At 39.2% G+C, this 288,358-nt stretch overlaps 3 protein-coding genes and 2 pseudogenes across 6 annotated transcripts; 3 read left to right on the forward strand and 2 right to left on the reverse strand.

Annotated features, from left to right (window-relative positions):
* Positions 1-16,749: 16,749 nt before the first annotated feature.
* LOC114907102 lies at positions 16,750-27,637 on the forward strand (annotated as a pseudogene).
* Positions 27,638-34,946: 7,309 nt separating this feature from the next.
* CAP2 (cyclase associated actin cytoskeleton regulatory protein 2) lies at positions 34,947-168,688 on the forward strand. 2 transcript variants are annotated; one of them, XM_029243966.1, is made up of 13 exons: positions 34,947-35,279; positions 62,670-62,791; positions 66,286-66,386; positions 88,425-88,502; positions 130,800-130,943; positions 131,277-131,362; positions 138,662-138,767; positions 157,445-157,625; positions 158,709-158,884; positions 159,869-159,992; positions 160,086-160,168; positions 164,730-164,870; positions 168,005-168,688. In XM_029243966.1, exons 2-13 carry the CDS (start codon positions 62,671-62,673, stop codon positions 168,113-168,115), a joined length of 1,452 nt encoding a protein of 483 aa, XP_029099799.1. In that variant the 5' UTR covers positions 34,947-35,279; position 62,670; the 3' UTR covers positions 168,116-168,688. The 2 variants fall into 2 exon arrangements, with proteins under 2 accessions (XP_029099799.1, XP_029099800.1); XM_029243967.1 differs by lacking the exon at positions 168,005-168,688 and having other exon boundaries at positions 35,168-35,279; positions 160,090-160,168; positions 164,730-164,868.
* A 19,400-nt stretch (positions 168,689-188,088) lies between these two features.
* On the reverse strand, positions 188,089-189,468 carry LOC114907103 (annotated as a pseudogene).
* An 8,035-nt stretch (positions 189,469-197,503) lies between these two features.
* FAM8A1 (family with sequence similarity 8 member A1) lies at positions 197,504-203,754 on the forward strand. The gene is made up of 5 exons (XM_029244392.1): positions 197,504-198,281; positions 199,367-199,487; positions 201,108-201,231; positions 201,740-201,879; positions 203,366-203,754. The coding sequence occupies exons 1-5, from the start codon at positions 197,555-197,557 to the stop codon at positions 203,508-203,510; spliced, it is 1,257 nt and encodes a 418-aa protein (XP_029100225.1). The 5' UTR covers positions 197,504-197,554; the 3' UTR covers positions 203,511-203,754.
* A 5,532-nt stretch (positions 203,755-209,286) lies between these two features.
* On the reverse strand, positions 209,287-285,131 carry NUP153 (nucleoporin 153). Of its 3 annotated transcripts, none has more exons than XM_029242449.1 (22): positions 284,563-285,131; positions 264,801-265,026; positions 255,167-255,415; positions 254,878-255,017; positions 254,668-254,796; positions 248,431-248,547; positions 248,299-248,343; positions 248,132-248,188; positions 245,514-245,660; positions 242,615-242,667; positions 242,223-242,349; positions 238,795-238,932; positions 238,062-238,160; positions 236,947-237,034; positions 225,472-225,597; positions 223,018-223,635; positions 220,020-220,214; positions 216,921-217,808; positions 214,645-215,001; positions 213,684-213,956; positions 210,770-210,938; positions 209,287-210,404 (listed from the first exon to the last, which is right to left on the reverse strand). In XM_029242449.1, the coding sequence occupies exons 1-22, from the start codon at positions 284,671-284,673 to the stop codon at positions 210,323-210,325; spliced, it is 4,434 nt and encodes a 1,477-aa protein (XP_029098282.1). In that variant the 5' UTR covers positions 284,674-285,131; the 3' UTR covers positions 209,287-210,322. The 3 variants fall into 3 exon arrangements, with proteins under 3 accessions (XP_029098282.1, XP_029098284.1, XP_029098283.1); XM_029242451.1 differs by having other exon boundaries at positions 284,767-285,130; XM_029242450.1 differs by lacking the exon at positions 284,563-285,131 and adding an exon at positions 281,701-283,777.
* Positions 285,132-288,358: the final 3,227 nt, after the last annotated feature.

Consider the following 288,358-nt stretch of genomic DNA (forward strand, 5'->3'; position numbering starts at 1 on the left):
GCAATTATTTTAACTTAATTAATTCAAAATATATAACATGTACCAAGTGCCAAGCTGTGTTCCAAGCACTTTACAAAAGTGAGCTCATTTACTCTCTAAAGTAATCCATTGAGGTAGGCACTGATACTATCATCCCTGTTTTACAGATGCGAAAACAGAATAGAGCAATGAAGTGACTTGCCCCGGGTCACACAGCTGTAAAAGCAGCCAGAGCTGGAATTCAAACCCAGGCTGCTCTGGCTAAGAATCCGTCTTAATCTTTGATAGGCTTTGATTCCTCTCCATTGCTGCAACACAATTGTCTATTCCTGAAGTAGATCGGTTGCTAGGCATAAGGAATGAAAGATGCTTTTAGTAGCCAGCATCAGCATGTGAAAAAAAAAAAAAATCTGAGAAGAGAAAAAATAGATGACAAAATACATCAAGAGTCACTTCCATTCCACTCTACCAGGCTTATTCCCACAATTTCTGCAAAGCATTTTGAAAGGCAGACAGACCAAACCCTCCCAAGTGATAAGTTCCCCTACAAGTATGAAGTCGTTTCAACTAGACATTGAAGAAGTGGAAGTGACAGTCCAAAGATCATTAGGTTGTTTTTTTTTTTTGAAGATGTTGGGGGTAGGAGTTTATTAATTGATTTATTTATTTTTGCTGTGTTGGGTCTTCGTTTCTATGTGAGGGCTTTCTCTAGTTGTGGCAAGCGGGGGCCAATCTTCATCGCGGTGCGCGGGCCTCTCACTACCGTGGCCTCTCTTGCTGCGGAGCACAGCCGCAGCACAGGCTCCAGACGCGCAGGCTCAGTAGTTGTGGCTCACGGGCCTAGTTGCTCTGCGGCATGTGGGATCCTCACAGACCAGGGCTCGAACCAGTGTCCCCTGCATTAGCAGGCAGATTCTCAACCACTGCGCCACCAGGAAAGCCCCAGATCATTAGGTTTTAAATCCTGTAGAAAAACAGTACAGACACTAACACAATCTTGCATAAACCTTCATTGGCGTGCACAATTTTAAGTTAAGGGCAAACAGTCTAATTTAGATTTTTTAAAAGAAGAATTTGTTTCAAGAAATCTTTTTTTAACTCAGAGCTACAATTATAGCTTCTCAGTCAGAAGAGAAGTAATATTGTTGTTCTGAAAAGCTCAAAAGCCAAAATGCACTCAATTCTTTTTCCCAGATGCAGTGCAATTGGTTCTCTGGTGCCAGTTTTGAAGTTTCTTAAAGATGACATTGCATGCTGCCAGTAGTAATACTATTTGAGTCATGATTATAAGTCTCGAGGGGAACCTTGTCAACGCTTTGGGTTTTAAACTTGACAAACTCCACCCTCCCATTCTCAAGAGGTCAATACAAAAAATAGCTGCCAGTTTCTTTCAGTGCAACAACGTTAATTAGTTCACTGCTCTCATTTTACTTCGGGTCTTTGGTACAGCTGAAGCTTTGCTGGTATATTAGTAACGACATAAACGTTTGCACATCTTTGAAAGTCTGAGAATGTGAATCACCTTGAGAGAAATAGGTTTGATCGGAACACAAGAGCTACATCTGAACAATTTCTTTGCTGTTGTTAATGGTGCTTGTAATGCAATTTGAACTTCAGAATGAAAAAATTACAGAGAATAAATGAAGAGAGGGAGTTCATGCAAAGTATATGCAACTCTTGGTAATCAAAAGAGAAGAATTCAGAAAATTAATGGCTCATCTGGGAGACGTGAATTAATTTGGTGTTCTGATAAAAGAAAAAAATATAACATTTTCCAAGATTTAGAAGAATTAACAAATAAATTTCCAGAAATACTGAAAATCTTTGCAATGCTTCTTGATATTTCCTTTGACAACCCCAGGGGCCAGACCCACCGAAGATTCAAAGTCCGCTGTCCCCCCAACTTCCAGCTCCCAGTTCTGATGTGCCCCCATATCTGGTATCTCCCATCTAGCGTGGTCTCCTTACAAAAGGGAACCGTGAATCCTCAATGGCCATTTTAATCTTCTGCTTCTGTTACCGACCCTCCTGAGTCAGTCCCCAACAAGGGTCCATCTGCCCCATGTCCTTGGAGCCAATAGAATGAGACCGAGTTTGGTTCAGAAGCAAAGGAAAGCTTTATTCTCTATCAAAAAACGCACACGTGCGCGCTCACGCTCTAGAGTGCATGAGCTCCTCACAGGCCGTGGGCGGGGCTGCTTTATAGGGATCTCGTCTGCCGGGAGAGGGGCAGAGTTCTCGCGGGGATGGGCGCAGCTGCGCGGCCCACGCTCCAGACCGCAGGGCGGGGTGCGGCGTCTGTGCGCACGGACCGCCGCTGCCATCTTGAATCAAGGCGTCGTGTTTACACACGGCCAGCTGAGCTGTGGAAAATACGGCCATTTCGCACTAGGAACTCTGCCGTGAAGTGACGTGTAAGGCCTCTGTGCGCAGCACCCTGTAAGTGAAACGACTAAGTACAAAGGAAAAGAGAAGGAAAGAAAAGGTTAGACTTTATTACCCAAATTCTGTTTTTATTTCCCAGGAATTGTTAATGGGCTTTGCTAATGACAATTCTGCAAGTAAAAGATGAATCTTCACCATCCAAAAAATAGATGTAAACCATTACTCTATGTATTTGGAATGAAATCAAACCGGAGAAGGCTATATCTACATCAGAAATACTAAGAACTTTAGGTAGCCATAGGAATAATTATGTTTAATTTCATATCATCTATGTAGGAAAAATTGTGAAAGCCTTTGAAGTGTACTGAAAGATTATTGGGGGTTTTCAGTGGAAAACTGTTCAGTTTAGAGCACACTCTTTTGGATTATCTGGTTCTATGGGGCTCATGTCCTTCATTGCCTTTGTGCTATTTTACAACTGTAATTTGTAGATCATGAATCCAATGCAAATATTTTGGGGCAGCAGTCCTGCAAATAAATTTTGGCTGGTGGAGAGACAATTGCTTTCTCTCCCTTACCCTGCAGACATAGCCAATTTTTGCCTCTATTTTCAGATGTATTTCATGATTTTCCTATGTCTCCACCTCTTAAATTCTCCTTGAAACCAGCTGTAACATCTTATTGGTTCCCTTATTAATTAATGAGTTAAATTATTTGGTATTTATTCATTTTAGATGTACTATATAAAAGTCATGATTTTCTCTTTTATGGAAATATTTTTAACGATTTAAAAAACTGCTATATATTCCAATTTAATTAACTTTTAAAATTAGTCAAGCCATCACTTCATTTTGCAAGAGAACCTCTAGGTTCCATTTCCGAAGAAGAGAATATGGAAATGTGGCTATTCCCCCCAGCTCTGCTTATCATCCTTATCTTACAAGTCAATTTTTTCCCATAATTTCATAAGATCTTTTGTTTCCCTTATAAATATTTCATTCATCAACTTCCTCCGGGCCTTAATATAGGAAAACTCATCAAAGAAGAGACATTATAGCTATTCTGTTAGTGGAATAGGTTTCTTTTTTTTTTTCTTTTTCCCTTTTCTTGTTTTTGGTACTTTTTAATACATACTTTTTATACCAGTGCTATCCTTCTTTTTCTCTTTATTTTACAATGTCTAAGCTGACTGAGCCAATGGAGTGCAACTAACTAATATTTATGTAGAAAGTATGTTTGTGACGGGACCCAAATTCAAGAAATGCCCCCAAGGAGGTCTTTAAGTTATATAGGTGTTGCATAATTTGTTCAGATTCTCCTAGTGCGTAAATTAATGCTGAGAGTATTGAATATTTAAGAAAAAATCTGTAGCTTCCAGGAAATCTTTTAATAAATGAGTATCACAATTCTTTCAGCAATAATTACTAAGGTCTTATATATTACGATAACCACACACACATATGCACTTATTCCCAAAGTACTGAAAAGGAAATATATATTTTTCATTGAACTTGATTTCAGTTTGAGACTTCCTTTAAAATTGCAATCAATATATCTTTGAAAAAAGTGGAAACTTTTCCTGCTCCTGTATCAGGAACAGACAAATGAGCAGTTTGTAGTGATAGAATTTTATTAACAACTTAAAACTGTTCTTATGGAATCTACAGCTAAAGGGCCATAGAAGGGAGAGACTCAAGGAGGACTAGGAAGGTTAGGTTAGTTAACCCTAATAGTGAACCACGGTGCTCCTAGCATCCACAGCAATTTCTGCAAGGGTCGAGAATCATGTTTATTTTTTCTTTAACTTACTCTTTCAAAAACATCCAGAAATAGGAACTGCTGTCAACTCGGATCCTTAGGCTCCCCAGGAATCAGGATTCATGGGAATAAATAGACCCAAGAATGCTACTTATGTTTATAGATAAAGCAATTTTGTTTTAGTTTCATATTTACTAACGCTATAAATGACATCGCTGCCTCTAATACTGTTTACTTAACAGCAAAGTGATGCTTTGCATAAAAAGTCCTCAGTTCTGCTGAGTCCCTTTCTGATCCTCCAAATAGTTCTGCTTCTCACCTGTAGGAAGTATAGAGTGGTATTTAAGAGTCAAGCCAGATCCCACCATTTACTTAGTCATTTATTTCAGTCCCTATTCTGGAAAATGACTAATAATCGTGTCTGTATTAGAGGGCTGCTTCAAGGATTAAGAAAATTGATGTGTGTAAAGCATGGTATCTGGGTTGCATTAGGCACTCAATAAACATTAGCAGTATAAAGGTCAAAGATTGACTCATAAACTGGTGTCGACAAAGGCGATAATCCAGGAACAATCCACTCCAATTAACAGGACTGCAGAAAGGAGCTCTCCGCTTTGAGATTTGGTGGGAGGTGGAAGACGGAGGGGGCAACCACCCCTGCACCCAGAGCACTTGTTAAAGGATCCTCTGAGGCAGTAGTTTTCAAAGTGGCTCACATATTTCTCTGATGGCTCTTCAATATCCTCCAGGTGGTCTGTGAACGTCCTCCTAGATTTAAACACAAGTGAGAAGACTTTAAGAGAGAACCTCACTGCTGTAAATAAATTCAGGTCTCTCAACCCAGGTAAATTGTGCTCAGAAAATGGAGGCAACCAGCAGATGTATTTGTTAAATAATTATCAGTTGTCCATAAAAAGTCTTGGAGCATGAAAGACATGTCAAAAGATTAGAGAAGGGGATATATTATCTTTGTATTTATAATGGGTGGATTCTGTGAATTATCAATTTATGCCTTTAGTAGAGATCCCAGAAAAAATTCTAGGGAATGTTATTAAATAGTTTTTAAGTACTTGGGAGTAAAGGAGAAAGGGCAAACATTTTAAAGATTGATGATATTTTAGGGAGGATAAGAAGATATAGAGCAGTTCTTATCAAACTTTAATGACCATGTGAATCACCTGGGAATCTTGCTGGCAAATTCTGATTGAGTGGTTGTAATTGGGCCTGAGAGTCTACATTTTCAAAAAATTAGTTAATTAATTTATTTTTGGCTGCATTGGGTCTTTGCTGCTGGGTGGGCAGTTTCTCTAGTTGTGGCAAGCGGGAGCTACTCTTTGTTGCTGTGTGCAGGCTTCTCATTGCAGTGGCTTCTCTTGTTGCGGAGCACAGGCTCTAGGCGCGCGGGCTTCAGTAGTTGTGGCACGCAGGCTCTAGAGTGAAGGCTCAGTAGTTGTGGTGCCCGGGCTTAGTTGCTCTGCGGCATGTGGGATCTTCCTGGACCAGGGCTTGAACCCGTGTCCCCTACATTGGCAGGCAGATTCTTAACCACTGCGTCACCAGGGAAGTCCCAAGAGTCTATATTTTTAGCAGGCTCCCAGAAGATGCCATTTCTACTTGTCATAGGACCACGCTTGGCATAGCTAGGCTGTGGAGTACTATCACATACTCCTGAAAGAAATATATATTGGAAAAAAATGTTTGTAGTATTCATTAGGATTTTTAAATAAAGACGCAGACGTAGAGAATGGACTTGAGGACATGGGGAGGGGGAAGGGTAAGCTGCGATGAAGTGAGATAGTGGCATGGACTTATATACACTACCAAATGTAAAATAGATAGCTAGTGGGAAGCAGCTGCATAGCACAGGGAGATCTGCTTGGTGCTTTGTGACCACCTAGAGGGGTGCAGTAGGGAGGGTGGAAGGGAGATGCAAGAGGGAAGGGTATGGGGATATATGTGTACATATAGCTGATTCACTTTGTTATACAGCAGAAACTAACACAACATTGTATTGGAGTATACTCCAATAAAGATGTTAAAAAAATGTGCATGCCTTTTAATACAGCAATTCCATTTCTGGGACTCTGTACTAATGAATTCTTTCTCATTTGTTTGAAGATAAAAGGATGTTCATAGCAGCGTTGTGTATAAAAGCAAAAACTTGGCAACAACCTAAAGGTCCAACAAAAGGAGAGTAGTAGAGTAAGTTGTGGTAAATTGAGGACTGTTTTGAAGCCATTAAAGAATGTGTACTGTCATGGAAGATCCTCAGTTTATTAAATGAGATAACATAGAGCACAATCCTATATATATTTTTAAGAAAGAAATATGTATATCAGTACATATACATGAAAATATATAACAAAGTATCTGAAAGGATCAATTTCATAGTGGTTTCCTCTGAGTAAAGGCATGGTACTAGAATAGGGGAGTGCAAAGGAAACTTTCAGTTTTCAGTCTTTTTCCTTCTATATTTTATACACTTTAATAAAGAGAATCATTTACAACCTGTGACTGTTTTTAACAGAAAAGCAAGAGGTGGCCCGTGGAAGTTGCCACAGGTTCATCGGGAATATGTTCATGAATGTTGTCTTGAAAGAAAGCTTCTGTTTTCCTCCACTGCTCCTACTCCCGCCTCTTACGTCAGATGTGTGGGTTTTCCACACCAAGAAAGTCAGGCATTAACTGCCTAGAGTTAGCACAGACCCCACGGGTTACAGGCTCAGCAAGACACTTTCCCCTACTTCAGATGCCAATTGCAAGTCCAGGCCTCCAGTACTTCTGATTTTAACTCAAGGGGCCCAAGACCCTCTCCTCAGGTTTGGTAATTTGCTAGAACAGCTCATAGAACTAAGGAAAGCAGTATACTTACTGTTACTGGTTTATTACAAAGGATACAACTCAGGAACAGGCAGATGAAAAGATGCATAGCGCGAGATATGGGGAAGGGGTGCAGAGATTCCATGATCACCCTGGGTGCACCACCCTCCCAGCACCTTGATGGATTCACCAACCCAGAAACTCTCTGAACCCCTTCAGTTAAGATCTTTTATGGAGGCTTTATTACGTAGGAATAATTGATTAAATCATTGGCCATTAACGATCAACTCTAGCCCCTCTCCTCTCCCTGGAGGTCAGAAATTGCCAGTCTAGTCACCTGGTTGGTTCCCCTGCAACCAGGCCCCATCCTCACAGGCTTGCTCAGGGCTTGTTATGAATAATAAGAGACACTTCCCTTTATTGCTTTGGAGCTGATTTCAGGAACTAGAGACAAACCCCAAATATTATAACAAAAGATACTCCTACTGCTCTGTTACTTAGGAAGTTATCAATACAAGAGTTTTAGGAGCTCTGTGCCAAGAACTGGGGACAAAGACCAAATATATCTTTTTTATTACATCACAATGTCCTCATCAATGAATTGGATCCAAGGACTACGAAGTAGATTTGTAATTGTTAGTGTCCTCATCAATGAATTGGATCCAAGGACTACAAAGTAGATTTGTAATTGTTAGAAACAACCAAATCCAGATCCCAGTCACCATCGAGAGAGGTCTCTTGTGGTGTGTTCTAGAACTCTCTGTCGGGTCCTATTTTAAAAATATACGTAGGGACTTCCCTGGTGGTCCAGTGGTTAAGACTTCACCTTCCAGTGCAGGGGGTTCGATCTCTGGTCGGGGAGATAAGATCCCACATGGCTCGCAGCCAAAATACAAAAACACAAAACAGAAGCAATATTGTAACAAATTCAATAAAGACTTAAAAAAAAACGGTCCACATCAAAAAAAAAATCTTAAAAAGTATATGTACCTATGACCTTCATAGGAAAAGGAAAAAGCACTTTATCAATTTTTCAAATGATGTGAGGCTAGAAAAATAGCTAATTCTTTTGGTGATAAAACCAGGAATTCAAAAATAACTCGACTATCTGGAAATGATCAAATCTAAGAAAATGAAATTGATTTGGGATAAACATAATGTCCTACCCTTAAATTTAAAAATCCAACAACACAAGTTAAAAATGGAGGAAACATGGTTTAATAAAATCTCATTTAAGAAGACAGGAATTTTGGCTGATTGACCCTCCAACTGATCTAAGAATATAATTTGTCTGCCACAGACATTTGATTACATAGTTGCAAGAAGGTTCCTCAAGATCCAAATTAGAATCAAAGGGGAACTTTCAACAAGATAAATCTCAGGTCAATATAAGGAAAATCTTTAGCCTGTCTAACAGTAAAATGGATTGTTTTGTGAGACTTGTATTCTCCATCCTTGGAGATGTTCCGGCAGAGACCAAGCTACCTCTTGCTCTAGATGAAGTAGAAAATCATCAGATAGACAACCTTTAAGACCGATTATAGAATTCTAAAAATGTATAATTTTATGACATGAATTAACAATCGACTTTTGATTTTTAATGTTTAAAAACAAGATGTGATATCATATCTTAAATATTTTTATTTATTTGATCAATTCTATCAAAAATGATAGTCTTATGATAGGCATAGTAAGTATAATTGGTGTTCCAAGGGTTTTCTGTCTCACTGAATATGGTGCACAATTCTTTACTAAGGGTACGTCCTTAAATTCTCAACCTGAAAGAGATGATGAACATCTAGTCTAGAACAATCTCATTGAAGATGAAATAGAATTGTGTGCCTGAAGCATATAGAATCCTTTGTGCTCAAATTCAGTCTCACCCCAGTGAGGGTGAGGGTGAGTAGAGCTCCTTTGCATTCCTTCACCCTCTCTCTTGGCTACAATCATGCAAGGGCACCTCGTGTCAAGGATGGCTGCTTACTATTTCAGATACTGGTAGTAGTGGTGCAGCAATTTACCCTACCATATTTATACACTCTGACAGTAGGTTTTGGTGATATTTAGGAAATAAAAGTCCTCACTCCTAGGCAATAATGTGAGCTTTCTGGCCAGAAGACTTCCATGTTTCCCTTACACAAAACTCCTGTGCCATGAATTTATTTTTTAACCATCCCCCCCAACCAAAAATTAAATTACCTCAGTATTTTCATGGCTTTATTTTTGTTGGCCATAAAATTGCTATTGGCTGCCTTGGTGTTTGTGTTGGCATCAGTGGGCATGCTGATGTCAAGTTAGGGAAGAAAATAAACCTTCAAAGGAAAAACCAAATCGACCCATTTTGGGGACTCATGTTGTATATGAGAGAAGAGGAATTTGTTTCTCTGTGTGTAATGTCATTCTAAAAATTGATGCAAGTGGGCAGAAGTATGCTCATAGTTGATTAACTGCTCTCCATGAAGACAAAAAAAACACTGATTTATATATAGCATTTGCCAATTTCTATGGTGTAAATACTCCCTTCATGGTTGATTTCAGTCTACCAAAATAGATCTCACTGAACTTGGGGTTGGGAAGAAATGGGCTAATAGGCTTTGAGTCAAGCAAGTCTCTTAAATTGAAAGTGGGGGGAAAAATTTAGTTGGATATTTGGAGTAAAAAAAAAAAATGCCTATAACATTTGACACCTATATTGACTCCTTCCTCATAAAAGGTTTTACAGAGGTATTTTAGGTTGGTTTAGGCCTGGCACATTAAAGCCGTATTTGTTTCTTTTTCCTGTCCTTTTCCAACTATTTTGATCAGCTGTTTAAATTTGCTTTCTTACTAAAAAGTATTTTAATAATGAGAACTGCAGCTATTCTAATATTTATCTTGAGGTCCTTCCCATCATTGTGAAGTTTAATCTGTATTTTCATATCAAAGAAGAAACTTTAATAACAATTAAAATTATGTGGTTATAAGAAGAAATATAATTATATATCTTTAGAGTGATTCATATACCAGGAATACCCATTCTTCCATAAAATATATACATAAGTAGTTTGATCTCATTCAGTATAATGAAATCTATTATTAAGGTTGATATTCTTTGTTGAAAAAGAAAAGGAGTGCCAGAAATTCTTGGCTGGATATCCTAATACCCATTCCCAATCCCTTTTCCTTGTCTTCCTGAAAACTAAATGAACTCTTACCCAGATATCCTTGTAGCTAAGCTAGCAAATTCCATGTTTAACAGGTCTGTCTAATAGGATGTAACTTGAAGCCTACTTAGAGCTTATGGGAAAAAAGGCATGGATACAACTTTCAGCATCCTCTTGCCTCCCACTCACTTCTTTCTGAGTTTAATATGAATTAAATGCCTCAATGGCAGGCTATATTATGAGGCAACTAGCATGAGGATGAAAGCTACCATCATAAGGATGGCAGATTGGCAACGGAAAGAGATTAGATGAATTCTCACAACATGGTCAAACCATTGACTAGACCTGGGGTATATACCTCTAGATGTCTTGTTATATGAGAAAACAGCCCTATCTTTTTATAGCTTCATTGAAGCATAATGTACATACCATAAAATTCACCTGCCATAAGTATACAATTCAATGAGTTTTAGTAAATTAGTGGAATTGTGTAACCGTAACAATCCATTTTCCGCCCAGGCTCACTTTCAGTCATTCCCCATTGGTCCTTGGCAAACACTGACCAGCTCTCTGACTATAAACTTACCTTTTCTAGACATTTCATATAAATAGGATCATGCAATATGTAGTCTTTTGCATCTGGCTTCTTGCATTTACGATAATGTTTGTGAAGTTTATCGATGCTTTAGCATGTACCAGTATTTTCTTCCTTTTAAATGCCAAATACTATTCAATTTGTATATCTGTCTGTTGATTGATACCTGGGTTGTTTTGAGTTTGGACACGTTACAAATAATGCTGGTAAGAAAATTTATGTATAAGTCTTTTTGTGGACCTGTGTTTTCATTTCTCTTGTCTAGATTCCTAGGAGTAAAATATGGGAGTCATATGGCAAGTTTGTTTATGACTAACTTTTAAAGAAATTGCCTAATTGTTTTCCAAAGTGGCTGTGCCATTTTACATTCCCACTGCCAGTATTTGAGCGTTCCAGGCTCTCTCTATCCTTGCCAGTACTTGATACTGTCTTTTTGATAAACATTCTTAGTAAGTATATAAGGTGGTATCTTATTGTGGCTTTAATTTTCATTCCTCTAATGACTAATGATGTTGAGCACTTTCTCATGTGCTTATTAGCCATTCATATGTCTTCTTTGGTAAAATGTCTATTCAGGTCTTTTGCCCATTTTTAATTGGGTTGTTTGTCTTCTCATTATACAATTGTAGGATCTCTTTGCAGATTCTAGGTACATGTCCTTTACCAGATATACGATTTACAGATATTTCTCTGGGTCTGTGGCTTATCTTCTCACTTTCTTAATCTTGTCTTTTGAAGAACAAGTTTTTAATTTTAATGAAGTCCAATTTATCAATTTTTTCTTTTATAGTTTGTGCTCTTAGTGTCATGTCTGACTTATTTTGTTTTAAATTATTATTTATTTTTTTATTGGTTGCGTTGGGTCTTCGTTGCTGCACGTGGGCTTTCTCTAGTTGCAGCGAGTGGGGGCCACTCTTCGTTGCGGTGTGCGGGCTTCTCATTGCGGTGGCTTCTCTTGTTGCCGAGCATGGGCTCTAGGTGCATGAGTTTCAGTAGTTGTGGCACACGGGCTCAGTAGTTGTGGCTTGCGGGCTCCAGAGCACATGCCCAGTAGTTGTGGCGCATGGGCTTAGTTGCTCCGCAGCATGTGGGATCTTCCCGGACCAGGGCTTGAACCCATGTCCCCTGCATTGGCAGGTGGATTCTTAACCACTGCGCTATCAGGGAAGCCCTGAATTCTTTGCTAACCCAGGGGCATGAAGATTTACTCTTAGCTGCTTTTATAGAGGTTTAACCTCTATAATTCCTAGTTTAAGTTTTTAAAAGTTTGACCTCAGTTCTTTTAGGACTCAGGTTCCTTTGGAGCTAATTTTTGAGTATAGTGTGAGGTAAGATTCTGTGTTGGTTAAATCACTTATTTACTCCATATATTTCTTTTTTGCATCTGGATATCCAATGGCCTCATCACTATTTGTTGGAAAGACAATCCTTTCTCTATTTAATTGTCTTGGCATGTTTGTTGAAAGTCAGTTTGCTACAAATGTAAGGATTTATGTCTGGACTCTCAATTCTATACCAGTGATCTGTAACAGGGGTGGCAAAATATGGTCTGTGGGCCAAATCCAGCTCACTACCTTTTTTCTGTTGTTAATAAGTTTTATTGAACACAGCCATTCCCACGTGTTTACATCTTGTTTGAGCTACTTTTTTACTATGATGGCAGAGTGCCGTCATTTGCAACAGAAACCAAAATGTCTCAAATATTTACTATATGGCACTTTATAAAGATTATTTGCTAACTCCTGATCTTTATGTTTATCCCTCTGTCAGTACGATATTCTTGATCACTGTAGCTTTATAATAAGTCTTGAAATCAGGTAGTGTGAGTCTTCCAACTTTGTTCTTCTTAATCAAAATTGTATTGCCTATACTAGGCACTTTGCATTTCCATATAAATTTTAGGATCAGCTCATCAGTTTCTGAAAAGTAGCATGCAAGATTTTGATAAGCGTTGTGTTGAATCTATAGATCAGTCTGGGGAGAACAACCATCTTGACAGTATTAAGTCTTCCAATCCATGAAGATGACATCTTTCCATTCATTAGATCTTTAATTTTTCTCAACAGTGCTTTTTACTTTTCAGTGTACAAGTGTTTGATTTCTTTTTGTTAAATGTATTTCTAAGTATTTTATTATTTGTGATGCTATTATAAATAAAACTTAATTTCATTTTCAGATTTTTAAATTGTCCCTATTGTTACAGTTGTATAGGTATACAATTGATTTTTGCATATTGATTTTGTATTCTGTGAACTAGCTAAAATAGTTTATTGATTCTCATATGTTTTATGGATTTTTTAAGGATTTTCTACATACAGACTCATGATATATGCAAATAAACAATTTTATTTCCTTCTTCCAAACCTGGACTGGATGCTTTTTTTTTTTTAAAAACTTGTTACACTGACTAGAACCTTCAATCTGATGTTGAATAAGCATGTTGAGTGTGGACATTGTGGCTTTTTTCCCTGATATTTGGGGGAAAGCTTTCAGTCTTTCACCATTAAGTAGTTATAGGTTTTTCATAGATATCCTTCATCAGGTTGTGGAAATTCCCTTCTATTCCTAGTTTAAGTTTTTAAAATCATAAATGGATGTTGAATTTTTTCATATGCTTTTTCTGAAACAATTGAGATAATCATGTGATTTTGGCTCCTTACTATTCTGCTAATACGGTAGTCTATATTAATTGATCTTCAGTTGTCAAACCAACATTGCATTCCTGGAACACACCACACTAGGAGGTGGTATATAAATTTTTATACATTCCTGAGTTAATTTTTCTAATATTTTATTAATGCTTTTTGCATGTATGTTTATGATATTGGCTAGTTTTCTTTTCTTGTGAGGTTTCTGTCTGTTTTGTTATCAGGGTAATACTGTCTCATAGAATGAGTTGAGAGGTGTTTCCTCCTCCTCTCTTTTCTAAAGGTTGGTGAAAAACTGGTATTATTTTTAAATACTTAAATTCATCAATGAAACCAACTAGACCTGAGCTTTCCTTTGTAAGATATTTCTAATTACCAATTCAGCTTCTCTTCTTGTTATAGGTATATTCAAATTTTCTATTTCTTCCTGAGTCTGTTTTCATAATTTGTATCTTTCTATGATATTTTTCCATTTCATCCAGGTTGTCTCATTTGTAGATCTAATATTGTTTATAATAGTCCTTATAATCCTTTAAACTTTGATAGGGTCAGTAGTGATATCCCCTCTTATGTTCCTGATTTTGGTAATTTGTGTCTTCTCTCTTATTTTCTTGGTAAGTCTATTTGTTTGTTAGTTTTATTGAACTTTTGGTTTAATCTATTTTCTTTATTTTTGGGGTTTTTTTTTCTATTTCTGTGATTTTCATTCTAATCTTTATTATTCCCTTCCTTTTGCTTGCTGTAGGTTTAGTTTTCTTTTTGTAGTTTCTTGCATTGGAAGTTTAGGTTATAGATTTGAGAAATTTCTTCTTTTCTGAAATTAACACTGCTGTAGATTTGATGGTGTTTTTTTAATGAATTCAATTTAAAATTACCAGACCAAGCATCACTTACATGCAAAACTTATACTGCAGTGAAGTTGTTTGATAACAACTAATGTTGTTTAAATTACAAGTAACGTCAAAATTTTTGTTGACCTCCTTCTGGCAAAAGTTAAAACAAGAAGGAGGATCCCACAAGCCAGTTTTCAGTGGATATATTTTCTGATCTTAAACTATAAGAGAAGAATCTAATAGAATTCTATAAATGCCTTCTAAGGGATGAATATATTCTATTAAAGTCATATGATTATAGTCTGATATCAATATTTGGTAGTACCTATCTGTTTAAAAGGACATTTTCAAAGATGAAATACAGAAAATCTCATTACAGGTCAGTATTAACAGATAAATATTTGCAATTGACTGTTATGATAGGAAACACTAAATTTAAACCTCAAACAAAATGACATCCCCCCAAAAGAAAATCCCCACATTCTTATTGGTAGACCGTATTACAAAAAAGTTCTCAATTATTGTAATTATATGTTGAATTTCATCAAAAAATGTTTGAATTTTTTTCTTGTTATATACATATGTACACAATATCTTTGATTTTGTCTCTTAGACTGCAATACTATTTGGTTCCTTACAAAAAGTTTTCCAAACCCAGCAAATTAACATCTGATATCTGCCTAGTAAATTAAAGATTTACCCTCTTTGGAAGAAGATAACATCCCCAGAGCCTCTAGAATTTTTCATACATAATATCTGGCATTCAAAAAAAAATTACTAGCCATTCCAAGCAATAGACATAAACAACTCAAAACTAGGAAAAAACGCAGATGGTAATAACAAAACTGGATGTGTTCCAGATACTGGAGTTACCAGGCAGGAATTTTATTCAGGCAAGAATATTTTTTTTTTTAAAAGGTGAAAAGATGGAGAATTTCACTAGGTCATTGTCATATATGAGAAAATATACCAAACATCACAAAATCCAGAAAAAAAGCATACTACTTTTATTAATTTGTGACACATCGCCATAGTGCTTTTTTCCCCAAACTTTTGGGGCTGCTTACTCTTTTATTGCCTCTTTGCATAATAACAAGTCACATTACTATTTTATATGGAGGCAATAGATATATTATTTAGTCATTCCTCTAACATGTTGATCATTTGCTGAATTAGTAACAATTTGGGGTGCTTTTTCCTCAGAAAGCACCAGACTTTGTCAGGGTAAACTATGTGAGATATACTAAAGCAATTCAATATATTGGAATACATAAAATTTGACATCTGACATAGACAGGGGTAGGTTTGTGTTCTCTAAGTGAGTACATTTTCGATAAATGTTATTTTACACCATTCTCATCAGAAAAACATGCATGGTACATTTATAATTATATACACTGTGTTATTGAGTATATTCATGACAGGAGAGAACATTAGTTTGGGTCAGATGTCAATGAGAATCACATCTTCCATTTATAATTTTACATGTTTGATGTTTGGAAGAATTTTCCACAGGCTATTTTCAACTCTCTACATTTCAAATTTTGTTTCTCTTCCACCATACATGTTCTTCCAGTGTTGTATGAACTAATTCATGTCCATGTAGTGATACAATCTCTGGTCCTGCACCTATGTATCATGAGGTGGGGAGATTCAGCACAGTGGAGAGTAGGGATATTCCTAGAATCTCTTCTTATATCAGAACAGTTACCAATAAATTGACTATACATGAAAGTGACTATAAACCACATAAATATGCCCTTCTAAGCCTAAATTAAATGTAGCTTTAACTCAGCTTCTCTTTGGCTAGATTCCAAAATTGGATGCAGTCAATTCTGTCACCACTCAAATGAGGGAAGATATAATGGAGGGAAAGTTGAGTGGAAAGAGACAATGGTCTTAACTTACTGCAGTTGAAAATATCTTATTTTTGCAACATTTACAACAATAAATTTGTAAATAAAAATAAATTTTTATTTACAGAAATAGATTTCTTTGTGAACACATTGCTGGGACCCCACCCAGGGCTTTGGAAGGGACCTAGGCAAATAGAGTGCTGTGAAGCTTAAGCTTCATTAGATAGAAGGATAAATGAGAAAAAATAATAGTTATTAGGCACTGGAGATTTGGGAACTGAGACAAATGGGGTGCAGGTATAAGAGAGAATATTTCCACTGTTTGCCTTTTTTATTATTTGGACATTTATATACCTATTAAAAATTAAAACGTTTTAATTGAGGGCAAATGTTATAAATTAAAAATGAATGGCAATGACATTGAGCACTGAATACTGCCAGAAGCCTAACTTTCTGATAAAAAAGGAAAAACATCAGGAGCTGACAATGATTATGAATATAACAGTCTATCCAAGAACTCTGAGGGCTGGCAATAAGCCCCAAACACTGAGCAAGTAGTGAGATAACCATTTCTCATCAACCCTCAGTCTCTCCCCTCTTCGAGGGCCTCGACAAATATTTTGCTGAGATGTAGCTAGGTATTGCATAATGTGATTTCATGGGTGCAAAAGCATGCTATTATAAATTCAGGAAGTGTAGAACTCTAAGGTTGCGCTATAGCCCAAGCCACGTATGTCGATTGGGCACTTGAAATGTGGCAACTACAAATTGAGGTATGCTATAGGTATAAAATACATACAGTATTTCAAAGATTTAGTACAAATAATCTCAACTTTTTAATAAAAAATTAATTTGAATATATGTTGAAATCATACTTAGAATATATTGGATTAAATAAATTATATTAAAACCAGTTTCGCCTTTTCTATCATTTAAAATGTGACTACTAGAAAAATTAAAATTACATTTGTGTTTCAACTTAAATTTCTATTGGATAGTGCTGCTCTAAAAGCACACTTTCCTTGCTCCTCCAGTTTGTAGGACTGCTGAGGATATAACTTGGCATACCTATGCCAGTTTTATCACTTTAAAAGAGAAAGTTAAATTTCAAAATATCAAGAGCTAAAAAACTCCCAGAATGAGAAAATGACATATCTATCATTACAATTGAATAGATCCATTGAAGTGTTATATAATCACATTGTTTCACAAGATTGAAATCATCTCAAGAATTTTCTTTAAAGTAATAAGTAGTTTCTCCAAATAGTTCATTCTAGTTTTTTAAATTACCAGTTCACTTTATGCCTCTCTAAAATATCTTAATTTCCATAAAATGAGAATGATGGACTTCCATAATCTTTAAAAATAATGTTATAAGGAAAAAGCTATAAACAAGAAAAAGACACATACAGAAGAAATCACTCAGAGTTCTTCAATAGTCAAAATTATTTATTAAGGTAAATATTGTACTGGCTCATCCTTCAGTATCAGCCAGTCTACAGATCAAAACTTATGTGGGATGGTTCAACATGTGAAAATCAATTGGTGTAATACAGCACATTAACTGAATGAAAGAAGAATTATATGATCATCTCAATTGATGCAGAAAAAGCATTTGAAAAAATTCACACTTTCATGATGAAAACACTCAACAAACTAGGAATAGAAGGAAACTACCTCAGCAACATAAAGACCATATATGAAAACTAACAGCCAACATCATAGTCAAGGATAAAAGACAAAGTGTTTCCTCTAAGCTCAGGAACAAGCAAGGATACCCACTTTTGCCACTTCGTTTCAACAAAGTACTGGAAGTTCTAGACAGAGCAATTAGGTAAGAAAAAGAAATAAAAGACATCCAAATTGAAAAGGAAGAAGTAAAATGATCTCTGTTCATAGATGACATGATCTCATATGTAGAAAACCCTAAAGATCACACACACACACGCACACAACTGTTAGAATTAGTAAATTCAGCAAAGTTGTAGGATACAAAATCAACACTCAGAAATCAGTTGCATTTCTATACACCAACAATGAACAATCTAGAAAGATAATTAAGAAAATAATTTCATTTGCTATAGCATCGATAATAATAAAATACTCAGTTATAAACTTAAGCAAGGAGGTGAAAGACTTGTACACTGAAAACTACAAAATATTGCTGAAAGAAATTAGAGATGACACCAATAAATAGTAAGACATCCCATGTTCATGAATTGGAAAAATTGAGATGTCAATACTACCTGAATCAATCTACAGATTCAATGTAATCCCTATCAAATTCCCAATGATTTCTTTTTCCAGGAATAGAAAAATTCATCCTAAACTTCATCTGGAATCTCAAGAGACCTAGAACAGTTAAAAAAAAAAAATCTTGAGAAACACAACGTTGGAAGTTTCACACTTCCTGATTTCAAAACTTACTACAGCAAAGATACAATAATTAAAACTGTGTGGTACTGGCATAAAGACAGGCATAGATACTAGTAGAATAGAGCTGAGAGCCCAGAAATAAACCCTCACACATATGGTCAAATGATTTTCAACAAGAGTACCAAGACCATTCAATGGGGAAAGGACAGTGTTTTTCAAAAATGGTGCTGGGAAACTGGATAGCCACATGAAAAAAAAATGCTGTTAAACTTTTGCATTACTCCATATACAAAGATTAACCCAAAGCTTGCTAATTCTAGAATATTTTCATCAACCCCCCAAAGAAACCCCATACCCATTAACAATCATTCCCCATTTTGCTCTCCCCCTGGCAACCACCAATCAACTTTCTGCCTCTGTGGATTCCTATTCTGGACATTTCATATAAGTGAAATTATACAATACCTGGGCTTTTGTGTCTGGCTTCTTTCACTTAGCATAATATTTTCAAGGTTCATCCACACTGTATTTTGTGTCAGGACTTCATCTCTGAGTAATATTATGTTGTATGGATATACCACATTTTGTTTATCCATTCATCCTTTGGTAGATATTTAGGCTGTTTCCACCTTCTGGATATTATGAATAATGTTGCCAAGAAAATTAGCAAACAAGTTTTTATGAAACTATATGTTTTCATTTCTCTAGGAGTGGAGTGTGTCTGTCTTTTTTATTTTAGCCATCCTTGTGAGTGTGAAGTGGTAATTTTTTGTGATTTAATTTGCATTTCCCTATACAGTAGTGTCACTGAACATCTTTTCATATACTTATTGGCCATTTGTATATCTTATTTAGAGAAATACCTACTCAATTTGGTTATTTTTATTTTGATTTGGGTTATGTGTCTTTTTATTGTTGAGTTGTCAGACTTATTTTTTTTATCGAAGTATAGTTGATTTACAATGTTGTGTTAATTTCTGCTGCACGGCAAAGTGATTCATTTATACATATATATACATTCTTTTAAATATTCTATTCCATTATGGTTTATTACAGGATATTGAATATAGTTCCCTGTGCTATACAGTAGGACTTGTTGTTTATCCATTCTATATATACCAGTTAGCATCTGCTAACTCCCAATCCCTCCCTCCCCCATCCCCCTCCCCCTCTGCAACCACATGTCTATTCTCTATGTTTGTGAGTCTGTTTCTGTTTTGTAGTCAGGTTCATTTGTGGCATATTTTAGATTCCATATGTAAGTGATATCATATGGTATTTGTCTTTCTCTTTGTGACTTCACTTAGTATGATAATTTCTAGGCCCATCCATGTTGCTGCAAATGGCATTATTTCACTCTTTTTTATGGCTGCGTAGTATTCCATTGTATATATGTACCACATCTTCTTTAACCATTCATCTGTCATTGGACATTTAGATTGTTTCCATGTCTTGGCTATTATGAATAGTGCTGCTATGAACATAGGGGTGCATGTATCTTTTTGAATTAGAGTTTTGTCTGAATATATGCCCAGGAGTGGGATTGCTGGATCATATGGCAACTCTATTTTTAGGTTTTTGAGGAAACTCCATACTGTTTTCTATGGTGGCTACACTAATTTACATTCCCACCAACAGTGTAGGTGGGCTCCTGTTTCTCCGCACCCTCTCCAGCATTTGTTATTTGTAGACTTCAGACGTCTTTATATATGTAGATGCTAGACCTTTATCAGATATATGAGTTGCAAATATATTCTATTCTCTGAGTTGTCTTTTCATTTCTCAGTAGCATTCTTTGAAGCACAAAACATTTGGATTTTGATGAAGTTTAATTTTTTGTTTTTTTGGTTGCTTGTGCTTTTGGTGTCATACCTAAGAAAACATTGCCTAATCTGAAGTCTTAAAGATTTATGCTTATGATTTATTCTAATAGTTTTATAGCTTTATATCTTATATTTAGGTTTTTGATCTATTTTGAGTTGATTCTTATATATTGTGTGAAGTGGAGGTCTAAATTCATTCTTTTGCATATGTTTATCCAGTTTCCTAGTAGTATCCAGTTTCAAGTTGGTTGAAAAGACCATTCTTTCTCTGTTGAATTGTGCTGTCACTCTTGTCACAAATCAATGAATCGTAAATGTAAAATTTTTGTGGACTTTCCATTCTATCATTGGTCTATATATCTAGCCTTATGCCAGTACCATATTATCTTTATTTCTGCCACTTTTTAGTAAGTATTGAAATCAAGAAGTGTGCAAACTCCAACTCTGTGGTTTGTAAGATTGTTTTAGGTATTATGAGTTGCAATTCCGTAAAGAATTTTAGTATCAGCTTTTCAATCTCTAAAAACTAGACAGTTGGGATTCTGATAGGGATTATGTTGAATCCATAGATTTAATTGGGGAAATTGCCATCTTAACAATATTTTTTTAATCCATGAATATGGAATATCTTTTCATTTACTTACTCTGTAATTTCTTTCAATAATGTTTTATAGTTTTCAGTATACAAATCTTATACTTCTTTTGCTAAATTTACTTCTAAACATTTTATTGTTTTTGATACTATTATAAATAGAATTGTTTCCTTAATTTCATTTCCAGATTTTCCATTGCTAGAAATAAAATAGATATTTTTGTATATTAATACTGTATCCTTCAACCTTGTTGAACTCGTTTATTAGCTCTAATCATTTATGTGTGTGTATTTCTTAGGATGTTTTATATACATAATCATGTCATCTTCAAATGGAGATAGTTTTACTACTTCCTTTTCAATCTAGGTTTTTAAAATTGCATTATTGCTCTGATTATAACCTTCATTATAATAATGTTGAACAGAAATAGTCAGAACAGACATCTTTGTCTCTTTCTGATCTTAGAGAGAAAGCTTTCAGTCTTTCCCCATTAAGTATAACATGAGCTGTGGTTTCTTGTAGATGCCCTTTATCAAGTTGAGGAAGTTCCCTTCTGTTCCTAGTTTGTTGTATGTTTTTATTATAAGGGGAGTTGGATTTAGTCTAATGCTTTTCCGGCATCTATGGAAAGGATCATGTGCTTTTTGTCCTTTGTTCTATTTATATGGTGTATTACATTGATTTTCTTATGTTGAACCAAGCTTGCATTCCTGGGATAAATCATCCAAGGTTATGTATGCTGTTAGATACAATTTACTATTTTTTTGTTGTTGTTGGGGATTTTTTAATCTATATTCACAAGGGATATTGGTCTGTAGATTTCTTGTTTGGGGGCTTTCTTTGTCTGCTGTTGGTATCAGGTTAATACTGACTTCATAGAATGAGCTGAGAAATATTCTCTCCCCACCCTATTTTCTAAAAGAGTTTGTGAAGAATTTGTGTTATTTGTATTTGTATTGATCTGTATTTAAACTATTTGATAAAATTAATCATTGAAACGACCAGAAATTAAACTTAATTTTCAGAGTTCTGAAATATTTTATTCTGAAAAATTTTCAAGTGTTCACATTGCTTTTATGGAGGAAAGGATTTTTTTTTTTTTTTTTTTTTTTTTGCAGTATGCGGACCTCTCACTGTTGTGGCCTCTCCCGTTTTGGAGCACAGGCTCCGGACGCGCAGGCTCAGCGGCCATGGTTCACGGGCCCAGCCGCTCCGTGGCATGTGGGATCTTCCCGGACCGGGGCCCGGACCCACGTCCCCTGCATCGTCAGGCGGACTCTCAACCACTGAGCCACCAGGGAAGCCCAGGAAAGGATTTTTGAAGGTCCTACTCTGCCATTGCCACTGGCATTCATTTCATTTTTTATTATGCTACAGAATCAGTTAACCAATGTCAAGTGTTTCAATTAGAAACCCACATTTCACATATTTAGTTCTAGATTTACTCCTCAAGTTCCTAAAATATCATCCAAACCTCCTCAGTACTAAGATGACAAATGTACATTCCCTAGACATGGAGGTTTTCTCAAATGGAAATTTCTTTCTAGATTAAATTTCTTGAACCTTAAAGTGTGATGACTCTTTGCTAAAGGTGTTACTTTTCATTTGAAAGCAAATTTTAAAAAACTTTTAAAACTATAAAACACTATAATATATGAGATGATATTAACATCATCACCACTTATGTGATAGTCATTTCACTGCATCCTAGTTATATTGCTTTTATTTTTTTAAGAAAAATAGAACTTCACATTGGAGCTGAATTTAACAATCTGTTTATCAATTTAGGGTCACCAATCAGTGATCCAATCCATGTTTATTGACAGTAAGATAAAGCTGAGATGGACATTAAAATTTAAATATTCCTGAGTGACAGCATCCATTCACTTGACATAGATACCTATCTTTCTGTTGACCTCAGCAGTCTGAGTTTTAGCCTTCATCTCTGTGGCTTCCATTGCTGCAAAGTCTTCTCCCTGAATAAGACACGTATGAGCCCAATCTCTGAAATTACTCACAGTGGGAAAGGCATAGCTGTTCTGGAAAGGAGTTCTGATTCTGAGCTAAGATATTGCCATGTTTAGCCTCTCAATTTACCATTCTATTTTTCTCTTTTCTGAGTTCTTTTTACCGACTGTCACCATTTTCTGACAATTCACTTTCCATGACTTTCTATAGGTTGAATTCTGCCTTCTGTTCATCTTACCTTTGACAGTGCATAATTAAAAGTGATCTATTAACAGATCACAGGACTTTTTTTTCACTCAGCCCTCATCCTTCTGAAATATTCTCTTGTGAAGCAGTGTGCTCTTTTATCCTTTATTGGGTTGGTTCAGTTGTAGGAATGCTTGTGTAATTTTCTCATTTTGAGAGTTGCTCTAACATACTGTGGACCACTTCTTTATCCCTTGAAATTCTTTCTTTGGTTCCTATAATGCTGCTCTTTCCTGGTTCTTTTTTGTTTAACTTCGTGTTTCCTTTTCCTCTTTGATCTTCCAAACTTGACCTTCCAAGCTTCCCCAAGGTTCAGTCCTCAGTTATTTACCTTTCCTCCCTTTATGCTTGAAGAGATCATTGATCCTGGAAACCCAGACTTCAGAGATCTTAAATAGTGTTATGTTAATTATCATTTCTTCAGCAATAGCTAAGGGACCTCTATTTCTGTTCCAGAACCCTCTCCTGAGCTCAGATACACACAAACTGCCTATTAGACCTTGGCTATGCTTCACTCACCACAAATTCAACAGGTCTGAAAGTCAGCTCATCACCTTAACCTCTCCTCCACTAATCCCACCTCACCCCAAAGAGTTCCCCTTTAACTTTTCTGTTTCTGTAAATGGTGTCACAATTTTCCCAATTCTTCAGATTTCAGAACTGGAAAAAAATTACGTGTTTTTTAATTTCTCTGGCCACTTGCCCTCTACACATAGTCATTTTAGTCATTTATTGATTTTTCTTTCAAAGTTTCTCTCCTTGTTCACATTTTTGGTGGATGATTGTTGGTAGCTATTAAAATTTTTGGTGTGCATATTCTTGGACTCAAGAATTATATTTAAAAGAATTCATTATACGGATTTACTTGAACAACTGGGAAAAGACACATACAGGTATGCTTATTTCAACATTGTTGAAATAGGAAAATTTGAAAACAAACTAAATGTCTACCACTTGATGACTGGTATTATATGTACCAATATGATAAGGTATCTATTCTCATACATGAAAAAGCAAGATTAAATTTATACTGTTATTACATTTTGTAAAACAATAAAAGGATGCACATACACACACCCATACTTGTATATGCATAAGCACTTTTTGTAACTTATTTTTCTCCATTTAAAAAATTAAAGTATAATTTACATACAGCAAAATTCACCCTTCTTAGTGTATAGTACTGAGTATTTTGACAAATGCATACAATTGTGTAGTCACCTGACAATCAAAATATAGAACAGTTTCTGTCACTCCAAAACTCCCCTGTGCCACTTTGTAAGTCCCACCCCAGCCCTCACCCTCAATCCCTGACTTCTATTGATGTGGTTTTTGTCCCATATAGTTTTCCCTTTACCAGAATGTCATATAAACGGAATTATATAGTATACAGTCTCTTGAACCGGACTTCTTTAAGCAAGCATAGCATGTTTAGATGTATCCCTCTTGTTAGGTGTATCAGTCGTTTTTTCCTTTTATTGCTCAGTAGTATTTCATTACATAGATAGACCACAGTTTGTTTATCCATTCTGCAGTTGAGGAACATTTGGGTTATTTCCACATTTTGGCAATTAATGAATAAAGCCAATATAAACATTCATACATAGGTGTTTGTGTAAACTTAAGTTTTTGTTTCACTTGGGTGAATCTCTAGGAGTAGGAATGATGGGTCATATTGTAAGTATATGTTTAACTGTATAAGAAGTCACGTTTCTTTCTAAATGCCTGTGCCATTTTGCTTTCCCATGACCAATATATGGGAGTTCTAGTTGCTCCACCTCCTTGCGGGGACTTGGTATTGTAAGTTTTTTCTTTTTATTATTTTAGCCCTTTAAATGAGAAGTGTTTCATTGTAGTTTTAGTTTACATTTTCTTAATGGCTGATATTGAAAACCTTTACCTGTGTTTATTTACATAGGCATTTTTGAGAAATACACACACACACACACGCACTCACACACTAAATCATGATTATATTCAGTGCCACAGTGGGAAGGATTTGTAGTAGCTGGAGGTGAGAAAAGACTTTTACGTTTTACACCCTACTCTTTATATACTAGTTAAATTTTGTCAAGAGCATGTTTATTTGAAATTTTTCTGAACAAGTTAATTTTTAAAAATTTCTCTTCTTTATATAAAACTATCTCTGTGTCTTATTAATCCATTAATGGGGCTTTACATGTAAAATATAAAGATATTTTTCTCCTATATCCTACTGGATGGCCAAATGCTGTACTGTCCAAAGCAGCAGCCACTAGCTCATGTGGCTATTGAGCCCTTTTAATGTGTCCAGTGAGGAGCTGAATTGTTCACTTTAATTAGTAAAAATTATAATAGCCACCTGTGTCTAGTGGATACCATATTAGACAGAACAACTCTAGAACGCTTGTTGCTAGAAATCTGTTTCATCTTCATTCTTTCCCTGTCTGATTGCTATTTTAGTTTTTCAGCCCTCACTGAAGGGTGACTGATAAAGATGATTCCTGGAAGTGGTAGTGGAGACTTCTGCTCTGGGAGATGAAGCGAGTGGGGAGGGGAAGGGGAGCACACCTGAACTTTTAAAATCACACTTAGATGAACACCTTCATCATCACAGAAAGTTCTTCTGGGCAGCACTGCTCTCTAGAGGGTTGCTGAAGTTGTTTGAACATGACAGGTTTGAACTAACGTGCAAAATGAAATTTGCTGTCTGCTTACTTCCAAAGCCAGGAACTGGAAGAGTTATTGAACTGTACTGGCTTCCTGTCTTAAAATACACAGAGCAAATGCTACAATGAATCAGCCATCCTCAGGCAGGCTCAAAACACAGCCTGGTCATCATTGCTCCAGATACCAGGGCAAGATGAGATCTGGGACCTTGGCACTGGGGCTGGATTTTATGTGGATAGTTGAAAAACTATCTACAGAATGTACTCTTACATAATGAATAAGCTTCCCTCACTGATAAATGCCAATTTTCCAGTGGACCATGGAAAATTGGCTATTTTTTGCTACTCAGTGGGAGGCTGTGGCGCTCTTACTTGTGCTTTAAAGAACCCTGGAAAATGCAAATCTATGTCAGCATTTGCTCCAATTTGCCACCAGCTCTCTGTCTTTGGGTGGGTGGGAGGGCAAAAATCTCTCAATGGATATTTGAAATCAGAGCAAAATAAATGAAAAGCTCATGACACTGGTGTTCTTAGTAAGTTTTTTTTTTTTTTTTTTTTTGTGGTACGCAGGCCTCTCACTGTTGTGGCCTCTCCCGTTGTGGAGCACAGGCTCTGGACGCGCAGGCTCAGCGGCCGTGGCTCACGGGCCCAGCCACTCTGCGGCATGTGGGATCTTCCCGGGCCAGGGCACGAACCCGTGTCCCCTGCATCGGCAGGCAGACTCTCAACCACTGCGCCACCAGGGAAGCCCTCTTAGTAAGTTTTATTCAGGTTCTGGTTAGACATGATCAAGGAGGTGTTGACTAAACATTTCAGCCGCACAGCTACTTCCTGACATCAGTTGTTTTTAGATTACAAGAGGGTTATGATTATAGTTACTTTTCTTTGCAATCTTTTTTAATGACCACATCAGACTTCAATAAGAATTCCCAAATACAGGAAAAATCAGACATTAGAATCTTTTCTGAGTTATAGTAGTTAGACTAAAGAAAAATACAGTTATTCGATTTTAAAATGAGTTTTCATGACACTAAAAGAGTTTGATCATGTAGTTGAAAATCTAAATACAAGAAAATACATAAAACAAGAAAAGTTCAAGTACATAGTAATGATTGTAGAAGGCTTATCAAATATGTTTGAATGGCACCACACAATTATTCAGACTTTTCTGTAGTTACTTTTTAAAAACTGTGAGCAGGTTGGTCTTATTTTACAGATCTCTTTGACGCTTTTTATGAGGTTGTAGTAAATCATTCGAGACTTGTCTGAAGATCAAGTTTTGTTGAATGAAGAATGAATTTTCATTGCTACATCTGTGAGAAGTAAGAAATTCATCACTTTTTTTTCTGAAGTTAACTTAGAGTTAAGCCCCGCATCTTCTCCTTCTTCCTCATCATGTCAGAAGCTGGAACTATAAACTATACTCCATCTGTGCTGTAGAATCCTCCCCCTTCCTGTCTATCACCCTCTCCCCACAGGTATTTGCAGAGGCTACATTGATTTTACTTCATCCACTATTATTTCATCACCACTGGGAGAAATTCACAAAATTATAGATACTTAGTCAAAAATGCAGAATTTCATCCATTAATGCTTTTATTATCCTTAAAAAATCGAAAATATAGCCCTTCTAGACTCTTTCCATTTAAATTCAGGACTACTTTCAGGAAGACCTGCCACATGGTCATGGGTGGTGGGCGTGGAGCTTTTTATCCCAGGCATTGTTTCCATGTCCCCAAGACACCCACAGCCCAGCCAGCCAACCCTGGCACCACGGGCTGGTCCTAGCTCTGGCTTTGTCCGTTCTCTCTGCCCTGTACAGAGCCCCATGCCTTTCCTGCTACCTCTTCTAGGCCTCCCTCCATCCTCCATGCATGCACTGCCAGATGGATCTACGAGCATCTTCGCCTTTCTCCTCTGTCACATACCTCCAGTGTCTCCAGCTTCCAACCCTATTGATTCTTGAAAAGTAGAAGCATGGACAAAGAGCCAGCACTGAGCAAGGCCGCAGCTCCTCAGTCAGAGCCTCCTCCCTTCCTCCCACCACTGGTCCACTATTCACTATTAACAGGTTCAGCAGGACCCAGAGAATTTCTAAAATGGCAGAAAGTGAGCAAAGTTATATTCTCTATATATCATATAAAACCTGGTGGCCAGTGGTCCATGTGAGATATTCAAAAGGCCAGTTATGCAAAAGCTAAAAGAATAATAACAACAAAAAGCTAAGTCTTTACTGTAGCTTCAGGGAGCACTGGTGGATGCAGGCAGAGGTACACCCCATGACCACCACCAGAAGCCCCGATGGTGTAAGCAAAAGTGTGCATGTTGACTGTCTTTCCTTAAATCAGGAGTTTCCCTCTGTGTGATCAAGTTCTTGTGTTGGCAGCTGAGAAAGCCACTGACAGCTGGGGAGTTATTTTCTCCTTTGGTCACAAGATGATGAAGATAATCTAGGGTGGGAAGTGTGGGGGAGAGAAGGAGGAGACAAATGCTGGCTCCTCTGACCAGAACTGGTAAGAAGGCTCACAGATCTTCCTTTCATGTAGATCAGACTCCTAAATAACTCCTGAGTCTACCCCTTACATTTGCTGAGAAGCAACCGGATCACATCAACAAAACTCTTGAGGTGTCATAAAGAAGGATCAAGGTTTTAAATCAGCCTCTTTTTCTTTTCTTTTCTTTTCTCTTTTTGGATCATTACAAAATACTTAATCTGGATTGTGTTGTTTCCAAAAAATGGAGGAATCCACAAAACTCAATAGAATACTATTTTCCAAGTGTGAGATCTAGCCGGGAAAATTATTTGAAGTTAATCCTTTCTGTTTTGTGATGACTCTTGACCTAAAACAGGCAGAAACTTGGATAACTAGAGTTGTCCATTGTAAAATGTTTTTAGATGCCCTGACTAGGAATATACCTGATTAGACGGAGTTATTTTTTCGGAATTTTCCACTTGCTGTCTTAGTGATTCCATGAAATTGCAGGTCAGCCCACTTTTTATTTCATATGTATTAAACATACTCTGTATTTAATACATGCTAAGTATATAATACATATGTACAACATTAAATTCATAATAGACCACTGATTGTTATATTTACTGTTTAAAATTATTTTGAACAATGAAAGTTTCTTCTAGACAATGCATATTTTCTAGGTTGTTCTCTAACTGAACGTTATGTGTCAAACATTCAGTTCAACCAATATCAGTTGAGAGCCTTCTGTGCGCCAGGTGTGTGGTGGATGGATATTGTGGCATTTCCATCACTTAAAAGAGTGTTGTTAATTCTGGGTAAGTTCTAGGTAGACTTCTCCACATCCTTCAGTCTTTCTTTCTTCCCCATCGTTAGCTGTTCCATCTTACAGCAATACTGTATAAGTATTACTTTTTGCTGTGATCAAATGAGAGAGGCAAGTGTGTTCCCCTTAATAAACATAATCTTAGTTTTTAAACTGAAATCTAATTCTCTATTTTAGCTATACATTTTGACTTCGCTTTTAACTTACAGCGACAAAGTATATCACATAGAAAACATGAAAAGAAATGAAAGAACATACAAATACTAGTGTGTCATGTTAGGATGAAATGATTATTTTTGTTCTATATTTTCATTACTTTTTGTTTGTTTATTTGTTTTGCCCGCACCACGTGGCTTGTGGGATCTTAGATCCCTGAGCAGGGATTAAGCCTGGGCTCACAGCAGTGAAAGCACCGAGTTTTAACCACTGGACCGCCAGGGAATTCCCTATTTTCATTAGTTTTAAGATACTCCATTCAAATGAAAGATAAATAAGTTTGCCTTATTACTAATAAACCCTTGTCTAACCATTGGTCTCAGGCAACTCACCTTCTCGAGCCTTCTTTACACTCAGAAGAATTAAATACCGTGTTGGCCCCTTTCTCTATACTCTTTCTGGATTCATATTGATACCACTAGTTCTCTTAAATTCTCTTGGATAATCTTTCTCCCTTAGACTGTCTCCAAACTTTGAATCTGGCGGTTATTAATTCTGTTTTTATTAATATGGCTGATTATTATAATTATTGGTTAATTTTAACTAATTATAATTAATCCTATTACTTCTCATATTAATTTTGTTTTCAAAGTCATCTTATTTCTTCCCAATAATTAGAATTTTAAAAATATATATTAAACACCATGGGCAATGGTTTTATTTTCTATACTATTTCAGACACACTTGTCTCTTTCTCTGAGCTCTGACTTTAAATCTGGATTTGTTTCAGTAAGCAAACCAATGGAAACTACTTACCATTGATTGCATGTCATGTTCTCCTTGGTTAGGGCCACTGTGTACAGCTGGGCAGGTGTCCCCGGCACAAGGGCACCTGGCCAACAGGTGAATGGAGGCTCTTTGTCAACATATGCCAAGAGGAAGAGACTATGGAAACTGATGAATTCATAAAAGTGCTAACAAAAGATCAAGATAAAAAAAATTAATTACATGGGACTGAGTGAACTGATGAGGATGATAATAATTTTTGTGACTTTCTGTTTGAATAAAAAAGAAAGACTATGGGCAGCACTTTCTTTAGCATTACATAATGACATAAAGTAAATTTGGACTGTGTATGGTCCTGCCTTGAGGCATTTAAATATAGACAGGGGAGACTTGGAAAACAGAAAACGGGGGAAAAAATTTAAGAGTAATTTCTTTATATTGATATTTTAATGAATAAACAGTAAATTTATTCAAATTCCAAGGGATTCAATGACAGAAGAGATGAATGTGGACTGGAGTATTTAGGTATAGCTCCAACAAATCAGTGGAATATAAAAAGAATCCTTAGGTTTAAGACCAGCAGTCTTATCTATTTCTAATGACATAAAATTTTCATGCAGGGACAGTCTTATCCACAAAGTGGATTATTAGAGACATGCCCGGTGGCCTGAGTGGTGTCCACTAGCCCTTGTCATCTTCTCAAATGCCTCTGAACCTTACCCCATCCCCCTCCTCGGTGCCTGGGATTAGTGAATTATTCCTTTGAGTTAAAGTATGACCATCACAAGATGCCCTTTAAAAAGAGAAGATATTCCCAAAAGATTGAACATACCAAACATGATCTGCCTGGATAATTCTGTTCAGCAAGGCTGTTCACACCTCTGTTCTGAAGAACCAAAGCCTCTGTTCACCTGAGCCTGAGATTCTGTCTTTGTGGAGGGACTTGGAAAGAAAAAGCAGGAAGGAACCAGTTCTCTGTTTTGCACTTCCATAAAATCATTGATATCTCGGTCAATATTTCGACATAGATGACTCCAAAAAGATAAGATAAAAGCTGTGGATCATCTCCTCAAATAAATGCACAAAACCTAAAACGTAACACACGATTCATGGAACTCACAGACTCCTGAAGCCTGTCTAGGGATCTCAGGTTAAGAATTCACTGAACAAATAAAAAGTGTCAATTTTAGTGTCTGCAGTGCTAGGGAACCTGGCATTGCTCACCTTTGCTTTCTTCCCTTTACAGTTCATCCACTCACCTTCCGTGCTCATCTTTCCCAACCCCCCACCCCCATTTGTGGGTGGACTGAATTATCAAAATAATGACTGAGAATCCTCACCTTGGGAAAAAGAGGGCTGTGTGCTGCTACCTCCAATTTGTTTCCATGTGCCAGAACTATGTAACCAAGAACAAAGTGTAGCCAAAGGAGGCTGGGCCCATGTGCGGTGGTGGAGGAGAAGTGGGCAATGGAGGTGGTGTTGCAAAGGTTATATGATGTGGCCAGCTCTGCCATACTTTGTAGCTGTCCCATCCAGTGAAAGCTCAGTATAATTCCTCCATATCAGGGACAATCAGACCACAAAGTGTAGCCATCAAAGAATCCTGTCTCTTATAGATGCTGGGTCAGGACATACGGAAGTAAATCAGATAGAAATCTTTACTAAGGACCTTCACATGACAAAAGTTTGGAATATTTTAAATTTGTTTTTAGAGTCTTTGACTTCTCGAGCACAAGCTTCCAGTGAAGAGGAAGAGGGTCAGGATGCAAGCGCTGAGCTACCCCGGTTCCCTCTTTAAGAAGAAAGAATATAAAGGCCTCATTCACGTGGTAAGTGCTCAGTAAGTTTTATCTATGATTATTATGCTCTGTTTGCTGAGAGTGTGGTATTCTCAGCACCCACAACGTGTGTATCAACTGCTGGTAAAATTACCATTGATAACTTCCCACTTGGGAATTATTGAAATGAAATGCCAGCTCTCATGGGACATTGGTAACGTGTTCTTCAAAACTTTAACTCCTGAGAAGGCATGTTTGTGGAGGCATGTCATCATTCTCCTTTCCTCCTCATTGGCTGGGAAAAGCTCCAAAAAATGGACACTGTGTTCATTGGCTGTTGCTGGTCTCTTACTGGAAAAGGTGAAAGGGGATTCAGGTAAAACAGCAAGGGGACTATAATCTGGTCTCACTATCTCAGCAGTCATGAGGGTAGAATAGGCTTCACAGAGACCTGGGGCCCTAGCATAACTTCATTTAGGGCACAACTGAGAATCCAGGGACCCATTCTCTCTCCTTGCACCTCTTTGAGAAGCATGAACACTGCTTAGGAAGAGGGTATATTTGGGTTCATTTGTTTCCATCCAATACATCCCTTTGGGGGAGAATTTTTCAGCAAGCCAGCTCAGAGATGGTTAGCCTCCTGCATGTCAGACTGCTCCACAGGTGCACTTGAACCTCAGGAGCAGATTCTGGGAGAGGATCATGGAAGTCTGGATCTCACTTGATTCTTGTAGAAGCTTTATAGACTGTGAATTTCAAGGTCCTGAGTCACCTACTCTGTGTTGAGATCCTAGCAAAGCCCCTTCATATAAAATTGTCAATTTAAAAGTTTTACACTATATAAAGAAAGGCAGAACAGCACAACCATTCCAAAGATGGCCCCCCCTCCCCCATGTGTCTACTGTGTTACCAGCTTTCTGGTACAGCCTGGCTGGTGGCAACTGAAATGTTATCCAGAGGGACAAAATCAATGGGGAGGAGGAGTCTCAGATGCAGTGTAGAGGACCAAGGTGGAATAAGATGAGAATACTCTTAGCTTTGGCAACGAAGGGGACATAGTTCAAATTAAGTGTAAGGAAAAGTTATAGAAGTTAACATGGCACCAGCCTCCTTGTACAGCAGATAATGAGATCATCTGTTAAGGAGAAAGGCAAGGGTTTGGGTGGGAATCTCAAGGTCTGAAAAGATTTAGAAGAGCCCAGCATCTGTCCTCTTCTTTCCAACTCCACCACCTTCAGAACTAATCCTGTAAAAGAAAAATGTATCAATAAATATGTACTCAATGACTTTTCTCTGTGTCAGCCTCCAGAAAATAGCCTTGAACCTTTAAACAGACATTATCTTTGCTTTCTTGGAACTTTCAGGTCTAGTTGGAAAATATGGACAATAAATGTGAGAGAGTTGTGAGAAAGAAGAGTTCACTGGCGGGAGTAGCCCCATTGGGCATCCGTCACATAGCAGACAGGTGCTGTGTGAGATGGAATTAGTTAAGGGAAGAATTCAGGCACCGGCTTAAGACTCAAGAGGCTTAAGACCCTCCAAACTAGTGAATTATTTCTTAGAGAATTTCCCTGTCTCCTATCTTTTTCCAATCCTAGACAACATCACCAAATTAACTGTTGTTATCATGATTCTGCTTCAAAACTGTCATAATCCCCCGGTGCCTGCCCCTTAGCGTTCAAACAACTTAGGCTAAGATTGAAGGCCTCCATCTGCTGGGACCTATCCTTTCCTCCCAGATCTGGGTCGCACAGCTCTCCATTCCAGCAAAGCTCACCCACTGTCCTTCATACATGTCCCATCCTTTATCACCTCTCCATCTTTATCCCTGCTGTCCTTTCATCTTGAGTGCCCTTCCCCCACTGCCCATTCTTATTGTCATTTCTGCTTGAAGACTCAACTCTTACTTCCACCAGGATGCATTCTCTGGTCCCCAGCACTAGAAGCAACCTGCCTCTTCTGCACATCCACAAACTTTGTTCATATTTCTCTTAGGACATGTTTTATATAGTCTTTCTTATACTGTAGTTATTTTTATACTCTCTTCATCATCTTACTATCTTATAAACCTAAGGGGAGGATTTGTGCCTCATTCACCTTTATACTCCATAATACTTTATACTCCAGTGCAAAATACACTTAAATGAAAGAAGTGCTCTATTAATGATTGCTGAAGTTAATGCTAGAGAAAAATAAGTCATGTTAGACTGGATGCTTGGAAGTTTCCTTTGAACCTGTAAAAATTGGTTCTTAAGGATATATTATTTTTGGCATCCCTGGAACATAAATGTATATATATAATTTCATTCATTCATTCTTCAGTATAAACGTATTAATTACCTACCAAATGCAAGGCATGTGCATGATAGGGACAGCACTGGCCCTGGATATTTGCAGTGTATGCATTCATTTAGCAATGTTATCAATGACATAAGCAATGTCATTTTGTTTCCCTTTTTTCCAGACAAAGGGGAGCAAAGAGGCACTCCTTATCACCACTGTTGGACAAGAGCAATGTGTGATAGGAAAAACCTTCATTTAAGTTGTGACCTGTGGTGTTAGAATAAGCCTTGTAATGCACAGAACCAAATTACGTGCAATTTAAACACTGACAGAGAATATTGGCTTTTTAGATAACTCATCCTAATGTTTGTTTGGAAATATTGCTTTAAGAAGTATGGATTACACCCACCCCTTCTCTCTTCTCTGTAATTATTTTCCTAGCATTCATTCAATGAAGAGCTTTAAGTCTACTTTTTCAGATGGAAATAAACTAATGAAAATTGAAAATCAATGTTTTCCTTCTAACAGTGTTAACAAAAAAGTAAAAATCTCCAATTTTGTAATTACAGTCAACTTATAAATAGGAATGGACACAAATACGCATAATAAAAATAATTGGTTTAGGGTACATTTATTTTTAAACAATCAGGCAATTTTTTAAAAAGATGTATGTAAAGTGCATTTTAAAATATATTTTTAAAATGTCGTTACAAAATATGAGTGCATCTCAGCTTGATGTCTAGCTAAAGCGTCGCTTGTCCACCTCCCTCTCCAGCCAGGACCTTTATCCCTATCCTGGGGTTGGGGAACACACAGGCCCGTCTCTTGCTTCTTAAGGACCCATCATTTCTCCGCACAAGTGTTTGAGGATCCAATCTGTGGCTCTTTCAGCCAGGAGCCTCCCGGATCTTTCCAGACTTCTTTGCAATGCCGCCTGATGCAGCGAATTCATTTCTTTCAGAGCCTGCCGCCCTCTGCCTTCCTCATCTCCCTCTCTTTTCTCCCACGGCCCATCTGCCCCTCCTTTCCTCCATTCCCCTCTCCTCTCCGCTCCCCTTTATTTCCACTCCCCACCCGCGGAGCTTGGCTCTCCTCCCTTCCTCCCTCTCCCTCTCTCTCCCCCTCGGCTTGCCTGTATTTGGAGCTCCCGGAAGCCGCCGGCCACTCTCCCCAGGAGCGGCGTGACTGACACCGACTCCTACTCAGCGGGGAGGAGGAGGGGAGGAGGGCAGGCGGGAGGAGGGCGCGAGGGGCCGAGCAACGGATCGGCATCGCCCAGGACCAGACCGCAGGACCCCCAAGCAGGTAATCCAGAGCAGCCGGGCCGGGAGGGGCTGGCGGGCAGGTGCGGGGGGCGCTCCGCGGCCGCGCTCGGAAGTTGCGCTCAATGGGTGGGGTGCAGAGGGGCCGGGGCGGGCGGCGCGCGAGGAATAAAGACCGGGCTGGTGCCTGAGGGGCCACGTTGCCGGGGACGCGGGCGAACGCGGGGCCGGGGTGCCGGGGACCCGGGCGCGGGCGTGCGGGCGCGTGCGGGCGCCCCATCTGGGTCAGCGCAGCGGCGCTCCCTGCCCCCGCCGCCTGCCCCGGCGCGCGCTGGCCTGACCGGAAGGCGGTGCGGGCGCGGAGCGGGCTTGGGGCTGGACGGATGGCCAAGGCCTTGCGGCCACGCTCCAGGCTGGTCTAACTTCGGGGCTTCTCGTCAGTTTGGCTCTGAGCCTCAGAGGGGTGCAGGGTCGTTGGGGGGAGGGCTGTCATTGGACTGAATTTGACCCTAGCCAGGAAGTGCTGGAAAGGAACGGACCTGGCTTCTCTGCAGAAACTGACTTGAGGCCATGAGTCACTTTAAAAAAATGCGAAGGCCACTGAGGCATTGAGGGACAGCTCCAAAGAGGTCACCTCACAGCTGGGTCTCTGTCTCCTTTGGGTAGAGGGTTGTTTGTGGAAGTAGCCTCGTTGTCATCACTTTGGGGACTAATAATCACATATGCAAACGGCCTTGCTTTCATTGCCATCAGAGTGGTATCCTGCAACACAGATAGGTTTGCAAGTTTCAGCGATATTTGAATTGGTGCGTTCTCTAAAATGAGTGAATATGGGTGACTACATTTAGTATATTGAACTAGGATTAGGTCCAAACGGCCAAAGCGGAGATGAACACAGCAAAAAAGATCAAGAAGCTTTGATTATATGGTCATGGGAACGCAGAAGTTACGGGACTTAAACCACCAAAGTTTACCAGAATTGTTTGCAGAGTACTATTTCTTTACTGCTTATATAAGACTTCTTTTTTATTTAAGGAACATAGCTTAGAATTCTTGGTAAAATTTCTAAGATCCCTTAATGTAAGATTCAACTGTGGAGTGATCTTTGGGGAAATTGTTCTTACAGTTACTAGAGTCTAATTAGACTGTAAGCCTCTTGAGGGCAAGCATGGGGTTTTGGATAGTTTTTTACTGCACCAAGAAGTATTTGACTCACAGCATGCAATGAGCAGGCAATAAAAGTTTGTTAAAATGATTAACCCAATAGTTTGAGTGTGGCTGGATCATGAGTTTTTGAAGGTACCACATTATTTTACAAGGAAAGACTACGATCCCCAAATGTAAAAATCCTTAATAAAATTAGAATCGAAGTACTGTATAAATATTTATTAAAGTTAAAGAGAAAAAATTGAGAAACCAGGAGGATGACTGTCAAGGTGGTCTTGGCTAGTAGGAAATAGGTTTTTTGCTACTCATTGTAAAAGTGAGAAGTAATTTAACTTGTTGATATAGTAAGGTTTGGCAAACTTTTTGAGTAAAAGGCTGGATAGTAAACTTGTAGGTTTTCTTGGCTATGTGGTCTCTTTAGTAACTTCTCGTCTGTGCTGTTGTAGCTTAAAAGCAGCCATAGACAATACTTAAAGGAATGGTGTGGCTGTATTTCACTTTATTCATGGACACTGAAATTTGAAGTTCGTATAATTTTCGCTAGTAATGAAGTAGTCTTCTTTTTTTTTCAGGCCTTAAAAAATGTAAAATTCATTTTTAGCTTGGGAGAGGAGGGGGAGACACAAAAACAGGAGGGGAGAGGGTGCAGGTTTGTCCTGTTGTTAGTAGTTTGCTACTCCCCCCTACCATGTGGTAGAGTTTAGAGAGGAACCTTTTGGGAGAATTAATGGGCCAGATTCTCCGGGTGCCTAAGTCATACCCAGGCATTAAGTTAATGCCTTCAAGAGTAGCATTAACTTATTTTGAGCATTACAGCATTTTGTTTTGTGTTAAATATTTCCTAACAGACATCTTTATGCATGAGGTTTGTTTTATTTATTTATTTATTAACATCTTTATTGGAGTATACTTGCTTTACAATGGTGTGTTAGTTTCTGCTTTATAACAAAGTGAATCAGTTATACATATACACATGTTCCCATTTCTCTTCCCTCCTGCATCTCCCTCCCTCCCACCCTCCCTATCCCACCCCTCTAGGCGGTCAGAAACCACCTAGCTGATCTCCCTGTGCTATGCGGTTGCTTCCTAGTAGCTATCCACTTTACGCTTGGTAGTGTATATATGTCCATGCCACTCTCTCACCTCGTCACAGCCTCCCCCTCCCCCTCCCCATATCCTCAAGTCCATGCTCTAGTAGGTCTGTGTCTTTATTCCCGTCTTACCCCTAGGTTCTTCATGACCTTTTTTTTTCTTAGATTCCATATATACGTGTTAGCGTATGATATTTGTTTTTCTCTTTCTGACTTACTTCACTCTGTATGACAGACTCTAGGTACATCCACCTCACTACAAATAACTCAATTTCATTTCTTTTTATGGCTGAGTAATAGTCCATTGTATATATGTGCCACATCTTCTTTATCCATTCATCTGTTGATGGACACTTAGGTTGCTTCCACGTCCTGGCTATTGTAAATAGAGCTGCAATGAACGTTTTGGTACATGACTCTTTTTGAATTATGGTTTTCTCAGGGTATGTGCCCAGTAGTGGGATTGCTGGGTTGTATGGTAGTTCTATTTGTAGATTTTTAAGGAACCTCCATACTGTTCTCCATAGTGGCTGTATCAATTTACACTCCCACCAACAGTGCAAGAGGGTTCCCTTTTCTCCACAACCTCTCCGACATTTATTGTTTCTAGATTTTTTGATGATGGCCATTCTGACCGGTGTGAGATGGTATCTCATTGTAGTTTTGATTTGCATTTCTCTAATGATTAATGATATTGAGCATTCTTTCATGTGTTTGTTGGCAATCTGTATATCTTCTTTGGAGAAATGTCTATTTAGGTCTTCTGCCCATTTTTGGATTGGGTTGTTTGTTTTTTGTTATTGAGCTGCATGAGCTGCTTGTAAATTTTGGAGATTAATCCTTTGTCAGTTGCTTCATTTGCAAATATTTTCTCCCATTCTGAGGGTTGTCTTTTGGTCTTGTTTATGATTTCCTTGGCTGTGCAAAAGCTTTTAAGTTTCATTAGGTCCCATTTGTTTATTTTTGTTTTTATTTCCATTTCTCTAGGAGGTGGGTCAGAAAGGATCTTGCTGTGATTTATGTTATAGAGTGTTCTGCCTGTGTTTTTCTCTAAAAGTTTGATAGTGTCTGGCCTTACATTTAGGCCTTTAATCCATTTTGAGTTTATTTTTGTGTATGGTGTTAGGGTGTGTTCTAATTTCATACTTTTACATGTAGCTGTCCAGTTTTCCCAGCACCACTTATTGAAGAGACTGTCTTTTCCCCACTGTATGTTTTTGCCTCCTTTGTCATAAATTAGGTGACCATAGGTGCGTGGGTTTATCTCTGGGTTTTCTATCCTGTTCCATTGATCTATATTTCTGTTTTTGTGCCAGTACCATATTGTCTTGATTACTGTAGCTTTGTAGTATAGTCTAAAGTCAGGGAGCCTGATTCCTCCAGCTCCATTTTTTGTTCTCAAGATTGCCTTGGCTATTCAGGGTCTTTTGTGTTTCCATACAAATTGTGAAATGTTTTGTTCTCGTTCTGTGAAAAATGCCAATGGTAGTTTGATAGGGATTGCATTGAATCTGTAGATTGCTTTGGGTAGTAGAGTCATTTTCACAACGTTGATTCTTCCAATCCAAGAACATGGTATATCTGTCCATCTATTTGTATCATCTTTAATTTCTTTCATCAGTGTCTCATAATTTTCTGCATACGGGTCTTTTGTCTCCTTAGGTAGGTTTATTCCTAAATAATTTATTCTTTTTGTTGCAATGGTAAATGGGAGTGTTTTCTTAATTTCACTTTCAGATTTTTCATCATTAGTGTATAAGAATGCCAGAGATTTCTGTGCATTAATTTTGTATCCTGCTACTTTACCAAATTCATTGATTAGCTCTAGTAGTTTTCTGGTAGCATCTTTAGGATTCTCTATGTATAGTATCATGTCATCTGCGAACAGTGACAGCTTTACTTCTTTTCCGATTTGGATTCCTTTTATTTCTTTTTCTTCTCTGATTGCGGTGGCTAGAACTTACAAAACTGTTGAATAAGAATGGTAAGAGTGGGCAACCTTGTCTTGTTCCTGATCTTAGTGGAAATGGTTTCAGTTTTTAACCATTGAGGACGATGTTGGCTTTGGGTTTGTCATATATGGCCTTTATTATGTTGAAGAAAGTTCCCTCTATGCCTACTTTCTGGAGGGTTTTTATCATAAATGGGTGTTGAATTTTGTCGAAAGCTTTCTTTGCATCTATTGAGATGATCATATGGTTTTTCTCCTTCAGTTTCTTAATATGGTATATTGTGTTGATTGATTTGCATATATTGAAGAATCTTTGCATTCCTGGGATAAACCCCACTTGATCATGGTGTATGATCCTTTTAATGTGCTGTTGGATTCTGTTTGCTAGTATTTTGTTGAGGATTTTTGCATCTATGTTCATCGGTGATATTGGCCTGTAGTTTTCTTTCTTTGTGACATCTTTGTCTGGTTTTGGTATCAGGGTGATGCTAACCTTGTAGAATGAGTTTGGGAGTGTTTCTCCCTCTGCTATATTTTGGAAGAGTTTGAGAAGGATAGGTGTTAGCTCGTCTCTAAATGTTTGATAGAATTCGCCTGTGAAGCCATCTGGTCCTGAGCTTTTGTTTGTTGGAAGATTTTTAATCACAGTTTCAATTTCAGTGCTTGTGATTGGTCTGCTCATATTTGCTATTTCTTCCTGGTTCAGTCTCGGCAGGTTGTGTATTTCTAAGAGTTTTTCCATTTCTTCCAGGTTGTCCATTTTATTGGCATAGAGTTGCTTGTAGTAATCTCTCATGATCTTTTGTATTTCTGCAGTGTCACTTGTTACTTCTCCTTTTTCATTTCTAATTCTATTGATTTGAGTCTTCTCCCTTTTTTTCTTGATGAGTCTGGCTAATGGTTTATCAATTTTGTTTGTCTTCTCAAAGAACCAGCTTTTAGTTTTATTGATTTTTGCTATCATTTCCTTCATTTCTTTTTCATTTATTTCTGATCTGATCTCTATGATTTCTTTCCTTCTGCTAACTTTGGGGTGTTTTTGTTCTTCCTTCTCTAATTGCTTTAGGTGCAAGGTTAGGTTGTTTATTTGAGATGTTTCCTGTTGCTTAAGGTAGGATTGTATTGCTGTAAACTTCCCTCTTAGAACTGCTTTTGCTGTATCCCATAGGTTTTGGGTCATCGTGTCTCCATTGTCATTTGTTTCTGGGTATTTTTTTATTTCCTCTTTGATTTCTTCAGTGATCACTTTGTTATTAAGTAGTGTATTGTGTAGCCTCCGTGTGTTTGTATTTTTTACAGATCTTTTCCTATAATTGATATCTAGTCTCATAGCATTGTGGTCGGAAAAGATACTTGATACGATTTCAATTTTGTTAAATTTACCAAGGCTAGATTTGTGACCCATGATATGATCTATCCTGGAGAATGTTCCGTGAGCACTTGAGAAAAATGTGTATTCTGTTGTTTTTGGATGGAATGTCCTATAAATATCAATTAAGTCCATCTTGTTTAATATATCATTTAAAGCTTATGTTTCCTTTTTTATTTTCATTTTGGATGATCTGTCCATCAGTGAAAGTGGGGTGTTAAAGTCCCCTACTATGATTGTGTTACTGTCGATTTCCCCTTTTATGGCTGTTAGTATTTGCCTTATGTATTGAGGTGCTCCTATGTTGGGTGCATAAATATTTACAATTGTTATATCTTCTTCTTGGATTGATCCCTTGATCATTATGTAGTGTCCTTCTTTTTCTCTTGTAATAGTCTTTATTTTAAAGTCTATTTTGTCTGATACGAGAATTGCTACTCCAGCTTTCTTCTGATTTCCATTTGCATGAAATTTCTTTTTCCTTCCCCTCACTTTCAGTCTGTATGTGTCCCTAGGTCTGAAGCGAGTGTCTTGTAGACAGCATATATATGGGTCTTGTTTTTGTATCCATTCAGCCAGTCTGTCTTTTGGTGGGAGCCTTTAATCTGTTTACATTTAAGGTAATTATATGTATGTTCCTATTCTCATTTTCTTAATTGTTCTGGTTTCATTATTGTAGGTCTTTTCCTTCTCTTGTGTTTCTTGCCTAGAGAAGTTCCTTTAGCATTTGTTGTAAAGCTGGTTTGGTGGTGCTGAACTCTCTCAGCTTTTGCTTGTCTGTAAAGGTTTTAATTTCTCCATCAAATCTGAATGAGATCCTTGCTGGGTAGAGTAATCTTGGTTGTAGGTTTTTCTTCTTCATCACTTTAAATATGTCCTGCCACTCCCTTCAGGCTTGCAGAATTTCTGCTGAAAGATCAGGTGTTAACCTTATGGGGATTCCTTTGTGTGTTATTTGTTGTTTTTCCCTTGCTGCTTTTAATATGTTTTCTTTGTATTTAATTTTTGATAGTTTGATTAATATGTGTCTTGGCGTGTTTCTCCTTGGATTTATCCTGTGTGGGACTCTCTGTGCTTCTTGGACTTGATCAATTATATTTCCTTTCCCATATTAGGGAAGTTTTCAACTATAATCTCTTCAAATGTTTTCTCAGTCCCTTTCTTTTTCTCTTCTTCTTCTGGGACCCCTATAATTTGAATGTTGGTGCATTTGATGTTGCCCCAGAGGTCTCTGAGAGTGTCCTCAGTTCTTTTCATTCTTTTTTCTTTATTCTGGTCTGCAGTAGTTATTTCCACTATTTTATCTTCCAGGTCACTTATCCGTTCTTCTGCCTCAGTTATTCTGCTATTGATCCCTTCTAGAGTATTTTTAATTTCATTTATTGTGTTGTTCATCGTTGCTTGTTTCCTCTTTAGTTCTTCTAGGTGCTTGTTAAATGTTTCTTGTGTTTTCTCTATTCTATTTCCAAGATTTTGGATCATCTTTACTATCATTATTCTGAATTCTTTTTCAGGTAGACTGCCTATTTCCTCTTCATTTGTTAGGTCTGGTGGGTTTTTGCCTTGCTTCTTCATCTGCTGTGTGTTTTTCTGACTTTTCATTTTGCTTATCTTACTGTGTTTGGGATCTCCTTTTCACAGGCTGCAGGTTCGTGGTTCCCGTTGATTTTGGTGTCTGTCCCCAGTGGCTAAGGTTGGTTCAGTGGGTTGTGTAGGTTTCCTGGTGGAGGGGACTAGTGCCTGTGTTCTGGTGGTGAGGCTGGTGGATCTTGTCTTTCTGGTGGGCAGGTCCACGTCTGGTGGTGTGTTTTGGGGTGTCTGTGGCCTTATTATGATTTTAGGCAGCCTCTCTGCTAATGGCGAGGTTGTGTTCCTGTCTTGCTAGTTGTTTGGCATAGGGTGTGCAGCACTGTAGCTTGCTGTCATTGAGTGAAGCTGGGTCTTGGTGTTGAGAGGGAGATCTCTGGGAGATTTTCACCGTTTGATATTATGTGGAGCTGGGAGGTCTCTTGTGGACCAGTGTCCTGAAGTTGGCTCTCCCACTTCAGTGGCACAGCCCTGACGCCTGGCTGGAGCGCCAAGAGTCTGTCCGACACACAGCTCAGATGTGTAGCACAGGGAACTCTACTCAGTACTCTGGAATGACCTACAAAGGAACAGGATAAGAATTCTCTTCAGAAACCCTGCTAGTGTTGGAGGGTCTCCTGCAGAGGTGGGGGGCGGCTGAGGCTCACCGTGAGGACAAGGACACTGGCAGCACGAGATTTTATTTTTAATTCATTAATTATGTAATATACATAAGAATAATTTGCTAAGTTTATGTAAGCTATAAACATTATATTCAATGACCACCTGTAACCCTGTCACAGCTTTAAAAACTAGGGCGTAAGAACTAGATAATTGTGAAAAGGTAACCCACAAAATGGGAGAAAATGTTTTAAAATCCTATATCTGGTAAGGAACTTGTATCCAAAATATATGAAGAGTTCTTACAACTCAACAATAAAAAGATAAATAACCCAATATAAAAATGGTCAAGATATCTGAATGGCTATTTCTCCCAAGAAGATATACAAATGGCCAATAAGCATATGAAAAGATGTTCAATATCATTATTCATTAGAGAAATGCAAATCAAAACTACAGTGAGATACCACTTCACACCCACTAGGATGGCTAGAATCAAAAAGTCAGTTAATAAGTGTTGGTGAGGATGTGAAGGAATTGGAACCCTTATACATTGCTGGTGGGAATATCATCTGGTGTAGCTTCTTTGGAAAACAATTTGGCAGTTCCTCAAAAGTTAAACAGAGTTACCATGTGATACAGCAGTTTCACTCTAAGTGTATACATCCAAGAGAAATGAAAGCATATGTCCATACAAAAACTATACACAGATGTTTATACTGACAACATTCATAACAACCAAAAGGTAGAAACAATCCAAATGTCCATCAACTGATGAATGGATAAATATAATATGGTATATCCATACAATGGGATATTATTTGGCCTTAAAAAGAATGAAATACTCATACATGCTGCAACAAGTATGTACCTTGAAAACATTATTCTGAGTAAAAGAAGTTAGTCACAAAAGACCACACACTGTATGATTTTCTGTTCATATGGAAATATTCAGACCAGGGCAATGAATAGAGACAGAAAGTAGATTAGTGGTTTCTTAGGGATGGGGGTTGATGTGAGGGGTGGGTGGTAATAGTTAAAGGGTATAGCGTTTCTTTTTGAGCTGACAAAATATACTAAAATTAACTGGTGATGGTTTTGAACATCATCATATTGTACACTTCAAATGGGTGAATTGTATCATATGTGAGTTGTATCTCAATAAAGCCATTAAAGAAAATAAACAGAAGGCTAGAAAAAAAGAACTAGATTGTTACCTATACTGTTGTATCTTTCTTTATGCCCTTCTCCTATGCCATTCCTTGTGCCCCTCCCAGCCCTGGATTTTGTGTTAACCATTACCCGATTTTATTGTAAAATAGTTTTATGACATATGTAAGTATTCCTACATAATTTTGTTTACCTTTGCTTGTTTTTTCGATTTATAAAAAGGGTATATATAGCCTCACTTTTACAAAACTCAAAATTAAGTTTTAAAGAATTATCCCTATTACTGTATGTAACTGTATATTATTTGTTGGCAAATATTCCACGGTTTATTTATCCATTCTCTTATTGTTGAGCATTAGGGTTGGTTCCCATGTTTTGCTGCTTTGGAGACTCTTTTTCCATGTGTCTTGACACATGTGCAAGTTCTTCTGTGTGAATGTGAATATGCCATGTATTTTAATGACCAAAAGCGAAGTTGATTCTCCTTCTGACTTATACATTAATGGTATATCCCCAGCTTATTCATTCCCCCCAAACCACCAAGTGATTAGAACTGATATCCTGACTTCTCATCCCATTTAAATTCTAGTTGTAATATCTATTTTCTCATGTCCTCAGAGGTGTGGAAAAATACTATTCTAAAATTTTACAACTGAATTTCACAGCAGCCTCACTTAACCCAGTCACTTACAGGCATCTTCATCCTCTTATGTCACCTGGATTTAGGATAGGACCGAGGACAACTTTATTAAATCCAAGGGATATTATTTTAAGCAAGGTACATAAGTGGTTACTAAATTTCACTAACATTTTTCTTTGTATGTATATAGTTCTGGGTGCTCTAGTGTTCCTTGTCTTTTTTTAAAAAAAAGATTTATTATTTTGTTTATTTTTGGCTGCTTTGGGTCTTAGTTGCGGGCACACGCGATCTTCACTGAGGCATGCAGGATCTTTCGTTGTAGCATGTGGGCTTTTCTCTAGTTGTGGCATGTGGGTTTTCTCTTCTCTAGTTGTGGCATGGGCTCCAGGGTGCCTGGGCTCTGTAGTTATGGTGCGTGGGTTCCAGAGCGTGTGGGCTCTGTAGTTTGCGGCACACGGGCTCTCTAGTTGAGGTGCACAAGCTCAGTCATTGTGGCACACAGGCTTAGTTGCCCGATGGCATGTGGGATCTTAGTTCCCTGACCAGGGATCAAACCCTCATCCCCTGCATTGTAAGGTGGATTCTTTACCACTGGACCACCAGGGAAGTCCCTGGTCTAGTGTTTCTAACATGATTTAGTTTGGTTATCCTGGTAAAAATAAGCCAATTGGAAATGCGGTGTTTTAGTCTTGGGCTCTTTCTAGGTCTGCCCTGATTCAGGCTATGAGCTTTTGCTGTTCATTCAGGAGATTTCTACTTGTACTTGGAAGGGGGCAAGCACCCTAAGGTCAGAACAGGCTGTTGTAAAAGAGTTCTAGAGTTTTTTTTTTTTTATTGTGGTAAAATATACATAACATAAAAAGTTACCACTTTAACATATACAATTAATTCAGTGGCATTAGGTACATTCACAAAGTTGTACAACCATCAGCACCATTCATCTCCAGAACTTCTTCATCATCCCAAACTGAAACTCTGTTCCCATTAACGATAACGCCCCACTCCCCTCTTCCTCCAGCCCCTGGCAACCTCCATTCTACTATCTGTCTTTATGAATTTGCCTATTCTAGGTGCCTCATATAAGTGAAATCATGCAGTATTTGTTCTTTTGCATGAGCTTTTATATCCAGGGAAATTCCATCTTGTTTTGTTTTTCTAAAGTATACCCTTTTCCCACTTATGGAAAACATTTTCTTTTACTGAGAAATTATGTAATAATTTATATTATTTCCCTTTCATTATACAGCCCTATATAGGAAAGGACATAGGAAGCTGTCTAAAACAAGAAGAAGAACTTTCAGTTATTACAGATGTGACCTTCATCTGCCCTGTCTACTTAATTAGACATCTAATAATCCTCGCTTCTTATTGACCACTTAGCCAAAAGGAGAAGGTGTAATAGTCCCCAATTTTTAAAATTTTGCACCTATGTGATGAATGGATGAATTAGGTAACCTTTGAGGTTCCTAATGGCTCCCAGCTTCCCAAAATTGAAAGGCCATTCTGCAATATAAAAGTCTAATCTAAAATAATTCTTGTTTTGTAAGAAGGGTATTAAAGAGCAGGAGAGTGGGAGACTGAAAACAGAAGTGTGGTGGTCTAAATGGTAGTGTTGAAGAGGAGGATGGTCCCGGAGGAGCTAGATGCTTCTACTCACCTCTGTCCAGGGGCAGAAAGCTCAGATATCTGACATAGTGAGTAGGTTGATGGAAGTGTCCATTTAATTAGTTGCTTGGCATTAGGTAGACTCAATGCAGAAGTCTTTCCCCTGGCATCATCTTCTAGCATGAGAGAAGCAGTGGCGCGAGAGATTTTCGGGGGTACAGTGCAGGTTCACAAATATTTAGGCAAAATTTTTAAAGTTTGAGTATTGATCCCCCCTCTGTTTTCGTTTCTTATTTGTTTCTTAGTACTCTCATGGTGCCCTCTGACTGTTCAGAATTCCCGCTGACAACCCTCTATTCCCTCTCCTTCCGCCCTGCTTCCAACGGCCTCTCTCTTCATTAGGACTCCTCCTTCTCAGTGTCTCTTATGAATGGAAGGTGGATGATTATCTAAATAAAGTTCTTCAGTAACCGAAACTTTAAAAAAGAAGTTTGTTAATGCAAATGAGTCTCTACGTATACAGAATTAGGGGTGAGGTTCATTTTTATGCTTCTTACTTTAGGCTGAGAGTCTTCAAACTGGGTGCATTTACTATATGCAAAGACTTCCCTAAGGTCCATGCACATGAGTGTTTGAAGAAAATAAATTTACAAATCTTCATCTTTCACAAGTGCTTTTTACCTAAGACTGATCTAGAGAGTGGGTTTGTAACGGAGATGCAGGTTCACTTTCACGCCTCCTTTTCTTTTACAGATCTTGTGTTTTCTAAATCTTTGTTAAAACAAAACAAAACAAACAAACAAAAATAACCAACTGAAAGTTCAATCTAATTAAATTGTAAACTGATGTTAAAGGATAAATTTTAAAAGACAATGAAATCATGATTCTCATACATATAAAAAAATTAACATTTAAAAAAAATCTTAAAAAATGAGAGAGCCAGAAAGGTCTTACAATCAGTTGAAAGGAGACCATTGATGGGAATGCTAAAATAAATGGGAATGCTAAAATAAATTTGCTTAATAGATGCAAACAAGCTTCCACCACAGTGGGAGAGAGAAGTCCAATGAAGTTCCACAGGATAAGTTTTATTTGCATGCCTATAGACAGTTATTACTTGCTTTACTATCAGTTTTCTATAAGTTAACTTTTTAAAAATTAATTAATTAATTAATTTTTGGCTGTGTCAGGTCTTAGTTGCAGCATGCAGGATCTTTCATTGTGGCATGCGGGCTTCTCTCTAGCTGTGGCACACGGGCTGCAGAGCACATGGGCTCTGTAGTTGTGGCACATGGGCTCACTAGTTGTGGCACGTGGGCTCAGTAGTTGCGGCACGCAGGCTTAGTTGCCCCCCGGCATATGGGATCTTAGTTCCCTCACCAGGGATCAAACCCACATCCCCTGCATTGGAAGGCAGATTCCCAACCACTGGACCACCAGGGAAGTCCCTACAAGTTAACTTTTATCTCTACAGAGATAAACAGCCTAGTCGTAGACAACAAATGGCTGAAATAACTCAGATGGATGCGTAGTTAGCATACTCACTAAATTTCAGTCTTCCCCAATTTTTTCTTACACTGGTGATTTAAATGATTTTGATATTTCATCACTATGTGATGTTTAGAATATAACTCAAGGAGTTCAAAAAATTGAATGATATTTCTATTACAAAATTTCATCCATTTGCATCTCAGTTCCAGCATTTACATTGATAAAAACAAAAATTGAGAATCGATGTTCAAGCTTGACTCATTCTGGCAATAAGTATACTCATCCACATATGCATGAGATAACTGAAAAATAAAAGAGCTCAAAAGAGAGAGGTTTCCAATTTAAAAAAAATGCTTTTTATCGACATTTACTAAATATTTGTCAACATTTGTAATATTTGTGTTTTGATAAGTTCATTCTAATAAGAGTTACAGTGGTAACAATTAGAAGAGCACTCTTTTTACCATTGAATTTAAATAAATAAATATATATATATATATGCTTTTGATGCAGAAAAGTATGATAGGGTAATGAATAAAAGACATTAAAGCATAAACTATATAAAACTAGGATAAACTCTTATAAGGCAAAAAGAATGGAAATGTAAATTAAAGGAGAAATATAATCATGCAAAAATTTTTGACTGTCAGAGAGCAGCCTGTTTATGTATTCTTTTAAAATGAATGATGATGAATTTCAATGGATGTATTTCAGCAAGTGATAAAATAGTTTTACTTTTACATGTCAACATTTACAGAGTACTGGAAATTACATTCTTCACAATAATAAACATTTTGGTGAAAGTTTTTACATGTCAACCTAAAAATGTGCAAGAGGGATTTACAGATTTCTTTTAGGTTATATACAAGTAAGAATTTGAAAATCCCTTTGAGGCTCATCCTGCCTCTATTTTCTGACCAAAAATAAGAGTCTGATGTGACAGACCATTTCTGCAAGTTTAGTATTGATAAATGAACCAATTCATTGATTGATACAGTGAATCCTTGTTCTACTAGATTTAGAGAAGACATCTAAGAACTAAAGTTCGGGGCTTCCCTAGTGCCGGAGTGGTTAAGAATCCGCCTGCCAATGCAGGGGACACCGGTTCAAGCCCTGGTCCAGGAAAATCCCACGTGCTGCGGACCAGCTAAGCCCGTGCACTACAACTACTGAGCCTATGCTCTAGAGCCTGTGAGCCACAACTACTGAGCCTGTGTGCCACAACTACTGAAGCCCATGCACCTAGAGCCCATACTCCACAGCAAGAAGTCACTGCGGTATGCCCACGCACTGCAAGGAAGAGTAGCCCCCGCTCGCCACAACTAGAGAAAGCCCGCGCGCAGCAACGAAGACCCAACGCAGCCAAAAATAAATTTATTTTTTAAAAAAAGAGAAAAGAACTAAAGTTCTTAATACTTGTGACAGCTCTCCAAAGAGAATGATAGCCCATCACATTTTATTTATTTCTTTTTAGGCAGTTATATCTTCACTCATCTTTCTTGTTCTTCCCTTGGAGGCAACTCACTGTAATACATTACGTGTTTATGTGTATAATAACCAGACAGATAGCACTCTTTGGGTCTGTAAATGTATAGTTTTCACCAAGTTTGGGAAGTTTTTGGCCATTTTTTCTTCGAGTACGTTTCCTACCTCAGTCTCTTTGTCCTCTCCGGGAATTCCAGTGACATTAATATTAAACCTTTTAATGTTGTCCCACAGGCTTTTTAGGCTCTGTTCACTTTTTCCTTCAACCCTTTTTCTCTCTGTTCTTTAGACTGGATAATATCTACGTCAACTTTATTGATATTTTCCTTTGTCATCTCTGTTCTGCTATTGAGCCCATCCCATGCATTTTTTACTGTTTATTGTATTTTTCAGTTCTAAAACGTTCACTTGTTTCTCTTTTATAGGTTCTGTGTCTCTGCTGAGAACTTCTGTCTTTCCATTCATTTCAAGAGTGGTTACCATTATTTCCTGGAGCGTAGTTAAAACAGCTCCTATAAATCTATCGGATAATTCCAACACCTGTGTCATCTTGGGGTTGGCATGTGTTAATTTTCTTTTCCTTTGAGGATTGATCACATTTCCCTGGTCTCTTGCATGTTAGATATTTTTTTTATTGAATTCTGGACATTTTGAGTATTATGCTGTGAGAATCAGGTCCTTTCGAAATGCGCAGTTTTTTGTTTTACCAGGCAGTCAACCCAGTTCTGTCTTGCATTCTGTGGGCAGTGGTTCCAACATCATTTCATTTTTCAAAGCCTTTGTTCTGCTGCCTTGGGTCCCATGGAAGCACTATTTAGGGGTTAGCATGGGACTTGAGCAGTGGGACTTGAGCAGAACTTACGTTGTAGTTCAGTTCTCAAAGCCTTTGAATCTGTCCCACGCATGCACAGCTCAGGGGCGAGACTGGGGTTTGCACTGGTTCATGCAGAGCATCAAGGGACCCCCTTCTTTAGCTCTCTCCTTTCTGGGATTCTTCCCACACTCTCCTGCCCCTGTGAGCCTTTTTTTCCTGGTCTTCTGGCCAGAAAGACTGGGTTTCTTTTGAGGTTTTAGCTGCTCACGCTGCTGCAGTATGGTTTCCCCAAGACAGGGGCCATTCTCAGAGCAAAGCACTGAGAGAAAAGTAAGAGGGAAAAATGACAGGGTTCTGCCTACACTCTTTGGATCACAAAGGTTCCTTTTCCCTGCTCCTCTGGCAATAAGACCAGGTTTTTCTTGGAGAAATTTTAGCTGTCTGTGCTGCTGCTTGCTCTTCTCCCATGCAGTTCTGTGACTGCAGCCACTCTTGGAAAAGAAAAATGGAAACAACAAAAACAAAAACAAGAAAACAAATAACCCAGACTTCCCTTCACATTCTTCCACTTATAGGGACCCCCTTTCTAAGTCTTCTGGCTGAGAAGAAGAGGGTTCTCGTGGAGTTTGTGGCTTGCACCCCCTGTGCAGTTCCAACCTCAAGTCAAATCTGAAGAGAAAAGAGGAGAAAGCCCAGGAATGCACTCCCAAATGGGTTCCTTTTTCAAGTTTTGATTGCCCTCCTCAATCCTCCTGCTGTTGTTCATTCTTCAGAGCCAGGAGTTTCTTCTTGCATTTTGAACACAGTTTAGAGATAGGTGGTAGTGAGCTTACTACTTCTGGACTGGCACTGGTAGCCCCTTCTCCTTCCTTATTCCCTTTCCCCTCTGTTTTCCCTGCACCCCACCATTCTTTCCTTTCTTCTTTGCCTTTTTTCTCTCTTTCCTCTTTACTTTGGGCTCCCAGGTCCAAAGAGCAAAAAGGAAGAACTTCGGGCTTCCCTGGTGGCGCAGTGGTTGAGAGTCCGCCTGCCGATGCAGGGGACATGGGTTTGTGCCCCTGTCCGGGAGGATCCCACATGCCACGGAGCGGCTGGGCCCGTGAGCCATGGCCGCTGAGCCTGTGCGTCCGGAGCCTGTGCTCCACAACGGGAGAGGCCACAACAGTGAGAGGCCCGCATACCACAAAAAAAAAAAAAAAAAAAAGAAGAACTTCTAGTCTTTTGGTGGTCCACAGGTCTAGTTGAAAACTCTGATTTTGTCACAAGTAATAAATCAAAGTCAAGTATGGAAGTAGACCCAGGAGGCGGGAGACACATGAAATAGCAAAAAAAAAAAAGTGTTGAAGGAGAGCTCTTGGGCCAAATTCATCACCTGGCTATTTGAAATCAAATGATCCCACTTGCATTTGTTGAAAATATCCAGGTATAAAATGGGCCCAGCACTTAAGAACTGATTCTCAGAGTTACTGGATCTGTTTTTCAGTTGTATGTAAATCCTACAGTGAATGCTAGAATTTTGAGTTTAGAACTAATTTCAGCAAAGCTAGTACCTTCATTATTCCAGAGAGACATGGCATTCTTAATGCAGAAATGCCAGTTTAATAAAGTAAAACATTTCTAGTCATGTTATGAGAAACAACTGACTATATGAAATGATATCCCCTTTTATGCTTTCAGTCAGTAGCGTTTCTGCAGTTTATTTGCTCTATGGCATGGTCTTAGAAGTATAATGTTTGAGATGTTACCATCATTGTGTTTGGGGGACAGGAGAGGTGGTAACACATGCAGTAACAGTTCACGGTTGAGCACTCACTGGGTACAGATCACAGTGATAAATACTGTAGAGCTTTCAGAGATAAATTATAAGAATGATACCTGGGCATCACTTTGTAATTCACAAAGTTCACTTTATCACCTCCTTTAATCTTCCCAAGCATCCTGAGGAAGGTGTTATTAGGTAGAGCTTCAGGTCCCTACTTGAAGCTGCCAGCTATCATCTCATATCACTGTCTGCATTTCAAACTCAGATGTCGAGAACTGAGCTCCCATCTTCATTAGCTGCCTTCACTCCCTGTCTCCATTTTTATTGGTACCACCCTATCCCGAAGCAAGACATCTAAGACATCCTACCTTCTCCCTTTCCCTCTCAACCTCATTTAATCCATTTAATCCTTTCTCAGATCTTGCCTAGTCTATACCTCAGATCTTCTTCAATCCACTGTCACGTTCACGGTGAATTCCCAAGTCTCTTCCCAGCTTTATCTACCACTCGTTCTAACTACTCATCAATCCCTTGTTCCTTGTGCTTTCTTAGGTAGCTCCTGGCACATAGTGAGTGCTCAATAAGTACTTTCTGGCTGTAATGCTTCCATATGGTTGCATATGCTGGGCGTGGGCTCAGGAATGCCTTCCTTACCTTTCTTCTGAACACCACCTCCTCATCCTTTGAGATTTCGTTTAGCCTCCCTACTTCCCAGGGCTCAGTGAGTACCCACCCTTCTCGACCCCCTGCACACATTCCCACGTGCACCTGTAACATTCCTGTGCAACTCTATTGTACTGTTTCCCAAAGCATGGGTCCTTGTACTCTGAAGTGTGCTGCTTAAAAATGGGTGTTCCTGAGAATACCCAGAACCACTGAATTAGTATTGCTGGGAGTGGAGCCCAGGAATCTGCATTTAGGGAGCTCCATTTCTCCCCAGTGATTCTGATGCACAGAAGAGAGAGGAGCAGTGAGAACTGTGCTCTATTCTGTCACCTATCTTGGTCACCTATCTTGGCCTCCCGGAACAACTGGTTCCGGGAGTGAGGGGTGCGGCCATTCAGAGCAACCTCTGGTTAAGTTTAATTACCACCTATGACTTTGTTGGGAGATAAGACTGGCAAAGTCCCTCAGACTTAACCGATTTTCAACCATATCTTTATAAAGAGGAACAGTACCTATTTTTGTTTGTTTTTCATAACTTATTAAGGTACAATTTTGCATACCATAAAATTTGCCCATTTTAAGTGCACAATTCAATAATTATTAGTACATAATGCAACTGCCACCACAATCCTATTTTAGATCATTTCCATCTCTTCAAATAGAAATTTTGTGCCTATTTGCTGTAACTCTCCATGCTTCTCCCCAGCCCTAGGCAACCACTAATCTACTTTCTGTCTCTATGCTTTTTCTAGATAGTCATATAAATGGAATCATAGAATACATGGTCTTCTGGTCTGGTTCTTTCACTTAGCATAGTGATCTTGAGGTTCGTCCATGTGGTAGCATGTGTCTGTGCTTCATTCCTTTTTATTGATGAATAATATTCCACTGTATGGATAGAGACCACATTTTGTTTATTCATTCATCAGTTGATGGACATTTGGGTTGTTTCCTGTGTGTGTGTGTGTGTGTGTGTGTGTGTGTGTGTGTGTGTGTGGCTATTGTGAATGATGCTGCCATGAACATTTGTGTACAAGTCTTTGTGTGTGTGGAAATATGCTTTTATTCCTATTGAGTAGGTAACTACAAGTGGAATGGCTGGACAGCATGGTAAATATGTGGTTAACTTTTTAAGAAACTTCCAGGCTTTTTCCACAGCAGTTGCACCATTTTACATTCCCACCAGCAATGTAGAAAGGTTACAGTTTCTTTACATCCTTACCAGCACTTGTTATCATCTGTATTTTTGGTTGCAGCCATTCTGGTGGGTATCTTCCCTTCACCTAGGGAATGTATAACCTGGTGGTTACAGATAGAACAGATAACCTAGTGGGCGTCTCATCGTGGTTTTGATTTGCATTTCCCTGATGACTTGATGTTGAGCATCTTTACGGGCAGTGTTGGCTATTTGCATATGTTCTTTGGAAAAATATCTATTCAAATATTTTACCCATTTTTAAATTGGAATACTTTTCTTCTTGTTGAGTTTTAAGTGTTCTTTACGTATTCTAGATACAAGGTGAGCAATACTTCTACTTTATGGAGGGACAAAAGGCCCATGGAAACCCTACTCAGGCTGTGGTAGCCTGGCCAGCAGGGACTCCATGGTTCTTCTTTTTCCAGTGCCAGGATGTGGCCCTTGAGGAACTCCTGGAAGCATCTCTTTGACCTCTGCCTCCTCCACAGCCTAAGCAAGAGCAAAAGGGCAGTGTGGGAGCACAGGAATAGAAAGAGTCCGTAATAGCATATAGGAGTGTAGAAAGGTGGTCGGAAGGGGGAAGGGATGGAGCTCCTTTTCAGTAAAGGGGTCTTACCTCACATTTAGCTAAGGGAGTTCCCACTTCATGATGGGAATGTGACAGGGGTCTGTCCGGGTCCCAGTCAGCATTCAGAGTCTATGATTTTATGTCTTTGTCCTTACCCAGCCTCACCACCCCAAGTCAGGGCACAGCACCAGCCTTCAAGATATACTTAGATGTTCCCTTGGTCTCAGATTCCACTGGACTCTCTTCTGCTGAAATAGCCCAGTCCGCTGTGTCCTGGTATCCTATAGCGCTGGCTGTCCCCAACAGCCAAACTGTCTGCTCCTCAAGGAAATCATAGTCCTTGAGAATAGAGTCTGTGTCTCATCCACTTGTGTAGCTCCAGCAACCAGCACAGAACATGGCTCAAAACATATTTGCATACAATTGTCTTAAGTCAGTGAATGAAGAAGAAGGAATGAGTTCATGTATTGGAAGTGAGAAAACTGATACTCAGGTTAAGTGATCTGCCCAGAGTCACACGGTTGTCACTTAAGGGATTGGGTCTCAAATTCAGATTCTCTGATGCCAAAAATGCTTTTTCCACCACATCAAGCTATGAGTCCCAGCCTCTTATCTTCAGAGATTCTAACTTAGAGGAGAAATATTTATACTACAAGACTGACCAGGGGTGGTTCTGAGGAGTGACGCCACCAGCATGGAGAGGGCAGATGGGATGAGGAGGTAATTTCTATATGTGGTTTGTTTATGTTACCCTTCTGTACTCTACTCTTGATTTGATGGACATGACAGGAAGTAAATACCTCAAGGGAGGTTATCTCTGATTTGTGAGACAAGGGATGACCTCTTGGAGGGTTGGGATTGGGAGAATGGGTGCAGCAGTGTCTAGAAGGGCCCTGGAAGAAGTGGAAATGGCAGAACTGTGGCAGAGAAGAGGGATTGGGGGCCTTCCATTTGGGAAGGGGTGAGTTGTCTCTGTGACGGGCTCTTAGGAACCTGGTGAGATGTAGAGCTGGGGTGAGGGCCTTTGAAAATCAAGATGAAGTTTGCTTTTTTCTCCGCAGTGGAACATAGAGGCTTTATAGGAATCAGTTGTCTAATCAGGATCTCATATATATTTTCTCCAGTTCTGTGAAAAATGGAAAGTGTTCTTTCACTTGTATAACTCTCTGCTCTCTCCTATCCTGATTACACTGTTTCAAAGCTCAGAGACTCTTGAAACTTCTTTGCAGTAAGAAGAAAATGGTGGCTTTTTTTGCTGTTGGTGAGAAGCGGGCACCAGAAATTCCTATAGGAAACTAAGGGAAAGATATGAAGGCGGGTACCTTGGCGATGTGAATGTGTCTCTTAGTGAAATAACTCCCTGGCTTGACTGAGCAGGACCTGCTTCCAGCCCTCTCCCACTACAGCTGGGCAGAATATGTATTTTAATCACTTTTGATTTTCTAGATTGTGAGCATTTGCTTAGCAGACAGTGAGGACTAACTTAATGAAGAAAACAGGCATATTCAATGAGCCAGTCAAGGAACGAATGAATAAATACCATGGCTTGTTTCTTCTGTACTGTATAATATTACCCTAATTAGTAATAGTGGCTCACAGGATCACTCCCCCCAGTGATTGGTAGTTTCCAGAGAAAAGAAAGAAGGTAATTCATATAGTCTCAATAAAGACAAATAACAAACTAGGAAAGTCTGGTATGATGATAGTTTAACAAATATTTATTTTGAATGTGGGTGGACTTATAGAGAAAGTCGTCCATTGTGATTATATTCTGCAGAGAGCTCACATATAAGCCAGCTGCCCCGCCTTACCATGAGACATTCTTCAATTTCCTGTCCTTCAGGTCTATTTTCTATGTAATCTTAGGCTTGTGAATTTTCGAATCGCTTGGATCTGGGTTTCCCTTACAGAACCAGGGGAGAAACTCACCACAATTATTTCTGCACCTTTGGCCTAGTGAGAACTTGAAACCAGCAACCTGGAAGACTTAGCTCTTTTATTAACCTGAAAATGTTACCAAAGGAGCATTTACTAGTTTTATGAATTTGCCATGGGAAATTTACAAAACTCTTTGGACAATGTGGAGTTTTTAAAATTTTAAAATCCTAAAGAAAAAGGAGCTATGGAAAGCCCAAATGTTCACATTAGGGGGAGCAAGGGTGCTCTTTCAAATCACAGGAGGAAGCCAGTGAGGGTTTCAGTGGGAAAAACTAATCTAGTATCTCGTTTTATTTTTTTTATTTTTAAATTTTTAAAAAAATTTATTTATTTGTTTTTATTTTTGGCTGTGTTGGGTCTTCGTTGCTGCGCACAGGCTTTCTCTAGTTGCAGTGAGCGGGGGCTACTCTTCGTTTGTGGTGCGTGGGCATCTCATTGTCCTGGCTTCTCTTGTTGCAGAGCACGGGCTGTAGAGCGCAGGCTCAGTAGTTGTGGCGCACGGGCTTAGTTGCTCCGCGGCATGTGGGATCTTCCTGGGCCAGGGCTTGAACCCGTGTCCCCTGCATTGGCAGGCGGATTCTTAACCACTGCGCCATCACGGAAGCCCTAGTATCTCCTTTTAAATGGAAATTTCTCCTACGAAAATCTGGCTTTCCGCCTGATCTAGGATTATGTCGGTGAGTGGGCAGGTGAGGGAAAGGCAGTGAGCGGTAGCCAATTAATTAGTCAATCAAAAAATATTTATAGAATTCTCCATGTGTGCAGCAGCATGCAGACTCAATGGGAGATACAAAGAAAGTAAGATACAGCCTCAGCCCATGAAAAGCTGGGACAGGTCTTCTTGGGAGGCAAGGTGTGCATGTGCTAGCAGAAAAGATGGCACAAGGCAGTATTTTAATTGGGCAGTCTGTCTTGTAGATACCAAGTGTGTAATACAAATAGGCTGTTATTCTGGACTTATCACCATTTACTCTGTGCCGTGGTGTGCCAACTGTTCAAAAGCAGCTATGAAAGCTGCTTTTATAACTGGTTGGACTGAGGAGTTAGGGCCTTAGCAGACCCCCTATCACTGAGCCTAAGATGGTTTGGTTGAGAAAGTATGAAGGATGAAGGAGTGTTTTTTTCCAAAAATGGCTCCACAGAGATTATGCTTGTGTCCTCCTCAGAGGACTATTTAAAAGCAAAAGAGTCATTATAAAAATGTTCAGGGGGGGAACTTTGTGACTACAAAATTACTAATTACCTAGCAAAATTTTTATTTTATAGTAACCATTACACACGGACTTGAGAAAACTCTTTTCGAAATGTTGGAGGAATAAGTACATGGAAGAGGAAAGTGAAATGTTGAAAAAAATAATAATAAGGGTGTACTGACCTGAAGTTTTCAGCTAGTCATTTCCATTGGCCAGATCTAGTTGATTGCTTAACATTTCAAATACACGAAAACTTGATGTAGTGGTGTGTAGACCTAACTATTCCCATAAGAGCAATGCAAGATGGGATATCTTCATGACAGTAGCTAACATGTTTGTCACTGACCACGTGCCAGATTTTTTATGTTTTTACATGCATATTTATAGCAATCCTATGTATAGGTAGTACAAAGCAAAACAAAATCAAGCTCTTTTCCCAAAGCCCCCCTAGCTAGTAATTCCAAAGCCAGGGCCTCTCTATACTACCCCAGTTAAATATAAGCAAAGCAATTGAGACCTTATAAAAAAGGTTTGAAAGTGTGGGGAACTCTCCCTTTCTGAAAACTGCTGTGAAAAAGGATAGAAATACTGTTTCTCTTCAGGCTTTAAGTGTAGTCATTGGACATTGGACATAAAATTGGACAACGTTAGGGACTAAAATATCTGTAATTTAACGATGGGTTTTATAAGATGACCAGTGAAGCAAAAAAAAAATTTTTTTAAAACAATGACAGCTGCCTTTTTTCTCAGGAAATTGTTTCTAGAACACCTTATTATTACAAGACAGTATATGAGAAAATACTGATTGGCAATATTCTTATTGAAGTGTATGAAGTTTTTGTAAATGTATGCAGTTGATGTGAGAGAAGTTTGAATTCTAAATATTTAGAATGCTAACTTCTTTATTTGAAAGAAACAAACTTGTTTTATAAACTCACCCACAGACAAACAATATGCAATTGCCCGTTCTCCAATCTTTTCTACACGCTTGAAAATCACTTATAAGAAAATATTTGATCAAAAACAAAACATATTACCATGAAAGTTCAGAACATTGGGGATAAAGAGAAGATCCCCAAAACTGGGGATAAAGAGAAGATCCTCCAGAGAGGAAAACACAGGTTACATCTAAAGGTTGAAGAATCAGAGTGGCTTTGAACTTCTCAACAGTTGCCTAGGAAGATAGAAGAAAATGGAGTGAAGCCTTTTAAATTCTGAGGAAAATATCCAGCCTAGAATTCTACACTCAGCCAAACCAGCAGTCAAAATATAGATATTTTCAGATTATACAAGGTCAGACTTGTATAATTTCATGTACCTTTTTTCAGAGGACAGTACTCTTCCGGTTAAAGTGCCCCAAGAAAGAGGATGATATAGAATCCAAGAAACAGGTGATCCCACACAGGAGGGAGGGCAGGTGGAGGCAGAGCCCAGGTGACAGGTGTGCAGCAGGCCTGCAGAGCAGTCTTGCAGTTGGAGTGATTCGCCAGGAGAGATGCCTCTGAGAAGAAAAAGCTAAGAGAATTCCAAATGTGTTTGGCCCTTTGGAAAGGAGACTTATAGAACTGGGGGAAGAACTTGGAGATGAGTAATTATTTAAGTACAAAGAAAACAGAAGCTGAACGACGCGGCTCTAGGAAAACAGGTTGTGCAAAACATGGAAGACAATCGTAGCACACCTCATGACTCAGCTGTGAATAATCGTAATTATGTTAACACTGATGATCGGTCACACAAAAATTGTGATATAACGCTATTGGGGGGGGGACAAGAGGAAATATGCATTAATGTGCTGGTGGCGATTGGGCAATAGAAAAGTATACCCTCATGTTTTTGGTGCGAACTCAGTGGATAATGCCTAAAACTGAAGAAAATAAACAAGACAGAGATAGAACCATGCTATTCAGAGATAAGGAGGTAACTACTAAAAGAAACAGCTGAAATAATTGAACATGGTTGACTCTCAAGACAAAGAATGAAAGGAGGCAGTCAGGGGACTGTTGTGTTTTTGTGATAAGCCTTGTAGAACTATTGACTGTAAATTCTTTGCATTGTTTGATTTAAAAAAAAAACTTAAAAAATGAAAGGGGGAAATTCAAATAAAAAAATGACAAGGATGAGTTACACTTCCTGTTAGAAAGAAACTCAAAATACTCAAAAATTAATACAAAACAAGGAATTAAGATTAATCTCAAGTATAATTTCCTAAAACATTAAAAAGAGAAAGTCATGAAATTCTACGTTCCTCTCCCTTTTTCTTTCCACCCATCCTCACACTCTGGTCAAATGTTTGTTTATTCTCGATTAGCTGTAGATTATAGGGGAACCTCAGCTTGGGGTTCCCTTCTACTTGAATAGGACGACGAGGAAATCTGGAGGCCAAGTTTGAGCTGCATCATCTAACCCAGTCTCTTGATTCTCTAGCTGTGTATCTGGCTTCTCTTTGCTTCTCCTCAGATTCTTAGAATTTCTTACATCCAGCCATCCTGCCATATCCCCCTCCTCTGTTGGCTTCCTGATCCAAGCTCATCTGTCTGTCCACCTGGCCCTGACTCATTCCTTAGCCTGACCTTGCTGCCTACATTTGCTTTGACTGCCCTATCCATTTCCTCAGCCTAATTCTTAATTCCTGGCTCCCACCTCCTCATCCAAACTTGGCTAAATCCACTTTGGAAAACCAAGGCGAATGGAACTGCCTGGGAAGAATTTGGAGAATCCACAGCTCTGTCCTTTCTTCATTCTTGAGAGCCTGGCTGGCAGCTGAGGGCACATGTGGGGGGAAGTGTGTGTGTGTGTGTGTGTGTGTGTGTGTGTGTATGTTGGGAGAAGAGGGCACAGCTGTCTTGGACTGTGTCATTTTCCCTGGGAATGCTAATGTGTATTTTTGATATCCTGGTATAGTCTTTCTTTTATTTGTTCTTCCGTGTCTCTTAGAAACTGTTCTAAAATTTAAAACCCAGAGGCATCTTTCCAACTTGCGTGAGCTGTATTTTGACCTCTTAAGAGGCTGTTGCCAGACTTTAGCTCCTGGTGATTTTACATGAAGTGACATCTGATTCGCTTTTAGACTGCATTCCACACCAATCTGCCCAGCCCTGCAGTTTATGGGCTCACTCCTGCTGTCTTTCAACATATGGAGCACTATTAGATAGTGTGAGTTTGAGTCTTGTCAGGGAGGCTGATTAAGCCACAGTCAGGGACAGCAGTCCTATGTGTGAAATGTACCAGGCCTTGCTGAACAGCTCTGGGAGTGGCTGGAGGTGGTTGGTGCTTCTCTGTTGGGGGACAGGGAGCTTGCTAACAAAGCAAACACATTTTTTTCTATCACGGGCTAGGTCTATGGTGGTAACATTTGGCACGTTGAGTAACAGGGAACATAGATAACTGTGAACAGATGGGCAACTATTAAAAGATTTGAGCGGCTTTTATCATTTCTCAATTGGCCTTCACTTACCTACAGGATACCCAGTTCCCTTGTAAGATTACGTAAAGAATTCAATTAAATTTCTTCTTCCTTTTTTTTTTTTTTTTCCAATTGCGATGGAAGCAAAAGCTCTGACGTTAAGAGGAAAAGAATAGATGAGAAACTTCTAATTTTGAATCCCCTTGGGATTAGCTGCTGATTTCAGCTGCCCAGAGAACACTGCCCCATATTTTGAAAGAATAGCTGCTGGCAGTTTCAGAGGAGATGACTTTCCAAAATAGACAGTGAACTCCCCCATCCGTATCTGGTGACCATCTGACATTTGGACACAGAAGTACAGAGCCATCCACATGTCTTGATATGTATAACCTTGCTTTTAAAAATGGCAATGGCAAGTCATTATTATGCTTAAGCTCAAAACTAGCGGAATACAAAATACAAAAGAGAAATGCATTACCTTGTTCCCAGCAGCAACAGAAAATATTTACACACCTTAGAGCAATAAAATTTCTCCATACTCTGGGGCAGTGTTGTCTCTGGTGCAGGAGCATGCGAGTCCTCTTTGGCTCAGAATGATACCAGGAAAGTTCATAAGAGTGAGAAGGACTCCGGACACTGATTAAGATGAGGCATGTTTCCCTCTCTGGAGCAGCAGCCTGATTTGGCCCAAACCAGTCATAGGTTGGTATGGTCAGAGTTATGGTACCTGTACACTGGATCTCATGAACCTGGCCAAATTCCATTGGGTTCCATTCATCAGAGGTGGCCTTAATAACATTACAGTCGAGGGCCAATAATTTTAAAGTACTTGTCCTCAAGCTACTCAGTGTAGCTATATATAATAAAATCTGTTTGAAAGCAGGAAGGATAGATACCCAGCCCCACTTCTATTCTCAGTCCCTTAGCTTCAAAACCCATTTATCCCAGCCAAGAGTGCTGGGTAAATGAAGATCCCTGTGTCCAAAAACAACCCCGCCTAAGACTAAATTTTTTCTAGAAAGATCTAGCAGCAAAGGGAAATAACCATTTTTATTATTTTAAATTAAAACTTCCACCGTTCAGAAGAATTGTAATTTAAAATAATTCATCAACAAAAATGCTGGAACAAATTATAATAAGTAGAAGACAGCTCTTGGAGGGGCTGGTCTCTGTTGCCTGCTAAATGATGCAGTTTGATAAACTCATACATCTGTGCTAGGCTCTTTGGTTTAAGGTAATTGAGTAAACAAGAATTATCAGTGGGTTTAGTGTCCCCTGGAGAATGATACTTTAACAGAAAGAATTATTGGAAATAGTTAAAATGTGCTGTCACCATTTAGCAGAAACGTTGGTAATATATGTTCAGAGGCTTTTAAGTAAATACTATGTATAAATTGTATCATAGAACAAAGAAGCATCCAAGGAGACACTTGATCATGGTGTAAAGAGAATGAATATTTGTGTATTGCAATATGAGGCTTGTAAACATCACTGAAGTGAATAGAAAATAAGCTCAATATAATTTGTTATTTTTTTTCTGCCCCAAGTTTTATGGGTTTTTGTTTTGCATTTCACCTATTTTCCTGACATGTAGAAGTGCTCTCTAGGTAATTAAAGCCGTAGCCATTCTGAATAATTTCTGTTTTCCTTCCTGCTGATGGTAAGTTTAATGGTGTCAGCTTGCTAATCCTTCCTGATGCTCACATGGCCTCCATTTGTGCCGGTGTTTTCCTAGGATGGCAGAGATGCAGGGTCTTATGGAAAGACTGGAGCAGGCCGTCGGTCGACTGGAGTCGCTGTCTGCAGGGTTACACCGGCCTCCTGGGGACTGTGGGGAAATTAACGGTGTCAGCGGAGGTAGGGCCACCAACTGTTGTCATTACTGATCTCTATGTGGGTCAATTAATTTTGTCCCCATCATATAGTTCTCATGAAATATTTCTGTCAACTTTAACTCCCCTACTCCTTCCTTTATATGTGACCGTGACATTAACCAGATGCAAGCGATCCCTGAAAAAGAGAAAGAGAAAAAGAAAAAAGTCTCAACCTACAAGCCACAAAAATTTCCTGTATCTGCGCATGTTAAGAGCATAATCCATGAGCCAAATGTCATTATTCTTTCGTTTTAATGTTTATGCTGCTCTTCCACACTCAGTGACTAAATATATTATCTAAGTAATTATCAAAAAGAAACTAATGTTCCTTATTAGAATGTAAATTGGAAGGAATTATCATTCTGCACATTTTAAAGAGAACAAGTCATTAAATTTAAGAACTGCAGTTTTAAAGGAAGAGAGTCTGATGTGAAGCCAAATATTACTTCGATGTAACATGACCACATCACATTGTTTTACTTTTGCCTATTCCTTACCAAACACGTTTTTTAAATTATATGCTAATACCACGATTTTTAAAAAAGATTTTAAAAATTATGTGATCAGACTTATAAAAAGTTAACTACTTCTTTAAAAAAAAATACCATGCACAGCCAGCTCTCTAAGTTATCTACAGTAATTTTTCCAACTTCTTCTTCTCTAAGGTTGCAGATTTAGCAAATAAAAATACAGGATATCCAGTTAAATTTGCATTTCAGATAAATTACACTCTTTTTTTTCTTTTTGATTAGAAGTGTGTTCCAAATACTGCGTGGGATATACTGCATGATACACACTTATTCGGAAATTTATTCACAATTTATTTGAAATTTAAATTTAACCGGGCGATCTGTATTTAATTTGTCAACTCTATTCTTGTCTCACACACATTTCCTCCTTATCTGACCCATTTTGAATTTTGTCAGGCTTTTGGGGCTTGAGAAAAGCCTTGGGGAAGAGGGGGCTTCAAAAAAAGCTTTCACCAGGCAAGAGCCACATTGGTGCTTCTAGAATTTCAGGCGTATTTGGAGCTGTGCCTTGTATTACGTGCCCTGGGACAAAAATTACTGTGTGAGCACAAATGCACAGGCTGGTTTTTTTTTTCTCCCCCCACTTTGAACATAATGCTTTGAATGAATTGAAAGGGGGTGTTGTTTAAAGGAAAGCTGCCAGGGGCCTGTAAATTTTTTCCGCATCAAATGAGACATATCTATGATTTCATTTTAAGCTTCTTTTTGTTAACTATGGAGTTGGTATATGAGATTCAGTAGACTTTATTTGTAAGAAAATATTTTCATGTTCTCTTTAGTAACTTTGTTTCCTTATGCCTTTGGCATCAGGTGATCAAAAGACATTTCTCTGAGATTGCTGCCCACAAATATAAAGCCTGTGAATACATAAAGTTAAAATCCAACTCCCAGGAGACTGTGTAGTGTTGCTGAGTAAAAGGAAAAAAAAAAAACTCCAATAATTTGAACCTCACTTACACAAAGAGGTAAAGACACTTTGTACTTTCTTCAAAAAAAAAAAAAAAAGAAAAGAAAATTAATAAGCTAAGCAAAATTGGAAGGCATATAATTAAATTAGTTAAGTATTTAAACATATATTTTCTAATATAACAAATAATTTCAAACCAGTTATTAAAGTAAGTTATCTTAAAACAGCTTAGCCAGCAATTTATTATCCTATTGATAATATGAAATGAAGAAGGATAATTAGTAAAATGTCTGAATGGTATTCATCCTAAAACCTTTTACTTATCCTAAACAACATCACTTCCGTTTCTTCTTAATTAGTCAGTTTTGGTGATTTCCTAAATTCTATTTTTAACAAATCCTTAAGGACAACCTCTCACCTTAAATGTAAACATCACCATTACAATGATGTTGTAACTAAAGTTAATTTTTTTTTAATTTAAAAAGAAACTTTTAGAAGGAACCCAATCCATTACAAATCCATAGTATGCACAGATCAAAGAACTGCCTTATGAGACTGTTGTTATGATGTGTTTTATAATGTGTTTTTCCCCCACCCTGACAACCAGGTGAGTTTGACTCAACAGTTGAAGAAATATTTTCATGCCTGCCAGTTGACAAGCACTATGACAGGTGCAGGGGAATCTATGATGAATTATACAGAGTCCTAATCCTCCAGAATCTTTGGTCTCAATTCATTACTATTCAGGGCCTCAAATGCTTTGACTAAGAGTTGCCCAAAGGATGCAGGCTGGGGAGGAAGACAAGTCATTAAAGGCTGCCCGGAGGAGGTGTGAGTAGAGCTGAGTGATGAAAGGCAACTGATATTCCCTTTTATCATTGTCCATTCTGCTATGTAGAGGCCTCCATCACATTTGAAGAGCTTTCTCCCACTTTAAACACCCAGCAGAGACCTCTCAGACCTCTCCCATGGCAACAAGCAGGTTTATCTGTTTCCAAATGGATTCATAAGGAATCTTTGGGTTTACACCCCTTTTATGTTATAGGAGTTGGTACATACAGCATTTTGAACTTTAGGATAAGTCAGCTTCAATATCCTGCTTAGAAGTTAGACCGTAGGTGCAGAGAACTGTAAACAACTGTTTCTATCACTCTTTTGGCCTGTGGATATGGGCAAGTGGGAACCAGGGAAGAAGAAGGAAGCTTTATCCTATGCATTTATGAGCATGGATATTCCTGTCCAGTATAAGAAAGGGACTCCTAAGTTTGGGTTTGGATTTTAATAGCCTGTACTGCTGAATTTCTCAATATTATCTTTCTCAGTATTAGGGATATGCAATCAGGGACTTAGACAAAAAATTTTTTTGTTAATTAAAAAGCAGGGAAAGAAATGCAGAGCACACCAGGTTGGGCCATTGTCAATGCAGCTTTTATAGTAATTTGGCAGATCAACATTCACTATGGATTAGCTCACCAGGCATTTTTGTGCCCACCTTTGCTGTCTGTCCCTCCCCTTGGGAAGTGAAGAAGGAGCAAAATGTGTGAAATCAGCTTACTTGCCCAGACTTCATCATTACCTTTTAATTGTCCTGAATAATCTTGGTAACTATTTGCAAGGTGATTATAGCACCTGCACAGGTCGGTATAGAAGAACGTACACTGGCTTTGGATTCATAAGGCGTGTTCAGTTTTTGGATCTGCCGCTTGTTTGGTATAGAGCTTTTAACAAGTCGTGTTCTGTTTGCATCTTCATTTCCTCATCAGTCAAAGTGTGACAGTGCTACTTACCTCATAGGTTTGGGGGAGAATCAAATGAAATTACGTAGGTGAAAGTGCTTACTCTGAAGGATGAAAAATAGGAAAACACTGTTTTCTTGAGCCATTGAGAAGTGTTTAATAAGTACATATTGGGTGAATGAATGACTTAGTGAATAGGAAGAGAATGATATGAATGACATTAAACTTCCATACTACTTATGGCAAAGCAGTACCAGCTTTTCACTAAACTACCGGGGAATAACAGAATGTTCTTCTTCCAAAGGTGTGGCACCCTCGGTGGAGGCCTTTGATAAGCTGATGAACAGCATGGTGGCTGAGTTTTTAAAGAAGAGTAGGATCCTGGCTGGTGACGTTGAGACTCATGTGAGTACTTTCCTCCCCCATTGTCTGTGGAAAAGATGACTGCTATTAAAATTTTTTTTAAATAATGATCATAACAAGGGTTGGTGAGGGAATGGAGAGATTGGGACCCTTGTGCACTGCTGGTGGGAATGTAAAAGGTGCAGCCAGCGTGGAAAAGAATATGGCGATTCTATAAAAAATTAAACATGGACCTATCATATGGTCCATCAAGTTTACTTCTGGATATATACCCAAAAGAATTGAAAGCAAGATCTCGAAGAGATATTTGTATACCCATGTTCATAGTAGCATTATTCACAATAGCTGAAAGGTGGAAGCCACCCAAGTTTCTGTTGACAGATGAATGGGTCAACAAAATGTGGTTTGTACATACAAAGGAATATTATTCAGCCATAAAAAAGGAAATTCTGACACATAGGAAAACATGGATGAACCTTGAGGACATTGTGCTAAGTAAATTAAGCCAGTCACAAAAAGATGCTGTATGATCTCATTTATCTGAGGCATCAAGAGCAGTCAAACTCATAGAAACAGAAAGTAGAAGGGTGCTTGCCAGGGCCTAGGGAGAGGGAGAAAAATGGGAACTTGTTTAACAGGTATAGAGTTTTAGTTTTTCGATGCAAACTAAACTCCAGAAAGAATTCTGGGGATCTGATGCACAGCAATGTGAATATACCTGACACCACTGAACTGTACACTTAAAAACGGTTAATATGGTACATTTTATGTTGTGTGTATTTTACCACAATTTTTTTAAAAAGTGCAGCCTGAGGAAAAACAAAGTCATAGAATTCGATAATCTCTGGATTGGTAGAGACTTTTAATGATATCTAGGCCAGCCTCCCAGTTTTAGACACCTTTTATGCATTTAAAAATGTTTAGCATCCTCCCTGAGGCTAGTTGTTATTTGCATGCATTTTATGAAAATCTAAAGTAAAAGCCAAACCAATTAAAAACCTAAAAGAGATTTATGACCAGGTTTTTCTTATTTATTTACCTTTGTTTCTTGCAAAGGATTGAATTCCACATCCATCTGCTTGTAGATTTCTCAGCAATGAGAGAGTCCCAGCAAAATCATTTTCAGTATAGACTCACGGAAAATCTGATTCTTGAATAAAGTTGTGGTTTGTGGTTAAAAACAAACAAACAAACAACAACAAAAACTTATAAAGGGATTCTCCTTCCCCAATTAGACTTTATATGCAACACTCAACACCAGTCTTCCAGGGGATCTGGTGACTCAGGTTATACCATTGGTTCCAGATTTGTAATTAAATAGGTGCTTATCTCATCACATTTGCAATGTGTTTGTTCACCACATCTAAGAAAAATGAAGATTCTTCTCATGGCCTCCATTTGTATTAAACATACCTGCTGAAATACTCATTGGCAAAAGAGAGGAAGCGCTGATATACAGGAGTTCTAGAAAAGTCTGTGTAGTAAGACACATTCACTTCTAATGTATCACAGAGCTCTAGAATTGCTCTGGTCTATTCCTGAGCTTGATGTTTTTGTTTACAGAAACCTGGTCTGTCGTCGTAAGGTAGTGGCTGAGCTTCTTATACTGAGTCATGATAGTACCTGCAAGCTAACATATAAAATGGAGTATTACCCCCAGTACACTAAATGAGATTCTTGAATGATTAAAGAACAGTTTACTCTCTTGAACACTATTACAATAATTATTATATCACTATTATAACCATTAATATTGTCATTACGCTTCTGAGGTACACAGTACATTATAATTCTTATTAGTAATAGCTCACAAAATTCTATAATTTTTTTTACTGGGGAATAATGAAGCCTGTAAATATGTATATTTAACTTTGCATTTAAAAAATTGTAGGGTTTGCATACTAAGTAAGTCTCTTTAAGTTACATAGTAAACGGTTCCTTTAAATTCCTTTTAGAACAAAGTGAGTTATAAATAAAGTGTAGCTTGATTTATATTAAGTTTTTTCTTCTCTCCACTCATTAGCCTGAGAACAGTATGACTCAAAGGAAGGAATATTCTCAATAATGAATATGTAATGCTCAAAGAAATTTATGTTTTTCACTAATTAGTTTTTTAAAAAGGAAGGAAGGAAGGTGGGGAAAGAAAGAAGGGAAGGAAGGAAAGAAAGAGAAGAGAAAGAGAGAAAAACACTTGTCATCCAAAAATGTAGACTCTGGTTCTATAACACAAAGAAAAGTACAGGCAGCTATCATCCATCTGCCCATTACTTTAATACATTAAACAAGTAGTTTATTTTTTCTCTCTTATAGAACCATGTGTCACTGACATTAAGCTTGCAGCTGCTGCCTCTCACATAAGCCAGAAGTGAGGGTTGAACTTTGTTCCAAGAACACACCTGTTGCCTAGGGAAAAAAACCCCACATACCTGATTGTACAGTATGGAAATTTGAGAATGACACAAATGTGCATCATGTTAAATCCTGTCCCTCTGCTTAAAAGCTATTTCACAGATACTAATAATGAATAAGGGCAGCCGAACTATGATTTAACGTCTGTCTTGATGTGTTGGCTGCTGGTTGGGCTTAATTTACTGAACACTCAATAGTCTATTGACAGAACAGACCACAAAAAAGGGGAACTAATAGCTACAATTAGGAAGCTCTGCTGAACCGAAGAACATAACAGGTTTAGAAAAGATTAGATCTTGTAAAGCCTTCTCGTATGCAACATAAACCGAAGGGCTTATTTAAATTACCCTCCAACCCAGGAACACTGACGCAGCTTGCGCCCTTTTTAAGAAATAATAAACAATGCATACTTTTATAATAGATGTTTAGGGTAAATATAGTCCTCAATGTCAAAGGAAAGGATCCCCTAGAAACTGGGCCTACAGAATTCTAAGCCCTTGGTCAGCCATCATTTACCCTTAAATGGATGACTGTGTTTTTTTTGTTTTTTTTTTACAAAGCTGTCCTGTTGCTATTCGTGGTATATGGAACTAATCTTGGGTCTATTTCTAAATGATTTGACAATCGTGAAACAACTGCAAATCATATAGCTCTTCCTAACTCAAGCCCTTTTTGGAGATTTATAGAATTTACATTTTAATGTTTGTAAATGTCTGGAACATTTATTTCTTATCATGATTAAAATTGATAAAAAAGAAATATTCTTTTATTAATCAATAAAAATGAGAGAAACACATTTTTAACAAAAGGGCAATAAAATTCAACGAAAAAGTATAACACGCTACACATGGTAGGGTTAAATCGCACCGCACAATATTATGTCCTTGAGTTCCTGGACTTTATAAAGGATGAACCTATTTAGACAATTATTATAGCTGTACTTTTGATGGGTCGTGATTACTCTTCTAGATGTTCCTAGGATTTGTTATATACTTAAATCATCTACAAAATATCTTGTTCATTTTATGCCACGCTGGTTGGGTGACATGTCCAAAGGGTGGGAAAGTAAGAATGATCTCTTCTTGTTTGTATTTGGATTTTAGAGCTGGCTCTTACTTTTTATAGAATGACCTTAAACTAGTCCCTTACCCTTCTCAGTAATGAGACTGGACGACATCATTTCCAAGGGCTCTCAGAGCCCCTTTGAGTGACTCACCCGTTGTCTCATGTAAAAAGCATGAGGGAGTTACTCAGTTGCCAGATGAAGAGCTTGAGATAGAACAGCATCATCACCATTAAAAAAAAAAAATCCTGAGCCATGCCAGGGAAGGTACCTCAATCATCTGAACTTGCAAGACAAGCCGAAGGAAACATGTCAGAAAAAGGATACACAGAACACTAAGGACAACATATCATCCTGCTTTATGATGATATAGAAAAAAATCAGACTCCTTCGTTTAAAAAGACCTTGCGGCCTCCATGAGTCTGTCCTTCTTGGTCTTACAGGTTGTCACTTCTTCCTTTACGTGGACCTATCTCTAGAATAAATAATGAAAAAATGTCTACATATTTATTTTACTATTTGTATCCATATTCTTCCTTGATTTTAGAAAACTTTTGTGGGTAATTTGTACTCACTTAAAAAATGACCATTTGCATTTTTGGTGCTTTATAATCTGGGTCTATATAGAAACCCTCCTGTCCCCACCAAAAAAACAAAAAAATGATCAGAAGCACAAGTTTGGAGTTGACTCAGTGAAACAGCCCATTCCGTACAGATCCTCCTCACTGTCCTGCTTGCCTTTGGCCAAGTTGGTCCTCCCATTAACGAGTTTCTTGCTAATAGCTTTAATCTGAACATTTATTTTTATTATAATTAGACATGAATACTTTGGCAATCTCAAGTCCAAAGGATCTGTACATCTTTCACATTCTCCAAATGGCAGAGACAAAAAAAAATGACTTGTACAAAGAATTCTGCATCTAGATTTCATGAAACAGGCTTTATATCAGGGATCTTGCATCTTACAGTCTTGGCCAGTTATGTTAGTCAGGATTATTAGAGAAGGAAATACCTTATAAATCATCCATTCCAATATACATCCTCATTTTTTTCTTTTTTTAAAATTTATTATTATTTTTGGCTGCATTGGGTCTTCGTTCCTGCGTGCGGGCTTTCTCTAGTTGTGGCGAGCAGGGGCTACTCTTCGTTGCGGTGCACGGGCTTCTCATTGCGGTGGCTTCTCTGGTTGCGGAGCACGGGCTCTAGGCACACGGGCTCAGTAGCACTTGGGCTTAGTTGCTCCGCAGCATGTGGGATCTTCCTGGACCAGCGCTCGAACCCGTGTCCCTTGCGTTGACAGGCAGATTCTTAACCACTGCTCCACCAGGGAAGCCCCTCTTTTTCTTTCTTTGTCGTTCTGCCGTCCTTACTCTCTCCCTCCCTCCCTCTCATCCTCCTTCCTTCCTTCCCTACCTTCTTTTCTTCGTTTCTCTCTTTTTTTTTTTTTTTTTTTTTGTGGTACGCAGGCCTCTCGCTGCTGTGGCCTCTCCCATTGCGGAGCACAGGCTCCGGACGCGCAGGCTCAGCGGCCATGGCTCACGGGCCCAGCCGCTCCGCGGCACGTGGGATCTTCCTGGACCAGGGCACGAACCCGCATCCCCTGCATCGGCAGGCGGACTCTCAACCACTGCGCCACCAGGGAAGCCCCGTTTCTCTTTTTCTCTTTCTTTCTTCTTTTTCTCTTTCTTTCTTCAGAGAAGGAAACTACAACTTAGCGAGGTAGGAGATGTAGATGATGTGTCGAATGCAGCACCATGACCCTATGGCAGAGCCAGAAATCTGGTCTCCAAAGTCTCCATCCATGGTTTGGGAGATGCCAGGCTTAAACCCCCTGGGCTGCTATCTTCCACTGCCTTTGTAGGCACCTGGATCGCTAGTGAGAAGCAATAGCACTTATCTGCCACCTCTTCCTGCCCTCTGCACTCTACAGCTATTACAGTTTGCCCTACCGAATTTCCACAATATATGGAAAGGTCATGACGAAGGTGGGCTCAGGCACAACGGGTGAGGAGAGGGTGGAACATCAGTGTGACTCATGTCTTTCATGTGTCTCCTCAGAGTAGCACTGAGTGAGGTGACAGGGAGAACAGTGACCTCCAGGATGGATGAACTGTGTCCCTTGTGGGTCTTCGCTTCTCCCCCATCACACTAGCCTTGTCTCAGCCTGGTCATCACTCACTCTGCTGTTGACACCAAATTTGCAGAATTCAGAAAGGTCACAGATAGATCCAGCTCTGTTATTATTTCTTCCCAAGAAGGCGGGGAATTTTTATTCTCAGCATTGAACACACATTTTGCTATCCTACATATGCGTTGACTCACAGCCTATTCCTATTAAGTCACCAGCCTTAGTCGGACATCCCTGTGACTGCTTTTTAACTCAAGGATGTTTGCGTTTAGAACATCTGATCCCTGTCTCTTTCCTTGAAAATTCTAGTTTCATAGCACATTCAGAGCCGTGGAGAGGCTCTAAATAAGGAACTGGACTTGGAATCTAAGCATCTCTTGAAGGGCCACAGGCATCACTAACCTCCAGGATCTCCCTGTTTACTCCACCAGAAATAAAATACGTTACCAGAGTATTTTGCTGAAACAATGAACTAGGTTCCATGAATCTCTCAGGTTAAGATGAGATCTGTGCTTTTCTTTTTGCTTCTTAAAGGAAACCTTCTAAGAAAGCCTGTGGAATGCCTGTCCTGATTATCCTCTTCTGTTCTGTGTTCACTGGCATTAGCGAAACTTCAGAAGAGCCAAAATATACAGGGATGTGTTCTGAGCGTGCTCAGGCTGCTGTGGTTGGGGGTGAGCTATGTCACCCACCAGCTGGGCCCTCTGGGCCTGCACCTGGGGATAGGTGATTGGGTCTCACGAGAATGGTGTTGCTCTACGTAAAAGCATAGCAAGAATCTGCAACTTAGTCTGTGTCAGGACTTCCTGAGGGTGACCAGCAACTGTCCTCCAAACATTTTTCCCCTCAGTAATACCCTTTCAGAAGATTGTTTCCCACATCAGAATTTAATCATGTTACCTAGTACTGCAAAATAGAGGCCCCTTTCCTTTTTTTTTGCCTTTTCCTTTTTTTTCCCCCTGTATTTCCTTCTTTCTAAAACTATGCCAATAATGGGAACATTTGCTGTTGTTTTCTTTCTAGACTTCAGGATAGTTGAATTGTTTGCCTGGAGGCTGCTTCAGCATCTAAAAATTAATACTTTGTCTAAAAGTAATGACCTGATTTCATTTAGATTATCTTGTTATTTCTATTCAAGCAACCGTCCCCACAGAACACACCACACGCACAGACATGCCCACACACACATGTATATCCACTGTTCACCTAAGAATTCGTTATAATTCTGTATTAACTACACATAAGAAATAACAGTCTTGGTCAAATATATGGGTGTTCTGACCCAAGAGTCACTGTAACTGCAGGATATGTGTTTTCAGATTTCTTAGTGTGCATGAGGCAAGTACAAAACATGCTTTTTTACCATTAGTATGTTTTTCCCTTTCCAGTTGTATTTAGATTATGGTTTAACATGGTAAGTTTTAAAATATAACAGTTTATACATTCTATAGCTCATTACCAGCCAATTCTTTTTAATATATCAAGTATAAGATGTTTTGGTGATGTAAAAAAAACAAACAGGGTATTCAGTGAATTAATAATTTATCACTTATATGTGTTTGCAATAGAAATCCTTTCCCTTTCAGAAAACGCTTTGCAAAATAAATATTTTAAATGGCAAGGTACTGGGAATGCTGATAGTTGACTTGCAATTGCTTTGATTAAACAGCTTAATATACAGAATAGGTGGTCTGATTTATCCCTTTGGGCCCACCTGTTGAGTGTTGGGATCTATTTCAAGGTTCCAGAAATATGCTGTTTTCCTCTTGCCCTCTCAGTGTCTAGCATAGTAGGTGGTTAATAAATTTTTGCTAAATGAATGATTGAAAATGAATCAAATCCTTAACAAATTATTGAATCAATGAATAGATGAATGTACTGTGGCTGGCAATTTGGATCAAGCAATATCCCAGATGAGGAGTTAAAAGAAAATCAAGGCCAGGTTTTATGTCCTGAATTAGCAAGTGAAATATTGGAGAAACATAGATTCTATAGATTTTTGTTTATTGTGTGTGCACACGCACGCACACACACACACACACACACGTCCTGGTTTTGTCGTAGCCCTGACAATGTATGTAGTACCCCCCTCATTCCCTTTATTCTCATTCCTCTTTTATAGTTGAGGAAAGTGAGCCATTGAAAGCCTAGAGCTCTAAGGCACCTTAAGAAAGCTAGATGAGAATTCATAAGTAATAGGAAAATCCATCAGTATAGTGACTTGTAGCCCAATAGAAATCTCATGAGTGCTATGTGTGACAGGATATTTTTGTGAACCTTACTGTAAGTATTTTAAACTGAAGGTCAGATTTAGAAAAGAAATAGGATTTTGTTTGGTTTTTCTGTTTGCATTGGGTTTGGGCATGTTGCTTTCCCCTTCAATCATTAACATTAAAATGATAGCCATCAGGCAAGAAATAACTTTGGAGTCTAAAAAGAAAATTGAATTTTTGTCCAGGACTTCTTGGCATATTTCCAATAACCAGCTCTCCCTGGTTTCAAGAGTCTTTAGTTTTATTTATATAATTTTAAATATCTGGGTGAAAAGTGAAAAATTCAGTAGATTGTCTCAATATGTCCAGTTCAGACAGTCCCAAATTTTAAATGGGGACTCCCACCCCAAAGTTCATCTGCAAGTTAGTTCTTAGAAACTTGGAAGACACTTGCCCACAGACTTAATGTAAGGGATGGGTGGTTCGTTTTCTATGCAGAGATGCAGAAGAGTATTACTCCGTGTGTAGCACACAGACCACCACCATCTGCAAATTCTGCTAATGGTCTGCTATGAGATGAGTACAAAAATTGTGAGTAAGACGTTGAACACTTCTATAACAATCCAATAGAGTAATTTTAAGGCTGCTAAGTCTGGTAGTTTAAAAGACTTGGACTTATGCTTTGTGTGTCTGGTTTTTATTCATTTTTCTAGTAAGGCTCTTTTATTTATTTTACAAAACTATCACTCCGTGACAGATGAGAAATTAAAAAGAAAATCTTCACCGAAGGTTTTTGGAGTAGCACTAGGTAATGCAAAATGTTAGGAAAAACTCTTCCCCTATGCTTTTAGTTAAATGAAGCAGGAAAACAATCACATTAAATGAAAAGCAGTCGTTTGTTATGAATGCTGATACCTAGGCGAGTGTGAATTTAATTAGAGAAGGACTTAGAACTAGATAGGGATTTCTATGCAGGTGACACGTACTTTCAGCTGATGTTGGGCCTGGTTCCTTCTTCCTTTCTCTGCCAAGCACAGAATTTTTCTTTTTCTTTATATGAGTGTATAATTACTCTCCTTTGATTATAAGAATAACTTTGGAATTGACAAATGGGACCCAAAAAAGGCAGGAAAAGAGATTTTCTAAGGATAGTGGAGCAGGAATTGAAAGGAAGGTGTAAAGAGGTGATATATACACTTAAGAAAGATTTGCCTTGTTGAAAATAAAGTCTGGAAGGATACTTCTTGAATTTTTAGGGGGTAAACTTACCAAAAGCTTTTACTTCCTAACATCCATGTCTTTTGAACTTTTTATAACAAGCATGTATAAACTGTTTTCATCAGAAGAAGGGGAAAGGAATATTTGGTATTTTAAGAAAAAAACCTTGGAATCGAGGTATTGCCTGGAAGGGATTTCACTGAGCAGCAAAAGACAAGTGAGAAAATGTGGGCACCAAATGGTGTTAATCCCACACAGCTTGGCTGCAGGGTGACCTCGTGGTCAGGAGTCCAAGATGCCTGGGAATCCATAGGGATTCTGGGAACCAGCGTTCAGCAAGGACTTTCCTAGGTTGAGTGTTCATAGTGAGATCTTAGTGTAGATGGACTGATGTCGGGTCTATATGGTTGACAAATGAACAAAATCTGATTTGTAGCTAAATTTTATAGTCACTAGAGATGACTTCATTTCCCTGCCTTATTTAAGTTTTCTATGTTAGTGACAGAGGCAATTGTAAAGAAGGGGAAAGAGAACTAGCATTTATTGAGGACCTGGTATGTTAGGCACTTCGTGTAGCTGCCAGCAGACATTGCTTTACTTGATCACTAGGAGAACCTGTTAAGGTATGTAAATTCGAGACAAAGAAGCCCAGTCTCAGTAAGGTTGGGTAACTTGCTTATAGCCATGCATTTAGCAATGAGCAGCATTGGATTCTGTCTAAGGCCTATCTGAAGATTTAAGCTCACAGTTTCTCTGCTCTACCACACTGCTTTCCAATAATTTCAGTCATTCATTATATAGCGGTAGTTACTGAGCTTCTGGTGTAATAAAGGCCCTTCTACATCTGCACCCAGTGGCCTAGTCTTCAAGAGCCTATTACCTACTTGGAGACCCAAGGCATATACATAGGCATGAAAGTTAAATAAGAGTATGGCTTAAATAATACAGAATGAAAGGACAATGCTTAGCATTACAGTGCATTCTAGAATAAGGAGTACTTGTTGCCTCTAATTTTTCTGATTCATTAGAGCAGCCAAGTATCCTTTACTTGTATAGACCCAAAATTCATCAACCGTGAAGCAGTTCTGGCTTCCTGAGTCAAAAGATTTAGTTTAAACATGTTGATAAAATGCTTTAGATTCCTTAAATGTTAGAAAAGCAAGTTAGAGAATTCAAAGAAGGGCCAATCTGCCAAGTGTTTTGTAGCTACACAGTGACTGAATTTGAAGATGAAGTTTATTTCAGAGAATAGTTTTGTTCAGATTACAAACTTGTAACAATATTCTACCTGTAAGAAAAGCAAACAGATTTAAATATACAATAGTGTTTTCTTTTTTTTTTTTCCTAGTCCGATGCCTTAAGAAATACTCACTGTTTTATTTATTTATTTGGCCGCATCGGGTCTTCGTTGTGGCATGCGGGCTTCTCTCTAATTATGGCATGTGGGTTTTCTCTCTCTAGGTGTGGCGTGTGGGCTGTGTAGTTTGCGGCACACAGCCTCTCTAGTTGAGGCACCCAGGCTCAGTAGTTGTGGTACGCGGGCTTAGTTGCCCTGCAGCATGTGGGATCTTAGTTCCCCGACCAGGGATCGAACCTGCATCCCCTGCATTGGAAGGGGGATTCTTCAGCACTGGACCACCAGGGAAGTCCCAAGAAATACTCACTGGTTTTAATTATTTCAAATATTTCATTTTTTAAAATATAAATTACAATCAATTATTTAGAAAAGTTCTGTGTTGGGTTTTTTAAATTACACTGATTGGTTTTATATTATAGATTTTGACAACTTTCTACACATTCTATTTTTGTGGCCTGCTTGTTTAACTTAGACCCTGTGCTCTGGGGCTCTTTCCATGTCAGTAAGTTGAGGTCTATACTATCACTTTTTAGTGACTACATAGTATTTCATTGTATGGTTACACTATAATTGATGTAAACAATCAAAATTGTATGTAGGGGAAATAATACGTACAAGAATGCAGAGCCCAAACGTGGGTGAGATGAGTGAGGTCCTAGGGCGTGACTCTGAGAGGGCGCACACCTGGGCTCCCCACCAGCCTCACCTGGTCCTTTCCCTGCAAGGATGGTCATCTAGTGGTATTTATAATCATTTAAAAAATTAGTGATGTTTGACTTATTTTCAGTTTTTCCCCTATTAGAAGTGAAATTACAGTGCATGTCCTTGTACAAATGCTATTTTATAATTGTACAATTATTTCTCAAGGAAAATTCCAAGCATTGGAAGTGATAGGTCAATGGTAAATGCTCCCTAATATTTATCGTCCCCCCTGCCCTTCCTCCCCACCACACACATTGTACTGATTCATACCCTCAGTGTCTAAAAGTACTTTAGGCTGTTTGGTGATAATTACAAACTAGGAAAATAAGAATTTTAGGGACACAATGCATGATTTGAATGCACATTATTATTCATGGAATCAATTTTTTCAAAATACTTTGCCCTCCATTGCACAAACAAGAAGATAAAAAACAAAGCTATATGTCCTCCTATAAAACATTCTTTTTGCAAAAGAAGACCATTTATCAGTTCTACCTTTTATCTATTTGACATGCCAGGAAAATTGTTTAAATTGCTTCTTTGGGGCTGGATGTGACATGTTCTGGATGGGGTTGGTTGGGTGTTAACTTTAATGGTAACTGATAATGCAGCTGAGCTGTATAATAGACAGTCTCAGGCATGGATATAGAAAGGACACATTGGAGCTGTTCCTTAGTGTCAGAACTGTGCACCGTGGCTGATGCAAATACTTATGTGAGCTGGAGGTTGTCAAGGCAACAGTTCTATTAATGAAGAATGAACCTCTTTTATTATCAGTGCCTGGATGATTATTTTTTTTTTAATAAAATGTGCCTAGTAGTCTCACATTGACATTTTCAATCTACCTACTCATCTTTCCTTTCTAGGCTGCAAAACTATTTAGCTCTATTCAGTAAGCATGCATCTTTTCTCTGCCAATGAAAGTGGAATCACTGAAAAAAAAAATAGTCAACTGTAAGGGCAGTAAAAATACTAATTTATAACAATTACCTAATATAAAATTATTGCCCTTTTGATATGTGCTTTGGCTAAGGCAGAGCCTGAAATTGACAGGGACTTGGTTGGTATGTGAGCAGGCCAGAGTCTTTAAATTCACATGTCTTTATGATTTAATGGAGTACTGCCAGCATATTTATAAGTGAGTGGAGTGTGGCATGACTGCTTCCTTCTCCTGGTCAGACTGTAAATTTAGACTCCATTTTATTGTGTGCACACTGGATACTTTAAAAAAAAAAAAAAAAGCTGTGGTTGAATTGTAGGCTTTAGGGAACGCTGTTGTCTTGAAGAGCCAGAGAGACATGTTAAGAGGAACGATGGTTAGAAATGTCTGGGTACCGAGCATTGTGCTTCCTGGGTTCTAGAGAGAAGGAAATCGTTTCTTTAAAAAAAAAAAAAAAACTTTTCCTTTTTTTATGAGACTACTTCTTGTGTTTTGTCAAACTAGCTAAATGGGAAAACTTACCTTTTCGATCATGGTTATCAGCAGTCCATTCCTTTCAAAATCAGATGTTTGTTGTCTGTTCCACACAACTGGTACCTTGTTGCTTGTTATAGTCACTAGTCGTTCTCTGGGTTCATGACTTGTTTCCCCTGATTTATACCTCGTAGCACCTAGCAACATAGTAGGTACTCAGAAATTACTTTCTGTTTATGAAATTAAATAATTCTTCTATTGTATTCAGTCATATCTTTTAAATAATTTTTTTCTTATAATAAAATTTAAATGTTTGATGTAGAAATTTTGACAAATAAATGTATGAAGAAGAAAATAGAAACCACTCATAATCCCACTACTCAGAGTTAACCACCATTGATATCATGGCATATTTATTTCTTCAGGACATTGTTCAAAGTCCTGTTTCCTCCTTGATAAGATAGAATCAACACTGATCTGTGCAGGTCATATGTATAAGGACAAGTGACACATGCCAAGAAGGGTACAGGTAGTCCAGGGGAGATATTAAGATGCAAATTGAAATTAAGGGGACAGTTGTAGTCCAAGCAAAACTTGGCCCTTTTCCAGTGTCACTGTGGCAATTTCAGGGTCAACAACAAGTAGCAGTCAATCTGATTTCTCATTTCTTAACTTCTATCTTTAGACTACATTACTGACAAAACAGATTTTGCCCTCAGAACAAGTTTTAGCACAAGCAGATATACAGTTTTCTTTGTTGATGGTAATCCTGGCTTGCTTCTTTGTGCCTTTTCCTATTGGCACATAGGGAAGAGAGAGCCGTTTCCCAAACTTATGCAAAATAGGCAAAAGTCCATGAGAACTAGAGATGTCATAGTGAAGAGACATTGTGTACTTGTATGTTTTATTCTTGGCAGTGATGGGCCAGTTTGGGTGTTGCTTTAGTCCCCTTACAAGCATCTCCAGATAAATATGATAAAAATAACAATAGTAAGAAAAGAGAATAAAGTCTCATGCACTGAGGATAAAAGCACCTTTAGAGAACTTTGCTATTTTTTTTTTTTTTTTTTTTGCGGTACACGGGCCTCTCACTGTTGTGGCCTCTCCCATTGCGGAGCACAGGCTCCGGACGCGCAGGCTCAGTGGCCATGGCTCACGGGCCCAGCCGCTCCGTGGCATGTGGGATCTTCCCGGACCGGGGCACGAACCCGCGTTGCCTGCATCGGCAGGCAGACTCTCAACCACTGCGCCACCAGGGAAGCCCTGGACAGTGTTTTTTATCGCTAGCATTTCTCTGGTACTTTCTTAGAATTTGTATCTCTCTGCTTATATTGCTCATCTGTTCATGCATGCTTTTTTTACTGTATAGCTGATTCACTTTGTTATAAAGCAGAAACTAACAAACCATTTTAAAGCAATTATACTCCAATGAAGATGTTAAAAATAAAAATAAATAAAATTACACTGGCCAAAATGAAAACAACAACAACAACAACACTGTAACAGAAATGAAGAATGGCTTTGATAGGCTTATTAGTAGACTGTACACAGCTGAGGAAAGAACCTCTGAATTAGAGGATATATTAATAGGATCTTCATAAACCAAAAAACAAAGACTGGGGAAGAAAACAGAACAGAATATCAAAGGACTGTGGGACAACTACAAAAGATGTAACATCTCTATAATGGGAATACTAGAGGAAAAGAAAGAGAGAGAGGAACAGAAGATATTGAAACAATAATAACTGAGAATTTTCCCCAAATTACTGTCAGACACCAAACCACAGATCCAGGAAGCTTAGAGAACACCAAGCAGCATAAATGCCAAAAAAACTACACCTCAGCATATCACTTTCAAATTACAGGAAATCACATTTTTCTCAAGCTCACATGCAACATTCACCAAGATAAATCACATTCTGTGATAAAACACACCTTAACAAATTTAAAAGAATAGAAATCATATAATATCTGCCCTCAGACCACAGTGGAATAAACTGAAAATCAGTAACAGAAAGGTAACTGGAAAATCCCCAGATATGTGGAAATTAAGCAACACACTTCTAAAGGACTCATAGGTCAAAGAAGAAATTTTAAAAATATTTTGAACTCAGGTATTAATTAGACTTATTGTGGTTATCATTTCACACTATATACAAATATTGAATTATTATGTCATACATCTGAAACTAATACAGTGTTACATGTCAATTATACCTCAATTAAAAAATATATTTTGAACTAAATAAAAGGGAAAATTTAGGGGATGCAGTGAAAGTGGTGTTAAAAGGGAAATTTGTAGTATTGAATGAATATATTAGAAACAAAGATCTAAAATCAATAATCTAAGTTCTCACCTTAGGAAACTAGAAAAAGAAGAAAAGAAGAAGAATTAGAGCAAAAATCAATGAAGTTGAAAACAGGAAATCAGTAGAGAAAAATCAACAAAATCAAAAGCTTGTTCTTTGAAAAGATCAATAAAATTGATAAGCCTCTAGCCAGGCTAATAACAAAAAAAAGATAGAGGCGACATCACTACAGATACCGTGGAAACTAAAAGGTTAATAAAAGAATACTATGAACAATTCTATGCCCACAAATTTGATAAGCTAGATGAAATAAACTGATTCCTTGAAAGGTGAATCTGCCAAAACTCACACAAGAAGAAACAAACAACCTGAATAGGCCTGTATCTATTTTAAAAATTAGATTAATAATGAATAACCTTCAAAAATAGAAAACACCAGGCCCAGATTTGTTCACTGGTGACTTTTATCAAACATTTAGGGAAGAAATTATACCAATTCTCTATAATCTCTTTCAGAGGATAGAAGCAGAGGGAATACTTTCTAAGTCATTCTGTGAGGCTAGCATTACCCTAATACCAAAATAAAACAAAGACATAAGAAAACTGCGGACCTGGGACTTCCCTGATGGCGCAGTGGTTAAGAATCTGCCTGCCAATACAGGGGACACAGGTTCGAGCCCTGGTCCGGTAAGATGCCATATGCTGGGGAGCAACTAAGCTTGTGTGCCACAACTACTGAACCTGCACTCTAGAGCCCACGAGCCATGACTACTGAGCCTGCGTGCCACAACTACTGAAGCCCTCATGCCTAAAGCCCACGCTCTGCAACAAGAGAAGCCCGTGCACCGCAATGAAGAGTAGCCCCCATTTGCCACAACTAGAGAAAGCCCGCATGCAGCAATGAGGACCAAATGCAGCCAAAAATAAATAAAATAAATACATTAAAAAGAAAAACTACAGACCTATATCTCTCATGAACATAGATGCAAAAATCTTCAACAAAGTATTAGTTAATTAAATCCAAAAAAGTATAAAAAGAATTATACACCATGATCAAATTGGGTTTATCCCAGGTATGCAAGATTAGTTCAATATTCAAAAATCAATTAATGTAATCTATCACATCAGCAGGCTAAAAAAGAACAATCATGTGATCGCGTCAATAGATGCAGAAAAAGTATTTGACAAAATCCAACACCCAGGGGCTTCCCTGGTGGCGCAGTGGTTGAGAATCTGCCTGCCGGTGCAGGGCACACGGGTTCGAGACCTGGTCCGGGAAGATCCCACATGCCATGGAGCAGCTAGGCCCGTGCGCAGTGGCTGCTGAGCCTGCACTCTGGAGCCCGTGAGCCACAACTGCTGAAGCCCGCATGCCCTGGAGCCCGAGCTCCACAGCGGGAGGGGCCACCGCAGTGAGAGGCCCGCGCACCGCGGCGAGGAGTGGCCCCCGCTCGCAGCAAGTAGAGGAAGCCCGTGCGCAGCAACGAGGACCCAACACAGCCAATAAATAAATAAATAAATAATAAAGTACATGAAAAAAAGTATAACTTAAAAAAAAAAAATCCAACACCCATTCATGATAAAAACTCAGTAAACTAGGACTAGAGAGGAACTTTCTCAACTTATAAAGACTATCTGCAAGAAATCGACAGCTAATATCATACTTAATGGTGAGAAACTTGAAGCTTTCCCACTAAGATCAGGTACAAGGCGAGGATGTCCCCTCTCACCAATCCTAGAAATCTCTGCTAATGCACTTAGGCAAGAAAAGGAATTAAAATGCACACAGATAGGGAAGGAAGATATAAAACTGTCTTTTATCACAGATGACATGATCTTTGTCTATGTAGAAAATTCAAAAGAATTGAGAAGAAACTCCTGGAACTAATTAAGTGATTATAGCAAGCAGCATTTGTTAGATAATTCGTTAGAAATGTAAATACTTGGGCCCACCCAAACCTGCCGAATTTGAAACCCTGGGGCTGAGACATGACAATCTGTTTTAACAAACCCTCCAGGTGACTATAATGAAAACTCAAGGTTGAGAATTGCTGGTTTAAGTCTTCTTCATGGCCCTTTATATGTCAACACAGATGACTTCATAATCCAACTTTGTAGGGTCAGTGCTTATGTTTATGTCTACAAAATTAAGCATCTTCAATCTTGTTTTAAGCAAAATCGTGAAGTAGGTGAAACTTGTCTTTGGCATCCTATCACCTCTTTTTCTTAGCGCATTTTCCTGTCTTGCTTTCATCTATCAGGTCCCCTTTTACCTCTTCATTGGCTGAAACTCAAGGGACTTCTCCTTTAGGGTAGATTAGAGGGCCCTAAGGAATAAGATCTAAAAATAAAATATCTCTAATTGTAAAATGTGGGACATTGGCAGACTCACTGGGGGGGAATGTGAAGATGGCATTGACAGTGACCTTCCCAGGGCCCAAAAATTGCACCTGATGAGCAGATGCCCATTCCCCTGACCTTCAGTCAGAGGAAGAGGATCCCCTTCCCTTGGCTGTCTGGCTGTCAGGAAGAGGGCTGATGCAGTTTCAGAAGATCTGGAACTGCCTTCAGCACAGGCACCCTGGCTGGATGCTTCTTGCATTTCCTCTAAGTATTACCTGTACCCTTTCTCCCAGTTGCACCTGTTCATTTTGTCATCCACATGGTACTTTGTGGCCTGTAGCCTCCCAATGAAACAATGGAAAGCTTTGATGAATATTCAGAGATCAATTGAGCTTCCCCAGTGAGTCAGCTCTCTCCCAAGGGGATTAGATGGAAGTAAGTCATATTAACTGGTGTCTGCTTGTCCCGAGGCTTGCTGTAAACTGATTACTGAAATTCATTCTCCTGCTGTCTAGGACCACAGAACAAGATGCTCCACCAACCTACCTATCTAAGAACCCCAGTTGCCTAAGTGATAATTGCTAGAGTTCAAACAAAATGCACAGCCTTGCCTCTTACCCGAACTGTCCCTTTCCTCTCTGCACACACGTGCTCACAAGCAGATAGATGTGCATGTATACACACAAAGGTCACTGAGGCTCTCTGAGCCTGGCACATGTGTGATAAACTCAGCAAAAACCCTCAATTATTTGTTGTTACTGAAAATCCCTACGTTTGGCTTTTTCTTTCACAATGTTTTGAACTGCCTGAGTGAGCCAAATTCTCTCTTTCAAGTTATCAGAACTCAGCAGGTTCAGTGAAATTGCTCCTAAATAGGATGCTGTCTGGTTGAGGGGACTCATGGAACTTTCCAGAAGTAAGAAGCAGGTAGGTCAGAGTATTTCAAAGGTGGAATGAAAATCCTTTGAAACGTGGACTGATGAAGTTAAAAATGAATGTGGTTTAGAGTCTGCTTATCGTGCCCAGAGTTCCAGGGAGCTGAAAGAGGTGCATAGCTGAATCCTCAGAAAGATTTGTCTATATAAGCAAAGCAGTAGGGAGAGTTGAAGCAGATAGCTAGATATTCAACCACTCTGTGCTCCAACCTCCACCCCTGTTGTTGAGTGAAAGGCCATGTGGGGGAAGAGACTAATTAATGAAATTGGCCATCTTGGCTAATCAGACCCGTTGGAAGATTGTTCTGTTAGCAACAGGCTAAGTGTTGTTTCTAGGGAAAGTAAAAAAGGCCAATGATAGTGTTCATCTTGGGATAACTACAAAATTATTGTTAATGCCACCTCTGAGCTGCAGTTTTAACTGTAGAAGTCAGGCAATCCCAAATTTCCACACCAACTATAATTCAGCTGACTCCACAAGGTTTGTTGTAGATGAGGACCATACTTCTATATTATCGTTGTTGGGAGAAGTGCAGTTCTTTTATTTACATCCAAGCAGTGGAGAGTTTTATTTCATAATCTTCTTTTGGAAATGTGGTCATTAGAGACTGACAAAAGTCCTTCTGATCCACTGAAAATATACATTTTGATGTATGGATAAACATTCATGTAGCTCAGAGCTTCACATTCATAAGGTCATTGTAGCCTCCAGGACAGTAAAATGTGAAAATCCACTATCTCCCTAAGGAATATTCAGAATTTGAGATTTTGAGCAATATAATCCCAGCAATCAGGCTACCAGGACAAAGAGGAGATGGTGTACTCCAAAATGGAAAATATACCCTCACTTAAATATTCATAAGACTTAATCTGTTATGTTGATGGTGATGAATTTGTGATTTTAAATGTAAATGATCTAGAAACCTTGGTTTGCTTTCAAGCATTTTCTTGTCAGTAGGAAAAAAAACGCTTGGATGAAAAATAATGAGAAAAGTTGAGCACTCCCTTTCCCTGTCCCCTGTTCCATCAGGCCTTAGAAGATTAGGTAGAAGACTCTTGTTTGAAATGGAAAATAAACCAATCTCTCATATGGTAGCAAAAGACTCAAGGAATCACCCACATGGTGGCTAGAAATAGTGTGTCAGAGAGGAACAGAGCATGCAAAGGAAAGACATGGGCTTGCCCTCAAAGAAAATAGAACAATGAACAGAAACAGATTCTTCACTATGGCTTAATCTTTTTAGACTCTTAGACTAATAAGTAACTTAAAATTTAATAAGAGTATAAACATATTTTTTAAATAGCATAAGGTGATAGAACAATAAGAATGAAAGGGAAATTGAAGTCTAACAAATAAAAACCAAAAACAACATTAATACAGAAATGAAATATAAATTAGAAATGTTCATGTATATGAGACCCTACTGAAAATCTGTTTACCAACAATAGAGAAAACTGTTGATATAATCACAGTAAATACAGATGACAGACAAGGAAATTAAAGGCAGAGAGAGGGAGAGAGAATCTAAATGATATGAAAACATTCAAAATTATACAATATGAGGATACTAATTGGAGTCCCTGAGTAGAGAATCTAACAAATGGAACAAAAGATATTTTGAAAGATATAGTAATATAAGAAAATTTCCCATAAATGAAGAAAGGACCAAGTCTATTCCAAGAAATATAACACAGAATGCTCAAAATGCAAACATAACTTAGTAAAGCCGTTAAAATCCAAGGATAAAGAAATAATTCTTCAGGTGTCAAAATAGAAAAGTCAGTTTCCCACAAGGGAGAAACAAAACCAAGGTGGCTTAGATTTCTGCGTTGCCACATTCACTGCTATGCTGTCTGTACATGGTAAGAGAGAGAGACCCAGGGATGTTATATCGAGCCAAGATGTTGTTAAAATATATCGATGACAGGGAGACATGCTTGAGACTGAAGAACTTAAGCAACTTTGAGACCTTTTTGAAGAACATACCTTGATAATGGGAGTCCAACCAGTTAAAAAAATCAAAATAACTCAGAAATGGAGGAGTCATGGTAAGACAACTGGTGAGAACCCCTAGGTAGGTTTAAATGTAGAACTAATTCTCAATAGCTATGGGAATTAATGTTACAGTAAAAATAATAACTAAAAAATATGAAAAATGGGGACCAGAGATAGAAGTGGGGAAGTCCCTATGTTCTCATCTTTCCCAATAAGGAGTCAATCAGTATTGTCTAAAATTATATCAAATTTTTCTAAATACCAGTGCCTAGATCTCACTCCAAGAGGTTCTGGTCTAATTGGTCTGAGGAGTGGTCTTGGCCTTAAGAGGTTTATGGATTCCACAGGTGATTCTAACGTGCAGCCAGGGACTTCCCTGGCTGTCCAATGGCTAAGACTCCACAGTTCCATCAGTATTGTCTAAAATTATATCATGTATTAGTTTAAAGTATAAACACATAATTATTCCAATTTCTTAATATTTTATATTTTTTTACCTTAGAATCATCATTTAGGACATAATCATTATTACAGTGCAGAAACTTTTATTTGAAGCTTATCAATTCTTTCTTTCATTTTTAGTATTCAATTATAATTAAAATTTATACTTTTTATTTTAAAAAATGGCACCTAGGGTGTGGTCCCATTTTACCAAAGTCTCTCTGCATATAGATCTTAAATGGTGGCTGCCATGATGTTCATCTCACATTAATAATGATTATTTCTAGGTTGTGAGGCATTTTTTAAAAACTTTAATCTTTGTACCTTATGGCCCTAAAAAATTATTCTAAATCATTATGCTTTGTCTTATGAGAACAACTGTGTGAATTTTCCTAAAAACTAGAAAAAAATGCCAAAAATGACTGATTGTGTGATATGAATATTTGGAATTATTTTCTTCTTGGTACTCTTCTGTAACTTTTTAAATTTAAAAAATTAAAGAGTTAGTTAAGCATGGGTAGAAGGTAAAGATAAGAGAATATGGTACCATGTGTTTAAAGACATTCCCATCTGCTCAAGGCCTTTCTGGGGTGGGGTTGAGTCCAGGTAGCACTGAAATCTCCTTCAGACCAGTCTTAATGAACAGTGGTAGAAATCACTAGCTCTCGGTGAGCATATTTTTTTTTCCTTCTTATTAAAATTTTGTATTTTTAAAATTTTTATTGGAGTATATTTGATTTACAGTGTTGTGTTAGTTTCAGGTGTACAGCAAAGTGAATCAGTTATACATATATCCTTGGTGAGCATATCTTTATGGGGATGGCTTAAGGGACAATTTTCTTTCCATTAGAAGGTATGGAACAGATTGGGGCATGAAAGAGGACAGGAGAGACACCCTTTGGAAAACAATTGCACTTTGGGGCTCAAACTTTTTTTTAACAGCTTTGTTGAGATATAATTCACATATCATAACATTCACTCTTTTAAAGTATATGATTCAGAGATCTTTAGTATATTCACCAAGTTGTGAAACCATCACCGCTGTCTAATTCCGGAACATTTTCATCACCCCCAAAAGAAGCTCCATACTCATTAGCAGTCACTGCCCATTCCTTCCTCCCACCAGCCCCTGGCAGTCACTAATCTACTTTCTGTCTCTGTAGATTGGCTTATTCTGGACATTTCATGTAAACAGAATCATACAAATGTGGTCCTTTGTGACTGGCTCCATTCACTCAGCATAATGTTTTTAAAGTTCCCCATGTTGTAGCATGGATCAGCAATTCATTTGTTTTGAACGCAGAATAATATTCCATTGTCTGACTATACCACATTTTGTTTATCCATTCATCAGTTGATGGACATTCTGGTTCTTTCTACTTCCTGGCTATTATGAATAATGCTGCTATGAGCACTTATTTACACGTTTTTTTGTGGACATGTGTTTTCATTTTTCTTGGGTATATACCTAGAGATGGAACTGCTGGATCATGTGGTAATGCTCCATTTAGGAGCTCAAACAATTAAACTTTCCTATTCCTTTTTGTTCCCAGGCAGAAATGGTGCATAGTGCTTTCCAGGCCCAGCGAGCTTTCCTTCTGATGGCCTCTCAGTACCAACAACCCCAAGAGGTAAGAGTGTATCCTGAGGGCCAGGGCTGCCTAGGGAATGGGCAGTGTAAGATAGAAAACAGGGAAGCAACAGAGCCAGTTACTGTGAGAGACATCCCGAAAATGAGATGTATAGCACTGCAAGTTCTGTCCCTAATCCAGATCATAGTATGAAACATTTCTTCTGTCTTTATAATCTTACTATGGCCAAACTCATACTGCAACAATCAACATCACCAGTTTAAAAGGTCAATTTATTTATGTCATCTGTATCCTATTCTTTTTACTAGTCTCACAACCATTTTATAATCAAGGAAGTATTTGCTGCTAATTTTTAGTTCATACTTTGTGCTGCTTTGTTTTCAAAAACTGTTCACATCTGTCCTCACCTGTAAATTCTATGTATGAATTTGATTAGTTCCTATTTAACAAATAGCATTGTTAGGCTCAGTGTGTAATGAATGAAATTATTCATTAAAAAGTAGATCTACTACCAGCATACCTTGTTGAATAAGAAAAAATAAGAATTGTTGTTTTGACTAAATATTCTGCATCTGAAGTTTGGTAACAGCCATATAAATATAAAAGATAATTGAAATATAACACAATAGTTTAAATTTAATAGCTCACTTTAAATTCTAAAACAAACACCTAAAGTTGAAAAAGTTGGGCTGAGAATCCTAGGAAGCTAGGATTTGACTTTCAGAGGGTGAAACTCGGCTTCATAAAGAACCAAGACCTGGGACCTTACCCTCCCTGGAGCAGTAGGTCCCAGGCCCTCCTGTGCAATGCAACCACCTGGAAAAGTTTTTCTAAATACCAGTGCCCTAGATCTCGCTCCAAGAGGTTCTGGTTTAATTGGTCTGAGGAGTGGTCTTGGCCTTAAGAGGTTTATGGATTCCACAGGTGATTCTAACGTGCAGCCAGGGACTTCCCTGGCGGTCCAATGGCTAAGACTCCACATTTCCATTGCAGGGGGCGTGGGTTCCATCCCTGGTTAGGGAACTAAGATCCCACATGCCGTGCAGTGCAGCCGAAAAAACCCAAAAACCAGATAACTTGCAGCCAGAGCTGCCAACCCCCACCCTGATGGATGTATCATGTCCCTCGTGGGAAATGAGGACTTAGCACACAGTCCAGGCAGGCAGCTCTGCAGGGATGGAGATATTCTGTGTTCCATCGGGGATGCAGTCTCCTCCTTGGCTTTCTCAATCCCTGACTTTTTTCTCTTTGCAAAAGAGAACAGTGAAACTAGGAAATCACAGTGTGATAGAGCCTTAGCCTACCCTTTCTGTGATTGAAGTGAGAGGAGAGGTGGCTTCATTGCATCATTGAGTCTCAGATGGAGGAAAGAACCATTACTTTCCTGGCCAGTGCTCCACTCAATCCCTTTTCTAAGCGCAGAACAAGAGGCCTCTCCATTGGCCGTGCACATAAAAGTCACTCATTAAATACTGGATGATAAAGTGAGTGACTGAACAAGTGAATGAATATACTGGGACTGTGGCATCCCCAAATAAGCCATAGTCAGGGATAATGTGTGACTTCACGTGGCTATGCAGATTCTTGGGTGTGATATCTGGAGTTGCCACTTCTTACTCTACCGCATTCTTGATGAAAGGGAGAGGAATGGATGTTTCAGGAGACTCGTATCCAGGAAAGGCATTCGTTGGAAATGTTCCCTATAGCACTTATCGCAGTACTCCAAGAGTAATAAGCCCCAGAAGATCAGTAGGCAAAATAGAAGGCAATTTTTTGATGCCCACCTCCCTTTCTGTGCCCTCCCTCTTAACCCAGAGCACTGTCCTAGTTGCTTCCACTCAATAGAAAAGCAGTCCACCAGGCCTAGACATTCCCAGTGTGCATTCTAGAAGATACATCATAAAGATTGTCATAAAACAGATTGTATCTTCTCATAGGAACAATGTTATAATTGTCCATGCCTTCCTCTCTTCTTTCAGGAGAATACTAACTCCTGTAATTTTAACTCTCATTGATATATGATAGTGGTCCCCAAACTTTAGCGTGTATGAGAATCGCCTGCAGGGTTGTTAAGACACAGATTGCTGGGCCCCACTTACAGAGCCTCTGATTCAGTAGGTCCTGGTTGAGGCCCAAGAATCTACATTTCTGAAAAGTTCCCATGTGGTGGTGATGCTCCTAGGCCAGGGACTGCACCCTGTGTAGTGTGTGGATGGCTCTCAAAGTTAGCCTCTAGCTGCCTCTAGATGACTACTTCTTAAACTCTGATCTTCATCTGAATCACCTGGAGATCTTGTTAAAGTGCAGCGTCTGGGTCAGTACATCTAGGATGGGGCCCAAGAGTCTACAGTTTTAACAAGCTCTGGGTGATGCTAATGCTACTGGTCTGTTGCTACATTTTGAGCAGCGAGACAGGCGTCCCCACCTGAAATCCCCACCAGCACAAAATCCCTTCATAGTCAAATAGCAAACTCATGTTCTTTTCTCCTAGCATGTCTATATCAAAGCAGGCTGTGTTACGCTACGTTAACAAACATTTCCAAAATTTTAGTGACTTATAAGAGCAGAGGTTTATCTCTTGCTCACCCTACATTCCTATGTATGTATGAAAGTAAGGTGACTTACTTTCTAGAGGATGTTATTAAACAATTACTCATGCAATTATTTACTTAGAGTTATAATAGGGCTCTGAGAGAAAATGGTAGAAAATGAATCTTTAAAAGGAATATCAGGCATTGGGAAGGGAAGATATTTTAGGGTAAGAGGACTTCCCAAGGGGTACCTCCCATCATGCTAATGAAGGTGACCACTTATGCTGCGGAAGCATAAGGCAAGGCCAAACCAACATTAGTCACCTGTGGTCTGAGGGTTGTGTGTGTTAAATGCCCAGACTGGGGCTGAGCACCTGGCCAGCTGGAAGCTAGCAACCTCCTAGAACATCTTTGAATCCACAGTGATGCAAGCATGCAATTAATCAGTCAACAAATACTTATCAAGTGCTTATTATGGGCCAGGCCCCCTAGGAGATGGGGCAGGGCTTGGGAAAACACATAGAGAGTATTAGATGGGAAGAGACCTTAGAAGGCATCTCTTACAGCAATCTCAATTTAAAGATGAATCAGAAGAGGTTCAGAGAGAGGGTAACTGGTTTGCTCACTAGTCCCAAAGCTGGTGAATTGCCCCCCAGAACTCTCAGCCAGCATGCTTCACCACTACACAGCCGTCTCCAGCGCTTTTCACTGTTGCTTTAAGCCAGAGTGTCAGCCTTCAAAGAGATTAAATTTTGTAGAGGGTCACCATCAAAATGTAAAAGTATTTTATATTTACCAATTATAAGCAAACAGCCAATCAAGCAAGGTAAACCATTAGTACTACCGAAATTCGGGGAAGTAGGGATCTTGCAGACAAGGATGATCAGGAAAGGCATCATGGAGGAGATAAAATGACAGTCCGAGAGCAGTAATGCAAGTGCTTCTGATGTAATTACACTAATATTAATAAAGTGGTGAATTTACTTAGCACAGACTCAAAAAAATATTTTCCTGGATTAAATATGTTTGGGAAAATCCCATATTCTGTTCACTGAAGAAGCATGTAAAATATTATTATTTAAACCTACATTTTCCCAGACTTATTTGACCATGGAGGCTTTTTGTAGAGGGACATCTGTTCATGTCCTGTGGAAGGCTGGTGTACATTTCTTTTAAGTTGTTCTAAATGCTTGATGGTCATTGCTTTTGGTAGATTCTAACTATTAGCAGGGATTCTAAGACCAACTCCAAGAGTCCCACGGCCTAACGTACACACATGCCCAGTATAATCCTCTCCCCTTGAGTGTAGGAATGAGCTGTGAATTTATGGGATATCGATCCTTTGATTAGGTTTATGATCAGGGTGATGGGATAGTCACTCCAGTGATTATGTAAGGTCACATAAGACTGTCATTGTGGCTGTAGAGAGATTCTCCTGCTGGCCTTGAACACATGAGCTACCACGTTGTAAGAGGGCAGCCTCTAGGAGCTGAGAGGGACCCTCTGCTGACAGCCAGCAGTAAAACAGAGACTTCAGTCCCACAAGTGTAAGAAATCAAATTCTGCCAATGACTGTGTGCACTTTGAAGGGGACCCAAAGCTCCAGATACAAATGTAGCCTTGCCGACACCTTGATCTCAGCCCTGTGAGACCCTGAGCGGAGAATATAGCTTCACCTTTCCCAGAAGCTGTGAGATGGTAAATGTATATTGTTTTAAGCCGCTAAGTTTGTGGTAATTCATTATGCACAAATAGAAAACTCATCCAGATTGCCTTGATTCCCTCCTCCTTGCCAGACTCTAAAACAGTTAATTGGTTTTTAAAATAGGGCCGTGAGCCACAGATCAAAATGTGAAGCCACCCTACCGTTTGCTTCTTCCTCCCTGTCCCCCACCCCCATTCCTCCACCTTCACTCCTCCATTTATCCTGGAAGAAGATAAGAGATTTGCCTACAGCCCTGGTTGACAATGATGACAATCCAATTTCAAATTTCCTTTCTCATTTTGGACTAAGAAACACGTTTCTTATATTCTCTATTATGAAGGGTTTCAAATTTTTCAACCTTGACCTGTAGGAAAAAATGTATTTTATTTCATCACCCAGTTTCTCAAAATAACAGTTATCCTTATCATGTTCATTATGATGTATTTCATCTAGTCCATTCTATTGCTCTGTTCTTTTCTTCTTTTTTTAAAGACAGTTCATAACCCACTGAATTGATTTCATGATGTACTAATGGGTCATCACATCTTGCACTTTGAAAGCACCCCTCTCATATCACAGACATATTACAACGCTCATGATATAGATCAACTTATAAAACATGTGCAGAACATGCTTTTCTTCTCTCCCCTTGTTGTAATTTATAAAAATGATCTTTGGGCAAAAGATTGTTCTAGTCCTTACATTATCTTTGTTAAGAATTTTAGTGACAATTTAAAAATCCTATTTGTGTGCAGAATTTTTCAAGGGACCCGGGCACACTCAACTCTTCATTTACTTTTATACCAGTTGGATCTAGGGAAAATAGGATATTTCTAATTCACAAGCATGAAAAGTGAAGTTCAGTGACACATTACTGACCTGGCCATGGGATCTAGACCTGGGCCCATTACTTTACTCACCATCCAAAGTTCTTTTCACACTACACATAAAAAGAACTGCACTGCACAGTCATTTATAGGAGTTACATGGCCAAATAAAACTGTAGAAAGTGTTTAGTTAACTGGGAGAGGGGAAATGATTTCTCTTGGCATTGAGACATCTCATATCACCAGGGAGAGATCTGAAAGATAATCTTTAATCATCTCTACCATGAGTGGCCCCCAAATTTTAGCCTGAACTGAAAATGTAACTTCTACTGGACCAGTGCTTCTGAAGCCCTGGATGGGCATCACCCCCCAGGAAGGCTATCGCCAGGGGTTTGGGGAGGTCTTCCACCTGGACCCCACCACCTCTAGCCCTGGTTAATTTTGGACAGGTAGGAAGCACCGGTGTGGTGGAGAACCACATCTGTTGTGCCGTAAGTCAGAAGGCATTACCTTCCTTCCTACGCACACTTTCCATATTTTCTCCAACATGCCTTACGCTGCTAAGACCAGACAATGAAATTGTGTGTGTGTATGTGTGTTTGCATGGAATTAATGTGTACCGGTTTCTGACTAAAGGGAAGTTTAGTTTCCAACTAAAGGGAAGATAATTTATGGTCATTGACTGGTCTGTGGATTTTATTCTATTAAAAAAACTGGAAGTCTGAGTTTTTTATTCCTCCAGAAGTGAGAGAAAGAGTTTCTACTACCCCTCCCTCTCCTTTTCTGTCTTTATTTGGGCTTGCATTTTAAAAGGAAATAGTGCCTTCCTGTGCGTGGAGCAAGAATCTAAAACATTTTTTGTCCTTTCATTGTCTAAACAGTCTGAGAAATTAGAAGGGAAAGGAAGATGAGAGACTCCTTCTGTCCATTCCTCCATCTAGTGATATGCGTGCCCCAACACGGTGCTCTGTTCAGAGCACTCAGTAAGGATTTTCTAAGGCATGGGGCAGTCATCCAATATGTTGATAATTTATTGATCCTAAACTAAGCAAGAAAGCCTAGTAAAAAGAAAAAAAAGAAAGAAAGCCTAGTAGCGTTAACCTTAGGACTTGAGCTAATTACGTCGGTACACTGGTAGATCCAGATTACTCATGGGTTTATGCCCATATGTTTGAGATTTTCATAAAACGTATTAATTTGTGGGGGTGGTTAAGAGGAGAGACTCTGGACTTGGGCCTACGTGGATCTGAGTCCCAGATCTTCTGCTCATTAGCTCTGCTAATCCAAATGCAAGAAAAACAAATTCATTGGTGTCTCCTACATTTGAGAATCTTTTCTCTTTTTCCAGGTGACTACTGACAAACTAATCTGGTAAAGTCCACAAGACATTCCCACTGAGTCACTCTAACCTAACCAACTTGTCAAGTTACTCACTTAGGAGAAGGCAGTTGAACTCTCTTTGCCCATGTTTCCTTATTTTCTCCCTTCCTTCCTTCTTTCCTTCCTTCCTTCAGCATGCAGGATCTTAGTTCCCCAACCAGGGGTTGAACCCATGCCCCCTGCAGTGGAAGCACAGAGCCTTAACCACTGGACTGCCAGGGAAGTCCCTCCTTATTTTTAAATAGGGTGAATAGTTCCTATCTCACAGAGTTATTGTGAGGATTGAATGAGAAAAAGCATGCAAGGGTCAGGTGACTGAGTAGGAGAATTCAGTATTAGGGCAGTCCAACTGCTTTAGGAAAAAGTCCCTAATTCTCAATGACTGAACATTGTAGACATTTTTTTTCTCGCTCACCTAAGGTCTTCTCTGGTGTTTTTGGTTGACAGTTTTCCATATGGTCATTCAGGGAACCAGGCTTCCTCTGTCTTTCAGCCCCTACCTGGCTCTAAGTCCTCAGCCATTGAATTGGGAAAGAGAACACAGAATCATTCCTGGGAAGGTTTTATGGGTCAGACCTGGAAGTGGCATGTGTCACCTCTACTTTCATTCAGTCTCTTGGACATTCCTAGCTGCAAGGGAGGTGGCAAATTTAATCAATCTGTATGCTGGGAAGGAGGAATTCACAGATTTGTTGAGCATGTCACCAATCTGCCAGAGTGGGTAACTTGGCTTGACTAAAATGAAGTCTTTCTCAGTGGAAATACCTTTCTAAACACTCAAGTGGGTTTTCCAGGCTAATCCCCAAGTTCCCATCCAGAGAAAGACAAGAAAACTTTCAAATCTAGCTGTTGAATTTATTTTTATTGTTTTTGGGTATATATAGAGAGATAGAGATGCATGTATATAGATATCTCAGAGTTTCCTTTAATTAGAATGAGTTCATCCTTTTTTGCCTCTGTAATGTTTTACCATAAGGTGTAAATTATTGTCCCATATTTTAAAATGCCAAGCAAAGTAGTCATGTGACTTTGATCTCAGAGCATGCCTTGGGTAAATTAGGTTGTGCTAGTGGCAGGTCTGGAAATTGTAAAGGAATAGCAAACGAATGAACAAAGCCAAACTCCTAAGTGTTCCTTAAGTCCGTGCCCAGAAAATGTCACAGTGTAGCTCAGTCAGGATTGCTGAATCTTCTTGAAAGATTTGGCCATGATTAGTGCTGCCAAGTTCTCTTGTTAGGGGACATATGACAGGTAACATAATGCAATAAAATAACTCTGGCCCTAATGTAAAATGAAACACCTACTTTAAAAGATTGCCTTAAAGCTTTTTGTCGGGCTTCCCTGGTGGCGCAGTGGTTGGGAGTCTGCCTGCCGATGAAGGGGACACGGGTTCGTGCCCCAGTCCGGGAAGATCCCACATGCCGCGGAGCAGCTAGGCCTGTGAGCCATGGCCGCTGAGCCTGCGCGTCTGGAGCCTGTGTTCCGCAACGGGAGAGGCCACAACAGTGAGAGGCCCGTGTACTGCAAAAAAAAAAAAAGCTTTTTGTCTTCATACAAAGCTATCAAGAAAATATTCTGTTGAGTAACTGCTATTAATTATATGTGCTGAGCGAGTATTTTTAAATATGTAATTTTACATTTATCTGGAAAACAGGAAAATAAAACTGCAAGAAAAATTAACAGGTTTTCATCTTTTGTGTCATGCTCAGTTATGTTTTCATTTAACAGTGGTATTTCCCAGTGGACAGAATTTCAAAAAGGAGTAGCACTTTAGAATCTAACCAGTGACTCACTTTATGGCCTTTTCCAAATTAACTCTATATTTTCACTTCATAAATATGTATAAGTTTTGACTCATTAATATTGCTCAATGGGTGGTTCTCTTCATTACCAACCCAAAAGCACTCAAAGGCAATATACGCTTTAAATTTCTAGAGAAGAGATAGGCTTAAACCCAACTGAAACATCTGCTCAAATACAATCTATGAAGAGCAGGTAAAAACTGGTTACATATAGATACCTACACGATTGAATTTTTTGTAACCAGCAGCTTCCTGAGTAGCATTTCATGTTACAGTTGGAGAAGTGAAGCAAAAAGAAGCCTTTGCTTTTCATATGAGCCTTTCCAGGGCCAGAACATTACCTTGGTAATTACATGCTGGCTCCTTGTGAAGGCTGGTATAGATGCTGGTTGATGAAGAATAAAGCACGGGGGAAGGAAGGAGAGGAAGAGGTTTGTGTGATATCATCAGGGTCTGCTTGAGTTGACAGCCTGAAGCTACCCAGTCAGGGCTGAATCCCAACAGGAAAGCTAATCATTAGTTTATCAGAATGCAGAGAGGAGGATAATCAGAAAAGAGGGTAATTCTGTCATTCTTCTGCCAGACTGTTTGCTTTAGCAACATAAAGCTGTGAATGAGCTCGTGAGCTGTGACCATGGGTTAGTAGCTTTATAGGTATTTAGAAACCCAGGACTGTGGAGGCAGAAGGGATTTGCTAAGACCCTGTCCTGTTGGACATCACTCATGGTGACTTTTTTTTTTTAATCTGATAAGGCACATTAGCTCATTTCTCTTTGTGTAAGACATGAATTAGATAATGAATGGCTTCCCAAAGGAAGCGAGGTGGTTATCACACACAGGGGATTTGGGGGATTATCTAAGGGGGTAAAGGTTAATAAAGAAGGATAATATCCTTTGTTTTATCAACTATTTCATACTAAGTTTGTTACAATTCCAGACTGCCTTGATGGCAAATTCTACATAAAGGTTAGAACTACGTATATGTCTAGGGAATTTTTCGTACTCCATTTAGTCAAGTGTTGGGATCACTTTGTATTTTTAATAAAATGATTTTCAACTATTTCTCATTCTCCACTGTGAAGCTTCATATTTGCTTGCTAGACACTATAAATCTGATATTTCAAAATTGGTAGGGTTACATGTTTTTCTCTTGCGGCCTGATTCAAAAATTAATTTTAAAAGTGGTCATTGACGTCGTTCAACAAATCTTTTTAAAAGCCATACATATTTTGGCCTTTGGATTTGGTACTTGTTCATCATTTCAGTAGCCTTAATGTGAGTCCTCTTTGCAAGACATAGCTTCTATCATCTGTACAAAGCTGTATATGCGAAAATAGCAAACAGGGAGAAGGTAATTCCAGCTGACATTCCAGTCTGGATCCGCTGTCATAAATTACTTAGCAGAGGGCATGGTCCGTTACTTTTTATGGTCATGTTCTATATTTGTATGTGCTGTGGGTCGGATCACATGACAAAAGCATCATTTGATATTAGTGTTTATGTGCACCAACTAGTGAGGACTGGATTTAAGCTTCACTGTGCAGCACTTTTAATTTGTATACTTAGCTCTTAATTGAAAATGCAGACACTCCCCTAAGTACTAAAACTACAAATAATCCAGAATAAATTTTACATAATTGTTTTTAGGAGAAGACAAACTACTGCATATCCTAACTAATTGAAATGCACTATGCCTTCCAGAGATTTTAAAACGTAAATTTTGAACATGAACAAGTCAACATCGCCAGAATAATAAAGACCCATACTCACCACTTTACATCATCCAGCCCCTCCCCTAAGCGGAACAAGAGAGTGTCTTACTGCTGATGGCAATTTCTTTTAATGAAGATACATTTCCCAAACTAATTGAGAAAAGAAAACACATATGTGCCTTTTCCCCCCTCTGCCTTCCACATTGCTTTTCCCACTGCAGCTGAAAATTTAGGTTTCTAGCAGCAAACACCTAGAGAATGGATGATTACTTCTTTTCATAAACTAAACAGGAAAAAAGAATGTCAGGTTTTGGTGGACTAACTGCTGTGAGCATTAGTGTTTCTATTTCTGGAGTCGCTTATTAGATAAATTTCCCTGTTAAGTAGTGACTTCAGATCTTTGTTAAACCCTGTTCACCTTACATACTCCAGCCTTCTTTGATTTCCTCAACTCTATTAATTTATTTCTGGGGGCTTTTTTTTTTTTAACCAAACATTTATTGGATCCCTCCTATATAGCAGTCACAGCATTTGGCATTTCTACATCTATCATTACCTCATTTGTATGAGAACATACTTTGGAAAAATAGGGTCTGGGTGATGTTATTTGTCATGATTCATACATTCCTGCACTTATCTTCGTTATTACTGCCCTCAGGCTACCACCACGACCACCATTCGAACTTTCCCACCCACTCTCCTCTCTTAAGGAACATATTCAGTATGCCTTCTGACAGTCTCTTTATATCTTTGAACGTCCTCAGCACCTTTATGGTAGTTTCTGTCAAAACAAAAGTAACTTGTTTATTTTAGAAACATTCCACTGTTATTTTTGTGCATGTTTTCCATCCCCTCAACAAGATTCTAAGAGCTTCAAGGAGCTTTATAGTTGATGTGTCTTTGCTTTTCATTGTGGTCTTAACTATATTTTATTTGATATCAAGTTTGATAAAAAGACAAGCTCTGGCTCCTGACACTTGTGGTTGGTTTGAGGGATAAAAGCTGGGTTAATAGATTCCAGTGGCACAGGAAGGGAACAGAGGAACAGAGTGAAATGACATTTTTATTTAGTGATACTGTTATCTTTTACCAAAAAAAAAAAAAAAGGAACTTGATATTTGGAGGTATGTTTGATACAGATTGAGACATCAATTGAGGTTATAACTGCTAAAATGTAAGTCACGGATCAGTCACATAGAATTAGCCTTGAAAATGTATTCCTTACAGGGGAATTTGGGAAAGGGAAGGTTAGAGGAAGAACAAGTGGTGTGGGTTAGTAAGGCATTTCATTTCAAGGATGCCGTTTCTCTTATGCACACTTTCATAAAACGAGTGCCTCTGAGGCTACCACAGAATGTTTCATTTTTGAATGTGTGGAGCGAATGACAAGAAATGATCACAGCCAGATTTGGGTGATAGATGTAGCTCAGGCATTCAATGATGTTAGAATATAGGTTCTGGGAAGAGTGTGCTGACTAAATTCACATGGGCTGTGGAGATCCAGCTGGCCTGATATTTAAATGCTGTTGAAAATATGTTCCAATTAGATGGTTTCTTCCCTATATGGAGTTTTCATGTAAATTGTGAAGAATGGTACTTTCTTGAGGTGGTGAAATTGTGGTGAGTGTCCACCATCAGCCCTCTGAAGCTGGTAATTTCACAGTTAGAACCACAGCGACTGCGGTGCAGAACTTCAGGATTTCTTCTGCCTTCGTCCACTTGGGTTCTCTATATAGGAGAATGGGCAGCACATCACCCAAATCAGATTTCAGTGATTCAAGCAACAGGAGTACCATCATTTTCTTTGGCTGGATATCCTGTGGTTGAATGTGTTCAGGATTCCTCCTGGAAAGTCATAAATTGGATTCTGTTTTCCCACAGGAATAGGGATATAATTTGAAACTTCATGTTTTACCAACCCGACAGCAAATGAAGCACAGACAGAGCAAACTACACATCATAAAAACCAAGATACAGCTAAAACATTATAATTATTTAAAACGGGGAAATGTGGCTCCATGTCCTGTAAAGTGGTTATAAATGTGCTGTTCACTTTAATTATGAGTCCCCAATGAATTTAACTGCATATGCCACACATAAAAAAGCTATATTATAACTTACCGATCTGAAACTGATGATGGCTGTAGTGAATATTCATCAGTAGTAATTTTACTTGACTTTTTTAGAATTTGAAGGATCTTTTTGTAGAGATGTACTGGATGATCCATTATCTTTGAAATATGTTTTGTGGGAAAATGAGAACACTTGCCTCTTTTCCTCTTTTGACAGGATTTCTCTGGTCTAGACAGAGACATTCAGAATCATTCTGTAATTCTCTAATACTGTACCTGAGATTGAATCATCCGTTTCAAAAATAGCAACCAAAGGATCACAGCATTCAGAGATCTTATCAAGGAGTGTGTTTGGGATGGGACTTTTTCTTCTGATCGTCCCAGTCAACTTTTCTTTGTTGTTATTTGAAGGTATATTTGGTACGGATTGAGGTATCCCTCTTTGCTGAGTCAGAGAAGAGCAATGGGACGAAGGAGGGCAAAGAAGGATAATCATACCCCCCCTTTTTTTTTTTTTTGCGGTACGCGGGCCTCTCACTGTTGTGGCCTCTCCCGCTGCGGAGCACAGGCTCTGGACGCGCAGGCTCAGCGGCCATGGCTCACGGGCCCAGCCGCTCCGCGGCATGTGGGATCTTCCCGGACCGGGGCACGAACCCGTGTCCCCTCCATCGGCAGGCGGACTCTCAACCACTGCGCCACCAGGGAAGCCCCATATCCCCTTTTTTATCAGTTAGAAGGGAGGGAGGAGGTTTTAAGCCAGGCATGTGGCCGTGCACCTGGGAGCTTTCTAGCTCATGGCCTCTCTAAACCACTCTGCTCTTGTTTTCTTCTTCGAGTCTTTGTCCATCATTTGTAGCCCCCAAGGCCCGGAAAGTGTTAGAAAGTAGGTGTTAATTAGTAAGAAGGCAGCAATAAAGGAGTGAAGCTGTGAAATACAGGGCTGCCCGTGCTGTTACAACACGTCATCAAACCACTTTCATTTCCTTTGACTTGTTATTAATATCTTTATTTCGAGTCAGGTTACCCTAAACTTCGTTGTTTTCCCTGGATCGATTGACTCCTTAAGCTCTTCGGTTGTCCCTGGCACTGCATTAATTTGCTTATTGACTTAGGTTGTGAGTAATCCCTTCAATTACTGCCAGTCAGTACCAGGGAGGGATTAATATAATAGAATGTGATTATTCAGTACTTCTGAGCGATGAACACCCAGCCTTGTGTCCAGTGCCCATTGTAGGTGCTCAATAAGAGATGGAGTGAATTAACCATCTAAAACCGACAGAACCCCAGACATTCAGGATGGTTAAGCCCTTCTCCCCAGATCACTTATTAAATGAATATCTGGGAACCTTCTCTTACCTTTGTGTTTGTGGAAACAGACAGTACGTGGAAAGTCAAGCCCAATCACTTTTTACAGTGAGAGAATCTCAGGGAGTCTGGAAGAGCAGAGTCTTCTCTCCGTACTTATGGGATAAATGTTCTCGCAGAAAGGAGATTCATACTCAACAAGACCATAGGAAGACCTTAGCATAACTATCTCCTGGCCTATGGGTTGGTTATAAAAACATATATTATTATTCCCACATAGATAAGGAATAAAGCACAGAAAGATTACTCATTTGGTATCCCTCAATAAGAGCAAAAGAGATTGAAAGCCAAGGTTTTCCAATCTGATTATGAATATATCACCTCAATCTCTCTTTCATTTGGCTTTTTGGTTCCTTTTTATTTTCTTAAAATGCTAATTAAATTGTGTTATTCCTACCTGAACATCAAGATAACTGGCTTATAAGATCTCCCAATTTGTGGGTGTCACCACAGATTTCACCACTGAGCTTTTTATTGCTCTGAAGTGTTTTGAGCAGTTTTAATCTTGTTTGGTTTTTCTGTGTGGGACACTTACTTTACTAATGATGGGTCTTCAAGATGGATTTAGGTCATTTAAAAAGAGTACTTTTGCTGAAATTTCTATGACCTGCTCATTTTCTTGAGTCTTCAAACAGGATGAACATTGTTCCATTTTGTCCCTGGTCTTTGTTTTGTTTTGTTTTTTAAAAAATGAGTTTAAGAAATTCTAAAGGAAATAACGTAAGGAACATTATGCTCGAATGACTTATTATTTCACACCCTCCTCAGTTCTATGTCAAAGTATTTTTTCTGTTTTTCACATAGAACATAATTATTCACATTTTTTCATATCAACAAAATCCATATATTTGTAATTTTAATAGACATACTGTATTCCATAATTATGTATGACATGATTTGATTGGGCATTCATCTATTTTTGAGTTACTTTTAGTTAATCATAAATTCTTATGATCCATATCTTAATTTTTTATTCTATTCTCCAAAAAATTTTAACCTGTACATGTAAAACGTTATTTGTCTTAATAGAGCAGAATAAGTAGAGAGTTGCATCAAACAATAATCAGTCTTTATAAAGAACAAACCACCTCCAATGTCCTCTGCTAAGCTTAGGGAGAAATCCTGAAGAGCTGGGGTGGAAGAATAGTTTCAAGAGGTGAAATTCTAAAAGAAATTTAAGGTACAGGGGTTGGGCCATGGCTTGCCTCTTTTATTGATACTATTTATAAGAAAAAAAGTTTATACCTGTATGATATTGCTTAAATGGAATTCAGTTAATACTGTTTTTCTAATATTTGTGAATATTGTATTATATGTGTATGTTTATTAAATGTGACTGTCTCCCTTATGTGATAGATTTTGGTGCAAGACCTGTTTTTATTGAAAAGAAAATATTTTCAACTCTGCCATTTAGGTTGTCTCATATACCTGTTAGTTTCTCCTTAACTACTGCAATTTCCATTTTTGTCTCTATTCTTTGTTCAGCTTTATTTCTGTGCTTTGCTCAGGCATGTCTTGAACAGTGTTTGTTATGCAATTACTAGTTTTATTTCTTCTTGCAATTTCCTCACTTTTCTCATGTGTATTTTTTTATGTTGCTTGGGACATAAACAGTTACTATTTTAGATAGAGTGTGTCTATTGCAATCCAATAGTGATCCCTCACTGCATTTTATTCAGGATCCTTTTTTTAATCTGATAGCATTATAAGTATCCTTGTTTGTTTGACCTCCTTCTGATTTCTTTGGAAACTTATCTAATCAATCATTCCCTTCTTTCTCTCCCTACTGACTCCTTCTGCTTAATCTGCAAACCAAATCAAGTTTCTCTCTCCTTTAAAAACACAAACAAGCAAGAATGGCTTCCTTGACCACCTACACCATCTCTTTCTTCCCCTTTACTGCCATACATCTTAAGAAGACTCTGTCCTCTCTCTCTGTCACTTCCCTGTCACTGTTCAGTCTCCTGTCATCTGTCTTCGCTCCTTATCATTTTACCAGAAAAGACTTTCCCATTGCCATGGTATCTTCCTAATTGACCTCATTCCATTCAGCCTCCTTGAAGAGTTTTTATCAATGACAGTCACTCTCCTCAAAGTTTTTCCTTCCCTTGGGAATGAACTTTATTCTTTCTAAGTTCTCTGTTTCATTTAATTTCTTTCTCTGACTTGTCTTCTTTCCTCTACAGTTTAAATGTATATTTTCCTTCAAGATTTCACTCTTTATCAGCCGAAGAGGACTTTCTCAAACATAGTCTCTCCCTGGTCAATTTCATCAATGTCCATGGTGGTATCAGTCACCCCTATGCTAATGGTGCCAACTGTCCATCTCCAGACTCCAGGCCTTACTCCTTAGCCCTGGGTCTGGATTAACCCTTAGTGAGCCTCAAATGGACTTTATTTGGAGACACACAGACACTTCATCCAAACTCTGTTCTCCTTCCTGGTTCTTTCTCTCAATTGTTGGAACCCCAAACCACCCCGTCACCTGAGCTAGAAACTCTTAAGTCCTTCTGACTTCTCCTTGTCCTTCACCCCTCATGTCTAACCAATCTCTGAGTCCTGACAGCACCCTGACCACGAGAATCTATGGGATCTAAAACCTTTGCTTCATTCCCAGGGCCCTAATGCAGAAAAAAGGAAAGGGTGAGAGAGAAGAAAGGAAGAAGGAAGGAAGGAAGGAAAAAAGAAAGAAAGAAGAGGGAAGGAAGGAGGAGAGGAGAATGAAGGAAGGGATAAAAGAAGGTGGGAAAAAGAAGGAAGGAGAGAGACAGAAGAGAAGAGAGAAAGAAAGGGAGAAGATAGACAAAGATCACCTGCTTTTTAAATTTTTTAAGTAAAGGTATTACAAGCATGCTTTTTTAAAAAAACTGAAATAAAGAAAAGACATAAGAAGAAGAAAAAATCCCACCACTCACTGAAAAACACTGTAGGTTTAGCTTCTTACAACTGGTCTCTCTGCCTCAAAGCTCTCTCTCCTCCGATCTGTTCCCCATTCCCTCATCATAGGTACTGTTACAAAGCAAAGTGAACGAACAGAAAGCAAAATTAATCTGGAATCCTGCCATTGTTTCCCATGGCCTGTGCAATCAATTCTATAGACTCCATAGGATGACATTCAAGGCCCTTTGCAATGTATTGTTTCTGCATCTGAATCCTCTCCCCAGAACTCCTCCCTGACAACAAATCCAGTATCCCCATCACGCTGGAGGACCAAAGTTCTGGGAACATGTATGCTTTCATGCCTATGCATGAGCAAAAGAATGATGGGCCTGAAATGTCCATCCTTCTCTTCCTACTCCATACTTTTGTCATTCTAATAGATATATTCCATAATTTGATTAGCTATGCTTGGAGACACCAAGAGCTGCTTTCTTCAAGAGCTCAAGGTCTAATGAGGGCCAAAGATAAATCTAAATGGGGTACACTGTAATAAATGCTGAGCTGATGGGGGCTCCGAGGTAGCAGTCATGAACACTGCCTGCAGGTTGGGGAAGTTGGAGACAGAGTCACAGAGAAGGGACCCCTTGAACCAAGTCTTGCAAGATAAGTAGGATTCAAGTATGTGAAATTTCATCTAACAAATGGAAAAGCCCAGGTATCTCTGCTGTTGTATGTAAGTGGGTTAAATCTTGGACAGTTCTCTCCTATCCTATCTATCAAAATGATGTGGTGCTAAATTTATTTTTTTTAAACAACAGATTATTGAATTTTATTTTTTAATTCAGCCAATTACTTTTTTGTTTTAATAATCAAGTTTAGGCTGTATACACTTACTCTTTGATTCGTTATTTGTCCTTAAGCCCAAGTAAACTTATCTTTAGTGTAGTCATTTACTGATTTCTCTTTTCATTTCTGTGTTTTCTGTGGTGGATTTTACACTCTTTATTTCTTTTCGAACTAGGCCAAAAGATAACCTTAAGTGTCCTCTTTCTTAACATTTTAACATTAATGTATTTTAGAAAAAAATTTAGTTGCTTCTATTTATTTCTATTATTAACTAAATAAACTTCGATTCCCTTTCAGGAAACAAAAGCAGTCTTGTGTTTCCCTTCTATTCATTTTGTGTAGTTATTATCTGAGATCCTTTTGAGGTTCTGTTAATACCCAATAGCTATAAGAATTTATTTGCTAATTTACCGTTTTCATTATTAATGAAAGGATTATTAATTAATCCTTGCTTAATATTCTAATTCATTTGTTTCTCAAAGAGGTCTTTAAGTCTCCTACAGTGACATAACGGGTGTGAGATTTTGTGACCCACTGTTTGTATTTTTAATTGGCCAGTTATTTTAAGTCCTCTAAGCCTTTTTTTAATTTTTTAAAATAAATTTATAGATTTATTTTGGTTTTTTTGGCTGCATTGGGTCTTTGGTGCTGTGCACGGCCTTTCTCTAGCTGCGGTGAGCAGGGACTACTCTTCGTGGTGGTGCGTGGGCTTCTCATTGCGGTGGCTTCTCTTGCTGCGGAGAACAGGCTCTAGATTCATGGGCTTCGGTAGTTGAGACGCGGGCTCGGTAGTTGTGGCTCGCGGGCTCTAGAGTGCAGGCTCAGTAGTTGTGGGACATGGGCTTAGTTGCTCCACCACATGTGGGATCTTCCCGGACCAGGGCTCGAACCCATGTCCCCTGCATTGGCACGCAGATTCTTAACCACTGCGCCACCAGGGAAGTTCCAAGTCCTCTAAGTCTTAGTACATTCTCCTCTGCCTTCAAAGAGTAAGGTGACCCTGGTCAAGTACTTTCTTTTGGCTTTGTCATAGTTTCTCCACCCATCCCACTTCTCCTCCAAAGTCTGAGGAGGGAAATCTAATTGCATTATTATCCTTACATCATTAAATTCCAACTTCCCTTATTTGTGATAGCTTTAAATCTTTGCCTTTGTCTTTTTTTTTAAGTGGTAGAAAAGAATGTGAAGGGAAATTCAGACATGGGAAATCATCCACCACTGAGTAGATTTATCTGGGTTCTCATGATGTCTGTGCCAAAGTTCTGTTTCCATTCAGTAAATTTTCTGCTATCTCTGTTCCTAACTTTGTGCTCATCACAATCCTTTCCTGACTCCATTGGATTCCTACTCTTCAAAGCCCGAGATTCTTTATCCTATTTCCTAGGTGTATTTGTTTGCTAGGGCTGCCGTAACAAAATACCATGGACTGAGTGACTTAAATAACAGAAATTTATTGCCTCACAGTCTTAAAGCCTAGGATTCCAAAATTGAAGTGTTGGCAGGTCCATGCTCCTTCTGAAGTCTCCATGGAAGGATCTTTTCCAGGCCTCTCTCCTAGCTTCTGGTGATTTGCTCGCAATCTCCTGTACCCTTGTCGACACATCACCCTGACTGCTGTCTTCGTGTTCACACGGCATTCTTCTGGTGTGTGTGTCTCTGAGTCCAAATTTCCCCTTTTCATAAGGACACCAGTCATAATGGATTAGGGACCCACCCTACTCCAGTATGACCTCATCTTACCTAATGACATCTATAACACCTCTCTTTCCATATAAGGTTACATTCTGAGGTGCTTGGTCTTAGGACTTTCAACATACGGATTTGGGGGAGACATAATTCAGTGGTTAATACTAGGTGTGTCAAGTACTCTTCCAATATTATTATCTGTGTAATGCAGCCATAATTTGGGCCAGTTGTTTGAGCATATCATGGTAACACTAACCATCTGTGCTTCACCAAGTCTCCTCTTTGTGTTTTTATTCCTTTATAATATTTGCAAGTTGTGCTCAGCTTCATATCACTCCATATTCCTCTGTAGCCATAACTATTTCTTCTGTCTCTCTTTGGAAGCTGTTGTTATTAGCTCATTCAGATGTGTTTGGGTGGATAGTCCGAGGTTCACATGGCTTTGCTCATTCCCTTTTAAGTTGCAAAACTGTTACATAGGACTCATGCTGTTAACTGGGGATTTTATTTGTTTGACTTATTTATTGTTTATGGAGTTTATCATATGTGTTTGTTGTATCTCGTTGTTTCTCTTTTTCAGGTCATTTTATTGGCAAGGGGGTTACCATCCCCCAAATTCCTTCTCAGGAGTCCAAGGTATATAACATACAGCTCTTTTCTTTAATTCTTTCTTTCCCTCCATTATTTCTTTTCTAATTCTTATAGACAGTTCTGTGAGAATCTTTGTGACTTCCTAAGATATCATGTGCACACATGTCAGTGTGAAGGACATTGTTGGTGTGCAGGTGGCCACACTCCCAAGGAGACATAATCAGCGGTTGACTAGCCCTACAGGGTGCTGAGAGGGTAAGGTGCTGACAAAGGATCCAGTTTGACTGGGATTCATTATTACAATGGGATGGAGATGGGCTTAGGCACATGTGCCAGAGAACCAAATACTAGCCCATAAAGGGAAGGGGTGAAAGGATGGAAATTCAAACCTGCATGGAGCCCTAGGACCCCTCAAAATAGCATTCTCACATGTCCAGCTCCCACCACTGGACCACAGAGCCCGCAGGAAGGCTGGCCTTAAAGGCAGTTTAGAGATCTTTCCCTGGTATTGCCAGCAGTGTCATTTCCACATCAAGAACCACCAGCCCGGGCTTCCCTGGTGGCGCAGTGGTTGAGAGTCCGCCTGCCGATGCAGGGGACACGGGTTCGTGCCCTGGTCCGGGAGGATCCCTCATGCTGGGCCCGTGAGCCATGGCCGCTGAGCCTGTGTGTCCGGAGCTTGTGCTCCGCAACGGGAGAGGCCACAACAGTGAGAGGCCCACATACCGCAAAAAAAATAAAAGAACCACCAGCCCCTTGTTCAGTGATGAGAAAAGTAGACCATCCTCATAAACTAGGTACAAGAGGACCCTGAAAAAAAAAACAGAGGAGCGTGCCCTAGAAAATAGCCCTATAGGTTGTCTGTTGTGTCTCTCCTATATATCTTCTGGACACATGCAGGTCACTTCTATTTGGAGTTATTGTAAGTCCAATGGGAAGAGGGGTCCCAGCAAGCGTGGTGGGAAAAACGAATCCATTCCCATGCCTGTGTCCTTGGGAGTGTGTCATCTGCTAGTCTGAGATGAGAACCATTTTTGCAGACCAAAATCGAAGATGATTGATTCCATTCGTTTTCTTTCCAGAACTCTTCCCTGACAGTGAGGATGTTTATGGGTAGGGAAAGGTAGAAAAGAATCATTTCTATACCACTTTCATGAGTCTGCTTCTGTGTATTCAATACTTAGGTGCTCCTCCCCTCAGGCAAGCCCTTGGAATGAGCTCCCCTGTCGTGAATTGTTGGAACCCACAGCCTGGCTCAAATGACCAAGGGATGCCTCTTTGTCAGACACACGCTGTGCATCTGGCGGCATCGCCGGGGTAACCTGATAGGGCTCACAATTTTAATTTTAACCAAAAATACATCTGCCGGGTTCATTTCAGCTGACAGGATAAATATCATATTTCTTTACCAGTTTGTAAACACCTTGCTTTTCATCTCAATCTAACATGTTTCCCTGGTGTTTTACAGATAGAAAAATCAAATTGGAGCCATATGGGACTGAGCATGTGTGTTGTGTTTGTCAAGTGTGGGGGTAACTTTATATGGAACTGGGTCCCGTGCAAGCAACACATATGCACCTGACCAGGAGGTGTGGGTGTGGCGGCACCATAGAATTGTCTAGAATAAGAAAACCCCATAGGAAGTATGGTTTTGAGACCACTCAGCGGCTGCCTGTGGACAGCTGGAGTTGTCCCTGTTACAGATGAAGGATGGAGTGTGTCATTTTCTTGGGATCCACATCCCGTTGCTTCTCTTGACCCAAACTATTCTTAACCAAAGGTGGTTTTCTTTCACTGCCTTTGAAAAATCATTCTTTATGATTTTCTACTGTGAAGATTATTCTGAATGAATCCAAAAGGCAAGGCACAAATGCTGGTTCCAGTTTCTCTACTCACAATAATAGTGCCAATAGAGAAGGGACAGTACTTGTTTTGTGAAGTTGGGGGAGTTCAATGGAGAAATCATTTGAGATAAGTAGACTGGCCTATAGAAATAATTAAATAGATTTCCCAGTTCTGGGTTTTCCCCCCAATCCTAATTTAAATGGCACAAGTACTGATGACATTTTGTGTGAATATCTATGAGGGACCTTTTAATTTAAGGATCTCAGAATTCTTTGATCACCTATTAATTTTCACAATGTCACGCTAGAGTGCATGGGTAATAATGTTATACTCCATCTACAGATGGAGAGATCAAAGCTCGCAGATGTTCAATTACAGAACTTGCCAGAGACCTGCAGTGATCAGCTAGGCTCTTTCCAGCCCAGAGCACAAGCCTCTGGTTCCCAGTGCCACCCAGCTTTCCCCAGCCAGACTCAGTAACCAATGATACTCTGACCCAACAGAGCAAGTGTGCAGGTTCTAAGAATCAGGTCTAGGGCTAGCCCTGGGATACCATGGGAATGCTGGGTTTGGACCTCACCCTCTCAGCACCCTTTTCCTGCAGGGCAAGCTCCTACCTCCCATCCACTCCTCCTTCTTTCTTGTTCAGGGGGCCTTATTGCTCTTGCTTGACTTCCACTGACTCTGGAAGAGGGTCAAATGATAACTAAAGGGGTTGTTAACTATTAATAAGGTCACAGTTTTCCAAAAAGTATATGCATTTTGAAAGGAAAATCTGAACAGCAGCCAGGTCTTCCCAGCCTTACCACGTTTTCCCTGTTTCAAATGCTGTTCGAAGCCGCCTTGAAACTACACTTCCATGCAGGCTCTGCGAGGCCTCCACATAGTGCAGGGGCTTCTGAGGATGAGGAGGGAGGACGTGCATGTTCCCACCATCCACAGAGCCAGCATGCTGTGAAAGCTTGAAAACCTGAACATCCCTTATATCCGGCAGACTCCTATGTTTGTGGCCAAATATGTTCTAAGAACCAATATAACAGAAAAATCCTACAAAATGATGGGAAGTAAAACTCCAGGAATTTGTGAGTATTGATAATTTAAAATTTTCAAGAGAATAATACCGAGATACACAACTTATAATATTTAAGCATGCCCAGGGTATCATAAAAAGACTATAGGATTGCTTCTTATAAAAGAGGCCCAAATACCATCACATGGGGTCATTATAGCCTAGGGATTTGAAAACACTTGCTCTTACTGACTGTGACCATAGCCCAAAGGCCAGCTGAGGTCACTCTTCCCCTGAAGGTTCAGGTAAGATGTGTGTGAATTCTCATTCTGCGTCCTGTGGAAATAAATCCCGGGACACCTGGAAGTCCTTGTGTGGCGTGTTCTCGTGGTCGCCTCTGGTTTCCAGGATGAGCTTCTGTGGATGGCATGGCCATCTCTGTTCTGCTTGTGGAATCCTGTGGTTTTCCTGGACTTCATTAGCAGAAGGCAGTTGCCATTTTAAATAGCATCCTCCAAACAAGGAGCCTTGGAATCATCCTCCGTGTGTCCCTCTGCCAGCACTTTTCATACTCCCCTCCTTCATCAGCTCAGCACTTGGTTGATGAGTGCCTACTGAGTGTCAGGTGCTTGAGATACAGCAGAGAAGAAACAGGTCCGTGCTTGTCCTACGTTCCTTTAGATCCGTCCCCATCTCCCGGTAGCCCTTGCCACTGCCCGCCTCAGCCCCTCGTCAAACCCTGTCAATGCCCCCTACCTAACTGGCCTTACTGCCTCTGCTTGGTGCTTCCCTCTGCACCTCACTCTGACTCTCTCCTCCCTCCCAGACTAGTTAGTCTTACCTTCTCTGCTTACAGTCCTGCCAGGGCGCTTTACTGAAATCCACATTCCTCAGCATTGCAGGTGGGGCCCCAAGAGCCCTTTCCTGTCTGTCTTGACAGCCTCACCGCCCAGAACACCAGCACAGGATTTGTATTCCACGGCATCCAAGAAAATTTGTTCTTTTCTGCACACCCTGACTTTTTTATGCCTCTGTGCTTTTTGGGGGAGGGGAGATACTTTTGTCTACGGTTCTGTCAGCCTGGAATGCCCCTTCCCCTCACAATTCTTCTCATCCTTAAAGATGAGCAAACATGGCCCCCCTGGATTGTCCCACCTGATGCCCAGCCCCCTCAGACCAGCCCCTCCCCCAACCCTCCCGAGACTCGGTCGCACAGCACCCCCGGCCACTAACCATGTGTTCACATGCCTGTCTCCTACATCTTGAGCAGCACAGTGCCAGGAATGTAGTCACTGTGAGAAGTAATAGTGATTGTTCAGTGAATTCTACACCCTGTTATTTAAAAAAATTCAGGTTACAAGCCAACATTAATTCCAGAGAGAAACTATTAAGCCCGCCTAAACCTCAGTTTCCTCTGCTGAACAATGGAGACAGTAATACTTCATTTCAAAGTCATTGCAAGAATTAGCATCCATCGTGGTAGAAACCGTCATATCAGTCACATCGTGGCATCTCACTGAAGAGTGATTTGTGTGAGTCACTCAAGTGTGCACTTTGAGTTACCACAGTTGACCTCACATTATACCCTCCAGAAGTGTAGGGAGGAAGGGGGTCAGTGAATGCGGAGCACCTGTTGCTTGACACCTGTGAGGTGGATACTATTCAGTCGGTTAATAAGGGGCAGAATCAAGACTAGAACCCAGGAATGACCCTGTGCCCAGGTGTGCTGTGCTACCTCTTATGCCAGAGGGTGTGCCCCCGCCATGAAGACATTCTGTTACTAGAGGGTGACACGTCTTTTGCTTGTGGCCCACTCGTACAAACATAGAGAAAGCCTAGAAACTGATATTAATTCCAGAATTTATGAAACTGATGGCCACTATGACCCACAGGAGAAACTGCCTTTAAACAAATCAGCAACACAATATCTACTATTCAGTACCGGTGCCATCCGGCAACAGTGTGAAAGTTCTCGGCGTCCAGCATGGTGTCCACACCTCAGGTGATGCGGGTGTGCCTGACGTTGATTTGGGGCAGCCTCTCCCAAGGACTGTCCCTCGGTGCCCCAGAGATTGTCAGAGCTCCCCCTCTGTGCTCCAGCTAATCTAGTATATACCAGGAGCATGTGGGTAAATGGCCTGGGATTCTCAAGAAGAGGAGACCTAAGTTTCCACTGTAGGCTCGCACTTTTGACTGTGTATCATGGGCACTCTGCTCTCAGTTCTTTTATCCATTATGATGTTAAAGCAGTAATTCCATTTTGTTGGCTATCAACGGCATATCGTTTCTTCAGTATCTGTGGTCAGTAAAATGTTCAAATAATTATGAAAATAATAGAAGCTCCCATTTCTAGGCTTCTGTTGTGTCAGATGTTACGCACATGTGATCTTATTTGGCCATCATCATAACCTCACAGATGAGTATTACTCCTTTTTTCTCCAACCCTCTCCAGTCCCCAACAAGGGTCCTCCTGCCTGGTGTCACTCACACCAATAGAATGAGACCGAGTGTGGTTCACAAGCAAAGGAAAGCTTTACTCCTGGATCAAAGAGTGGAGAGGTGCGCACACGTGTTAGGGTTCTCGGCGGGAAGGGGACAGAGATCGCCCTGCTCGTGGCTCTAGATCCCAATGCAGACGCAACATCTCAGCTCGCGGCCCCGAGATGAGGTGTCCGCACAACCGTCTCGCACCAAGAACTCGGGTCTGCACACAGCACCCTGTGAGCAAGTGAAGCTAGACTAAGCACAAAGGGAAAAAAAGGTTAGACTTTATTTTATTACCCAGATTCTATTTTTATTACCCGGGAATTATTAATGGGTTTTGCCGGTGACACTTTCATAGGCATCCTCTCTGGGGCTCAGAGAGGGGCGTTAGCCCCAACTCACATGAAAGATGTGGTTTAAACCCAGGTGTGTTCTACTCCAAAGTTAATTATGCCTGTTTTTTCATTATGCCTAAGAATATCAGCTTTGAGAGCCAAACATACCCAGGTGGAAATCCCAGTTCTGGCCAGATGATCTTAATCAAGTCACTAAGTATTTTTTGACGTTGTTCCTTCATTCATAAAACAGGAATAATGATGCCAATCTTTCCAAGGTTTTGTGATGTTTAAATAACATATAGACTACAAAGTACAGTGTCTGATATATAGTAGCCAATCGGTAATTCATTTCCTCCCTCCCCTTGAAACTGAGTCTCAGATGATACTCACCCCAAAGGGCTCGTGCAGACTTTTGTGGGGTTCCTAACATGGCCTGCTGATGAGGACCAAATCCCATTGGCTTAACTCCAGCCTGTCTCTATGTTTCCTCTGGGAAGAACGTTCAGTGTACCAGGAGGAAGGAAAGAGTTTGGCCTTTTGGCCTCTCCTTTGCGGAATTATATTTTGTACTTTGCAACGCTAACGTGTGATGCTTCAAAGGTACAGCTTAGATATTCAGAGAAATCTTCTAAAACCAACTATGGAAAATGTTCGTATATTTTATCTCTCTGAAACTTACCAACTTCTCTTAAGACGTTGGCCAATGTATTCATATTTTAATTTTTTGTTTTGGGGTCACCATAAAAAAACAAGGAACTGGTGATATTTCATAAAGTAACTCTATGGGCTGGATAACAGAAGGACCCAGAGCTGACAAAAGTTGCCTAAAATAAAAAACTAAATTGGTAAGACATCATGGTGATCAAATGGGGACTTGAAACTGCAGCTGGTGGCTTTTATTCTGTAATTCTAATCAGCAGCAAGCGTATTTTCCTCTATCATGTGCCAAGGTCAAGAGTGTCTGGAATTGAAAGTGAACTATATGTAGCCTGTGAGTGGCTGAATTCAGGTGAGACAGCTGGGGGGAAAAGCAGCTTTTATCCCCTTCTAGTTCCTGTTTTGCCCTCATGGATGCTCCGTATTCCACTCTGATCAGCTGCTAGCATGTGACAGACGGGCTAGATCAAACAGAATGAACCAAATGATCCGTCAAATACTGCAGCCAGCCAAAAATTCTATTTCAGCCTTTTTACATTAATTAAAAACTCCACAGCACCCCGATCCCTTTTTCCTGTTCTGCTCCTTTTTTCGTAGTATGATGTATTTATTATGTGTATTGTTTGCTCTCTGTTCCCTGCTTGTAAACCCTACAGGAGAGGTCTTTCTTTTCTCACTGATATGTTCCATATACCTAGGATTATACCTGGCATATAATAGGTGCTCAATAAACATTTTAACAGATTATAGGAACAAAAAAAAAGCATGATGAGGTTGGGGTGAGTGGACACCAAGCCAAAAAAAAAAAAGTTTATGAAGGAAAACAAGAGGAGGATGTAAAAGAAAATGTCTCATAATTTTGTTCACTTATGAATAAAAAAATACACATCAAAACAGGATAAAATATTGCCATCTTAGGTAGATAAGTTTATTTCTGCTACCCAGATCACAGATCACATCTGATTTCTCAGAAGGTTCATTTTTATTTATCACTTAAACATTAATTTGTTTATTCATTCACTCACCTGTTACGTGACAAGCATTGTATTTGGCATCAAAATGCAAGCTAGGTCACCAACATACAGTCATATAACATGATTGGGTCTACCCCAAATCAACTGTCTTAAACAGTGTGTCTCCATCCATTACCTCAGGTAGTTAAAATATGGTACAAATAAAGCCAGGTCCACAGATTTGATATCTCCACGGGCCAGCTAGTTTCAGGATAGAATGAGCAATCAGCCTGGCAAATTAACAAAAATAATTTTACCGCCAACCACAGAATAAACTCATAATCCATGCTAGCTGTCTTCACAAATGGTTGCTGCTTGCCAGAGTAGATGACTCAGCACACGCCATCACCAGGAGAGAAACAGCACAGAGCTCACTCCTTGCTGACTGGGGGCCAAAAGCACCATCCTCATATGTGAGAAACAGCACATTTATCCATTGTGTTGCACTGAATTGAGAATGTGAGAAGATGCTCCCAAGCAAAGGCAAACTGTCGAGTGGAAACCAGAAAAAGACTCAGCTGGGGGGAAAAAGTTAAGGACATCAACAGCCACATTGCAGGTAATATAGTAGTGAATTGTGGCCCCTGGGAAAGGCTGGTTAAGGATAGATTAAACAGTGTGTCTGAATCTGAGCTCCTAGCCTTCTTGCTAAATCCTGTTCCTTCTGCAGTGTCTCCTTCTCAAGTGATGGCAACTCCATCCTTCTATTCTCTCAGGTCAAAAACCAAAGAGTCATTCTGGACTCTTCCTTTGCTCGGTAGCCCACCTCCAGTCCATAATCTACTTCTCACAATCTCCACTGCAGTCACTCTGGTCGCAGCTACCTTCATCTCTCATCCAAATTATTGCAAAGCCTCAAATATGATCTCCCTGCTTCCACATTACCCCTTGCCCCCCTGACAATCTAGTCTCAATACTACAGCCAGAGTGATTCTCATAAAAGAAAATCACACCATGTCATTCTTCAGCTCAAACCCCTCTGGTGATTTCCATTTCATTCAGGACAGAAGCCAGAGTCCTCTCAACAGCCTCATGATCTGTGCCCCTGCTCCCTGCTGCTTCCTCTCCCACCTCATACCCCACCACTTTCCCCCTCACTCATCCAGCTCCACTGGTCTGCTTGCCAGTCCTTGAACACAGGAGACACATTCCAGCCTTAGGAACTTTGCAACAGTTGTTTCCTCTTGCAGTGGTTGTATCTGCCTCCCCCAGATATCCACGTGGCTAATGCCTCCTCCAACTATTTCTTCAAATATCACCTCAATGAGACTGACTCTGGCCCTATTTTATTTTATTTTTTTTAAAACATCTTTATTGGAGTATAATTACTTTACAATGGTGTGTCAGTTTCTGCTGTATAACAAAGTGAATCAGCTATACATATACATATATCCCCATATCCCTTCCTTCTTGCGTCTCCCTCCCACCCTCCATATCCCACCCCCCCATCCCACCCCTCTAGGTGGTCACAAAGCACCAAGCAAATCTCCCTGTGCTATGTGGCTGCTTCCCACTAGCTATCTGTTTTACATTTGGTAGTGTATATATGTCCATGCCACTCTCTCACTTCGTCCCAGCTCACCCTTCCACCTCCCTGTGTCCTCAAGTCCATTCTCTACGTCTGCGTCTTTATCCCTGTCCTGCCCCTAGGTTCTTCAGAACCTTTTTTTTTTTTTTTTTAGATTCCATGTATATGTGTTAGCATATCATATTTGTTTTTTTCTTTCTGACTTACTTCACTCTGTATGACAGACTCTGGGTCCATCCACCTCACTACAAATAACTCAATTTCGTTTCTTTTTATGGCTGAGTAATATTCCACTGTATATATGTGCCACACCTTCTTTATGCATTCATCTTTCGATGGACACTTAGGTTGCTTCCACGTCCTGGCTATTGTAAATAGAGCTGCAATTAGCATTGTTAATTATGGTTTTCTCAAGGTATATGCCCACTGGTGGGATTGCTGGATTGTATGGTAGTTCTATTTGTAGTTTTTTAAGGAACCTCCATACTGTTCTCCATAGTGGCTGTATCAATTTACATTCCCACCGACAGTGCAAGAGGGTTCCCTTTTCTCCACACCCTCTCCAGCATTTATTGTTTCTAGATTTTTTGATGATGGCCATTCTGACTGGTGTGAGATGATATCTCATTGTGGTTTTGATTTGCATTTCTCTAATGATTAGTGATGTTGAGCATCCTTTCATGTGTTTGTTGGCAACCTGTATATCTTCTTTGGAGAAATGTCTGTTTAGGTTTTCTGCCCATTTTTGGATTGGGTTGTTTGTTTTTTTGATATTGAGCTGCATGAGCTGCTTGTAAATTTTGGAGATTAATCCTTTGTCAGTTGCTTCATTTGCAAATATTTTCTCCCATTCTGAGGGTTGTCTTTTCATCTTGTTTATGTTTTCCTTTGCTGTGCAAAAACTTTTAAGTTTCATTAGGTCCCATTTGTTTATTTTTGTTTTTATTTCCATTTCTCTAGGAGGTGGGTCAAAAAGGATCTTGCTGTGATTTATGTCATAGAGTACTCTGCCTATGTTTTCCTCTAAGAGTTTTATAGTGTCTGGTCTGGCCCTATTTTAAATTGAAACTCATCCCCCACATATATTTCTGATTCCCTTCACTTGACTTTATTTTTTTTTTCCCTTATGGCTTTTAACAACTAACATACCATTTAATTTAGTTATTCATTATGTTTACTGTCTATCTCCTCCTGTGATCATTCATCTTATATGTCAACTTGCCCGGGCCATGGGATGCCCAGATATTTGGTCAAACATTATTCTGGGTGTTTCTGTGAGCATGTTTTTGGATGAGATTAACATTTAAATCAGTAGACTGGATAAAGCACCCTCATGTGTGTGGGCCCCATCCGATGGGTTGAAGGCCTGAATAGAACAAAAAAGCTGACCCTCCCCTGAGTAAGGGAGAATTCCTCCTGCCTGACTGCCTTCAAACTGGGACATCAGCTTTTTCCTGCCTTTGGACTCAAACTGAACATCAGTTTTCTGGGTCTCAAGCCTGCTGGCTTTCAGGTGGGAAAACTTAAACTATCAGGTTTCCCGGGTCTCCAGCTTGCTGCCTCAGTCTGCAAATCTTGGGGACTTGTCAGCCCCCATAATCACATGAGCCAATTCCTTATAAAACTATATGTAGTCACATCCTGTTGGTGCTGTTTCTATGGAAAACCCTGACTAATACACTCCCCACCCTACTTGGACAAAAGAGGGTGGGGACCTAGGAGTCATTATGTTGTTTACTGCTGTGAATTGCCTGTATTGTTTACTGCTCTACTCCACCTCTTTTGACCAGCCGTGGCGCATAGATGGCACTCAGTATATATTTGTTGAATAAATGAAGAAACAAGTGGACCAACAGGTAGCAATCTTTAGATATATCTTTAGAGATATGGTGACACAGTCATCTCCATTTTATTACATGGTCAAGAGCTATAGGCTTTATATCTAATAACTGAGCCAAAGATCAAAGAACGGTCTTCCTGCACGTGCCTCATAGAAAGGAATTCTGGATGTACGTCACGTTTTTTGCTAGCTTCACACATGCTGTTAGCCATGCTTTCCCTTTGGGGTCAATGTGGAAAACCAAGCACAGCAACCTACTGGCACTGATCAGACTTTGAGTGCATGTGATCTATGGTATAAGGGAGCCTTACATCGGGAAAAGCTGTGGGACGCTTCTGGACTTGGAAGCAGTCAGAAATCCCTCTTGGGTAGTAAAGAAGCATCCCATGGCCATGGGGCAGCACAAAGAGAAAAGATAGCTCAAGACTTGAAGACTAAAGGCAAATAAATGTCATTAGCCATCAGTTTGCTCTGCAGAAGGAATACTGTGATTGAGTGGCATTGTTTCTAAATGGTCTGCCTTTCCAAACACAAGGTTAGATGTGTGCAAGGAGAAAGAGAAAACAGAGAAGATAAGGACAAAGGAGATTCTACCTGCCAGTGGTGATTAGCAGTGCGGGCAGGGCTGGCCAAAAAAAGACTGACTGTGAGACACCAACAGAAGATAAAACCTCAGTGCAGAGGGGGAGGGTTGTGCCAGCCATCCTCTCAGAGATGATTATAGCTCCTGAAAACAGCCGCTCCGCGCGCGCGCGCGTGCGTGCGTGCGTGTGTGTGTGTTGGAAATGAGAGAGAAGAGAGTTCTTTGCCTCCATTGAATGCCCTTGAAAGTGTTTCCATGGTAATGAGCAAGGATAACTGGAGAGGAAGAGGAAAAATGAACACACGGTAAGCAGCCCGGCAGACCCCTGTGACTCCCTGAAGCCACTTCACAGGCTTCTGCTGGCAACCTTTCCCAGAGTCTGTTCCACAGAAAACCAGTGGGGGGGCGGGAGGGAGGTGTGAATCAAAGGTTCTGTGGGCAAAAAAACTTGAGAGACATCAGGGTAAACAAGATAGATGGACTTCGGTAGTAACTCCTTTCGTATTCTGAGGTGGATCATGACTTGCCAGAAGGGAGATGCCATATGCAGAATTCCTTCAAACTCCATGGATCAGGAAGACGGTTTGTGTTGAGCTGTTCACCGAACCAGGGCCGGGGCTCTGTTGGATGCACTGTGGGAAGCACCGCTCTTGAGAACAGCGAACGGTAGAATCTGAAAAAGGTTGTGGTAACCTTAAAAGAGAAAGCTCATTTCTTATTAAGGACGATTGGAACTCTGTATCAGTAGCTTGGTACAATAATGGCAAATCCACCCCGTGGGATGTCTTAAGACTTACAGAGCAGTTGTTGACATTTTTTGCACCTTCTGAGGTTGAACTGGAAACTGTAGGATTACGTCATCTCAGCAATATTCTGCATAAATGAATCCCGAAGAGAAGATCTGGCCATCCCTCTACCATGGGCCACATATCTAGGGGAAAGACAGTGACCCAGAAAATGCAGTTGACTGCACAGGGATCCTTCAAGTGCTGACTTTGGTAGTTTAAACTGAGATTTATCGTTACAAAGTGGACAGAACCGGGGAAAACCAATCAACATGGTGAATGGCATACAGTTAATACTCAGACGTTGGTAGACAAAAATTTATAGCACTTCGGGGAGGGGGAGAGATAAATTAGGAGTTTGGGATTAACAGACATAAACTACTATATATAAACTAGGTAAACAACAAGTTCTTGCTCTATAGCACAGGGAACTATATTCAATATCTTGTAATAACATAATGGACAAGAATATGAAAAATAATATATGTATAATGAATCACTGCTGTACACCAGGAACCAACACAACATTGTAAATCAACTGTACTTCAATTTTTAAAAACTTACAGCAGTTCAGATTTTTTTTCTATCTCAGAGAACTAATTTCTGATCACAGTATATTGTTTTAGATTTTATAAAGCTGGTAAATTTGAATGGTTTTGGCAACTCTCTCCAACTTTAGAAATTGTTAGTGAAGTCCCTGTGCGTTTAAGTAAAGCACAGTGAGATCTGCTGTTCAGCTTTAATGTTCAGAATCCCATAAAGTAAAATTGTGGGTGATTATAAAATTTATCACTGTCAGAAGCCAGATAGTACCTACCCAGAGAGAGGGAAAGTTGATGTCTTTTCAGCTGGGTCCATAAAATAAGTTGAAACAATGACAAAGTACAAGATGAGATTCTTCTCAACCATCCAGTCTATTCTCTTATGCTTACTGTGGGTAACCAGGTTAAGTTTTTGATTTTCAACTTAATTTTCCCTTCTGGTTTCTCTCTGCCATGATTTCGTATGTCTTTATTTGTCATTGCCCATTATTGACCCACTGCTTCCTTCCCGGATCTCAAATAATGTAGCTAATGCCAAGTCCCTGCCATGAACCCAGCATTTTCTAGGAACCCATTTTGTCAAGTCCAGTCATACAAGAGAGAGACACTAGAGCTTTGTATGTGTCCCACGTACAGTCGTTAGCCAACACATGAATGAATGAAAAAGATGTATTTTCTCTGATTGGACTATTATCTTCCTGTACTATCAATGAAATTCTCTTCCTAACAGAACAACTATAATGAAAACTGTAACTCTCATTCTGAGGAGCAGTTAATGTTAAGTTTGTTCGTTTCTATCGTCTTCTGACCCCTGTTGTTGCAGTAAGATTCAGGAGATGAGATATTGTAAGGATACAAACTATTTGGGTTACTGTGTATACATTTAGATAGCCATTGAACTTGACTTTTTATATCACATACCTACCATTCTGAGACAAGTCAACCATTGAGAGCTTAGAGAAAATCGTGGCCCACGTATCACATCAGCAGAACTGTGTTCTTGTTCTGATGAATAAATTGTAGGTTTTAGAGCGAGGGCTTCCCCAGATACTGCGCACAAAAACTAAAAATGATGACAGGTGGGGCTCACACTTGTGAACAGTGGCAAAGACTAAAAACAGGAAGTGGGAACTGACAAAGAAGTGTCCATTGTTCATTGGGTCAATGGCCCCAAAATCCTAAATAAGGCTTTGCATGATTCTGAGAGGTTTAAATATATTGATAAGCAACAGTGTAAATTGTTACCTGAATAGTTTTTTAAAAAATGACTTTGGAGAAGGCTGTTTAGCCTGTGGTTTGCTGAATCCTTTGGCAGAAAAGACTACACTAAAAATGCCCAATTTGCAACTGTTCTACCTTTATGAGAAAAATACAACAATTTGACATCAAGCTTCAGTGCTACCCCTGAGGTTCTATCTGAATAGTTCTGTGTCCCAGGCTCCAGACCTCTGCATTTCCAGCTGTTTTTTTTTGGCAAATGTCAGTAAAGGGATATCATAGGAATGATCCTGGGCCCCAATGCAATATTAAATTATGTTTCACGTATATGGGTGCTTGTCATTACTTTGTATGCTTTTCTGTTATGTCTGAAATAGTTTATTTTTCAAATATTATTACTGGGAAAAAATGTGCTGACGAGTATAATGGTTGTTGATAGATTTGTATTAAAAATTTAAGTAGGAGTTTATGCATGTTGGAAGCTTCTCTCATAAGTATCAGGACAATGCAGTTCATTCTGGAAAGCAGTTCATTCCTTTTACTCTTTAAGAATGATTTTTTTTTAAGATTTATTTATTTTTGGATGCATTAGGTCTTCGTTGCTGAGTGTGGGCTTTCTCTAGCTGTGGTGAGTGGGGGCTACTCTTCGTTGCTGTGCGCGGGCTTCTCATTGCGGTGGCTTCTCTCGTTGGGGAGCACAGGCTCTAGGCGTGCGGGCTTCAGTAGTTGTGGCTCGCGGGCTCTAGAGCGCAGTCTCAGTAGTTGTGGCTCACGGGTTTAGTTGCTCCACAGCATGTGGGATCCTCCCAGACCAGGGATCGAATCCATGTCCCCTGCATTGGCAGGCGGATTCTTAACCACTGCACCACCAGGGAAGTCCCAAGAATGATTTTTTTAAATTGAAGTTTAGTTGATTTACGTTATATTATTTTCAGTGTACAATATAGTGATTAGATATTTTTATAGATTATATTACATTTAAAGTTATTATAAAATACTGGCTATATTCCCTGCACTGTACATTACATGCTTGTATCTTATTTATTTTATACCTAATAGTTTCTACCTCTTAATTCCCTTCCCCATCTTGCTCCTCCTCCCTTTCTCCCCTCTGGTAACCTGTTTCTGTTTTGTTATATTCATTCATTTAAAAAATTTTTAGATTCCATATGTAAGTGAAAACATATAGTATTTGTATTTCTTTGTCTGAATTATTTCTTTAAGCATAATACCCTCCAGGTCCATCCATGTTGTTGCAAATGGCAGAATTTAATTCTTTAAGAATGATTTTTAAGGAATGAAAGCAAAAAAAGCCTTTGGGATTCTTGAGTGTATTTTTGTTTGTTTGTTTGGCCGCACCGTGCCGCATGCGGGATCTTAGTTCACTGACCAAGGATCGAACCCGTGACCCCTGCATTGGAAGTGTGGGGTCTTAACCACTTGGCTGCCCGGGAAGCCCCTTGAGTGTACTTTTAAGAGAGTTTAACAATCATAAAATAAGACATATATGTGGAATGTAAAGCCTTAAGAGCATATAAAAATATTTTCTGAGGGATTTGTCATAATGCAATACAATGGCAGCTACCATAGCATCACGTACGTTCATGGATCTCAGTTTTATTTATTTAGATTGATTTCTGTGACAGTTTTGCAAATCTTTTAAATTTTCAAGTTGTCTTAAATGTACAAATGTTTCTGAAAGTATTATCGTGAGGATATTCTGAAACCTCCAGAATGTTTCTGGACAGTGGAAAATTTTTATATTAGAGGAATAATGAAGGGAAATTAGTCTAGAGAAATATCTACAATTGCACCAAAGCAAGTTAATGCAAATTAGCATTTCTGATTAAAAAAAGTTTGCTTTTGCCTTAAAATGATGAAAACAATTGCTTCATTTATTAGAATGTGCCCAAATGATATATTTTTAGATGCAAACACTGTTCCTGATTTGGATAACCTTTGCCTGAAAAAAATGTTAACTATTCTTCTTCAGCTGAATAATTTATTCTGATAATTTCTGAACATGTTTTCCTGAAGCTACTTCCCTAATGCTGAGAAAGAGTCTTAATATTATTTGATATCTATAAATTTAATAGCACCTATATGAAATTTTTTCTACCATTGAAGGTACAAAACTGGTTAGTATGTTTTAAAACTTTTCCCTTCATTACAAAAGAAATGCATATACATATTAGAAAATTTTAAATATATGGATAAGGCAATACAATTAAACAAAAACTTTGATGAGTATCTTTCCATATGTTTTCTGTGCTATATACATGTCATATGCACTCACATGGAATCAACTGGTAAAACTTTATACAAAAACAACTAAGCCAAAGTAATAGTCATTGATATTTGCTAGTATGGTTGGCTAAGATGTACTGCTTGATATAAGCTTTCTTAGAATTTTTTAATGAAGGTGGGAGTCAAATATTAAAAAGTCCAATTTTTACTTTAATGCTATTAAGTTTTCCTGAGTTGTAACAGTAATGTCTTTGTAGTATTTGTATTTAAAACATCCTTTCTAAAAATGATAGAGTTTCAGAGAACTTGCCAATATACTGATGGGTTTTTATTTGTTTTTGTGCTTGCTTGTTTTAACTGAACTGCTTAAATTCAGCTCTTACGATTATTCCTTATGGTCTTAACAGCCATTATTTTTAAAGTTATTAGTTTTGACGATATCTCTGATAATTACATCTACAAGAAAAAAAATCACCATTTAGCAGTGTTTTTCTCTGTGTGGTGGAATTAAGGACGTTTATTGTTTACTTATGTTTTTCCATCTTTATTTTCCAATGTTTCACAAAGAGCATGTAATCAGAAAAAGAAATTATTTTAAAAGAAATAATAGCAGATTGATCCATTTTCTACCTGATGTAGAAACTACACAAGAACCATGGATTCCAGAAATAACAAGCTTATTTCAGTTTACTCAATGACACATCTTTGAGGTCAAACTCCCAGAATTCGTTCCATCCCCTTACAAAAAAGCATGAGTGGGAATTTGGTTTTCCTTTTTGGGTAAAGTTTCTACAGAGCTTGCTGATAAACTGAGATGAAGCTGATAATGGGTCTCAACTCTTCAACTTTAAAGCAGAAACTAGGGTCATAAAGACATGGAGTCCTGAAATACTCTCCAAAGTACAGTCCCATTAAGCTAAGATAGTGCTTGGAAACACTCGCTGAAACTTGCAATTTGCACATGCATCTTCTCCAGTTTGGCCATTTTGACCTTCTGTTAAAGCCACAGAAACCTGGGGAAGGGCAAGGGAGATTTTTCAGCTAACCTTCACATGAGTCTTAAAAAATGATTTTCTTTCAGGGAAAAGTCTCTCGGAATAAAAGAAACCTTAGTGATAAGTTAAAAAAAAAAAAATCTGGGTGAGACCTATGTTAAATTGGCCGATTTAAAGTCATTCCAAAGCACACTAGCTTTTAGCTGTGTCTGAAAAGCTACCACCAATGCACACCATTGAAAAAAACCCAGGATGCCTCTGAAATTTATCTCCCATCAGTGGAAAGCCCTTTTGTAGCGTTAATTGACATCAGTGCAATTCAACCTGTATTTATTGAGTATGCTTAATACATGCTTAATACTTAAACAAGTGGAAGTTCCTCTAACAGACCCCCACCGCCCCGCAATTCACTTTTCCTCTGATATCCCATACAGTCAGCCTTGATGGAAATCACACCATAACTCGAATGTTCTCTGTGGGGTTTTTTTGTTTTTTGTTTTTGCGGTACGCGGGCCTCTCACTGTTGTGGCCTCTCCCGTTGCGGAGCACAGGCTCCGGACGCGCAGGCTCAGCGGCCATGGCTCACGGGCCCAGCCGCTCCTTGGCATGTGGGATCTTCCCGGACCGGGGCACGAACCCGTGTCCCCTGCATCGGCAGGCGGACTCTCAACCACTGCGCCACCAGGGAAGCCCTCTCTCTGTGTTTTTGATTGCAGCTGTGAAAGTTCAGGATGAGCTGGAGAATGTAAGCCTCCTTTAAAGTACACGAGAAATCTGTTGGCACAGAATAAAGCTGTACTGCTTATTAGGGTTGTGCACATAGCCGTTGTACTTAGTCCTCTCAGCATTACTTTTTTTTTTTTTTAATGAGGACAATTCTTCACGCAATTGCCAAATTAAGGCAGAAGGAAACTTTCTCAATCTTTTTGGTGCTTTCATCAGATAACCAATATAAAATATCTTCCAGAATACTCTGTCTCCTCAGACTTCAGAGTTTGTTCTTGTGAAGTTAGAGATAAACAAAGATGGCCTTAATAAATCTATCTAACATTGTAAATATACAGTTTCTGGTTCTTTTTCCCCTTGGGGCAGTAGGCCAGATATCACTAACAATTCAGATATTCTGGCCTTTCTCAAAAATGTCATTACATCAAGAATATCATGGCTTAAAAAGAAATGAAATTGAGTTATTTGTAGTGAGGTGGAGGGACCTAGAGTCTCTCATACAGAATGAAAGAGAAAAACAAATACCATATGCTAACCATGTATATGAAATCTAAAAAAAAAAATGGTTCTGATGAACCTAGGGGCAGGACAGGAATAAAGACGCAGATGTAGAGAATGGACTTGAGGACATGGAGAGGGGGGAAGGGGAAGCTGGGACAAAGTGAGAGAGTAGCATGGACATATATACACTACCAAATGTAAAATAGATAGCTAGTAGCATAGCACAGGGAGATCAGCTCGGTGCTTTGTGACCACCTAGAGGGGTGGGATAGGGAGGGTGGGAGGGAGGCGCAAGACGGAGGGGATATGAGGATATATGTATACCTATAGCTGACTCACTTTGTTATACAGCAGAAACTGACACAACATTGTAAAGCAATTATACTCCAATAAAGATGTAAAAAAAAGAAAAGAATATCATGGCTGAGCAAATCACTGGAGAAAATTAGGATGCTTTTTACTAGTGTTGCCATAATTAATACTCAGCTGCCTTCTGGGAAAACCTATATAACGCACCTTTGATTGGGTGTTGAATTTGGACTAAAAAGAATCTCTTGAAGAGGGAAGTGTTTCCCTTCTAAAGAGTGAAATTGCAGGGAGGGCATTTAAACCTGACTTTAGCAGTCATTCACCAAGAAAATGGAAGAGCTGTGTTTGGGGCAGGGACTGTTTAGAGGGGTTTTGTTTCTTTGTTGAGAGTTTGGGGGTGTTTGTTTGCTTTTCCTGTACTGTCATTACACCCTCATATTAGTTTGCCAATGTTGCCAGAACAAAGTACCACGGACTGGGTGGCTTAAACAACAGAAATGTGTATTCTCACAGTTCTGGAGATTGGCAGTCCGAGATCAAGGTGTCAGTAGGGTTGGTTGCTTCTGAAGCCTCTCTCCTTGGCTTGCAGACGGCTGTCTTCACCCTGTGTCCTCGCGTGGTCTTCCCTTGTGGGTGTGTGCATCCTCATCTCATAAATAAGAACGCCTGTCATATTGGTTTAGGGTCCACCCTCATGACGTCATTTTAACTGAAGCACCTCTTTAAAGACCCTGCCTCCAGATACACTCACATTCTGAGGTCCTGGGGGTTAGGGCTTCAATATTTGAATTTGGGAAGGACACATTCAGCCCATAACAACCCTGATTCAGGGTCTTCCTGTCACACCTATGAGACCTTTCCTTTGTAATGGCCAGAAGGGAAAGTGAGAAGGTGGAAAGGTATTCATGAATTTTCCACAAGACCTGGCTAGCTTCTGCAGCAACCTTTTTTTGTTTTTCACCTCCTTCAGTATGGAAGAATTTTAAAAGTCCACTAACTTTGTAGACATTATGCTAAGTGAAGTAAGTCAGAGAAAGACAAATACTGTATGATCTCACTTATATGTGGAATCTAGACAAACAAACAAAACCCCACCAAACTCAGAAAAAGAGAGATTTGTGGTTACCAGAACTGGGGGCTGGGGGGAAGGGGGAGTCAGAGGAAGCTGGTCATAAGGTATAAACTTTCAGTTACAGATAAGTACTAGGGATGTACTGTACAGCGTAACGACTATAGCTAACACTGCTATATGATATGTAGGAAGGTTGTTAAAAGAGTAGATCCCAAGAGTTCTCATCACAGGGGGAAACTCTTTTTCCTTTTCTTTTTATTGTATCTATCAGATGATGGATATTAATTAACTAAACCTATTGTAGTAATCATTTCACAGTATATGTAAATCAAACCATCATGCTGGTTTGATTTGCATATATTTACACCTTAAACTTATACAGTGATGTATGTCAATTATTTCTCAATAAAACAGGAAAAAAAAAGTCCACTGAGAACTTTAAGAATGCTTTGCTTTCTTTCCCTGTATTTCTTTTTGTTTCTCCCAAACAAAAACATGCCTCTCCAGCTGCAGATCTCAGTTAGGAAATGTTTTTCCTGACTTTGCATGTCAGTGATAGGAAAGAGCTGGTCAGTGAATCTTGTCAATCAGAGATTTTTAAACTGGCAGATGTCTTTGGGGTCTCCTGCTATTTGTCGAGCACTCACAATGTACCTGCCTCCTTACCAAGCACAGACATGTTCTCTCATTTACTCCTTCTAACAGCCATGTGAAGTGAGTGCCATTATCAACAGTATTTTGAAGATGTGATCACGGAATCATAGACAAGTTTGGCCACTTGTTTAAAGTTCTAGAGCTTAGTACACTGACTTGCAAGGACTTCAACCCAAGCAGTCTCATCCAAACCTGAGCCTTTACTCTCCCTTGCTGGGGAACTAAGATCCCACGTGCGGCACGGTGTGGCCAAAAAAAAAAAACACCCAACCTTATACATGACATGCCCTCTGATATTTTCTATTCTATTTCAGTTACTTTTTTAAAATACTGAATGTGACCCACTTAGCTGAGTCTGTCAAAAACCTGAACTAGATGACCTAATTTAGACTCCCGTAACCCTAAAATCCTGTTAGCCTACGTGGATGTTTATTTGGAGCCTCTCTTATCTTAAATACACAGACTGTTTGTTTGAGGCAAATGAATATTACGTATTACAGAGAACATCTTTTTTACCCCCAGTCTGAGCTAACTGAATAATAGTAATAATAATAATCACTTCCGTTTATTGTGTCCATCCCATGTGCCAGAGGTTTAAGACGTCACCTCTCCTGTAGCCTATAAGCTGTAAGTATTACTATCTCTGATTTACAGATGAGGAGACCAAGGCTTTGGTTAAGTAGTTTGCTCAAGGCCTCATAAAGTGTCAGAGCAAAGATTTGAACCAAGGTCATTATAATTCCAAAGCCTTTATACATTTCTTTTAGGGGAGGGCATATACAGGGTCAAGAAGGAGAAGTGAGGGCTGGAAGCTACTGCAGCTGAGCATTATTTCTTCCCTAATGGTTTGCTGTCCCTGGCACAAACAACTGTCCTAAAGGATGTTAAACTAGCATTGTAGCAATGATTAAAATCTGCACCTGGGAGCTTTTCCAATTCCCCCCGAAACCCAGGCCACCCCCAGACCAGTTAAATCAGAGTCTCTGGGGGCGGGGCCCAGGCCTGGTTTGTGTTTTTTTGTTTTTAATTTATTTATTGCTGCGTTGGGTCTTCGTTGCTGCACACGCGCTTTCTTTAATTGCGTCGAACGAGGGCTACTCTTTGTTGCGGTTTGTGGGCCTCTCATTGCGGTGGCTTCTCTTGTTGCAGAGCATGGGCTCTAGGCACGCGGGCTTCAGTAGCTGTGGCACACAGGCTTAGCTGCTCTGCGGCATGTGGGATCTTCCCAGACCAGGGCTCGAGCCCATGTCCCCTGCATTAGCAGGCAGATTCTTAACCACTGTGCCAACAGGGAAGCCCCCAAGGCCTGTTTTTGAAAGCTTCCAGGTGATTTCAATGTGTAGCCCAAGTTGAGAACCTTGAAGTTCAGTTAAGAACCTCTGAAGTCTTGGTTAAAGAAATTAAGGAGCTTTAAGGGGCTTTTCTATTTTAAAAGACTGTAAAATACTGCCAAAACCTCTTCAACTGCTTTTACAAAGCTGAAGTACAAACTGTTGCTATTTCTTTGGAGGAAAAAAAAATCAGATAACTGTATCTGCTCTTCCAAACCAAAGAAAGTCAAGAATGCTATGGGGAGATGCTACAAGCACCAATCGCTGTGATACTTCATAACTCAGCTCACATAATTTTAGAAGTGTTTTTATGTGACTAGAAAAGTCAGTTGTTGAATCAATTAATCAGAAGTGAGAGGGGTGGGACTTCCCTGGTAGCAGTGGTTAAGAATCTGCCTGCCAACGCAGGGGACTTGGGTTCAAGCCCTGGTCTGGGAAGATCTCACATGCCGCGGAGCAACTAAGACCATGCGCCAGAACTACTGAGCCCATGTGCCACAGCTGCTGAAGCCCATACACCTAGAGCCCATGCTCTGCAACAAGAAAAGCCACCACAATGAGAAGCCCATGCACCGCAACAAAGAGTAGCCCCCGCTCACCGCAACTAGAGAAAGCCCGCGCACAGCAACTAAGGCCCAACGCAGCCAAAAATAAATAAATAAATAAATAAAAATTTAAAAAATAAAAAAAGAGGGGTGAGTAGCCATCAGCCAAGTTGTCTGAGGATGATGCTGAAAACCAAACCAGACTAAGGTGACTATAAATATTATAAGCTGTTACATTTTCTTGCAGAGAGCCTCAGTGAAAGATTTCCACTTTATGGATTAGTAACTAAGGTAAAAACCAAGGACCCTTCCTCACATCATTTTCCCACAGGAATAGGAAGATATCCTTTTACTAACTTCTACCTATCCCGATTTTAGACATGTGTTATTCTAGGCTGTGATCTGTGCATTCCATTAGAAAATATAACTTGATCTACACTCAGTTTCACTGTGTTCCATGCAGCGGTCTCCAAAACAGGGACTGTATCATACTGCTGCATTTTTTCCATGTCTCAGGAGACAGCATTAATAATGTAAGAAATCGCAATCTTCATACTTCAGAAAATGAAAATACAGTATGACCATAAGAAAAAAGTCTGCTGGATTCTGAAAGCCCGACAAATGACAGGTGCTGAGTAGTCCTGCTTAGGCCAGCGTGGGTGGAGGTGCTGTGCCTCCACTCTGTCCTCAGTAACAGTGCTCAATGTTTGCTTCCAGAACGATGTGGCTGCACTTCTGAAACCAATATCGGAAAAGATTCAGGAGATCCAAACTTTCAGAGAGAGAAACCGGGGGAGTAAAATGTTTAATCATCTCTCGGCCGTCAGCGAAAGCATCCCTGCCCTTGGGTGGATAGCTGTGGTGAGTCTGGCTGGAATGTTGCCCCTGCACCTCGTCAGGTTTGTGGAGTGTTTGGGAGAACTCATGGCTGCCTTCAGGCTTCTCCATCCTCCGCCTGTTACATGAAAGGAAGATTCCCTTCAGGCTGAATACATCAGCTCTTTCTTACCCTTTTGAAGTTCAGGGCTTTGTGTTCTGAGATGTGGAAAGTGCTTCACTGATTTTACAGAGCAAGATTTGCCTCCAACTTTGAAGTCAACATCTGCATTGCTTCTCTTCTTCTTTAAGGCATTTTCTTTCTTATCCTGTTATTTTTTTTCTTTCTATGCTTTGGTGATGGTCCTGTTCTCTCAGTCCCCCAAACCCGGTCCTTATGTCAAGGAGATGAATGATGCTGCCACCTTTTACACTAACAGGGTCTTAAAGGACTACAAACACAGGTACGTACCTTCTTTTACAGATTTTCAATTGATTGATTGATAGACATTTGTCCCCAAGCTTAATGTAGTTCATTACTGATTCCTTTCAAAGTCTAGTTTACTACAAACATTAAGGAAAAATCCCATCTTTGCAGATAAAGCAAAGTGGAAAGTGAAATCAATGATCCAGATAATATGTGTGTTTTAGAAAGTCTGCCTCAGTTCTCTGGTAGTGAATAAACTCTCCCCACGTGAATGCATGTCACTCTGTTATGTATCCCCACAATAATGAGAGAGATCTGTGATGGTTTGTGATGGACCAGCCCTAAATGGACAAACCTTTTACATTGATCAAAATAGAATGGTGAGAGTTCCCTGGTGGCACAGTGGTTAGGAGTCCACCTGCCAGTACAGGGGACATGGGTTCGATCCCTGGTCTGGGAAGATCCCACATGCCACAGATCAACTAAGCCCAAACATCACAACTACTGAAGCCCGCGTGTCCTAGAGCCCGTGCTCTGCAACAAGAGAAGCCACTGTAATGAGAAGCCCATGCACAGCAAAGAAGAGTAGCCCCTGCTCTCTGCAACTAGAGAAAGCCCACGTGCAGCAACGAAGACCCAACGCAGCCAAAAATAAATAAAATTTAAAAAAAATAGAATTGGTGGGTGAGGAGAGAAAATAAACGGGCTTAGGAAATGAAGTATAAATGAGGAACAGAGATGAGACAACAAACCAGGCCAATGAGAAGGAAGCCAGAGATTGCGTTAAGGTGAAATACAGTTGGGTTGACAAGAGAGACGTCTGTAAGAACAGCCGCCATTCAAAGTGCTGTTGAAAGTACAGATGAGACTGAACCAACAGGTTTTGCCTGGAGAGCCAGCTTAAAAGGACATTGCATTCTCCAGCACAAATAATAGATCCTAGAGAGCCGCAAACTGGGGCTAGAATTGGAAATGGGACTAAATGGGGAGAGGCCAGAGCTGAATAGACAGGAAGATATCTCTGAACAGCTGAAGGGGTGTCATGAAATCCCTCACCTCTGATGATGTCATGGCCTGCCTTGTCAACAGCTGGCAAGATGTGATGTGGCTGATGCGTCATCATGCAGGAAAGGAATGAAGTGAAAATAAGAGCAACAAAGTTCCACCCCCTGGGCACTGAGCTCAGAGTGAATCCCCCTCTGAGCCCGTAGGTGACGGCAGTAGAAATGATCATCAGTCAGCAAATGCAGGGGTTCCTGCATTTCACTCACAGACCCATACTGTCCAGATGAAAGGAAACTTGAGGACCTGAATAGTCTGGATAATTGCTTCAATTCACTTCTTTCTATTACTAACATAGATCTAAAAATATGAGCCAGAAGAACAGGTTTTAAGTAGGAAAAGAAGAAAACAACATTATAAGACAAATTTTGTATGGAATATAGAAAAATTGCACAGAATGTGTAAATAAATACTTCCTGTAGTCCCAGGTCATTGACCAATGTTACATATTCAAAACTTGTATAACTGTTTCTTTTATAGGTTATTTTTGGTTTTAATAAACATTGAGTAGATACAGAAGAATATTTATAAATATATGTAAGATATAAAAATTACAATACAAAAAATACCCATACATCCACCAATCATTTTAAGAAATATGTACCAATACTTTCTTTTTTTTACTAGAAAATAACAGTCAACTCTCAGCAATCCCACTCCTAGGTGTATTTCCAAAAGAAATGAAAACATGTCCACACAAATGCTTGTACATGAATGTTCATAGCAGCATTATTTATAGTAACCAAAATGTGCTACTGCTGAATAGACAAATGAAGTGTATATCCATACAATGGTATATTATTCAGCCATTTAAAAAAATGAAATATACAAGTAGCAGTATGGATGAGCCTTGAAAACATTATGCGGAGTGAAAGAAGTCAGACACAAAAAAACACATATTGTATGATTCCATTTATATGAAATTCCAGAATAGGCAAATCCACAGAGGCAGAAAGTAGGTTAGCAGTTGTCTAGGGCTGGGGAAGTTGGGTGGAAATGTGGAGTAACTGCTAATGGGTGTAGGATTTCTTTTGGGGGTGATGAAAATGTTCTAAAACCACTGTGTTAATGACTGCACAATTTGAACTAAACTATTGAATTGTACACCTTAAATGGATGAATTGCCTGGGATGTGAATTATATCCCAATAGAGCAATTATACTAAACAAAATAAGACAAAATCCAGCCGCAGTGTTCCCTTCCCCTCATAGAGTTTAGTCATTCTATGTTAGCAAAACAGGTCTTAGAGCTTTTAGGAAGCGCAGCTCTCGAGACAGACTTCCGCCCACCTCTTTTCCTCCTGAGGTCTCTCCCACCCTAAGGAAACTTTGGTTAAATTACTGATATTCAGTAACAGACTCCCTGCACCCAGAGAACTGTGTTTGAGGCAATTGTGCCCAATGATATAACTCCAAATGTTGCCCTTTGTGTTGGAGACTATAGAACTGTGCAGTATGAATGAGAAGAGGCAAAATGGGCATAGAGGGAACCTACCTCAACATAATAAAGGCCATATATGACAAACCCACAGCAAACATCATACTCAATGGTGAAAAACTGAAAGCATTTCCACTAAGATCAGGAACAAAACAAGGATATCCACTCTCACCACTATTATTCAACATAGTTTTGGAAGTCTTAGCCATGGCAGTCAGGGAAAAAAAAGAAAAGGAATACAAATTGGAAAAGAAGAAGTAAAACTGTCACTGTTTGCAGATGACATGATACTATACATAGAGAACCCTAAAGATGCCACCAGAAAACTACTAGGACTAATCAATGAATTTGGTAAGGTTGCAGGATACAGAATTAATGCACAGAAATCTCTGGCATTCCTATACACTAACAACAAAAAATCAGGAAGAGAAATTAAGGAAACAATCCCATTTGCCATCACAACAAAAAGAATAAAATACCTAGGAATAAACCTACCTAAGGAGGCGAAAGACTTGTACTCAGAAAACTATAAAACACTGATGAAAGAAATCAAAGATGACATAAACAGATGGAGAAATATACCATGTTCTTGGATTGGAAGAATCAATATTGTGAAAATGACTATACTACCCAAAGCAATCTAAAGACTCAGTGCAATCCCTATCAAACTACCAATGGCATTCTTCACAGAATTAGAACAAAAAATTTTACAATTTGTATGGAAACACAAAAGACCCCAAATAGCCAAAGCAATCTTGAAAAAGAAAAATGGCGCTGGAGGAATCAGGCTCCCTGACTTCAAATTATACTGCAAAGCTACAGTAATCAAGACAGTATGGTACTGGCACAAAAACAGAAATGTAGATCAATGGTACAGGATAGAAAGCCCAGAGATAAACCCACACACCTATGGTCACCTAATTTATGACAAAGGAGGCAAAAACATACAGTGGGGAAAAGACAGTCTCTTCAATAAGTGGTGCTGGGAAAACTGAACAGCTACGTGTAAAAGAATGAAATTAGAACACTCCCTAACACCATACACAAAAATAAACTCCAAATGGATTAAAGACCTAAATGTAAGACCAGACACTATAAAACTCTTAGGAGAAAACATAGGAAAAACACTCTTTGACATAAACCACAGCAAGGTCTTTTTTGACCCACCTCCTAGAGTAATGAAAATAAAAATAAACAAATGGGACCTAGTGAAACTTAAAAGCTTTTGCACAGCAAAGGAAACCATAAACAAGACAAATAGACAACCCTCAGAATGGGAGAAAATATTTGCAAATGAAACAACAGACAAAGGATTAATCTCCAAAATATACAACCAGCTCATGGAGCTCAATGTCAAAAAAAACAAACAATTCAATTTAAAAATGGGCAGAACACCTAAATAGACATTTCACCAAAGAAGACATACAGATGGCCAAGAGGCACATGAAAAGATGCTCAACATCGCTAATTATTAGAGAAATTCAAATCAAACCTACAATGAGGTATCACTTCACACCAGTCAGAATGGCCATTATCAAAAAATCTAGAAGGAATAAATGCTAGAAAGGGTGTGGTGAAAGGAGAACCCTCCTGTACTGTTGGTGGGAATGTAAATTGATACAACCACTATGGAGAACAGTATAGAGGTTCCTTAAGAAACTAAAACTAGAACTACCATATGACCCAGCAATCCCACTACTGGGCATATACCCTGAGAAAACCGTAATTCAAAAAGAGACATGTACAACAGTGTTCATTGCAGCACTATTTACAATAGCCAGGACATGGAACCAACCTAAATGTCCATGGACAGATGCGTGGTTAAAGAAGATGTGGCACATATATACAATGGAATATTACTCAGCCATAAAAAGAAATGAAATGGAGTTATTTGTAGTGAGATGGATGGACCCAGAGTCTGTCATACAGAGTGAAGTAAGTCAGAAAGAGAAAAACAAAACACTGTATGCTGGCATGTATATGTGGAATCAAAAAAAATAAAAGATAAAAAATGGTACTGATGAACCTAGTGGCAGGGCAGGAATAAAAACATAGTCATAGAGAATGGACTTGAGGACACAGTGGGGGAGGGGGAAGCTGGGGCGAAGTGAGAGTAGCATGGACATATATACACTACCAAATGTAAAATAGTTAGCTAGGGGGAAGCAGAAGCATAGCACAGGGAGATCAGCTCGGTGCTTTGCCATGACCTAGAGAGTTGGGTTAGGGAGGGTGGGAGGGAGACGCAAGAGGGAGGGGATATGGGGATATATGTATGCACATGGCTGATTCACTTTGTTGTACAACAGAAACTAACACAGAATTGTGAAGCAATTATACTCCAATAAAGATCTATTTAAAAATTAAAAAAAGAAAAATGAAATGCAAGACAATCTGCTCTGCTCACATAAAAATAGCAGTTAAGGAAAGAACAAGCTTAAGTTGCAAAAATATGTCAGCATGAACAGCCCATGACGACTTCGTCATCATAAAAGACCTCTTTACCTAGTCTTTTCTCGGAATATACCGAGGTGCCTATTAAGACACCTAAGTCTCTGCCGTTTTGCGTATCACCCTTGGAGGCCATTTTTGTTTTTATCTCAGTTCATCAGCTCCTGTTGTCCTCCCAGTCCCTACTTGAGTGTATCTTGGGCCCATGGGTGTGAGTGATTCTCCCCAGGTGGTAGTATAGCCAAGAGGGTTAGGGGTTCCCCTTTTTTGTACATATACAAAGAGAGTATAGTATTTGCTCCTCAATGTCGGCTATTAAGTAGAAAATGTACTTTTGACAGCATCAAGGACAGTTCACTTAAACTTAATGGACCACCTGAAGAGTGTGTAATATGCTGGGGAAATGCAGCCACGGGTGTGGATTTATTCACCTCACTTGCACAAGTAGCCAGACCAGTCCCAAGTCAGCGGTGAGCTTCCAGGATCGATAACCCAAAGCAAGCCCAATACTCCACAACCAGTCACTCAACACCCATTTATGGGTGCACCCAAGCCGGCTGTGTCTTCCTTCTGTGTGAGCTCAGTGAGGGCTGTGGGGTGTTGCAGACTCATTGATGAGGCATTGCCAGTGAGGCAGTCGCATTGCTGCCTACCTGACAGACAGGGCCGTGGGTGGAGGAGGTGAAAGGCAGGCTTCCTTGTGGTTTACACAGAAGGGCTGTGGCCAGCGGACTCTGCATCTGTGCAACCTTTTCGACTGGCTTGGCTGGTTGCTTGGCTCTTTTTCAATAAACGAATAGAGCAGGTTAATTATTTTGACTTTCTAGAGGTCAGACCTCTCTGAGTCATAATCATTAAGAGTCACACATCCTTCCCATAGCTTCTTACAGGGGAAGTGGAACTGAGGCTGGGTTTGCGGCTGTGGAGGTATAGTTGAGTCCTTCTCAATTTGTTGTCTCTTAGAAACTGACTTCAGGTTAAAAGGCACCATATTGTTATGCCTTATTACAAGTTTTGCTAGAACTTTCTTCAAGTTAAAATCATACTGTAATAGTTAAAAGAAAGATGAATTTGCCTATGCAGGTTTGGACTTTATCCTTTGTTAAACTTTTTAATAGAAGTGTACTGAACGTGCAGCCTGCTTTTTCTAGAATGCCTACAGATGTGTGTTGTATGTACATACACCTGTACATATGCACATGTGTGTATTAAATGACCATATATATAAATATATGGGTTTGGGTTTTGATTGTAAAAGTGAGAAAGTGACAATGAAATATGTCATAGATTTGATCATTATAGTCAGTAAATCTAAAGATGTAGAACAAAATCACACTCATGTTTTTCCTCTTTGAGGGGCAGATAATTACGACTTCAGTTCCCCATTTCCCTTTTCTTAAATGGCATGACTTAATACAATGGGATTCTAAACATGCTCGTGGTACTCAGAGCTTTTCAAGGAAAACAAAATATGTCCAGAGACAAGTCATTACTGACAAGAGCTTGAATAATAGAGATTTCCTTCCGTGATTGTCTTCAGATTAATGGCCCAGGTTTGTGATTAAATTTTTGTTAACTGAGATTTCATCATTTTCTCATTTACCACTACTTTATTCAAAGTAGGAAAAAATGTGTGAGTGGAAATAATCCAAAGGAAATGCAACTATTTTTGCCTACCTATAAATTTAATATTTCTAACAGTTCTCCCAATCCTGTATATTAATCCAGCTTTAAAAGTTGGATTAACATTTTACCACTTCTTGGTTCAGTAAAATTGGAATAAAAATACCAGTCATGCCCTGCCTCACTTGCATTTGTCATTATGAGTATCAAATTGAAGTAATTTAAGTGACTGTCCCTTTAGAAGTATTGAGTGTTACCCATTTGTAGGAAGTCATTTTTCTTACTATAGCAACTTTGCATATCAGCCCAGAATTCTCCAATTTGGTTATACTTTCAACCGAATAATTCCACAAATTATTAGAAAACAAACCAAAGGACGTTTTTTCTTTTCTGTACCATTCTCCTGCCTGAAAGTGCATTGTTTTTCATTTTGCATCAGAAGCAGTACGGAGAGAAATGGTCTCCCCTCCATGTTCATCTCCCCGTGAGAGATGACACGAGGATGAACTGACTAAGTTTGGTGGATGCTCTCTCCGTGGGCCTCTCCACTCCGCACTGGAGCTCAGGTCACTCAGCTCCTCTCAGGGGAGACCAGGACCACCATCCTTTCAAGGTTCTTTTCAGAATCAGTCCACACTGACTGGTCTAGAAAGACAGTTGTTCCAGGGTCATCTGGAGCCTTAGTTACTGGATTGCCATGTGCTCCCCAATGTCTTTAAATAGATCCTAAATCCACTCTCTTCCACTCTCTTTTATGACAAAGTGATTTACGCCATGTGGATTGGGTAAAGTCGTATTTGAACATATGGAGTGAGCTTCAAGCATACATCAAGGAACACCACACTGCAGGCCTTACTTGGAGCAAAACAGTAAGTACCCAGCCCTCTTCCACCTGAGTAACAAAAGGTCATAAAACTATTCATTCTTGGTAGCCTGGCAATTTTAGAATTTACCTCAAGGAAAGCATAAGATAAAATATACATGCAGAGCTGCTTATGAAAATGCCATTGTCATAGGAAAGTCTGGAAACTACCTATATGACACAGAAAAAGAAAATGGTTGAGTTGTCAGAAGAACCCAGTGAAATACTCTGGGGTCATTACGATACCACATATGGTGGTTACATGGGAAATGATTTACCAGTCAATGTTAAGTGATAAAGTAGAATGCAAAAGTTATGAGCACTAAGACGGCATATGTATTAAGAAACTGTGTGAGTAAAATCGAAGGAAACAAGAAGATTTGAAAACAGTTATAATTTTAAGAAGATAGAATTATGAATAGAATGTTTTTTAAATGTTTTAAATTTCCCTTTTGGCATTTTAAAATTTACTAAGTAATATGTTTCAATACTTCGGTAATCCTAGTGCTTTGAATGGTATCCTAGTCCTAGGATAAAATCCCAGCTGTGTCTGTTCCGACTTGAATTCCCACATGAGATTCTAATCTGACTTTTGCCTTCCTCTTCACCTTGTCTCTCCTGTCTTCCCCGTCTCACTGGCCCAGCACTACCAAACTACTTGTGGAATTCTGAACACATGCAGTGCTTAGAATGAACCAAATCAAAATGTCATTGTTTCAAAATTTGCAAGTCTCATGTTGTTTAACCTTTATTGTGATGTCCTGAACATATATCATGCTGTATGACCTGAGTTCCCTGGGGAACCCTCTTCCCCAAGACTCAGTTTCAACATCATCTCTTTAAGAAACTTCCATTGAGTGCAGTTCCCTGATGGTCCACTGGTTAGGACTTGGTGCTTTCACTGCCGTGGGCTTGGGTTCAATCCCCGGTCAGGGAACTAAGATCCTGCAAGCTACACAGCTTGGCCCCCCCAAAAAAAAGAAACTTCCATTGATCTCCCTTGGTGCCCCATCTGGTTTGATGGCTCTCCTCTATGCCTCCTTCATATCTTCAGTATACCTCAGTCATATCCCTTTACATATAGAATTGTAATTTTTTGTGTGTTTATGGAGCTCTCCCACTGGATTGGAAACTCATCTCTGTCTCCAGCCCCTCGCATAGTGCCTGGCATGGAGTAAGTACTCAGCAAATAGTTTGAACTAAATCGTGAATTAGGGTACTCTTAGGATCGTCCCTGCTCCTTAAAATCTCTGCACTTGCTATAAAAAGGCTTCCTGTGGAAACTTCAGTCCATTAGAAATGAATGTTACCTTTCAGTTGTCACAGTGGATGGTCTAACCAGAGTAAATGTTGAGAAGATGAAGTGGCATATTTGTGAACTCAGTTTAAAGGTAGAACCCTCACTCTCCCCACAGTCATAACCAGCAGCTAACCTTCACGCAGAACGTTGCTTTCAGTAGCATGGGCTTTATACCAAGGCAGAGTTTGTGGTTTTTCAAAGCAGTATAGGACTTCTACACTTGTTCCCCAACACTTGTGGTACAAATGTTAACACTGACCACTAAAGACTGATGCTTCTTTTTATTTTCTACTTTGCCTGTTTTCTCCATAAGAAATGCAAGATACAGTAAGTTGATTATTTTTCTTCTGCCCACAACATTATGATTCTGTAAAGAGAGTTCATAAACATTTGAAGGGTTTTAATATGGAAGGGTATGTGTGGAGGTAGGTGGGTCTTTGTGTAGACTAATTGGAATTATTTTTCATACATTTCAAATGAGATGCTGTTTTGTTATAGATCAATTTGTCATAAAGGGGAATTGTCACATGTTTGCCATGGAGATAGGACATCATGACAAAACAGAAAACTAAACATCAAGAGTCCTTGGATGTCTTATTATTTCATGATAGATAAATGGAAAAGGAATGAGAATCCATTTGTGGAAAATAATCATGTCAACAGACATTGGCCTATTAAGTCTCCAATAGTGCCCATGGAAAATGAATAGAAAATTACTTTTTAAATGGTTTGAATACCTTTAATGCTGTGTACAAAGCTGAGTAATTATGTTTTGAATATAAAAAAGAAGGATCGATTATCACAGATAAATAAATGTAGTTGTTTTCCTTTGTTCTAGAGTGAACACCTATCTTTTCATCATGTTCGTTAGAAATATATGCTTTGTAACAATGAGTTTGAAACTTTTAAAGGCAACCCATAGTAAGAAATATATTTTACACACACACACACACACACACACACACCCTTCTCACAATACTAAAACAAGTTTCACAAAACAGTACTTTCTTCCACCACGTGGAATGCATTCAGATATTTTCTTTTGTGTTTTACTTCATTTTTAAATAAAATCCTGGCTGAGACCCACTAAATTGATTCCGTGATGCACTAATGGGTCACATCCCACATTTTGAAAAACATGTTGTAAAACATAAATGTTATATAAATATAAATATTTATTTATTTATATAAAATATAATCCTTACAGCATACATTAGGAGGTATGGATTGCCATGATAATAATGACAGCTATTATTTATTGAGCACATGTTATGATGTGGGCAAATTCTATTTAAAATGGTAATCATTATAAAGCAGAGCATCTACTTCACTTCTTTCATGGAAAAGTAGTATGATAAAGTTTTGGCCAGATATTAAAAGTGAGGAATGATTATGTAAGAAAATGTTGGTTCAGTGATAACATCATATATACAAAATCTTTTGACAAACTTTAAGATATATGCATAGAAATATATTTCCTAATATTTTTATCTTCTTCTTCTAAAGTTTGGGGTTAAGAAAAACTATTACAAAGTATATTATAAAAATTATAGTTTTTCATTTTAAATCTAAATTAGTAAAAACTATATGAAAGATTCCAAAACATAATCCCTAGAATGAATCAAACTGATTTCTTCTCATTTACTATGGCCTGTTGACATACCAGCAAAATAACTCATAAACAATTACAGCCAGTATCACAGTGTTATTGCAAAGAAGAGGGAAAAGGCTATTAGAATTATCTGATCAAATAGCTTTTGGGAGGAAAAAATAAATAAAAATCATTTCATTTATTTGCCCACTTATCACAAGTCTGCAAAAAGTATGCAGAAGGGTGGGGTGTTGGCACTCGTTGCCACTACAGTACTCAGAAGTTTTAAGAAATGCATTCCATCTCAATGGACAAAGTCAAGAAGCTTATGGCGACTCAACAGCTCAAGTATTTTGAGTAACCATTGTTTTCTTCTATTTTCAAATTGGATTTTGAGATTTGAGCTCTATGGGGTGTTAGTGACCAACAGCATGCTGCTCTAGACTGAGTTTCCAAGCTTGCATTGCTCTGAGAAATGCTCTTTCCCTTGAGTTAACAGTTGGAACTGAACTTGCTGTTCCCACCTCCTAGCCTTTGTGTTCAGACTGCAGCTGTGCCAGGCAACTGTTGTGCCCTTCAGTTGTTCCACAAAATGTAAATCTTTGAGGCCAGCAATTTTTCAGGACAGTGATTGGAGAGAGGGTCCATGTGTGTGCACAAGTGTGCTCGTGTCGGGGTGGGTGCCTTTTGGGGGAGGAAGCAGCTGTGGAGTAATCTATCTGGAATTTCTTGTTACATTTACTGTGGTAAATGGAATCTTCTCATTCGGTCACCTTTTTTTCACATGACCATGGACTGGAAAGACTCTGTACCAGAAATGACTTGCAGTTTTCAGTTAGTTTAATTATTGGGAACCCTTTTCCATATTAATTTACAGTTTCCTCAGCCCTGGGTTTCAAATGCACTTTGTTGAATAAATTGATCTCTTGGCAGGAACCCAATAGAGACACTATTATTTATCATCCCTTGCAGTTGGTCAGATTTGTAATATTCGTTGGCAGTTCCTGCAAATCAGATAACTTAAGCTGAAAGACAGAGGCCTGATCTTTACGCTTATAATGACCGCAATAACTGACTCTTTTTATGAATTGTCCAGATCAGCATTCCAACTTTTATTCTGTTCTCTGTAGATCTGGCCAGGAAAAGGTCATGAAGATAGTTCTATGAATAGGATACAGTGTGGTTGTTTTCTTAACTTTCTGGTGTGAAATTCGTTGACATATTTTTGTCCTTTTATGTGTCTTTCCAAATTAGTTTTGAGAATAGCCAGGGTATAATTATTTGTAGAATAGAATAAAACTACACATAGATGGACGTGTATAAAGTCTTATGTTGTAGTGATGTAATTCTTTCTACTGATAATGTGGATTTTTTAAATCTGTACACCAGTTGTCATCCATCCTAACCTCCCCTGAACCTCCAGTAAATGAAATCACTGGGAGTGGTCACAATTATAGACAAGGCGGGGTTTGATTTTTCTCAAAGCAGGACACTCTATGATCACTCCTTTTCCCCCAGGTAGATATTTCTTTTCAGCCTTTTTTTTCAATGTAAAGGCCAAATGTCCATTAACAAAGCAAAAGTTTAACAGTTTGCTGGTGATCAAATTAAAACACAGCCAGAGGGCACCCTGACTCATAAATAATGTAGACTCTGTAGCACATGATTAAATATGTATGTCTCGTAAGTTTTCAAGTCTTCTGGCCTCTCTGGTTTCCTCTTGATTTTTACAAGCAAAAACTGTCCTCAATCTTTTATATCAAAGTTTTCATTTAGAACTTGTACCAAACCTGTGCCTTAGGTTTATTAATCAAGGTGAAACCTCAGCCGGTGTGTTGTTTGTCTAGACCACTAGCTTACTGAATACCTCTATAGGTCTACGGAGAGTGGGTCTCTCCAGTCTACCTGACCATATCAGTGGTCAGTCTAGTCATCACTCCTGGGTTTTTAGCCCCCTTTGGGGGCTTTGGATAGTTCCTTTCGTTCTCCTCTGGAAGAGATCCAGACTGCTCAGAGGGAGTTAGGGGTGTCGTTGACTAACAGAGGAGCTCTAAACACACAGATAATGAAGTTAGGTTGGAAACAGCTCTGAGTTCAGCCTGAAAGAGACTACAGAAATTAAACAAACTTAAACGTTGCTTAGGCGCCCACCTTCTGTGCACCAGCTTCTCAGCAAGGTGCTGAGAATACAGAGATGGGTACGTGACATAGTAGACACAGTTCCTGTCCACAGAAACTTACATTCTAGCCGAAGAACATAAAAACGATACAACGTGATAGAATAGGGTGAATAGCATGCTAGAGGTAAGCAGAAGCACGATGCTTACGTAGACCAGGAAGACGTGGAAGGAATACCCAATCCCGTAGTACAGTGTGGTTCTTGGGCCAGCAGCATTCTGGAGACTTGTTAGAAATGCAGAATCTCAAACATCACCCCAGACCTCCTGAATCAGAACCTGCACTTTAACAAGATTTCCCCAGGTGATTTATATGCATATTAAAATTTGAAAAGCACTACTCTAGTATAGTCATGCTGGACCAAAGGAGTCCAATTTGTGGGAGACTCAAGGAAGACCATTAGTTTTTACTCATTCATTTGTTTAGTAATTCATTTACTTAATAACCATTTATTGGATACCCACCTTGTACAAAGCACACACCAGACATTGTATTAATGCTACAGTTTCTGCCATCGAGCATCAGGTTTTAATTACAATGCAAAAAAATAAATAACAATACAAGGCCATGTTGGAAAATAAACCTTGCTAATTAGACTTCTGGGTGGGCAGGAAGGGCAACAAAGGGCTACATTTGGTATGAGTCTTGTTTTGTTTTGTTATGGTTTTTGGTTTTGTTTTGTTTTTATTGAAGTGTGGTCGATTTATAATATTATATTAGTTTCAGGTGTACTGATTTGGGTCTTGAAGGACAGTAGGAGTTCCCTAGGCAGACAGTAAAGGAAAGGGCAGTTCTTAGCAGAGAATTCAGACAGTTGGGCACAAAGGACATGAACTAAGTACTTTGACAGAAAAGCTGTTAGTTTTGCAGAGCTGAACATGGCAAGAGATGAGGCCAGAAAGGCAAATTGGGGCCATATGGTGGAATCCTTACGTGTTATCCTAAGAAGATGGGTCCATATGTGGTGTGCAGGGTTTTTTCCTTCCCCACAGCCTTTTTTTTTAATTGAAATAAAGTTGATGTACAATATTATGGTAGTTTCAGGTGTATTACATAGTGATTTGACCTTTGCATACATTAGGAAATGTTCACCACAATAAGTCTAGTAACTATCATTTCCTAAAGTTATTACAATATTATTAACCATATTCCTTGTGCTGCATATTACATCCCTGTGGCTTATTTATTTTATAACTGTAAGTTTGTACCTCTTAACCCTCTTCACTTATTTTGCCTACCACTATCCCCCTCCCCTCTGGCAACTACCCGTTTTTTTCTCTGTATCTATAAGTCTGTTTCATTTTGTTTTGTATGATTGTTTGGTTGGTTTTTTAGATTTCACATATAAGTGAGATCATATGGTATTTTTCTTACTCTAACTTACTTCGCTTAGCATAATACCCTCTAGATCCATCCATGTTGTCACAAATGGCAAGATTTCATTTTTTAAATATTTATTTATTTATTATTTATTTTGGCTGTGCCGGGTCTTACTTGTGGCATACATGTGGGATCTAGTTCCCTGACCAGGGATTGAACCTGGGCCCCTGCCTTGGGAGTGTGGAGTCTTACCCACTGGGCCACCAGGGAAGTCCCAAGATTTCATTTTTTATGGCTGAGTAATATTCCATTGTATATACTTGATATCTTCTTCTTACCACATCTTCTTTACCCATTCACCTGTTGATGGACACTTAGGTTGCTTCCATATCTTGGCTATTGTAAATAATGGTGCATTGAACATAGGGGTACACCATAGGTTTTTAAGCAGAAAGTTACTCACTGTAAATAATGATCTAGTAATTGTTCAGGATAAATGGAAAAGGGGAGAGACTAGAGGCCCTAATACATGTTAGGAGACTTTAGTGGATGCCAAGGATGGCATAATGAGTATGTGACCTTGAGTGTAACAAAGGCAATGGAATGCAAGAGATGAAATGGACACTGAGTTGGAGGACAAAAAGAGAGAGAAATCAAATCTAAACTCAAAGTTTCCAATCTGGAAGTCTGGGAGAATAATAGTAACATCAATAAAAATAGGGATATCGACAGGAGGAGCTGGTAGAGAAGCAAGAAAGTATTCACCTGAGGGCTTCCCTGGTGGCGCACTGGTTGAGAGTCTGCCTACCAATGCAGGGGACACGGGTTCGTGCCCCGGTCCGGGAAGATCCCACATGCCATGGAGTGGCTGGGCTCGTGAGCCATGGCCGCTGAGCCTGCGCATCCGAGCCTGTGCTCCGCAATGGGAAAGGCCACAACAGTAAGAGGCCCACACACCGGAAAAAAAAAAAAAAAAGTATTCATTTGTGTTCAAATTGTACTTTTAGAAAGTAAAAAAGTTCAAAAAACAAAGAAACAAGTTCAAAAAACAAAGAAACAAAGTTCGAAGTTACAAAGTCCGAAGTTCTTCAAAAAATATATATATATATTCACCTGAGTTTTCACCATGTTGCATGTGAGGCACAGGTGAGATGTCCATCTAGATGGGGAGGTGGAGCAGGCAGGTGAAATGCAGGTCTGAAGTTCACTGAAGGGGGAAACCTAGAGATGATAGTTAAACAGAAGAGAAGATAGAAAAAGAGAATATGATGAAGGATAAAACCTGGGGGGACACTGTTACTTAAGAATGGAATAAATCGGGCTTCCCTGGTGGCGCAGTGGCTGAGAGTCCGCCTGCCGATGCAGGGGACACGGGTTCGTGCCCCGGTCTGGGAAGATCCCACATGCCGCAGAGTGGCTGGGCCTGTGAGCCATGGCCGCTGAGCCTGCGCGTCCGGAGCCTGAGCTCTGCAACAGGAGAGGCCACAGCAGTGAGAGGCCCGCGTACCGCAAAAAAAAAAAAAAAAAAGAATGGAATAAATCAATCAAAGAGACAAAGACAAGAAAGAGGAGGAGAACTAAGAGCTGAGGGTCACAAAGCTCTAAGAACAATGGGTTGGCTGATCAACTGTGACAGTCTGGGGAGGGTAAGGTTAGAAAAAGGCTGCCAGCATCTATCTTATTATTGACTTTTAGAATGCAATTTCTGAAGGGCTGGAGGTAGATGCAGTTTTACAGAATCGTGGTGCAAAAAGATTTTGTGTAATGATCTCTTCATTACTTATGGACCAGGTGTCTGACTTGATGGATTATTGCTTATAGCTTCAATTTCTGCCTTTTGAAGTCTGGGGATTATTTGTGGGTTTTATTTTTACCTTTGCTATATCTTCAGTAGAGTAAGTGTAGGTCAGTTTCATACACAGTAGTTTAGAGTTAGCTGTACTATGAAGCTGTAAGCAAGCTTTTTATATTTAGCACTATTTTTATTATCTCATAAATACCTTTGAGTTTTATTGCTAGTTGATAACAATACATAGATGTTTTTAGAGTATTTATTCTCTCCGTAAATCACACAGTAGTGGCTTTTAAAACTGCCTAATTTAATGATGAAGGTTATTTTATTTACTAGGACTTTTTTATAACCAAGAACTCAAACTCTCTAAACCTGGGGGCCAGCAAGTTAATAAATGTTCCTAATTTATTTAAGCCATCACCCTGGGAGTATTTTAATTAAGGTGTGTTCATTTAGAATTCTTTAAGGCATAGTGTTGAAGGCAGTGGTGTAATTGGGGGTGTCCTGTTGACTACTGTCTCCTCCAACCCCTCTTAGGAAAGTCAGGAGGCTGTGGTTTAAAGGTGCAGGCAGAGGTACTCCCCAGAGCAGAGCTGGGGGCGCCTGGATAGGAGGAGACTTTGAACTCGGTGGTCAGTCCCAGCCCAGAGCGAGCCACAATGCCCCACCGCCACCCCTCCACCCCTAGTTTTCATTCATCCCTGAGGTGCCATGCCTCTGGGTCCAACCTCTTAACTCCCTGGGGAATGCCTCAAAGCCTCCACTGCCTGCGGCTGGGCCTCCCGGTAACTGCCGCCAGGGCTGTGTGGCTTTATCCGCCTCCCTGTCCCTCCCCACCTCCAGTGAGCAGGGCGATGGCAATTGAAATTTGGGGCCCATCCTTTTTAGGATACTAAGTGATAGCAAGTCTTCCCTCCTCACAAGTGAATTTTATCTTTTCAAATGGCCAAAAGCCATTGAGACCCTCTTTGGAGGAGGATTAATTCAAGTAATAACTCTTTTCAGTCAGAAAGAGCAGAATACAAAGGCATGAGTGATTACTTGGTATGTGTGTTTTTGTAAACAGGTCTGAAGGCAGTCCTAAAAGAAAGTTTGGAATACTGGTAGTTTTTTATTAAACAAGTGTGTCGCATCAGAAGCTAATGCTTTGAAAGACAGTACTTATGTGGATCTGTAAGTTCTTGTGTGATTGCTACCAATTCAGTTGCATTTATTTGTTGTAATGACAATGTTCATGTACCCTCCTCCTGGAATCCCCTTCCTCTTGCTTCCCTGTGTCAAATCTGACTCATCCATCCTTCAAGGTCTATTTCGAATGGTCTTGTCTCCCAGAAGCCTCTCTGACCACCCTTGCTTATTACCATGCCCTTCCAAGCTGGAAGTTATCCTTTTCCTCCACAGAACCTCTGTAGTACTTCTTAAAACCTGTACTTCTTTTATGATGCTTAGCACTTTCTACCTTATAAAGCAGTTACTTATTCATTTTGGTAAATATTTATGAAGCACCTACCACGTTTCAGGCACTAGGTGCATTACTGGTGACATTAAGATGAATAATGGGTGGCTCTTCAGAGCTCGGGCTCAAGACATGACCAAACCCAAATTCACAGACAAATAATTACGATATAATGTGAAGTATCATAATAAGGGTGTTCCTAATGAGCCCTTGCAATAGAGAAACAGAAAATTTCCTCTTAGGAGAGTTCCAGAAAACCTACAAAAAGAAGAGAACTTTGAGTGGAGCCTTGAAGGGTATGTAAGAGTTTTCCAGATAGTAAATTGGGGAAGAGCCTTCCAAACAAAGGCACAACCTGAGCAGAAACATGAAGGCTAAGAGCCAGTTGCCTGCTGTCAGGGAGAATGGAAGTGTCTTTTCTCTCCTCTGAGGCTGTGAGCTCATTGAAAGCAGGGTTCTTTCTCATTCTGCATGGGATCTGCAGCAGTGACTGGTACAGGGCCTTAAATACAGACAATGTCCAAACACTTTTGCTAAATTGAACACAGTAATTGGTAATTGCATTTCTTCACAGTGAAATTTCCAGAGGCTTATTCCACTAACTACAAATTGTGTTCATTGTTTAAGAGCCACGTAAATACTGTTCCTTTATTTCTTATATCAAATGATGGTAATGGAAATGTACAATGCATTTTCTTATAGGCAACGGCAATGCCTTCCCTGCACTTGTCCCTTGCCGTCTGCATGCCCCTAATTCCCAGTTGGTATAAACTCAGGAAATACAAGCTAATATTAGATTAAGTAAAAAGGTTTTCTTAAGAAGGGATGGAGGGAAGGTGCAGATTGTCTTCTAAAGGTAAAAGAAACCCTTCATAGAATATAACATAGAGCTAAGTCCAGATTTATTGGTCCAGGTTGCACCCTTGATAGAAGCTGAGCTAATCACAGACACTTTCCCAGACCTTTCCTGCAAAATTTGGAACTGAAATTGAGGCAAAAGTTACTTTGTCTTTAGTGCACCTCAGCTATAAACCTCAGGAGATGCTGATGCTTCTATTTTTTTATTTTTTCCTAAGTAAATAATGTAAATAATACAGAGCCAAACGTAAATCATCTTTACAACAGCTCTCACTTTGCCTCACTCCCCACCGCTGCCGTTTACCAAGGATGGATAATTTAAGAAATACAGTTATTTCTCTATGATCCTAAAATCCAGAAGCAAAACAGAAACTTTAATTCAATGATTGTTCAGATCTAGGCTTTTCTGGCCGAATGAAGTCAGAGTCCAGATAATTCAAGCCACACATCACTCTTGGTCTTACAACTGTTGGCTATCTATAGTTTGTCTCTTTGTTGGGTATATTCTGCTATCTTTAACTCTGGAAATTTTTCCCATGGAAAATTTAATTTTATCTTTCCTTTTTTTATGAGAAATTATATTTTCAAGCTGCCAATGCTGGCAGACAAGAAGAAAAAACAATCTGGGAATCCTAGATTTGGTCCACGGAGCAGTAGCAAAAAATAGGCCAAACCAATCATTAAAGCTACTTATGAAGACAATTTATGCAAAATAGCAAAATAGCTCAAGGGTCACTTGAGCAAATTAGGTTGTGTTCAACATATTCTCTGGAATCTGCTCTGAGGACTTGGTCTGCTTTTATCAAACATCTCTGCTTTGGGCATGTACAACAGGAATCACCACCTGTGGTTTTTGAAGGGCCACATCCAGATCTATAAATTAGGAAACAGTTAGCATAAAAACACTAAGTTACTGGTTTCCACAAACCGATATAGACTGTGTAAGGTATTCTCAGGCTGTTTTCCAATTTAAAGTTGTTTTTCCTTCTCTGAAGAGACTTTGTTTCTTGTTCTTTTTTCATCTACCGCCATATTTCACATCTCTCCAGATTATCAAAGGAATAACATACAGAGACCCCAGGAGGGTGGGGAGAATGGGGATGAGGAAACCATCAGAAGTTATTGGCGAAACCATGAGATTTGGGTTTTTCATTACCTTTCCTGTTGTACCTCTATCTTGGGCTAAGGGAGTTTGGTGTCTTGCCTCTGAAGAAAAGTGATCAAAATGGGCCTTACATTTCCTTCTTAATTGTGGGACCATCTTTTTATTTTGACAGTATATAAGTACCCTTGGTATTTTTATGGAAACTTGAAATTCGAGTAGTATTCTGTTACCATAGATGAAATAGGAAATATTCCCTAAATTGACTTTTTAAAAATTGTTAATAAACATATGCTTAAAATATTATATAGCTCTTCATTGTAATATTTTTTAACAATTCTGTTTTCTTGGAAAGGCCCCCAGAAACTTTGCTTTCATTGGCAGAAGTCTAAAAATTATAGGTAGTGATAGAAATAAGAGAACAGAGATTAAAGTCACAAATTCACTTTGGTTTATACTCGTGTATAAAGGATGATTGTTTATGTGCAATCTTTTTTCTTGAAAATGGTTGTCTGCCAATAAAAGTGTGGTATAAATATGCATGTGAAATTTGGACATACTTATAGAAATTGACAAATTTGGAAATGTATCAATCTCGCCAAGTTCTTGATCTAAGTACACCTTTCAGAAAATAGAAACTAGTTTTGATGGCTAAAATATAAACAAACCCTAAACCATGAATTTGTGAAGTATTTTTACTGCTATGAAAACTAGTTTATGTATATAGAAAGTTAGTCTTTAGTTCTGAAACTGTAGTTCTTTTAATCCCTCCCTCCTTTTGTGGTATGTGAGAGGTTTATCATTATCCTGTTTATATGCCATGTTACATTAAGATCATTTCAGATTCTTCATCTTTGGAAAAACTAATAAACAGCATTGGCAAAAGGCTCAGTTGTAAAACACTGTGAAGTCCTATAGTTTTAGCAGGTTAAAGTAATAAGTCCAAGTGTATTTGTGACTGAAATGGCTTTGTGATTTTTAAACGCTTTATTTGTTTGTTTGTTTATTTATTTATTTATCTTCGGCTGCGTTGGGTCTTTTTTGCTGCACGTAGGCTTTCCGTAGTTGTGGCAAGCAGAGACTACTCTTCGTTGCGGTGCAGTGGCTTCTCTTGTTGCGGAGCATGGACTCTAGGCGTGTGGGCTTCAGTAGTTGTGGCACGCAGGCTCAGTAGTTGTGGTTCACGGGCTCTAGAGCGCAGGCTCAGTTGTTGCGGTGCACGGGCTTAGTTGCTCCGCGGCATGTGGGATCTTCCTTGACCAGGGATCAAACCCGTGTCCCCTGCATTGGCAGGCAGATTCTTAACCACTGTTCCACCAGGGAAGTCCCTGAACGCTTTTAAAGTGTATAATTGGGCACATGTAATGTACCTGGAAAGCATTAAGTGTAAGCCAGGCGATTAATGGACCAGGCTGTCTCTGAGATGGACAGCAAAAGAGAGAACCTGACCGAGAAACTGAAGACAGCCATCTGTGTGTGTGCGTGAAGGGGAATTGAGGTGGTGGCCATAAGGAAAGGATGGGGGGTGGGCAGGAAACCCATAAACAGTGCCACTGCATGTCAGCTGTTTCATTTTGTAGCTTTATCTGTGATCTCCACAAATACTTACAAAGATGGTGGCTCAAAATATTACTATCACTAAGCTAGTTTTATATAAGAAACATCATAACAAAAGCTCTGCTGTGAGGGACAGAATCCGTCTGTTCCAAGATACTGTCACAGGGGTGATTTTGATTTTCTTGGTCTCTGCCTTTTAAGAAATTGGGAAAAACACACACCAAGATGTAGGTTGCCAGGCCTGCTCTTAAAGTTGGAGATTAATATTACGTGTATATACATTTCTCCCTCAGTCTCTCCTTATAAGACCTGTGTCCTCTACAGAGCATTCGATGGTGTGGCCCCGGGCTAAGTCGTTCTCTGGCTCCCCTGACCCCACTGTCCTGAGGAGAGCTGGCCACACCCTCCTTTGTGCTCCCAGTGTTCCTGTTCACGTGACACACGACACATATCAAACTGAATCTGCAGCTACTATTTTGTGTACTCGACACTCCCACTAGATTATGAGTTTCTTAACAAACAAGACATATGCCTACTTCTTCATCATATACCCAGTTCCTTGCAAGGTAGCTCTAGGCAAATGTGGAATGGACAAACGAGCCTACTTATTCTAATTGACTTTCAATCTATTAAAGAGGTTCTATTTAGGCCAAACATCTGCTACCCCTATTGCTGAATTTGAAAAATCTTAGACTTTAAAAAGTGAAAGTTGAAAATTCCCCAAAAATGTAACGCTTAAACAGAAAATCTTAGATGGAAAACTTTTCTTTGTAGCTGATTTTTTTTTTTTTTGCCTAAAGAGCTGTGTTTCACTTTTTTGCTTAATTTTATCACAAAGACATAAAACCTCCATCTAAAAGTAGTCTGTTAGTCTTATTTTCAACAGACCCAACAAAATGGAGAATTGGAGTCCCTTTTGCAGATTATTTAGATCCAAAGCTAGATTGTAGCTGAATTAACTGGATAACTAAGACAGTGGTATGGGCTGTGGGAGATAGAAGTGGTTGTTAATTACATGTGTCAAAACAATGTGGAGATTTCATTTAAGAACTAGAAATAGTTTCCCTTTCAGAATAAAACCTAACTTCCAAAGTAATAAAATGATAGGTAATTATTTCAAGTGACATTTAATGGAAAAAATTCTGATGCACATTAACACATAAATATATTCCATGTAATACAATTATAGAATTTTATATATATAGTATATATAACCAAAACATTACGAGCTTTCCACATGCCACATACAATGGTTTCATTATTTCATAATTATAGTTCATATATTTAAAGGCAGAGGAAGCGGCTGTTCCCAGGACAGTTGAAATTAATTTAGAGAAAGGGATTTGCAGACGTTTTAAAAAGTCTTTGTGCCGCCTCTACCCCGACTCCAAAAAAAAAAGTAAATAATCAAACATCTGCTCTCAAAATTAATCTTAATAGAGCTTTCAGAAGCAGCATTGTTAGGTTTTGTGCTGTGTTCTTACAACATAAGTGAACGCTTGTACCCTAAATGCGGCCACTTAAAATCATAAATGGCTTTTTTTTTTTTTAAGTTGGAAACCATTGTTACAATGGCTTTAATAAAATGTGTTTTTCAGTTGTTTCCAGTTTGGGGTCTAAGATACTTCAGCCTCATTTCGTCAGGATCAGGTAGCATCTTTAAAAAGCAGCTGTGTGGGGGTCGCTGCTCCTTCACTCAGGTTAAGCCTTTCCCCCTTCGACTTCCTTCATTTCGGCCCTCACCTCACCTTTACTTTCCAGTCTGTGTGACCTTGTGCAAGTCACAGGATATCATAATTCTGTAGGTCCTGAGTTTCTAGAAGTGTAATTCTACACTGTAGAAGTAAAATTGTTAGGGTAAAACACACCATAGAAGATTGTTTTATTAAGGGTTTTTTTTAGAAGGACCGGAAATACTCAGATAATTTGCAAGGGAATGGCATCTTTTATTAAATGTCTTTTATTCTGTATGTGTAAATCTGACCCCATAGCCTCTATTCCAGGAAATGAATGCAGTCTGCAACCTAATTAAAGGTTATCCCCTGTGAGTCTCCCAGGACCCTCTCAGGTTCCTGGTGCAGGCTCAGAGACGGAGCTGCCCACTGGAAGTTTCCGTCTGTATCCCTGCACGGCCTTGACTCACAGTGTGAGCTGGGCCAGATCTGCCCCCCTGCCAGTGCTCCTTTCCCCTCTTAGCTAGTCTTCCCACAGGGCCCATATCCCATTGAGAACAAGAAGCAGCAGATCCCTCAACAGGCAACCGAGGTTGTAGGCTTGATCTGACCCACTACTTCTCATTCAGTCTAGACAACCTGGTGCATTACCTCTGCCATGAGATTTTATCTTAGATCACACCCAGAGGAAATGCCCTTAAATCTCCAGTCCCCGGGCGGGGGGGGCAGGTCCCCATCCCAGAACAACTTGGACACTAGGCAGGAAACTGAGATTTGGGTGCAAGTACCCCATTACTGGCACCCGTGGGTACTCAGGAAAAGTGAATAAGGCAAGAGTCCAGTTGCTAGAACGCAGGCACAGAGTCAGTACAAACTAGTGTCCAGGGTGACTTGATGCTGAGATGCCAGTGTCAGTACTCAAGACATATCCCCATGGGATCAAGCCTGGCTCCAGAGTTGGCCATAGGAGCCCAGTCAGCTGCTAAGGCATTAGAGGGAGGGAGCAAGGAGTAGTGGAGATAAAAATTAAATTATTACACCGCCTCCCAACACCTCACGTATATTTAAGACAGAGGCCCAAGAGCAACATGACATATGTGTAGGGTCGCCCACACCTCTGGTTAATTTGACTAGTGGCTTTTTTTTTTTTTACGTCTGAATACAGCATAAAGGATTTCCCTGAAGAAGACTTTAGAATCAAGCAGGTACGTGCTTGAATTATGTCCCTGCCATTTACTGGCCATTTAATATCGGGTCATACTTTCTGACTTCCTGCTTTATTTTCTGTGAGAGGGGGATTTCAGTCCTAGTAATGTGGTTGTGATGACTAAGATGAATCTCAGCACAAAGCATGCCGTGGTTGTTCCCAAACTTGTGCACACATTGGAGTCACCTATAGGGAGCTTCAGAAAATGCCCATGTGCTGCCTCCCCAGAATGTTCCTGCCACGTGGCCTAGGCTTGGCAACTTCTAACAGATCCCCAGATGATTCTGATGTTCAGACAACTTTGGGAACCCCTTGGCATAGAGCCTGTCCTACACTGAGCATTAAATATGTGTTAGATGAGTGGAAACAACCAGAGCCTGGCATGGAAAAGCTTTTCCAGAATTCCTGGCTCCCTTCCTTTCCCTGCCCGTCTCCCCTGTTTCACCGGGGTGCGTGAAGACAGCGTCTGGCTGTGATTCCAATCAGTGCGGCTGCTGCTCATGCCAGGCACGTGAGAACGCAGAAAGCCCTGGTCCCACCTGCCTGCAGGAGGAGAAGAGGAGGCGAAGATAAGTTCATCACGAGGGGCAGCCCATGAGCACCTGGTAAGGGACTCTCTGAGTTTGCTCTCGAGGACACTTGTACGATAAATCCCCTGGGCACTGCTTGTCAAGTCACCCTGGAAACTGGAGCCCAGGTGTGTGTTCTCACTGGGGCCGATGCAGGAATGAGCCAACGCACAACGGATAAGCCAGTGGCAGAGTTTCAGCTGGTCCTGAGTTCTCCTCTTTTTTTTTGGCTTTTAGAGTCAACACTTGTTGCAGTAAAATCCTTTGTTAGGTGTTCCTGGGTCAGCCATCTGAATGTATCAGAGTTCCAAGAAGCTGAATATGTGGCTTATTGGTTTCAGTGTCCTTTAATGGCCCTTGGAGAGAGCCATGAAAGGAATGAATGATGAGAGCTAGGGAACCATCTAAGTCATTCTAAGATTTAGAAGCCGGTGTTGTCTCCCCTTTCCACAAAACAGGAGAACTTTAAAGCTGCAGTGTTTCACATGTGGGAGAGGAGCCTGGCCCTTCGCTGACTATTTGAGTTATTATGTGCTTGTGAGTAAAAGTAGTATGTCGTGGCTCTGAGTGTCTGGAACTGGAATATTTTTTGATGTGCAAAGCTTATATTTTACACTTTATGATTCAGAGCAAATGTTCAAATTTCACCCCAGTAACATAATAGGAAATATTTAAAATGCTAAAAAAAAAAAAATTGGTCAGTCTCAAGAACTGTGCAGTCATTTTCTACTTGACCCAAGAATCCTGATGGAGTCAGGCTGTTTTTCCTTATAAACAAAAAAAAATATCACAAATTATCATTTCAGGAGATGAGACCTCCAGCCTACTCAGTTTTTAAGATGTGCATTCTCAGTAAGAGAAGAACCTTTTATTTTCAGGATAATTATACACTAAATAGGGATTGTATAAGTACTTTGAAAATAGTGTGGATTTTTTATTTTCAGCGGAAAACTACCACAGATTAAAACTTCCTGATATTGACACTTTGTAATACTGTGTTGTTTACGAAAATAAGGATCTGCTGTCTTTGTTAATATTTAGCACTTATGTGATGTTTTACATATCGTATTTCGTACTGAAAACATATAAGCTTCAGGCACATTTTCATCACTCTCAATTTTTATACTTTCCGTTTTTTTACTTGAATTAACTTCTCATTCTTTGTCATAGTCATACAGTTCTACTTCAGGGTTTAAAAGTAAAATGGTACATAACACAAGGTTATTGTATACGTGTGCTTCTATCTTACTAGTTTTAAGCTCTGTGACAGCTTCGTCTGTGGGGTCCTCTCAAAACATTGAAACAAATCCCTCTATTGTCTATCACCTTTTACTGACATTTGAATTTGTTAGAACTTCATATTGAAAACAAAGATTGCACTTCACATAGCAGAGAAGAGAATAAGCATAGGTCTTTCTCAGGCAAAATACAATTTTCTCTGGTTTACTAACAGTCAGCATTAGATGAACCAAACCATCAGAAGCATCCTGGACCCTGATCACCTTCATGTTTGACAGGCATCCAGGTCACATGTGGTCCTCACTTGGGGTTCGGTTTGAGGCATGCATACTTGAAAAATGAGTTGCAGAGAAAGAGTTTCAGTATCTCTTTCTTTAGCTGCTCATAAAGCTAACCACTGAATATTTTTCCTCTCTCTCTCTCTCATTGGTGGTTGTAATTCCCAGTGTCCCCAAAAGAATCCTCTTACTAGTTGGACCACTTTTTTCTTATGATTATCAATTGGCCAAAGCCCAGTTTCATTCATATCCTGAGCTTTGGACATGAGCCTGTGAATATGGCTTTGTTTGCCTCTGAGTTGGCAGTGTGAATCTGGCACGTGCAGTTTCTACTGACAGGGCTATACAGCTACATGATGCTCCGTGTTCCCAAGGCAAACCCCCACTTGGTCCCAGGTCTTCCCAAACAGACCCATGGTGCACAGGTATACCCCTGGGTGCCCTTTGTGAATCTCGAACCCCACTCCCTCATTGACAACAGGTTCTAAGTGATGTTGGCAGAATCCCAGCTCTCAGCAAGGATATCATCTCAATAGAGTGCTTTCCGTCTTCTCTCTCCCACAGGGTCCAGTAGCATCAACTGCATCAGCGTTGTCTGTCCTCTCTGTTGGGCCTGGCCTTCCTCCACCTCCACCTCCTCCAGGGCCACCTCCACCCTTTGATAGTGAGGGCAGAAGAGAGGAGTCCTCTCCTTCACGCTCAGCTTTATTTGCACAACTTAACCAAGGGGAAGCAATTACAAAAGGTGAGAAAACCAGACCTTGAGGCTGTCTCCCTCTGGCTTCAGGCACACAGATTCCTCAGAGCCCACGGTGATGGATACATCATTCCATCCCAGTCCCTACTACATGGAGAGCCGTGTGTTCTTCATCTCAAGGTAGATGGGCTCAGTGGGCTGTTGGGTGGATCAGAAAGAAGAACTCAGAGATTCTAGGTTCTAAATGGACCACTGCACTGTATCACCACTTCAGCCTTTGATGTTTCAGCACCAGCTACAATCAAGGCATCAAGATCAAGTGAAATAAAAATGACAAATAATAGAACCTCTGTCCTCAGAGGTGTATGGGCTTGTCAAAGAATTATATCATTGAACTACCTTTGTGAATGGTTAATATTTTTAATCATATACTTAATAAATTCATGTTGCCAAAAACCTTATGCAGATGTATTTTTGCTTTGCATGGGTAATAGGAATTATGGTATAAGTGTTCTTGTGTGCTGTGCTGGGAGCTAAGAACCAAAACTATTTCTGTGGCTGCAACTGGCTGCATTGTCCCCTCATCCGCAAAGGAAGGGAATGGACTCATAACCCTTAAGTCGATTCCGTACTCTGACCTATGCTTACTGAAATGCCCTAACTTTTTAGACTGTATCTAGGAAATGATTTAGCTATGACAGAAGTAAATCATGGAATCCTTTCTGGCGAGGGGGTTTGCATTTTGCATAATTTTTATCTATTAGCTTATCTCCTTCAAGAAGAGGTTCCTCAAGGGGAATTTCCTGACAGTCCAGTGGTTAGGACTCCAGGCTTCCACTGCAGGGGGCAATGGTTCAATCCCTGGTCAGGGAACTAAAGTCCTGCAGCCCATGTGGTAGAGCCAAAAAAAAAAAAAAAAAAGAAGTTCCTCAAATTAAAAAATACTTACAGGGCTTCTATTAGCTCTAAACTTAACATAGGTCTCAGCCTTTGCATACTGACCTTGAGAAAACACTCAACTGTTATGAAAATAGCATTACCTGTGCTGTTTACATCATGTTGATACAAGAAGTTAGGGACATTTCCCTTTGCATAAAATGTAGGAAATGTGTCTATGTGTTACCTTCCCAGGGCTCCGGCATGTTACAGATGACCAGAAGACATACAAGAATCCCAGCCTCCGGGCTCACGGAGGACAAACTCCGTCTCCTACCAAAAGCCACACTCCAGGCCCCAAGTGTCCCCAGTCTCATCCTCCTAAGAAACATGCTCCTGTGTTAGAGTTGGAAGGGAAGAAATGGAGAGTGGTGAGTGAAGCCCTTTAACTTTATTTCTGACATACTCTGATGAAAGAAACAATGGCTAAACTGTTTGCCAGGGTCTTAAGGATTTCCCATTTTTTCTTCAACTTTTTAAAAATTATTTTTAAAATTGTGGTACAGTACACATAACACAAAATTTACCATCTTAACATTTAAGTGCACAGTTCAGTGGCATTAAGTACATTCAGACTGTCGTGCACCCATCCCCACCATCCATCCACAGAACTCTTTCCATCTGGTAAAACTGAAACTGCACCGCTTAAACAATAATTCCCCATTCCCCCTCACGTCACCACCTGGCAACCACCTTTCTACTTTCTGTCTCTATGAATTTGAATCCTCTTTCTGGAAACTTTTAATCTGTGCCCCATTCTGGTCTACTGTAGGATGTTTCATCCTATTCCACTGGCCGAGGTGCTGATATAACCTACTACGTCACCCACCACTTTCACAGTTGTCTGAGCAGGACAAAGACACCTTGAATGTGGATGGAAGCTGGTGCCCCCTGCCAGTTCAGGGGCCTTCCCTAAAGATGGAGGAACAAAGTCCCCAGAAAGGCTGTCATGGTCCGAAAGTACACTGGGACTTAGACCACTGTTGTGACCTTTGCTAGTTTATTTGTCCAGCTCCTACTTGCAGATAGTACTGCAGCATCAAGTCCAGACTCAGCGGCCAGACTCAACCCAAAGCCCTCACGTCCCTGCTGCAGCCCCCGCCCACTAGCCAGCGTGCCTGATGCCTGACGTTTCACAACTTGACACCGACCCCCCTTCCAAGCAGCCGTTCCTCTCATTCCCAACATTACAGTGACAAAGTCAGACCTGCGGTTTGGTCTGTTAAGAAATTGGTTCCTAAAGGAAGAACATATTGAGAAGCTGTAACTGGTGAATGCTCCACAGTAATTTCAGCATGCGGTGGACTTAATTTATGCATCCTTATATTTAATATTTGCATATGTTTTAATTTTAGGAATACCAAGAGGACAGGAATGACCTTGTGATTTCAGAGACTGAACTGAGACAGGTGGCTTACATTTTCAAATGCAGCAAGTCTACTCTACAGATAAAAGGGAAAATAAATTCCATTACAATTGGTAGGGCAGAATTATGGGTCTGTACCTGCTATGATAAGCTGCTTTGTATAAATATGCTGAATGAATTTAGTAGATTGTTTTTTTTTTCCCTAGACAGCTGTAAGAAGTTTGGCCTTGTGTTTGACAATGTGGTGGGCATTGTGGAAGTGATCAACTCCAAGGACATTCAGATGCAGGTAACTGACCCTTTCAGCCATTCCTGGCCCCCACTACCTGTGGCTTTGCCTAGATGTCCCCTCTGCTTACAAGGGGCCCTCCATGTCCACCTGTAAAACTCTTATTCTCTTTCCCTCTAGACACAGGTCTGTCTTGGCACCTCCTCTCTGAAGCCCTCTCTTACTTTTTGGACAGTGTTAATTCCCCCTTTTCAACCTCTTATAACACATCCTATCTTGCACAGCAATTACTAGTTTACCATTTCTATTTCAAGAACAGCCAATTAATCTTTACAGCTCCAGAAATTTGCACAGTACCTGAACATAGTAGGTGTCCAATAAATGTTTGATGAATGGGTGATTGGAATAAATCAACTAATGAGTGAACCGAAATATTAAGAGGTTCTCCTAGCATAATAGTACCATGCGGAAGAGAATTTATTTCCCTCAGGAAAAATTGGTTCTGGGTAAAGTTTTTCTGAAGAGTCAATGAGATTATCAGAAAAACAACTTGGAAAGCAGGATTGCAATTGAATCTGCAAAACAGAAGAAAATCTGCACTGTTTTAGCAATATTTATTTAGCCAAATGGGATTTTATAATATGCCAAAAGCTAAATGACTTCTTACTTTGGCCACAGCTATAACTACTATCTTTGATTACACTGTTTTCGTATTGTTAATCACCCCTTATTATCTGATGTTTCCTGATAATGTTTTTTAAAATTGGCTGCTAGTTTTATAGATTGTTCTCTTTGGTTTTACTAGGCTTTTCACCACTGCCCCTTTTAACTAGCGTAGTACATTCAATAGTTGGCACATACATGGAGATGTATTTTAGGACCCTCCATGTGGGAAAAAAATATCTAATCTCTACCTCATACCATATTTAAAAGTAAAGTCCTAATTATAAAAAGAAATACTTTTAAACTTTGAGAATAAAATACAAAAGAAAATCAGTAGAAAAGCAATTAGGGTCAAAAAGCACAAACTATAAAGAAAAGGACAGGTGCTAACCACGTTAAAATTTATGTGTTCAACAGAAGACATCACATACAAAGCTGAAAGATGGGGCATGGATTGAAGAAAGATACTTGCAATGCAGATAATCAAAAAGGATTTATAACCAGAATTTATAAAGAACTTAACACAGGGCTTCCCTGGTGGCGCAGTGGTTGAGAGTCCGCCTGCCAATGCAGGGGACACGGGTTGTGCCCCGGTCCGGGAGGATCCCACATGCCGCAGAGCGGCTGGGCCCGTGAGCCATGGCCACTGAGCCTGTGCGTCCGGAGCCTGTGCTCCGCAACGGGAGAGGCCACAACAGTGAGAGGCCCGCGTACCGCAAAAAAAAAAAAAAAAAAAAAAGAACTTAACACAAATCAAGAGGAAGACTAACAACTCAGTAGAAAAATGGGCAAAGAATATCAGGGCAATTCAGAGAAGAAAAAGTGAAGTATTTGATAAATATATGAACATATGCACAACCTGCCTAATAGAAGAAGAAATGCAGATTAATTAGCTATATCTTCTTACACTCAACAGTTTTGAATTCAGGCTGTCCTTACTTTGCAAGGGGCATGTTAGCTGAAACGCATGCGTATCCGAACTGTGCAACTTGAGGACTGCCTGTATGTTAAAAAGTCTCATGGTACAAGCGTTGTCATGAGAACCCTGATACATCAGTGTTGGGAGAGTAAACTGTTACACTCACTGTGCAGAGCAAATTGGCACCATCTAATAAAGTCAAAGGCAGTCATAGCCTGTAACCAAGCAATTTCACTCTTAGGTGTGTGCACTAAAGAAGGTCTAGTACAAATGTTGATGAGACATGGATAAATGTTTATTGCAGTATTATCCATAATGGCAATAAAAACAAAAACAATTTAAATGTCCACCAGCTGGTAAATGAATAAATAAATCCACCTAATAGAATACTGTACAGTGGTTAAATAAATGAATGAACTACACTTACATGTATAAAAATAGGAAAATCTCAGAAGCAGCCTTGAGTGACAAAGGCAGATTATAGAACAATAGGCACTGTATAATGTGTCCCTTTATATAAAGATCAAAAACATGCAAAACAATACGCACATTTTAAATATACTCATGAGGGCTCAAGTTCACCTTATGCAAGAGACAAACCTGCTGTGAATTGTAAATACAAAATTCAGAAGAGTAGTTCCATCTGTGGAGGGAAGGAAGGAGGACAGTGAGATGGGGGATGGTAGAGAGGGGGCTTCAACTATATTGTAAGATGATAGTCCTAAAAAAGAGGCAAATGAGCCAAAATGTTAAACTCTGATAAAGCTGTTTAACAGGCATATATATATTTACATTGTTGTTATATTATTCTTTGTATGCTTCTGTGTTTGAAATATACATTTTTAAGGCTATGGGCCTTAAAGCAATCTGGAAGGATAAATCATGGTTATCTGTCCAAGAGGGATAGAAACTTGGCAGCGTGGTTCAGAAACAAGGGAGAGACATTTTACTGAACACTTCAACCTTCTGGATGTTCAAACCAAGCGATTGTCATTACCTATTTAAAACACTTAATAAACTATTTTAAAAGGGCCTGGACACAATAAAGACAGAACACAGATTAGTGCAGGCTGCCTGGGGATGAGGACGGAGATTGGCTGTAAATGGGCATGAGGGGTATTTGGGGGATGATGGAACTATTCTAAAACTGAATTGAAGTGATGGTTGCACAAATTCACTAAATATCATTAAATTGTACACTTAAGGGAGGTGAATTTTATGTTTTCACATTTTACTTCAATAATGCTGTTAAAAAGATTGAAAGGAGGAAAAGCGCACAGAGGAAAGTCCATATGATTTAGTTCAGTAATTCTGTTTTTTTGCAGACTATCCTAGAAAAATAGTACAAATTATGGGAGAGAGGAGACTAAGATATTATGTGGAAATTTTTTTAAACGTATAGAGAAATAAATTTAAGAAAAACAGAGAATACAGGTACATGTATTAAATGCTAGAGCATTGGCCTGGGCAAGGTCACATATCACCTGTCACTCAACAGAGGAGCTACTTTTTAGTCCGGTTCTCCTGATAAGAAACAATCTCTGTTCTCAAAATGTTTACAGAGTACCAGGGAAAAAAGGCATGTACTGTATATAATTTACTCTAAGGAAATATTGACTAAAAATGATGTGGAAATGACAATTCTTACCCCCTCAGGGCTATTTAAAAAGTCTACTGCTTTTCAGATTTTCAGATACATAGATATTTTAGCATTTTATGTGCTAAATGTGCTATCCTCATGTGACCCCATTCTGTCTCATAAATGAATCTCCTAAGACACACTGACAATTTACTTCTTTCCCTTTGCTTGCCTGGTATTCGTACAGTTCTGGTCGCTATGGAAATGCTCTTCATCATTATAAAATAAACCTAGAAATTGCCAAAACGTTACTGCTGACACATTCTTGATATATACATATAGATATTATTTTATTTTATTTATGGCAAACCCCTGTGCTTACCTGACCTTAAACTACCTCTGCCTTTTTTTTTTTTTTTCTTTTGGCACTGGGTCTCAATTCCAACTTGGTGTCCAGTTTCTGTGGGGAGAGGAGAAAACAGAGAAGTGTAGTGACCTGGCTAGATTCCCCTAAGGAATTCTTTACATCACCTTCACCATCACAGTAGTTGCTCCTTTAATTTGCAACCCAGCCTTTTCTTCAGGGTGAAAGAGGAGATGTTGTTATCGCTTCAATTACCATTACGAGAAGGAAAATTATGTAGTTGTAATATGGTCGTTGGGGGAATAGTCTGTGCCTGTAGAGATTTTGGGGGCGGGAATATCTGAAAACTGACTGTTAAAAAAGAAATTTAAAACTGATCATAATGTTTATAGCACTTGATATTTGTAACAATACAAAGAACCACCTCCTCTTGTGTATGGTACTATTTACCTATACAGTGAGTAGCCTGAACCAAGTCTCCAGTTTTGGCTCCTGAAATGAATACATTTCAGAATACCTAGACACTCATTATCTCATTTAAGCTTCACATTCAGCCAATGAGATTTTTATCTAGCAAAGGACTTATGTGAAAAGAATTGTAGTGTTTCTTATTTATTCTTATTTAGATTCAGGAAAAATCTTCTCAATTACAGAATAATTTATTTACTCTTAAATGACAGTATTAGTGCGTGTTTTAATCCAAGTTTCCTAGAGATTCGTCAAAACTAAAATTTTAAGCACATGAAAGCAAATGCATCTTGTTTCTTTTATCATGAAATCAAATATATGTTTCAAATCCACTAACGGGGTTGTGAAACTTTTTCTGAACATTTAGCTGCTGTTTTCCAATTAGTCCCTTTATTTTGTGTCAGGAAAGAGACCCTGAGGTTTGAGAATCCCCTTGTGTGGTCCTTTCATTCTGTCCTCAAATGACACGTACTAATTCACCCTGGAGACTTGGTCATTCAGCCAGCCTCTCCAGCCCTAACCCAGCCATTCCTAATGCTTGGCTAGGCCTGTGGACTGTACTTATTTGGGGACATTGGAATTTCTGTTTATTTGCTTTGGCCCTAGATTTTTTTCCCTTCTATTTCAGGTGATGGGGAAAGTGCCAACAATTTCCATTAATAAGACAGAAGGCTGCCACATATACCTCAGTGAAGATGCGTTAGACTGTGAGATTGTGAGTGCCAAGTCATCTGAGATGAATATACTTATCCCTCGGGACGGTGATTATGTAAGTACCTTTGAAAAGACTGTGAAGAATTTTTCATTATTAACATTCTTAGAGACTGATTAATCACCTCCCAACCTGTGACCTTCCTTTAGAGAATAATTCACAGGCAGGAGAGGAATTCAGAGAGTGGCTTTTCACCTATCTGCTCCCCTGTTAGTTTCTTGACTATGCCCGGTCCTGGATCTGTGATTCTCAAAGCATTTTCCTAATAACTACCTTAATGGGATAGCTCTTATCAAATAGTACACCAGGCATCTGAGTTCATATTACTTAGGACTAAATATTTTCCTTTGCTATGGTGGAGGCAAACAGAAAAGAGGGAGAAGTGCTTTGGGGGAAAAAAAGGAGGGAAAGGAGGTAATAATAAGTGGACCTATTTGTATAGGTATTCTCACGTCAGTGGTTCTCAAACCCAGCATAAGAATCAGCTGGGAAGCTTGATGAAAACACCAGCTCCCAAACTTCACACCCAGAGGTTAGATTCAGGAGGCTTGGAGGGGGCCCAGGAATCTGTAGTTTTAATATACCCAGGTGATTCTGATATTATCAGTCCATCCAGTGACCCTTCTAAGAAACGGTAGCCTAAGCCACCATGTATTTTCTTTGTCTCCTCTCCCCAGCAAAGCAGTTTCTAAAAGAAGCAAGCAGATATTCTCACACATTGAAAAGGAAGTATAAATAAATACATTTTCTGCACCATGCAGTGTGATGGACTTGCTGGTTGTTGCCATTTGAAAGCAAGTTATTACTTCCTATTAGTTGTTGCTTTTTTTTTTTTTTTGATGTGGACCCTTTTTAAGGTCTTTATTGAATTTGTTACAATAGTGCTTCTGTTTTACCTTCTGAATTTTTGGCCAAGAGGCATGTGGGATCTTAGCTCCCCAACCAGGAATCAAACCCACGCCCCCTGCATTGGAAGGCGAAGTCTTAACGCCTAGACCTCCAGGGAAGTCCCTAGTTATTGCTTCCTGAAAGTGGAGAAGTAAATCCAGAGATCATTCCCTCTGGTTCTAACTGTGCAAGGAAGCAGTGAACTGGGAAGGATGGGAGAAAACGTAACTTAGGCACACCTTTGAAAGAGGACCACCCCATTAGCCTATGGGTCAATCACCAGCCGTCTACACTGCAGTCAGCACTCAGGTTAATCTCCTTAGGCAGACAACTGGATTGCTGCCATGTTCTCCTTTCCCCACCTGCCAGTGAGCACTACCCAGGCACACACCACATATTTCAGTTCAGAATTCATTGTTTAAGTCTAAAGAACAAAACTCCACAAGCATTGGGCCATGCTTCACTAGGTATCTGGACAGCCTAACCCTGAGCTAGAGAAGTATCTCCTCTTGGGCTCTCCACCTAAAAAAAAAATACTGAAGAGCTAAAGCCAATACAGAACAGCTTCAGAAGAGGAAAGCTAAAAATTAGGATGATTCCTGGCCTTTGCAGCTGTTTAAGCAGAAGGCTCAGCTTCATGGAAACTGGCTGGAACTGCTAAGAAAAGCAATGGGGGTTTGGACGAGCACTGCAGACTAAACTAGAATCCCTGGATGTGGTATCCAGACATCTGTATTGGTTAAAACTTCCCGGGTGATTCCAGTGTGGAGCCAAGATTGGGATCCACTGACCTAAAGGATGAGTATAGCTCAGAACCTGAGCTTTTATGCTGAAAACGTAGTCTCCCCTCTATAGGTGAATTATCTTGTGTCTTCAGCCCATGGCCCACTTCACGCATTTTCCAGCTGGGGGTAGTAGGGAGCAATACAGAGGTCCTGCCACAGGCATTGTAATCTCGAAGTAGATGGTGGGGATGATTCATTTGAAGGGAATCAGTCTCCCAGAGAAGGTCTGTCATCACATTACTATCATGTCACTCCCAAGAAAGACTGGGAACAGCTGTAGTGCAGTTACCATCAAAGAGGTGCCTCCACTCTGGAGCATTCTCCACCTGGCTTGGTACACCAAGCCTGGTTTATTCATCAAGAAGAGCCCCAGAAAGGATGTTAGCCACACACACACACACACACACGCGCGCGCGTGCGCACACACACACACACACACACACACACACACACACTAGGTGTCTCAGACTGTGGCTTCTTTGCTTTCTCTTAAGACTATCGCAGATTTCACTCAAGGAGAATTCACCACTCATGATAGAAAGGGCCTTCCCTTTAAAGTAGTTAAATAAATAGCTTCTTCCGAAAGAAACAGCTGGACCCAACATCTAGGAAGATACGTGTTAGTGTGTGTATTCCAGTAGATGTGAAACATCACATCTCACCGACAGATGAGCACAGGCACCAGCTTATCACACTGCGGTACAGGAAGTCCAGGGATGTCACAAAGCCAGGGCTCAGGGGACCGCTCCTCAGCTTCCTTTCCTGCCCTCTCCTGCAATGACTGGGGAATCACTCTCCAGGAAAAGGAGACAGCCCAAACTAATTTTATTTTGACTCTTCTGCATTTTTCTTTGTGTTTGTGTGTGTGTGTGTGTGTGTGTAGGGGTGTGTGTGGAAGGGGGGCATGTATTCCCCAATGGGAAGAGTAGGAAAGCAGGATGAAGGGTAACAAGTTTATATATAACTTGCAGCACATTTTCATATTTCATCAGAGGGTAGACATAACGCCGCGATAAAGCCCTTATTCAGGCTGGGGGCCAGCAGCCTTGGCATCCCCTTGGAACTTGTGGGAAATGGAGATTGTCATCCTCTTTCCCAGATCTACTGAATCAGACAGAGTCTGCCTTTCAGCATGATCCCCAGTGCGTGTTTGAGTCTGGTGCAGGGTCAAGGGTAAAAAGTCTCAGGTTTGAACTTTGGCTGCTCAGAGGCTTGACCTCTCAGGTCTCTGTTTCCTGTAGATGGCATCTCAATAATATCTAGCTCTTAAAGTTCTTGCAGAGATTAACTGAGTTCACGTATATCTGGTGCTCAGCAGAATGCCTGGTTCTTAGTAAGTGCTAGCATCAATGAGGATGCTGGCAGGCAGTCACAGAGCTGACACGTGACCATGCATCGCTCCCTGATGCAGGTTTGGGTTCCATAAAATGTCTTTGTCCATCATGTGACACTAATCAGCCTTCCATCTGTTTGCAAAGCCTTGGTTTAAATAACTTTGTTCTTCTGGCCTTTTTCCAGAGAGAATTTCCCGTTCCTGAACAGTTCAAGACAGCATGGGATGGATCCAAGTTGGTCACTGAACCTGCAGAAATTATGGTTTCTGAGAGACCACCGAACCCCCTGACCTGAATCCCCCCCATCAAAAAAACAAAAACAAATAAAAGCAGCATTAAAGACCTAGGAGTTGCAGTAGCACCTACTGCTTTAGCTTTGGCCTCCAACAATTCTGTGCTATAGAAACAGCATAATTTCTGGCACGCCTTCGTGGGCATTTTGGAATATTTAACGTTTCTTCATGATTTGCCTTTGTGTGTGATTTGAGTTCCACATGATGACTTGTGAGCGTTATACATTTAAAGGAAAAAAAAGAGAACTCTGTTCCCCTCATATCATTATCACAGTAGTTAAGAGGTAAAAATATTGCATGACTCACTTATGTTTAATTGCTAGTTGAAAAATAAAACCTTTGAGAATCTAAGATGTACATTTTTATCTTTTAGACAATTTCCATATATTTGGTAGTAGTATGCTCTAAAAAATGTACGATTTTTGTTTTCTTCTTTTTACCACCTTTATCAGCATGAATACACTGTCAGCCTGAATACATATTTCAACCCATGTTTTTAAAAAAACATAAGTTCCGTACTAAGAACCACATCCAGTTTCTTGGTCCTTGAAAAGACCTTTATTCTTTGCAGTTACCAAAAACCAAAAGTAAACTCTAATGATTTATCTTAAATACTTTTCTGCCATGTCACTTGGAAAACTTACTTTTCTGAGTTTTTTTTTTTTTTTTTTTTTTTGCGGTACGCGGGCCTCGCACTGTTGTGGCCTCTCCCGTTGCAGAGCACAGGCTCCGGACACGCAGGCTCAGCGGCCATGGCTCACGGGCCCAGCGGCTCCGCAGCATGTGGGATCTTCCCAGACCGGGGCACGAACCCGTGCATCATCAGGCGGACTCTCAACCACTGCGCCACTAGGGAAGCCCTACTTTTCTGAGATTTTTATGCCAAAAGATTGATAGGAAAAAGCAGGGTGTTTTTTGCTCTATAATACCTCACAGTGTTGCTCTAGGAACAAGCTCAGTTGTTATTTTCCAATTTTGAACCTGTGAAATATCAGATGCCTTGTAAGTGATGTCTTTAGTGTTTTATTATAGACTTTCTTCTTTTCCACTTGCCAGACTTGCTAGCCAGTCTCAAAAATGAAAATGAAAAAGCCATAGTTATATTACAACTTCTAAAACCTAAGGGATTGTTTGTTGGCTTGGCTTGCTGCTCCTGTTTTGCAGTGTTGATAGTACATGCTTTTTCAACGCGAGAGTAACTCTGATATTCCTTTCTGTCTTGTTAGTACATAGTGCTGGAAACCTGCAACTTCTTGGATTACATGTAATGAATTTTAGTATAATGCTTGCAGACCCAATACAAGCATATATATCGTGCCTAGTATAGCCTTTGGAATACATCATTTCCATTTTTTAAATATCTTCTATAACCGTATAGTATTCAAATTACTAATGCTTGTGTACCACAGTTTTGCTAGAAAAGTTTTTGTCCGTATGAAGAATGTTGTGGCTTTAGTAAATACCTTTTTTTCAGCTGTAAACTTATTCTGAAATAAAGTAAAATTCTAATTGTTTAAATACTGTGATGAATTCAGGGTGTTAAAATATTTTCCTCTTTGATTTGCTCCTTGCTCGTATGTCAGCTTTAGAAAATGCAGCTGAGCTTTTCTAGTTGAATTAGAGAATTTACCCAGCATGCCATCAGTTTCCCTGAAGAATAGCTTCTTCTAGATAAATATCAGATAAAGCCATTTTCAGTTGGAAGAACTGTCAGAAAAGTCTAGAATCCAGTTTTTTTAAATATTGCATTAGTTTAGTTTGAGGTGTACAGCATAGTGATTCAGTTATATTTTTTGCAGATTGTATTCCATTATAGGTTATTACAAGATATTGAATATAATTCCCTGTGCTATGCAACAAATCCTTGTTGCTTATCTGTTTTATGTGTAGTAGTTTGTATCTGTTAATCCCATACTTCTAATTTATCACTCCCCTGCACTCTCGCCTTTGGTAACCATAAATTTTCTATGTCTGTGAATCTGTTTGTGGTTTGCATGTATCACTAGATTCATTTGTATTATTTTTTATTTTAAGTTTTATTCATTTTTATTATTTGTATACATATAAGTGATGTATAGTATTTGTCTTTCTCTGACTTATTTCACTAAGCATAATATTCTGTAGGTCTATCCATGTTGCTGCAAATGGCAATATTGCATTTCTTTATGGCTGAGTAATGTTCCATTGTATATATATACCACATCTTCTTAAGCCAGTCATCTATTGATGGGCACTTGGTTTGCTTCCATGTCTTGGCTATTGTAAATAGTGCTGCTATGAACATTGGGGTGCATGTATCTTTACAAATTAGAGTTTTTGTTTTTTCCGGTTATATACTCAGGAGTGGGATTGCTGGGTCATATGATAGTTCTATTTTTAGTTTTGTAAGGAACCTCCATACTGTTCTTCATAGTGGCTGCATCAATTTACATTCCCACCGACAGTGTAGGAGGATTCCCTTTTCTCCACACCCTCTCCAGCATTTAATGTTTGTAGACTTTTTGATGATAGCCATTCTGACTGGTGTGAGGTGATACCACATTGTGGTTTTGATTTGCATTTCTCTAATAGAAATGTTGAGCGTTTTTTCACATCTCTGTTGGCCATATGTATGTCTTCTTTGGAGAAATGTCTATTTAGGTCTTCTGCCCATTTTTGGATTGGGTTGTTTGGGGTTTTTTTGATATTGAGTTGTATGAGCTGTTTGTATATTTTGGATATTAACTCCTTGTAGTTTGCATCATTTGCAAATATTTTCTCCCATTCCATAGGTCTTTTTGTTTGTTGACGGTTTCTTTGCTGTGCAAAAGCTTTTAAGTTTGATTAGGTTCCACATGTTTATTTTTGCTTTTATTTCTTTTGCCTTGGGAGATTGATCTAAGAAAATATTGTTACAATTTATGTCAAAGAATGTTTTCTTCTAGGAGTTTAATGGTGTCATGTCTTATATTTAGGTCTTTAAACCATTTTGAGTTTATTTTTGTGTATGGTGTGCGGGAATGTTCTAATTTTATTGATTTACATGTAGCTGTCCAGCTTTCCCAACACCACTTGTTGTAGAGACTGTCTTTTTTCCATTGTATATTCTTGTCTCCTTTGTCATAGATTAATTGACGGTAGGTGTATGGGTTTTTATTTCTGGGCTCTCTATTCTGTCCCATTGATCTATATGTCTGTTTTTATGCCAATACCATGCTGTTTTTTCATAAGATAAATTTATTTTTTTGACCAAAGTGCAATGATTTTTAAATCTTCTTAGACAGCTATGAAAAAAAGTATTCAAGAAAATAAAATACAAATGGAAAATTTAACCATTAGATTTCTTCTACCATGCTGTTTTTATTACTGTAGCTTTGTAGTATAATCTGAAGTCTGGAAGATACCTCCAGCTCTGTTCTTTTTTCCTGGGATTGCTTTGGCAATTCTGGGTCTTTGAGGCTTCCATATAAATTTTAAGATTATTTGTTCTAGTTTTGTGAAAAATGTTGTGGGTATTTTGATAGGGATTGCACTAAATCTGTAGATTGCTTTGCATAGTATTGTCATTTTAACAATATTCTTTTAATCCAAAAACACAAATTATCTTTCCATTTCTTTGAATCTTCTTCAGTTTCTTTTGTCAGTGTTTTATAGTTTTCAGCATATAGGTCTTTCACCTCCTTGGTTAAGTTTATTCCTAGGTACTTTTTTTTAACATGATTTTAAACAGGATTTTTTTTTTACCTTCTCTTTCTGATATTTCATTATTAGTGTAAAGAAATGCAACAGATTTCTTATTAATCTTCTATACTACTACTTTGCTGAATTCACTTATTAGTTCTAGTAGTTTTTTTGTGGAGGCTTTAGGGTTCTCTACATAGAATATCATGTCATCTGCAAACAGTGACAGTTAGAATCCAGTTTTATAATTCAAGGCCTCTTCACTGAGAGAATCCCCTTCACTGATCTTTGTTAATGTAAACATCCCAGAAAATAAATGTAGTTTATAAATGTAATAGAGTATTATATATACTATATAATTAAATATATAATATAAATAACTTTTAGAATAAATTTATAAATTTCTGGAGGAAAACAATTTAAGTGGCAAGAAAAGACTATTTTAAAAAACTGCTATATACCTATTACATAGTAATAATTTTATAATGAGAAATAAGTTCACTCAAAATTCTTGGAATCTCTCAACCAGCTTTGGACTTGGCATCAGCCTTTCAAAATACTTCATTGAAGATATTGAAAATCTGCATTTGAGGTTCACAGAATTATTTTACCGGCCTTGATGCCTTAAATCACCTACTGGCTTTTTGAGTAGGTTGGATTTATTGAAAAAGAAAAAGAGAAAAACAAAAACAAAACCCTTGGCAATGTATAGGAAAACAATTACCAAAGACAACACTGCATTTCCAATATGTTTTTTTCTTGTACTGTGTTGAATTCCAGTGTTACCAATGCTATGACCTAATAAATATTGTCAAAGGAGTAAGAAATCCATACTTTGCAGAATTGCATGTTGTACACATTCACAAAAAGTCAAAACAAAAATATGTCAGAAAAATTAAATGCCAAGGGTCTCCTATCTCTCTTTGTAATAATACAAAGTATCATTTTATATGATCAAAATGATGAAATAATCCAAAAGAGTCCTCACTGCCTTGAAAATATTTTCCTTGATAATACTGTCTCCATTAGCTAATCTATTACTGATAGACTTGCTTTCACAGCAAGATGTCTTGAAGTGAGTAGTCAGTACTAACCACTTCTCCTTATCTATGAAAATTATTTCTAGAACTGGTAGGAAATACACTTAGTTTTTTTTACTCTTTCATTCATTGAAAATATCTACCTCAACTTCCTAGAATCTAGACGTGTTTATCAAGGGAATCCCCTCGTTTTAAAGATAAACTGAGGTCCAGTGACATTAACTTGTGTAAAGACAAGCAGCCAGTTAGAGATAGAGCAAGGAGTGGAGTGCGTGAGCATGCACACACACACACACACACCTTTTTATCACTCTTGTAATGCGGCTTCTAGTCTCACCAAGTTTCAGAAACTCTCAAAGGTCATTAAATCCAGTGGCTTTATCTCATTCCTCATCCATTGAGATTCTTGATGCTTCTTGTTTCTCATTAAACTTCCTTAGATTTTGTGATACACAATAGACTTCTGACTCTTGTCTCTTCTACCTTCCCCCCTGCCTCAAGTGCTCGTTCCTCTCCCTTAACTTCATCTATCACCTCTATGTAGATGACTCTCCAACTCAAATCCATCTCCCAAGAATCTTTTTTTTTTTTTAAATTTTGGGCTGCATTGGGTCTTTGTTGCTGCACACGGGCTTTCTCTAGTTTCGGTGAGCAGGGTCTACTCTTTGTTGCAGCGGCTTCTTTTCTTGCGGAGCATGGGCTGTAGGTGTGCGGGCTTCAGTAGTTGTGGCACGCGGCTCAGTAGTTGTGGTGCATGGGCTTAGTCGCTCCGCGGCATGTGAAATCTTTCGGGACCAGGGCTCAAACCTGTGTCCCCTGCATTGGCAGGTGGATTCTTAACCACTGCGCCACCAGGGAAGTCCCTTCCCAGATTCTTAACTCCAAGTGTCCACAGAGTATTTCAGCCTGCCTGTCCCAACTTCATTCAACATGGCTAAAATTAACGCACATTGCCCACACATACCATATTTTCCTCATCCGCATTTCTAGTGTCAGTCGTAGCCTCCTCATACCTTTCATCATAGATGTAAAATCAGCTCTTTCCTGTGATAGGAAACAGTGAAATAGAACCAGGATCTGGAGGGATCCATGGTTCAGTCTTGAACATGTTTAGCTCAGAGCATCTTTGTGACACTTAATTGGAAATGGAGAATAGGTGGTTGGATATGGGTCTGGAGTCTTTTCATTATGTCTGATACCAAATCCTTAAGAATCATTTCAAAAGTATAATATTTTTTTAAATGACTTTCATTAAACATGTTCATTTCGAAAGAATTATTTTAAACCATTGGCACTTTCTGCACCACTTGAGATACAGATATAATTTTGAAGACTTTAATTGCCTCAGCTGAGAAAAGCTGATTTTATAGTCTTTCACAGATATCTTTTGCAAGTTTAACCGTTTTAATGTTTCTGTGTATGATGAAGCTTATATCTGTGCTACAAGCGAAACCAACTCAGATTAGCCCTTGATAATTCATCCATATTTCTCCAAATGTTTTTTGTTCCTGTACTGTCTAGTAATGTGGCAAAGAATATGTAACTAATGAAGGATAATGTTTGCCTGTTGGTAGAGAATTTTTTTCAGGTTTCTCTCCAATACAAGGTACTTATATTTAAAGATAATTCTTGCTTAAAACTACAAATTTGAATATTTGAGTTCTAAGTCAACTTTTATTTTAATATCTTGCTTTTTAGGATCATCATAGTTAAAAAATGATACTTCATGCTGAAATGAAGATCCAGATGAAAGAAATACATCACTGACCACACTTACTAAACCATGATACTAATTATTAAATTTCATTCACCGATATCACAAGGGTTTTTTCATTAAAATTCAATTAGTAATTTTCCATGGTGTCAGTAATTCATCTTAGAAACTAATCAGAAGGTACACGTTTAAAAATTTTTTGTTATTTTTAATAATAACTCTATGGCCTCATTTCAACTCATAAGCCAAGAAACTTATAGTAGGAAGCCTTCCCATGAACATAACAGTTCTGTAGATTTGTTTGGTAAGATGAGATCTGTTCGGGAAGACTGTACTTTCCTGCTCATGGTCCCTATAGGGCATAATCATGCCCACATAAAATGAATGGTACACATTCCTAGCAGGGATGAGCTAATGACACATGTTCCCCAGCAGCCTTCCCTGCGTGCCGCTGATACTATGACACCCCGTGCTTCAGGTATTCATCTTCAGCTTAAAAGCTATAGAGAAAATATCAGAGTTAGGCAGATGCAGACAGTTAGTTCCAGGGGGGAGCAATTGCCTTCTGCAATCAAACATGATAAAATCTTTGATCCTTTATGGATATTTAAAGACATCATCCTGTAGCATTACTAAAAGATGTATAGAGGTCCAGAGAAATATTGTACAAGAACCATGTATCGTATGTGTCTTCAGGAAAATGATATAAGTTTATGGCAATAGGATATTTAAAGGAGTTGTAAGTTGTATATATTCTCCATATCCTGGGATAGAGAAAAATTGGATTAAAAAAACCAGGAGTTTCCTCCACCATTGTGAATCTCACTTCTTTACCTCTGACTGTAATGGCAAATCAAAACAGATTTTTATATTTATCTAACTAACTTAGGCAAAAAGAAATTAATTGTATATGCCTATTGAAAAAGAAATAGTATTTGAAAACCTAAGGTATCCAAATTACCCGTCCAAATTACCTGATTAAGTGGTCAATATTTTACTATATGCTCATTCACAGGTCATGTGTAATTGTCTGAATAAAAAGAATATTTTAATATAAGCCCATTCAGTGGATGTGGAATTCAGGGAGTGATGTCCCATCATTAACAACTAAAACCTGGTTCTCTAGAGAGTTATCAAAATGTTCTCTCCTTTGTTAGCATCTAAAATAATTCCACCAACAATATCGTCTACATTCTGCAGGCTGTTTCTACCAACTGGCTAGACAACTATTTTCTCAAATTAAATTAATTCCATACTCTTTAGTTTACAGAAATAAGTCTCTCTTCCTCTACCAGACAGACATATTTCCAATAGAATTTATCTTCAGGGGAAAAAAGCTCACACTTCATTAACTCTTCAAAAAAGTAAAATAAGGCTTGCATTAATCAGAAAGAACTTTGGCGGGGAATCAGAAGACATGGTTTTCATTCTGGATCGGCCACAAACCAGAGATGTGCCCATTTGACAAATGCCTGTGACACCTTTAAAGACATGTAATTCTTTTAAAATGAGATCAGTGTGTTAAAATGTTTTTCAAATATACAACAAAACTGCCTGTGGCAGAGTCACTAGTTGACCACCAAGATCTATTCTTCTTTCCTTACTAGGCTGCATTTCCCAGTCTCCACTGCAGTCTGTTGGCCATGTGACTGGATGCTCCTTGAGGGAATGTAAGTATTAAGTAATGTAAATCCCACTTCAGGACTTAGTCTTTTAAGAGAGCATATTTTCTCATGTTCCCTTTCCCTTCCACCAGCCAGATCCTGGATGTGGCAACCAGCCTCAATCATGCAGATGACAATATGCTCTTGTTATGCAAGAATAATAAGTTAGAAGGAGCCCGGGTCCCTGAGTTACAATATGGAAGACAGCCACTCACTGACCTGACCTGCTTTAGGTAGTTACATGGGAAATAAAATTACCTTGTGATTAAACTGTTACATATTTGGATTTAGTTATCAGAGAAGGCTAGTCTACCAAAACTAATATGCTATCCAGAAACCCCTGATTTACTGATTCAGTCATTAGAAATACCTCTAAAGAGTTTGAAAGATGTGCAGAGTACATTAAAATGAGCACGTATCAGAAAAACAGATTGTAAGAAAATTTTTATTAAAGTGTATGTAATTAAAAGAACTATATTTGTATATAAAGATGTAAATATATATTTGATGAGAGACAGTTTAGTATAGTTTAGTGGTTGAGAGCTTGGATCCTAGTTTTATCACTTACTGGCTGTATGATTTGGGAGGAAAAAAATCACTTCTTTACACTTTGGTTTGTTCATCTTTAACATAGCTATAATAATAATAGTACTTAGCTGTTGGGTTGTTTTAGGGAGTAAATAAATATACTCATAGCACACAGTACAGGTCATAGAAGCTTTAGTTACTATTATTATCATCATCATTATAACATAGAGAAAAATATAGAAAGATACACACTAAAATGGCAACAAAGGCTATATTCAGAGTATGGGGTTGGAGGAAAGAATCTTTCCACTTTTGATTCTTCTTATTGTTTGAATTTGTCAGAGTAAACATGAGCATTTGGTTATTAAATTTCTCATAATTCTTAGTGATTACTAAACATTCAATAATTTAAAAAATATATTCAAAAGAAGAGAATTACCTTTTCTTCAGTTTATTTTATCTGATTCAGATTATAGGTTTTCGTTTCAAAAGAGTATACATGAAGAAAATGTTTTATAATCAACTTGAAAAACATAGTCTGAATGGCAAAATCAAATGATATTTTTAAATGTTTATTTTACAGAAAGAGTGGTAAAATCTAACAGCACAAGTGTTTAGAACCTAGTGATTTCAATTCAGCAAGTTAAACATTTTTTAAGTACTTCTATGTAATTGGTACTAAGAATACAAGGGGCAAGAGTCATGGTCCCTGCTTTGAGCAAAATTATAGTTTGAAGAATTCTTTAAAGAAACTTACGTTTTATTTTCAATTTCTTAAAAATTATTTTAAAGATAAATGCATACTTTCTAAAACACTAGAAAAGAGAAAACACAAAAAATAATTATATAGGGAGCCAATAAATGCCACCTCAGAGCAGCAAAAAATAATAATAATAATTATATACAAAGTGCAGAAAATAAAAGGACGAATGAAATAGTAAAAATAGAGCAAGAGAAAAAATAGACCAAAGATAGTATAAAAATAGGTATAAATGTGACAAATTATATCATGAGAATAGAAAAACTTGATTCAACAGTTATATACACTGTTTTTAAAAGCCAGATCTGAAACAAAGCATCTCAAAATATTACAGCTAAAAGGATGGGCAAAGGGATATTAAATAAATGCAAACAACAAGAAAGCAGGAGTCACAATACTAGTAATATATATAATACAATAAAATTCAAAGTAAATATATTAAACAGAACAATAAAGTTTATTTTATAATGAAGGGTGTAATTCACACTGAAAATATAACTCTCAGAAAAACTCTTTCTGTGTATGTGTTAGTTTTTATTGCTGCATAACACATTACTACAAACTTAATGGCCATTACTATCTCTAGTTTATGCAGCCTGAAGTCTGAGCATGATGTATTTGAGTGCTCTGGTCAGGGTCTCACAGACCGAAATCAAATCAAGATGCCAGTCAGTCTGTGTTCTCATCTAGTGTTCAATCTAAGGCTTGCGGTCCTCTTCCAAGCTCATTCAGGTTATTAGTAGAATTTAATTCCTTGAGGTTGTAAGACTGAGGTTCTCTTACTGGATATTGTCTTCTTTAGTTAATTTTGGCAATCTATCTTTTCTAGGAAATAACCCGTTTCTTCTGGGTTTTCAAATTTGTTGGAATGAAATTGAACATCGTATTCTGTTTATTTTTTAATTGTTTCAGTATTATAAATTATATGTTCTTTCTCATTCTTAATGTCCTACAGCTATAATTTCTTCTTTTTTCTTAATTAACATTGCCAGAATTTTATGTATTGTTTTTTCTTCAAAGAACTAGTTATTGGATTTGTTGACAAGTTATACTATCATTCTACTTTCTGATCTTTTAATTTTTGATGACTAGCTCATTTCTTTTTATTGTTTTACTCTTATAAATAATCCTACAGAAAATATGCTTGACTTGCATCTTTTTACCCTAGTGCTCTTATGTCTATAAGGTAGATTCCTAAAAGGGGGATTAAAGAGTCAGAAGTCTGATATTTTTTAATGTTGATGGATGCTGCCAAATTGTCCTTTTAAAAAGTTGTGCAGACTTACATTTCCACAAACTGTGAGTGAACCTGTTTCTCCATACCTCATCAACACTGGGTACCATCAGTAATGTTTCCAGTCCAATAGGCAAAAACATGATACGGCCTATCAATGCACGGAACTGATGGGGTGGGAGTGGGGCAAGCTAGTGTATAAAAAGCAGGTACGTTATCATGGTTAGCTAGTGAGAATAAACTGAGCCAGGGTATTAAATTTAGAAAAGAGTATACAGGTCAACAAAACACTATGATAAGAGAAAATGGAGAAGAAACCAGCAGAATTGTGGAATTTTTCATTCTTTTGACCGCAAGAGTGAGGGGGGCCAAGAACAGAGTGGGCACTGGATGGAGCTGATTTGAAGTTTCAGTTAATGTCCTACATGTTACAACTCCAGACTGGCCTGGCAGGGGACCCCGCTTTATCATAATGATAAGAAAAAATCATGTAAATAAAGTAAATAATAATGGGGTCTTGGAGGGAGCTCAGGAAGAAGCGTGGTAGGATGTGCCAAGGTCAAGGAGGAAGTTCCAAGGGGAGAATCTGAGTTAGGAAGATGAGGACTAAATTGACCTGCGTGCTCAAAAGGTTCCGTGGCTTTTCCCCCTGGATTGGTTGCTTCCGGTGTTGTTAAATAAAGGAGAAGCCGACAGAGGCAAATCAATTCTTTTCACGTTCATCATGATGTACCGACACTCGATAGCTTAAAATATTTGTTCTTTGTCTTTCTTAACAGTTTTCCATTGTTGCCTGGACCAAAGCCAAACTCAGGCTCCTTCCTTGACCTTTATGCAAATCCTAACACTTTCCAACATCTCACCAGGGCTCTCTCTTTCTGGCCTCTTTCCTCCCTTATGTCATAGTCATTTTCTTCATACACCCTGCTTATTTTCAGCTTTTTATCTCATGCTATACATACCTAAAATGCTTTCACCTTACCCCAAATGCTCATATTTCACCAGTAAAGTCTAATCCTAACCTAAAATAGTCTTTCCTTTTACTGGAATTTCCTGGGCTCTATGTGTATATGTAACTCAAAGCTAGTCAACATACATAACGTGAAGCTAGTCAACAGTCCTTGGTTTCTGTTAGGATAAAATGGAGAAGACTGGATGGATGACTTTTAAGATTCTCAGATTCTGAAGGCGGGTTTGGGGAGTGCCGTGGTTCTTAGCTTTGGAAATTCCTCCACCTACTGGTTGTCTGAAGTCAGTTTACACTGAGATTGATGTTGCTTTATGAGTCCGCCCATTTTCAAGAATAGCATGTGCCTCTAGTGAATGCTGACACATTTGTAAATCACTTTGAATTCCTAAAATAAAAAAGTCTGTTTTGAAGAAAATGTATTCTTATAATATACAATATTTTTAAACCTGATAAATTTCTTAATGCTCTTTGACAACCACTGGCGGGCAGAAAAACATAGAGCAACTCACTCCAAGTTTGGCTAGAGTCGGAAAAGATGCCTTATTTTATGTGTATTTCTAAAAGTTAGAAATCAAATTATCTTAAAATTTAATCTTTTATTTGGTGCATTGGACTTCTTTTCAGATGAAACCTATGGCAGTGGTTATACTTTTTTTTTTTCAAATTGTTTTCTATCAATGTATCAGATCAGACAAACCTTTATTCTAAAGTACACTTTAAAAAGCAATTTGCCATCAGGTGTGGGTTTGTCAATATTACTAATAAGAACAGTTGAAATATGTTGATAAGTTAAATATCACTAAAAATTAGAGAAATCAACACTAAAACCACAGATTCATAGCTGCCTGATTTTTAGGAACTCTCTTTTCAGTTATCTTAGCAAAACGCAGCTTCAAACATGGCTTAAAATTATTAGCTATTTCCCTAACACCTTCTCTTCCAAAATAAACTCCCAGAAGTTTAGTATACAATTACTATGTCTACTTCCTCACCTTCCATTCCCTCTTCAATCAACCTTTCACCCTTCACCTCAAGAAACTACTCAGGTAAAGCCATCAGTGACCTCTTAATGGCTGAATCCAATTAAGGTTCTTTAGTTAGAAGGATCATAAACCAGCACTTGCTAACTTCCACGTCAGAGGAACTTACTGGAAGGATATCACAGTCTCTGAAATTAAAGAAAAATGTGTAGATAGCAAGAGCTAATCAACCATCTTATCAAGGATCTCTCCTGGATCACTTGGTTCAAGTTTCCAAGTCCCAGGTCAGCATGTCCAATTAGATGAGCTTAGGTCACACACCAATCCCATGGCTTAGAATGACAGAGCAGAATGCCCTGAAAGTTCTACCACAGCTGCACATGTTAAGAGAAGGTTATTCAGTAAGAGGAAATTGGGGTGCTCTTATCAAAAGAGGGAAAATGAGGTAGGATGGTCAAAAAAGAAAAATGCCCACCACAGTTTTCACCCTCCTTAATTTATTTATGGTTTTGACACCAGGTAGTGTCCTTTTTTATGGAAAATCTTTCCTGGCACTCAATCCTAGTTTCCTTTCCACCTCACTAGCTATTCTTGTCAGTCTTTTTGTCGTCTTCTTCAATATTTCCCTGGTATTTGTCCTTGGTTTTCTTTTCATTTCATAAAGTTTTCCATCTAGTCGTCACTCCAAGGACCACCTGTAAATGGTTATGACTCTTCTATCTGTATCTTTACAGACACAATATATTCAACAGCCATACCCCTTGGCTATCTCACAGGCACCTTACTGCTCCTCCCTTCTGCCATCTTGCACTTCCTTCTGCCATCTCTCATTTCCATGAAGGGCATCACAGCGCATTCACTCAGGCATCCAAGTCAGAAACTATGTGATGCTTCTCTCTCTATCTCCCCAGATCCATTCAGTCACCAAATTTAGCAAATTGGGCTTTCTTAATTTCACTCCAATGCCCCCCTTCCTTTACAGCCCCATCACTAGTGACTTGGTTCAAGGTTCTCTTCATCTTATCTAGACTATGGCCTCCCAACTGGAGTCCCAGTCTCCAATTTGGCACCCCTCCACCCCATCTTCCACACGACTACCAGAGAGAGATTTATAAAAGACAAATATGACCAGGTTTATCTCCCTGATTAAAAGTCTTCAACAGCTCACACAGAACCAAGATGGCGGAGTAGAAGGACATGCTCTCACTCCCTCTTGTGAGAATGCCAGAGTCACGGCTAGCTGCTGGACAATCATCGACAGGAGAACACTGGAGCTCACCAGAAAGGGTACCCCACATCCAAAGACAAAGGAGAAGCCACAATGAGACGGTAGGAGGGGTGCAATCACAGTAAAATCAAATCCTATAACCAATGGATAAAGAAGTTGTGGTACATATATACAATGGAGTATTACTCAGCCATAAAAAGGAACGAAATTGGGTCATTTGTTGAGACGTGGATGGATCTAGAGACTGTCATACAGAGTGAAGTAAGTCAGAAAGAGGAAAACAAATATCGTATATTAATGCATGTATGTGGAACCTAGAAAAATGATACAGATGAACCAATTTGCAGGGCAGAAGTTGAGACACAGATGTAGAGAACAAACGTATGGACATCAAGGGGGGGAAGACGTGGTGGGGTGGGGATGGTGGTGTGATGAATTGGGCGATTGGGATTGACTTGTATACACTGATGTGTATAAAATTGATGACTAATAAGAACCTACTGTATAAAAAAGTAAATAAAATAAAATAAAATTTTTTTACAAAAGGATAATAAGGGAATATTATGAAAAGTAAAGCATTAGGCTAATAAATTCCACAACTTAGAAAAAAATGGACAAATTCCTTGAAAAACACAACTTACCAAAACTAATAAAATGAATTAGAAAACTTGAATATCTACTAAAGATATTAATTCATTATCAAAAACCTTCCCCAAAGACAACTCCAAGCCCAGATCATTTTGCTGATGAATTCTATCAAATACTCCGCAAAATTCTATCAGACACAATACCAAAGAAGATAAAGGAATAGCTAACAAGCCCACAAAAATATGTGTGATATAATTAGCCTTCAGGGAAATGCAGATCAAAATCCTATGAAGTGATATTACTTCATACACATTGGAATGGTTAAATGTAAAAAGGCATTGTGACATCAAATGCTGGCAAGTATCTGGAGCCACCAGAACTCTCATACATTGCTTGTGCACTACGACCCCTTTGGAAAACTTTCTGGCACTTTCTTACAAAGTTAAAAATTAACCTATTCTATGACCCATAAATTCCACTTCTGGGTATTTGCCCAAGATAAATGAAAACATATGATCATGAAAATACTTGCACAAGAATGTCTACAGGAGCTTTCCAGACACACAGGCTCAGCGGCCATGGCTCACGGGCCCAGCCGCTCCGCGGCATGTGGGATTTTCCCGGACCGGGGCACGAACCCGTGTCCCCTGCATCGGCAGGCGGACTCTCAACCACTGCGCCACCAGGGAAGCCCTACAGTAGCTTTTTAAAAATTGGGTACAAACTTTCAGTTATAAGATAAATACATTCTGAGGATCTAGTGTGCAGCATGGTAACTATAGTTAATGATATGGAATTGTACACTTGGAATTTGCTGAGAGTAGACTGTATGTGTTCTCAGCGCACACACGAAAAAGAGTTAACTATGTGAGCTGATGGCTGCTAACTGACTTGAATTTGGTAATCATTTCACAATGCATATGTACCTCAAAGCATCAAGTTATACACTTTAAGTATAAAAATTTTATTTGTCAATTACTCCTCCATAAAGGTGAAAAAAATAAATAAAAACTAATAGTTCCAAATTGGAAACAAATGAATGTCCTTCAACAAGAAATTAGAAAAAATACAGTTTATTTGTACATTGGAATGGTGCTTAGCAACAGAAAGGGAACAAATTACTAATAAATCACAACACTGATGAATCTCACAGACATCATTTTGATGGAAGAAAACAAGATACAAAATGTTATTCCATTTGCGTGAAGTTCAAGAACAAGCAGAAGTAAACCTATGTTGATTTGCCTCTCTGGGCATGGAGGATTGACTGAGAAGGGGCATGAGCTACAGTTTGCTGGAAAACTGGCTCTCGGGGGCAGGGGGGCATGGGGCAATCTCTGGTTTGTAGTATTTGCTGATTTCCCATCATGGCCCTCTTTAAGATAACAACAGGATATGGGGATGAGATGTCTGGAATTGCCTGTGTGGGAGCTATCTCCTGCACACCACTGGACCCAGGAGACTTTTCTGGGTTGAAATGCTTTGTACTTTGACTGGGGTGGTAGTTACTTTGGTGTACACAGTTGCCCAAACTCACTGCACTGTATAATAAAGATCTGTATATTTCACTGTAAAAAAAAAAAAAAAAAAAGTCTTCAACAGCTTCTGTTGTCTACAGGATAAAGTCCAAACTCCCTCCTAAGGGATTAAAAGCCCTTCATAATCCAGCCCGTCCCTACTTTTCCAGATTTACCTTTACTCCAGACCATAGTATCAGCTTAGCTCTCTGCACGATTTTAGCCTTGTTCCTCCCTCTCCCTGGAGTAACCTTCCCTACTATGTCCTTACAATAAATAACTGTATGACTCAACTCAGCTCAAAATCACCTCCTATATAAAGCCCTCTGGATCCACGCTTCTTGCAGGTAGAACAGACAGTTGTGCAAGACTAGAGTTCTAGAGATTTGCTGTACAACATCGGGCTTATAGTTCACAATATCGTATCGTACACTTACGATGTTCAGAGGGTAGATCTCACGTTAAGTGTTCTTAACACACGCACACGCACACGCACACACAGAAGCTGTCACTACACAACCAAACACTAGCTGTTCTCCTCTCCCTCTGCTCCCAAACCTCAGATGTCAGAGTAAGAAGGGTTAGGTAAAGATATAAAGCCTATTTTCTGCGATCTTGTTACATATTAACTAAAAATATCAAATGTGTTTAAAGTAAAATTTTCTAGTTTGGGTCTGAAATTCAAAATATTTGATAACAATTACAGAAGAAGAAATAAAATGGCCCCCTTGATACTTTATGTGTATAGCTCTGTGCTGCCTTCTAATGCAGTTATATTGTTGAGGTTCCACATGTGTGATCTGTACAGAGACCTGCTCACCTTGGATGGGGATTCATCTTTTCCAGCATGGATCACCTCGGGAAGAGGATTTGCTGGACTCGGGTAAGGTATCAAAGACTCTGTCTTTCTCTTGACTGATTATCTGGTTTTAGAGGCAGATATAACATTTCCTATAACTGTGTAGGAAATGAATTGGAGCAGGTCAAGACTAGACAGCCCTGGAGGCCGGGAGGCCATTGTAGGCAGTGTTGTAGCGTCTGCACTAAAATTGATGATGGGAATTCCCTGGTGGTCCAGTGGTTAGGACTCGGCGCTTTCACTGCCTGGGCCAGGTTCGATCCCTGGTGGGGGAACTAAGACCCCACCACACTCTATGAGGCTCGGCCAAAAAAATAAAATTGATGATAACCTGCTGTAGAGTAATACAGAGATGAATTCATTGGAGAATTTCAAAATAAATGTTTTTTGATTAAGTGATAAAGTCCCACAGTTCAAGCACTCTCTCACCCTTTTGCTTATAACCTAGTTTCCATCCCCCTCAGTAGATAACCATATTATTTCCTATTTGTCCTTCCAGAGGTTTTGTCAACATACATAAAGTCATTGCATTATATAGATAGATAGATAATTTTGTTCCTTTCTTATTTTACACAAATGACAGCACACCACACATTCTATTTTGCACCTTGTTTTTGCAACTTAATCTGGAGATATGGGTATAATTTATCTGGGGGACATCAGTGCATGAAGAGTTTCCTCATTTTTATTATAGCTACATAGCATTGTATAGAATAGCTGCAGCACTGTAGATTTTACCAGTCCCCATTGATGGACATTTAGTTTCCAATCAATAATGCTACAACCTTGTATATGTCATTTTGTCTGCAGGCAGATAACTGTAGGGCACATTGCTATAAGTGAAAACCCTGAGTTAGAGGGTATATGCATTTCTAATTATGACCAATATTGTTAAATTGTCCTATATCGAGATTTTACCAATTCACACCGCCAACAAACTTCAGTGTGCAACTGGAGGTCTTATTAAAACACAGCTTGGTGGGGCCCGGGCCCAGAGTCTCTGATTCAGAAGGTCTGACATGGGACCCAAGAATTTGCATTTCTAACAAGTTCCCAGGTGGTGTGGCTATTGTTTGCTGGTCCAGGAACCAGACTTTGAAAACCACTGTAACAAAATGACTGGGCTGCCACTGCACCATGGAACTATCCTCTCAAAGTCAGCAATGTCTTCGTCAATGTCGTGGTCTTTTCTCCATCTTCCTTTTCCTCGACTTTTCTGCTATATTTTAAACGTTCTCCTTTTTTTGAATCTTCTCTTCCTATTTGACTCTGTTAATGTTCTTTCCTGCTGCTGTTGTCTTGTTTTCAGTGACTTCCCTGCCACTTAACTGGTCCTGGCTCCATGTATCGACCCACAACTTTTCACCCCTAGAAAGCTCACTCCTTCTCAAGACTAGGAACACAGAGAGAAAGTAAAGGTTGAAGCAATCTTTTGATCCTAACAGGAGCGCTTGCGTTGCTGAGAGAATCCAGATCCTGATGACATTACTTGAATCCTCTCTATTTAGCCATACCTGAAGCCAGCCCCTCCCTTCACTTTTTCTTTCTTCCCCATCAGAGTAATAGATATACATAGTTTAAAAAAATCAAACTGTAGACGAAAACTGGAAATACTCTGCCCCACCTTTCCCCACTGCAGACCCCATTCTGCTCCCTGGAAGCAGGCTTGTTTCTGTGGAGAGAGTTCACTGCGTAACCCTTGCAGGTGTATTAACAGCACAGACATTATTTTCTTGCAAATGGCAGTGATTTTTTGTCTGTTTGTTTTGTTTGTTTTTCCTTTTTGGCCGCACTGCGTGGCATGCAGAACTTCCCCAACCAGGGATCGAACCCCAGCCCCCGTGGAGTCTTAACCACTGGACCACAAGGGAAGTCCGATAGCGTTTTTGGTTTTGCTTTTACAAAATCAAGATATTAAAATAACTTTCTTACAGGTTTATGTGTCTTGGAGAAGGGGGGCCTTCATTTAGTTTCCACGAAGGTGACCCTATGTACCTTCCATTCTTTTGGCTATTTCATCTGACGTTTGCTTCTGTATTTAAAAAATTTTTTTGCAGTATAGTTGATTTGCAGTGTTGTGTTAATTACTACTGTACAGCAAAGTGATTCAGTTGTACATACATATACATTCCTTTTTTTATATTCTTTTCCATTATGGTTTATCGTAGGATATTGAATATAGTTCTCTGTGCTATACAGTTGGACCTTGTCATTTATCCATTCTACATATAAAAGCTTACATCTCACCCCAACCTCCCACTCCATCCCTCCTCCAATCCCCTCCCACTTGGCAACCACCAGTCTGTTCTCTATGTCCATGATTCTGTTTTGTAGACAGGTTCATTTGTGGCATATTTTAGATTCCACTTATAAGTGATAACATATGGTATTTGTCCTCTTTCTGACTTACTTCATTTAGTATGATAATCTCTAGGTCCAACCATGTTGCTGCAAATGGCATTATTTTGTTCTTTTTTATGGCTGAGTAATATTCCATTGTATATATACACCACATCTTCTTTATCCATTCATCTGTTGATGGGCATTAAGGTTGTTTCCATGTCTTAGCTATTGTGAGTAGTGTTGCCATGAACATAAGGGTGCATGTATCTTTTTGAATTATAGTTTTGTCTGGGTATATGCCCAGGAGTGGGATTGCTGGATCATATGGTAATTCTATTTTTAGTTTTCTGAGGAACCTCCATACTGTTTTCCATAGTGGCTGTACCAACTTACATTCCCATCAACAATGTAGGAGGGTCCCCTTTTCTACACCCTCTACAGCATTTGTTATTTATAGATTTTTAATGATGGCCATTCTGATTGGTGTGATGTGGTACCTCATTGCTTCCGTATTTCTAAAGAATATGTTTACTTTGATTTTTTTTCTTTGATTTTTTTATATATCAGTTTTAGATGTCAACTATTGACTTGTATTAATAAGGAGATCAGCATTTAGCCGACTTATCTCTTCCCCCACTTCCTCTATTCTCTTCCTCTGTTCTCTCATAGTAAATACATCACAAATTTTGGTTAAAATAATAGTATTGATATTATTATGACTCTGTAAATATTATTCAATGATAAGCCAAGTAGTAATTATGATTAATGTTTCCTTTCCTGGGCCTTTTTTTTTTTTTTTTTGCTATTCTGTTATTTAACTGTTTATTTTCCATCACCCTTATTTCCATTTTCTATTTAAGAAATAGTCTTAAGCTGGTCTGTAGAACAGCTTAAGACCCCTCAGTGGTTGCTCCTTCCCATTCAGTGGTCTGAGTGGTGGGAGCCGCAGACCAGTCTTTGGTGGCCAGCTGAGCGCTCCAGTCCTCAGCAGGAAACTGCTGGACAGACTCGGGGGCACCTGTGCTCCTTCAGACCAGTCTGTGACCTCAGGTTGAGTAGCAGTCAACTCAGAATCTGGAGCGGTCCATTCCCCCTGAAATTCTCCCTGGGTCCCGGCCTTTTCAGCAGCAGCCTCCTCTTCCTTTTCACTCTCCTCAGGATCTCTGTAGAAGTAATGATCAGGCCTGACTTCCCAGGGGTGGTCACAGGAGATGGTGCCGTACGTGTGCAGAACTTCTTGAAGCAGCATCCACTACATCAGACCGGCTGAGTGAGTTCTCCCGCTGGTGCGCGGTGCGGCCGTGTCCACACAGCACAGAGGAGTGTCTGTTATACAGAGCCGTGGTAGGCAGGTTAACATAAGACGCCTCTGTGAGAGGCTGGTGGTCAACCCTGGGATCAGTAACCACTAGAAGTCAGAAAGCCACTCGCATCTGGCCAGTGAAGGTCCCAGGAGTGAAGCAGCCAGGAAGAGGAGTGGCTCCAGTGGCAGCAGCAAACTTCAGCACAGCTCACTGGCCGCTACTCCTGGAGTATTTCACGTGACACTGACATCAGCCAGGTTTTCAATGGCAACAACAGCAAAAGCTGCCAGGAGAAGCTTCTCCCAGGTTCTCTTCAGATTTATGACGTAGATGTGAAACCATAGGTAATCATGAGTTAAATACATTTCATCTGCCTTCACTAATCAAGGTTATTTTAATTGCATGTCCTCCAAGCAGCAGGTAGCCTAACTTGGGACTTGTAGTCAGCTGTGTCTAGTTCCATCTGAGCTGATTAAACTTGGTTAGGACCACCCACCCTCCAACAGGGCATGCACGAGTGCCCCCTCGGTGACCTTTGACATCAGAGGGCTGAAGACTCCACCCTCAGATTGTGCTGAGTGCCTCCTCATTGGAACGTGGGGAGGCCTGTAGCTTATTACGCCTGCGCAGAACGACGATTACCGCACCTTTTTCTAATCACCTTTCCCCACTCTCCCCACGCCTCAGACCGCCCTGCTCCCCTTCAGGGAGGCGGTTTTGAGATTTGTCCGCCCATATCCTCGTATCCTCACTTGGTTGCCCTGTGAAGAAACCCTCTCTTGGCTGCAAACTGCAGTGTCTCAGCGTTTCGGCTTGCTGCACATCTCGCAAAATGAACCCGATTCGGTAACAGATGCTGTATTCCATTCGGAAGTCAAGGTTGATGCCACCAAGGTAGGTTCCTGCTGCAAGGAATTTGAGGACACCCTCCTCCTTCATTTTCAGGCTATTGGGGGCTCTGGACATTGTGATAGTTTCCTTTTGAGTTAAGATGGGAACTCAGAACAATGCCATATGGACCCCTTTTAGGGTAACACAGAAAGGCTTGCTTTTCCCGGTATTAATGATTGCCTTTCTTTTAAAAATTTGTTTGGTTTTCTGTATACCTATCCAACTATTTTTTTAATTGTCAAATACTCATCAGTATTATTCTCTGCAATTCATATTTATAGATTTCACTTTTGTTTGGGGGACTAATAGGTTTGTTTGGGGTGACTTCTTTCTACACTTATTTTTATATACTAATAGGTTTCAGGTGAGAGTGATAAGCTGGTAAACCAAACTTTTTGCTCTTGGCCTCCAAATGGCAACATATAGAAGGCTTTCTCTGGGACCATTCAGTTTCTCGAAAGAATAATACTCCAATATCTAGTTTAGGAGGCATGGCTTTGGCTGATGGAATTTCAAAAAGAGGAATGGGAAGAAAGTGGGGGATAAGGAGTCACTATTCAGCATACAGATTTTTACTCATCAGCTTCCTGTAGGCACTTTCCACTTCCCAAAGTACCTTATACCTTCAGGTTCTGAGCCTCTCCTCAAATCAATGACCTACTGTCTTGCAAAACTGCAGCCACCTTGTCAGTTTATAACTATTCCTTTGTTTCACTTCAGTGGGTGTTTTGGAAAGAAAATGAGTGAATGTGGTCAATTCACTATGCTTTTCCAGACTCTCTTTCTCAAATTCATTTAACTCAGGAATTATATTCTTTCAGGATCTAATTTACTCAAAGTCATTTCTTTTTGCATCTCATTCCTTGCTTTTGAGTTCCATTTCCTTTTTAGCCTTTTGAGGAACTCTTTTTAGCCTTTTGAGGAACCTCCATACTGTTTTCCATAGTGGCTGCACCCATTTACATTCCCACCAACAGTATAGGAGGGTTTCCTTTTCCCTGCACCCTGTCCAGAATTTCATATATGTAGACTTTTTAATAATGGCCATTCTGACCCTGTGAGATGGTACCTCCTTGTAGTTTTGATTTGCATTTCTCTAATAATTAGTGACGTTAAGCATCTTTTCATGTGCCTGTTGGCCATCTGTATGTCTTCTTTGGGAAAATGTCTATTTAGGTTTTCTGCCCATTTTTTGATTGGGTTGTTTGTTTTTTGATAGTGAGTCATATGAGCGCTTTTAATATTTTGGAAATTAAGCCCTTGTCAGTCGCATCATTTGCAAATATTTTCTCCCAGCCTGTAGGTTGTCTTTTTATTTAATTTATGGTTTCCTTTGCTGTGCAAAAGCTTGTAAGTTTGATTAGGTCCCATTTTTAAAATTTTGTTTCTATTTCTATTGCCTTGGGAGACTGACCTAAGAAAATATTGGTACGATCTATGTCAGAGAATGTTTTGCCTATGTTCTCTTCTAGGAGTTTTATGGTGTCGTGTCTTATATTTAAGTCTTTAAGCCATTTAGAGTTTATTTTTGTGTATGGTGGGAGGAGGGTGTGTTCTAATGTCATTGATTTACATATGGCTGTCCAACTTTTCCAACACCACTTGCTGAAGAGACTATCTCTTCTCCTTTGTGTATTCTTGCCTCCTTTGTCAAAGTAATTGACTATATGTGTGTGTGTGTGTTTGTTTTTGGGCTCTCTATTCTGTTCCATTTATCCATGTATCTGTTTTTGTACAAATACCATGCTGTTTTGGTTACTGTTAGCTTTGTAATATTGTCTAAAGTCTGGGAGGGTTATGCCTCCTGCTTTTTTCTTTTTCCTCAGGATTGCTTTGGCGAATCTGGGTCTTTTATGGTTCCATATAAGTTTTAGGATTATTATTTTTTTAATTTATTTATTTTTTTGTGATACTCGGGCCTCTCACTGTTGTGGCCTCTCCCATTGCGGAGCACAGGCTCCGGACGTGCAGGCTCAGTGGCCATGGCTCATGGGCCTAGCCACTCCGCGGCATGTGGGATCTTCCCAGACCGGGACACGAACCCGTGTCCCCTGCATCAGCAGGCGGACTCTCAACCACTGTGCCACCAGGGAAGCCCAGGATTATTTTTTCTAGATCTGTGAAAAATGTCATGGGTAATTTGGTAAGAATCACACTAAATCTGTAGATTGCTTTGGGTAGTATGGCCATTTCAACAATATTAATTCTTCCAATATAAGAGCATAGGATATCTTTCCATTTCTTTGAGTCATCTTCAATTTCCTTTATTAATATTTTATAGTTCTCAGCATAATATAAGTCTTTCACCTCCTTGGTCAGGTTTACTCCTAAGTATTTTATTTTTTGACGCGATTTTAAAAGGGATTGGTTTTTTACATTCCCTTTCTGATATTTCATTGTTAATGTAAAGAACTGCAACTGATTTCTATATGTTAACCTTGTATCCTCCTACCTTGATGAATTCGTTTATCAGTTCTAGTAGTGTCTGTGTGGCGTCTTAAGGTTTTCTATATATCGTATCCTGTCATCTGCATATAATGACAAATTTACCTCTTCCCTTCCAATGTGGATGCCTTTTATTTCTTTTCCTGATTGCTGTGGCTAGGACTTCCAATACTATGTTGAATAGAAGTGGTGAGAGTGGGCATCCTTGTCTTGTTACAGATTTTAGTGTCCTGAAAATATCAATTAGTCTAACTGTTCTAATGTATCGTTTAGGATAATTTGATGTCTTTTAAGTCTCCTTTAATCTATTGGTTCTCTCCCTTCTTTTTCTTACAATTTATCTGTTGAACTCAGCTGTCTGATTGCAGGGTTCCCCACAGTCTGGATTTTGCAGATTGCACACTCATGGTGTTTTCAATGTGTCTTTGTCCTCTATTTCCTGTAAATTGGCAGTTGATCAGATTCAACTTGATCAGATTCAGGTTTAATCCCTCTGGTAAGACTACATTATTATTATGAATTTATGTATTTAAACTTATTTAATGGGTTTCAGTCCATTCTAATTATTACCCTTATTGAAACTCAAATTGTCCCATCTTTGGCCAATGGGGAGCCTCTTCAAGTTGGCTCCTGGGTCCTTTGGACATGACCCTAGAAGTCTTTAATAGTTCCTCTGCTCTTCAGTATGTCAAGATATTTTATGCTCATTCTATACATTTCCTACCCCAGATCAAGAATCACCCATTTCTCCAAGTAGCCTTTGTTTCTTTAAGTGGGACTTGGTATTTCAAAACCACACTCCAGATGATAAGAATGAGCACTGCTACTGAAAAGATGCAGGAAACTAGATAGATGGTTCATACTAATGGTAATTACTCATTTTACCCCATATTAAACATACATTCTCAAAATACTAATATTGCCACCATCAATATACTGAAAAGTTAAATTTTTGTCGATGCTCCTCCCAAACTCCTTTCCAGTTTTACAGTAATTTTGTACCAATATTTCAGAATACAAATCCATCTCAGATTATACTTTTTGTGGCTCTCAGCTCCAAATCTTTGTTTGCTGTGCAATAATGGAGCTGAACTCTATAAATACTTCTCCCATATCAGCTGGTTTAATGTTAGGCTTTGTTAGCAGAAGGTACTGTTGCAAGGAGGGGGCGGGGCCGGAGTAGGGGCGGGGACGCACTGGAGGAGGAAGAGGCTTCTCTTTCTGATTCTCCTGTACTTTATCTCCCTGGGCTCCTGCAGAGTGCGTGGTTCCTTTCAGCAGCGCCCAGTAGCCAACAACAAGCGGCAGCTTCCCAGGGCAGCTTCCCCCAGTACACCGTTTTTAGATGGCTTCATGAAGTGGTGTGCTGCTGGTATAGCACCTTCCTGTACGTGGCTTCTCTGGGCACTCTGCGGTGAATTCTGATAAAGTCACCTTGCTATGGCTAGTTCTCCAAGAACTCCAGAGAGGATTTCTAACGGGGCGCACTGAGGCCACAGCAGGGAGCCACAGTCATGCCCTCTCCAACAAGGAGGTGGATGGGGCATGGGGGCAAGGGTGCTTCTTGGCCATTCTATTTCAGTTCAGGAGTGGTGGCTGTTCCCTGTATCTACTGTTCCTATATGGTAAGAATTCTCTTTGCCTTTTGCTAGTCAGCCTCCCTTTATTCCAATTCCATTAATATTCATAGTAAATGTCCTCTGTTCAAATTATTGTGTAGTTTCTTTCTCTTGACCCTGACTGAAACAAAGCCTCATTTAGTCTTAGTTCTACAAGTAATATTGAAAGTTTCACTAACTGTCTTTCTGTCACTGTCAGTAATTTTGTTGCCAAGCTTCACCCCTCAGGAAGCACTCAAGTAACAGTCTGAGCCCTTTCATTTTGATAACCAATAGGCTTTTATACTTTTTTTTTTTTTTTGGTGGTACGCGGGCCTCTCACTGCTGTGGCCTCTCCCGTTGCGGAGCACAGGCTCCGGACGCGCAGGCTCAGCGGCCATGGCTCACGGGCCCAGCCGCTCCGCGGCATGTGGGATCTTCCCGGACCGGGGCACGAACCCGTGTCCCCTGCATCGGCAGGCAGACTCTCAACCCCTGCGTCACCAGGGAAGCCCCAAGGCTTTTATACTTTCAAGTCAGTTTTGATGGATACAGGGTACTTGGTTCTCATTTTCTTTCTTTGAATATTTTAAATGTTTCACCATTTTCTCCTCACATAAAGTGTTAATGTTGAAGTCTTGTGGTAATCCAATTTTCTCTCATAAATTTTTTTTGGCCTAAATGACCATTTTTCAAAACGTAAAGTCTAGTAATTTTACTGACTAGAATACATCTTGTTCACGCTCAGTGCTTTCAGGGGCACACAGTATACTCTTTCAGTGTGAGGTTTCGAATATATATGTAAATGTATATATGAATATATATGTGAATATATATAAATAGAATATATGTATTTTACTTCAGGAAAAGTTCTCTTGAATTATGCGTTGTATTCTGTTAGCTAGCTTTGGTTTTCTTTATCAAGAACTCTTAATCCGTACACTGGATCTTCTTTACCTATCTTCAATATTTATCTTTTCTCTAAAATCATTTCTGTTTCTATATTTATTTAAAATCTCATTTTCAAATTCTAGTTCTCTTGGGCACCATCTGTATTTACTCCTGTGTTCCTTCTAGCTCAGTATTTTCCGAAACCACTTTTTCTCTTACTTCTAATTCTTTCCCAAGTTGTTACTTTATTTCTGAGGTATTTTTAATTCTGATTTTTTTTTTTTTTTTTTGCCGCATCATGCGGGACCTTAGTTCCCTGACCAGGGATGGAACCCGTGCACCCTGCATTGGGAGCATGGAGTCTTAACCACTGGACCACCAGGGAAGTCCCTATTCTGATTTTTCTTTCATGTCTTATATAATTTTCTTAATATCTTCACAGTTTTTATCTGATTTTTTTCGGCATTAACACTATGCAATTTTGCATTTGTGGTTTGATCCCACACTTGTATTTTGGGGTTTGTGGAGTTATCTGTTACCTAGTTTAGTTGTAAATGTTGCCTCATGCATTTTTGGTTTCACTATACAGTCTGTTTTGATGTGGTGATTCATGGAGATTCAAGATTCACGTACTGCCCTCTTTCCAGAGTCCATTTATATTTTTGACTCATGAATACTTCCCTTTTTATATCCCTGAGACTTCAGTCCTTGGCTGAGTTTGATGGGAAAGGACTAGGGTTGATCAGGGTGTTGTTTGGATTAGCAGTGGTGCATTACATCACATCCTCATTCTTGAGTGATGATTTACTACGTTGTCCAGGTTATTTTTATATATATATATATACATATATATATATACTCTGTACTATATATGTTCCACTATCTTTGGCATATTTTTACTTTTGACAATATGGCTTCCAGTCTAAATGTCATTTCTTTCTAGTCAGGTTACGTTTTAACTGCTGCTAGTTAAGATCATTATTTTTCTCTTTGCTTATATTCATCATATATGTGTTATATGTATATGTTATTTTCCTAAGACTTGATGTGCTTCTTCAATGTAAAGAGTCATCTTCCTTCAATTCTAGAAAATTATTGGCCATTATTTCTTTTTCTCTCTTTTGGAATGTCTATTAGATGTACTGTTGAACCTTCTTATATTATGTAGAACCTCTGAATTTGTTGATTACAAAAGGCAATAATTTTATTTTTGCTTAAGCCAGTTAGAATTAGGTTTATCACTGAAACAGAAACACTCTTTACTTTCTCAAAAGCGAAGTCAAAGAAAAACAGGTGATTCCTGAAGCTGTTATGATTATCTGTAACTAGATATCCTTGAAACCTAAACTACTCCTGAACTTTCTATGCAAGTCAATAAATTCATTTACTTTTTCTCTCTTAAATCAGTTACAATTGGATTTCTGATAACTGCAGCAAAGAATACTGATAAATATAAATGTCTGCTATGTGAGTGGCACTATGCCAGGTGCTACCTAATCAGTGGTATGCAAAACAAAGACCAGTGTCTCCAATAACCACAATATTTACACTCATTCCATGCCGTCTTCATTTATTTGTTCCTGCTTCTCCTTCCTCCCCTACCCAAACTTGGAATGCATGTTTAAGTGTTACAACTTTTTCACAGTTGATTTTTTTTTTTTTAATTTTTGGGTGTGTTGGGTCTTCGTTGCTGCGTGTAGGCTTTCTCTAGTTGCGGTGAGCAGGGGCTACTCTTCATTGCGGTGCGTGGGCTTCTCATTGCGGCGGCTTCTCTTGTTGTGGAGCATGGCCTTTAGAAGTGCCGGGTTCAGTAATTGCAGTGCGTGGGCTCAGTAGTTGCGGCTCGTGGGCTTCATTGCTCCACGTCATAATGGGATCTTCCCGGACCAGGGATCCAACCCATGTCCCCTGCATTGACAGGCAAATTCTTAACTGCTGCACCACCAGGGAAGTCCCGGAGTTGATTTTTAAAATCACATCTGTAAGGGCAACCTTTCTAGCAATAGGCCACCATTATCTTTCCCTTATTTTGGACTCATATTATATTGGTATTGTCTTAAATAGGTCTTCGAGTGTTTCATGAAAGTCTTTCCCTTTAACCAAATCATTAGCTCCTTCAGGGCAAAAGTTAAGCCTTTTACTTTCATCTCCCAGAGCAAAGTCAAGAGTGATTATGGGAATCATTGTTAACAAGTATAACCCACGATACCTGGCCCCTGTAGATCTCCTGTATGGGACTGGGGATACAAAGATATATTCCTATCACTTAACCAACTTAAGGACATAGGAAGGTGTATTAAACTATACATATGTAAGGTGCCATATATAATTCAGAGGAAGGGGAAATCGTGCCTGGGCTTCTGTACTCAGAGGAGGCTCCAAAGCCCTGGGATATGAACGGGGCCTTGCCTTAACAGAAAATAAAAGGCAGGCACCAAAGGTTGAGATAACGGGTCTGAGGAAAGGCACAATTTTGCTGAAGTAGGCTTGTGTCTGCAGCAGTGGAGAGTAAGATATTATGGACACAGGTCAGCTCCAGGATAAGGAAAGAGTCTAGCTCTTAAATCAACATAACTCCTCTTTTCTCTTACAATCAAGATCTCTGCCGCTGAGCCATACTATCTTGATAGATCCCAGTATGGTTTGGTTATTAATTTCTTATCCTCTAAGGGGACATGCCTCATATCACCTTGAGTACAGATGGGCGAGGACCAGTTAACTGGAATGAACGCAGGCGGAAACAAGTAACAAGCCCTGTGCCTAGAGACCAAAACTGTCGCGGTCCCAAACAGAAAAGGCGGCGCCGAGCCCTGGGACCTCTCTCTGAAATCTTCTTCTTCCATCAGCTCTTTCTCCTGGAGCAGCCTGAGTCCACATCCCGTGAGATTATCTGGAGAAGCCTCGGGCCTCCAACTTCATTAAAACCACAAGAGGTGTGTGTCTGGGGGACGGGTGGTAGTCTGGGCCCCTCAAGCGATAAGCCCACGCCCAGCCGAAGAGGAGTCCTCCTGCCTCCCAAGGCTCTGAGCACCAAGGCCCACTCTCACGCCCCGCCTCCTGGCTCCGCCCCGCGCCGGCGACGCCGACGAGGGGGTGGGTTTCCGCTTCCGGTGGCGAATTGTTGACGCCTGCGGCTGCGGCGGTGGCTAGCGGGCGGTTGGGGAGGGGCCAGTGGGGGAGTGAGACGGCGCAGTGACAGGACCGCTGAGCGTGCTGCTGAGGCGACGATGGCGGAGGGGCCGGAGAAAGCCCGAGGCCGCCCTCCCGGGCAGGACGACGGCGGAGGGGACCACGAGCCCGTTCCTTCACGAAGAGGCCTTCCCGCCGCCGCCCCACGGCCCCGGGACGGGCCGCAGGCCGAACCCCAGGCTCCGGGCCGGCCCCCAGCCCCGGGCCTCGGTCCCCCCGCGGCCGCCACCGAGGAGTCGGAGCCGCCGCGCGAGCCCGAGAATGGCAGGGAGGCGGGCTCCGGCTCTGGCTCCGGCCCCGGCTCTGGCACGCAGGCACCGGCAGGCTGCGAGGCGCCCGAGGCGGCGGCGCCGCGGGAGAAGCCGGCGCGGCTGAGCGCCCGAGAGTACTCCCGGCAGGTGCACGAGTGGCTGTGGCAGTCCTACTGCGGCTACCTCACCTGGCACAGCGGCCTGGCCGCCTTCCCCGCCTACTGCAGCCCCCAGCCGCCCGCGCCCAGCTACCTCGCGGGCGCCGGCGCCGCCGCTGCCCCGGCCTCCGGGCCGCCGCCCCTGCAGCTGGGCTATTACAACCCCTTCTACTTCCTGAGCGCCGCGGCCGCCGGGCCCGAGCCGCCGGCCTCCGCCGGCCTCCCCGCCTCGGCTCCGGTCGCCGGCCCGGGAGCCCGCGCGCCTCACGTGCAGCCGCCGGCCCGGGCAGCCCCCGCGACGAGGGTAGGACCCGCCGCTGCCTCGCGAGCCCCGAGCGAGACCGGGCGGCAGGCAGGTGAGAGGCTCTTCGGGGAGCGACCTGGGGGCGGGGCCGGCGGGCCCCTCTCCGCTGTCACCGCCGCCGCGCTCGCCGCGGCTTCTGCGCGTCTGTCAGCTCGCAGGGTGTACAGCGCGGCCCTGCGCGCGCCTCCCCTTAGACCTAGCGCTCCGAATCGGTTCCCTGGCCCCCCGGTCTGGTGGTTTCCACGTGCAAAGAAGTCTTTGCTCCTCAAAGCGTCCTCTTAGCCTTCGTCTCCACGGTGTGGAGTGAGATCCGAAGCTTAATTCTCTCTCAGACGGCAAACCCGGCTTGGGGGTAGGGGAAGTTTTGACTGATGATGCTGGAAAGCATCCAGACATGGATGTGTTAACTATAGTATCTACAGTTAATATGATAACTGTTTTATGAATTAGGGACAGTGGAACTGACGGATATTAAAGGAGATTTTCAGGAATGCAAATGGAATTATGAACCTTTGGGCCTTGGCTTCATCTTGTGTGTTGTCTGTTTACTTCTGTATGGGAATTAGAATATTCTGAGTCACTTACACTTTTTAGTGTATTATTTAGACTTTTTGTTTACTTTATCCAGCCACAGATAATATGGGACAAGACCTAGTTGCCTGAATTTGATTCAAAATTTAGGATGGCAGCTTGATAATCCCTGGATTTGTTACATAGAAAGACAAACTAAATAAGGGGTAAGATGAGGGGCTCAGGGATTTACTTCGTACCGTCTACACTTGATATTTTGCTTAAAAAGTTTAATTTTGTGTCATAGGCTTGTAATCACCTGGAGTCTCCTCATTTGAATCCCTAGTGAAATGTATTGAGTACTTGAAATAAATGTATCTGTGAAATCATTTCTAAACATTAAGGGGGTGAAAACAAGCTTTAAACTGCTCAGTAAATAGTGAAGTAGCGTTGCTGTTTTAATAACATGCCCTATTGAAGTCAATACCAATAATTGTTGCAGTTATAAAATTTTTTTTATCAGCAAGTTGTACCCTGACTTTACATTCATTACCTAGCTTGGGTTCCAAGGCCTATGTGTAACGATTAGTTTTCCTAACTTTTTTTTTTTTTTTTTTTAATTTACAGGTAGAGAGTATGTTATTCCATCCTTGGCCCACAGATTCATGGCAGAGATGGTGGATTTCTTTATTCTCTTCTTTATAAAAGCAACCATTGTCTTAAGCATTATGCACCTCAGTGGAATAAAGTAAGTTAAGGCCATTTGCAGAAGGGTTTTAATGTCCACTGTCTAGAGATCTTGCTTTAATTTTTTTTTCATGCCTGCAAGTGACTTTATGGATAATCTGTGTGCCAGTGTCAGTGATTTCTTTATAGGAGCTTTGTTGGATTTGCTTTCTTGTTGATTTTTAAAAATAACTACAAAAGAGAGAAAAATACTTAATTCTGCAAGATGTGGGGAATTTCACCTATCAAAGTAGGTGAAAGGAACCTCCAATCCTGGTTTGATTTTATTCACTATTTTCTTAGGCCAGTTGCAAATTTTTCTCTTACAGTCATTTTCAGAGTGGAGTATCTAAACACAAAGGCATAAAGAGGTTTTGGTAGATGAACTATTAATAATCAGCTAGATGGCATTTCCAAATGGGGTTGCGTATACTGTCAGGCAAGTTCCAAGTGAACTGCAAAGTGAGCTATTTATTTGCATAATCTTCCTTTCAGATTAACAATCATAATAGCGGTTATCACTTGCTGAGCACTTCCCATGGGCTAGCCTTTGTATGGATTCTTAACCTTGCCACCACTGTAGAGTAGAGGTTAATATCTCCATTTTATAGAGATTGAAATTTGGGCTTACAAAAAGTTAAGCCCAGAATTTACAAAGGAAGTAAGCAACAGTCAAGTTCAGACCCTGGTAATTAAATTTCAGGGCCCCTGCCAGGAGCCTGAATGTTACTATGATTCTTCCCTGTCTCTCCCTCCCTTATGCCCTAAACATCCAATCAAGTACCAACTAACTCTGTTCAGTCTCTTGAATAACCTTCAACCCATACCATTTCCTTTTCACTGTCAGAATTTCATTTTTCATCATTGCTTCTCCCTAGTCCAGTCACTGCCATCACTTGCTTGGATTATAACACAAGTCTTCTAACTGGTATCTCAGATTACTGTCTCCTGTTTTATCTCAATTCAGTCTCTGATAGAAAACCAAAGAGATCATAAATTGATTCTGCCACTCTCCTGCCTTAAAATCCTTCAGTAGTTTCTCATTGCCATCAGGGTAAGTCTTATTAATGTCCTCATATATTTTAACAAATACCCTTATTTCTTAATCACTCACCTGTCACAGTTATTTGAGCCACACTGAACTGCCTACAGCTTCCATCATACTCTTGCTTAAAGGCTTTCTCTCTTGTTAGTCCCTCTCTCTGAAATTTCTCCCTTCTTAGTCTGGCCAACTTCTCTTCATCCTTCAGATCTCACCTTAAATGTCATTTTTGGGAAGGCTCCACTAAGTTAAGTGTGCCTGGTACGTGTCTCCAAGTACCCAATGGTTCTCTATTATAGCCCTTTTCCCACCTCATTATTAGTTATTCTGCTTTACCTGCTGGGTTAGCAACTCTGTGAAAGCAGAGACCATGTCGAATTCACTTGCCATTTTATCCCCGGGGCTAGTACAGCGCCTGCTCAGGGTAGTGCTGCTTATTTGTTGAATAAACTAATGAATGTTTTGTGAAGCTCTACAGTTTGAAACCTAAAGATTAGTTTATAATTTCAATTAAAGTTTTTGATTTACACTAATGAAAAAGAAATCAATGCAACTGCTCTGGTAACTAATTCTTTGTAACCGAAAACTATTTTTTTGTAGGGATATCTCTAAGTTTGCTATGCATTATATAATAGAAGAAATAGATGAAGACACATCAATGGAAGACTTGCAGAAAATGATGGTTGTGGCGCTTATATACAGATTATTAGTTTGTTTCTATGAGGTAAGCTGCTGAGTTCAGCAAATATTAATATTTAACAATCTAATTTTAGATTATCAGCCCAAGACAAAAAAGTAGTGATTTTTATTTTTAATCATGTATTTATCAAATGTCTTTATTTTTTTCTAAATTTCCTTTAACATAATACTTTACAAGTTAAAACTTTCAGAATGGAGACATTTTTCATTTGTAATACATTTCTTTGTAATACATTTCAGTCTTGTCCAAAAATATATTGTAAGTTGGTTGTGGAACTTGAAATGCATCTTTCCATAGAAGCAACTTGCTAAAAAATATAATGGGTCATAGAGAAATATTACAGTAGATATCTTGTGGTATTGAAGATGTTAGAGACCTGCAGAAATGCATTAAAAGGTTAACCCTTAAGTATTCTATGAAATTTTTCCAACGTGAAAAATTTAAAACATGAATCATACGGCAGGAAAATTTACCTTTAAAATTGGTATAGTTGAGCCAGTAAATTATTATAAAATTATCCTTCTTTCCTTAGATAATTTGCATTTGGGGAGCAGGTGGAGCCACCCCAGGGAAGTTCCTGCTAGGGCTTCGAGTTGTGACATGCGATACGTCGGTGCTTATTGCGCCAAGTCGGGTTTTAGTGATTCCTTCCTCAAATGTTAGCATCACCACGTAAGTTCTTTTTTTTAGCTTAATGTATTATGTACTTATGAATTGTATTGATTACTGTACTTAAAAATTATTTTCACAAGTTATACCATTTGATAAAAGTATTTTTAGGATGTTGGTTCTTCATGGCATATAATAGGCTTACATGTATTAAGTTTAAAACAAAGTTTGAATGTTTTCAATGATTATAGACTTCTCTTCAGTATGTATCTTCAAAGGTAAGCATTTTATGAACTGTAGGTCACAATAATGAGGAGGATTTGGGCGTGGCTACTCTCTCTATCAGTGCTCCAGGCCTAGCTTTATTATTCTCTAGATCTGTGGATATTGGAGTTTAGTTACTGCTGTGCCTTGAAGCTTCCATTTGGTAATACCTGTCATTATCCCATCTTGAATAGGCAATAAGAATTTTGACAGCTATACATGCGTGCATCCTGCTCCTAAGTGATAGAGCTTGTAATACTTCCAGTACTCATGGCTAGCTGTTGGCATCTGGCTCTGGGGGAAGGTACAGATAGTGATAATGGAAGTTGTGGAGGTGAGTAGGTGGTAATCAGTTGAGCAAAACAGGATACTGGCTGGAATTGCTGCCAGAATGATTCAGAGTTGGGTTGTTTAAACAAGAGACTCTAGAAAAAGCCTTGAATTTGCTCACATCTTCAAAATTTCCTTACATTTTTGTGATTCTCATAATCCTGGCTATTACTTTTAATGAGTCAATAATGGCTAATATTTATTGAGCACCTCATAAACCAGGCACTGTTTTAAAAACATTGCATATGTATTAACTAATTTAAGTTAGGTACTATAACCCTCTTATTACAGATGTGTAACACAACTAGTAGTTGGTAGAAAATGAATCTGAAACCAAGCAGTCTGGATTCAGAGCCCACATTCAGCTGCTGTGTTATCCTATAACCGTTCAGTGCACCGAAAGGCAGAAATCTAATGTTAGTAGGACAATTCTCCATTCTGAGCTACTGTTGAAAGCTTTCCTTAATCACAGAAGCCCATAGAGAAAGATCTGATAAACAAATACAGTAATTTGAAATGCTGGTGCTCTTCACAGAAGGTAGAAAATGGGACTGCGTAAGTGTACTCAGTTTAGAAGATGGTGAAAACACACTAAAAGTATAGAGGTACTGAGTGACTAGAGAAAGGGTAGTAAAAGGGAATAGTTATTCTAGTCTTCTGTCAAAATATACTGTAAACTTTTAGTTCACATTCTAAGACATATTATTGCTTTTCATGTGTAAGTTCTAAAGTCGAACTAACTTTTTTTATGTTACAAAGTCTTTAGAACTAGTCCTGGTGGTTTGATCATACTTTGCTGCTTGAAAGTAATTCAGTTATCAAAGGTTAAAACTCTGTTAATTATACTCTGAATATGTTTTAAATACATCTTGAACTTGACAGAATACTATTAATCTATATGTAGTTGGTATATGACTTATCTGTTTTTTGGGTTTTTTTTGCTTTAATTTTTTAGGTCCACTATACGAGCTTTGATCAAGAATTTTTCTATTGCTTCTTTTTTCCCTGCTTTCATCACGCTGCTGTTTTTTCAGCATAATCGAACAGCCTATGACATTGTAGCAGGAACCATTGTGGTAAAAAGAAATGGGGTCAGATGATGCCCCAAAAAGCCCTGAATTCCATACTCTCTGGAATAATGACAAGACTAAACTATATATCAAGGCCATCAGTATCCCTGGGTTACATTAACTGATGATTTAGAAATTAAAGCAGTCGCTCCAGTGTGATGCAGGTGACTATGCTGAAAGTACTGATTTTACTTGAATGTCAAAGAAAGAACTTCTCCAGAAGAAAAACCTCTTAAGTTCAAGTGTTAAAATTTTTAGATTGAACTGAAGGCAAGTAGTGTCATAATCAACAACGGACAGTATATACTTAAGATCTAAGGTATTAGAACTTGCTGAAAGCATTTTCAGCTTTGAAATCTCCAAATGAAACTTTAAAAGCTTATTTTGGTTTATCCCAAAATGATGGAAAGTGTCCAGTTGTGTTTTGTGAACACACTCATCTTTTAGTTAACACTTCTTAAGGAAACTTTTGTCTTTGCTTTTTGCGGGGAGGGAGTGGGGACACACATTTGATAAGCCACTTAGCGCCCATCCCAGGAGCTGGTGAGTTAGCTGCAAGAGAGAGGGGAAAGTGAGGCCGGCCTAGCAGTCCCCTGACTTGAAATTTTAAAATCTGTACTGCAGTTTACTGCAGGAATGATGTAACTTTATAACTATTCTTAATGCCTAAACATGTATTTGGGGGCAGATTTTGCATGATGATGAAAAAGTATTAAGTCATATTGCTATCTTATCCTTGATTTTTTTTTGTTTTTTTAAAGAAAAAGGTAAGTTAGTGATTGCTTTTAATGGGGTTGGGGGGAGGGGTAAGTTTTCACTGTAAATTTAAATTGAAACTCATGTGCAAGTGTTTTCAGTGCCCTAAATCAAACCATAAATATGTGGGGAAAAGCAGTCCTATCAAACTGTTGCATATTTACTGTAAAACAATATTCCCAGTATGTGCGCAGCATGAAGAAAGTATTAGTGCTTTTTCAGTGTTCTGAATATAACTTCTCTTTATATACAGGATATCCACATACGAGTTTCCTTTTATTATATTGTTCAAGGAATTAAATAATCTTAGCATTTCATGATTAAATACTAGTAGCCTGTGAAATACTTACCAATTTTCCCGTTAGGGACTGTTCTCTGTAACAAGGAAGAGTAGCATTTCCAGATGTTATTCCAAGTTCTTTGGTTCTGTGGGCCAACAGCTCATTTGGGGCCTGCCAGGGATGATGTTTTTGAGGGAAATGTTAAGTAACACTTTGTGTACTGCCATTTTAATTTATTCTTCGATTGCATAGTTGTAGAGTTTTAAGTGTGTGTATGTGCTTTTTGTTAGATGGCCCAGTTAGCTGTGCTGAGGTATATCTGAACTAAAAGTTTTGTTTCTTAGGCATTTTCTGCATCTCTGTTGTTTTCCCCCAAAACACTAAACTGTGTTGAACAGTTCATACATAACTAGGGTGCTTACAGGATCAGTCTAGGCTTTATTTTGGTCTTAACAGCAAATACATTTGCTATTACTATATCAGTTTTTAAAGTGGGCTTTTTTTGGACATTTAAAACGTGAATATTTTCAATTTGTTTATAGAAACCTTAACAGTGTCCTTAATGCCTTTTCTTATTGTAAAATTTCATAAACCATGAACCATGGTTTTCATAAACAATGTTTTTCAAAATAACTTTATAGTAAATCCATCACAGAAAGCCTATTAGTTAAATGTGTCAAAATACTAAACAGCTCATTCATTCACCTGTTTCTGGGAAGAGAAAGTGTTATGGTCCTTCACAGTAAACAAACCCAAACCATCCACTGACTTCTTAAATTAGAGGAGAAATTATTAGGAAATGTTACATAAACTTACCGATTAGTACTGTATACATTAGCATCAGAGTATACACCCCCTTTGCCCCTGACTGGGAACTGGAGTTGAAACGTACCCTTCCGACATGTAGCTCTGGAATACACCTTTAATGTATAATTTCCTCGATGGTTCACCACTTAGGCTATTTTTATACAGTAAAACAAAAGGAAATATGTAGTCCAGTTTGTTTTATACTTTAATATCTATGTAGATGCATTTCTCAGGATTCAAGTTACACTATGTAGCCCTATCAAGTAAAAAGTGTTACTTTGTCTGCCTTTACAACAAAATCCAAGTCTGTTTAAGAATTCAGCACTTAGGGAGATTTTTGATTCCCAAGTTGGGGGGAAAAAATGACAAAATGGGGAAGAAGGGGGAGCCACATGTTTTTCTCTTGGGGCTGGGGCCTCCCTCTTTTCAGTATACTTTATTATATTTCATTTACAGAAATGCTGAATTTTCTGTGTCAAGACAGAATTCTCATACTGAAGCTCTACAGCCTAAAAAGGCAAAAAGAAAGTTGTCTTCATAGTATTAATGTTATTCATCACTTTTACAAGATAATAAGGGAACAAAAATTAGGAGTTGTTATGCTGAGAATACTATTTCAGTGAACATACCGTATATAAAACCACAGGTCCTGCGGTTAATTTAGGCATCTAGAAACTCTACCTGTTATGAAATGTGCAGCCTGAGTGGCTCCTGCACCTTGAGAAAAGTCTGACATACTAAATGCACGCTGGGCTGAGCTAGGTGAGGGAGCAGCGGCAAGCAAGCTGTGCTTTTAGGGAGTCTGGCTAGAGAGAAAGCACCTGTGTGGTACTCATGTGGCACTGCTTCAGAAGTTACTTCTTTCTCCCTAAACAGTCACCTAGTTTCTCCCAAATATTTAGGATTGAGAAAACATTATATTTGAGGGCTTTGTCTAAATTTATAAAAGTCTTTAATGTTTCAAATGACGGTAAAAATTGTTCTAACTAAAAGAAGGATTTTTTTTCCCTTAAGTGACTTGTTTGGGCGTTTCACTTAGGCATAAATACTTCCAGCAAAAGGAAGACAGGAGTTGAAAATTAAACTACTTGGGAATAAAGGGCTTTTTGATGGGAATGTATTAACTTTTTTTATTCTACACTTACCCCTGTGAAAACAGGCTGTTGTTCCTTTTAAAGAATATTCCTAAATAATAGCAGTATTCCTAAAATCTGGCAAATACTTCAGTTACTTGCCATTTCCCACCCTCCAGCCCATACCAAAGGCCAAAATCTTTGCAATACGTGCTTGCCTGGGTAAAGTTCCTCATCTCAAGCTGTGTGCGTATTTCTTTGCAGTTCATTATAGTATGGCTTGATCCACAAACAGTATCTGATGGCCTGCCTATAAATGAAAATTCAACATTCTGTTTTTAATAATTTGCCACCAATTTGTATTCTTTGTCTCAATAAATACCTGGTCACCAATGCTTTTGTGTTTTGCCTGTTTCTTTGAGGTTTGCTCCAGAATCTCTTGCTTCCAAATACAGCTGCTCTAGCATTCTCTGCCTTCAGGAGATGAATGCTTTCAGAAATAGAGGTCTATCAAAAAACAAAATCATCCACTTTGAGATATATTCTTTTAGCAAGTCACTCAGAAGTTAGCTGTAGATGACTAAGCTTTTAATGTTAAACTAATCCTGTCCGTTCCTTACCGCAGTAAGTAAGTAACCATTCCAACCACAGTGCAAGATACTAAGGACCCACATTACAAATGAGAGGAACCAGCAGGCAGGGTCTCGTAGCTAGTAGAAGACTGAGCTGGGCAATTTAATCCTAGTCTGGTCTTGAAAGCGTTCCCTATTCAGACCTTTGCAAACAAAACTAGGACAGGACACACAACAGGTTCCTCGAGAAACACAAAGATAATAAAGGATAAACTTAAATGTAGTTAAACTGTGGCGTGGTCTGAATCCTGTAGACAATGTGCTGTCAGGACCTCAGCCATGAACTACTACACATTCTGGAAACCACAGTGGATGTCTGAGGTAAGCTTATAAAAATTGCCCCGTATTACAAGGAAATGAAAGCTCTGACGTGGTACATATAGCTGGTGTGTGTAGGTAGACCCAACACACCCATTTTTATCAATTTTACTGTACCAAATTCGCCAGTTTCCAAACAGGCCCAGCACATGACATATGTTTTCTTTAATTGTATCACTATCAGTAAGTTTTTCCCCAGGCTAAACCAGGAAGTTTATGGCCTGGTTACAAATTCCTAAAATTAGTCCAACACTTATTTCAAGTAATAAAATCCTAATTCCGTGAATAATTCCAAGAGAAATTTGTAACAAATAGCTAAAGACTTATTTCAGTTGTCTGAATTGTACTTAGTGCCCCAAACTGTAAATTACTAAAAAACCAACCTACCACTTGAGAGTGGCATGCCTGGACCTCATGCATCAGAAGTCTTCCAGGTGCCCATGTAATGACTTGGGGCCCTACCTGGACCCAGTGATGCATCAGTCTCTGGTGAGCAGGTCCCAGGATATACATTTGGCCCACCTCACCAAGCATGTTGATGTACATTCAGTGAGAACAACGGACCCTCTTGTAAATCAAATTATATAAACATACCTGATGATTCCATCTTTCTGCATATGCCTTTCTTACCTTCAGAGATTATTTTCAGTTAAAAACAATTCCTCATTGATCCAGCACGAGAAGTGGGCTTTTATTGTTTTCTTTCCATAACGTTTCCCCTTCTTCCACAAACAGCGCTTGACTTTCATTTGTGTATGGAGCATGGAACCCAAGGCTGCTATTACAGCCACAGGGGTGGGTCTACAGCCTGTACCAGTCCGACGAAGAGATACCTCTGCTGGGCTTAAGCAGGGACTGATTTGAGGCTGGAGCTGCTACCACGAATGTTTTCTACAGCTGCCGTGTGCGGGCTCAGAGTTAAAGCAGTGGACATGAAAAGACAAGTCCTACCTAAGTCCCAAATACTCTAGCCCTAGAGATCTCAGTTCTGGGGGCCAGACTTCATTCATAAAATAAGCCACCCTAAGTTTGGTTTTCAGTTACTTGCTTTTAAAAAAAAATTACTAAATAAAATGAAATATTTCCAGCACATTTTTAATGAAAAATCTTTCCCAGAATAGAAAGTCTAATATTCCCATCCATATCGACCTAAAGAATGGCTAAGAGTGAACGAACATGCAGGTTAGTTAGGCATTAACTTCTCAGCATCAACACCCCACAGGTTTCCAGTTTACTTCTTTCAGCATTCACCATCATCTGCCCCCAGAAGAGGTTCATGTCACACGTACATTATTTAATAAGGTGAGAATTATAAATACAAAATTCCTACTCCGAAACCAGCATTTGATGATGGCCTAAGACATTTTCAGTAAGAGAAGCCATGTCACTGGAAACACAGAAAAGCTCTTAAACATTTTAAAGTACTGAATTTAACCACAAGTTCGGCAAAGTAAAAGTCGCCACAGAATAATCATATGTACAGATTGAAGAATACAATTATCAAACGCTGTCCCAAGAGCACTTTTATGGACCATAGGAAAGAAATCTAGTTTAAAAAAATCGATAAAATAATCCAAAAGAAATTCCACAAAATGACCACTGAAGTTTTTGTGGGCTATTCTGGGCATGCATCTCCAAGAACTCTATCAATAAAACACTGTCTAGCCACCTATCAAGGAAGATACAAACAAATGGCTGCGTGTGTTTATTTTCAACTTTTAAAAAGGTATCAATTTATATGCAAAGTAGGTGCGATTCCTAGCACCAGACATAAAGCAGGGTTATCTTCAGACACTTCCCCTTCAGTTAGGAGTTGTCCAAATCACTTCAATGTATTCTTCAGAATTTTTCTTCTAACTGACCATTGTTAACCTTCATAAAAAGGTTCCCTTCCACTAACACTCATACCTTCACTAGGATTTAACACTAGAACAAAACGTATTTCATAACTTTTTATTGATGGCATTTATCCCATGGTTTAACATGTTAATTATACTGTAATAAACATGGCTTTAATATTAAACTTTTCCTTATTATCCAAAGTCACCACAGTCCATTTCAGTAAATATAAAAATATATGCTTAATACTTTGTACAATACTGGTTTTTGGTCCAAACAAAAACTGGATCAGAAAAGCCAATAAACTCACTTTAAGAATCCCCAATTTTTTTTTTTTTTAAAGATTTCCAAATGGATTTAGGCAACTTTGAATAATGGGATTTACATAATAAAATCTGAGACAAGACTAAACAACAAAAAAAACTTTCTAACACAAAATTAAAATTTCAAGTTCACAGATTTATGTTATGCCAAAAAAGTACAGAAACAAAATTGTATTTACACAAGTTTCATAATAAAATAATGAAAAAGGCAAGACAGGTGATAGTCAGAAGAGTGCCAATATAGAAATAGCATATAATTATTAAATGGAGAACGAACTAGATCTAACAACTCCTTAGCATGGAGCATTCTTTAATCAGGCTTCCTCTATCAGAAAACTTTAGTGCACAATACACCCAACTCACTCACTTCACACATACACCAGCACAAACTCAGCATAGAAATCATTCATTTCAACATCCTCTAATCTATACAGAATTCCTCAGATATAATTACAATTTCAATGCGTTCCATAAAACGCATATCAACGCACATGGTGGTGCAGAAAAAGAGGTTGTATACAAAGCCATTCTCTTGAGCGGGCTTGATTCCTGGGTTCAGCCAGCCTATGCCAAACCAGTGAATAATTTGCTGGATCATAAAACATTTTTGCTGAAGAATAAGTCACCAGTCTAGCTATTATTTTTTTAAAAGGGGGTGGGAGAGGTGAGGTTGGGGCTTCTGTAAAGAAAAAAGGAGGAAAATTCCAAAATTAAAGATCTGACCTCAGATAACCCAGCACGTAGTACAATCCAGAATCTGAAAGTAGGGCACCAGCTGTTGTTAAAACAGTGTGTATAACACCATCAAGATCTTTATTTCCTGCGTCTAACAGCAGTCTTTATCTTGCGACCAGAAACTGCAGTTCCAGGAGAGAATGAGTTTTTCCCATTTGACCTGTGAAAAACAAAAACTCTGTAATGTGACATGATGCTCAGATGAAAGTTCACAATCATAACACTAAATGTGACTGGTGATGGGGTGGGGGACACTACTTTCTGCTACACCTCATACCCTCAAGAGAGAGACACGCACGCACACACACACACACACACACACACACACACACACTCCCTCTCTCTCTCTCTCCCCCTCCTGCTAGTTTTCTTAGGCCATGATCCTCCAAAATTGTAATATGGTAAACTGATGGAGAACATAGATTTTACCTCAACCAGACTGCACCTTGGTGATTCTATACACGTACACACAAACACACACCCTCACTATGTTAAATTCTCCATTTCAACAAAAAGCTCTCTTACCCCACAGAAAACGCCGCTGGAGACTGGCTAAACTGAAAGCCCCCCGAGCCAGAGGGCTGGGCTGCGGCTGCAGGTGTGCTGGCATTTGCGCCGAACGTGAACACTCCTGATGGATTATTGTTTGTGAAGTTGAAATTTGTAGCGCTGCTGCCAAACTGGAAAACAGAACCTGCAATAGATGAAGCAGAAAAACTTTATTAAGGTAAAAATGATGGTTCTTCTAGTAATGACTCTGACCTTTACATACAAAAACCTGTAAAGGGTTAAAGCTCTTATGGTCACTTAAAGAAAATTAAGTATTTTCTCCACTCACACAATATATACCTGACACCCTCAAACAAGTGACCTAGCTCACCCATGACCAAGGAAAAAAGGGCAAAGTGGACTTTTCGCTAAGACCGTGGAATCAACAAACATACTTACCTCTATCTTCTTCAAAATTACGTTAACATAACAGTAAAGGGAATTTTACAATAAATGGAGAGAGGAGACAACACAACAAAATTTTGAAGCTGGAAGGCTAACTGGAGCCAAGTACTAAACTAGCAGCAAGGGAAAGCACAGAAGTCTTTCCATTTACACTAAACATACCCAAAAGGTTTAGGTTCCAGGTACTTCCGGAAGTGAGAATGAAGGTGTGACTGAAAAAAACCCCAGCAGAATGGTAGAGTATCTGTTTAAGAAGCAGACACCTAGATCAATCCCTCCCCAGCACCAAACAGGATAATAAATCTCCTCTACCCAGCAGAAGAATAGAACTTTAGTCTCTGGAGAGGCCTCTGGACCAGGGGACATCACACATAAAGGCAAAGATACCATATTGAAAACAGAAGCATTCAGAATAGGTTGACACAATGAATACTGAGAGCGGCAGCCTTCTGCCCTGACTCAGCTCCCATACCACTGGCAATCAGGAGTATATATACCCTTCAGGAAGGAGACCGGAAGAATCTTCTCTGGGAAATCTGGCAGTCTGAAAGGAAAGACCTAAAGATATTGTACTAGCATCCAGTTCTTCCCAAGAGGACAAGCCAGTTATTAGATAAACCTACAATGATATTCAAGATCTGTAAGCCCTAACCACATACAATGAATTATTGAGTGGTATTTAGGTGTCCTGCACTCATAAAGTTATAAGTAGAATGGAAGAAAATATTCACAAACCATATATCTGATAAAGGGCTGATATCCAAAATACATACGAACTCCTACAACTCAAGAGCAAACCTCCCCCCCACCAACAAACAAAAACCAAAACCAAACCAAAAAACCCCTCAAATAACCCAATTAAAAAACGGGCAAAGAACCTGAATAGACATTTCTCCGGAGACAACACACGGGTAAATATAAAAAGATGCTCAACCTCACTAACCATCGGGGGGGAATGCAAATCAAAACCACTAGGAGATATCAGCTCACACCTCTTAGAATGGCTATTATCAAAAAGATAAGAAATAACAAGTGTTGGCAAGGACGTGGAGAAAAGGGAGCCCTTGTGAACTGTGGGTAGAAATGTAAACCGCTGCAGCCACTATGGAAAACAGTATGGAAGTTCCTCAAAAAGTTAAAGACAGAACCACCAAATGATCCAGCAATCCCATTCTAGGTATTTACCCAAAAGACTTGAAACTAGGCTCTCAAAAAGATAGCTGGACTCTCATTCACTGCAGCATTATTCACAATGACCAAGATGTAGAAACAACCTAAATATCCATAGACAGATACAGAGATAAAGGAAATAACATATATACATAAAATGGAATGTTAATCTTGCAATATGGGAAAACATGCATGCATCTGGAGGACATAAGTGAAATAAGCCAATCACAGAAGAACAAGTACTACATGACTTCACTTCTATGAGGTATCTAAAATAACCAAATTCACAGAAGCTAAAAGAATGGTGGCTGCAGAGGAGGGCTTGGGAGTGGGAAGAAATGAGGAGCTGCTATTCAAAAGGTATAGTGTCAGTCATGCAAGACGCGTACATCCTAGAACTCTGCTGCACAATACTGAGCCGAGTTAACGACACTGCACTGCGCACTTACTTTGCTGAAAGAGTAGACAGAGCTCACGTTAAACACGCTTACTACAATTAAAACAAACCCCAGACACTGCAAGTGGAGAGGCAAGAAGCACCAAACACGTGAGGAAAGTATTTCATAAGAAACACTGAGACCAAAACAATAATAAAGAAAAGCAATTTGGAGAAAACTGACTAAGCAAACGCTTTAAGAAGGGGGAAAAAAACCTCTGCATCATTAATATCTTCAAGAGATCAATAGAAAACGCTTCTAAAACAAAAGCAGAAGGATATAAAAAGGAGACATCCACAGAACAAAGAGGACCACTCGGAAGTTAAAAAGTAATACAAGTAGAAGTAAAATCTCAACAGGTGTGTTTAAAAGTAAATTGAGGGGGACTTCCCTGGTGGTGCAATGGTTAAGAATCCGCCTGCCAATGCAGGGGACACGGGTTCGAGCCCTGGTCCGGGAAGATTCCACATGCCGCGGAGCAGCTAAGCCCGTGCGTCACAACTACTGAAGCCCACGTGCTCTAGGGTCCACGTCCCGCAACTACTGAAGCCCACGCACCTAGAGCCCGTGCTCCGCAACAGAAGAGGCCACCACAATGAGAAGCCCACGCACCACAACGAACAGTGGCCCTTGCTCACCGCAACTAGAGAAAGCCCGCGCACAGCAATGAAAACCCAATGCAGCCAAAAAGAAGTGCTTAACTGTGTGAAAGTTGGGAATGCTGTTTATAGGTAATACACATCTCTGTTCTGCCAAGTACAAGAGACAAAAAAAAAAAAAAAAGACATGCATGGTTTCAAAGTTCAAAGAAAAACACTGTATTTAAGACATACAGAACCCAAATGCGGAAACAAAGGACATGACTACTACATACTTACTGGAATTAGGAGCTGTTCCTGAGCCAAATGCAGACTGACTAGGCTGCTGTCCAAACACAGGAGGCTGGCTGCTGCTCGACACTGTCCCAAAAGTAGGTGCCGCAGGCTGAGAGCCAGCAGAAAATAATGCTGCTGAAGATGACAGAGACCCAAAGCCTGGGGGGTTAGGCTGGCTGGCACCTTGGCTTTGTCCAAATGCTGGGGTCTGGTTAGCACCGAACGCTGGACTGGCAGATGGTGCTGAAGGTCCAGTGCCGAATACAAAGGAGGATCCTAGAGGCCCACAGAAATACTGAAATTACCATGATGGTTAAAATGAGATAAGCCTCAAGAAATCGCTATAAACTGAAAAGCACATTTCAAGCTTCTTTCCAGACTCTTACCTTGCTGAACAGATCTTATCAAGACAAGTTTTGAATACTGATTAAGAATACAATTCTCTCTACCATTATTTAGTAAAACCATGTAAAATCCAAATAAACAAAAACTTCATTAACAAGATTCCTACCTTAACAGCCCAAAATTTTTAGGTCTTTAAAGAGATAAATCTAAGAAGACAACTGATCTGCCATCAGAAGTGTGACACACTGCAGAAATCAGCTAATGTTGTGACTATGTATCTGTTGCATAATGAGGACTAATGTCTATTAAAATAACCTTCAGTGTCTGGCTATTTACAAATTAACATTGCAAAGAAAAACAAAACAAAACCCCCCAAAAAGACGAGAAACACTTGAAAAAACTAAAGATTATACTCCTAATGAGATTAGAAATATTGCTTCCAAGAGTTACTTAAACTATACACAAAATGCACATCATTCCACAGAGTGAATAACTACAACACCCCGGGTAGAGATGACCTAAAAGCGGCCACGCTCTTTTGTGGTATTATTTGCTAAGAGTTCATCTGCTTACAATGAAAGCCATTCAAACTAACATGTCTCTTCTTTTTTAAAAGTACCTGCAGAGCTCGATGTGGTGGGAGCTCCAAAGCTGAAACCAGAGGCGGCAGTATCACTGCTGCTGGCACCCGGACCAAAGACAAATGGGGCGACAGCTGTGCCCGCGCTCGACGTGGTTGCTGGTTTGCTCTCTCGAGAAAATAGCAAAGACTGAGATGTACTGGATTCGGCAGAGTTCCCAAAGGCAGAGCTGCTCACAGGACTGTTGGCCTGTCCAAACACAAAGGCAGCTGCAGGCGCACTGGAGGATGAGGTGGAACTACCAAATATGCCACCGCCAGCTGAAGTGGCTGGTGTACCTGAATTAGAGGAACTGTTGTTCAAGAAACTGAAAACTGGCTTTGCTGTACCTTGATCTATAAGACAGAAATTAAGAAATAAACAAAAACTTTTAAAAACAAGTAATACCGGAAAGCATTTTTTCCTAGCCTAAAATCTAATACGAGTCCATTAGAAAACAGAATCATTAAGTTTTCAATATAGATTCATTCATCAAATGGACATCTGCTATGTTAAATTCTGATATAGTCAAATATATCCATCTTTTCTTTTAGGGCTTATGAATTTTGTCTAACATAGCAAAACCTTTGGCATTCAGATTAATAAAAAGAAAAAATATTCCTTAAATCCAAATCTAACTGGATACTTTGGATAACAAATTCAGACAATAGGAGATAGCTACGCTTTTATAAATTTGATTTCGCAATTTATGTTAGCAGGATTGTAACTTGGCCAATTTATCTGAACAATGGCCAATTTTCTCTGCCACCTTTATTGACTGGTGTACCCTTTTGCTCACTAATTTGTAACTCCACCTTTTACCACGTATTAAACTTCTAAACCTCTACAGTTACTGTTACTATTTTAAATATTGTAACTTTGTAGTATTGTTTGATATTAGTAGGGCAAACCTACCTGACCGTATGTGTACCCTTCTCCCCAAAATTTCTTATATTTTCCCTTCCACGTGAATTTTAGAATTATTTTAGCTTGTCAAGCTCCACAAAAATTCCTCTAAGAACTGAAATTATATTGGGAGTGAGGTGGAGAGTAAAGGATATTCTCACTCAGGAACAAGTATAAAACACGCCTTTTATGTTCTCTTAATTCTTTAGCATGTTGCAGGTTCTGCTGATATTATAAAATACAAATTGGAAATGTTAGTAAATACAAATGGGAAATGCTGTCCAACTATTTATTCTTGATTTGGAGAAAAGAGAATGATTTTTTATATGGTGACCCTGAATCCAGCTACCTTCAGTAGAAGACTTTTTTTTTTAAACTTGTTCCAATAACATCTCAGTTCCAACACTATTTACTAGACAGGGCTGGTCACATTGTGGTATGGGCACTGGTATAACTTACAGAAAATGGAACATGTTAGCTCACTTTCAGGTGGTTTAATAGGACGTTAAAAATGTCTATTTCAATGGAAACAGTATAGCGATACCAGGATTAAATTCGATTACACCCTATCTCATTTTTATTCCTTTCTAAATAATAATGTATAATTTAGTTTTTGTTTCCTTTGAAGGGTGTGTTAAAATTTAAGTAGAATTTTATAGACAAAAACTGCTCACACCTATGTGTGGAATTCCATACTTTTTTTTTCAGGTTAATTTTTCATTTTCTTGTGTTTCTAATTTATTATTCAAAAGTGTTCACGTTCTTTTGCATTGTGTTCTGGGAAATTCCAGTTCACTAATCCAATTATCAGCTGTTTTGCCCCGCCCCCTGCTCCTCAGTCCACACAATGATTTTATTTCACAAACCATGTTTCTTTAACTTTTAAAAATACTATTTCATTTTTTTCTTCCAGATCTTAGTTTTCATAATCACCTCTATTTCTCAGGGATTTATCATATTTGTTGTCTATGTTCCTTAAATGCCAGATGAAGACTGGTTATCTCTATTTGTAAATGAAGGCCTGTACATTAGTTAAAAAATATTTCATGAGCTTAAGAAAAAATGCTTATTTTCCTGAACAGTATATGTCAATTCTGATTATAAAAGCCCAAACAGAAGAGAGTAAGTCACGGACAAATGTGCAAATACTGTGGGCTTTCCATTAGAGCTGTGTTTCTCAAAATTAGATATGCAGATAACTTCATGAGAATCACGGGGGGGATTCTGAAGGAGCTGAATCCTTGGCTGCTTCCCAGAGAGTTCTATTACTGGTACTCTCTCAACTATTTCCAGTATAAACCATTCCTTGACTTACTACCTTTGTTGACACCTTGTAAAAAAAAAAACAACAACAACGTTTAATACCTACCAGCTGTAGTACTGGTTTGAGCTCCAAAAGCAAAAGTGGCCTTCGTTGGCTGTTCAGATTCCTTCTCAGATGGCTTTGCCATACTGAAACTAAAGGTCGAAGACTTGGAAGAACCCTCGTCTTTGGTTTGCTCTGAGTTCCCAAAGGAAAACACTGGTGGACACTTTGGCTCTTCACTGTCAGCTTTTTTCCCAAACACTAGAGATGTAGACGTGACAGGCTCTTGCTGTTTCTCTTCTGTCCTTCCCAAAACAAACAACGAGGCAGATGGCAGGGGGGCAGGGTCCACGCTGCCAAAAGTGAACCCTCCTTTGGAGGCAGGGGTTTCTTCTTTTTTTGCTTCTGGCGTCTGACATGTGAAAGGAGCCCCTGGGACACCCTTGGTGTCCACGGTTCCAAAGCTGAAGCTGCTCCTGCTCTCAGAGGTCACTGTGGTGTCAGTAGCAGCAGGGGGAGGGCTAATGACACGGGAACCAAAGCCAAAGCCTGCCGACGAAGATTTCGGCGGTTCTTCTTTCTTTTCTTGCTGCCCAAGACTAGACACCCCAAACTGAAATGGAGCTAAAGAAGGCGGATTGCTTAAACCAGAAGCAAGTCCAAACTTAAAATTATTATCATTTTTACTATCTTTTTTAACTTCTTCAGGTTTAGAATCAGATGAAACTCCAAATTTTAAATCTCCTATTGGTTTAGAAAATTTAAAGCCTTCACTCAAAGGGGTTACAGACCCAGAATCTAATGACACACCTATTTTGAAACCTCCTTGATCTCCAAATTTAAAATTTCCAGTGTTTGTTAAAGTCTGAGAAGGCCCAGAAGAGGATGATGGGATACCAAATTTGAAGGATGAGGCTGCTGGGTTCGAAGATGAGGAAGATGGGCTGAAGCCTTCAAAAATATAAGAAACACCAAAAAGACAATGAATTAATACTACTCTCTCAAACGGAATGTCAACCTTGAAAAGTAAAGGGACATGGGACAACTCTGAAAAGGCCTACTTTGAAGAGTATTAGTTTAACAATGGCAGTAAACATGAACCAAGTTGCCCATATTCAGCATCTCGATACTCATAACTACACTGATGTGCCACATTTCATCTATCAGACTGACAGACATCAAACAAGTTTGATAACACAGTGCTGGTGATGAGACTAGGAGTAACAGACACTCCAGACATGGCAGGTGGATGTGTAAATCAGCACAAAATTTGTGGAGGGCAACTTGCCAATATTTACCCCAAATTACAGACACATGTACCCTTTGACCCAGCAAGTCTACAGCTGAGTCTTTATTTGAATGATAAACTCAAAGATATGCAGAATGCCATATGCAATCCAGGCAGCTGTAAATGAAGAACAAAGTCCAAGCTAATCTGTGGTAATATCAAGGGTGCAAAAAGGCGGTGTGGTATACAACCTTTTCTAACAAGGTAGAGAGAAGTAAGAATAGAGAGAAAAGAAGTATATTTGCTTGTGATGTGCATAAAGAAACACTGAAAGAGTTACAAGAACCTAACCACAGATAGCTATTACCATTGGTGGAGCAGGAAGGATGGAAAATGAGCCAATAGGGACAAGAGAGAGACTTTTCACTGGGAATCCTGTCATAATTTGCTTTTTAAATCCTGTGAGCACATGTGTTATTTACTTAAGAATTAAGATTTTTAGCACCAAAGAACTAGAATTATATGAGTGGAAGCAATATTTTTTTTTTTTTGCGGTACGCAGGCCTCTCACTGTTGTGGCCTCTCCCGTTGCGGAGCACAGGCTCCGGACTCACAGGCTCAGCGGCCACAGCCCACGGGCCCAGCCGCTCCACGGCATGCGGGATCTTCCCGGACAGGGGCACGAACCCGTGTCCCCTGCATCGGCAGGTGGACTCTCAACCACTGCGCCACCAGGGAAGCCCTGGAAGCAATATTTTAAAAAATAAAAATACTATACTGACAAGAACAAAGTCTTGGTTTCAGAATTCTTCTCTGTAGTGGAATAAACTAGAAATGAAGCACTTGAATGACTGGCTCAACACAAAAATCATTAAACGGTGCCAAGGTATTCATCCATTACTCTGTTTACCCACATGTAAATAAAGACAAGTGGCAGCCAAGGGCTTGTAAAAATCGCTTGTCTTCAGATTTCCCCCTTTAATGATTACCCACCCCACTTTCTTTCCATAAGAAACTTATTTGAAAAATTATATTAGAATCTCAAAAGCAGGTCTCCCCTGGTGGCGCAGTGGTTAAGAATCCACCTGCCAGTGAAGGGGACATGGGTTTGATACCTGGTCTGGGAAGATCCCACGTGCCGAGGAGCCACTAAGCCCAAGCACCACACAACTACTGAGCCTGTGCTCTAGAGCCCGCGTGCTGCAACTACTGAGCCCACGAGCCACAACTATTGAAGCCCGCGCGCCTAGAGCCCGTGCTCCACAACGAGAGAAGCCACCGCAGTGAGAAGCCCGCGCACCACAACGAAGAGTAGCCCCCGCTCGCCGCAACTAGAGAAAGCCCACGTGCAGCAACAAAGACCCAACGCACCCAAAAAAAAAATCTCAAAAGCAAATGGCTATCCACACGGTCTCTGAAATACCTTAAGTGATATTAGACAGAAAGCTAAAAATAAAGGTGCCAAAGACAATAACTAGTTATCACCCCTGACTCAAAGGATCTCAAAGGCACTTCTGCCTCAAAAGAAAGGTTTAAAGGTATGGTGATTACTGTACTACAGGTGGGGAAAACGGGCAAGGGACCATAAGGTGGCAGCCACATAAGGAGCTTTAGTGATCTCCTAAAACCCAAATGCAGTGTTTTTCAAAGCAGTTGTATCCCCTTAGCCATGTTAATTAATTCAGTGGGCTGCAACCAGCATTTTCCTTCTCAAATGAAAACAAATAAAATAGAAAATGTACTTATCTTCACTGCAGACTAGCAAACAATTCAACTGCATAGTAATTCAGAGACAGATATGAGCTAAAAGTGCAGGACAACAGCTCATTTTACATGAATTTTCAACAGAGAATGAATAGTTTTAAAACAAAAGCTGTTTGTAAATATTTCACTTTAAAGTGGTAATCTAAGCAGGCACTTTGCCAACACCTTACCTGTAAACTCAGACTTTGTGCCCGGCTTTGCACTCTCGCATGCTACGCATTTGTTAGAATCTGCTTTATTCTCCACTAGGCACACTTCACAGTCCCAGCTTCCCTCAGGTTTCTTGAACTTGTCCAATCCTAGGCAGCCTCCAGACAACAGAGAGACAGAGACAGTGCTGCTACTTGAAGCAGGTACTGAACTTCCTAAAAAATAATGGGGAAATACAGGAAAATTCGGATTTACATTATGTCAAGATCTCAATGACACCACTAAGTCTAAATGTACAGTTTTTAATGTGTTTCCTATTAAGAGAAAATGCCAGAAATCTAAACATCACATTGTTAAAAACAGTACAGACATCTCAGATTTCTTTTAATCTTACAGAAGATCAACTCACACTCACCTTGCTCAGTGATGAGCCCCCTTTTAATCCCCAGTTTGAACAGCCATGGTTTTTAAGAACCATGCTCACAAATCAAAGCCTAAAAGCCTGAATTTTCCTTAATAATCTGTCCAATTTTGTTACACATCACAGATTATAAAACATACATTCTCAATTGTAGGCAACAGCCTGACTCATAAAACACACAGCCCAGGCAATATTCATTTCAAGATTTCAAAGCACAGATCTCTGGCTTTGAAACGACTATTTTTGCACAGAAGTGCTCTTTTATCCACTTCACAATTCAACTCAACACTACCTACTATGTTCATGGCATTTCTGTTATAAGGTAGCCATTTAATAGACATTTATCAAGCACCATAACGTGCTCAGGTTCTGGGGATATCGAGATGAATAAAATGTTGCTTAACTTCTAAAGGTGTTTCTGGTCTAAAAGGGGGGAAAGCAAAACGAACATAAATGCATAGCAGCACCATCACTAAGACGGAGAGTGACAAATGATCTAGACAAGAGTACAGAGAAGAAATTACTATGGGATAGGAGAAGGATTCACAGGGGTGGTATTTACATTTTTAAGCAGAACTAGCAATTTTGTGGGCAGATGCGGCGGCACAGGAAGGATGGCTCAGCAAGGCACAGCTGCATGAAGAAATACAGTGTTGAGAGTGGAGCCATTCATTCTGGTAACCCCACTTCTCTAAATGTCCTCTAGCTGTTGTCACTTTTCCCAGTTACCTGATCTGTGTTTTACTGGTATGTTCTCTTCCATCTTGCCAATAAAATTGTGCCATCTTTGGTCCACTGCCCTTCTCATGAGCTCTCATCTACTCTGACGATTTTAACCACCAACAAAATCTTTCCCATCCATACCTGAGACCCACACTTCTGGCTTTCATCCCTGTGGTATCTCTTTGTTGGTAGTTCCACTATCCACCTGGCTACCTTGGCTAGATGACAACTCTTCCCTTATACATCTCTCCAATCTATTTCATTCTCTTTCTCTGACCCTTCTACTGCTCTTCTGGTTCAAGCCCCCTCATCTCTTGCTTAATAGCCTTGTTATTGAGACCTCTGGTTTTGTTCCCTTGAAATCCATCCTCCTAAAAAGCAACTAGTACCACGTGGTTTTTGTTTTTCCTCTCTGGTTATTCATTTAAAAGATTAACTGCTCCAAAGTTCTATTCTTGCTACTCTCTTAAGTTGGCAGAGTTCAGTTTTAGGCTGTCTTCTCTATTTGCTCTGCTCACTCACCTTACATCACCTCTACTCCCATGACTTACTTGAAAACTATGGGCTAATGACTCCCAAATCTCCATCTCCAGTCCAGAGGGTCCATTGTCAGTATATCCAAAGGCCTCACACATATCTGTCAACTTCAGCAGCTTGAAATCAACATATCTTCAACCGTACATTATTCTATACCCCATTTGCTTTTATTAGTACATATCACTACTATCTCTACCTATATTATTGATCAACTTCCTAACCTGCCCTCTGGTTTCCAAATTTTGCTGCCTTCAAATCTATCCTCCAAAAAGCCACCAGGTGATTTATCAAAAATATGTTTGACCCATCAACTCAGAATAAATTTTGGTTTCCTACACGTATCAAGAGCTTTCTTTCTTTTTTTTGTTAAGGGGAAGAGGAAGAATGCCAGATGGAAAGAGAAAAATATTTCGGAAAAAAGATTCTGAAATCTTATTCTTGTAGAGATGTCTAGCAGGAATCAGAAATATGTCTCACCCCTGGTGTTAAGAGAGGGATGTGGGCTATTAACTCAAGAGCTTTCCATTGCAGACATAAAATCACACATCCATGATAATGCAATAAAAATAGGAAGTATGATTCCCAGGATACTCATAACATGTTTTATTTAGTATCCATGTTACCATATATCTGTACCAAATAATTATATAATAGCATTACAAACACAGCAGAGTCAAATGAATTAATTCCAAATGAATTAAAGATCAATGTAAATCTTCAGTAACTCTTTCAAAATTGAACAGAAACAGGAAAAACTCAACTCTAACTTCATTTTTCTGGTTACCTAATAGAACTTTTCATTAATGATTCACTAATTTATGATCATTGCAGTATCTCTGGCAGATAGCGCATACAGGTACAGGTATCACCATTAACATTCAGCCACAGCCTTCTCATAATGCAATGAAACCAGCTGTGTAAATGACCACTAGCCATCCTCACTTCTACTTAGAGGAAAAGAGACAAAGGAATATTTTATTCTGTGTAAAGGTTTGAGAAAGATCGCCCCATTCTAAGACCTTTGCATCTGTATTAGCCAACTTTGAAAATGATCATGAAGAGCAAGAAGCTTCTGATAAAATTACATACAAAAAAAGAGGTCAAAGCAAATGCTGGACTGATTTTAACACACAGCCTCTCCTAAGAGAACATGCAGTTTCAGTCCCAAGCAAGTCATTTTAATTTCAAGACAGTTCAGAAAAATTAAGACATATGAGGAAATGCTCATCTTGAAACATCTAAAATATTGAGGCTATTCTTAGCTGTTTTACAGAGAATAAATTAAAATGTTCTAGTAAAGAAACAAACAAAATTATTCCAAACAGCCATAAACGTACCTGGTTTCTGAGACATACAGGACACACATTTATTGTCTTCTGCATTATTAGAAACACAGCACACTGGACACTCCCAAGATCCCACGGGCCTTTTGAATTTATCTGTAAATCCTAAGGCACCAGTGGTCTCAGTGCAGCTGGAGGAGGAAGCAGCCACAGTAACAGCGCTTTCTGAAGCCACTGGCAACGTAAGGACTCGCTTAACACCAGTTCCCGGTTTCGGTGTTTCACAAGCTACACATTTTATCGCTTCAGGTTTATTTTGCACTAAACAGGTATCGCAATCCCAAGTTCCTACTGCTGGTTTAAATTTGTCTCCAAAGCCTGTCTCTGGTGCAGAAACAGTTGGTTTGCCACTTTTACTTGGTGTCCCAGTTCCAGTCTGTTTAGCAGTATCTTTTGGCGGCAATTTTGCTGCTTGACAGGCTACACATTTGTTGTCTGTAACTTTGTTCTGGAGTAGACAGGTATCACACTGCCACGATGACCCAGGTTTTAAACTTTCCCCAAACCCAATTCCACTAGAAGAAAAGCTACTTATTGCTGGTCTTGAATAAACTACCAGGCTTGTGGTGGTAGGTTGAGCAGCAAGAGAATCTGCCTTTGGTGATGTGAAACCTACAATGCGGGGGAAGAGGGGAGTAGGAAGGAAAAGATTAGTCCACGTTTTGATTAGAAATCCTCTCTATTATTTATTAATCATTAATAAGTATTAATAATATTAATAGACAATAATTATAGAGTAATAGCTGTTAATGATAAAAATATTATTCCTGGGAGGAAACATTTTTACCTTAATTACAGAGTTATTACAGTCCAAGATGGACTACTTAAAAGTAGTTTTTCACCTAAGCTATATTTCTAGTACTAATCACATATTTAATAAGCGACAGACCTAGGTAAAAGTCTACAAAAGATGTTTGGTTTATAGTATATCATCTTCCTCTAGGAATCTGTTTACTGTAGTTCAACCAATACCTAATTTGAGACTTAATTAAGGTATACACATAGAACCATGAAATAAGGAAAAAAACCATGAGGAAAAGTCTTTGTGCTATCAAAACTCGTAACAGTTGAGTTTCACTCAAACTACACTGTATTTGTAGAAATGACCTTTCAATCCTTTACTCTGGACCAATTAACTTTTATTTTACATACACCAAAAAAACACCCGTTTCTCTAGCCTTTAGCATCAAGGGAAAAGAAAATCAGAGGGAAAGATGATACAGAAGGTTGTTAAAGAGGTTTTCTAGTGGTACCAAGAAATAATCCAGCCTGGAGCTATTTTTTGCCTAAAGATAAAACAATCCCACATACTTCAGTTACTCCCAAAGGAGGAAAATGTACTATTTTGTTAATGATTAACCTGAGTCACTAAGGTTGGCAAAATTTTAACAGTAACCACTTCAAGGTGTTACAAGTTTTCTTTTCCTCCCACTTTTTTGGATTTTCCTGATTTCCCTCAAGAGAACACGTAACTTCTCCAAATTTTTGCTATTTAAAAAAAGTTTAAAAGAGGGGAGGAGTGGGCATTATGAATGCAAAGTGTAACTTCTATGAAGATAACCTATATGCATTTGATGCTGACTGACTACCACTTAGTTCACCCTAACACAGGCATTCTGGAGTCCTGCCCATAACTGCATAAAACCGTCTATATTGAGACTCTAGTAGGCAGTAATACCCATCTATAAAATGGGAGCTACACCAAAAACACCTAATCCCTCTAAATCTTGCTGTAGCATCCAACCTTATTATTGAAACTCATATGCAGTTATACATGAACACATGTGCTGGATAAATCTAAATTCTTTCTGAGCTACTAGATTATCTTATAAACACTTTTATATTCTTATAGTATACATCCCAGTTGGAATTATACTATCCTCTTTGATTTTCAAACTGAAAACCTATTCCTATTTGAGGACTTCTATTCATTATCTTCAAATTCTTACCCACTAACATTCATATCTTATTTTATTTGAAGTGAGTACTATCCTGTGTGTGTGTGTGCGTGTTACAGTCAGCATATGTTTCCTTTCCACCTGGCTTTGTTATATATATACCACAAATGGGGAATAATCTGAGAACAAGGCAGTTCAATGCTCTCAGAGAGAGACATGTCCAGGTATATCATCAGGTTTATTTACTTTTTTCCAATTATTGGCCCATCTCTAATTAACAGGCAATTCACATTTTCTCCTTCTATACTTGCCCCTTAGAGATTCCATTTTAGTGCAGAGTCCTTAAATTCTAAAGAAATAGTTTCTAAGGTCTTGCACCTAAAAAAGTTACATGTGATTACATCTACATTCAAAAGCCAATCTCCTATCAAACTAGGCATCATTTTTTAAAAGCCTGAAGTACAACAAAGTATTAACAAATGATATTAAGATGAGATCATGATTTTGCAATTAAGATTTTAGATTATCTCAAGGGCAGCCATTATCTTACCAGGGTTCTTCAGAACATCTAGGACACTTCCTTCTTTCAGGGTTTTTGCAGGTTTGAAAGGGCCCTTGAAATCTTCATCTGGTTTCTTCTTACAGCTTGGACTGTTCACTGCAGTGATATCTTGAGCTGTAATTTTTTTTAATTGTAAGAGATATTATGCTAAGAAAAAGCAAGTTACATGTATTAAAAATCTCTCAAAGTCAATTTGAATCAACATCTTAAAAAAAAAACAAAACACCAAAAAAGTCACTGTAATTCAAAGATAATGAACAAATGATTTAAAGTACAGGGTTAACTTGCCATTACAAGGAAGCAAAAAATACTATTTCCCATACTGTACATCTCTCTCCTCCAGAAGGACAAAAAATTATATAAACTATATATAATCTGTAATTGTTACCAATAAGTTCACCAGTTTCATCAGACCGAAACCCTGAAGAGGATACGGCAACAGGGGTGAGTTCAAACACTGTATGAAATAGGTATTTGATTACACAGCAATTTACAACACTGAGTTAAAAAAAACTTTAAAAATTAATGTTTATGGAAGCAACCTAAGTGTCCATAGACAGATGAATGGATAAAGACGTGGCACATATATACAATGGAATGTTACTCAGCCATAAAATGGAATGAAATTGAGTTATTTGTAGTGAGGTGGATGGACCTAGAGTCTGTCATACAGAGTGGAGTAAGTCAGAGAGAGAAAAACAAATACCGTATGCTAACACATATATATGGAATCTAAAAAAATAAAAAAAGGTTCTGAAGAACCTAGGGGCAGGACAGGAATAAAGACGCAGACACAGAGAACAGACTTGAGGACATAGGGAGGGGGAAGGGTAAGCTGGAATGAAGTGAGAGAGTGTCATGTACATATATACACTACCAAATGTAAAACAGAGAGCTACTGGGAAGCAGACACATAGCACAGGGAGATCAGGTCAGTGCTCTGTGACCACCTAGAGAGGTGGGATAGGGAGGGTGGGAGGGAGACACAAGAGGGAGTGGATATGCGGATATATGTATACGTATAGCTGATTCACTTTGTTATACAGCAGAAAATAACACAACATTGTAAAGCAATTATACTCCAATAAAGATGTTAAAAAAAATTAATGTTTAATTAAGCCAGATATTTCATTTCCATAAATTCATCCCATGATTGAAAATATCTTTCAGTTATTATATTGAAAACCTGGATGATACTTAATAAAAGGGGCTAGCTACATAAATTACCGAACATTGACATGATGGAATGCTATGCAGCCACAAAAAATCATTCTTAGAAGCATAGTTATGGGAAAGAGTAGGTTAGAAAGTCCAGAAGATTTTGACTGTTTATATCTAAAGAGTGATATTTTTACTTTTCATAGTTCCCAAACTTGCTAAAACGAACATATCCTTATACTTAAAATAAGAGATCTATATTGTGAGTACAATAATCATTTTGTCATTATATTTCTGTTTACAGATGAAATATGTTTGGGATTGTTTCAAAATTACCTGATAGGTGTGTTTGTGTGTGTGAGGGGAGAAGGAAGGAAGGAGGGAGAGAGAAACAAGATTGGTCACAAAATGGCAAATGCTGAAGCTCAGTAAAGTGTGTATGGGGACTCAGTCTACGCTTCCACTTCTGAGAATGTTTGAAATTTTCCATAATAAAATATAAATAATCAGGTTTTTCTTCTAAAGTGCTTGCCAATTTAAAAGCAGTGGGTAAAGTAGTTCAAAAACCCTACCTACCCTTACCTCACACCATAAACAAAAATTAATTCAAAATGGATCAATGGGGACTTCTCTGGTGGCGCAGTGGTTAAGAATCCACCTGCCAATGCAGGGGACACAGGTTCGAGCCCTGGTCTGGGAAGATCCCACATGCCGCGGAGCAACTAAGCCCGTGCACCACTACTACTGAGCCTGCACTCTACAGCCCACGAGCCACAACTACTGAAGTCTGTGCACCTAGAGCCCGTGCTCTGCAACAAGAGAAGCCACCGCAATGAGAAGCCCGCACACCACAACGAAGAGTAGCCCCCACTTGCCGCGACTAGAGAAAGCCCGTGCACAGCAACGAAGACCTAACGCAGACAAAAATAAATAAATTAATTTAACAAAAAAATGGATCAATGACCTAAACATAAGAACTGAAACCATAAAACTCTTAAAAGAAAACCTAGGAGGTGTATCTTCATGACCATGGATTTGACAATGAATTCTTAGATATGACACCAAAAGCACAAGTAAATAAAAAACTGAACTTCACCAAAATTAGAAATCTTTGTGCATCTAAGGACATTACCAAGAAAGTGACAACTGACTGAATGGCAAAAAATATTTGCAAATCACACATCTGATAAAGATCTAGTGTCCAGACTACATAAAAACGCTACAACTCAACAACAAGAAGACAAACCAATTTAAAAATGGGCAAAGGACCTGACCAGACATTTCTCCCAAGAAGATATGTAAAGGGCCAAAAAGCACATGAGAAGATGCTAAACAGGAGTTCAGGTTTTTTAAGCATAAGCCACCTGTTCTCCTTGCTTGGCCCTGCAATAAACCTTTCTCTGTTCCAAAAAAAAAAAAAAAAAAAAGATACTAAACCCTATTAGTCTTCAGGGAAATAAATGCAAATCAAAACCACAATGAAGGGCTTCCCTGGTGGTGCAGTGGTTGAGAGTCCACCTGCCGATGCAGGGGACGTGGGTTCGTGCTCCAGTCTGGGAAGATCCCACGTGCCGCGGAGCAGCTAGGCCCGTGAGCCATGGCCGCTGAGCCTGCGCGTCTGGAGCCTGTGCTCCGCAACGGGAGAGGCCACAGCAGTGAGAGGCCCGTGTACCGCAAAAACAACAACAACAAAAACCACAATGAAGCATCACTTCATACCCACTACGACGGCTATCATCAAAAAATGGAAAATAGTAAACATGGTGAGAACATGGAGAAATTTCAATCCTGCTGGTGGGAATGTAAAATGGGCCGGCTGCTGAGAGAAAGTTTTGTAGTTCCTCAAGAAGTTAAATACAGGACTATCATTTGATCCATCAACTCCATTCCCAGGAATACACTCCAAAGCACTGAAACTAGTATTCAAACAAATACAAGTACATGCATATTCATAGCAACACTATTCACAATAGCCAAAAAGTGGAAACAACTCAAATGTCTATCAACGAATAAACAGATAAATTATGGTATATCCATATGGTGGAATATCATTCAGCCACAAAAGGACAGATGAACCTTGAAAACGGTATGTGAAAGAAGCCAGATACAAAAAGTCACTGTATGGTTCCAGGATAGATAAACACATAGAACACAGATTAGTAGCTGTCAGCAGTTGGGGGGTGGGGGTGGGGGGAAATGGGGAAAAACTGGTTAATGGGTACAGGTTTCCTTTTGGAAGTGATAAAAATGTTTGGTACTAGTTAGAGGTGGTGACTGTACTAAACACAATCAACATTGTGATTGTATTAAATACCAATGAATTGTTCCCTGTAAATGATTAACTTTATCTTATGTCAATTTCACCTAATAAAAATGTGCAAAAAACAAAACACCATACCTATCTCTTACAACTGTGTCAAAACAAAGAAAAATGCTTTTATTACTTTATCACATTCTATCTTCTTTTATAATCAAAATTGAATTGCTTTTAGCAACTTAAGGTAAATTTTAAGGATTTCCTAAAGTGTACTCAAAGAGATGGAAAATGAAGATAATGGGAAAATTAGCTCCTATCACAGTGTAATCATGACTTCCACATTTTCATCAGCTTTTTAATGACAGAAGTGGTGAGAAACAGAGGTCTCAATGTAAGAACAATTCTATATATGCCACTCATAATAAACTCCTGAAAAATCTGGATAATTTCCCCAGATGTAATGAAACACAAAAGTTGTTTTAACAAACTATTACTCATTCGGTTACCATTAGTAAAGCATTAATAAAAACTGAAGGACTTCAATGCCTTTCCCTCATAACCAGGCATGAAAATGAAATTTGAATTGGCTTATTCTTCTTGAATTCACAGTAACATTAAAGAAAAAAAAACCATGTGTTAAGTACACCTGAAATATGCTTATTACTTTTTCTTACACAGGGCTGTTTTATTCAAAAAAATCAGGATTGAAAACATACCAGTCAAATTCTTATTTTGTGCCACTCTTGTAACCTATGCTCTTGTCTTCCAGATCATCCAAAGACAAAGACTTTCTTAGCTTATAGGTCCTGGCTCTTTGATAGCTTTTCAAATCTACCCTTTGAGGGAGGATCTAGTTTTTTAAAATTCCCAAACTCGGCAGACAGTCAACAAAACACTTCTGAATAAGGCAACATCCCCTTAACTGGTGTCTCAGCATATGACACCCCACTCTCACCCACATGCCCACTCAACACACTGCTGTTACGCCAAGGCACCATCTCACCCCCTATAAAAACCACCCAATGCTTTCCTACTACATTCAGATTAAAATCCAATTATTGAGCATAGCATTCGGAGAATTTTTAGAATTTAAAGCTACCTCTCAATCTCATGACAAATTATTTGCGATTTTCAAAGTATGCCATGCTTTTCCTCTTGTTCTCTTGCATTCGGCTGTTTGTTGGGTGAGAAATGCCCTTACTCAGAATTCTTGACCTGAGTAACTCAGCCCAGATTATTCTTCATTTCCCAAACACCCAATACTTGAAACAAAACCACCACCACCACAGCAAAAGCCTATGGCTTAATTATCTGAATATTCATTTCTTTCCCTCAATTATGCCCATTTTTTTGAGTTTAGGAATTACATGTCACCATCTGCAGAGGCTGGCATAACCCTCACGCATAAAGATGCTTATGAACTCAAGAGTAAACCTACAGATGGAATCCACTGTAATTACAATGCAGACCACCCTTGAACTTCCTGTAACATTTCATTTATAGAGCTTCCACGGCCAGAGACCCGCTGAGGGAGCTCTCCTGTTGCTCAGATGACGACATCTGCTTAGCACAGAGGAGAGTCTGGTATTGAGAGCACTGGTAGACAGGTTAATACCAGACACCTCTGTGAGACCTGGTGGGCAGCCCTGGGATCAGTAACCAGCAGTCACGGCTCCTGGAAGGATGCCTAGATCTGGTGAGTGGTGGCCTAGGAGCAAAGCTGCAGCAATAGGAGTAGTTCCAGTGACAGGAGCAAACGACAGCACAGCTCCCTGTTGCTTGGTTCCCACAACTGAGGACAAATTTATAACCATCAGGATATTCCTGAAATAATACATCAAATATGATACCAAGAGAAGAGTAACAATAACTGCTGTAATCAAAAGTAGACACAGTGGGCGACCTTCAAGATGGCAAAGGAGTAAAACGTGAAAATCACCGTCTTCCCCACAAATACATCAGAAATACATCTACACGTGGAACAACTCCTACAGAACACCTACTGAACGCTGGCAGAAGACCTCAGACCTCCCAAAAGGCAAGAAACGCCCCACATACCTGGCCGTGTGGCCGACAGGGTCCCGGTACTCCAGCCAGGTGCCACGCCTGAGCCTCTGAAGTGGGAGAGCCGAGTTCAGGACACTGGACGACCAGAGACCGCCCAGCTCCATGTAATATCAATCAGCGACAGCTCTCCCAGAGATCTCCGTCACAACGCTAAGACCCAGCTCCACTCAACGACCAGCAAGCTCCAGTGCTAGACACCCTATGCCAAACAACTATCAATACAGGAACACAACACCAACCATGAGCAGCAGAAAGGCTTCCTAAAGTCATACTAAGTTCACAGACACCCCAAAACACATCACCAGACACAGTCTTGCCCACCAAAAAGACAAGATCCAGCCTCATCCACCAGAACACAGGCACCAGTCCCCTCCACCAGGAACCCTACACAACCCACTGAACCAACCTTAGCCACTGGGGGAAGACACCAAAAACAACAGGAACTACGAACCTGCAGTCTGCGAAAAGAAGACCCCAAATGCAGTAAGTTAAGTAAAATGAGAAGACAGAAGAATACGCAACAGATGAAGGAGCAAGGAAAAAACCCACCAGACCAAACAAATGAAGAGGAAATAGGCAGTCTACCTGAAAAGGAATTCAGAGTAATGATAGTAAAGATGATCCAAAAATCTTGGAAATAGAATGTAGAAAATACAAAAGACGTTTAACAAGGACCTAGAAGAACTAAAGAGCAAACAAACAATGATGAACACCACAATAAATGAAATGAAAAAATCTCTAGAAGGAATCAATAGCAGAATAACTGAGGCAGAAGAATGGATAAGTGACCTGGAAGATAAAATAGTGCAAATAACTACCACAGAGCAGAATAAAGAAAAAAGAATGAAAAGAACTGAGGAGAGTCTCAGAGATCTCTGGTACAACATTAAACACACCAACATTCGAATTATAGGGGTCCCAGAAGAAGAAAGAGAAAAAGAACGGGACTGAGAAAATGTCTGAAGAGATTATAGTTGACTATATCCTTTCCCATGTTAGGGAAGTTTTCAATCAAGTCCAGGAAGCACAGAGTCCCATACAGGATAAATCCAAGGAGAAACACGCCAAGACACATATTAATCAAACTATCAAAAATTAAATACAAAGAAAAAATATTAACAGCAGCAAGGGAAAAGCAACAAATAACATACAAGGGAATCCCAATAAGGTTAACAGCTGACCTTTCAACAGAAACTCTGCAAGCCAGAAGGGAGTGGCAGGACATATTTAAAGTGATGAAAGGGAAAAACCTACAAACAAGATTACTCTACCCAGCAAGGATCTCATTCAGATTCCACAGAGAAATTAAAACCTTTACAGACAAGCAAAAGCTAAGAGAATTCAGCACCACCAAACCAGCTTTACAACAAATGCTAAAGCAACTTCTGTAGGCAGGAAATACAAGAGAAGGAAAAGACCTACTATAACAAACCCAAAACAATTAAGAAAATGGTAACAGGAACATACATATTGATAACTACCTTAAATGTAAATGGATTAAATGCTCCAACCAAAAGACACAGACTGGCTGAATGGATACAAAAACAAGACCCATATATATGCTGTCTACAAGAAACCCACTTCAGACCTAGGGACACATACAGACTGAAAGTGAGGGGATAGAAAAAGATATTCTATGCAAATGGAAATGAAAAGAAAGTTGGAGTAACAATTCTCATATGAGTCAAAATAGACTTTAAAATAAAGACTATTACAAGACACAAAGAAGGATACTATATAATGATCAAGGGATCAGTCCAAGAAGATATAACAATTGTAAATATTTATGCAGCCAACAGAGGAGCACCTCAATACATAAGGCAAATGCTAACAGCCATAAAAGGGGAAATTGACAGTAACACAATAACAGTAGGGGATTTTAACACCCCACTTCCACCAATGGATAGATCAACCAAAACAAAAATAAGGAAACACAGGCTTTAAAAGATACATTAACCAAGATGGACTTAATTGGTTTTATAGGACACTCCATCCAAAAACAACAGAATATACTTTCTTCTCAAGTGTTCATGGAACATTCTCCAGGATAGATCATATCTTGGGTCACAAATCAAGCCTTGGTAAATTTAAGAAAATTGAAGTTATATCGAGTATCTTTGCCGACAACAACGCTATATGACTAGATACCAATTACAGGAAAAAAATTATAAAAAATACAAACACATGGAGGCTAAACGATATGCTACTAAATAACCAAGGGATCACTGAAGAAATCAAAGAGGAAATAAAAAATACCTAGAAGCAAATGACAATGAAAATATGATAGCCCAAATCCTATGAGATGCAGCAAAACCAGGTCTAAGAGAGAAGTTTATAGCAATACAATCCTACCTCAAGAAACAAGAAAAATCTCCAACAACCTAACCTTACACCTAAAGCAATTAGAGAAAAAACAAAAAAACCCACCAAAGTTAACAGAAGGAAAGAAATCATAAAGATCAGATCAGAAATAAATGAAAAAGAAATGAAGGAAACGATAGCAAAGATGAATAAAACTAAAAGATGGTTCTTTCAGAAGATAAACAAAATTGATATACCATTAGACAGACCCATCAAGAAAAAAAGGGAGAAGGCTCAAGTCAATAGAATTAGAAATGAAAAAGAAGTAACAACTGACACTGCAGAAATACAAAGGATCATGAGAGATTCCTACAAGCAACTATATGCCAATAAAATGGACAATCTGGAATTCTTAGAAAAGCACAACCTTCTGAAACCGAACCAAGAAGAAACAGAAAATATAAACAGACCAATCACAAGCCCTGAAATTGGACCTGTGATTAAAAATCTTCCAACTTGGGCTTCCCTGGTGGCGCAGTGGTTGAGAGTCTGCCTGCCGATGCAGGGGACACGGGTTCGTGCCCTGGTCTGGGAAGATCCCACATGCCATGGAGCGGCTGGGCCCGTGAGCCATGGCCACTGAGCCTGCGCGTCCAGAGCCTGTGCTCCGCAACGGGAGAGGCCACAACAGTGAGAGGCCCGCGTACCGCAAAAAAAAAAAATCTTCCAACAAAAGCCCAGGACCAGATGGATTCACAGGCAAATTCTATCAAACATTTAGAGAAGAGCTAACACCTATCCTTCTCAAACTCTTCCAAAATATAGCAGAGGGAGGAAGACTCCCAAACTCATTCTACGAGGCCACCATCACCCTGACACCAAAGCCAGACATGGATGTCACAAAGAAAGAAAACTACAGGCCAATATCACTGATGAACATAGATGCAAACATCCTCAACAAAATACTAGCAAACAGAATCCAACAGCATACTAAAAAGATCACACACCGTGATAAAGTGGGGTTTATCCCAGGAATGCAAGGATTCTTCAATATACGCTAATCAATGAATGTGATACATCATATTAACAGACTGAAGGATAAAAACCATATGATCATCTCAATAGATGCAGAAAAAGTTTTTGACAAAATTCAACACCCATTTATGATAAAAATTCTCCAGCAAGTGGGCATAGAGGGAACCTACCTCAACATAATAAAGGCCACATATGACAAACCCACAGCCAACATTGTTCTCAATGGTGAGAAACTGAAACCATTTCCACTAAGATCAGGAACAAGGCAAGGTTTCCACTCTAACCATTACTATTCAACACAGTTTTGGAAGTTTTAGCCACAGCAATCAGAGACGAAAAAGAAATAAAAGGAATCCAAATCAGAAAAGAAGAAGTAAAACTGTCACTGTTTGCAGATGACATGATACTATACATAGAGAATCCTAAAGATGCCACCAGAAAACTACTAGAGCTAATCAACGAATCTGGTAAAGTAGCAGGATACAAAATTAATGCACAGAAATCTCTGGCATTCCTCTACACTAATGATGAAAAATCTGAAAGAGAAATTAAGGAAACACTCCCATTTACCACTGCAACAAAAAGAATAAAATACCTATGAATAAACCTACCTAAGGAGATAAAAGACCTGTATGCAGAAAATTATAAGACACGGATGAAAGAAATAAAACATGACACAAATAGATGGAGAGATATACCGTATTCTTGGATTGGAAGAATCAACATTGTGAAAATGGCTATACCACCCGAAGCAATGTACAGATTCAATGCAATTCCTATCAAACTACCAATGGCATTTTCCACAGAACTAGAACAAAAAAATTTCACAATTTGTATGGAAACACAAAAGACCCGAAATAGCCAAAGCAATCTTGAGAAAGAAAAGTGGAGCTGGAGGAATCAGGCTTCCAGACTTCAGACTATACTACAAAGCTACAGTAATCAAGATAGTCTGGTACTGGCACAAAAACAGAAATATAGATCGATAGAACAGGATAGAAAGCCCAGAGATAAACCTACGCACATATGGTCACCTTATCTTTGATAAAGGAGGCAAGAATATACAATGGAGAAAAGACAGCCTCTTCAGTAAGTGGTGCTGGGAAAACTGGACAGCTACATGTAAAAGAATGAAATTAGAACACTCCCTAACACCATACACAAAAATAAACTCAAAATGGATTAAAGACCTAAATGCAAGGCCAGACACTATCAAACTATAGGCAGAACACTCTAATAAATCACAGCAAGATGCTTTTTGACCCACCTCCTAGAGAAATGAAACAAAACCAAAAATAAACAAATGGACCTAATGAAACTTAAAGGCTTTTGCACAGCAAAGGCAACCATAAAAAAAGACGAAAAGACAACCCTCAGAATGGGAGAAAATATTTGCAAACGAAGCAACTGACAAAGGACTAATCTCCAAAATATACAAGCAGCTCAATATCAAAAAAAAAAATAACCCAATCCAAAAATGGGCGGAGACCTAAATAGACATTTCTCCAAAGATATACAGATTGTCAACAAACACATGAAAGGATGCTCAACATTACTAATCATTAGAGAAATGCACATCAAAACTACAATGAGGTATCACCTCACACCAGTCAGAATGGCCATCATCAAAAAACCTACAAACAATAAATGTTGGAGACTGTGTGGAGAAAAGAGAACCCTCTTGCACTGCTGGTGGGAATGTAAATCTCCAGCCACTATGGAGAACAGTATGGAGGTTCCTTTAAAAACTAAAAATAGAACTACCATATGACCCCGCAATCCCACTACTGGGCATATCCCCTGAGAAAACCGTAATTCAAACAGCGTCATGTACCACAATGTTCACTGCAGCACTATTTACAATAGCCAGGACATGGAAGCAACTAAGTGTCCACTGACATATACAATGGAATATTACTCAACCATAAAAATAAACGAAATTGAGTTATTTGGAGGTGGATGGACCTAGAGTCTGTCACACAGAGTGAAGTCAGAAAGAGAAAAACATATCATATGCTAACACATACATATGGAATCTTTAAAAAAAAAAAAAAGGGTTTTGAAGAACCTAGGGGCAGGACTGGAATCAGGAAAAAAGACACAGACGAGAGAATGGACTTGAGGACACGGGGAGGGGGAAGGGGAAGCTGGGACAAACTGAGAGTGTGGCACAGACATATATACACTACGAAATGTAAAACAGATGGCTAGTGGGAAGCAGCCGCATAGCACAGGGAGATCAGCTTGGTGCTTTGTGACCACCTAGAGGGGTGGGGTAGGGAGGGTGGGAGGGAGATGCAAGAGGGAGTGGATATGGGGATATACGTATACGTATAGCTGATTCACTTTGTTGTACAGCAGAAACTAACACACCATTGTAAAGCAATTATACTCCAATAAAGATGTTAAAAAGAAAGGGAAGATTTCATTTATAATAAACTATCACTTTATTTTGACTAAACAAAGACAGTGGATAAATCTGTTATTGTGACCATCCCTTTCACATCCAAACTGTAACCATTCACATTTAGAGAGCTAATTGTATTCAAATGAAACCATTTACAAGAACTGCCAAAGATAAAAGATAATTTAAAATATCAATCTAATGTATTTTTGTGTGAAATATTATGGAAATGGTTCCTTACCTGAACTCCTTGTAAGTGGCTCTGAGGCACTACTAGTGCCACAACGTTCTGCTGTCTTTGCCACGGGCACACTAAATGTAAATCCAATCTGTAGAAAGAGAAGGTGTCTTTTCAGTGTCCATTTAGCTTCAAATGATTATCAAATATAAAGCTCTATTTTATGCCAAGTCAAAAAAATATACTGAATACCACATGTTCTAAGATTCACAGTTTCTCCTATTTTAAATCTCTAAAATTGGTGTGCTTATAATGAATGGTGTGTCACAGTTTAACAAGAGCATTTTAAACTTCTGAAGCATTTTTCCATTCAAAGCAATACGTAAAATAATGTGTTCCTAATGCCCAGTTCTGGATTTCTAAATGCCATTTCCTAATAAAAAGTATGAGATTTTATGGCCAACAAGTGCATTTCACGCATGTGGCAGGGAAGTTACAAAATGATCTGGAACATCTAGTTGTGACAGAAAACAAGGACACAGTAAAAACAGAAAGTAACATGTTAAAATGATACACATGCCAAATACAGGTAGGGCAATTTGAACATTAAACTTATGTATTTTCTTACTCAAAATATTTATTCTTAATTATGAAGAAACAAATACATATTGTGGGACATAAAAACTTCCAACTTTTCTAGATTAAAGTCAATTCAAGAGACATGTTAACTAAATTCAATATGACTTAGATTAGTCCTAATTGTAAGTGGATCCAGGACCAAGAGAAACAAACAGCAATTAAAGGACAGTCTGGGGCTGATGGGTAGATCTGAACATGAACACTATTACTATTATATCATGTTACATTTCTTGGATAGGATAACTGTATTGTGGGTATACAAAGGAATATCCTTTTTCTTAGGGGATACATGGAAAGGTATTAAGGGTACCAAGATGTCTGCATCCTAACTTGCAAATGGTACATAAGAAAATGCATATGCATGTATGTATATATAGTGAAAAATATATAGATGTTCATTCAAAGTTTTCTGTACATTGGAATTATTTTGGTAAGAAAAGTGGTATTTCTTACTACCAATGGCATCTTAGATTTGATTTTAAAAATACAGTATGCCTTTGAAATCAATAAATATGAAATATTCCTTGCTTGTTACTTACAGATGATGGAGGTAGTACATCTGCCTCAGTAGATTTTACAATTGGAGATGAAAATCTAAACAAGGGGCTGCCAGTGCTGTTTGGAGAGGTCATTTGTACCTAGTTTTCCAAATTATTAAAGAAACGATACAAAAATAGTTTTTTAGAAAAGAAATTGACAATAAAAAAACACACCTTAAGCAAAATTAATTATTACAAAGAAGCCAAAAGCAATTTTTTCCCCTTTTGAATTTAAAAATCACTTTTTAACTTCTGAAAACTACTTAACAGTTAACTGCTATAAGATCTTGCTTCCTCTTGGAAGAGGAATATACATTACCTTAGAGGGAGATATTTATCTAAAGGGGAAAAATAACATCTATAAAAATATGTTCAGAAGATGTAAAAGGGAAAAAAGCATAAAAATTTCAGGAGCATATTAAAAATGTTAATACTACTTGAGAAACAAAAACATAAATCCACTCTCACTGAAAAAAAAGTATTTTAACTGGCAACATTGTTTGGAAACAAACTAATAATCAACTCTTCCTCTAATGCATTCATAAGAATTGAAGAATGCTCCCATCATGATGTACATTTAAAAAAAAAAGCAAAACACTATTTCCATTTTTCTCATCTTACTGAGTTAATTTCCATAGTGAAAATTAATCATTGCTTTAAACAGATGAGCTTTTTTAAAAATAAAGAATGAGAAAAAACAAAAATCACCTCTATTGGTACAATGGTCTTTTACCTGGTTTGTTAATGATTGTGAAGGAGTAGTGGGTGATGGAGAGGAAGTTGTAATCACAGAAGAACTAAAATTGAAGGTAGGCAGTGAAGAACTGGTGATGGGTAGAGAGATTTTCGGTAATACTGGGACTTCCATTTCCTAAAACACAACATGTTTTACAATGGTATATTTCATCTTTCGCGTCATACTTTTGACTCTACTTATTTTCAGGTAGAATTGATATATCAATAGTTACAGGTAAGTCTAGAATAAACAGGGATACGGTAGCACTATGCAGTGTTAATGTGAGCTCTTGAATAAAAAAAAAAATAAACAAGATATGAATCCCAGCTGTGCCACCAGTCAGCCATGAGACTTTGTGAACCTAACTGTCCTCAGTACCAATTTCCTAACTGGTGAAAATGAGAAAAAAAAAAACATACCATAGTTGTGGTATTAATACGAAAGAAAGTCACTTTTGGTCTTGGCATGTAAAACAAGCATTTAATAAATGTCAGCACTGTAAGTCTGGTGAACTGCCTTGGTTTTTAACTCCATATAGCAAAGACCACCACTAGTCTCAAATGACCCAGATTAGAACAAACAAAAAGAGTTCCACTTCTGCTAATGGTGGAGGAGCTTGTGTCTGACCAATGCTCTGACAGATAAGAATTACAGACTCCGGACAATATATTAAAAACATCCATCTGAAAACACTACAAAGCAACCAAAAGCAAGCAGATACTGTAGGGAAAAAGATACTTAGAAGACGGGCTTCTTCTGAGTGAGCTTCCTGCTCTCTTTGAGTTGATGCCAGTTGGACAGTTGAAATTCAGAAAGAAAACTGCAAATCTGTTGGTTGAGGCATTCAAAGGACACACAAGGGTGATCACAGTAGGCAGAAAATAAGGGGAGATGCAGGAATGAAGAGCCACAGAAGGGGAGTCCCAAGTCTGCATATAAACTGTCTAAATCTCTGGCAAACCAAATCTCTGTATACTACAGGTGTGTAATAAAGGCACTTGGAGAAAACAAAACTAAGAATCTGTCACCATAAAACCTGCTCTATAGGTTCTTCAGGGTGAAGGGAAATGATACCAAATGTTAATTCAGATTTCTGGAAGAAGTGGAGAATATGTGAGGTAAACATCCATTTTTCCTCTTAATTTTTCCACTTAACCTAAAAGAAGACAGCTTTCAAAAGGTACAAGAGAGAAACAAAAAACAAGTGGGAAAAACAGAAAATCTAAAAAAAGGTAGACCTTAATCCAACCGTACCAATAATATAAGTAAACATTCCAATTAAAAGGCAGAAAATAGATAAAAGGACAAGACTCAATTATATGCTGTCTATAAGAGACTTACGTTAAACGAAAAGGCACAGATTGAAAGTAAATGGACGGAAAAAGATATAACTTGCAGTTAGTAAACATAAGAAGGCTAATTCCAGTAATAAAGTGGCTGGCTATATTAAACACCGGCTAAAGCAGGTTTCAAAACAAAGAATATTTCCAAAGATTTTTTTAAAGGACATTTAGTAATATTAAAAGGGGCAAATCACTGAGAAGCCACAATAGATATAAGGTGTATGCACCAATGAGGGCCTCAAAATAAGTAAGCAAAAATTGACATTATAAATGGGAAAAAGATAAATTCACCAAATAAAAGTTGACAATTTTAACTCATATCTCAACAATACAGTACAGACATCTCCCCACCCCACTCCCTCCAAAATTCAGCAAGAACAAAGATCTTAGAAATACTATCAGTCATCTTATCTAACTGATATCTAGAGAATACTATACCCAACAACCGCAGAATATACACTCGTCAAGACTCATCAAGCAGACCATGTGCTGGGCTACAAAACAAGTCTCAATACATTTCAAAACATTAAAATCACGACTAAATCCACTTCTTAATAATCCACAGATTATATAAGGAATCAAAAAGGAAACTAGGAAAAACATAAAAGCAGTACTATAAATCTCCTAGAAGAAAACATAGGAGACTTTTTTGGCAGCCTGGGGATAGGTTTCTTAGGACACAAAGAACAGTAAAAATAATGGGAAAAAATGGTTAAGTTCAGACTTCACAAAGTTAGAACATCTGCTTATCAAAGAATACTGTTAAGAAAAGGATTAGGCAAGCCAAACTGGGAGAAAATATTTGTAAGACACGTATCTGACAAAGTACTTGGGTCTACAATTTATAGAGTTCCTACAACTCGATGATAGTAAGACAATCCAATTTTTAAAAGAGCAAAAGATCTAACTGACACTTCACAAAGGAAGATATTATGGCCAATAAACACATAAAGAAGAACACATTATTAAGCAAGAGGGAAAGGCAAATTAAAATTACGAGACACCATCATACACAAAGCAGAATGGCTAAAATTTAAAGGATGACAGTCAACTACTGATAAAGAGTATTTGATTAAGAAAAGCCCCACACTGCTGGTGGGAGTGTAAAATGTTACAATCACTTTGGGGAAAACAGTTTGTCAGTTACTTAAAAAGTTAAATTCATATCATATAACCTCATAACTCCACTTCTAAGTATTTACCTTAAGAGAAATAACTTATGTCTACAAAAAGGTTCAAGAATGTTCACAGCAGCTTTATTCACAATAGTCAGGAACAAAAGAATACATACTAACTATCAATATGAAGTTCTAGAACCAGCAAAACCATATATATATGATGGAACAAATGAGAATAGTGACTGTCCCTGGGGCAGGAGGCAATGGGCACTGACAGGGAAGGTGTATGAGTGAACTTTCTGGAGTGATGTAAATGTTTGACAGCTTGATAGGGGTTTGGGTTACACAGGTGGAAACATTTCTCCAGACTTCCCTGGTGGTCCAGTGGTTAAGAATCCATCTTGCAATGCAGGGGATGCCAGTTTGATCCCTGGTCGGGGAAACCAAGACCCCACATGCCATGGAGCAACTAAGCCCGTGCACCACAACTACTGAGCCTGCACTCTACAGCCCGCAAGCCACAACTACTGAGCCCGCATGCCACAACTACCGAAGCCCGCACGCCTAGAGTCCATGCTCCGCAACAAGAGAAGCCACCACAATGAGAAGTCACCACAATGAGAAGCCAGCGCACTGCAATGAAGAGTAGCCCTTGCTCACCGCAACTAGAGAAAGCCCGCGCAGCAACGAAGACCCAACGCAGCCAAAAATTAAAAAAAAAAAAAAAAAAAGCCTGACAGCTTAACATACACACACATGCTTTTAAGGAACTGTTTCAATGGCAGATTATTCTTGTGCTGTGTCTCCCCAAACCGCACCCCTCCAGGGGACCTCCAGGTCTCCCCCTCACCACCACACCAAAGCTTTTAATAATAAACTTCAAGGTATTACGATGCTTCAGAACACATTAAGAGTACAACCCTAAAGATGTTAAAAAAAAAAAAAAAAAAGAGTACAACCCTACCTCCTCCTCTTGAGGTTCAGATGCCACAAAGCGCGTCCTCTCTCGCCTCATCTTCCCACCTCCACCACCTACTCCAGAAGACAAACCATTGGCTGCAGACACACTGAAATCTGGGTAAGAAAAGCCGCTAGGCAAAGAAAAAGAAAATTAAAACCAATGATGTATTACTCTGGTCCATAACTTGTTAACTAATTGAACACCAAAAAATTAGAACTGCTAACAACTGAGAAAATAAATGTTCAGCTGAATGTCATTTTAAAAGCTGACAGATTTGTGTGTGTGTGTGTGGTTTCTATTTTTTTAACCTTCTTAATCTTCAAAAAGGCAGATACAAATCAAATACAGACCTTACAAATAAGTATAAAGAAGCTTCACTATAAAGATGACATTACCTTTCTCGCTGTTCTCTATTTTGTCCTGGTGTCATATTTTTTTCATATCCAGTCTAGGAAAGAATAAACACAATGTATTTACATGCTTGCTTATTTAATTTTCTTAACACCACCCTTCTATCTGTGAATCTTAATATTTGGAATCAGGAATTTGATGATTTTTTAGTTAGTGAATCCTAAAATCTGCAACCTATACCCTGTCTCCTGAATGATGACCAAGAGCTACAGTGTGATTATACACATAAACTGTCACTAAGCACAAACTGTCCTTTCAACAAAACAGCAGTGTACAAATTTAATACACTTACCAACCACAAAAATACTTTTACTTATCTCTCATTATGGCCTATTAAATGTGCAATCAAATTTACAAGGATATTCCTTTTGAAATGATTCTCTGCAACTTAAGAGTTCCTCTATCTAAAGGAATCAGGGTTCCTTGGAGAAATGGCTGATTACAGGGCTGGGGCTGAAAACTCACAAGATGAGCCTCGGTTGTTTTATAGTATCAAAAAGAAACTAAGTGCTTGAAAAATGATGGGGAAATATTAAAAGGACACACAGGAGCCAGTTCAAAGGCCAAATATGGGATAATATGAGCATCAAAATAAATAATGCTAATAAAAGATTATAATCTTATGAAGAATTCGCGCTGACTTAAATAGAGAAATACACACAAAAAAGAGAAAAGAAAACTTCCTATAGTAGAAAACCAACTTCATAAAGGTAGAAGAAATAGTGTAATTAGAAAACCACCATTTGGCATCTACAAATAATAGATTCAGGCAAATATCATCAATAATGCTAACACTGGTGAGTGAAAAAGATACTTATCCTCTAAAAGTTATCTTATTAATTACGAAAGGTAAAATAGTAACTTCACAGTGAAGAAACCCCACTGACGCCACCTTAACTAGTTATCACAGTGTCAGGAGTGGGACAAGCTGGTAGAGCGTGCCTCCTAATACGACACACTGAGAAGAGTTCAGACTCTATTCTGTGGTATTACTACCAAAAGTACCACACTGGAGTCTAATCATGAGGAGACGTCGAACACGCAGCTTACTTTACTCTTCAGAACTATCAAATGTTATGAAATACCAAAAAACAAACAAATAAAAAAACCCTAAAAACCTGTTCTAGACTAAATGAGATAAAGAGATATGACAACTAAGTGCAAGACATGATCTTGCATTTTCTTTCTTTTGGGACAACTGGCATCTAAATAAAATCTGTAAATAATAGTACTGTACCGATGTCAAGTTTCTTTCTGGTTTGAGTAATTGTTCTGCAGTTATGTGTTTGTAGGAAACACAGAAAAACATGAAGGAAATGTAGTAAAATGTGGAGCTCTTAAGATTTTTCTTGCAAGTCCAAAATTATGCTCAAATCATTTTTTTAAAGTTTGATAAAGCAAATATAACAAAATGTTAAAGATTGGTGAGTCAAGTTAAAGGAAATGGGTAAATATTGTACTATTCTTTCAACTTTAGTTTGAAAATTTTAAAGAAACTGAGTTATGAAGATTGAATGAAATGAAACATAAACAAAGGCACAAATAGGAAGATGTTATGTAAATACAAAAAAATACACTTTAGTTAAATGACACAGGAAAACAGACAAACCCAGGATACGAGACACATCATATAAGAACTGACCTGGCCTTTTCAAATACCAATGTGCCTAACAATTCTACTCCAAGCTATAAGACCCAAGAGAAACGAATACCTATGTCCACAAAAAACTTGCACACAAAAGTTCACAGCAGTATTTATTCATTACAGTTAAAAAGTGAAAACAACCCAAATGTCCCTCAACTGATGAATGGATAAACATGGTATATCCAAACAATGAAGTATTATTCAGCCATAAAAAGGACTGAAGTTCTAATATATGATGTGAACCTCAAAAACATAAGTGAAATAAGCCAAACACCAAGGACCACTTATTTTAAGATTTCATTTATATGAAATGTCCAGATAAGCAAACCTATAGAGACAGATTAGTGGTTGCCTAGGGCTTGAGGGGTAGAGGTGGAAAGTGACTACTAACGGATGTGAGATTTGGGTGAGGGGGAGGGGATGGTGATGAAAATGTTCTAAAATTGACTGTAGTGGTAGATGAACAACTGTGAATGTACTAAAACCACTGAACTGTAAACTTTAAATAAACAGGTGAATGGCAAGGTATGTGAATTATACCTCAATAAGGAAGTTATTTAAAAACAAAAACAATGTGGTGAGCATGAAGATTTGAGGTCTAGAAAGACAAAACCAAAAGTAACATGTGAAACCTGTTTGGATTCTGGCTCAAAAGCAGCCATAGGGAATTAATTCCCTTGCAGTCCAGTGGTTAGGACTCTGTGCTTTCACTGCCTGGGCCCTGGGTTCAATCTCTGGTTGGGGAACTAAGATCCCACAAGATGCATGGTATGGCAAAACAAACAAACAAACAAACAAACCCCAAACAGCTATAAATAACATATGAATATGAACTACATATTAGATAATATTAGGAAGGAACTGACAGTAATTTGCTTAGACATGACAACATAGGAGATCTATACCAAAGTAGTTTGGGGTGAACAGTCATGGTGTCTAAAATTTATTTTCAAATAGTTCAATAACATTAACAAAACACACAAATAAAGCTAGTGTGGCAAAATTATTTAATCTAAACAATGAATATATACTAGTGTTTACTAGTAAACACTAATTCAGGATTTGACCAAGGTGCCAACCATTTAAAGCCATACCAATTCGTAATCATCACTAATTCACAAACTTTATGCATTATCTAGTTGCTAGACTGCAGTAGTAAGTTACTGGTACTTTACATTACTTATTCTTATTCATTTTAATCGATATTCAAAGACTAGTGAAAATAAACACATACTCACACTGTGCTTTTTATCTATTCTTTGATTAGTCTTCCTTAATTCACCAGATGGGGTCAGAGATGGTTTAAAATAAACAGTTCGATTTGCTGCTATGGAAACTGGCTTTGGGGTCATGAGTCTCTGAACAGGGGGGTGTTGAGAGTCCACCTTACAGACAGGCAGAAATCAAAAGACAAACTTTTATTTTCATATATCAGCAATGCATATCTAAAAATTATTTGACAACAGCTAATGTAACCCAGAGACTATGAGTACTTCCTAGAGAAATACCCAGTGGGTGCAAACAAATACTAGGAGGAAAAACTGAAAGTATAGAACCAAGGGTGTGTGGGGGTATTTATATTATTTATGTATGTACTTATTTATTTAGACATATACCTACATATACACATATAATTTCAAAACAGTTTCACAGACTATTTTATTCTAGACTTAATGCCTTTTCACACACATGTGACACACACAAAATGGAAACTATTGCAGAGCATTTTGAATAATCTTTTACAAGATGAATTTCAAACATATGAACTGATTCATACATAAAACTGATAAACATACATATTATTCAAACATAAAACTGATTTTGCCATGTTTTCCCCAAATTACTATCTACATTCTCTTCAGCTGTTTTTTAACTAGCTATGAAAATATCTTAATTGCTAAAAAATGAGCAAATCTCTCTCCAAGTAAATTTTCTTCCATTGTTATTTAAAAACCAAATCAAAACTCGTAAAATTTAAGTCTAATTAGTAAAGCACTGTGAAGAATTCCAAATCTTAAGATGAACTGACTTCATTATCTAAGTACACAAGTGTTTTGTCAACATTCTTTTGGTACACTGAAACACAGTAAAAATCCTGTTGGCGTAAGACGACTATAAAGCCAAGAGCTTGTACTCTGTCCAAAGACTAATACTATGAATACAGTCCTTTCACCCAGCAGCAGCTGTGAACAACACTGGTTTCCAGGGCAAAGCCTCTGTATAGTTACTAGCTCTTCCCTAAATCCTCATCACAAATGTGCTGATCCTATAATTCAATGAACAAGTCTGTCTTGTAGACTGTTCTGATTACAACCGTAAAACCTGAACTACAATACTGTATTCTGGTCTTTATACTTCGTAGCACCCATTACCAAAATTTTACTGATACTATACTCAACCATTAATAAAATTTTTATTGATGAGAACTTCTCTTATGGCACAATTTTTAAATTTTACGTCTTTTTAAGCAATCTGATATAAGTGAGTCTGAGAAAAGCAGTTAATGGCTTAAATTAATCCCATCACAGCAGCCAATAATGAATTCTCTCTTGCCTTATTACAAATGTCTGGGTACTACGGAAAACTGAGAAGCAATGCTATCCCAAGAAAAAACTCAATTAAGCTTTCAGAATTTCAGTAACAATAATTATAATTTACCAATATATTGAATATAGTTACCACAATTAATTCAGAGATTTATGATAATTTTAATCAATTACTGCTGGGGGAACTTGGTATCATAACTGCTTTCACAAGTAATGATCTGGGAATCTGCTTCCCCTGAAGGATATTTAACTAGCCACAAATATAACTGACAAAAAATATACCTCTTTAACTCTAACTATCAAGCTTTTTTTTTCCCCACAGTAACCTCCAAAGCTAATTTTAACCAAATAGAATACACTAAAAAAGGTTATCAATGTATAATCTACATTATATTTTTTATTAGCTCTGCTATCTTGGAACAGTACATTGGCTGACTGATGGAAGATATGCCAACTAGAAATCCCATCACACATAACAAATTTGACATAATGTTTATCAGGAAAATTTACAAAGATAACTATGTTCAATGAGGGCTTTAGTTCACTGAACTTCTAATTAATAAAAACGTCAAACTCCGTTCACTCCTACTTTCATTTATTAAAAGGTAAGAGTCACTCATAAAGGCTGACAGGAATATATGAAATAGATAACTAATAAGAACCTACTGTATAGCACAGGGAACTCTACTCTATACTCTGTAATGGCCTAAATGGGGAAAGAATCTAAAAAATGAGTGGACATATGTATAACTGATTCACTTTGCTATACACCTGAAACTAACGAAACATTGTAAATCACCTATACCCCCCCCAAAATTTTTTAAAATGTTAAAAAAATGCCAAATAACCAAGAAATATTCACTGAGCATCTACTACATATACAGCATGTGGTAAGGCCCTCACAAGAGGCTACACTGTCCAAGTAAAAAATCTATTTTTTCAAATATGTTCCCTAATGACTACCAATTAAAGTCAATTTGTATATTTCCCAACTTAAAAATAAATACAGGGCCTCCCTGGTGGCGCAGTGGTTGAGAGTCTGCCTGCCGATGCAGGGGACACGGGTTCGTGCCCCGGTCCGGGAAGATCCCACGTGCCGTGGAGCAGCTAGGCCAAAGTTATAGTATCACCTGGATCAATTTATCCCTGATATTTAAATCAAAGAGCCATGGCCACTGAGCCTGCGCGTCCGGAGCCTGTGCTCCGCAACGGGAGAGGCCACAACAGTGAAGAGGCCCGCGTAATGCAAAATAAATAAATAAATAAAACAAAACTGCCAATACCTTAGATAAATGCTAAAGAAGTCTTACCTTTTCCCTTCTGGCCTGAAAATTTGTGGTGGTATCTATCCCACTCCAATCAAGAGGCTGAAAAAATAAAACACTATTAGAATAGATGGGAAACTTTGAAAAAATATGACTCTCATCACCAATATATAAAAATATTATCTCCTAAAAAGATTTAAAAGTCAACTTACGGAATTCAGAGGAGAAGAAAAAACAGATGGAATTCTTTTTGCATCCTGTTAATGTTGAAATAACAAAATTAAGATTTTTCACTAAACTCAAAATTCTGTTACACTCCTTAATTTGTGATTTAAAAAATTTACCACTAGAGGGCTTGACATCTTCTCTAAAGACTGCAATATCCTCCGAGCTGTTGAACTAGTCACACCATAGGATTGTGCGTTCAGTTGCTTAGCTTTCATCTGTCTTCTGACTGGTGCCTATAATGTAAACCTTGAGTTATTTGTTGCAACCATAAACTCTAAAGCACATATTTCAGGCAATGAAAATACTTACAAAACAGAATGAATGTGAGAAGTGAAATAGGATTAACTGTTAACAGCAACTTATCTCTGGGTGGTATCATTAAGCTCATGTTCAACGTTTTTTCTTTATGCCTTTATTGAAAATTCAATTCTCTGAGAAATTACTTTTACAATCAGATAAAAATGATAAAATAGCACATGCTACTCTAAAGACCAGTCAGCTATGTTAAATGTGAAAAATGAGACAACTGGTAAAAAGTTATAGTATCACCTGGATCAATTTATCCCTGATATTTAAATCAAAAAACACTAATGAGAACTGCATTAGTATTAATTATTTTTGGTATTAAATCACTTCTAACTATAGTAACATCCAAGATAGCTAAACAAGACTGTAAACTTTTATTGAAATGGAAATTAAAAATTTTAAACTGACTTGTTTCTCAAATTTTAATATAAGAAAAATTTTAAATACTCAGGCTATTTCTTAATAAATGACTTTTAAACGTTCTTAAAATTGGAGTTAAGGAAAAATCCTTATAAAGAATAAACATGTACCCTTTAACACACAAGCAGTGTTTACAAATTCTAACAGAAACACTTCCTTTTGTCATGAACGCATTATAACATTCCAATAGCCAAGTGACTACCACAAATGTAGTCTGGAAATGCTTAATATAAAAAATATATATGCTCACAATCAAAATATAACTCAGTTTCTACAAATAGCTCATAATATCTGAAAACTTGAATCAAAATAACTACTTTAAGTAAGTTTCTCTGATACCAATATTCATTTTATTTTCAGAGTAGCTGCAATATTCTACGTTAGTTTAATTAAGAACTTGGTGCACTGTTTAGGACTGCTGTTCAGGCCAGAGGCTTTGGCAAACATGAGGTAACATTAAAATCCTCGGGGAAAACATAACAGTCTATCATTGGATTCTGCTGGTCACTGGCCTCTCAGGGCCTCAATTCACAAATCAATAAAATGGAACTGAATTAGAGAATCTTTAATATACCTCCCAGCCCTAACACCCTAGGAAAGGAATAGGAAATAGATTTAACCCCAAATATCAATGATGAACAGTTGGAAGCTCATGCTGACAAGGATTCTAAGGGTATGTCAAGACTCAGCATTAAAAAGTATAGGATTTGATACAAGAAACAGAGGAGGAAGTAGCAGAAATATACTCTGACTTGGACTATTCCATGAATCACAGGCATGCTTCATCTTCTAATACACACTGAACTATTTTAACTGTAAAAATTTTGTGAAAAAGAATAATATGATCCAGTTTAAGCTCTAGAAAAAACTCCCTGTGTAACTCCAACATCCAGTTAACACTTTAAGTAACAAAATATTGCCCTTCATGAACAACACACTCAGAAATAAGACTCATAATTACTGTCAATTACATATAGAAGCATCCTCTACTTAGGAAAGAAACTACTCCTAAGGACAAGACACAATCTTCATATATACTTGTTTTGTGTCACTTCTATATCACGGATTGTCATCTTCAAATGGATCTCCCTCTCCAAAAGTCTACCAAAAGCCTACAGGCTTAAAGTATTATTACACCTCCATCTTTAAAAGGTCAAAACCTGTAATGTAAGCACCATGACAACATACACATGAAACTGGACTTTTATGATCAAATAACTCTTGGGACAAAGCACAGAATGATGCAATTTACCTTAAATTGATGTTTTTAAAAAATTAATTTCCAGTTGTTCTGTTAATGTATGTATGTAAATACAGCTGATTTTGTATGTTGACCTTTATTCTGTGACCTCGCTAAACTCATTTGTAAGTTCTGACAACTTTTTTTTTTGGCGTTTCTTAAGGTTTTCTATGTAGATAAGCACGTTGTCTATGAATAGGAGTCATTTTTACTTCTTCCTTTCTAATCAGGGTGCCTTGTATTTCTGTATTCTTGCTGTGGCTAGGTCTTGCAGCACAACACTGATCAGTAGCGGTGACAGCAGACATCCTTGTTCTCTTCCTGATCTTAGGAAGAAAATACTAAGCTTTCACCATGAGTATGATGCTAGCCGAAGATTTTCCGTAGACAAAATTTATCAGGTTGAGTAGGTTCCCATCTATTCCTAGGTCACTGAAAATTTTTTTCATGAATGCACGTTCGATTTTGTCAAATGTGTTTTATGTATCTGTGGAGATGTTCATTCAGTTTTTATTCTTTAGTTTGTTTCCATGGTAGATCACATTAATTTTCAAATGTTGAGCCAACCTTGCATTCCCAGGATAAACCCCACTTGATCATAATGTAGTATCCTTTTTATATATACTGGGTGCCTTGTGTAGGTAATTCAAGAGAAATACTGGTTTGTAGAGTTCTTGTAATGTCTTTGTCCGGTTTAATATCAGGGTAATGTTGGCCTCATAAATGTGTTGGGAAGTATGCCTTCCTACTGTATGGAAAAGTTTGTATAAAATTGGTATTATTTTTTCTTAAATGTTTGGTAGAATTTGCCAGGGAAGCTATCTGGGCTTGAAGTTTTCTTTGGTGGAAAGTACTTTAACTATGAATTCAATTTACTGAATAGACTATTTGGGCTATTTATTGTTGACTAACACCAAATAACATAAAATACTTAGGTATACATCCAACAAAATATGTGCAAGGTCTGCGTGGTGAATACTACAAAACACTGATGAAAGAAATAAAAAGACCTATATAATGGAGAGACATACTGTGTTCACTGACTGGAAGACTCCATTTTGTTAAGATGCATATTCTCCCCAAATTGATCTTTAGATTCAATGCAATCACAATCAGAATCCCAGCAGATTTGTGGAAACTGATAAGGTAATTCTAAAATTATGAAAAAATAAAGGAACTAGGAAAGCCAAAACAATCTTGGGCAGGGACAGGGGGGTTTGGAAGACTCAGATTACTTGATTTCAAGACTTAATATATAGTAATCAAGACAAAAGGACAGTGTTGACAAAAGATAGGTGTATATATATATACGTGCACGCGGACACACACACACATCAATGGAAAAGAACAGAAAGTCCAGAAATAGAGCCACATATATGGTCAATTGATTTTCATAAAAGGTGCAAAGGCAATTCAATGGAGAAAACAGTCTTATCAACAAACAGGACTAGAAAAAATGAAAACCTGTATGTTAAAAAAATGAATCTTGATCCACACCTCATACCACACACAAACATTTTACCTCAAAATGAATCACAGATCTAAATTAAAACCTAAAACTATAAAGCTTCTAAAAGAAAACAGAAGAAAGTCTCTGTGACCTTGGGTTAGGCAAAAATTTCTTAGATATGATACCAAAAGCATGAACCATAAAAGGAAGAAAAAATATGCTGAATGTCATCAAAAGTAAAAACTTCTCTTGACAAGATATTGTTCAGACAAGCCAGAGAATGGGAGAAAATATTTGCAAAACATATATCTAATAAAGGACTTACATCCTGAATAATGAACTCTCAAAACTCACTAATAAGAAAAAAATTTTTTAAAAAAATGGGCAAAAGGGACAGACAAAATAGGTGAAGGGGATTCATAGGTGTACACTTCAGCTATAAAATAAATAAGTCACAGGGATGTAATGTACACACAGGGAATATAGTCAGTAATATTTTAACAACTTTGTATGGTGATGGATGGTAACTGGTCTTAATGCAGTTGTGTCATAATGTATAAAAATATCAAATCACTACGTTGCACATCTAAAACTAATATTCTATATTAATAACTCAGTGAAAAATGTTTTTAGATTTTTTTTAATGGGCAGTAAGATTTGAATTAAGTACTTCACCTAAGATATACTGATGGTAAATAAGCACATGAAAAGATGCCCAACATCATTAATCATTAGGGAAATGCGAAACCACAGTGAGTTGGAGTTATCACTACATGCCTACTAGAATGCCTGAAATAAACAAAACACTGATGATAACAAATGCTGACCAGAACACACTTATAACACTGGTGAGAATGCAAAGTGGTAGCAGCCACTTTGGAAAACACTTTCATGGTTTATTATAAAATTAATGTATATTTACCATCTGACTCAGCAGTCCAACTTCTAGGTATTTACCCAAGAGAAATGAAAATTAATGTTTATAGCAGCTTTATTCACAATGGACAAAAATTAGAAACAACCCAAGCATCCTTTCACTGGTGAGCAGATAAACAATAACTCAGCAATAAAAAGGAAGTAACTATTGATATATGCAAATACAGAGACTGATCTTAAATACATTATGCTAAGCTGAATAAGCCACATTCAGAAAACTACACAGCATGTGATTAAGTTTATGACATCCTGGGAAAAAACAAAACTACAGGGAAAGAAAACAGATCAGTGGTTGCAAGGAGATAGAAGTAGGAAGAAGGGTGCACCGACCTCCGCGTTAGGCTGCGCGGCCTAGGCCTCAGCGGGCCGCTCACCGCCTGCTTTCTCCGCAGCCCGCCCCTGGGGTCACTCGCTCACAGGCGCGGGGCCCTCATCGGGGCGAGAGCACCCCCACACACACACCGCTGCGGGCCCGGGGGTGGGAGACCCGGGAGACACGGACACTGGTGGGTGGTTCGGTGCAATTAGCGCGGGCCGCGCGCAATGGAGCAAGCGAGGGGGGAAGGGAAAAGAGGAGAGCGAGCGAGGGCGATTTTAAAAACAAAAATAAATTTAGTTAAAGGAAACGGGCCGCAGACACAGGCCGACTGTCTGTCTGTCGGCCTGCCCGCCCCTGGCGCCCCCGCCGCAGTCAGAAATTCACACAAAATGGCAGCCCGGGCCCGGACGTGCCAAGAGGCGGAAGGAAGGGCGAGGTGGGAGGGAGAACTGGGAGGTGGAGGCGGCGTCATGAGGAGAGAGGCAGACGGCTCTCCCGAAGGGCCGCGGAAAGAGCCGAAGGGAGAGAGTGAGGCATAGAAAAGAAAAAGAAAAAAGAAAAAAAAAAAGGAGTAGGAAGAAGGGCTGACTACAGAGATACACAACGTAATATTCTGGGGTGATGGAAATGTTTATTCAGTATTTTGATTGCAGAAGTGGTTACTCAACTGTATGTGTTTAGTTAAAATTCAAATACTGTGGAAAGGGTAAATTTTACTACATGTAAATTATACCTCAATTTTTTAAAAAAGGAATTAATCATCATACTTCCTAAAACACACACACACACACACACACACACACACACACACACACACACACACGGACTTCCCTGGTGGTGCAGTGGTTAAGGATCTGCCTGCTAATAATGCAGGCAACACAGGTTTGAGCCCTGGTCTGGGAAGATCCCACATGCCATGGAGCATCTAAGCCTGTGCGCCACAACTACAGAGCCTGCACTCTAGAGCCTGCGAGTCACAACTACTAAGCCCGCGTGCCTAGAGCCCATGCTCTGCAACAAGAGAAGCCACCGCAGTGGGAAGCCCGTGCACCGCAACGAAGAGTAGCCCCCACTCGCCGCAACTAGAAAAAGCCCGCGCTCAGCAACAAAGACCAAACGCAGCCAAAAAATACATAAATTTAAAAAAAAAAATCCACCTGCCAATGCGGCAGACACAGGTTTGATCCCTGGCTGGGGAAGATCCCACATGCCACAGAGCACCTAAGCCCATGCACCACAACTACTGAGCCTGCACTCTAGAGCCCGCAAGCCACAACTACTGAGCCTGCATTCCACAACTACAGAAACCCGCGCACTCTAGGGCCCACATGCCACAATTACTGAGCCCACATGCTGCAACTACTGAAGCCCACGCACCTAGAACCCATGTTCCGCAACAAGAGAAGCCCACATACCACAACTAGAGAAAGCCCGCGTGCAGCAACAAAAACCCAACACAGCCATAAATGAATGAATGAATGAATGAATGAATCACAAATAATGTATAAAATGTTCCCTTAGGTCTCAAATAATATTAATATAGCCCCTAAATGAAAAGAATGTAATCCAGAGTTCTATCATTTCACCAAAGAATAACTAAACCAAAACTCTATTTGAGTGCCAAGTTACTTATTGATTATTTTAAAAAAATGGTTACGAATCCTCCTCCTATTCAAACCAACCTGATAGGGTGTGTTTTGTAGTTTAGACTGTCTTAGAGCAGCTGCTGCCCCACCATATGTCGTTTTTCCAGGGTAAAAAGGAGAATCTCCAAGCTGACTTGTTTTAAGAACTGAAGAATTCCCAAGTGACTGCACAAAAACATAATGATAAATTATAAGCAATAAACACTCAAAACTAACATGGTTAAATCACATCAAATTAGTACTCACAGGAGAAAGTGTTCCAAAGACAGACAAGTTGAATGCTGGTTTTTTTGAGCTGGTGGCAGTGTGCTGTGAGAGTGAATGAGAACGTTCAGCCTCTGGGGACCACAGAGGTGGCACTGAAGTGTTCTTTGAAACAGCTATATCTGAAACAAAAATATGCAATTCATAGTAATGCCACTAATTACAAGGCCTATATTTTTATAAATTGAAAATGACAACCAAGTTAGAAAAAATTATCCCATGAAATTTATTTTTACTACCAAAATTATATACTACCAAATGCCAAGAATACCTTTATCAGAAGCTCTTGAAGAAAAACCACTGGTGGTTGAGATGTTATCATCATCATGCTGAGAGGTAGAATCTTTAATTTCCTTTACGAGGGAAAATCCAGAACTGCCAATTGGGAATGCCGAAGATGTGGAGGGCTGACAGTGTAACGCAGGAGATTCCAACATGGAGAAATTCAGATGGCTCCGATGAAGAGAAGGCCTTGTTAATACATCTGGATAATTTGAAGCAGTACTAGTTGTTGAGGGTTCTTAAAAGAAAAGCATTAATATTATGAATACTCAACTCAGAAAAAGCAATATACTGTCAAAACAAAACAGTGTTTGTTTCAAGAAAATATACTGTATAATAGATATAGCTTCAATTCAAAACACTGAAGCCTCCCATAAGCCCAATTTAAAATATTCTTTAGCCAAAGTTTCAACTAACTGAAATTTACCTAACCTAGTGTCAAAATATACTTCATTATCAAATACACTTCTAAAAGTACAAGCTTCTTGATTTCCCTTGAATTGGTATTATAAAACGTGCTCAATAAGAAAAAAAACAATAAAATCTGCTCATGGAAAAATAAAAGCAAAGAAGCTATATAAGAAAGTCATAAAACAAAAAGGTAAGTCCATCCCTCCAGAAACAACCCCTATTAAGTTTGTATATCCTCTAATGGAATACTATTCAGTCAATAAAAAAAGAATGAAATTTTGCCATTTTGCATCAACATGGATGGACATGCAGAGTATTAGAAAGTATTATGCTTAGTGAAATAAGTCAGCAAATGGCAAGCAGTGTATGATATCACTTACATGAGGAATCTAAAAAGTAGAACTAATGAATATTACAAAAAAGAAACAGACTCACAAATACAGAGAACAAACTAGTAGTTACCAGTGGAGAGAGAGAAGTGGGTGGGCACCAGACAGGGGTAGGGATAGTGAGAGATACAAACTACTACATATAAATGTATAAGCTACAAGGACATATTTATTGTACAGCACAGGGAATACAAGCGATATTTTACAATAACGATAAAGGGAGAATAACCTTTAAAAACTGTGAATCACTATGTTGTACATCTGAAACATATAATACTGTAAATCAATTATATCTCAAAAAAATTTGTATATCCTCTCAGACATTCTGTATGCATACACATTTTCCCTAATCACATAATCATGTTTATGCATTATGTTCTGTGACTTGTTTTTTTCATTTATCATATAATTTTGTCTCCACATACAGAGCACATTCCATGTGAAGACCACATTCTATTTTATCAGACTGATTTAGCATCACTATTTATGTAATTGTTTTCTTAATATTCTATCAAACATACGAGCACTTATATTTGCAGACTTTGTATTCTTTTTGGATAAATCCATGGTTCTTTAAATATGTAAGAGAAACATGAGGATAAATTATTTAAGAAATATGCCTAAGTGACCCACAAAAAATCTGACTCTGTAAGTCTGAAATTGGGCCCATAAAGCAGCCTAAGTACTGCAAGGTATCCTCAGAATCAATGGATAAACAATAATTTGTGGAACCGCCCTGTCATACTGGATCAGAGTACATGCTCACTTTTGCTTATGAGAGATACTGTGGATCCAAAGGTTTTCTGTTAAGCTATACTGCATAAATAGTAAATGACAATGTATATTTCCCCCATGCTCTCCAATACTGGATAACAATAACCTTTTCTGATTTCTGTCAATCTACTGTGTCCAGTGGCATCATTACTACCTGCATTTATTTAAATGACATATTGAGCACCCTTCCCTATTCATCGGTCATTTATATTTCTTCTGTTAACTGCTCATTGATATAGTTTATCTTGCTAATAAAACTAGTCCAATCTAGTTTCTTTTTGATCAGTAAGATTAGTGTGACATGATCTGAAATATCACAACTAATTTTTTTCACTGTTGGTTGAAACCATTATTTTTTTGATGGTGTCCTTTGTAATACAGAAAATAATATGTATTTTTACAGAGACTTCTACCATTCCAAGACTAAGAAATAAAAAATTTTACTCTCTAGTATTGCTTTTATTTCAATATAATGTTTAATCTTGATTCCATATGGAATCAGTTATGATGAAGTAGTGAGGGAATGATTTAGCTTCATTGTTTTCCAAATGGTTAGTCTGTTTATATTCTAAAATAATCTTCTTAAGTAAGCCATCTTTTCCTCACTGATCGAGAAGCCACCACTACCACATAGTAAATTCTAGGAGGCCTTCCCCAACGATATATATCTATACCAGTACCATAATGTTTTAAATCCTATAGCTTTATAACACATTTAATACCTGTAAAAGTTACTCTGACTTACATCACATTTCCCTTACTCTTTTTCAGGATTTCTCTATTCATTTTCTGGTGTATTTTTAAGAACTTTAGAATCATTTGTGAAGTTTCCAAAAGACTCTCTTCCAGTTAGGCTGGAATAAGTGAGGCCCTAGACTAGCCCTTCTTACTGTAAGTAACTATAAAAGTGGACAATATATATGAGGTAGTAACTTTCAGACAACAGAAAACGGACAAGAAAAACTCACAGTGAGCCCTATCACTACCCAGCTGTCTAGGAACATTTCCAGACCTGGCAGAGAGAGTTGGAGTCAAAGCAAAATACAGTAGGCAGAAATCAGAATTAAGGGCATTGAACAGTAGAAAACTACGCAGGAAGGGGCCTCCAGAAGTCTACACAGGAGTGTCCTGAGCGTGGACGGGCTATACACACACAGAGCAAGACCACCTAAGGCTTACCAAATAGCAGCTGCTATGAAATTGAGAAAACAGCTACTAGAAGGTTGATCAGTGCTAGGGGAAGAAAGCAGTGCTGAGGACAGTGAAGTTCCAAGACTGCCAGAATTTAGAGGCCCCATAAACACCTCCTTAAATAACCCTGGCATTCAGCTGAGATACCAGAAGAGCTTTCCCTTGAGACTAAGGGCCATGTCCTAGAACAAGACCTGCTGTAAACCCACCTAAAAAGCCACAGAGGAGACAGAGTTTGAAAAAGCCACAGAGGAGACAGAGTTTGGAGGCTAAATCCTGCCACCTTAGGGGACTTAACACACACCTTAGATTTTCCACAGATGGACATTAATAAAACATAAAACTATATAAGAGTTCAAAATGATCATTCAGTAACAACTGCTTGCTGAAACAAGAATCAATACTTCCCAGAGGAAGACAACAGAACCCAGAATCTCCATCCATATTCTACAAAATAATTTAGTCAAAAATCACTTGAAAAATCACATTTTAAAAAATGCTTCTATTGTTTCACCATGACACATGATTTCTGGCCTGTGGATGACTGACATATTAAGCAGTGGTTTCCATATTCCAAGTAGAAATAAAGAACAAGAGATTTGCCATATATATGAAAAACTAACAGCTAACATCATACCTAATGGTGAAAGACTGATTTTCCTCCAAGACCAGGAATAAGATAAGAATGCCTGCATTCCCCACTTCTATTTAACACAGGATTGGAAACTCTAGCTACAGTAATAAGGCAAGAAAAAGAAACTAAATTCATCCAAATTGGAAGGGAAGAAGTAAAATTATGTTTTCAAATGATATATCTTATACGCAGAAATCCCTAAATATTCCACCAAAAAAAAAGTGTTAGAATAAACAAATTCGGCAAAGTAGCAGAATACAAAATCAACATACAGGGCTTCCCTGGTGGCGCAGTAGTTGGGAGTCCGCCTGCCAATGCAGGGGACACGGGTTTGTGCCCTGGTCCGGGAAGATCCCACATGCCGTGGAGCAGCTAGGCTCGTGAGCCATGGCCGCTGAGCCTGCGCGTCCAGCGCCTGTGCTCCGCGACGGGAGAGGCCATAACAGTGAGGCCCACGTACAGCAAAAAAAAAAAAAAAAAAATCAACATACAAAAATCAGTTTTGTTTCTATACACTAACAATGAACAATCTAAAAAGTAAATAAAGAAAATGATTGCATTATTAATAGCTTCAAAAAGAATAAAACACTTAGGAATTAACTAAGGAAGGAAGTGAAAGACTTGCATGATGAAAACTACAAAACATTGCTGAAAGAAATTTAAGAAGATGTAATAAATGGAAAGACATCCCACGTTCTTAGGTTGGAAGACCTAATGTTGTTAAAATGTCAATACTACCCAAAGTGATCTGCAGATTCAATGCAATTCCTTTAAAAAAACCAATGACTTTTTTTGACAAAATAGAAAAATTCATCCTAAAGTTCTTATGGAATCTCAAGGGACCACTTATAACCAAGATAATCTTGAAAAGGAACAACACTGGAGATCTCACACTTCCTGATTTCAAAAACTTATTTCCAAACAGTAATCAAAAGTATGCTGCTGGCATAAAGACAGACAGGTAGACCAATGGAAAAGAATAGAGAACCCAGAAATAAACCCTTGCATACATGGTCAAATGATCCTTGACACAGTGCCAAGACCAATCAATGAATGGGGAAAGGACAGTCTCTTCCACAAATAATCTTGGGAAAACTGGATACCCACAGGCAAAAGAAGGAAACTGGACCGTTATCTTACACTATATACAAAAATAAACCCAAACTGTTTTAAAGACCTAACGTAAGACCCCAAACTATAAAACTTATAGGAAAAAAAACAGAGAAAAGCTTCAAGACATTAGCCTTGGCAGTGATTTCTTAGATATGACAGGCAACAAAAGAAAAAAGACATGTGGGACTATATAAAACTTTTGTGCACTAAGACACAATCAAGAATAAAAAGGCAACTTACAGAATGGTAGAAAATGTTTGCAAATCATATATATGATAAGGGGTTAATATCTAGAACACATAAAAGACTCCTATAACTCAATAACAACAAATCAAATAACCTGATTAAAAACTGGGCAAAGGACTTGAACAGACATTTCTCCAAAGATGATATACAAACAACCAAAAGCATATGAAAAGATGCTCAGCACCACTAATCGTCAGAAAAATGCAAATGAAAACCACAGTGAGATACCACTTCACACTCATTTGGACAGCTACTATCAGAAAAAAAGAAAGTAATGTTGGCATGGATGTGGAGAAGCTAGAAACCTTGTGCACTGTTGAGAGGAAATGTAAAATGGGTGTGGCCATTGTGGAAAACAGTATGGTGGTTCCTCAAAAAATTAAAAATAGAATTACCATATGACCCAGCAATTCCACTTCTGGGTATATATCCAAAAGAACTGAAAGCAGAGTCTCAAAGAGATGTGTACAACCATGTTTCTAACAGCATTATTCACAAGAGCCAAAGGTGGAAGTAACGTTAAGCGTCCATCAACAGATGAATGAATAAACAAATGTGGTAAATACATACAGTGAATGTTCTTCAGCCTTAAAAAGAAAATAAATTCTGATATATGCTACAGTGATGTGAATGAACTTTGAAGACATTCTGCTAAGCGAAATAAGTCAGTCACAAAAGATTAAATACTGTATGATTCTACTCATATAAGGTACGTAGTCAAAGTCATAGAGAAACTACAGTGGTGTTTGCCAGGGGCAGGGGGGAGGGGGAATGGGGAATTAGAATTTAATGTATATGTAATAATTTCTTATCAAACTTGCTCAAGTTAAGACAGAAACTGGCTGGAGCTTCGAAATCTACTGGTATCGGCATTTAAACCTATTGGCATCTAAAGATTATCATATTTCAATTTCTCTGCAGTCAGGATTCATACACATACAGGCTGAAATGTTTCTTAGAGTATTAAGTATTCTAACTTTGTAGTATGTTATATCCTAAAAGTGCTTTTTACTTACCCATTCTCTCATCCCTACAGCAGTTTATCCTATAGGATAAAAGTAATAGGACAACTTTCTAGATATTGGCAGACATTTACTAAATCTACTATATATAGAAGCTATAGAGAAAAAAGAAATCTAGTATGATGTACTTCTACTGGAAGGTATGCTGCTAATAGCAATGCCGGTTTTTTATATTTACAGAGCTTCCTTAATCTCCAAATCAGGCCCAATAAAGGATGCATTTTGGGATAATAAGACTAAATAAGGCCACATCATCTACAGATTCACATCAGCCATAAATGCCCAGTTTCTAAGAGTACACCTATGATCACATAGTATCAATCAGCCAATGTAGTCTACAACTTCAATCTACTGCTGACAAGCATACTAAATATGCCATTGTGGGGCTCTCAGAGGCCTGAACTCTTACTGAATCAATAAAAATCTAACAGGTACATTATTTGAGGCTCTTCTCACTGATCCATTTCATTACCCTAGCAGAAGAAATCTAGACACCTAATGGCTCACCATCATTAAGACAGTCAGTACAAGGAGGTACATATAAGCAGACAGTTGCAGACAACAGATCTGAAAGGGGCCACAGATTCTATAACTGTCATACTGCACTGTGCTATTTGAAGAATGTCCTATACTCTCCAGCTCCAGTTACTATTAATACAAAAGTTACAGTGGTAAAATTACTATTTAGTAAACAACACTCAGGACTGTTATATCTAAATTATTTTAAGCTTTTAATAATTTTACACTACTTTAAAAGCAAGTATATCTAAGTTGTTTTTTGTTTTTGTTTTTTTTTGTGGTATGCGGGCCTCTCACTGTTGTGGCCTCTCCCGTTGCTGAGCACAGGCTCTGGACGCGCAGGCTCAGCGGCCATGGCTCACGGGCCCAGCTGCTCCGCGGCATGTGGGATCTTCCCAGACCAGGGCACAAACCCGTGTCCCCTGCATCGGCAGGCGGACTCTGAACCACTGCGCCACCAGGGAAGCCCTCTAAGTTGTTTTGAGAATGCATTGTCAAATTTAAGAGTAATGTTTCACACAGTAAACATAAACTGATTTGCTACATCTAGTAAGATCTATATTCATCATACTGGGGAGTTATCAACAGTACTGTAGTCACACATTATGTGACTGCAACTATTGAATAAATACTTTGAGAAAGGTGGAGGCAGATTGTGAGAAGAGAACTGCCTGGAACTTACAGATTTTAAGATAGGAGCAGGAGTCAGCTCTTAGACAAGACAGAGGAAAAATGCCATCAAGTTTTTGAAGTTAATATCAGAAAGCTGTTCACAATTTGCTTCTAAATAATCAGGGGAGTTAGACGGAGAAGGTAGGTGAATAGATGTGGGAATAAAGAAAACAAAGTCAGCCATAAGCTCGTTGTCTTTGAAGCTGGGTAACAGGTACATGGAGGTTCATTGTACTATCCTCCTTACTTTTGTAGTTTGAAAATTTCCACAATAATTTAAATTTAGAAGTTATTCACAAAGGTGTGTGTAATATACACATAACAGAAAAGCTACCTTACAAACCTAATAATATAATGAATAAAATCCAAGTTGGAATTAACCTTGGCAGACCACTGAATTAATTCCATAATTTCAATGAAAATACAAACAGAAAAGAACTTTACAGATATAAAATGAGAAACGCCATTAATCTCACACCTGAATCAAATTCTTCAAGCTAGTTAATCCCCACAAGCATACTCATTAGGATGCAAAAGAAGGTTTCAGTCACTGTAGATATATGCTGCTGCACACTAAAAGTCTCCAGTCAAAAGAAAGAAAGAAGCTGTGGTCCCATTTGATGTCCAGAAAAGAGAACAATATAGAAGCAGTCACCTTAGAGATCTACCAAATAAAACCTCAAGATGGTTGCTGGTAATATATTAGAAAGAAATCTTGAACAGTACAGATATTAAAACTCCCTAAGTTACTCTAATAAAAATAAGCAAGGATTTGAAGACTAAGCCAAACTGAATATCACTAAGAAAACTTAGATTTGCCATTTCTCCCAAGTAGGAATCACTCTTTCAGCCCATTTCACCCTCACTAGTTTTCCCTTATAAGCAAATCAGGCAGGAAAATAAGTTACTAAGTATACCAAAATTAATAGGCACATATCCACATCAATTATTTAGGCAAGACAAGATTTCAGAGTTCAAAAACATTTTTATAATTATAAGTAAGTCAAAACATGTAGTGAAAGAAAAAATATATAAACTGAAAGAAACATATACTTGAGGGATAAAGTGGACTTCATCAAAATTTAAAATTTTGTGCTTCAAAGGACACCATCAAGAAGCCAGGAGAAAATACTTGCAAATCATATACAGGGCTTATATCCAGAATATGTGAAGACCTCTTTCAATTCAACTATAAAAAGACAAATAACCCAGTTAAAAATGGAAAAGGGGGATCTGCATAGCCATTTCTCCAAAGATGTATAAATGGCCAATAAGCATGAAAAGATGCTCATTATTAGTCATCAGGGAGATGCAAATCAACACAATGAGATACCACTTCACGTCTACCAAAATAGGTATAATTTATGTTTTTTAAAAAAAGGAAAATTAGTATTTGTGAGGTTGTAAAGAAATTGCATTCTTCATACACCGCTGGTGGGAAGGTAAGATGGTGTAGCCACTTTAGAAAAACAGTTTTTCCTCAAAATGTAAAATTACCAGATGACCCAGCAATTCTCCTCCTAGGTATATACCCAAGAGAAAACATATCCACACAAAAACGTGCATAGTAATACTCAAACTGGCACTGTTCATAACACCCAAAAAGTAGAAACAACACAAATGTCCATCAACGGATGAATGGATAAATAAAATGTAGTTTCTCCATTCCATGAGCTATTACCTGGCAATAAAAAGGAAGTTCTGATACATGCTATGACATGGATGAACCCTGAAGACATTATGCTAAGTGAAAGAAGCCAGTTACAAAAGACCACATATTTTATGATTCCATTTATATGAAATGTCCAGTATACAGATTGGTGGTTGCCTAGGGCTGGAGGGGTAGGGATGGGGAGGGACTACTAATGGGTATAGGATTTTGCGGTGATGGGGAGGGAAGGATGGTGATTAAAATGTTCTAAAATTGACTGTGGTGACTGAACAACTCTGTATATACCAAAAACCACTAAACTATACAATTTAAATGGGTGAGTCCTATTGTTATGTGAAGTACATCTCACTAAAGCTGTAAAAAATATATAAAGTGAAAAATGATAGAGTAATATTCCCAAATATGTCACATTCATGGGTTACAATGAAGCTATTTAATACTTGTAAACCCCACAAAAACGCCACAAACGGATCCAAAAAAGCATTTAAAATGCAGGGTCACTCAGTGGTAAGATTAATGAAGTGGCCCAGCTGCACTAGCTGCAGAGGACGGAAGACAACTGCAGTGACACCATACCCAAGTCCGTGTGCTGTGGGAAGCACTGCCACGCTGCTCCTTTAGTGCCACGACCTACTCAAAGGGCTTCAACTTTACTTTTTTCAAAACCACTTCTGAGGGTACAGAGGAGAACAAAGATTATCTTGACCAAAGCCACATGACTAACAATTGGTGGTATGAAAATTCAAACCCAAAGTCTAACAGCAGAGCTTGCACTCTCAACTGATACATTTCAGCCTCCCTTAATAAACAAAAAAGCTGATAAATAAAAAAGATTTCTAATTTGAAGGTGATCATCACCCTCCTCCAACATCGTTTCTGTACTACACAATTAGATTTACCATAGCCAGGTAACATAAACATGTTTTAAATTAAGGCATGAAAACCTATCATTCACAACAAAATATCCACATTCCATTTACCTTCTGTATTACTGACTGTTGGCTCAGGAGTGATTCTCCCATCATGAATGTTAGGGTTCTCCTCATCAGCATATATTATATGGTCATCTTCCCTATTTTCCGGCCACTGTGCCACCTCTCTTGTGTCTGTTGAGCAGCTACATACGTCTTCACTCTTGTGGAAGTATCTCTGTAACCATCCTGGCACAATATTCTTAACAGATTCTGTAACCCTGCTGAGAATGCCCTGTTGGGGGGAAAATATGTAAGGCAGTTTTAGAAATTTATCTTTTAAATAAGTACCTATTTACAGAAAGCCATACCAAGCAAAACACAACTGTTTCCAACAAAGTTTCCTAAAATTCAGTTATGTGAGTTAATGTTGACGTAATGTATTTTACAAATTCTATACTTTATAAAATTCCTACTTTTTTCTTTCTTTCATATGCATATGTCCATGAGCCAATAACTGTCCCAAATGGCCATACTATTCTAATCTTTAAAAAACTCACAGGTCTTCAACTAAGCAATATAAATTTTAGATTTAGTAATAAGATATGCACTAAAATGTTATAATCCCAGACAAAAGGCATCCATCTTGATCCCAGCATATTAAAAGAAGCAATAAATACCTTCAACAGCTTCCTCAAATATTTTATTGCACATTCTTTAAGAAAAATTTAGACAAATAAAAATGAGAATTTTTTTAAAAGGCAATAAGACAACTAATCCAACATAATAAACTCAAGAAATAATCTAAGATTTTTTTTTGATGGTAAAATTTTGTTATATCAAATGTTGCCTGAAAACCAAGAATTTTATTACAGTAACTTTTAAAGGGAGAAAAAGATGTGGTATAACAACTACCGGCATTATTAACATTCATCATAGAACAGACACTGTTCTCAGCAATTTAATCCTCACAATAACTTTATGAAATTGGTTTTAACCGTGCCACTTTACAGATGAAGAGAGACAATGAAGTTAAGTAACTTGCCCAGGTACAAACACAACTGCTGTGGTATATCTAGGATAGAGTAAAAGCATTGACTTCGGGGTTGGCAGGCTGTACTACGATTTACTCTAGGTAAATAAGAATAACACTCTCTCCTACTCTAACCTGATAGGAATTATAATGAAGATCAAATGAAGTAATGTGAAAGCACTTCACAATTTACTAAATATTAACAGAAACATACACTGATAATTTTATTACTAATGAGAAAAAAAATTAGCAGAAACAAGCTGGGGTGAGGTAATCAGTTTTAGGCAACAATTCCCTTCACAGAATAGGATTTCAGAGAGAAAGTCACGGAAGGGAAAGAATGAATCAGCAGGTACAAAAAAAAAACAGTAAAGTTAAGGCAGAACACATAAACCTTGAAAGCAAACCCAAGACAAAGAGGCCTTGAAAAATTCTGTCAATAGGAAAGATGGAAGACACCTCTGATATAAGCACTTGAATAGTATTTTCCTGATTATCTGAGAAGCTGTAGGTAACAACTGGGAAAAAAGTAATTACTTTTCCTCCAAACAGAAACTTTGAACAGATCTACATTGTGTAAGATCTCTAACAACACATGAAGCCAGCAGCCCTAGAATACTCACTACTGAAAAACACAAATTCACTGTTCCCCTTTTCTATGCCAATGTTACACAGTATTAGTTTCTTTGGAAAGAAAGATTCTATACCTACTCCAAGATTTAACATTTATAAAAACATTCATGTTTATTATTTTGCTAATTATTTATATTTAAATATTTATTTACTCCCTCTCCATATTCCAAAAGACTTGAAAGTGCTTTCAATACATAACACAGTTTAAATAAGAAAAAAAAAAAACACACTTGATACAAAGCGATGTTAAGGCACTACAACAAGAACTTAGTGTAAAATAAATCTTTTGTAGACTTCCTCTAAGGGGTTTAGCTACTAAAAGTATCAGAGATTCCTGTGATCGATCTCTAGTCACTGAAGGAGGCAAATAGAGAACAACTTAAAATTAGCACCGTACTTAACCAAAGGTCACTTATGTGGCAGCATTAGGTATTGTGGAGAATAATCAGTAAAAATTGAACAGTCAAAATGGATTAAAAAAAAAAAAGCTCCTTCGTTGAAACTCACGAATTTTGCTTGGAGACCTTCTCTTTTCTAAACTAAAATGTAACCAATTTATTTAGTCTCAGCCCAGAGCAGCTTAGTACAAAATTACAGTGAGAGGGCTTCCCTGGTGGCGCAGCGGGTAAGAATCCGCCTGCCAATGCAGGGGACACGGGTTCGAGCCCTGGTCCGGAAAGATCCCACATGCCGCAGAGCAACTAGGCCCGTGCACCACAAGTACTGAGCCCATGGGCCACAACTACTGAAGCCCGTGCACCTGGAGCCTGTGCTCCGCAACAAGAGAAGCCACCACAATGAGAAGTCCCCGCACCACGGCGAAGGGTAGCCCCCGCTTGCCTCAACTAGAGAAAGCCCGCATGCAGCAACGAAGACCCAATGCAGCCAAAAATAAATAAATAAAATAAATAAATTTCTAAAAAAATTACAGTGAGAGAGGAATTACTAATGGCACAATGAATGACAGCATGATGCACCTGACAAAATTAAATACAGATGCTAAAATTGACCTGGAACCATTATTAAAAAGAAATATCCCCTTACTTCAATATGCCTCTATAGGGTAAATGACCCTAAGTCATCAAGAAAAGTTAAATTAAGCTCAGTATACCCTAGTACTAGTGGTTCCCAAGATGTAGTCCCTTCACCATTTATATCTGCATTACCTAAGGCCCAACCCCAGCCCTACTAAATTCAGGAGATAGGGCTCACCTGTTTTCACAAACCTTCCCAAGTGAATCCGATGTATGCTATAGTTTGAGAACCACCAATCTCATTAAAGAGATTAGGAAATTAGATACATTTCAGGAAATCACAATACATTTCAGGGAAGAAATCCCTCTACAAGAGGTGAATAAAATTATGTATACTTAAATCTTAATATTCAGTTATCTGGAAAACATACATGTGGAGCACTAGTCAGACAATAATTAAAATATATCATAATACTAAAATGCTATTTAATGAATCAGAAAAACAAATCTTATAGTGGACTGTGCTGAATACAACATGGATTAACAACTATTTCCCCAGTGTTTCCCAAACTGTAGCCATGATTTTTACCTGTACTGTTATTTAATGGTTTTCTTTCTATCTATTTATTTTATTTCTCTTAATAAACAGTTTTTCCTATACAATAAAATCTCCCAAATCACAAATTTGATGCTGTACTGGTCTTCACTTGCACTGCCCTGACACCATTCCTGACTGGCTGTCTCAACGAACTGGCTTCTGGATTGGCTCATGAGAGATTCTGGAGGATATTAGATATTAGAGTATGGGAGGAAAGAGAAGTCTTTCTTCCTGTGCTCCCTCTGCTCAAGCGCCCCTTCTCCAAAACTACACCTCCAGCCAGGTAGCCCTTCCTCCACTCCAGTTGCACAGATTCTTCCCTTTATCCATCCAGTCCTAGGGATGGTAGCAGCTTCCCACTGTTGCTAGTCTCTGGGTATCCTGCTATCCTGCATGTATTCCTTTAATCACCACCATATCTTTGAGTAGACTCTTTCTTAAAGATATTTCAGCTGAACCATCTGTAGAACTGTTTCCTGTTTGGTCCTTAGTGTACTTGTTAAATTTGTTTTCTAATTAACATGAAAAATAAAAAGTCAGTCCACGTATCAGTTAGATTCATCTTCTTTAGCAACAGTGGAACACATATACCACACTTGGGGAAGCACTCACTATCCAAAAGTTACATCCAACTTTTATCTCTGTAACACAGTACATAAACAGACCAGGAAAGAGGCTTACCCTGATGAATATTTTAAAATCTTATCTAGCTCACAGAGGTAAAAGGCAAACATTGCTTTTCTTCATTTAATCTATACTTATTGATCACATACTACATGTCAGGCAAGAAAACTAGGGATAAAAAGCTGGGAACAGGTTCCTGCCCTCTTGGAGCTTAGATTCTAAGTTAGGGAGACAAATAAGTATAACATGTAACACATGATATGGTGATTCAGTGCTATGGGCAGCAATAAAGCAGGGAAGCAAAATGGGGATAGTCATTTTATATATGCAAAGACCTGAAAAAGTGAGAAATGAGCCATGTACGTTTCTAGCAGACAAGTATTATAGGCTGAGAAAGCAAAAGGTGCAAAGACTCACATGTAGGAATGTCCTTGGCATGTGCCATCCAAGCTTCTCGTAACGCTGTTAATAAATGCAAAATCTGATAGACCTGAAATAACTATTTCGATCCTTCAAAATTCCCCTTTAATCATGTGTGTGTGCACGTACGTGTATGTGTGAGAATGTACGTGTAACCTTTTGTTCTGTGGCTTATCTAGTGACTATAAAAAAGCCTAAAAAAGTGGTTCTCAAATTGGAATCTTCAGACCAGCAGCCTTGGTTTGGTGTCACCTAAGAGCATGTTAGAAACGTACATTTGTTTTAACAAGCTCTTAAGGTGATTCTTACGCAAATTAAAGTTTGAGAACCACTGTACTAAAATCATCTAAAAACTCTGACAAGTTTCCCAATTAAGGCCATGATAAACATAAGCCTGAGTATAAACTTAACTACAAAATAAACTGTTTCCGAGATTATCTCATCAAAGATGTCATACCATTATACCAACTTTCATAAATACCTACTTTATAATATGAATTCTGAAAATCAAATATAGAAGTAAACAAAAGTAAAACATAAAAGGCTATCTTTGAATCTCTTTTATTTCCAGTTAAAGACTTAACATGCTTATTTGTAGTAAATAACCAACTACCAGATATTAGAAGTTTAAAAAGCTGTTAGGGAAAAGAAATCTCCTGATTATGCACAGAATAGGGTAGACTGAAGATGTAAGGGACCCTGTCTATCATATAGATTTGGAGAAGTACTTCCCTGGCGGGCAATTTTTATGAGTTTCAAAGTGCTTCAGCCACTAATGGAAAACTGAGAAAAAGTGAAGGAAGCTAGAAAAGGGGAAAAATAGTTTTCTTATGGAAGAAAAGGTTCCTTTTACAATCACCAAAGAAGGTCTACCTTTTCAAGAGTTATTGAGATAATATGCTTCAGGTCTTTACAGGAATGGGGCAAATCAGCTTCCTATATGGACTTGAAGAAAGAATGTTTTGTGATATTAAAAATAAGCAAGCAGGGCTTCCCTGGTGGCCCAGTGGTTGAGAGTCTGCCTGCCAATGCAGGGAACACAGGTTCGTGCCCCGGGCCGGGAAGATCCCGCATGCCGCGGAGCGGCTGGGCCCGTGAGCCATGGCCGCTGAGCCTGCACGTCCGGAGCCTGTGCTCCGCAACGGGAGAGGCCACAACGGTGAGAGGCCCTCGTACTGCAAAATAAATAAATAAATAAATAAGCAAGCAAACAAACCAACCAACCATGAGGGGGAAGAGGTACACTGAGTAAAGGTCTACTAAGCAGTGAATACTCAAATCCTACTTTACCAGAATAGCTTTCTCTCCACTTCCACAGGCTTCAGTGGTAAGCATAACTGCCATCATTATAACTTGATGTTTAAGTTTTCCTACAGAAAATCTTCTCTGATCCTCCAAGTCTAGGACAGTCACTCACTTAAATGCACCAACAGCCCCCTGTACTTCCTACAGGCAATCTGTCATATGGGATGGTAATCACAGTCTATCACCTCCCCTGGAGGATCAGCTCTGTGAAGGTAGGCAACAGGTCTGTACAGTGCACAGATTAGCTGGTGCATGATTTTAATTTTCTACAGCTGCACTAGTCAACCAGCTTTTTATTCCCACATATGAATACGCTGTGGCAAGTTTCAAAAAAGGACATCAATAATCCTAGAATTCAAAAAAAAAATAATACATTTGCTTGATATAACAGCTTCAACTTAAACAAATATTATTTTTGTTGCCACACTAATAGTCCTTCCTCCAAAAAACAACTTGTGAAGTTAGCCAAGAGCATGGGAAAACTGAACCATCCTCTGGAATGATAAATAACACAAAGCCAACTAAATGAAGAGAAGCAGAAGAGTAGTCAAAGAAATAAAAATTAATGAAGGGCTTATCAGAAAAAGCAACAAAACAAATGGGGCATTAAAATCTTTAAAATACTCCTCATAGCCAAAGCAAAGTCTACACCAGATGATCCTAAGTAATGAAGTTAAATTCAAGGATTACAGGAGTGAATCTTTAAACCTGGACTGGTTAAAATGACTGGACTTTTTTTCTCCTCAAGAACTAAGGGTTCTTCATTTGGCAAACATGGCAAAAACAAAACAAAAACAAAACACCTCACAACAAAAACACTATCAAAATGTCACTGAGATCTAGAATAAATACTCAATTTGGGGGCCAGAAGTAAATTCAATACTATACACCTATCAAGCACATCCAATCTGTAAGGTACTGTGAATATATTAGCTTTTCAAATTTCATTTAACCTGAGTTCAAGGGTTAATGAAAAAGGCTGAGGTGGGGCAAGGCTCTTCTGCAATCCTAACTCAGAACTCATCTGTAATGGAAAAAAAATTCCTGTATATCGTCTCACCAATTTGTAATATCATAATAACCAGAGACACCTCTCCTTATAAATATTATATAGCCTTCCTTCTTCTTATATAATGTTCTCTATTCCTATTAGTTTACTTGAGTTTTGACTTCAGTTCTATTCAACTGTTTTTTTGTTTGTTTTTTTGCTGCAGCACGCTGTGTCGCTTGCAGGATCTTAGTTCCCCGACCAGGGACTGAACCCAGGCCCTCAGCTGTGAGAGCACAGAGCCCTACCACTAGACCACCAGGGAATTCCCTCAACTCTCCTTTCTTCACATTACCCTCTACTAAATAGTAGTATTCAGATTATAAAATCTTTCTCATGTAAACTTTACGGGATTGCTAACTATAAATATCAAACATAACCCATCTTCAGTTTTAAGGTTCTGAAGCCCTATTCTCCCAGAATACACTGCTGTTTTGATTTCTGTCTGTTCTTTCGGCTGCCTTTATTTTGTTGAAGCTTGTCACTGACCCTTAGTTTCCTTCCAGGGGTCTGTGAACTCCCGTATCACTAGTCTCGCCACACTTTCTGGAAGTCTCATTTCATATAGATTCCCTAATCAGTTTTCCCCCTGCTCCATCCAAGCCCAAGTGAAGAACAAGGGCTAAGAACCCAAGACTTCACATGAGACTTAAAGAATATCTAATTATAAATATAAAAAAATCTTAAACACTAAATAGTAAAAACCTAGATGCCATTCTAATCTTTCAGTTAGTTTCAGCTTTTTAATATATCCATTCTAACATTACTTATTTTAACAATGCATCTCTATTATAAAGTATTCAAATTCTAATGCAGTTATACTGAATCTAGTTTCAATAATCTGAATTTAACCTAAGCTATTATTTGTCACATTTTACAACCTACAGATAGTCATTTAGCAGCCAAGTTTCTCCTAACCACCCAGTCCAAATCTTTCTAGCCACGTAAAATCCATTCCTTATACTTTTCATTTCTCTTCTCAACATCAAGAGATTAACTCAAAAAACATGAGCATAGGGACTTGCCTGGTGGCACAGTGGTTAAGAATCTGCCTGCCGATGTAGGGAACATGGGTTTGAGTCCTAGTCTGGAAAGATCCCACATGCTGCGGAACAACTAAGCCCATGTGCCACAACTACTGAGCCTGTGCTCTAGAGCCCACAAGGCACAGCTACTGAGCCCACGCTCTGCAACAAAGAGAAGCCACCGCAATGAAGAGTAGCCCCCGCTCGCTGCAACAAAGACCCAACGCAGCCAAAAATAAAATTAATTAATTAAAAAAAACAAAACATGAGCATAATAGTTATTGCAGCTAAGAAAATTTTAAATTACAACTGGCCACAATTTTCAACGTCCTTTAAGACTAACACTAATTCAGGAAGGAGAAACATGACCTGGCTTAGTCTCTTATTTTTAGAGATCTACATTATAGAGATGGTATTAATAGATAATTAACAGTAATCAAACAACAAGGACAAGAAAAGGAGTCCCTAAGAGACCTTTCAAACTAGCAATAGGAGACACAATAAAAGCCTAAAGCAACTTAATCCACTAAAAGTTATCTACAAGATACTGTCACTTTCCTTTCACAATCTGTTTGAAAATTGGGTGTAAAAGTTTATTCTTTAAGTCACAAGCAAACGGGCAGGGAAACTGAAATATCTTTAGACGGAAGAGGCGTTCTACCATCCTTTTTCCAATAGTAAACACAGTAAATTGTATCTGGTGGCAAGACTTTCAACTGGGCTTAGCAACACAGAAGAATCCTTTAAAAATATATTACAGAGAGGGCAGAGTTAAGATGGCATACTAGGAGGACGCAGAATTCGCGTCTCCTCACCACTAGGGCACCTACCAGGCACCAGTGGGGAACCACAGACACGGGAAGAACCCCCAGCGACCAGGTAGGACAGGGGGCGTGGGGAGAGTGAAGGCAGAGGAGAAGTGGAGGCTGGACGGGACTGGCGCCCCTGAGGGGCGGCTGGGGGAGGGGAAGGGATCCCACACCCGAAGGGGGAAATTGGGGAACCACTGGGAGGGCAGAAGATCAAAAGGGAGCGTGCCCAGGTTTCCCCTGCCCACTTGGGCCCCTGGGAGCCTGCTGAGATCCCGGGCCTGATCCTCTGCCCACCAAGGGCCCCTCTAGCTGCATGGGTCCTGAGGGACTGGGAAGGAGGGAAGGGGGAGCAAAAGTAAAGGCTGGAACTCTGGGACCGGCACCCCTGAGGTGTGGCTAGGGGAAGGGAGGGGTTCCTACAGCAGCAGGACCCACCCCAGTTAGGGGTCCAGTGGCTACGGGGGAGAAGGTGGGGGAAGGGCACAAAGGAACAGAAGGGAACAGGGCCCGTGCTCTCCCTGTCCACTTGGGCACCAGGACACCTGCTGGGCTCCCGGGCCTAATCCTCTGCCCTCGGAGCCTCCCTCCTGCCACGCAGAGCCCAAGCCCCGTCCCTGCCCCCCCACCCAGGGCCCCACCTCTACCCTCAGAGATCCACTCTGAGACCTCTTCCAATGCGCTGGGCCTAAACCCCTCCCACACACCCTCAACCAGGGCCCTAGGAACTCCACACTCTGGAGGCCCTCCTTTGGAGGTGCTGCCTCACCCCTTCCAAGCAGGTCCTAAGCAGAGGCCCCGCCCCACGCTTGAACAGTCACCCTGCCTAGGCCCTGCCCAACGCTAAACTCTGCTCCTGACTCAGTTCCACCCCCGCCTAAACTCCGCCAAGCTTTTTTTGACTCCCATAGCCAAGGCTTTTTTATTTTCTTTTTTCCTCTTTTAGATTGGGGTTCTGTTTTACCTTGTTGATTCATTGTTCCGATTCTTTTATATTTTCCCTAATAAATCTTTTATTTTTCTAATTTTATTTTATTCTTTATACCTTGTTATTGTTCTCTCCTTTTGGCTTGTTGCCCCCCCCCCTTTTTTTTTTCGGTTGTAGTTTTATTTTAACTTGCTGCAGTTGTTTCAACTACAGTTTTATTTTTCCTAATATATTTATCTTTCTAATTTTATTTTCTTTTTTATTCTTTGATACTGTACTGCTCCTTTTTCTCTCTCTCTTTTTTTTTTTTAATGTGCCACAAAACTTGCAGGATCTTGGTTCCCAGGCCAGAGGTTAGGGCTGAGCTCCTGTGGTTGGGAGCTCTGAGTCCAAACCACTGGACTAACAGAGAACCTCAGACACCAGGGAATATCAATCTGAGTGAGGCCTCCCGGAAGTCCTCATCTCAGCATCAAAAACTGGCTCTATCCAACTGCCTGCAAACTCAAGCACTAGATGTCTCAGGCCAAACAACCAGTAGGACAGGAATACAGCACCACCCAAAAAAAAAAAGAAACGACTAAAAAATATATTACAGACTAAGGAGCAAGGTAAAAACCTACAAGACCAAATAAATGAACACAAAATAGGCAACCTACCCCAAAAAAATTCAGAGTAATGACAGTAAAGATGATCCAAAATCTTGGAAACAGAATGGAGAAAATACAAGACACACTTAACAAGAGTCTAGAAAAACAAAAGAGCAAACAAACAGTGATGAACAACACAATAAATGAAATTAAAAATTCTCTAGAAGGAACCAATAGCAGAATAACTGAGGCAGAAGAACGGATAAGTGACCTGGAAGGTAAAAGAGCAGAAATAACTACCGCAGTGCAGAATAAAAAAAAAAAAAAAAAAGAATGAAAAGAATTGAGGACAGTCTCAGAGACCTCTGGGACAACACTAAACGAACCAACATTCAAATTATAGGGGTCCCAGAAGAAGAAAAGAAAGGGTCTGAGAAAATACTTGAAGAGATTATAATTGAAAACTTCCCTAACATGGGAAAGGAAATAGTCAATCAAGTCCAGGAAGCACAGAGTCCCATACAGGATAAATCCAAGGAGAAACACGCCAAGACACATATTAATCAAACTATCAAAAATTAAATACAAAGAAAAAATATTAACAGCAGCAAGGGAAAAGCAACAAATAACATACAAGGGAATCCCAATAAGGTTAACAGCTGATCTTTCAGCAGAAACTCTGCAAGCCAGAAGGGAGTGGCAGGACATATTTAAAGTGATGAAAGGGAAGAACCTACAACCAAGATTACTCTACCCAGCAAGAATCTCATTCAGATTCCACAGAGAAATTAAAACCTTTACAGATAAGCAAAAGTTAAGAGAATTCACCACCACCAAACCAGCTCTACAACAAATGCTAAAGGAACTTCTGTAGGCAGGAAACACAAGAGAAGGAAAAGATTTAAAAAACAAACCCAAAACATTAAGAAAAGGGTAATAGGAACATACATATCGATAACCACCTTAAATGTAAATGGACTAAATGCTCCAACCAAAAGACACAGACTGGCTGAATGGATACAAAAACAACCCCATACATATGCTGTCTCCAAGAGACCCACTTCAGACCTAAGGACACACACAGACTGAAAGTGAGGGGATGGAAAAGATATTCCATGCAAATGGACATCAAAAGAAAGCTGTAGTAGCAATTCTCATATCAGACAAAATAGACTTTAAAATAAAGACCATTACAAGACACAAAGAAGGATACGACATAATGATCAAGGGATCAATCCAAGAAGAAGGTGTAACAATTGTAAATATTTATGCACCCAACACAGGAGCACCTCAATATATAAGGCAAATGCTAACAGCCATAAAAGGGGAAATCGACAGTAACACAATAACAGTAGGGGACTTTAACACCCCACTTTCACCAATGAATAGATCAACCAAAATGAAAACACAGGCTTTAAATGATACATTAACCAAGATGGACTTAATTGATATTTATAGGACATTCCATCTAAAAATAACAGAATACACTTTCTTCTCAAGTGCTCATGGAACATTCGCCAGGATAAATCATATCTTGGGTCACAAATCAAGCCTTGGTAAATTTAAGAAAACTGAAATCATATCAAGTTTCTCTTCTGACCACAATGCTATGAAACTACTTATCAATAAAAGGAAAAAAACTGTAAAAAACACAAACACATGGAGGCTAAACAATACGTTATTAAATAACCAAGAGATCACTGAAGAGATCAAAGGGGAAATCAAAAAATACCTAGAAACAAATGACAATAAAAACACAACAACCCAAAACCTATGGGATGAAGCAAAAACAGTTCTAAGGGGGAAGTTTATAGCAATACAATCCTACCTCAAGAAACAAGAAAAATCTCAAATAAACAACCTAACCTTACACCTAAAGCAATTAGAGAAAGAAGAACAAAAGCAGCCCAAAGTTAGCAAAAGGAAAGAAATCACGGAGATCAGATCAGAAATAAATGAAAAAGAAATGAAGGAAACAATAGCAAAGATGAATAAAACTAAAAGCTGGTTCTTTGAGAAGATAAACAAAACTGATAAACCATTAGCCAGACTCATCAAGAAAAAAAGGAGAAGACTCAAATCAATAAAATTAGAAATGAAAAAGGGGGAGTAAAAACTGACACTGCAGAAATACAAAGGATCATGAGAGATTACTACAAGCAACTATATGCCAATAAAATGGACAACCTGGAATTCCTAGAAAAGCACAACCCTCCAAAGGTGAACCAGGAAGAAATAGAAAATATAAACAAACCAATCACAAGCACTGAAATTGGAACTGTGATTTAAAATCTTCCAACAGGGCTTCCCTGGTGGCGCAGCGGTTGAGAGTCCGCCTGCTGATGCAGGGGACACAGGTTCGTGCCCCGGTCCGGGAGGATCCCACATGCCACGGAACGGCTGGGCCCGTGAGCCATGGCTGCTGAGCCTGCGCTCCGCAGTGGGAGAGGCCACAACAGTGAGAGGCCCGCGTACCGGAAAAAAAAAAAAATCTTCCAACAAACAACAGCCCAGGACCAGATGGCTTCACAGGCAAACTCTATCAAACATTTAGAGAAAAGCTAACACCTATCCTTCTCAAACTCTTCCATAATATAGCAGAGGGAGGAACACTCCCAAACTCATTCTATGAGGCCACCATCACTCTGATACCAAAACCAGACAAATGTTACAAAGAAAGAAAACTACAGGCCAATCTCTGATGAACATAGATGCAAATATCATCAACAAAATACTAGCAAACAGAATCCAGCAGCACATTAAAAGGATCATACACCATGATCAAGTGGGGTTTATCCCAGGAATGCAAGGATTCTTCAGTATACGCAAGTCAATCAATGTGATACAGCATATTAACAAACTGAAGGATAAAAACCATACGATCATCTCAATAGATGCAGAAAAAGCTTTTGACAAAATTCAACACCCATTTATGATAAAAACTCTCCAGAAAGCAGGCATAGAGGGAACCTACATCAACATAATAAAGGCCATATATGACAAACCCACAGCCAACATTGTTCTCAAGGGTGAAACACTGAAACCATTTCCGCTAAGATCAGGAACAACACAAGGTTGCCCACTCTCACCATTATTATTCAACATAGTTTTGGAAGTTTTAGCCACAGCAATCAGAGACGAAAAAGAAATAAAAGAAATCCAAATCAGAAAAGAAGAAGTAAAACTGTCACTGTTTGCAGATGACATGATACTATACATAGAGAATCCTAAAGATGCTACCAGAAAACTACTAGAGCTAATCAATGAATAGGGTAGAATAGCAGGATACAAAATTAAAGCACAGGGGCTTCCCTGGTGGCAGAGTGGTTAAGAACCTGCCTGCCAATGCAGGGGACACGGGTTCAAGCCCTGGTCTGGGAAGATCCCACATACTGCAGACCAACTAAGCCTCTGCGTCACAACTACTGAGCCTGTGCTCTAGAGCCCATGCTCTGCAACAAGAGAAGCCACCGCAATGAGAAGCCCACGCACCACAATGAAGAGTAGCCTCCACTCACACAACTAGAGAAAGCCCGCGTGCAGCAACGAAGACCTAACACAGCCAAAAATATAAATTAATTAATTAAAAAAATTAATGCACAGAATCTCTTGCATTCCTATACACTAATGTTGAAAAATCTGAAAAGGAAATTAAGGAAACACTCCCATTTACCACTGCAACAAAAAGAATAAAATACCTAGGAATAAACCTACCTAAGGAGATAAAAGACCTGTATGCAGAAAACTATAAGACACTGACGAAAAAAATTAAAGATGATACAAACAGATGGAGAGATATACCATGTTCTTGGATTGGAAGAATCAACATTGTGAAAATAACTATACTACCCAAAGCACTCTACAGATTCAATGCAATCCCTATCAAATTACCACTGCTATTTTTCACAGAACTAGAACAAAAAATTTCACAATTTGTATGGAAACACAAAAGACCCCGAAGAGCCAAAGCAATCTTGAGAAAGAAAAACGGAGCTGGAGGAATCAGGCTCCCTGACTTCAGACTATACTACAAAGCTACAGTAATCAAGACAATATGGTACTGGCACAAAAATAGAAATATAGATCGATGGAACAGGAAAGAAAGCCCAGAGATAAACCCACACACATATGGTCACCTTATCTTTGATAAAGGAGACAAGAGTACACAATGGAGAAAAGACAGCTTCTTCAATAAGTGGTGCTGGGAAAACTGGACAGCTACATGTAAAAGAATGAAATTAGAACATTTCCTAACACCATACACAAAAATAAACTGAAAATGGATCAAAGACCTAAATGTAAGGCCAGACACTATAAAACTGTTAAAGGAAAACACAGGCAGAACATTCTATGACATAAATCACAGCAAGATCCTTTTTGACCCACCTCCTAGAGAAACGGAAATAAAAACATAAATCAACAAATGGGACCTAATGAAACTTAAAAACTTTTGCACAGCAAAGGAAACCATAAACAAGATGAAGACAGCCCTCAGAATGGGAGAAAATATTTGCAAATGAAGCAACTGACAAAGGACTAATCTCCAAAATATACAAGCAGCTCATGCAGCTCAGTATCAAAAAAACAACAACCCAATCAAAAATGGGCAGAAGACCTAAACAGACATTTCTCCAAAGAAGATATAGATTGTCAACAAACACATGAAAAGATGCTCAACATCACTAATCACTAGAGAAATGCAAATCAAAACTACAATGAGGTAGCACCTCACACCAGTCAGAATGGCCATCATCAAAAAATCTACAAACAATAAATACTAGAGAGGGTGTGGAGAAAAGGGAATCCTCCTGCACTGTTGGTGGGAATGTAAATTGATACAGCCACTATGGAGAACAGTATGGAGGTTCCTTAAAAAACTAAAAGTAGAGCTACCATATGACCCTGCAATCCCACTGCTGGGCATATACCCTGAGAAAACCATAATTCAAAAAGAGTCACGTACCACAATGTTCATTGCAGCTCTATTTACAATAGCCAGGACATGGAAGCAACCTAATTGTCCATTGACAGATGAATGGATAAAAAAGATGTGGCACATATATACAATGGAATATTACTAAACCATAAAAAGAAATGAAATTGAGTTATTTGTAGTGAGGTGGATGGACCTAGAGTCTGTCTTACAGAGTGAAGTAAGTCAGAAAGAGAAAAACAAATACCGTATGCTAACATATATATATGGAATCTAAAAAAAAAAGGTTCTGATGAACCTAGGGGCAGGACAGGAATAAAGACGCAGACGTAGAGAATGGACTTGAGACACGTGGAGGGGGAAGGGGAAGCTGCAACCAAGTGAGAGAGTGTCATGGACATATATACACTACCAAATGTAAAACAGACAGCTAGTGGGAAGCAGCCACATAGCATAGGGAAATCAGTTCGGTGCTTTGTGACCACCTAGAGGGGTGGGATAGGGAGGGTGGGAAGGAGGCGCAAGAGGGAGGGGATATGGGGATATATGTATACATATAGCAGATTCACCCTGTTATACAGCAGAAACTAACACAACATTGTAAAGCAATTATAGTCCAGTAAATATCTTAAAAAAAACAAAAACAGATATCTAAAAGGGAAATATATATATATATAAAACAATCATGACCATTAGCCAAGTAGCTACAAATAAAACATTTTTGAAAATACAAGTTCATCACATCTTTCCAATAATATTCTGTGCCTAATGAAATGGTTTTAATTAGTGACATCAGACCATTCTACTTCAAGTAATAGGTAATTGCCTCATCAAAGGACTTTCCAGGAAATGGAGACAACACCTGGGCTTTTTTGTCATTATCTGAAAAACTGGGGAGTAAATTGATAAACTATCACACACAAGGGCCTCTCATCACAAACAAAAAAACCTACTATGCATTAAATAATTTAACACTTGGATTTATTTTCCTATACACTTAAATGACTGGCATTTCTATGAGGAACATGTTAAAAATAATGTATTTTTACGTAGTTTAAGGTAGTTTAAAGGTTTGGCCTCATCACTCAGAAAACAAGTTTTTAAATCTAGTACAAACCTATAAAAGATTGAACTTTGGTACATAAAAGAAAAATACCTCTACTAAGAGGCAGCAAAATTCAGAGACAATAAAACATTTAAATCAAAAGGTTCTACTTAATCACAACAATTTCAAATGAGTCCTTACTCTATATGCCAGGCTCTGTTCTAAGAGCTTTCCTTATATTATCTCATTTAACCCCTCCCAACCATTTCCACTTTACAGATGAGTAAATTAAGCAGAGAGAACTTGTCCAAGTTCTGGCAGAACAGGGATTCAAATCCAGAGGCCCTGACTGTATTACAGCACATTTTTTTCCTATCAACTATTTCCATTTCTATTTTCACTAACAGTATTAATTAAACATCTAGGATAAAGCAAATAAAGATAAAATAAAAGTCAAAACTACTCAGAGACTTCTGGAATGAGTTAAGTATTCAGCCATTAAATATCCCTCCTTTTCAAAACTGAGAACACTCTTTTGCCATCAGAATCCAAGCAGGACATAGTTATTTGGGACAAAGTATCATACAGAAGCTACCAAAACAACAACAAAAAAACTACACTATCATATAAACCAAGATTAGGCAAACCACGGTCTGTGGGCCAAATTCAGCCCTCAGCCTGTTTTCATATAGGCGGCAAGCTAAGAATGATTTTTACATTTTTTAAAGGGTTATAAAAACAAAACAAAGAACCTGCAGCAACAAAACCTAAAATATTTACTATATGGTCCTTTACAGAAAACGTTTGCAGACTCCTGATTTAAGCTACTGAATAAAGGGGTTTCCTCCCCTTTTTTAAAAATAGCTAAATGCAGAAACTGACTTGTAAGACAAACTGTATCTAGGAAGATAAAATGAGTGGATTCCCTTAGCTCCAAACCAGAAGACAAAACCTCTGAAGCACACCCCCCAAAAAAGGGCAAAAATAAGTAGTTCCCTTCTCACCAGGAGGTGGCAGTAGATTCTTCCAGAGGCAAGGTTCTGGTTTGCCCATGGGCTCAAGTTTTTTGTGGTGGCTATTAAGAAAAGCAGCTTGACCTCTCCAGAGCTGACTTTCTGGGCCTGACAATCTGCACAAAAAGGAAAGGGGAAAGGAGACTGAACAGGTGACAAGAACTAAGCACATTCTCTTTACTGACCTGTTCACTCCCACTAGAAAAATGATACCATTTCCTAAATGCATCTGGGCTAAGAGTTAGGGGGTAGGAAAGAAGGCAAGTGAAGATGATCAACTTAATCATTTGGTGCTGTTCTTCATTTTTGCTTCTACAATTCTTAAGTTACTACCCTTCAGTTATTTGAATAAGACAATGGACTCTTGTCTCCACAACTTGAAGCAAGATGCCATTTTAAAGATCAGAAGTTAATAGGAAAAAAATGTGAACTTTAGATATACCTCAGCAGAGCTAAACCAGAATAAGTCAAAACAGGAAATTACAAGTCAGTTGAACACATGCGAAAGTCACAGGTACTGCATGACTGCACAAGCCGGTTGGCCTGACAAGCAATGGCAAACATCCATTAACTAACAGTGCCAGATCGCTCATTCTTCTTTCAAGCCTCTACTACACAACCCAAAAACTTCATTTTTGCCCAGAAACCACTGGACATTTAACCAAAATACATTAGTACAAAACATGCCATGTCATGGAGCTCCTTGCTATTCATGATGACTCGGCAGTTGCTGCAAAACAGAGGGGTGACCGCCTAGGATAGTTGACAGCAACCAGGTAGTCTACAAGTTCACAAAAGTTCCAGTAAGGATTAAAGAAAGTCCTTATTTTAAGATTAAAAAAAAAAAATCCTTAAAGTATTCTTTTGTATATTCCTGGATACTTTTCTTTGGTAGTATCTGCCAATATTAGTACCTTCAGTGTTGATTAAGAAACCCCCAAACACCTTTGATCCAATTCAAAAGCTACAAATGTACTTTCTTTTTAAATTAAATGGGTGGGGCAAAAAGCTGAAAGTACTTTAGATAGAGGGAAATAAAACTATCAGGCTTTAAAACAAAACCACACAGTCTGAAATCATACCAGCTCTAAGACAAATTGGATCATAGGTGTTGCGTTGTTAAGGCATCATCTCCCCCAAATTAGATTTTTATCTAAGTACATTTTAAAAATAAGGTGTGATTTTTGGCTTTTGCCACTCAGAATATATGAGCTCCTTTCTAAACTCTGCCCAGACCATCCAATGATCTGTATTTACAAATTTCTTTTATTTTATGTAGTAACTTTCTTTTGAGGAGATCTAGAAAGCACTCAAAGACATTTATCTTCAGGAAAAACAGAAAGCATGTGTGTTTAACTTCACTCAACCGAAGGATTAGGTTAAATGGCCAGGCGTGTGACCTGAATTCTAATCTTAAATCTGCCTGCAAGTACCCCTGCTCCTCACAAAGGAATCTGAAAACCAAGCTCTTTTTGGTACATATCTGGGGGAAAACCGGTGGGAGGTAAAAGTAAGGCCAAGACCTGTAACCGTAAGTAGAGAGCTACCTAGTATTATAAACCACAATTTTTACTATTAAGAAATTTCTCTGAAATCTTTTAAAATTCTGTTTTTAATGATACAATTTAACACCAGCACCAAACACGTTAAAGTGTTCAATATTCATCATCATCCAGAACAAGCAATCTAGGAAGTCGACCCTTAACAGTAAGCTACATGTTATCAGACCCTTTTGCTATACCTTTGTGTTTTTTATAAGTTTAAGACCCACACTTACTCCTACCTTAGTATCCCTGAAAAGTGTTATAAGTGACGTTTATTAGAATATTCTTAACGTATTCCTACTCAATCCCCATAACAAGTAAAATTTTAAAAACAGAGTTGTCTCAGAATCAAATGTCTCAGTTACAATTAGGATAAACTCCTTTTCATAATTTCAAACACCCACGAGTGCACAGAGTGCTTAGATTATAAGACCACCAACATCCCTGGAATGTCAAAAGTACCTAAACTTCTAGAATACGCCCCGTAACATTAAAATAGTTTGTGCGTGAGATCAGAACTGGAGTCCCGGTCAGCTGTGCAGAATGGCCAATTCCAGCTTCCAAAATAAAAGGCGGGGGGGGGGGGGGGGGGGGGGGGGGGGGGGGGGAATTGGACAAAAGTGGGGAGGAAAGAGTCTCGCGACGGAAAAGAGACGTAAGTGTGGAGAGGGACTTTCAAAATGCCCCAGTGCCACTAACTATAAGCCGGTTAAAAAACAAACAAACAAAACAAAATCGAAGCCAGTCCTCTCAGATCGGGGAGGGACACCGGGAGATGGAGAATTAATTAATCGCGTTGTAAGTTATTTCACCTTCCGCGCTAACAGCGCCCCCGACAACCCCCGGGTGCCCCGGAGGCAGATTCCTCCGGGCAGCCCCCTCCCCACACACGCTAAGACGCGGGAGACTAGCAAACAGCAGGCGTAGGGGCCTCCAGCCACATCTTTTTCCTTCTCCCTCGAGAGGACGTGAGTAATACCCCCAAACCCCCAATCCCCGCCAAAAAACGGAAGAATTCTAGGCCCAGCGTGGCCTAGGACTTCTGTTCCCGCCCTGCGCTGGTCGGGGGAAAGCCCCAGGCGGAGAGGGCTGGGGAGAGGCGGCCGAACCACACGTGTGCGCCGCAGGATTGGTCCGTCTCGGCCCACTTCCCGTCGCCGCCCCAGCGGCCAGAGCTCCCGCCGCCTCGCTCGGGCCTCCGCTCAGGCCCTCCCGTCCGCTCCACGTGGGGCGCCGGGGCCCCTCGCCGCCCGTCCACTCCCGCCCAGTTCCCGACCCGCTAGGCCCCCACGGCGCCGGGGTCCCGTACCTGGTGCTGTTGTCGCCCCTGCTGGTAAGGTTTAATTGGCCCCTGGTGGCAACGCCGAGTCCGGATCTTGCCGCCACCGCCCCCTCCTATGCCTCCAGCTCCCGAGGCCATGGCGTGAGCCTCCGCGGCTTCCCCCTCCGGGGCGGGAGAGGCAGAGACGGCCTTAGAGCCCCCCCCGCCCGGCCCCAGCCCAAAAGTACGCACGCGCTGCCCACACAGCGGGGCACAGGCACACCAGGAATCGCGGGGCTGCGAGCAGGAGCGGAGAGAGAACGCGCGCTGGCGGCAGGGAAGGGGGTGGCGGCGACAGAGGCCGAGTAGCTGGCTCCGGTCCGGCAGCCTCCCGCGGACCCCAGCCTCTGTGTATGTCACCGTCTCTGTGTAGATTCCCCCGCAGAGGACAGTGCGGGCGGCTCCGGGCGCTGCTTAGGCCTAACTCAACCGCCGGCTGCTGGAGATTCTTCTTCCGTCGCCCTAGCCGTAGCTGCCGCAGTTGAAGCCGCCGGCGCCGCCCGCCTACCCCTCCCCTTTGCGCACAGCGCCCGCCCAGCCGTCGTCGTCTTCCCTGCAGTCGCCGTTGTTGCGTCTATTGCCGCTGCTAAGGCCGCCGCTGCAGTCGTGAGCCAGAAGGTCGTCACTTGTTAGCGCCCGACGAGTTTGCATAATCACGCTGCGACCGGGTGATAGGCAAGGAGGAAGGAAGGGCGGGTCGAGCCCGCGCTCTCGGCTGCGCGGGCCTCTGGGAAACGTAGTTCCGCAGAAGAAGACGAATTCTCAGGACGCGGAAGATGGGCGGTTCGCCGCAGAGGCACAAAGCCAGGGGTTCCGTTCGCTTTATTGCTCTTCACTGCAAACGTAGACTTCGAAAGAGGCGTTTAGCACAAAAAGAGTAACCTCCTTCCCAGTCTCCTTCTCCCCGTGGTTGGTAAAGCGGGCAGAAAGTGAGCAGATCGTAAAATCACAGACAGAAGCTAACAATACCTTATAAAAAGAAAAAAACTGGTTGAAAAGACAATGTCCATGATCTTTAAGCCTAAAGCAGAAATAGAAAATACATAGTTTCGTTAATGTTCCATTAACATATAAGGGCTTTGTTGTCAAAACACACAAGTGCTGGAATTCTCACTCCACCACTCTCTAGTTTGACCTTGGATAAGTCAAAACCTTCCTCCCCCCTATAAAACGGGAACTTTAAAATCCGCCTCATAGAGCTGTTGTGATCATCCAAATGGAGCACTTATTATATTTCCTGGTATACAGGAAATGCAATAAATGATTACCTACAGCAGTCAGCTCACATTAGAGGTGAGTGGTATATTACCAGTAATAAAAATATACATATATTTGCCCCAAATAGAAGGCATTATATTTAGGAAAGTGAATAAGCGAGCTAGGCTCAGAGACTGCATCCACAAAGTAGAGAGATTGTAAGAGCTGACTGTTAGAAAGATCTTGGTGATCACGTGGTCCAGCCCTCATTCAACGGACAAGACAGGGGTCCAGAGAATTCAGGTGGCATACTGGAGGACACTAAGCTGCACAGTAAAAGCCAGGACTATAACCCAGCTTTTCTATAAGAGTTCAAACAAGTAACCAAATGATTAGGGAGAAAATCTACTGTGAAGAAACATAGGCTTAATGTTCCATTTGAGACAATTGGTTTTAAAGCTTATAAATAACTTCGGAGTCAAACAGACTTAATTTAAACTCTATCACTTACTAGCTGTGTAGCCTTGGGGAAGTTACTGATCCTCTTTCTAAGCTTCAGTTTCCTCATCTGCAAATAGAATGAATATTAACCTCAACAGGCTGGTGGTTCTGATGAAAGGATTTATGTATCTCTGTATAGTTCATAATAAATGCTTAGATACAAAGCATCTAATATCATCCAGTTATCAGATACAAATAACTAACTTCAAGACTTTTATACCATCTCTACCACCAAACTTCACTCCAATATTCCAATCACTATATAAATCACATAAGTCAAAAGGTGAAGCCAGGGCTTCCGGGGTGGCGCAGTGGTTGAGAGTCCGCCTGCCGATGCAGGGGACACGGGTTCGTGCCACGGTCCGGGAAGATCCCACATGCCACGGAGCGGCTGGGCCCGTGAGCCATGGCCGCTGAGCCTGCGCGTCCAGAGCCTGTGCGCCGCAACGGGAGAGGCCACAACAGTGACAGGCCCGCGTACCGCAAAAAAAAAAAAAAAAAAAAAAAAAGGTGAAGCCAAACTTACAGTACCTTGGAATTTGTAGTACCTTCCAGCACCTAAGGAATCATGCCGTATAAGGCATAGGTTTACAGAACAAATGGCACCTCTGACCATAACCACCAAGACTATAAAAAGTTCCCAAATAGGATAGACAAAATTAATTACCTCCTTTTGTGCTTCAGTGTCCTAGCTTCATGCCCCCTTCCACCACTAACTCCCCACTAGACTCTCCAGGTATACAAGCTCTTCCCCCTGAAGCACTTCATCCTTCTTCAATACAGTTGTCTTTCATGATTCTTAGCTAGGTATGTGACAAGCAGAGTAAGGTAATTCCTAATAAGCCAATTCCCAGGAAAGATCTGTACCTGAATCTCTAATTACACTTCATATATAGGAGACTGAACTGTAGCCGCATACCATTTGCCCTTTTCACCCTACCAAACTCAAAATTTCCAGCACAGGAGAATAAACTGTGGCTCAAAAATCATTCCTTTCTTGGGGGCTGTTATTTGGTGTATGAGACAGCATTCATATCCGAGCTCTGAAAGGAAAGGACATGCGAAAGAGCTGGGCCACACTCAGATAAAACTTCAGAATAGAAGATTAGTAGGATTCAGGGAGATAAGGAAAAATCCACATCCTCCTTTAGCCTTGATCTCAGTTGTTTAACTCATTTTATGATTATTTCTTTGAAGTAAAATAAATGTGAGGGAACAATACTTGAGTCCCACATTCAGGTAACTAAGTTATTGGAAACTTTACCAATCTTGACAGCAGAGAAGGAATAAGAAGCAAGAAGAAATCTGCATCCTAAACTTTCCACTGACTAATTTTACCCTGAAATAGTATCAGCCTCGCTATGGGATGAAATAACTTCTTGTACATAGTTTGAGATTCTAAAATAATATGGTGTCTGTGCTAAAATTCAGTTTGGAGTTACAAATCACCAAATCTAGAATTCTTCACATACTTTTTGGTACAGAACTCATTGTTCAGTTAGGAATTACTAGTAGTTGAATGGGTTATAATAAGTTATTCTGATTATAAAACTTAATCTGCCACCTTCAAACATACAAATAATTACTGAATATTTCTCTAAGAGATACTATATATAAGTTGGGAAAAATATCAAATGGCATGGAATAATAATATGTCTTCTTGAAATCCTTCCAGCCATATTAGGAGTTGTTTTGGGGGAAGGGAATAATATGTATTATTTAGTACACGTAAGTAAGCAATTTCTATAAATGATACAATTTAATCCCTACAAAACCTATGATATTCTGTAGTTCACAGAATTGGAAGCTATCACCTGCAGATCTTCTATTATAAAATGGTTATCTTCTTTATTCATCCTTTATTCATTATTTCTATTCCCATCAGTCTTTAGGTCTAGACAAAATTGAAATAACTCTGAGAAGTGATCTTGTGTTTCGGGTTGTTTCACTGGGAGTATTTTAATAGAAACTAATTTCTCCCCTAATAGGTTTTAAACACCAAGATTTTTCTCCTCACTGCTATAATCTGAGCACATAGAAAAGTGTTGACACATAGCAGTAGCTCTACATATACTTTAGCTCATTT

This window comes from Monodon monoceros, unplaced genomic scaffold, assembly GCF_005190385.1.
Source record: "Monodon monoceros isolate NGI ecotype Baffin Bay Population unplaced genomic scaffold, NGI_Narwhal_1 Super_Scaffold_3, whole genome shotgun sequence".
NCBI classification, from domain to species: domain Eukaryota; kingdom Metazoa; phylum Chordata; class Mammalia; order Artiodactyla; family Monodontidae; genus Monodon; species Monodon monoceros.

Excerpts from the sequence above, each read along its gene's own strand:
- FAM8A1 (XM_029244392.1), top strand. The coding sequence starts at position 197,555 with ATGGCGGAGGGGCCGGAGAAAGCCCGAGGCCGCCCTCCCGGGCAGGAC. Across the intron at positions 199,488-201,107 it reads ATGCACCTCAGTGGAATAAA|GGATATCTCTAAGTTTGCTA; the intron begins GTAAGTTAAGGC and ends ATTTTTTTGTAG. Across the intron at positions 201,232-201,739 it reads TATTAGTTTGTTTCTATGAG|ATAATTTGCATTTGGGGAGC; the intron begins GTAAGCTGCTGA and ends TTCTTTCCTTAG.
- NUP153 (XM_029242449.1), bottom strand. The coding sequence starts at position 284,673 with ATGGCCTCGGGAGCTGGAGGCATAGGAGGGGGCGGTGGCGGCAAGATC. Across the intron at positions 248,548-254,667 it reads TACAAAACACACCCTATCAG|GCACCAGTCAGAAGACAGAT; the intron begins GTTGGTTTGAAT and ends TTTACATTATAG. Across the intron at positions 223,636-225,471 it reads AGATGTTCTGAAGAACCCTG|GTTTCACATCACCAAAGGCA; the intron begins GTAAGATAATGG and ends CCCGCATTGTAG.
- CAP2 (XM_029243966.1), top strand. The coding sequence starts at position 62,671 with ATGGCAGAGATGCAGGGTCTTATGGAAAGACTGGAGCAGGCCGTCGGT. Across the intron at positions 157,626-158,708 it reads AGGGGAAGCAATTACAAAAG|GGCTCCGGCATGTTACAGAT; the intron begins GTGAGAAAACCA and ends TTACCTTCCCAG. Across the intron at positions 160,169-164,729 it reads CCAAGGACATTCAGATGCAG|GTGATGGGGAAAGTGCCAAC; the intron begins GTAACTGACCCT and ends CTTCTATTTCAG.